At 46.0% G+C, this 274,538-nt stretch overlaps 14 protein-coding genes across 21 annotated transcripts in view; 9 read left to right on the forward strand and 5 right to left on the reverse strand.

Annotated features, from left to right (window-relative positions):
• Positions 1 to 1,505: 1,505 nt before the first annotated feature.
• Positions 1,506 to 120,880, reverse strand: FEZ1 (fasciculation and elongation protein zeta 1). 2 transcript variants are annotated; one of them, XM_079762376.1, is made up of 12 exons: positions 120,661 to 120,880; positions 84,785 to 84,834; positions 66,156 to 66,235; positions 43,316 to 43,660; positions 35,089 to 35,188; positions 16,415 to 16,501; positions 13,572 to 13,740; positions 10,218 to 10,489; positions 8,884 to 8,964; positions 7,399 to 7,474; positions 3,112 to 3,177; positions 1,506 to 1,846 (listed from the first exon to the last, which is right to left on the reverse strand). In XM_079762376.1, the coding sequence occupies exons 4-12, from the start codon at positions 43,624 to 43,626 to the stop codon at positions 1,830 to 1,832; spliced, it is 1,179 nt and encodes a 392-aa protein (XP_079618502.1). In that variant the 5' UTR covers positions 43,627 to 43,660; positions 66,156 to 66,235; positions 84,785 to 84,834; positions 120,661 to 120,880; the 3' UTR covers positions 1,506 to 1,829. The 2 variants fall into 2 exon arrangements, with proteins under 2 accessions (XP_079618502.1, XP_079618501.1); XM_079762375.1 differs by lacking the exons at positions 66,156 to 66,235; positions 84,785 to 84,834; positions 120,661 to 120,880 and adding an exon at positions 49,566 to 49,710.
• On the forward strand, positions 82,795 to 94,287 carry EI24 (EI24 autophagy associated transmembrane protein). The gene is made up of 11 exons (XM_079762378.1): positions 82,795 to 82,973; positions 85,463 to 85,575; positions 87,590 to 87,735; positions 88,309 to 88,369; positions 89,217 to 89,283; positions 89,922 to 90,046; positions 90,331 to 90,450; positions 90,792 to 90,903; positions 91,566 to 91,677; positions 92,075 to 92,149; positions 93,279 to 94,287. The coding sequence occupies exons 2-11, from the start codon at positions 85,534 to 85,536 to the stop codon at positions 93,439 to 93,441; spliced, it is 1,023 nt and encodes a 340-aa protein (XP_079618504.1). The 5' UTR covers positions 82,795 to 82,973; positions 85,463 to 85,533; the 3' UTR covers positions 93,442 to 94,287.
• STT3A (STT3 oligosaccharyltransferase complex catalytic subunit A) lies at positions 98,193 to 118,965 on the forward strand. Of its 2 annotated transcripts, none has more exons than XM_079762371.1 (18): positions 98,193 to 98,272; positions 100,052 to 100,178; positions 100,873 to 100,933; positions 103,094 to 103,215; positions 103,753 to 103,898; positions 105,068 to 105,158; positions 106,074 to 106,180; positions 106,877 to 107,041; positions 108,230 to 108,410; positions 109,189 to 109,344; positions 110,294 to 110,385; positions 110,999 to 111,154; positions 111,376 to 111,564; positions 112,657 to 112,773; positions 112,891 to 112,993; positions 114,256 to 114,444; positions 115,235 to 115,350; positions 115,930 to 118,965. In XM_079762371.1, exons 2-18 carry the CDS (start codon positions 100,091 to 100,093, stop codon positions 115,966 to 115,968), a joined length of 2,118 nt encoding a protein of 705 aa, XP_079618497.1. In that variant the 5' UTR covers positions 98,193 to 98,272; positions 100,052 to 100,090; the 3' UTR covers positions 115,969 to 118,965. The 2 variants fall into 2 exon arrangements, with proteins under 2 accessions (XP_079618497.1, XP_079618498.1); XM_079762372.1 differs by having other exon boundaries at positions 98,211 to 98,311.
• On the forward strand, positions 120,746 to 135,044 carry CHEK1 (checkpoint kinase 1). Of its 2 annotated transcripts, none has more exons than XM_079762373.1 (13): positions 120,746 to 121,362; positions 122,011 to 122,095; positions 123,057 to 123,280; positions 124,242 to 124,306; positions 124,396 to 124,465; positions 126,460 to 126,648; positions 127,073 to 127,177; positions 128,969 to 129,064; positions 129,643 to 129,751; positions 129,937 to 130,114; positions 130,372 to 130,503; positions 132,771 to 132,872; positions 134,152 to 135,044. In XM_079762373.1, exons 2-13 carry the CDS (start codon positions 122,031 to 122,033, stop codon positions 134,245 to 134,247), a joined length of 1,431 nt encoding a protein of 476 aa, XP_079618499.1. In that variant the 5' UTR covers positions 120,746 to 121,362; positions 122,011 to 122,030; the 3' UTR covers positions 134,248 to 135,044. The 2 variants fall into 2 exon arrangements, with proteins under 2 accessions (XP_079618499.1, XP_079618500.1); XM_079762374.1 differs by lacking the exon at positions 120,746 to 121,362 and adding an exon at positions 121,437 to 121,793.
• An 8,574-nt stretch (positions 135,045 to 143,618) lies between these two features.
• ACRV1 (acrosomal vesicle protein 1) lies at positions 143,619 to 150,927 on the reverse strand. Its single transcript, XM_079763062.1, is given in 5 exon segments — positions 143,619 to 143,954; positions 144,667 to 144,786; positions 146,548 to 146,824; positions 146,826 to 147,040; positions 150,718 to 150,927. Coding segments are annotated over 5 exon segments (786 nt in total). The 5' UTR covers positions 150,767 to 150,927; the 3' UTR covers positions 143,619 to 143,829.
• A 5,436-nt stretch (positions 150,928 to 156,363) lies between these two features.
• On the forward strand, positions 156,364 to 159,004 carry LOC307094385 (protein PIP-1-like). Its single transcript, XM_079763161.1, has 3 exons — positions 156,364 to 156,587; positions 157,286 to 157,399; positions 158,321 to 159,004. The coding sequence occupies exons 1-3, from the start codon at positions 156,512 to 156,514 to the stop codon at positions 158,443 to 158,445; spliced, it is 315 nt and encodes a 104-aa protein (XP_079619287.1). The 5' UTR covers positions 156,364 to 156,511; the 3' UTR covers positions 158,446 to 159,004.
• Positions 159,005 to 198,819: 39,815 nt separating this feature from the next.
• Positions 198,820 to 201,479, forward strand: LOC307094277 (prostate and testis expressed protein 1-like; the record flags this gene model as incomplete). The annotated part of the gene is made up of 5 exons (XM_079762956.1): positions 198,820 to 198,871; positions 199,168 to 199,203; positions 199,782 to 199,836; positions 199,980 to 200,176; positions 201,192 to 201,479. 5 exons carry the CDS (start codon positions 198,820 to 198,822, stop codon positions 201,323 to 201,325), a joined length of 474 nt encoding a protein of 157 aa, XP_079619082.1. The 3' UTR covers positions 201,326 to 201,479.
• Positions 201,480 to 201,958: 479 nt separating this feature from the next.
• PATE2 (prostate and testis expressed 2) lies at positions 201,959 to 203,575 on the reverse strand (the record flags this gene model as incomplete). Its single annotated transcript, XM_079762957.1, has 3 exons — positions 201,959 to 202,585; positions 202,948 to 203,172; positions 203,555 to 203,575. The coding sequence occupies 3 exons, from the start codon at positions 203,573 to 203,575 to the stop codon at positions 202,454 to 202,456; spliced, it is 378 nt and encodes a 125-aa protein (XP_079619083.1). The 3' UTR covers positions 201,959 to 202,453.
• A 4,784-nt stretch (positions 203,576 to 208,359) lies between these two features.
• Positions 208,360 to 210,977, forward strand: PATE3 (prostate and testis expressed 3; the record flags this gene model as incomplete). Its single annotated transcript, XM_079762958.1, has 3 exons — positions 208,360 to 208,408; positions 209,993 to 210,115; positions 210,856 to 210,977. 3 exons carry the CDS (start codon positions 208,360 to 208,362, stop codon positions 210,975 to 210,977), a joined length of 294 nt encoding a protein of 97 aa, XP_079619084.1.
• A 4,430-nt stretch (positions 210,978 to 215,407) lies between these two features.
• On the reverse strand, positions 215,408 to 217,472 carry LOC307094355 (proteasome subunit alpha type-6-like). The gene has a single exon (XM_079763093.1). It carries the CDS (start codon positions 216,774 to 216,776, stop codon positions 216,270 to 216,272), a length of 507 nt encoding a protein of 168 aa, XP_079619219.1. The 5' UTR covers positions 216,777 to 217,472; the 3' UTR covers positions 215,408 to 216,269.
• An 8,755-nt stretch (positions 217,473 to 226,227) lies between these two features.
• Positions 226,228 to 241,505, forward strand: HYLS1 (HYLS1 centriolar and ciliogenesis associated). 4 transcript variants are annotated; one of them, XM_079762531.1, is made up of 3 exons: positions 226,228 to 226,301; positions 236,288 to 236,406; positions 238,567 to 241,505. In XM_079762531.1, the coding sequence occupies exons 2-3, from the start codon at positions 236,393 to 236,395 to the stop codon at positions 239,546 to 239,548; spliced, it is 996 nt and encodes a 331-aa protein (XP_079618657.1). In that variant the 5' UTR covers positions 226,228 to 226,301; positions 236,288 to 236,392; the 3' UTR covers positions 239,549 to 241,505. The 4 variants fall into 4 exon arrangements, with proteins under 4 accessions (XP_079618657.1, XP_079618660.1, XP_079618659.1 ...); XM_079762533.1 differs by lacking the exon at positions 226,228 to 226,301 and adding an exon at positions 234,837 to 234,945; XM_079762534.1 differs by lacking the exon at positions 236,288 to 236,406 and having other exon boundaries at positions 226,250 to 226,301.
• On the reverse strand, positions 228,121 to 241,642 carry PUS3 (pseudouridine synthase 3). 2 transcript variants are annotated; one of them, XM_079762529.1, is made up of 6 exons: positions 241,503 to 241,640; positions 238,342 to 238,491; positions 235,166 to 235,584; positions 234,488 to 235,053; positions 233,420 to 233,610; positions 228,121 to 233,281 (listed from the first exon to the last, which is right to left on the reverse strand). In XM_079762529.1, exons 2-6 carry the CDS (start codon positions 238,478 to 238,480, stop codon positions 232,971 to 232,973), a joined length of 1,626 nt encoding a protein of 541 aa, XP_079618655.1. In that variant the 5' UTR covers positions 238,481 to 238,491; positions 241,503 to 241,640; the 3' UTR covers positions 228,121 to 232,970. The 2 variants fall into 2 exon arrangements, with proteins under 2 accessions (XP_079618655.1, XP_079618656.1); XM_079762530.1 differs by lacking the exon at positions 238,342 to 238,491 and having other exon boundaries at positions 241,503 to 241,642.
• A 1,509-nt stretch (positions 241,643 to 243,151) lies between these two features.
• Positions 243,152 to 256,475, forward strand: DDX25 (DEAD-box helicase 25; the record flags this gene model as incomplete). The annotated part of the gene is made up of 12 exons (XM_079763259.1): positions 243,152 to 243,214; positions 243,796 to 243,862; positions 244,356 to 244,397; positions 244,866 to 245,001; positions 247,071 to 247,163; positions 247,250 to 247,352; positions 248,330 to 248,444; positions 249,745 to 249,922; positions 251,379 to 251,616; positions 252,854 to 253,016; positions 254,437 to 254,625; positions 256,414 to 256,475. 12 exons carry the CDS (start codon positions 243,152 to 243,154, stop codon positions 256,473 to 256,475), a joined length of 1,449 nt encoding a protein of 482 aa, XP_079619385.1.
• Positions 256,476 to 271,716: 15,241 nt separating this feature from the next.
• VSIG10L2 (V-set and immunoglobulin domain containing 10 like 2) overlaps positions 271,717 to 274,538 on the forward strand; it is a gene marked incomplete at both ends in the record, with an annotated part of 11,884 nt that continues 9,062 nt past the window's right edge. The window contains 1 exon segment of the mRNA XM_079762933.1: positions 271,717 to 271,819. Coding sequence (XP_079619059.1) covers positions 271,717 to 271,819 — 103 coding nt within the window.

The following is a 274,538-nucleotide window of genomic DNA, read 5'->3' on the forward strand; positions in this document are numbered from 1 at the left end:
CCGGGAGATTGCTCTGCAGCCAGCAGCCTCGCTGAGCTGCCTCCGCTGCCTCGGGCACCTGCTGGCCGGGCAAACTGGGGAGGGAGCGGCTGACCCGGATCTGACAGATCCATAGCAGGCAGGGAAACTCTGGGAAAGTGAGCGCCCCCCCTCTCCCCGCCCCAAAACCTCACCGCTGCGGGGTTAAGTCGCGCATGACCTCACACCCGTGGCCCCGCATCCTCAGCCACAGTGCCAAGGAAGGCAGAACGGAAGCAAAGCCTGGTGCGTACACCCACCTGCCGACTCCCGAGGCCCTGCACGGGCACCTCTCTGCTGCTGTAGCCGCCGGGGCTCCGTCTACACACGGTCTGTTCCGTGTAGACGCCTGCGTCGGCGCTGCAGGCGCGGGGGGCAGCTCCCCTGGGGGGGGGGGGGGAGCCCGCTGCTGCTCGCTCCTAGGGAAGGGGAGGCACCAAGCTGGCTGCTGTTGTCACCTACGTGGACCCCTGGCCTCCTGGAGAGCTGTCAGGGTGACAAAGTACCGCTTTCCACGTGGCACCTTTAATTCCACAAACTCCGAGCTCCTCAGAGTGGGTGGGAGTCTGATTGGACGAGACCGAGGGCCGGTCTGACTCCGCTCGCAAAACCCTCTGCCTCGCAGCCTCCCCTCCCCGGAGAGCGGGCAGCGCTGCCCGTCACCACACGGGGGCGCTGTGACGCGCGGTGCTGGGGAGAGCGCGCCGCGGCCAGCGGCAGGCGCTGAGCCAGGGGCTTGATAATCAAGTTTGTTTTTCAGACGGGGCTGTGGGAATTGGCAGGTGAAGATCATTCCAGCCAGAAGATGGGAGGCGAGAGAGTTGTGGTGGTAACACCAAGCCACGAATCCGCATTCACCTACCGGTCAAGCCAGGCTGGCGGTTGCTGCCCCCGAGGATGGAGCCAGCGCGTAGCGGGCACGGCTGCTGGGCATCTTGGTTGGCAGGAAGGGCGGGGCGGGGCATGCACGGTCCTCGCATGTGCTTCCCGGGGTTGGTTGGGGACAGTCAGGAAAGCAGCCGAAATCCCCGTCAAACAGCTCAGCAGAGCTGCCTCCCCCCGACCCGAGCCTCCAGGTCCCTGGGCAGGGGCTGCCGACTCCTTCCCGGAGCCAAGCTGGCCGTCTCCGCAGAGGTGCCCAGTGCCTGACTGCGCCCTGAGCCCCCTTTCCATCTGCGAACTTCCCAGCCGCCCCCTCCGCCTCCGACAGCCTCCCCGGAAGTGCCTACCACGCGCCCTGCAGCGCCCTCTGCAGTTGCCACGGCGCAAGGTCTGACCGCACGTGGATCGTCCGTACCAGGTGCAGCCCATCCCGACCTCGACAGCACCCGCCCCCGGGCCCTGAACACCCTGCGCCGGCCCACGCAGGCCACGGGCCCGCACGTGGAGGGAGGCGGCTGCTCATCGTTTCTCCGGGGGGCGGTTTGCAACGGGGGCCGCTGGACATCACACTCCAGAGCACATGGAGGGTATTAATTAAATGAAGGTTTATTTCAAAATTAGTGTTAAAGTGTAAGCTGTGTTTGAGGGCCGGGGGCGGGCTACAGAATGAGTGGTGAGAGCGGCTGCCGCCCTCGGACCCAGACGGGGGGCAGGCAGCGCCCCGGCCCTGCCCCTTGTCATGCACCCAATGGTTACTAGGACTAGAAGCCGGCGGCGGCGAAGGACCCCCGCGCTTGCTCATGGTTCATCCGGGTTAAGCTCTACACGTTTGAGTACACGTCGGAGGTCACGGGGTGTCATGCAGCCCCTGGGATGGAATGACTCCTAACTCCGTGACTTCCGCGGCAAGCCTGCTCCCAAGGGCGAGGTTAGGTGGGACAGAGCACTGGAAAGAGAGAGGAGAGGGCAGAGGTCAAAGCACAGTGCGGGGGGGGGGGGGGGGGGGGGGGGGCCAGGACCTGCTCCCCACCTGCATCCCCTCAGAACCAGGAGTAATCGCAGTGGCCTGTGGCTCTTGCAGAAGGAAGAGCCGATGGGAGCTGGTGGTTTGGTGCCATGGGCTCCCACCTGCCCGGATTCAGATCCTGGGTCGGCTGTTTCCAATTCCACCGCCTCAGGGAGCTTACCTCGCCTACTCTCACGTGGACAACAGACTGTGCCTGTGCCCGCCCCAGAGGGCTGCTCAGAGGCGAGTGGAAGGTGCTCAGTAAATGTTAATTCGTTTTATGAATTCACTGACATTTCAGTGGGTCACGTGGGGGGGGAAGTCTAGCCCTCAGGTTCCCAGACTTACAGACCCATTTCTATCAACCTCCTTTGAAAACGTCCTCTGAGAAATCTGCTGCTCTTTCAAAACCTTTCAGAGTCAGAAGTGCTTCCCAGTGTTTAGCCTCAGTTCCTCCTGCAGGAACGTCAGGCAATCTCTCTGGTCCTGACGGGCACGAGGCGCTTCAGAGGTTCCTAACCGAGCTGCACACGCCCCTGGAAACCGGACCGAGTGGCGTGCGTGGAGGGCTGACACCACGAGGCAAAGGCCTTCGGCCATGGATGACGTCAATGGGCTGAAGGCTTGTGTCCCCGAGATTCCTGTGCTGAGGTCCTAACCCCCCAGGACAGCTGTTGTGGGAGATGGAAACTATTAATCAATCGTATCCTCAGCTCTGTTTTCCCCAAGAAAGAGCCCAGCCCCACAGAAGGGGCACAGTCGGCCTTTTGTTGGTGTGGCTGCTTCTCGCGTTCAGTCATCTGGTGACTCGGAGAGCTGGCATCTCCTCCTCAGGCCTCCAAGCAACATCCCCAGGCGACACCCCACCACGGGGAGGCCTCACAGCTGTCCACTTGCTGCCCCTGGCCCTGCCCAGCTGGAAGGCTGCGCAGGGATCCCACACTTTCAGCCGGAGTCGGGGGAGGGGCCCGGGAGGATCTCTGCTCCCGAGAGCTGGGCTGCTCTTACCTTTTTTTTTAAAATTGATTTCAGAGAGGAAGGGAGAGGGAGAGAGAGATAGAAATGTCAATGATGAGAGGGAATCATTGATCGGCTGCCTCCTGTACGCCTCCTATTGGGCATCGAGTCTGAAACCCGGGCATGGGCCCTGACCTGGTTCATAGGTCGACGCTCAACCACCGAGCCACACCGTCCGGGCCTCTTACCTTTTAAAATGTAGTCCGTTAGCAAAGTGGGCACCTTTTCATTATCCTCCTTCATGGCGAAGAGAACTGGGGAAGGAGAGAGACAGGTGAGCTAAGGTACCTTCGAGGTTCGCTCCCAGGGCCGAACAACCCGCCCACCCAAAGAGAGTGAGAAATGATTCAGGGGAGCCAGACCTTGGTTGAGTATTGAGCAAAAGTCTAGAAGCTTCTGTCCAGAGTCAGCGTTCCGCATGGTGGTTGGTGCAGAGCTACCAAGAGGCAGGGCCTATTGTGGCTTTATTTCCTTTATCTATTACTTTTTTCTTTTTTTTTTTTTTTTTTTTTTGGCTCGTCTATAGCTTCCACATCATCTCCTAAGTATATGACTTTAATAATCATACAAAAAATAAATAAATTTTTAAAAAGAATCCGTTTTCTGGTGCAGTCAACCTAAATGTTAGAATGATAGTTGTCACATCGCTGAATAACCAATAACACTGTCTCTAAAGACATTCTATTTTTATATTACTAGAAAATTCCCGCACCTCCAATTTATTAATAGCAAATAAATTCCACCTCACAAATCTCTGTTTTCTGTTATGCCCAGCACGGCACTAGAATTTGTGGGAATGCAAGCAACGTCTGGATGCTCAAGGACCTGCTTTAAGACTTCTTGTTGAAACAGGACATGACTCCACTTGAAGCAAATGGGGATGTTATCCAAGTCTAAAGGCTTCTTATCAAAGTTTTTAAAGTAGCTTTTTCTGTTTTTAAACCAGGTGGCATTGCGGCAGGCACTCAGACAGACACGAGCAGAGCAGGGCCGACAGGCCAGGTACAGAGGTCACCAGGGCGGAAAGCCCCGGGTGCCTAGCAACGGGCAAAGCTGGGAAAGCAGCATCCTCACCCTCAGGGTGACCTTTCCTCCCCTGGCCGATCTCCGGTCATGTGGTTGGGGCTCCCCCCTGATTTTCCTCCCCTGGCATGTTGCTAGTCCTGTGGGTTAGACCCCCTTAGAGGGGGAACATAGTAAGCCACCAGGACAAGGCGGTTCTGACCAGCAGATACATCCAGGCCTCAGCGGGGTTTCAGCTCCAGGCCCAGAAAAGCAGCAAAACCAGACAAGCAATGCAACGACTGACCTAAGGACCAGATGCCCCGGCCAATCAGTGAAAGGACACACCTGGGAAGCTGATGACTATTCTTTTGGGACCTCCCCTGGGACCTCCCCTGAAATCCCCGCCCCTAAAAGCCCTTACAGAGTGAGGAGCCAGCCCCTCTGCTCTGGGGGCATTGACACACCTCTCCCACCCCCCACCCCACCCCCTGCCTCTGCCCCCAGGTGCCTCACCTTCACCCCTCCCTCCCTCCTGAGCTCCAGCGGCCCTACTTTGGCCTCTCACGTGTTCCCTGAGCCCATTCCTTCCACAGCTCACGTCTACCTCGGTAACGTTCTAAATACACTTTCTCTTACAGTTTGAGTCTCGGGTCTGAATTCTTTCCTACTAAGCGGAACTCAAGTGCGGAGGTTGCTGAACCCAGGTCCACTCTGACCCACCGGGCTAACACCTGGTGCTGTTCTCGCTGCCAAAGCATCTTCTCGTGTTCATAATCCATATTGCAGAAGTCAGCGTTGTAGAAGACCCTTCAAGAAAGTAGCTGGGTCTTGTTTATAGTCCCAAGAAATGGGGGGGCGAGGGGATATCTACCAATAGATTCCTTCACCAATCGATTCCTTAAATAAACTCTATCCCATGTAGTCTTTATGAAAAAGGAGAGAGCTCTGTATGTACAAGACATCCTTAACAGTGAAGAGAGAAGGCCACAGAACATTATGTATTAACTTTTAAATAAACGTAATACTCATAGAAATATCTGGAAGAATGCGCATGAAACCGTTCAAAGCGGTTCTCTCTGGCGTGAGACTGTGGCGGAAGTTCCTTTCTATGTTATATGTCCACAGTGCCTGGCTTTTTTCAGTGAGCATGTATCACTTTTTGCAAACGGAGAGGAGAATAAAGAGCAGCCGGCACTGACCACAGGCCAGGAGGCAGCCCTGACAACAGAGGCGCCAGCCCACCTCCATGTCCTTGCTCTCCGCGGATCTCCTTGCCTCGTTTCAAGTTGGGGTCACGCAACCTGATTCCAGAAATCAGGGGTGGGAGCAGAACCGAGCTGACGGTGGCAGGAGTCGGCGGCCAGGTCGGGAAAGAGAGGCTGAACCCGAGACCCTGCCGGTGTTGGTTTCTTCTGTTTTGTTTCTTGTGTGTTTTTAGACGTGTCCTCATTGCCACGGAATAGGCTGGGGATGCTCTGCAACTGAGCATGGGCAGGCTAGACGCTGCACCAAGAAGGTAGCCATAAAAATACTAGTACAGCCCTAACCGGTTTGGCTCAGTGGATAGAGCGTCGGTCTGCGGACTGAAAGGTCCCAGGTTCGATTCTGGTCAAGGGCATGTACCTTGGTTGCGGGCACATCCCCAGTGGAGGGTGTTGCAGGAGGCAACTGATCGATGTTTCCCTCTCATTGATGTTTCTAACTCTCTATCTCTCTCCCTTCCTCTCTGTAAAAAATCAATAAAATATATATTTTTAAAAATACTAGTACAGTAAGTGCTCCCCGTCAATATGGGTCTAGGTTGGTTTCCAAAATCCAAAATTTATGAGGTGCCCAGTCCCCAGAGCTGGTCTTTGGCCCATTCGGGAGTAAGGTAAAGAGGAGACATTGTTCACAAATCCATACAAAGATTTGGCAAAAAAAAAAAAAAAAAAAGAGCTTTGGTAACCTACAGAATTGGCATTCAGAAAAGATGGCAGTTTTGTTTTTTTTTCCTTTTCAAAAGAATAAAATATTGGAATGTATATCTACATGATAGAAGAGAGAACCATTTAAAAAATGTTAACCAAATGTTAACGGGTGTGATTAAAACCGTGCTACAAAATTTTATAGCCAGTATAATCCCAACCCCATGAAAAAGACATTAAATATTATGGCTGAAAAACACCAACATGGTAACCACAGTCCAGGGAACAATGTAGTCTTTCTTTTCCTTTGTTCACTTTCCCGAAGTATCCTAAATGAGTGATCTGCTCTAGCGATAACCTTTTCAATGAACTTAAAAAAACGTAAACCAACCCACAGTTCCTTAATCAGAATGAAAGGATTTCGCGCTGCATCCCGCAATGGGCGTCTGTATGAATGAACAGCTCTTCCTTTTGTTGAGACCATGATCGCGTGCTTTACACAGATCAGCCGTCATCATCTGTCCAATTTATTTTCCAAGCACTTACTGCTTGTGAAAACACAAACACCTATAAATGTCAGCTCGTCTCTATCTGCTCCCTTTAAAAAAATATATCTTACTGCATGTTTATGCAAATGAAGGCGTTCAGAATGAGCCAAGAGGAAGCCGATGCCTTTTGAATTCACGATTCCGGATTCCCAAGGACGCAGCCGCTCTTGATGTCGGCAAGATTTCTCTGTACCAGAACCTGCCTTGGTTTTCCAAATTGATAGAAACGAGAACGGTCGGTCCCCTGGAGCACTGGGCCCAGCAGGCATCCGTCTCCCTCAGCGGAACGGAGGAAGCGCCTCTCCCCACCCCCTGGGGCACCAGATCGCCCTGCGGCTGGCCCGGCCCCTCCGGGCAGCCGGGCTAGTTAGTATGTCACTCAAGCAGCGCACGGTTGCCAGGGAGATGGACTCCTGATTCACTGAGCCTGTCACATCTCAGCCTAGGATCCTCTTCCTACAAGAATCAAGCTGACGGATGGCCAACACCACGCAGCCTGGCCCTTTGGGGTGTGTCGTGTTAGATGTACATAACGACGTGTTGCCTCCAAAGGGCTCTTTATGACACACTTCCCCCCCAAGCTCAGAATACGTATTACTATTTTGACAGCAGAGCCAAAGCGGAGGGAAACCACACTCTTCTTTCCCATCAGCCTTACCCCACCCAAGACGCGTGCTTCTCTTCAAAAAGACAGCCAATCCCAGGGACTGCGCTCCCTGCTAAGGGGGGGGGGGGGGGGGGGCGGGAACACATTTAGACCAGCCGCATCCTCCAGTTGCAGAGGAGAAACAGGCGGGCAAGGCAGAGGATGCAAAACCTGAGGACCGCTGGGTGACCCAGAACGTCCGGGCACACCACTCCAACCCCCACCCCTCCACCCTGCCCCAACCTCTTTCCCCAGCTCATTTCTTCTCCTGGCAAATCCGGGCCCTTACAGACACCGGGCGTGAGACAAGACCGCACTGGGCATCACCAAAAGCCAGCGCTGACCTCGCTGGGGAAGGGAGCTACTCACTGTTGGTCAGCATCTGCAGGTCTTCCACGGACGGAGGGGAGGCCTTCCTCTCGTAGGGGATGACTGTGTTCAGATACTAGGAGACAAACGCACGCACTTGAGCCGAGGGCCTCTGGGGGGAGCTACGCGAGGCCACCTGCGGGGGGGATGGGCTTTCCTCTAAGAAACACACTCCGTCTCCACAGCACCCGTGTGGTTCACACACCCATGTCTCAGGACCTTCTGTCTTTGGGGAGTGTCTCTTTAAAACGAAGACTTGACCGTATCCACCAGGAACAATGTCCCTCCATTCCAACTTGGGCATTTCCCAGGGATGAGGAACTCTGGTTATGTAAAAGTCCGCGTGAGATGCTTCCCATCGGGGCTGAGAGCACAGAGAGGGTATTGTGTTTTCGTACCCTTTGCGGCGCAATTTGAGAATGAATGGCTTCTCTTTTGTCCAAATGACAGGCGAGAGAACCTCAACCACACCCTCGGTCTGAACGTTGGATTTGCGCCCTCTGCTGGGTGTGAGGCGCTTCTACAACAAAATCATCCTGGGGATAACCCAGTGGGGTATCAGGCCCTGGGCCAGGAGGTGAAGGGCCCTCCGGGAGCCGGGGAGCCGGGCATAGTGAGTGAGACCTCCAGACCCAAAGTCAGAGGCTTCTGTGTTAGTCGTGGCTGTGCCACGTGGCTCTCCCACACACCGGCCGCGTGGCCTTGGGGAAATCTTTGCCTCATCTCTCTGGGCCTCAGTTCTCACCACGGAGAAACGAGGGGACTGAGTTAGATGTTCCCCAAATCTCTTCCCATAATGTGTCCTAGAATTCTAACACGGACCCAGCTACAAGTATGTGTGAGACACACACAATGTATGCGCACTTACTCCACAAGCTCACACTCATGCGTTTTCACACGGGCATCTCTATCAGATGGTGCACAACCTGAGAGGGGGGAAGGGGGACGGGGGGGGGGGGGGGGGGGCGGGACTTGCTCATCTTGGCACCTGAGGGCCTAGCAACAGAGCTCGGCACATGATAGGTCCGCAGTAGAAGTTTCGAGCACTGTCCACAAGTAACCAGCAATGCTGCTCAGGCACGCAGCCGACTCAATGGACCAGCCCGGAGTGGGTGGCTAAAGGCACAGCCGGGGGGCGGGGGGGGGGGGGCCGGGGCGGGGGGACTGGTCCGCTGGCGGCCCGAGTGGTGGACTTATGCATCATCAAATGCATTTCCCTTTTCACGCATTTTGTTCTTAAAATAAGCTGAGTTGTAGGGCTACACGCAGTGTCAACTTTTAAGTTTTCTCCACGTCCTGGAGCTCAAGGAACTGTTCACCTTTACAAAGAAAGGCACGCTCTTCCTCTTCCAGAGGGAAGGAAGTGGGGGACCGCCCTTGCCCGAGTGCCGGGATGATCCCATTGAACCCCCACTCCCCTCTCTGCTGGGGAGGCCAAGTGGCAGGAGTCTGGGAGGAAAGCAGGGACCAGGGAGACAGCCGTACCTGCTTGTCAGTCCCCGAGGAGCCGAAGGTCTGGCGGATGCTGCTCTGCAGGATGCTGGAGATGCCCTCCATGCTGAAGCGCTGGGGAGAAGAGACCAAGAAGAGGGGGTGCTTCCTGCTCCACGGCCACCCCCTTCCCCCCCCCTGCTCCACCCCCCACTCCCACCCCCGCCTGGGCCTTGTGTCCTCTCTCAGCCATGCAGACCCCTGAGCTGCCCCACTGGCCAGGTCACTGTCCACAGTGCTGGGACTAGAAAGTAAGTGTAAGGCCTGGGCTAAGAGACAGGCCAGAATGGAAACCTGCGCTTTGGGAGAATAAATACCGCGGAAGACTCTTATCTAAACCAGTCACTCCACCCCACCCCACCCCCGGGGTAACAAGACCCCCAGGCACGCCCACATTTTCCTGTGTAAAATGAAGCAGTACAGTGAAACGTGGACAGATGATGATGCAAATATCGTAGGGAAGACAACAAAATGCCCAGCCATTGAGAAGAGCAGATGGCCCAGCCGGTGTGGCTCAGTGGTTGAGCATCAACCTATGAACCAGGAGGCCAGGGTTCGAATCCTGGTCAGGACACATGCCTGGGTTGTGGACTCGATCCCCAGTAGGGAGCGTGCAGGAGGCAGCCAATCAATGATATTATCTCTCTCTCTTTCTCTCTCTCCCCCCTTCATCTCGGAAATCAAATATTTTTTTTTAAAGAGAGAGAAGGGCCAATGTCAAGCAGTTGCCCTTGTCCGAGATGCCTTTTCCAGCTGCACACAGCGAGGCCGTCCAGCGGGTGTGGACAGAGCCCAGGACCGTCCAGCGGGTGTGGACAGAGGTTCTGAAGAACCGCCCTGGCTGATCTGCTGAGCTTCCCTGGCCAGGAGCCTCTGCTCTGAAGAACCCTGTCCATGTACCAATGAAGCACCATCATTTCGATCTTAAAAATCCTACCCACATCCTAGCGAGGTGAGTCCGGACTCTGTGCTCAGCAAGGAGGGGGGTTCTGACCCAGAGTCTCGGGGCTCCACTTCTCCAGCCCCAAATGCCCTCACCCCACTTTCTAAGGTCTTGACTAAGAGAACATATTCGGTGATTTTCTCCTGTTCACACCTTGTCTCCTCCAGGTAGACCTGAGTCCTCTGGGGCAGGGGAGGGAAGGACACAGCTCAAATCATCTCCCCCTTTTCACACACACCCCCCCCCCCCCATCTGCCAGAGTCCCTCCCATCAGCCACTGCTCAGGAGAAGTCTGTTCTTGTCCGCTGCAGGGTTGGTACTGGGACCTGGAGTGCCGGGTTCGAGGGGGACGCACGGGCTTCCGGCTGGGTGCTCACTCACATACCTTGAGGGGCATCTGGCTCCCCTTGTCCACGCGGCCGCTCTGCAGGCTCAGGCCTTTCTCTTTCCGCCTCTTTTTCATCAGCTCTCGCTGCTCCTTCTGCTTGTTCTGCACCTCGATGAGCACCGTGATGAAGGAGTTCTTCACTTCCTTCTCGAATTCCAGCTCATCCCGGCGGGCCAGCTGCTGCACCAGCTCCTCCGAGAAGTCGCGGATGGCGCCCTCCACCTGGTCCAGCAGCTCGGTCAGCTCCGACCCGGACATGTGCCTCAGTCCTGCGGGGAGACACCCACAGGTGGCACCTGCGACCGAGCCCGAGCCACTGCCACTTCAGGTGGGACGGCCCCTCGAGGGGAGACCCCTCCCCACTCCGCAGAGGGCCAGGAAAGACCTTCTCAATTTAGGGGCGTGCCGGGGAGGGCGGGGCCAGTACACTGTCTGCAGAAAAGACAGCACTCGTGGGGAAACAAAGGGGGAAGAAGAAGAAGCCCCCAAGGAAGCCAATGGACTCTGCCCACAAAAAAGTGTGTGGACAGCCCTGGCTGGTTTGGCTCAATGGATAGAGCGTCAGCCTGCGGACTGAAGGGTCCCAGGTTCGATTCTGGCCAAGGGCACATGCCTGGGTTGCAGGCTTGATCCCCAGTAGGGGGCATGCAGGAGGCAGCCAACCAATGATTCTCTTTCATCATTGATGTTTCTATCTCTCCCTCTCCCTTCCTCATATATATATTTTTTAAAGTGTGTGGGCAGACACGTGGCTTCTTGATCCCTTGTTCTGTCTTCCAAATTGTCCTGTTTCTACAATATTCCTCATGTGAAATGGGTCAAGGGTGGGGTGGGAGGGAGCATAAAGAGGAGGTTTTAGGCCCGGCCAGTGTGGCGCAGTGGTTGAGCATCGACCTATGAACCAGAAGGTTCTGGTTTGATTCTGGTCAGGGCACATGCACGGGTTGCAGGCTCGATCCCCAGTGCAGGATGTGCAGGAGACAGCTGATCAATAATTCTCATCATTGATGTTTCTCTCTCTCTCTCTCTCTCTCTCTCTCTCTCTCTCTCTCTGCCCCCCCCCTCCCTTCCTCTCTGAAATCAATAAAAATATTTTTTAAACAAAAAAAGGGGGATTTGGCATTGGTGCTAAAGCGCAATAGCAGGTGTGCTGATTCCCAGGAGCTGATCAAGCCATTCGCAGGGCACGTGGAGGCCCTCTCTCGCCTGCAGTCCCGTGGGGCAGCACCTGCATTCAAAAGAGGGGGACGTGTGCGGAAGCCGGGCTACTGGAGTGGAAAGTGAACCCTGGCAATCGGGAGGAGAGTGGACTGCTATTGCATGTAACATTCTTACACTTAAGATCATTTTTCTTGAATAATTGGTGTTTATTGCATCTAACATTATTATATTGAAAATTGTTTTTCTTGAGATATTAATGTGTATTGCATGTAACATTATTATATTTAAGATAGTTTTTCTTGAAATAAAGGAAAGAGAGCGTGGTCTGCCACGCCAGGAGAGCGGAAGGGGCCCGAGATCACGAGACCCAGGCCGCTTTATTTGAATTCCTGCCCCCTGAGGCTTCTTCATTAAAGTGGGCTCATGGCCAATGGACGCCTTGCTAACGGCATCTTTGGGTTCTGCCTCAGCATCCATGTCCCTCCCCTTTCCGTTTCTGCTTTGCTGGTACTTCCCCTTGATCTTGTTCGGCGAGCGGCCCTCCTCCTGCGTTTGCCGTTTCCCTCTGCACTGCAGCTGCTTTCACCAGTCTGTGGCTGAGCTTGTCTGTGTTTGGGCCTTCATGAGGCTGGGAAAGGCCTGACCCGGCGGCTGTGAAGGCAGCACCACAGCCAAGTGCGCGCCCTCGCTCCGCTCCGCACGGATTCCTCCGGCCGGTCAGGCCCTGCCTCTGTCCCCACAGCCAGGCTCGCTTCCCACAGTTCTTCAGCTCCCGCCTCGTTTTTACCGCTATTCTAACCCATGTTTGGACCCATCTTCATACCCAGACCCCCCCACCTTCTCTCTCCGTTTCTGAGTCCCCATGGGTCTACTCCCCAGCAGGAGCATCCTCCTCCCTGCGGACTGATGGAATTTATACCCAGTTTGGCCTTTGCTGTGCGACATCTTTTCATTTCCTTCCTCACCCACCCGTTTCTTTGCACAATCCTAGCCACTACAGCCCTGTGTCCGAGAATCAGTGCGATACACAGACAGAGCGCGGACTCTGGAGTCGACACGCCCGGCTTCAGGTTTGGCTCCAGCCCTTCCGCCTGTATGTGGTGTGAGGGGAAATGCAAGGGGGGGAGAAGAGGCTGGGTTCTCCCTGTGAAAGTGAGGGTGAGAGCTTCCCTCTCCCTTACCTCCCTCTCCTTTCAGAATGGCTTTCTCTGTCCTTTTCGTTTTCGTGGCCGAATAAAGCTCTTGCCAGTCTCAGGACTCAGGACTGTTTCCTCAAGAACCAGGGAGTCACTGCTTTGAAAAGTAAGCATCGCCCTGGCCAAGTTGCTCAGTGGTTAGAGCGCCGGCCTACGCCCCGAGGGTCGCGGGTTCAATTCCCAGTCAAGGGCATATACCTGGATTACAGGTTCGATCCCAGCCCCGGTCAGGGTGCATGGGGGAGGCAACCAATCAATGTGACACATCAATATCTCTCTCTCTCTCTCTGTCTCTCTCTTCCCATCCTCCCCTGCTCTCTTTCACTCTCTCTAAAAATCAATGGAAAAGAAAGAAGAGTAACCGTCCAGGAGGATAACGGGACCTGACTCCGAACTGCGGAGCCTAATGAACGGAGGAGATGGCATCATCCCCGTGGCTCGGGACCACAGTGGGGTTTCTCTCTGGTTCTGCAGCCCCTTCAGCGGCTGCTCCCGGCGGGCCTCACATTCCGGCCCAATGCTTATTCAAGAACAGAACTGTTTTCATTCTCTGCTTCTGGGGAAAGCTTTTCTGGGTGGAAAGGAGATTTTGTTTTTAATTATATTTTTGCAACAGTGGCCCACGTGAGCAAGTCGCTTAACCTCTCAGAATACTCAGCTCAGTCCTGGGGCTGGTGTGGGGATGAAGTGACATTATTCCGTACAACATCTTAGAATAAGGTAGCACATAGGAAGCACTCCCAAAACATGAGCTGGCGTGACTACTACCTTCGGTAGGGGTTTCTCGTTGATTACGTCATGTTCTTTGCTCCGTTTTAATTTTGCTCAACTACCTTTTCATTTCCAGAAAGTGCTCCCTTCTCCCCTGATGCCCAGTAAGAAGGATGCTGCCAGCTCCCTGGATGCGAGGGTCTAGTAGCTACAGGGAGGCACGTGCCCAGCGCCTGGCCCAGGGCAGGGGTCCGTCCTCGGCGAGCCCGCCCCCGGCCCTCACCTTCATGCGACCAGTTGTTGTTGAAGGTCTGGGTCAAGGCCTGCATCTCCTGCAGGAGCACCGAGTCCGCCTGGGAGGACGTTTCGGCCCCGTCCTCCTCCTCCAGGGCCTCCTCCTCCTCCTCAGGGTCCGGGGAGTTCTGCATCATTTCTTCGATCTCCTCGATGACCTGCGGGAGGTCCACAGGAGACTAAGTGACCCCGTCCTCTGCTGGAGGGACATTCTGGCTGGGATTGGGGTCGGGTAAGGACATGTCTAACTTGCTGTCTGTAAAAATCCCTTAAGCAGTGCTGTTACTTAATACGTATTAAATCCTAATAAAAATAGCCGAAACCGGTTTGGCTCAGTGGATAGAGCGTCGGTCTGCGGACTCAAGAGTCCCAGGTTCGATTCCGGTCAAGGGCATGTACCTTGGTTGCGGGCACATCCCCAGTGGGGGGTGTGCAGGAGGCAGCTGATCGATGTTTCTCTCTCATCGATGTTTCTAACTCTCTATCCCTCTCTCTTCCTCTCTGTAGAAAATCAATAAAATTTTTTAAAAAATCCTAATAAAAATAGGCCTGACCAATGGCTTGCTCACGCTCCTTTCTTTAATGCAAAGCTTCTCCCAAGAACAGCACTCGGGTGAGTGCTTTATTGGAAATACACGGCGCTTTCCGGGAAGGAGGCAGAGCCGCCTGGAAGGGAACGCTGATGAGCACTTGGTGTCTAAGTGGGAGAATGTTTCATCCACCGACTTTAACACGAAACCCGGCCCATTCATTGTCACAGCGCCTGTGACTGGGGGAAAAAAAGAAAGAAAGAAACACAGTGTTCCTGGAACAACTCAAAATGCGGAGGGTTTTTTCACACGGAAGGAAATGGCTGTTTCTCCAGGTTTTAGACAGGAACGAAAGCTGCCTGGCAACAAGCGAACATAAAGATCCTAAAGGATTGGGGGGATGAGGACAAATATGTGATACCTTAATCAATAAAGAAATTTAAAAAAAAAAAAAAAGCTCCTAAAGGAATAACAGGGTGTGCAGGGTGTAGAGAGCAGAAAAGAGGTAAGAAATCCAGCTCTGACCTAGACCGGGGAGGGGACAGCTCCCGGGAGGGAGAGTGATGTTCGATGGCGGCCAAAAGGAATGGGGTGAGCGACTTTGTACATTAATCGTTTGCACATAAAGAAAGCGAGTAAGCCGAAACCGGTTTGGCTCAGTGGATGGAGCGTCGGTCTGTGGACTGAAAGGTCCCAGGTTCGATTCCGGTCAAGGGCATGTATGTTGGTTGCGGGCACATCCCCGATGGTGGGGTGTGCAGGAGGCGGCTGATCGATGTTTCTCTCTCATCGATGTTTCTAGCTCTCCATCCCTCTCCCTTCCTCTCTGTAAAAAATCAATAATATATATTTTTTTAAAAAAAAAGAAAGCGAGTAAGCAAGGGCTACTTCCGAAAGGACCCCGCAGATGAGCCTGGTCACCACGGTGACCCGATTTCTGCATCTGTCCGTTCGCAATGCTGTGACCGGCTCCGGCTCCAAGGCCGCTGGGCTGGGGTCTTCGTGTGAGGCTGAACCGAAGAGAAGAAGATGTGCCGTCCCCTCCTTTAGAATAATGGCTGTTTAGTCCCAAACCTCCTCATCTGTACGAATACATTCAGGGGACACTCCATCTCTGACTACGGAAAGCCACTCACAGGATGCAACCGAATGACACGAGCCCCTTTAGAATTGTACAGCTGAGTTTCTCTCGGTCTCAGAGCAGTTATCATCGAACTTCTAAAATTCACAAGAATTAACTGGTAGCGCCTGCGTTTTTCATCTGGTTCCCTTCGATCTCTTGATCCTTACCTATTTACATCCCGCCTTTGACCACAGACACAAAAGAGTTCCTTTTACGGAAAAGCTCTTTCTGGCACCCACGGCTCCCAGTGGAGCCTTTTCTGAATTATTTTGTGAAAAAAAAAAACAACACGTTCATGGTGCCTGCTCACAACAGCCATCCCTAAGTATTTGTTGACTGAAAGGTTCAATAAGGAAGCCAGAGAGCCAACATCATTCTCCTTCAGGAATAAATTATTCAAGCCAAAATGCAATCGACTCCATCAAATGTGAAGCACTATCTTTTTTTTCTTTTTACAAACAAAGAGACACAAGTGTCTCTAAGACGCCTCTTGGAAGGCTCAGCATCCTCTGTGTTCCGTGAAACAGGAGAAAAATAGCCATCGCACAGAGGCCTCACCCCCCACTTCCGTTTTTGGAAGAACAGGTATTTGGGGCCTATGTGAATTACAATAAGAGTTTTAGCAGGAAGTAGAGTCAGTAAACACCGGGCCTGCCTGTGGCTGTTACCCAATACGGAGCCCCCCCAACCCAAGTGTCTGGAATTATGTTCCTATTTACAGCAGGTGCGTAAACTGAGGCATGAGGAGAAATGAAATCCCTTCTGAAAGACACTCCAAGTCATCAACACAGACACCCCAAGACCCTACATTTTTCTTCTGCCTTAAATGGATGTGACAAGTATATTACCTTAAATTTTTTCGCCATTAAAAAAAAATAAATTCCTGCCCGGCTGGTGTTGCTCAGTGGTTGAGCGTCGACCTATGAACCAGGAGGTCACGGTTCGATTCCCGGTCAGGGCATATGCCCGGATTGTGGGCTCGATCCCCAATGGGGGGCGTGCAGGGGGCAGCCGATCAATGCTTCTCTCTCATCATTGATGTTTCTGTCTCTCTTCCCCTCTCCCTTCCTCTCTGGAATCAATAAAAATAGATTTTTTAAATCCCAAGAACAAACAAAAAAGAAATGAATTAATTTTTAAAAAGAAAAAAATCCCAAGAACCGAAGGCGATTCTCATACCTGATCTGCTGTGAGTAGAGGCTCCTCATTGATCCCAGAATCGTGCTCACTCTTCTCATTGAACTCCTCCTCCTCTTTGTCCTGGATCTGAAGGGGGGATGGAATTCTGATTGACCATCAGCAGGGCTGGGAATTCTCTCTAGTCTCTACAGCAGGGGACACTGCCTGAGGGGCCATTCCAGCCATCCACTGGGTAAGGGGAGTCTGAAGAGGTGTCAGAGTTCCGTCCCTCTCCCACGTGCCCCTGCCACACCGCCTGTGCCTGCGCCTGCACCTGCACCACTGAGCGCGGGTGGTCGGAAAAAGACAACGAGGGATGTGGCAGCACTTTCTGACTCAGAGGGAGCAGCTGTTCTCTGACCCACAGACGGGCCATCCTTGTGTGAACAGGAACCTTCTCAAGGTGAGTGATGCTGCGACCCACGCCTGCAGCAAAGGCCTGCTCCTGTAGATAAGGAGCTCCGACCCGGGAGTTGGTTTCCAGAATTTACTTCCTTCTGCATTTCAAAGGACAGGCTTCTCGCCCGGCCAGCGTGGCTCAGTGGCTGAGCGTCAACCTATGAACCAGGAGGTCACGGTTCGATTCCGGGTTGCAGGCTCGATTCCCAGTGTGGGGCCTGCAGGAGGCAGCAGATCCATGTTTCTCTCTCATCATTGATGTTTCTGTCTCTCTTTCCCTCACCCTTCCTCTCTCTGAAATCAATAAAACACATATTTTTATTTTTTATTTTTTTTTAATTTCTTTATTGATTAAGGTGTCACATATTTGTCCTCATCCCCCCATTCCCATCCCACACCCCTCCCCTTGGATGCCCCAACCCTCTGTTGAACTTAAGCATTGGTTAGGCTCATATGCATGCACACAAGACCTTTGGTTGATCTCTCCCCCCTCCCCCCACCCTCCCCTATCCTCCCTCTGAGGCCCGCTAGTCCGATCGATGCCTCCTTGTTTCTGGTTCTGTTCTTGTTCATCAGTCTATGTTGTTCATCATTTCCCCTAGATGAGCGAAATCATGTGTCACTAGAGATATACTTATAAGAATTGAATGTGTGACGAGCAATAATAGTTATGCTGACAGGCAAATGAATCAGTCTGTATTGAGTTTCTTTCTGGACCAACAGTTCTTTTGAGACCCAATATCAATGTCCACCAGTTCCCTATGAGTACATGTCGGCACTGACCCCTCAGCTCTGGATGGTGGACAAATGGTGGTAATGCAGGTCCGACTCCCTCTGGTTTGGTCTCGGCCGGACCCAGGGGCACTGCTTCACCCGGATCCAGGGGCCCACGGCCTCACCCGGACCCGGGGCCAGGCTCACCCGGATCCAGGGGCCCGCGGCCTCACCCGGACCCGGGGCCAGGCCCACCAGGATCCAGGGGCCCGCGGCCTCACCCGGACCCGGGGCCAGGCCCACCCGGATCCAGGGGCCCGCGGCCTCACCCGGACCCGGGGCCAGGCCCACCCGGATCCAGGGGCCCGCGGCCCCCCCCGGACCCGGGGCCAGGCCCACCCGGATCCAGGGGCCCACGGCCCCCCCCGGACCCGGGGCCAGGCCCACCCGGATCCAGGGGCCCGCGGCCCCACCCGGAACCGGGGCCAGGCCCACCCGGATCCAGGGGCCCGCGGCCCCACCCGGACCCGGGGCCAGGCCCACCCGGATCCAGGGGCCCGCGGCCCTCCCCGGACCCGGGGCCAGGCCCACCCGGATCCAGGGGCCCGCGGCCCCCCCCGGACCCGGGGCCAGGCCCACCCGGATCCAGGGGCCCGCGGCCCCACCCGGACCCGGGGCCAGGCCCACCCGGATCCAGGGGCCCGCGGCCCCACCCGGAACCGGGGCCAGGCCCACCCGGATCCAGGGGCCCGCGGCCCCACCCGGACCCGGGGCCCAGGCCCACCCGGATCCAGGGGCCCGCGGCCCCACCCGGACCCGGGGGCCAGGCCCACCCGGATCCAGGGGCCCGCGGCCTCACCCGGACCCGGGGGCCAGGCTCACCCGGATCCAGGGGCCCGCGGCCTCACCCGGACCCGGGGGCCAGGCTCACCCGGATCCAGGGGCCCACGGCCTCACCCGGACCCGGGGCCAGGCTCACCCGGACCCGGGACCCGGGCTCACCCGGATCCAGGGGCCCTCGGCCTCACTCGGACCCGGGACCCGGGCTCACCCGGATCCAGGGGCCCACGGCCTCACCCGGACCCGGGGCCAGGCTCACCCGGATCCAGGGGCCCACGGCCTCACCCGGACCCGGGGCCAGGCTCACCCGGATCCAGGGGCCCACGGCCTCACCCGGACACGGGGCCAGGCTCACCCGGATCCAGGGGCCCACGGCCTCACCCGGACACGGGGCCAGGCTCACCGGATCCAGGGGCCCGCGGCCTCACCCGGACCCGGGACCCAGGCTCACCCGGATCCAGGGGCCCGCGGCCTCACCCGGACCCGGGACCCAGGCTCACCCGGATCCAGGGGCCCGCGGCCTCACCCGGACCCGGGACCCAGGCTCACCCGGATCCAGGGGCCCGCGGCCTCACCCGGACCCGGGACCCAGGCTCACCCGGATCCAGGGGCCCGCGGCCTCACCCGGACCCGGGACCCAGGCTCACCCGGATCCAGGGGCCCGCGGCCTCACCCGCACCCGGGACCCAGGCTCACCCGGATCCAGGTGCCCGCGGCCTCACCCGGACCCGGGGCCAGGCTCACCCGGATCCAGGTGCCCGCGGCCTCACCCGGACCCGGGACCCAGGCTCACCCGGATCCAGGGGCCCGCGGCCTCACCCGGACCCGGGACCCAGGCTCACCCGGATCCAGGGGCCCGCGGCCTCACCCGGACCCGGGGCCAGGCTCACCCGGTTCCAGGGGCCCGCGGCCTCACCCGGACCCGGGGCCAGGCTCACCCGGATCCAGGGGCCCGTGGCCTCACCCGGACCCGGGACCAAGGCTCACCCGGATCCAGGGGCCCGCGGCCTCGCCCGGACCCGGGACCAAGGCTCACCCGGATCCAGGGGCCCGCGGCCTCGCCCGGACCCAGGATTCAGCCTCACCCGGATCCAGGGGCACACGGCCTCGCCCAGACCCAGGATTCAGCCTCACCCGGACCCAGGGGCGCATGGCCTCGCCCGGACCCAGGGGCACGTGGCCTCACCCGGACCCGGGGCCCAGCCTCACCCTGACCCAGTTCCCAGCCTCACCCGGACCCAGGGGCACGCGGCTTCACCCGGATCCGGGACCCAGCGGAGTTTCGTCTTCTTGATCCCAATTCCTGTTGGTCAATTCCCTCTCAGCAATTCCTTCGGCCATTTTCTCAGAGTTCCAGGGCAGCCACCGCAGAACTCGTTGGGCGGCGGGCTCGGCGAAGCTCCGGTGTGCCCGGTGCGCGGCGGCGGGCTGGTCCGGGGTGGCTGCGTCGGCCCTTGGGTCTGCAGCGGTGGCCGGTCGCCGAGCGTGCGCACCTAGCCGCTTCCGGGGCGTTGAGATTCTTGAAGGACTCGGAGGTCAGCAAGCGCGTAGTCTCCCGCCCCATGTCTCCTAGGGGCTCGTCTGTCCGTGCTCGGCAGCGAGTGAAGCCTTCCCCTCAGCCGGAGACCGCTGGGGGAACTGCGCCGAGCACGTTCCAGGCCGCCATTGTGTCGCCTGAGCCGTAGTTTTTAAAGTGTGGTCTTTGGGTCACCGGCATCAGCTTCATCCCGCGTACCCCTCTCTTTTATTCTAGTTGTATAGCATCCGCTCAGTTAGCCCTCCGGTGGTTCTGGATGGTGTCCGCTCCGCTCTCCCGTTGTAGTCTCAAAACCGTTGTGGTAGGCAGCAATCAGGCTTCTGCCCTATGCCTCCATCTTGGTCCTTGTTTGTATAGTTAAGTCTTGATTGTTGTTGGTGTCACTGGGAGGAATTGTCCTCCAGGCCTATTGGCCGTGCGGACCCTCTGTGTCTATAAAGGAAGAGTTGCTGTGCAGGAGACACGCCTATGTGCCGGGTCTTGGTGCAGCAAGGCTTCGGCGCTCACTGCGTCTGCCTCTTGAATGTGTCCCTTATGGGAGTGGTCGAAATCTGATGTCATCTCACACCGACCACTAGATGCCCTCGTTTCTGGGTCTCCAATGGAGTGTAGGTCAGCTACTGCCTGTGGCCCCTCAGCAGGAATTACAGCATCCCTTATATTCGTGACCTGTTTCGGTGTCTTCCCCTTTTGGCTGCCTCCCTATCGCTCAGCTTCCCCAATCTCCCTAGGTGTTCGCTCTTGATACCGCCCTTTGTGGGCTGAGTGCAAAGTCTTGGTGTTGTTAAGCCTTGATTGCTGTTGGTACACTGGGAGGATGTGACCTCCAGTCCAATTGGCTGTGAGGATCAGCTGTGTCTATGCCCAAAACACATATTTTTAAAAACTAATAAAATAAAGGATGGGCTTCTCCAGTCAAACAGCCATGCTCTTAGGATCGGGTGAAATACCATCCGTTATGGGAACCTAGGCATGTGTCACAGCTGATGGAGGATGTAACGATCCATCTGGGACATGCCCCCGAACAGCCTGACCACATGAACCCACAGGCAAACCCAACACCAACCAACATCCATCATCTGCCCTGCGTCTCCAAAATCCCACCATCCCACGTAAGATTCTGAAAGTTCACAACCATCGAGATGGTAGATGCTGCTGTCCAACCAGGCAGTCATGGCCTCTCGGGCTTCCTGACCGCATCCGAGATGGCCACGGTCCGCCACGTATGTTCACATCCTGCAGAGCATCAACCACTCGACACCGAACAAGCGGCCTCTGTCGGGAAGCTGGACGTGCAAGTCGCACGGGAGCGGGCGCAGTGCCTTCGGGAGATCTCCCGGCAGAGGCCCGCCGGCCAGGAGTCAGTGCTGCTCGCCCGCCGGGGGGCCGGCACGCCCATCGGCCTCTCTCCCGGGTTGGACCTTCCCGTTCTAACAGCCAACACCCGGCTCCAACCCCAGCCGTCCCGCCAGACGCAGTCTGTCCTTAGAAACCGTTCCCTCTTCGCTGAGCGCCACCTTGGCAGACACCCCTCACAAAACACACCCCGTCTGTCTCCGTTTGCTTAAAACCAGGACTGTGGCATAAAAAAATCCATCAAGCGGGTATTAGATGCCATCTGCGCTCAGCCTGGCTGAGGGGTAGGACCGGGCGGGAACGGGGTCGCTGGCGGGGCGGGGCGCCAGATGGTGACATCTATTTCGGCGGGGGAGCCCAGATGCTCCTGTGCCTGCCAAGTCCACCACCTGTGGCAGCCACCTGGCGTCCCGGCTCCCTGCCACGCGGACACACCTCCCGGAGCCACAGCTGTTCCCAACCACACTCTCTTTCTTTTTTTTTTTTTCCTTTGTTGAATTTTTTTTTTTAATGCTACATTTTATTTTTTAATCTTTTTGGTTGAAAGTATTACATATGTTCCCTTTTCTCCCTATTGACCCCTTCTAGCCCTCCTCCACCCCCCACTCCACCCCCGCCCCCACCCCCGCTGCCCTAGGCCTCCACCACCCTATTGTCTGTGTCCATGGGTTACGCACACATGCATACAAGTTCTTTGGCTGATCTCTTCCCACCCACCCCTGCCTTCCCTGCAGAACTTATTTAGGGCCAGAAAGTCCTGTGGTAGAAGTCGGCTCCTAGGGAAAACAGAGCATTTGGTTTTCTGTTTGGATTACTGTTTACAAGCATCTGGCAGCAAGTGTTAGTCTATAACCAGATTTTTTTTTTTTTTACATTAAGTCTTTTTTTAAATGGATGGTTCCCATTCTGAAAGGTGGCCGATTTTAGTGGGTTTCCTTCTAAATGATACTGCACCTTTCAACCACGCCATCTCCCTTCCCAGGGTCCCCTGGTGCGTGCGCCCCTGGTGGAGGGCAAGCAGGGAGCCTTTGGGGACAAGGCCGCTGATGCTCAAATGTTACGGGCAGTGGCGTGAATGCCTCTTAGTCAGAGCTCTCTCTCCTCGCCCCTTCTCTGGCACGAAGCCCACAGTCTGATTTGTCAGACTTGGGTTAAAAGAGACTTGAAAATCAATGACAAGCCTGTGAAAGTTACCGTGAGTTCCTAGTACTATGAACTCACCATATTTTCTCGGATCTCAGAAGTGTGCCACTAAAAATAAAATAAAATAAAAGGAGAAGCGCCCACAGAGTATTCCCCAGAAAGCCCCGGCTCCTACACGTGACTTACCCCCTCCTCTGTCTGCTTTCACCACATCCACCCTGTCCCTGGCCTTCCCTCCTCCTTTCTCTCATCCTTCCTCGCTCTCTCTAGCCCCTCATTCCACATTTTCTCTCAATCCTGCCGGACTCTCTTCTGCTCCAATAGCTGCTGTCACTTCTCCACAAGCCTCTTTCCAGGCAGGTGTCATCTACAGACTCCTACCTGCCTTCCGTTGCCCGGACACTGTCTGTGCAGAGATGGACGGCTAGAAGGGGACTAGTGCAGAAAGAGAAAGATTTTTGAAAAAATGACAGCATTTATGTATATGGATAAAAGTATATGTTAGATAGGCCTGGCCAATGTGGCTCAGTGGTTGAGCATCAACCTATGAACTAGGAGGTCAGGGTTCAATTCCTGGTCAAGGCACATGCTGGCTCGATCCCCAGTAGGAGATGCGCAGGAGGCAGCCAGTCAAGGATTTTATCTCATCGTTGATGTTTCTATCTCTCTCTCCCTCTCCCTTCCTCTCTCTGAAATTAATAAAAACATTTTTTTTTTAAAAAAGTATATGATAGAGTCCTAATCGGTTTGGCTCAGTGGATAGAGCGTCGGCCTGTGGACTGAAGGGTCCCAGGTTTGATTCCGGTCAAGGGCATGTACCTTGGTTGCGGGCACATCCCCAGTAGGTGTGCAGGAGGCAGCTGATTGATGTTTCTCTCTCATTGAATTTTCTAACTCTCTATCCCTCTCCCTTCCTCTCTGTAAAAAATCAATAAAATATATTTTTTTAAAAGTATATGATAGATATAGAGAGATAGATGACAGATAGAGACAGATAAACACTATGTATATGGAAGAGTACATGAATACACTTATTCCTAATATGCGACATAGACAGAAATTGCCACAAGCAGTTCCATTAGCCTCTGCATGACTACGGGAAGGTGGTAAAAATGGGAAGATGAAGTCAAGAACAATCTGCAGGCAGGTCATTTGGGCCTCAATTTCTCTGGAGACTAACACTGCGAGTGGGGGCCATACTGTCACAGTGAGCTCTGGCTCTTTCAAGAAAAATGACCCTTCCAAGTGACTCCTCCTAGAGCTGAGAAAAGGAAACCGAGAGTCGGAAGAGACTTGGCCATGCTAGTCAGCAAGCGGCGTCTTCCGCGGGCTTTGGTGGAGTGGGGCTCCCGGACTGTAACCTGGGAGCCTAGAGCTTGAAGATAAACGCCGAGAACCTCCCCTCGCGCCGTGCACGGTCATCCGGGTGAGGCTCAACACTACGGCGAGTCCTGGTGTTCAATGCGACTATGAACCAGTGCCTTTTGGGAAAGCATTCCAGTGTCCCGTTCATAAGAAAGGGAGTCGCCACTGCCCAATATTTCCCTTCCCCTCACCATGACTGTTCCACAGGGTGGCTGTCTTCTTGACCAAACTCAAGACGACAAAGACACACTTTCACCTCCAGTCAAAAGTAGAAAAAATTTAAAAAGTCACCATGTTCCAGGCCCAAGGAAAAAGCAACCATATCCCTTCTGTGCCTGTGAACAACCAGGAGACAGCTGTGTGGTTAAGTCAATGCCTCCGCATCCCCACAGTGAGACACTCAGAGCACAGCAAGCAGCAAGTGGCCACAGATGCCTGTTGAAAGACTTACTGAGCAAATGAAAAGGAGAGGACTGAGGGGTACTCTCACTCCCCGCTCCACAGGTAACTTAGCTGCCAGTCACCTGGAACAGGAAGATGTAACTTACTATCCTGAACTTCCATGTCCTCTTGTCCAACACAACCACCATCTCCTAGTTTTTAAAAAATATATTTTTATTGATTTCAAAGAGGAAGGGAGAGGGAGAGAGAGATAGAAACCTCAATGATGAGAGAGGATCATTGATTGGCTGCCTTCTGCACGCCCCACACTGGGGATCAAGCCTGCAACCCAGGTATATGCCCTTGACCAGGAATCAAACCTGGGACCTTTCAGTCCACAGGCCAATGCTCTATCCACTGAGTCAAGCCAGCTAGGGCCCACCATATCCTATTAATTAAAGTTATAGGGATGAAATAGACCATCTTTTATAGCACAGTCAGGAACAAAATGGGTTAATTAATTTAAAAAACCAATAGCCCTGGCCGGTAGCTCAGTTGGTTAGAGCATTGTCCCAGTATGCCAAGGTTGCAGGTTTGAACCCCAGTAGGGGCACATACAAGAATCGACCAATGAATGCATTAAGTGGAACAACAAATCGATGTTTCTCTCACTTCCTCTTCCTCTCTCTCTCTCTCAAATTGATAAATAACAATAAAAGTGGAAAATTGTGAATAATAATAATAAATATATACATATATTGCTTAAGCATATTATTTTGACCTAAAAAATATAAATGTGCATTTATTTATTCACCAAGCTCCTCATAGAAGGCCAAGGCATTTTCTTCTATGATGGGCCTCTGAGTAGAATTTCACATAGTCTTTCTCGCATCATCCATGTGATAACACAACTTTTAAATGACTTCCCATTTCCGTGTTTATAGTAGAAGGTCCATGGGAGATTGAGCGCACACATTTACCTCTGCTTCCTCCTGAAATCCTACTTAAGTGAGAGCAAAGGGATCAAAAAGGACTGTCCCACAGGGACAAACCAACTGGAGAAAAGACGGTAATAGAAGAGATGCTAGGAAGCAGATGCTGACCTCGCCGACGAGAGGGGTCAGCCCTGTGAGGAAGCTGCCGACATACGTGGATTTGCACTGAAGCCCTTGAAAGGCTCAGGAATGGAGACTTGAGGCAGCAGGGTGAGGGGGGCTGAAAAGAAGGATTTGTCAGGACTTCCCACCAGGAGCGGTGAGACCCCAGGTCTCGTCTCTCTTCCCAGGTAGAAAGGCCTCAACCACCCTCTCTCCATCAAAAGCACTAACGACTTCACTCTGGGGATGATGGACGAGGGAGGCTGGGCTCAGAGACCCCAGGCCGCCTGGAGGTAGGGGTGAGGCATCTTACCAAAAACAGAGGGATTAGGTGAAAATCTACCGACTCACCATAGACCCCTAGTCTCCTTCCCTGACCTGGCTCCAAGGATAGCAGCCTGCAGGCTTATTCTCCTCAGACAAGACACTGGAAGACTGCACTCTGTAGTCAGTGCGTTGCGGGGACCCCCGCCTAAGAAAGAGACCTACAAATACATGCCAACATTTGGGGTCCCCAGACAAAATGACCAGGTGCTGGCTGGCCACTCTACAGCGTGTCCCGGCAGGAGGCAAGCCCTGCCCCGCAGCAAGAGCTCGGCCTTCTAGCCTCACTTCTAAATAAGAAAAGGTGACCAAGGATTGTCAGACATTTGAGGACAGGGACTAAAGCAAATATAGAGAAAGGGGAAATCAAAAGCAATACAGAGCCCTGACCGGTGTAGCTCAGTCGGTTGGGCATCGTCCTGTGCAGGAACATGTTGCTGGTTCGATTCCCCGTCAGGGCACATGCCTGGGTTTTGGGCTCAATCCCTGGTGGGTGGTGTGCAGGAGGAAGCCAATCAACGTTCTGCTCCCACATTGATGTTTCTCTTTTTCTCTCCCTCTCCCTTCCCCTCTCTCTAAAAATCAATTTAAAAAAAAAAAAGGCAATATAGAGTGTGCTCTCCGTCTCAGGAGCACATCCGCACTTTCCCTTCTTCTTCCTCCCACCCCAGGCGTGTTACCTTCGGCTTTCTCTTTCCTAAGCTCCAAGGGCCTTTCTTCTGCCTCTGTAACTTGTTTCCTGAGCCCATGCAGCCCAGCTGGCTCACTTCTACTACCTTTATAACTTCCTAAATAAACTTTCTCTTATAATTTGGAAAAGAAAAAAGAAAAAAAGCAATACAGAGGGCAGAAGAAATCCCTCCCTATCATCATTGCCCTCTGAGGGATAACAGAAAATATCCCTTCCCACCCTGGCTGGTTTGGCTCAGTGGATAGAGTGTTGGCCTGTGGACTGAAAGGTCCCAGGTTCAATTCCGCTCAAGGGCACATGCCTGGGTTGTGGGCTCCATCCCCAGTGGGGGGCATGCAGGAGGCAGCCAATCAATGATTCTCTCTCATCATTGATGTTTCTATCTCTCTCTCCCTCTCCCTTCCTCTCTGAAATCAATAAAAATATTTTTTTAAAAAAAAGGAAAGAAAATATCGCTTCCCTGAAATAGGAAAGAACTCTTAGAAATTAAACGTATGAATAGCAAATGTGAAGGTTCAGTAGAAGAGTTGGAAAGGTGGAAAAAGTCACCTAGAGAGTACAACAACAAAAAGTAGATACAAACTGGGAAGGGAAAAAAAAATCAGGAGACCCATTTTTAAGTCCAACGTTTGAATAAAAGGAGTTGCGAAAAGTGAAAACAGAAGAGATGGCCTCTTCTAGCCATGACAGGGTGCCTAGTACTGGACTTGCCCCTCCTGCCATGCACAACTACACATCTGTCCAGAATCTATGGGCCAATTGTTTTCCGGCCCTGGACACAGGCAGTGCAAGGCTGTGATCCTCGATGGAGGAGAAAAACACAAAGAGAATGAAAGCTGAGAGAATCTGTCTCCTGTTCGCTTACACGACCAAGAAATACTAGAGAGAGTGTTTTGACCTGAAAGGAAATCGTGGAAAATGAGATCCACGGGAATAGAGAATACCAAAAATGGCACACGTGTGGGTGAATGTAAAAAGCATCCTGAGCCCCCGTAGCCTTGAGGACACAGGCAGGAGCTGGCAGTGTGTAGGCTGAAGAGGGCCTTTCCCAGACCGACCGGGCTGGCACCCTGACCTTGGATGCCCAGCCTCCGTAACTGTGAGAAATAGATTTCTGCTGTGTACAAACTACCCAGTTTATGATATTTTGTTATAGCAGCTCAAACAGGCTAAGTTATTTTCTTAAAAGCTTAAAATATGAGCAAAGCTCCCATCATAACAATCCTATATAATAAAAGGCTAATATGCAAATTGTCCCCTCAGGAGTTCAACCCACTGGGAGTTGGACCGCTCGCTATGACGTGCACTGACCACCAGGAGGCGGCGTGGAACGAAGGAAGGCCCCAGGCGGCAGCCGGCAGCCAGGGGAAGGAAGGCCCTGATGGGCTCGGATCGCCGGCCAGGCCTAAGGACCCTACCGGTGCATGAATTTCGTGCCCTGGGCCTCTACTCTAATCTTAAAACAATGAAGGGTGAAGTGAGCCCCTAGTAAATACAAAGAAGGGAATAATAAAGTTAAGATAAGAAATCTACAAACTAGAAAATGGAACAAATAATTTGGGGGTGGGGAGAGTGGTTCTCCAAAAAGATGAATAAAAGTGATAAATCCATACATAGACTGAGGAAGAAGGAGAGGAGATAGAAAACACAAATTAACAATATCTGTAATAAAAAGGGGACATCACTACAGATCTTACTGACATTAAAAGAATAAGAGAATGTCATCAACACCTTTGTGGGCAATATATGTAATGACAGAATAATCGAACAAATTTCTTTTAAAACACAATTTAACAAAACCAACTAAAAAAAGAAATGGAAAATCTGAATAGCCCTACATCTATTAAAGAATTGAGTGTGTAGTCAATAAAAAACCTTCCACAGAGAAAACCACTAGTCCAGATGATTTAAAAAGTGTAGTCTATGAAACATTTAAGGAAGAAAAAATACCAATCTAACACAACTCTTTCAGAAAACAGAGGAAGAAAATTTTCCAAATTAGTTTATGACATTACAAAAAAAGAAAATTACAGAAAAGGTTCCTCGTGAACATAGGTGCAAAAATCCTTAATTAAAACATTAGCAAATCAAATCCCAATTATATAAAAAAGAATAATATATCATGAGTGAGTAGGGTTTCTCTTTTAAAAAAAGGTTAGTTTAATATTTGAAAATCAATTAGTGTAATTCACCATATTAACATAATAAATTGAGCTGCATCTATAAAGAGATCTATAGATTTAATACAATCACAGTTGAATTTTCAGCATGCTTTTTTGAAAAATTGATCAGCTGACACAATTTTATATGAAAATGCAATGGCCTACAATAGCCAAAACAATTTTGAAAAAAAAAGAAAAGAAAAAGAGCAATACTGGAAAACATACGATTTTAGGATAAGACTTATTATAGAGCTATAGAAATGAATACAGCATGACTCATTATGTGTAAAGATATATGGATATCAATGAAACAGAATAAAAAATTCAGAAATAGGTGCACACATGTATGGCCACTTAATTTTCAGCAGAGTTGCTAAGATAATTTAATAGGGAAAGGATATTATTTTCAATGAACAGTACTGAAACAATGTATAGTCATGTACACACATGAACCATAACCCTTACCCTGCCACCATATACAAAAACTAACTTGAAATGGATCCTTAGCCATATAATAGCTAAACTATAAAGGTTATAGAAAACTTAAGAAAAAATCTTAATGGCCCTGGCTTTGGCAATATCTGATATACTACACAAGAAGCACAAACTATAAAAAGAGAAAAATCAATAAATTAGACTTCATCACACTTAAAAAAAAACATTTCATCTTTAAAAGAGAATGTTAATAAAGTTAAAAGGCAATTCATAGACAAGGAGAAAATATTCATAAAACGTACATCTCACAAAGGACTCATATCTAGAACATATGTGTTAAATTAATTAAACAAGGGGGTCATTGGATGGAGGAGGCTTGAATGCCTTGGTGGCCTACTAAACACACCTAAACCTAAGCCTCCAATTCCTCAAGGTTAGGAATTCAAGCCAAAGGGCAACCAATCACAACCGACCAACTAGACTTTCCCAAATAGTACGACCACTTGAGTAAGCTCTAGCCAATCAGACAATTTCCTTCCTTTGCTTCCACCTCTTCTCTACAAAAGGCCTTTTATTCTAGCTCATGTTGGTGAAATACTAACCGTTTCGGGCCTGCCACTGCCCAATTTGAATTGATGTTTGCTAAAATAACTCATACATTTAATATGCCTCATTTATCTTTTATCATAGGAACTCTAATAGCTGAATAATAAGAGCACAAACAAATCACTAGGAAAATGGGCAAAAGATCTGAACAGGCACCATACCAAAGAAAACACACTGGGAGTAAATAAGCACATGAAAAGATGTGTAATATCATACGTTACTAGGGAAATGCAAATTAAAACCTAAGTAAGATACTACTGTACACCTACTTTAACGACTAAGGTTAAAAAGGCTGTCCCTAACAAGTGCTGGTAAGGGTGTGAAATAATTGGAACTCTCAAGCTATAAATGAGTTTGGCAGGCCCTTAAAATGTGAAACATATGTTACCATGTAACCCAGACATTCTACTCATGGATTTCTAGCCAAAGGAAATGAAGACATAGATCCATAAAAAAAACTTTCAGAAGAGCATTCATAGTAGCTTTATTTCCAATATTTAAAAACTGGAAACCACCCAAAGACCCATCAACTGTTCAAAGAATAATTATGGTATATCCATGTAATGAAATATTACTCAGCAATAAAACATGAACTGTTGAAACACCAATCAGAAAGAATGTATGCAGCCCTATGTTCATAGCAGTGTTATTTACAATAGCTAAAATCTGGAAACAGCCCAAATACCCATGAGCAGATGAGTGCATAAGAAAGCTGTGGTACATTTACACAATGGAATACTATGCGGCTGTAAAGAAAGGGGCTCTTACTCTTTGAGACAGTGTGGATGGACCTGGAGTCTGTCATGCTAAGTGAAATAAGCATAGAGAAAGACAAATATCACATGATCTCACTTATATGTGGGATCTAATGAATAAAATAAATTGACGAACAAAATATGTCCAGAGGTATGGATTCATGGAACAGAACAACAGATCTTGGGCGGGGGTGGGGGAGGAAGAATGGGAAGAGATCAACCAAAGAACATACATGCATAAACCATGGACACAGACAATAGTGTGGGGAAGGCCTGGGGTAAGATGGGATTTGGGTGGAGGGGGGCAAAAAGGGAGAAAATGGGGGACATCGGTAATACTGCAACAATTTAAAAAAAATTTTAATGAACTGTTAATCTATATATATAATAGCCAAAGTGACCATTAGGACTGGATGACCAGATGCTAGCTATGAAGCACACTGAACACCAGGGGGAAGACGCTCAATTCAGAAGTTGCCTCCTGGTGGTCAGTACACTCCCACAGCCAACCTCCTGCGGCTGGCCAACCTCCCGCAATCTCTCCCCCCAGCCAGTGCTGATCGGCCCCAATCGCCAGCAGGCCCAGGGACCCCACTCATGCACGAATTCGTGCACTGGGCCTCTAGTACATACAATAAAATGGATAAAGATCTAAGTAATTATGCTGAGTTTTAAAAGCCAGGCGAAAAGGGAAAAAAAAGTACCTGGTGCATGCTTCCATTTATACAACGTTCTAGAAAAGGCAAATTAACCTATAGTGAGAGAAGCAGGTCGCCTGGAGATTGGAGAGTGAACAGGAAGAGGGGCGGCTATGCCCAATATCTTGATTGCGGCAATGGTTTCACGGATACATGCATACATCAACACTAATCAAAATGCACACTTTCATGGGTGCCGTGTATTGTATACCTATTATCCCTCAGTAAAGCTGTGAGGGAAACAATGAAAACCAAAATATAGAGTAAAATAATAATATATCATGACCACGTCGGGTCTGTCTCAAGAATGCAAGGTTGATTTAATATTTGAAAATCAGTTCATGTCCTTCATCACAGTAACATAATGAAGGAGGGAACTTGTACATTCATCTCAATAGAAGCAGAAAACAGAAATAATTAATCTTCAGAGAACTAGCACAAGAAAACATGCAAGCGATGAGCTTCCAGGTTAAAAGGGCCCACTGAGGAGGATGCAGAATGAATAAATAAATAAAATTTTTAACTCACTATAAGGCACATTACTGTAAAATTTCAAATGAGAAAGGAAAAAAAAAAAATAACCTAAAAGCTTCTGAAGAGAACCAAAAGAGAGGGGATAAAGGGATAGGAGGGGATGAGAGATATCCGTAATACTACCAACAATAAAAAATATATTTAAAAAGAAAAAAATAAATAAAGACAGGGAATCTAAGTAGATGTGGGACTTCTCACAGCGACTGAAAGCAGGAAGACAAAAGAGCATCGTCTTCAGAATTCTGAGAGAGAAAAAACTGCAACTTAAAATAACCATCCAGTCACACTCTCCATCACACAGATGACAGGAGAGTGGAGACATTCTCATATATATTCCACAACCCGTATTTTGCTGTACTCTTCCTCAACAGTATACTGGGTTTTTTCCCCACCAAAACAACAAGATAAAGATATGTCAGGCAGAGGACTGGAGAGAGAGGCAAGAAAAATCCCCGGATGAAGGTGAGGGAGTCCCCAGGACAATGGCTGTGTGGCTGGGGCAGAAAGATGGCAGGTACTAGTTTAGGTGTTTTCTAGAAAAAAAAAAAGAATTGATAGAATATCTGATTTTTTTTTTTTAAGCCTGATTGTGAGAGATTTAAGGTCCCCTCAGAGTTCGGGGTTGAACTAATGATAGATATACAAGTATAAGGAAACAAAGCAAGTGAAAGCCAAGGTAACGCTTCACTCCAGATTAAACAAAAAGTCGTACAAGAGAGGAAATATTCTTCTAGAACACTGTACATGACTCAGCAAGAAACAGTTTTTACAGAGTCCACGAGTGTGTATACTTAATATTGATTTAACTCTACTAGAATGGGACAGGCTAAGTTGGAGCATTTGGAGTGATGTAAAAGAATTAAATCTTGCCCAGCTGGTGTGGCTCGGTGGTTGAGCGTCAACCCATGAACCAGGAGGTCACGGTTCTATTCCTGGTCAGGGCACATGCCTGGGTTGCAGGCTCCATCCCCAGTAGGGGGCGTGCAAGAAGCAGCCGACCAATGAGTCTCTCTCATCATTGATGTTTCTCTCTCTCTCTCTCCCTCTCACTTCCTCTCTCTGAAATCAATAAAAACATATTTTTAAAAAAAGAACTGAATATTATCTTTCATAATACAAAGTAATAGATAACAGCCAAAACTGTGCGTTTTAAATAATCAAAGAAATGGCAATGTAAGAAAACTGAAGCTATCTGCCAAAGGAGTCAGCTGAAGGAAATAAACGTGGTTGCCTCTGGGGAGTAGGGGAAGCCAGGTCGGGCTACTCTTTTAACTCTTAGATAGTTTTAAAAAGTGTTATTTGACTTTTAAAACGATGTGCATGTGTTACTTTGATTTTAAAAAAGCAAAAACGACTCTCCCTGCCGTCATAAGCCAACACTGTCTATAATATTTAATTCGATTACTTAGTTACAGTCACAATTACAAGCACGAACAGGTTTGGGAACAACACAGCTGATTCTTGCCAATGAAGCCCTTCAGCAGAAGAAGAGATGTGCACGCTTACTAGCGAGAAGCCGGCCAGCCGTGTGCCTTCAGCAGGCCCAGGGCGTCCGGTCCGCATGTGTTACAGAAGGGAGACGGAGCACCGTTAATCTAGCAAGTCCTTTCAACTGAGGTCAGTTAGCAGAGCTTCGGCTGCAATGAATGCAGATCACTGAGGAGGATGAAATAAGACAGCCCTGCTCCATCCACTTTCGCCACCTTGTCCGTTTCCCAGGGTTTAGACGGAAGAAATCCTGCAAGGAACCAAGCTCAAGATCTCCCTTCTCAGGGTCATTCAATTTGCTCTGAAATATTAAGCCTCTTGAGGGAAATCTGCCCGTGAGGATAAATGGAAGTCCTTTGGAAGGGCAGGCTGTCTTACGCATCCTTAGGCGTACTCCTCAAAATGAGAGGGGAAGGTGGCAAAAGAGATAAAGCAAAAAAATCTGCCTTTCGCACGGAGATGGACCTGCTTAACTTTCAGTCACCTGATTTGTTTCGTCACTGCCTCTCTTCTCCTCTGCATTTTGGGCACCTGCTAAACACCGTATACATAAGCACTGCAGGGGGAAATAAGCAGGTGGGAGTTCAAGACAGGACCCGAGACACACCCTCCAAGATCAATGCCAAGCAGTGTCCTAGCAAATCTCTTAGTCTCAAAGTCACCATCTTACCTGCCCCAGTCAATGAAGCCTTGAGGTTTTCGAGTACTTTGGATTGCTAATTATTAGAAGAGTTAAGAAGGATATGCAACCATCTTTTTAAAAAATATATTTCTATTGATTTCAGAGAGGAAGGGAGAGGGGAGAGAGAGGTAGAAACATCAATGATGAGATAGAATCATTGATTGGCTGCCTCTTGCATGCTCCACACTGGGGATCGAGCCCACAACCTGGGCATGTGCCCTTGACCGGAATCGAACCCGGGACCCTTCAGTCCGCAGGCTGACGCTTTATCCACTGAGCCAAACAAGCTAGGGCTGCAACCATCTTTTCAAAAAAATCAGCCAACTGATCATCTGCTATGCTATTTTGGGCAACGACCTGCAGAAATATTGCCCAGTAAGGGAAACCTGTCTCTATCTCTTTTACCTGAACTCAATTCTAGACAATTTAGGAATATCAGATCCACCCCCACACATACATTTGACAGCCCTTCCTCATAAGAAATTGTCAAATTTCCTTTATAGCTGAAACTAGAAAACCAAGCAAGGCAGAAATTGGCTTTTAGCCATTAAATGGGTGTACCTTTTTATATATAGAATCAGCTAGGAGGGGCAGTTTGGATCTTCTGAAAGGTCACTCCCCACAGCCTCTGAAAATCAACTCAAAATAAGTATTCTCACCCAACTGGTGTGGCCCAGTGGTTGAGCATCGACCTATGAACCAGGAGGTCACAGTTTGATTCCCAGTCAGGGCACGTGCCCGGGTTTCCGGGCTCAATCCCCATTAGGGGGCGTGCAGGAGGCAGCTGATCAACGATTCTCTCTCATCCTTGATGTTTCCATCTCTCTCTCTCCTTCTCCCTTCCTCTCTGAAATCAACAAAAAATATTTTTTTAAAAAAAGTAAGTATTCTCTTTATTTATTCATATATGCTTAAATGAATAAATAAGCCCTTATGCTTCTTTCTTCTTTGGCATCAGTAACCACAGAATGTGACTCAGGCCACATAAATGTCTCTTTGGTTGCCTTCCATAAAGAACGCCTCCCCATTTCGTGGCCACCTCACTCATATCCGGACCCCAACGCTGGCCATTAGCCAGGCCCTGATCCGTCAGCACTTGCTCACTGCACTGTTTTGGTGAGACTGACTGTTCATTTTAACCATTATCACTTGAATATAAAAAAACACATGGTAGCCACTCTCCTCCTCTTACTTCGGACCACCTAAGTTTCCCTGGTGTAGACACAGATCATCAACAGAAGTATCTGCATTTACATTTTCACAGGTAATGATCCCAATCACCTCGTGTACCCCGGGTGTACCCCCTCATCTTATTTTTCACCTCCTCCCCCAACTCCTACCTTCCCAGCAATGACTTTAAGCATTGAATGGGGAAGACTGGTACGTTACTGAATGCTTTTCAAAGTGGAATCCACATCTTCTCAAGCCCTATTAGGTAGGGGTGGAGGTGGGGGAGCAGAGAGGTACCTCGGTGTCAGAGCTGTTGCCATTCAGAGCCTCGATGTTTGGGTCCCTCCAGTCTTCTGAGAGTGAAGGGATGTAATTGTCTGTCAGAGCATCCCAAACCCTATAAACAAAGAGAAGCTCTCATTAGCACACATCTGGGGCCCCGCCCACCTGGAGGAAGGAAGAGCTGGGCCGGGGAGGCAGGCTCTGTGGGGGCCAGGCTGAGGTCATCTGCCTTCCAGCAGGCAGGAGCCAAGCTGCTTAGAGCTGAATCAGAGGCTCTGCCTCCACCCGGGGGGAAAGAGCCAAGAGAACGGACCCTGGCCAGGAGCTTCCAAGTGAACGGTGTTTGCTTCAGAGAAGGGGAGCCATTGCGATAAAATGATGGAGTCTACAATCAAATCACCTCTGGCAATTAAAAAAACACTGCCCTAGAAAATAAATCTGGCCCTCAACAAAATAGTTCATGTCTCATAAAACTAAGCAATGCCTCTTTCCTACTGGCAGAGAAGACAGAGAGAGATAGAGACCCAGACACAGAGAGAGACACAGAGAGAAACACACAGAGAGAGAGATAGAGATGGCGATCTGGGCAGATTCTCTGGCTGGATCTCATTAAGAACAGGGTCATCATGTGGTGCCAAGGCTGTTGTGCTTATTTACTACCCAAAATGTTTAGCGAGCCCACGGGTGGCACGATCCTGCCCTCTAACAGCGTAGAGTCTAGGTGTGCCCTGTCACCCACGTGGACCTTCCAAAGCAAATGTATGAAAGGAACCAATGAACACACCTCTGTCTGCATGATGACCTCAGTGGGAGAAGATGGGCTGCCTTTACGACATTTCTTTGCAGCATTCCGAAATGTACATTATAAGAAAGGGCCTTTTGCCATCCTTGTTGCTTAACTCATTTCAGAAAGATTTGTTTGGGGGGAGAATCCTGAAGTCACAAACTCTCACATGGAGGAAAAGAAATGCATTAGTCAATATCCAGAGATTAGTGTAAATTTAATAAAATAATGCCATCCCTGGAAGCCAGCAGCACTTGAGTTAATCTTAAATAAATAAATGAGGACTCTACACAGTTTCCTTCAGGAGTATATGCATGCCATGATACCTATGAAACCAAGGGTAGGAAATACTAATGCAGTATAAGGAAATAGCCATCCTATATAATAAAAGCCTAATATGCTAAGTGTCCGGTTGTCCGGTGACTGGTCAACTGTTCAACCAGTCAAAGTGTAATATGCTAATGATAGGCTAAGGCCAGTCAACTGCTCACTATGACGTGCACTGACCACCAGGAGGCAGACGCTCAGACTGATAGGTTAGCTTGCTGCTGGGGTCCGGCCAATGGGGACTGAGCCAGATGGGCCACACAAGCCCTGGAACCCTCCTATGGTCCCTCCCTGGCCCTGATCATGCACCGGTGGGATTCCTCGGCCTGGCCTGCACCCTCTCACAATCCGGGACCCCTCAGGGGATGTCAGAGAGCCGGTTTTAGCCAGATCCTGCAGGCCACTCCCCTAGGGAAGGTGCCAGACACAGGGCTCACGGCTGACAAGTGCTGCTGCTGTGGCGCGAGCCTCTCCTGATCAGGACTGATCGGGCGTGAGCCTGCGGCAGGCGCAGTGGGGCCGGGATGAGTGGGAGCGGCAGGTAGGAGCTACAGGCAGCGTTGGACTGTGGGTTTTGGCCTGATCCCCACAGGCCACCCCAAGGGACCCCACCTGTTTACGAATTTGTACGCCAGGCTTCTAGTTTAAAAATAAGCAAATATGTATACCTGTGGATCAAATTCAAAACATGACAAAATGTGGATTAAGGTGCTGAAACAATAAGTGCAAATTATATACACACACACACACACACACACACACACACACAAATATATATAGAGAGAGAGAGAAAGAGAGAGAGAGCAAAACAGAACACAGATACTTGAAACTTGAAATAAAAATCATATACATAAAATGAGGGAGGAAAGTGCTCTTAACATATAAAATCAGGTATAATATATGATATGTGGGTACATAAGCAGAAATTTTCTTTTTTTTTAATCCAGCTGAAGATATGTTTTTATTGCTTTGAGAGAGAGAGAGAGAGAGAGAGAGATCATTGTGAGAGAGAAACATCAATCAGTTGCCTCCCACACATTCCCAACTAGGATCAAACCCACAACCTAGGTATGTGCCCTGACCAGAAATCAAACCCTCAGCCTTTTGGTGTACGGGATGACACTCCAACCGACTGACCCACACTGGCCAGGGCGCAAAGAGATTCTCCTAGTGCGTGATGCATACAACTCAGGCGGTGAAACACACAAGGTAACGGCAATGCTGGGGTTATCCGCTTATTCATTATTTTCCTACAATTACAGGAAAGCACTTTGCAAGACCTCATTGTTAGACATCGCTTCAGCAGGATTTCAGAGTCTCCTTCTTAAACACGGGCGATGACCCAATCTCTATCAGGCACTATATTAGAGCTGCACTAATCCAGCCTAATGCTAAATCCTAGTCTCATTAGCACTCTAAAGCCAAGAGGCAAATATGATCTGCTCTCTGCAAGACAAAAGTCCCAGCACCACACCCACTGGAAGGATCGGTGGACGGCAACTGTGAGCATCACACCCCTGCACCACGTTCTCTGCTGGCGAAGGAGCAGCAAGGCACGCAGGCACCGACCTTCAGACTTGTCCCTGCAGCAAGTCCTGGAAAGTGAAATTCAGCAAAGCCCAAAATAGGCAGGAGCTTTTCGTCCCTCTCTCCTGGGCAGGATGGAAGCTGGGAACGTCGATAGACTGCACACTTCCCAATGACCTTGAAACTGTTCGCAGCCTTACAGAGACAACTGGGAACTCTCGCAAGTCTTTTAGGGAGCAGCGACTTTTCTCACTACCACACTCTGGATTTTACCTTCAGATTCAAGGGTTTTTTAATAATATATTTTATTGATTTCTTACAGAGAGGAAAGGAAAGGCATAGAGAGTCAGAAACATCGATGGGAAAGAAACATCGATCAGCTGCCTCCTGTACACCTCCTACTGGGAATGTGCCCGCAACCAAGGTACATGCCCTTGACCGGAATTGAACCTGGGACCCTTCAGTCCGCAGGCTGACGCTCTATCCACAGAGCCAAACCAATTAGGGCCGGATTCTAGATTTTCAGTGACAACTTCCTAAACCGTTGCTGAAACCTCAGGATTCAAGCTGTTCTCATTCTCTTTCGGGTTTTGTTCGGGTTTTTCTTCTTCCGTTCAAGGTACTTTTTATCCTCAGAGGTTCAAAGCAGCCTTTAGACAGAAGGACTCTCATCTCTTTGTAATCACAACGCGTACCTTTCCTATATTTATTCGGTGCCCATTTAACACCAATAACAATGCACAGCCACCACTTGGCCAGCAAGCACTTACCATAAGCCAGGCACTATCCTGAACTCTTTATGTGGATTCATTCATTCATTCCAAACAACAGCTCTGTAAGGCAGATAGTAATGAGGAGAAGCTGGAACGTGGGGGAGTTCATTTAACCTGGCTAAGTTTACACAGCCAGTAACCACAGAGGTGGGACTGAACCAACAGGGAATAGAGCTTATAGAGCCTACATTCCTAACTACTTCACTCTCCCAATCCTTGATGAATTTTATGATAGGCACTAGAGGCCCGGTGCACAAAATTTGTGCAGGGTGGGGGTGGGGGTCCCTCAGCCCAGCCTGTACCCTCTCCAATCTGGAACCCCTTGAGGGATGTCCGACTGCTGATTTAGGCCTGATCCCGGGAATCGGACCTAAAATCTGCCCCCCCCTCCCCCGCTGGCCTGGTCACCCTCAACTGCCCCCCTTGCCAGCCTGGTTGCCCCATGCAGCCTGCTGTTCAGTCCTTTGGTTGTCCTTCACCAACCCCCCCGCCAGCCTTGTCGCCCCAGCCTTGTCACACAGCCTGCTGTTCGGTCGTTACTGTGAGGGCGTCCTGACCAATTTGCATATTAGCCTTTTATTAGTATAGATAGGCATCAGAATACTACACCAAGTTCCAAGTCACACCCTAGAACAGCAGTTCAGAAACTGGCTGTGCATGCAAAGTCTAGAACTACATTGTTCTGGGCAGCATGCTTTCATCAATCTACAGAAGACAAAGGGCACGGACGGCAGGGCCACGCCCTGCTTTCTGTCCACATCTCCATCCCGGGAAAGGCTAAGTGGAAGGCAGAGGCAGGATGCTGGGAGGCAGGCAGCCACAGGGACCAGGAGCCGGGGCGGGAGGGAAAGCACAAAGCTCGCTGTGAGGAAGAGTGGGAAGGGCTTTCTCCCCAGAGAGGCTAACTATGGATGGTAAGCAGGGTCCTTGGAAACGGACATAGTCCCTTTTACAGGGACGCTGAGGTGGACTATAAAATTCCTCAGTTAAAAAAAAAGGAACTAAGATTAGACAGGTTGCCTCAATTTCTGTCATGCTGCCCTGGCACCCGGGGTTCAATTTGTTCTCAGTCCCTATAATAACAGAAACGGCTTTTAGGTGCCTATTTTATAGCTTGGGCTTAGATGCCTGCAGAATGGACTAACCTGTCTTTCACCAGAGGGCTAGGCATTTGGGAAAGGGTGATGGCAGAGGGTGAACAAACCGAACAGAATGGGTCATGATAATACACCTACACAAAAGCTCAGGTCTGAAACCTAGGCAAGGCTACATTAGTCCAGCTCCCCGCCACACACACACACACACACACACACACACACACACACACACACCTACATACCTATTCCTGACAATGTAGTAGACAGTGCACAGGTCTTGTTAGAATTCCAACTTGGTAACATTTCCCTGAATCTCCTCTAGGCCGACTACAGCCCTTGTCCAGTGGTTCATTTGCATCTAGCCATCACTATCCACACTTGGATGTGTGTTAACATGAATACTTTTGCAGTTAATACTTAAGAATAATTAATTACTAGCACATGAATGACTTTGAACAACTTTTCGGATTCTTTATAAATGCTTAAATACAATTAATACAATCTGTGCCTTCTATATGGAGAAAGAAGAGAATTAACTTTCCTAAAAAATCAGTTATCTGTCATCTTTTCCTATCTGGTTATTTGGTATTTATTTGTCTACAACGTAAAGTGTGGCTGATTGTAGGCCGTTTATATATTATGCAGACTTTGTTTTTAACCTCACCTTTGACCCCACAATTCCGCCTGAAGAACAAGAAATCTGTCAGGTCTCCCGGGGCTGGCCCCTCTATCTCGGGGCACTTGTAAGAAGGCTGAGAGGGACCCCAGGAGGCAGGAGGTGGGGTGAGAACTGCCCCTTCCCGTTTTGTATTGGCCCCTAAGGAACCTCGGGCCTCCAGGTTCAATCTCTTATGATAAAGGGAAGGTTGATCACATATAAGCAAGGAAGAGATTCTGAAATAGTTTCTAAATTTAAAAACAGGAGCTATATATTCAAGTCTGACTCTCGTTTAATGCCCCCATGCCCTGGTGCAGTGGTCGGCAAACTCATTAGTCAACAGAGCGGCAAACGGCGGCTCGCGAGCCGAATGTGGCTCGAGAACCACGGTTTGCCGTCCACTCCCCTGGTGAATCAGAGATAAGCTGATATCTCTGCCAAGTCCCTGTTATATCCCACCCAAAACACTTTCAGTTCATTTGTAGATGAACTATCCCTCCAAATACCAAACCTAAGCAAGTTTATTGGAACCCTAGAGCTATGCAAGAGAACCACAATCAAGTCAGCTATTAAATTATCTTCTTCCTTTATCTCTTCATATTTTACAGTTAAAATATCTGAATAGGTGTCTATAAAACAAAGTATGTAGTTGGATTCTCATTTTTATATTAATTTGTAAAGATTCAGATACGCTGACCACAATGTTAATTTCTCTCTTCCCAGATTCCTCCCTCGACACTACCCCCAAATCATACTTTTATCTCTAAGGAATTTTTCAACCTTTGGTCTGTTAGCTGAGTCAGTCAATGAGGCAGGCAAGTCGGGGAAAGTCAGGATAAGACACTAATCCCATGTGAGGGTAATTGACATTGAGTGGCCTCTGTTAATGTGCTACTTGCTGGCTGTGCCTCCATCCTTAATGAGGCAGCGGCGGGTGAAGTAGGGGAGAGATGATTTGTCGGAAGCAAAAGGAATTGGACACGTCGTAAAAAGTCATTTTCAGAGCGCAGCCCGGGTGAGGTGAGAAATGAGGTTCTTTGCCAGTCCTTAGTCCCGCTTCATCAAGACAGAGCTCTGGAGGTTTCAAAGATGAGGACCCACGCAGTCAACTAGAGTTAGTGACTAGCCCAAGGTCACACAGCGACTTAGTGAGAGTCTGAAAATTAGAATTCATAGTCTTTATATTTCTAGCTCATTGCCTGGTGCAATGGACTAGAGTGAAGAAACACTCTGTATAATAAAGCCCCACGGTCATCCTTTTTTGGATTTAAAAGAGTCGAACAAATTATAACAGTCTCAGTATCTAAAAAGAATTAGTTTGAAACTTGAAATGGAATAACATACAGTCCACTGTGATAGTACTGGTCACCAGAGTGACATGTCCTCTATGCCCAGGCCTTCAGGTGAGCATTAATGAAAAAGAGAAGACAGAAATGGGTTAGACCTAGCTAGAAACACTGTACGTATACCTACAAGGCAAGCTATTATCGCCATTCCATTCATTCAATAGTCAATATGTCACTCAAAAGTATTATTTGATCACTTACTACACACCAAGCACTACATTAGACCGTGGGGATATAATAGTAAGACACAGATTTGTTGCCCTGTATTCAGAGATACCGTCTTCATTAGCCACCAAATAAGCTACTATCTGCCCAATATGGTCAGGTTCAATCCTCTGTCTAGGTCTCTAGGACATGCCTCTTACGCAGCTTGTCTAAGGTCAGCTATTCCTGCTCAAGTCCATAAAAAGAGAAACCAAAAGCACAGTTGTTTTCCAAACTCCCATGACCAACTACGTGGCATTTCTTGGGTGATGCCCAAAGAACAATTGGTGCATGTTTTATCTCTGCAGGGAATTCATTGGTTTTTGTTTTTTGTTTTTATCAATGCCCCAAACACTCTTTAATTTATGTGAAAAATTACCCCTTCTCTTTCTGGTCCCTCCTCAAACAGCTCTGTTCTTAGATATCTTTTCTCAACTACTGTTCTGGCCTGAGAAGGTGGCTAGTGAGTGGCCTGGGGAACCTGCACACTCGGAAGCCCCTTCACCCAGTTATCATCTTTGTATTCCCCTGGGTCAGTGGTCGGCAAACTCATTAGTCAACAGAGCCAAATATCAACAGTACAACGATTGAAATTTCTTTTGAAAGCCAAATTTTTTAAACTTAAACTTCTTCTAACGCCACTTCTTCAAAATAGACTCGCCCAGGCCATGGTATTTTGTGGAAGAGCCACACTCAAGGGGCCAAAGAGCCGCCTGTGGCTCGCGAGCCACAGTTTGCCAACCACTACCCTGGGTAATTCCGTGGGCTCAAGTTCATTTCTAGACATTTTTTCTACATGTGAGGGGTGGTAAGCAATTTGGACTTGTTCACAATTCTGGTGTTTCTTGAAGCAAATTGCTCTAATGAAATAGATTCCTCCATCACAGGTTTTTTGTTTGTTTTTTTCTGGTCCTTATTTTTTAAAGCTGGGTGGGTTACTACTGGCATAAAGAAAGCTAAAGACAGCCCTAGCTGGTTTGGCTCAGTGGATAGAGCGTCGGCCTGCGGACTGAAGGGTCTCAGGTTCGATTTCGGTCAAAGGCACATGCCTGGGTTGCGGGCTTGATCCCCTGTAGGGGACCTGCAGGAGGCAGCCAATCAATGATTCTCTCTCATAATTGAGGTTTCTATCTCTCTTTCCCTCTCCCTTCCTCTCTGAAATCAATAAAGATATATTTTTTTTAAAAAGAAAGAAAGAAAGAAAGAAAGAAAGAAAGAAAGAAAGAAAGAAAGAAAGAAAGAAAGTTAGTTTACCATACTCCCGAAATTCTATTTTGTATCTAGGGGAAACTCTATTTCCTAAAATCCCTTCACTTCTTTAATGTTTCAACTTAAGAAAGCTCCACAGGTGACTATGAAGGGATACGACAGGACAATGGCAGCAACTACCAGGGAGAGCACTGCCCGGCTGACATGAAAAGGTAGTAAGAAGCCAGGAGCTCCTAGACAGAATCTAGGTCTATGTCAAGGTCCCCAGACCCCAGGGCTCTTGTATGAAGCAAGAGAGGGCAACTAAGACGTCTTACTCCTCGTCCTGCAGGGTCTCCTCCTCCTCTTGGATCTGGAACTGGTTCTTCACGGGAGCCAGGTTCTCGGTCTTGGCATTGTAGTTCCGGAAGCAGACATTGAGCTTCTCGTCAAATTCATTCACGAGGTCCTCCATGGACTTGAAGCTGATGATTTCAGAAGAGAAATTCTCGAGCTCAGAGAGGGAGGGGTCCTCCAGGTGGTGGGGCGAGGAGCCGTACAGACACCGTGGCTTCTCCTCCGGTTCCTCTGAGCAGCAGGGCCGGAGGTCCTCAAACTCTTCATCCAGACTCACCAGTGGGGCCTCCATCCTGGCGCAGCGGCAACGTTCAAGGCTCGTTTCTCTGGAAGAAATGAACAAGCTAATGTGAGTTTGGACTGGGCGTTGGGGCCAGCCCTGCGGAGGGAACGTAATCACATATTCCATTACTCTGTGTCTCTCTAAACACAGAGAGTCCACTTAACTGGCATCCATCGCTCCTGGGCTTGCTCATTATTCTGCACTTAAGGAGTTCAAATATCATTGTCAGTATGAATAACACTAATCTAAGTAGAATACACTTGAGAGGAATACCTGCTTCCAATTCCCTGCTCTAAAAACCGAAGCATCGTGGTTCAGTGTGCAGCCCCTGGACCAGACCGCCCAGGCTCACATCCTGTTCTGCCCCTCCCCAGCTTCGACCTTAGCAAGTTTCTTAACTTCTCTGTGTTTCCTTTTATTCGACCCAAGACAGAAATAATACCAGGACCTACCTCCAAGGGTTGTCATAGGGTAAAAGGAGTAAACACAGGGAAGAGCTTAGGACAGTGGCTGGCAGACAACCAATGTCAATATTGTTCGAAATAGGCCCATATCCTTAACCACGTGCTCTGGAAACTGGAAGTTCTTCATAACTTATTTGGTGGAAAAACCTGACCTGAAGCTAACTAAGCTCATTTGGCAACTAAACCTGATTTACATGAATATACAAGCTGCTTATGGTTTTAAGTTATCCCACTTAGTGTGTTTTGCTGCAGAAATATTAATTTTTTAAACTATAGAGATTATTGCACCGGTGCCTCAGGGGATGCTTTGCAGAATAGGCACTCTATTACTGCCTTCCACATGTTGAGATAATCTAAATTCTGAAACATGCCTGGCCCCAAGGATTTTGGATAGCAAGTCATGGACCTCGCTATTACTACCCTCATCAATAAATAACAGACTGACAGAACACTAACAGAGGTTTTCAAACAAGCACCTGAGTTTTTCCCAGACACAGAGCATAGCCAGGACTAGAGGAATGGATTAAATGGTCTAGTATCCATAAAAGACGGATCCAACTACCAATGTGTTCCCCACTGTTCCAGAGCCAGAGTCCACAACCACCATCTTGGCCTCTGTGCCCGGGAAGGCTGCAGGCTCTGGCCTCCCTGCATTTCCCACAGCTCCGGGCCCTCTTCACCCATTGCCTTCATCTGTGATTTATCCATCCGTTTGCACCTCCAAGCCCTTCCCCAATTTGAATCTAAATCCCGCGAGGGCACTGGCGTCCTCTGAATAGCCTCCTGGGCTCCTAGCACACGCTGCCCTGTGGCCAGGCAACCAATCAATGTGTACTCGCTGAAAAAACTATCTTCTCATCCACATACAGTTTCTCATTCTCCACCTCAGGCAGCACAGGTATCATCATCGATCATACCCTCCTCTGCACACAAAACCTCCTTCCTGGTAACATAGAAAGGCAACCCAGCTTTGCTCTCCGGTCGCTGTGATTTTTGATGCAGTTAGCTGCTCAAATTGGAACCACTATTCAAGGAGAACCAAATGGACAGCAAAAACCACGGGGTTTACCCTAGGACTTCACTCTCCATCTCTGTCTACAACGTTTAAAACTCTAAATAAGGGAAGCAAAGGGCGCGCTGGGTGAGGACCTGGGCGGCTCTTCCTGGGTTTTTACTGGTGGTTAAGTCAGCATCACATCCAATATATTCTGAGTGTGTACAGTTTACAGAGGCAGCATGATAGGACCTTCGAATACAAAAGGAAACAAGAGCAGTGTGATATCTTGGAAAGAACACAGGCTTAAGAGCCAACAGACCGCCGAAACTGGTTTGGCTCAGTGGATAGAGCGTTGGCCTGCGGACTGGAAGGTCCCAGGTCCGATTTCGGTTAAGGGCATGTACATTGGTTGCGGGCACATCCCCGGTGGGGGGTGTGCAGGAGGCAGCTGGTCGATGTTTCTCTCTCATCGATGTTTCTAGCTCTCTATCCCTCTTCCTTCCTCTCTGTAAAAAATCAATAAAATATATTTTTAAAAAAAATAAGAGCCAACAGACCTGGCTCAAGGATAAGCATCGTGGGTCCTGATGAACTCATTTGTTAGATGAAGGTGTTGGTATAGAACTAATACCTTTGGAAGTTAATTTTAATAACATATTAACTTAATAATTTAACTATAATAATATATTTTATTTAATCCAGTATATCCAAGATATCACCATTTCAAATTGTAATCCATATTTTAAAATACTGATGATCCATTTTACATTCTTTTTCCATACTAAGTCTTTGACATCCAGGGTATGTCTTACAATTACAGCTAGTCTCCATTTGGACCACCCACCTTCCCAGTGCCCAATAGCCACATGTGGCTAGTGGCTACCCTATTGGACAACACACCTATAGAGGAATACACAACTAATCGTCAGTCAGGGATTCCTCACCTAGTCTACAGACCCCAAGGGCTCTTTTATATGGCCAAAGGGGCCCATGGCACAGAAAAGATTAGGAATCCTGTCCGGCCAGTGTTGCTCAGTGGTTGAGCATCGACCTATGAACCAGGAGATCATGTCTGATTCCAGTCAGGGCACATGCCCAGGTTGCGGGCTCGATCCCCAGTAGGGGTGTGCAGGAGGCAACCAATCAATGATTCTCTCTCATCATTGATGTTTCTATCTCTCTCTCTCCCTCTCCCTTCCTCTTTCTGAAACCATATTTTAAACAAAATTAGGAATCCTTTAGTGCCCAAGGGAGTTTAGGAAAGATCATGGAGTGCAGTAGAGAGCAAGGGAAGGTTTTACTGCTGAGGGTTTGTGCGGATGGAGGCAGGACTCTGTGATGGTGAAGACCCTGGACTGCAGATTCCCATCCTGGCCCTGTCACTTCCCAGCTCTGAGACTTGGGGCAAATCATCAGCCTCTTTGTGCCTCAGTCTCCTCATCTATAATTGGGATTTAGAATAGCACTTACATTGAATAGTAGTTATTTTGTGGAGTCAATGAGATCAACTTTGAAATGCTAAGCACAATGCATGGAATACATAGTGTCCAATAAAAGCCAATGACTAGGAAAATGAGAATAACTTGGTTACACAGAAATGTGGATTGAGAATGCTCCAAGTGAAAGAAAAACAATCCTTGCTATGATATTCTAGGCTTCAAAATGCCTATCAAATGAGAGAACTATTTATTGCTAAGTGAATTTTTTCATCTTTTTTGCTAAAGCACCATACTTTAAATTCATTTGGTCGAAGCCTCTTGGGTCCCAGGTCCCATTTCAGAGAGACATAAAGGTTAACCAGCAGCTGTTCCAAAATTTTACATTTCCTTTAAATGTGCACGCTTCTCTAGGAGAGAGGGGGTGCTGGGAGGAGCAGGAGATACCAAGGGGGTGCTGATTTGAAATGGCACAATCCATACTAATTAACTAGCAACAAGAGGGCAATCTAGGACTAAGATTGAGTTTTGAATGTTGGCAACAGGAAGATTATGCTGAAAGCACCTATCCTCGGCTCCTTCAGACTCTAGAGAAATGGATTCATCTAGAGGTTTATTAAAGAAGAAATGGATATCACAGTTCTAGAGTTCAGAAACATGATCGTAATCAACAACATGGCCTGATTTCTTGTCATCGATTTCACTGCCGAGAAGCCAAGAAGCTCCACATGAATGGCCAGCTGGAGGTGATGCTAAAACTGAAAGCCTGTGCTGGGAACCAGAAGCCACTCAGCACCCAACCTGAGCCCAGGCTTTGCAGAAAGGGCCCAGGCCGCGGCAGAGGAGATGAGAACCCGGCATTCTGACTGGCCCTGCCCTGGTCTTGAGGAGGGGCCTCTGGGTTGGGGCTGGCAGCCCTTCTGGAAATGGTGCCCTTTACTCCCCTTCCTTTCATCACAGCTTGCCTTTTTACACTCTTCTCTCTTGGTCGGGTGCCTTTGCCCCCAAACTGAAATGTCCTACTCTTGCATCTGGCAAGCTTGCTCCTGTCTTCATCAGCAGGTCGTCGGGGAGGCCTCCTCCCCTTAAAAGCTGGGGTTGAGCCCTAGCTGGTTTGGCTCAGTGGATAGAGCGTGGGCCTGCGGACTGAAGGGTCCCGGGTTCGATTCCGGTCAAGGGCACATGCCGGGGTTGGGGGCTTGATCCTCGGTAGGGGGCATGCAGGAGGCAGCCAATCAATGATTCTCTCTCATCATTGGTATTTCTCTCTCTGTGTCCCTCTCCCTTCCTTCTCGGAAATCAATAAAAATATATATATTTTAAAAGCTACAGTTGAAATAATTGATCACTTATCCCCTTTCTCTATGCTTCCAAAGTTGATTTTTAAAAGAATACATGGAGAATGGCAAAAAGAAGGAACCATAGAAGGCTTTTTCTCTTTTTCTCTTTATCACAGAACAGAGTACAGGACTACAGTTTGATTATGTCCTATTATCTATTCCATTTATGTTGGCTCCTGATGGGTAGTGCAATTTGGGAAAGAAAAGGCATCCCGGAGCTTAACAGAGGCCAGCAGGGAACACATAATGATGCACGGGCCGCAGCGTGGGGCAGCAGTCACATCTCCCTGCTTTGCTGGCTGAGCAGAGCGGAGCAGAGCAGCAGAGAATTCACCGTGCCTCCAGAGGCCTCCATGCCATCTCCCCTTCTTCCCATCACTTGCCCCATAAATCAAGAGATCCTGTGTGCCGCACCCCCCACCCCCAGCCTCCCCAGAACCTCCTTCCACTGATGCACCTTCGGTTTTCCTGCTGCTACTCGGCCAAGCCCAGTCAGGATACGTGATTGTGGCAGCTTCACATTTTGACAGAAAGAGTATTTCATTGCTTATAAGCCAGCAACCCCTTTGCGGTTCTGTTTCCCTCTGTTCCCCTCCTCCTGCTGCTCCATCACCCTCATCTCTCATCCCCCCTGCCCTCCGCTCCTGGGCTGTTCGGGCAAAGAAAGGCTCCTCCGAGCAGCACAATGGCTGGCACTCCAAGCAAGCTGGGCTCATCCCGCCGGCTGCACACATTCCACGGGCCCTTTTGGCCAAACAGGATGGAGACACCGAAGTGGGAGGGGAGTTGGGGGTGTCGATAGGCAAGGAGGGGGTCGGCAAGGAGGGAAGGGATAGCAAGAGCGAATAGAGGGCTGTGATAATCACCCCACCCTGGGCTCTGTCCAGCGCTGGGCCCAGCTCGGGACAGAGCCAACTCGTCCTTTCTCCGACCTGTTCTGTGGCCCAACAATTGCTCCCCAGCGTCTGCGGCAGCGGCCAGGGCGCTGACCCTGCAGGAATGCCCGGTCCTGGGGAAGGCCTGGCACCCCAGGGAGGGCACAGGGGGGCGGCGCGGGTTATTAAGGGCAGAGATGACTGGAGCTTTAAGGTGACGGGCCAGATAACGGTCTTGAAAGGAGGCACCCACCCGCTGCTCGGTGGCTGCTGGGTTGGCAGCACCGGGCAGCGTCCCCTGCTCGCCGGCCCCACACCGCGTGCTTGGGCACAGACACACACGCATACACACACACAGACACATACACATACACACACACTGTCACATACACATATACACTGTCACATACACATACACATACACACATGCACCCCCGCCCGGGTGCGCTCACACACACACACACACACACACACACACGCTGTCATACACGCACGCACACGCAGCACTGTCACCCTCAGCCACACGCGCGGATACACACACACACACACACACACACACACACACCAGCCTGGCTGGGGGCCCAGGCTCGGATGCTGCTGGCAGTGCCCAAGTCCCCGCATCCCCGCTGCGCTCCCGCGAAGGGCAGAGCAGAGAGCGCCCACCTCCGGGCTTTTCTTTCTGATTCCAGGATGGGACGCGTCGGGGGGTGCGGGGCTGCGGCTCCCCTCGACCTGCGGGCCCCCGAAGCCCGGGTCGCGGGGCCCCCTCACCACCCCGTCCAACCCCCACCCATGGCGTGGGTCAGTCCGGACCAAGGTCGCCCCCGCGACTGCACCTGTGCGGGTCCTGGCGGAGGGAGGCGGTCCCCGGGCTCAGCGGGACACCTCCATCCACAGAACGGCCGGAGCGCGGTGCCGGACAGCGGCGGGCAGCGGCGGGCAGCGGCGGCCGGGCGGCGGCAGCGGAGGCGGCTGCGGCGAGCTCCCCTCCACCCGCCCTCGCCCCTCCCCGCGCTCGTGCCCGGCTCCGGGGGCGCGCCCGCGCTCGGGCTCCCGCCCACGGGCACGCGCGGACCCGTGCGTCATCTCCTCGTTAGCATTCAGAGCCTTCCTCGGAGCAGGTGGCCGCCTTTATTAATATTCATGAGTAGGTGCCCCCGCCCCCCTAAGCGCCGGCCTTTCTGCTTCCCCCACAAAACATGCAGAAGCGCCAAGATGCGCGCGAGCCTTAACTCCCCACTTGGAAATCTCACTGGGCCTGATGCTGTAATGCTCAAAAGAAGCTCGGAGGTGGCTGGGTGGATGGACAGGCGGATGCCCGCAGACACACTCCAACGACTCCTGGACTTTAAAAACTTGGTGTCTAGCCCTGACCAGTTTGGCTCAGTGGATAGAGCGTCGGCCTGCGGACTGAAGAGTCCCAGGTTCGATTCTGGTCAAGGGCATGTACCTTGGTTGTGGGCTCCAACCCTAGTAGGGGGAGGAGGCAGCTGATCGATGTTTATAACTCTCTACCCCTCTCCCTTCCTCTCTGTAAAAAAAAATCAATAAAATATATTTTTTAAAAAAAACAAAAACTTGGTGTCTAAGAAACTAAGACAGCCTGAGCGGACGTGGCTTGCTGGTTGAGCGTTGCCCTACGAACCAGTTTGATTCCCGGTCAGGGCACAGGCTCTGGTAGCGGGTTCAATCCTCAGTGTAGGGCGTGCAAGAGGCAGTGGATCAATGACTCTCATCACTGATGTTTCTATCTCCCTCTCCCTTCCTCTCTGAAATCAATATATATATATATATATATATATATATATATATATATATATATATATTTAAAGAAATTAATACACAACCTTAGAAGAATTAAATAAGATAATTCAACATATATTAATACCTCCTGTGTGCAATCCATGTAAAGCTTTGGCACAGGATCTAGCATACAGTAAGTACTCAATAAGTGCTGCTTGTCTGTTGCTGGAGTTTCAGGAGTCCTCCTGAAGGCTGACAGGTGAGCCATTCCCACCTCCTCACCTCTCTAATCAGAGTAAGTCCCATTTTATATTTAAACAGACAGAGTTTCTAGAGCTTAAAAAGTTTTCCAAACCAGTGACACTCCCGGTTGACAAAGTGACAAGTGCCTTAAAGAAGATATAAAGTGTTTTCAACAAATTTCTATGACTGCTGTGTGATAGTGAGGAAGACGGCGGGACTTCTGCCCCAAAGGTCACCCCGCTTAAATCAGGGTTCCTCAAGCTCGGCACTGGTGATATCTGGGGCTGGGTGGTTACTGTTGGGCGCTGTCCTGTGTGTTGTATGATGGTTAGCAGCATCCCTGCCCACTAGATGCCTTAGCACCGCCCCCTTCCCTGAGTTGTAACCACCGAAAATGTCTCCAGACTTCATCAAGTGAACCCTGGGGTGGGGGAGGGGAGTTACAAAATCACCCCAGGGGAGAAGCACTACCTTAGACTTAGGTCTTCAAGGGGCAAGTGCACATTCTGCTAGGACGGGGCTTCCTTTCAGACAGAGGAAACCAACCGAGTAAAGCTTGGGGATGTACAAAGGCACACACATGCCTTTAAGTAAGCAAAAGCTAAGGCTGGGTCATGGGTACAGACTGCTAGTTGTTGGGGCTACAGGGCAAATAACTGCTCCTGGAATCACACCACTATCATTCTAGGGGCTTCTTTTAGTTCCTGAGCTGAACTTATTGTAGTCCCTAATTTACTTAAGTTGAATCAAAGATTCTTGGAGTCTCCAAAGCATTTAACAATCATCTAGTCCCGTGGTCGGCAAACTGCGGCTCGCAAGCCACATGCGGCTCTTTGGCCCCTTGAGTGTGGCTCTTCCACAAAATACCCCGGCCTGGGCGAGTCTATTTTGAAGAAGTGGCGTTAGAAGAAGTTTAAGTTTAAAAAATTTGGCTCTCAAAAGAAATTTCAATCGTTGTACTGTTGATATTTGGCTCTGTTGACTAATGAGTTTGCCGACCACTGAGCTAGTCCAACCAGCCACCTGATTCAGAAACCAACACAACGCTACACACAGTTCCTACTGAGACACCTCTAGTGATGGGAAACTTGACCTCACTGGGCTGCCCGGCCCTTCGTTTTGTTTTGCTTAATGGTTTTTAAACCAGAAATGACTTGCTGTGATTAGAAATTTGGTGGCAGCATGATACGTATTGTACTCATCCTATTTGATCTTACTTAGAAGGCTCCATCTTTTTCTAAATTTATCTTTACTCCAGTTCCGCCCCCTCCCCAGGCAGTGAAGTGGCAGTGTTCTCAGGAAGGTTCCATCTTGAAGAAGCCTGTTTTCCATGACATTCTGGATATGAGCTGCTGAATCTTTATTGAAAACCTATGTCAATCACAGCCCAGTCAATAAAGATGAGCTCATACCTGCTAACATTCTGAGACTACTTGGTGTTTCCATCACTGCTAGTCCTCAAACACCAACATGCAATTCAAGCCTATATTCATCTCCATCTTCGATCTCCAGGGTGGATTAAAATCCCCGATTTGTTTTCGCAAGGGAAATGGAATATTCCCCATGATTCAAAATCTACTCACGGCCATCTAGCCTGCGGGTAATCGCTCCCTACCACAAAGCACATGCACCAAGGACAAGACCATATTGCTTTCACAAAGAATAAGCAGTATTGTAAACATTGATAATAAATCAACCCCAGGAATAGTTATGAATTCCAGGGTAGCCATCTCTGTAAAATGACAAAAATACAGGAACTTGATGGCAAATAAAGATTAAGATCCCTCAAGATATTGGAAATTCCCATAAGGGTAAATGTGATGACAATTTTTTTTCTATAAAGAAGAGAACTGAGCCCGGCTGCACCCAGCCGGCATGGCTCAGTGGTTGAACATCAATCTATGAACCAGGAGGTCACGGTTCAATTCCGGGTCAGGGCACATGCCCAGGTTTCGGGCTTGATCCCCAGTGTGGGGCGTGCAGGAGGCAGCTGATCGATGATTCTCTCTCATCATTGATGTTTCTAGCTCTCTCTCCCTCTCCCTTCCTCTCTGAAATAAATAAAGATATATTATAAAAAAAAGAATTGAGTATTTCAATAAAGGAGAATCACACATTTTAATAAGAAAAATGAGGTCCCCAGGGTGAGGGAAGCTTTTAGATCGATAGTGCCCTCCCCCAAAAGCTGTTCTTCTTCTTTTCTGTGGCTACGTGCTCTGGGTGAATGGTGACAGGACAGGTTTATTGTTGTCTCCTACTCTGAATAGGAAATAGACCCAGACAGTCATGTGGGGAGACTACCTTGACATGGTTCAGCTCCATGAGCTGTTTAAGGTTAATTTTTGAGTCTTCATGAGAACTCCCCTCCACCCCAGGACAAGCAGGGACATCATTTGTATAAACCCCTGAGGACTGACTCCCACTCCCCTCAATGTTAGGAAGCGTCTCTATTTTCTGCTATCCCCCCAGATGCCCTGGTATTCAGAGATGTGATGATTCCGAAAGGAACTTGAGGAAATGAAAAGGCCCAAGAACACTGCCACTTCACTGCACCAGGCTAGCCATATAAAAATCACGTCACCAGCAAACTCTCGGAGGCCGCATGCTCTGTAAATGCTGCCCTAGGCCCCAGCCGTCCTCTCCAAGGCCTCAGCGCTGAGTCATTGCAGCCTTTTCAATCCTGCGAATGTGACGAGCGAAGAACCCATGTTTCTCCCAAAGTCTTATTTTCAGCAGTTAGTCGTTTTCACAAAGTTGTTGTAGCCAGGTTTTAAATAAGCCAGTTTCTTCTCATTGTCACATGCTATGAGGTGAGACCTTAACGATACTGAACACCAAGCCCTGAAGAAGAGGTAGGCTGGGTTGGGGATAAGCGACACTGTTCCCTTTAAAGTACAGAGACCAGCCCTAGCCGGTTTGTCTCAGCGGATTGAGCGTTGGCCTGTGGATGAAGGGTCCCGGGTTCGATTCCTGGTCAGGGCACATGCTCGGGTTGTGGGCTCAATCTCCGGTAGGGGGTATGCAGGAGGCAGCCAATCAATGATTCTCTTTCATCATTGATGTTTCTATCTCTCCCTCTCCTTTCCTCTCTGAAATCAATAAAAATATATTTTAAAATAAAAATAAATAAAATACAGAGACAAAATGATAGTCTGCAAAATTCTTGGCCTGGACTGGCTTGGTGACTGGGTTTTGGAGAGCTATAAAAGGAAAAACTCATGGTTAGATATTGATCCAACCCCTATAACATGTGAGAAATTGATGAGGCAAAGTATTAACTGCTGTCTTAGAAACACATACAGCAGTGAGATATAGAACAAGTGTAAAACCAGAAGCTTTGACAATGTATGATCACTCAAAATCTTCAGATTTTGCAGATTTGTATCCTATATAATAAAGAGCTAATATGCAAATGGTCATCACGCCCTCTGGCCTGAGGCCATGCCCCACAGCCCGGTGCCAGGCCAGGGGACCTGAGGCCATGCCCCAAGGCCCGGTGCCAGGCCAGGGGACCTGAGGCTGCGCACCCCCAGGTCTGGGTCTGGGTCTGGGTCTCTCTCGATTTCAAGGCGCTAGCGAGTGGGCGGGGACTTGACTCTGGGTCCCACGGCGCGCCCCAGACTCTGATAGGAGGGAGATTTTCATATACATTTTACTAATTTTCTTTCATCTATGATACTTCTATTATAGAGAAAGGGGAAATAGCAATATTAAAATATTTCCTCTAATTAATTCCCTACTAATGTGCACGAATTTCGTGCACCAGGCCACTAGTATTCAAATAAATACAGATTTTTTTTTCCCAATTTAGGAATTTGTTCATTGGGTGTAATGATGAGCATGAACAAAATGCAAATGTATAAATCAAAGGAAGCTTCTCATTGCCTATTAGATAAGATTACCCCAAAGTCTGATAATAGCAACTCTTTACAACTAAAAGAAGTAAATATGGCCGAAACCAGTTTGGCTCAGTGGATAGAGCGTCGGCCTGCGGACTGAAAGGTCCCAGGTTCAATTCTGGTCAAGGGCATGTACCTTGGCTGCGGGCACATCCCCAGTAGGGGGTGTGCAAGAGGCAGCTGATCGATGTTTCTCTCTCATCGATGTTTCTAACTCTCTATCCCTCTCTCTTCCTCTCTGTAAAAAATCAATAAAATATATTTTAAAAAAAAATAAGTAAATAGGAACTATTCTTAAATCCTTTTGTAAACCTTGTTTATAACAGAAAAATATTTTATTCACTTTAAGTAATATGCTCTATATTATTTGCAAGATCTAGGAGGAATCCCCAGCTAGTGTCTTACAGAATTGTAAAACAATGATGGCTGGGCTGATTATCAAGGCCACATTGAAGGAGAGGAAACTACAGCAAAGGGAGGAGAAGGGAAGGGCATGTGGTGTCCGTAAATCGGAAAAACCTCTGTAGGCTGGGAGTCAGGGGTTTAGGATTTCAATGTCCACTTCCCCATTAGCCAGCTTCGTGGCTTAGAGAAAATTGCTTAGTTTTTCTGAACCTCAATTTCTTCATCTAAACTAAAAGGGCTTCAAATAAAATCCTTCCCTGCTCTTAAATTTAATGGAATTACACTCTACATTTTCTTCCCAAAACCAATCACAATATTTGTTTAAATTGACCCCAAAATCACTGATGGATCTTGAAGTATCTATAATAATAAAAGCTAATATGCAAATCAATTGAACAACCGAACAACAGAATGACCGTCTGTACAACCTTCCGGACAACCATGCTATGACATGCACTGCCACCAGGCTAGCCAAGGCGGGTGTGATGCGATTGGTTAGGGGGTCCGCCATCACCCCACAATCACCCCACAATCATTCCACAATCGCCCCGCAGAGGGAGGCCCAGGCTACCCAGCCAGCAATGCTGCGGTGGGTGGGCGGGGCCTACCTCTGTGGAACCATTGATCACGGAGCCCTGTGATTGATTGCCCCACAGAGGGAGGCCCAGACCAGCCAAGTGATCGCACCCCACACCTGTCGCCTACAGAGAGAGGTGACTGGTGGCAGGGAAGGGGAGGCAGCTGCCAGCAGTCATGGGAAGGAAAGCCCCGGTAGGCCCTGATTGCCAGCCAGGCCTAGGGCCCCTACCCAAGGGGTCCCGGATTGCGAGAGGGCGCAGGTCGGGCTGAGGGACACCCCACTCCCGTGCACGAATTTTGTGCACCGGGCCTCTAGTCTTTTAATATCTTTGCCTTGTTTCTCCATTTGTAGACTATTGATTATTTCAGAGAGAGATTGTGAGAAAGCAAAAGTTATACACATTCAGTTATAAAAGCCCTAGAGAGGGAGTCAATTAAATCTACAAATTAACTCCAAATTCCATTTTATTCTGGGATTTCCTATAACCAAACCTCAGTTGCTATCCCGCCATAAAAATGATTTATAACTATTGGATGTTCTTTAATTTTTCCTTCTAGGGTTGCCAGATTTACTGAATAAAAATATGGGACACCGTGTTAAATTTGAATTTCTGTTCATGAATATATTTTTTTAAATAATTATTCAAAATTATGGCATACAATAGACTTACACTAAAAAATTATTGTTTATCTAAAATTCAAATTTAACTGGGCACTCAATGTATCCCTATATTTTACCTAGCAACCCTCTATTTATCCTTACGTTTGTGGACACAGGCAATTCCTAAGTGATGTGTGTGTGATAATTAGCCTATCTCAGTGAAAAAGTTTAAAACAATGTTTCTAAATGATATTTGAATAGTCCTTGAATAATAAGTCTAGCCTATGTATCATTGCCACTCTCTTCCTATCCCCTTTCCCCACTTCAAGGATATCTTTTTTAAAAATATATATATATTTTATTGATTTTTTACAGAGAGGAAGGGAGAGGGATAAAGAGTCAGAAACACCGATGAGATAGAAACATCGATCAGCTGCCTCCTGCACACTTCCCACTGGGGATGTGCCTGCAACCAAGGTACATGCCCTTGACCGGAATCGAACCTGGGACCCTTGAGTCTGCAGGCTGACGCTCTATCCACTGAGCCAAACCGGTCAGGGCCAAGGATATCTTTTGTGGGGGAACATAATGATATCTTTTGTGAGTACCTCAAAGTGCCCTATCTGGAAATTTGCGTGAGACTGACTAGACTGTTCTATGGGAGAGATGAGAGTCAGAATGAGGGGGAAACGGGGGTTAATGGAACTTTAACAAGAAGTAATGGCATCAGCCCTTCTTTATCTGATCCTACGTGGGCCATGAGGCCAGGTACACCATGAGCTAAAACTGGATTGGCACGCGCACACAAACACTTGTACCTGAATGTCCACAGCAGCTTTATTCATAGTAGCCAAAGAATGGAAACAACCCAAATGTTCATCGAGAGATGAGTGGATACACAAATGTGGCATATGCATGCAATGGACTATTATTCGGCCATAAAAAGAAACAATGGTACTCACGTATGCGACAACATGGATGAACCTTAAAAACATTATGCTAAGTAAGTAAAAGAGGCCAGACACAGAAAGCCACACATTGTATGACTCGGTTTACATAAAATGTGCAGAATAGATAAATCCATAGAGAAAGGAAGTAGATTAGCGGTTGTCAGGGACTGTGTGGGGAGGGGATTGGAGAGTGACTGCTAATGCCTGTGTAGTTTTTCTTTAGTTTCTTGGGGGGGTGATGAAATGTCCTAAAATTAGAGGATGGTGATGGTTGCACAGCTCTGTGACTATACAAAAATCCAACGAATTGTATACACTAAAGGGTGACTTATGGCATGTGATTATAGCTCAGGATTTTTTTTTTAAGTCAATGAATTTAAAAAAAAGGAAAGAAGATCCTGTTCATATGTAAATGGTCAGCTCTCAGGTGGTGCCACAGAACAACCGAAGCCATTTCTAAGGAGCCAGGAATGTAAAAGGGCAGCTGCTGTGTGTGTGCCTTTCGTGCACAGAACGTTAACTAATGTTACTGTTAACTAAGCCTTTAAACATCTCCTTTAATTTTCACAGTGCCTCTACAGAGTAGCTGTTATTGTCCTCGGTCCTGAGAGAAAGGAAATGGACTTAGAGACAGAGTCGGTAAGGTGGAGACCAGGGTTCCAACCCAGGGCCATCTGATTCCAAAGCCCAGAACAGCCCCGGCTCACACCCCGTCCACAGAGAGACCGGTGATGACAAGGATTCTGAGCAAGCCCAGAAAAAGGGCTGGCAGGCCTGCCACCGGCCCTGCTGCCACTCCTTCCTCTTCATCGGTTCTTCCTCCCTAGGGGACCGCGTTTGTTTCTGTGTTGACCACATTCTCAGCCTTCCCGAACCTTACTGCACACATTGCTTTCTTGCTTTCGCTGCTGCTTGAAAATGTCCTCATCCCGACGCGTCTTGAACAAAAGGTGCCTGGATTCTCAGAGCCCAACAAAAGCTCCGTGTGGTATTTTGCTGGCAATCAATTTGCTCGCGTGCGGTGAGATGTGTCTCCCAGCCCCTGTTCCTTTCCTGGTGCTGCTGAGCCACATGGTAGAACACAAAGGCACCAAATAGGCCTACGTCTTGGTACCCGGTTTGGCTTATAGGCCTGCCCCAATTCCCTCCTAAAGTGGATTATGGGGTGAGGCCTGAACTCCTCAGGGGCTTCTGAGGACATCTTTTCCTCCTCCTTCTCTCTCCTCAGCAGGAGGGAAGGCTGCTCACCCCTCCCTTTTTCTACAGAACTGCCTCCCTCCACTTCCATCCTTTCCCCCACTGCTGCCTTTCACCGAAGCTGCCAGGTTGCCATGCCAATAAGGTTCCCATGGTTACTAGGAAGAGCTGCTGCATTCCAACAGGCAGGGCCTACCCACAGAAGGAGAAAAGAAGACCAATACTGCCCCAGGGCGAAAGGGGACGGAGGGGGTGTCTCAGCCCAGGGAATGTTGGAGAACAGATCTTGTTTATCTTGGTGTCTCTAGGCTGGACCTTGGACCAGATCTCGCTGCCTCCACTCAAGCTCTCTATTCCCTAAACCGGGAGAGAGGCGCCTGGCACCAGTTCAAATCCATTGTTTTGCCTGGTGTGGAGTCCAATAGGCACCACATTGTGAGGATCCTGTTAATATGTAAATACACCGATACATCTGGGCTCTTTGTCCAGCTTGAAAAATGGCAAAATGCAAAACATGCCCTGCTGTCTCCTCCACTGGATATCTTGTCTGAGAAACTGCTTTTCTCCTTATGGTGTCCCCCTGGATTGACGAGTCTAAGCCACATCACTCTTTAAAGAAAACACACAGGGTTTGTTTTCTCTCAAATATAAAGACATGTATTTTCATGTAAAATTCAGACGTAAAGAAGAAAATTTTAGTCATTCACAATTCCAAAATCAAAATATTTATTTTTTAATCCTCACTCCAAGATATTTTTCCACTGATTTTTCAGAGAAGAGTGGAAGAGAGAGGGAAAGACAGAGAGAAACATCGATATGGGAGGAGCCTGCAACAGGGGTCTGTGCCCTTGACTGGAATCGAACCCGGGACCCTTCAGTCCGCAGGCTGATGCTCTATCCACTGAGCCAAACTGGCTAGGGCTATTTTTTTCTTTTTAAAATACAGTTTTGGTTACTGGTTTGTCTCAGATAGTTGTAGCACTTCATTTTTGAAACACAATTTACTTTGTTCATATTTTGCTATAGTGAGTATTTTCTCTCTCTCTGTTTCTATCAATTGTCAAATAAAAAATGGCAATTTGCCAGCCGGTGTGGCTCAGTGGTTGAATATGAACCAGGAGGTCAGGGTTCAATTCTGGGTCAGGGCACATGCTCGGGTTGTGGGCTCGATCCCCAGTGTGGGGTGTGTAGGAGGCAGCCAATCAATGATTCTCTCTCATCATTGATGTTTCTAGGTCTCTCTCCCTCTCCCTTCCTCCTTGAAATCCTCTCTAATAAAATGGTAATATGCAAATTAACCATCACTCCACTACATAAGCCACGCCCACCAGCCAAGCCGCGCCCACCAGCCAATCAGGGCGAGTATGCAAATTAACCCCCATCCAAGATGGCTACAGCTACAGAGAGCAAGTTTTCCCAGGTAACAGAGGAAGCCAAGCTTTCCCATAGCCGTTGCAGGCCTATGCCTCCACTCAAGCTACAAAGTTTCAACTATAGAAGGTAAACGAATTCAAACAAAGGGCAGCAGAATGGAGCTTGAGAGAGCAGGCCAGGGTTGCCGGCGGCAACAGGGGAAGCAAAGCTTTCCGCACACCCTGGCCAGCCCAGGCCTCCGCTTAAGGCTACAAAGTTTCAATTGTAGAAGGTGAATTAACTGCCACAGAAATGGCTGCCGGTGGAGCATGCAGGAGGCTTGGCTCTGCTCCAGGCTACAAAGTTTCAATTGTAGAAGGAAAATAAATTCCAGATACCAGGGCCTCCCCTTGGGTTGCCAGGGGGGCGTGGCCGGCCTGCAAACCACCACAGGCCCCTCGCTCAGGCCGCCCCACGCCCCAAGGGAACCCCACCCTGATCCGGGACACCCTTCAGGGCAAACCAGCTGGCCCCCACCCCTGTACCAGGCCTCTATCCTATCTAATAAAAGAGTAATATGCAGATTGATCATCACTGCAACACACAATATAGCTGCCCCCATGTGGTCAAAGATCCTGCCCCCATGTGGACACAAGATGGCCACTACAAGATGGCCAGCAGGAGAGGGCAGTTGGGAGGCACCCGGCCTGCAAGGGAGGGCAGTTGTGAGGGACCAGGCCTGTAAGGGAGGGCAGTTGAGAGGGACCAGGCTTGCAAGGGAGGGCAGTTGGAGGTGATCAACCCTGCAGGAGAGGGCAGTTAGGGGTGACCAGACCAGCAGAGGAGGGAAGTTGGGGGCAAACAGGCTGGCAGGGGAGCACTTAAACATCAACCAGGCTGGCAGCAGAGTGGTTAGGGGGTGATCAGGCTGGCAGGCAGAAGCGGTTAAGGGAAATCAGGAAGACAGGCAGGCAAGCAGTTGGGAGCCAGCAGTCCTGGATTGGAAGAGGGATGTCCCAGATTGGAGAGGGTACAGGCTGGGCTGAGGGACAACCCCCGGCCGTGCATGAATTTCGTGCACCGGGCTTCTAGTCCTATATAATAAAAGGGTAATATGCAAATTGACCCTAATGGCAGAACAACTGGTTGCTATGATGCACACTGACCACCAGGGGGCAGACGCTCAATGCAGGAGCTGCCCCCTGGTGATCAGTGCACTTCCACAGGGGAAGCGCCACTCAGCCCCGGCTCATGGCTGGCCAGTGCAGTGGAGGTGGCAGCGCTAAGGATGTCCAACTAACGGCTTAGTCCCATTCCCCAAGCGGGACTAAGCCGTTAGTCGGACATCCCCTAAGGGCTCCCAGGCTGTCTGACTGCCAACATAGGACCAATCCCCTGGTGGACATCCCCCAAGAGGGCACGGGCTGGGCTGAGGGACCCCCAGCCCCTGAGTGCATAAATTTTCGTGCACTGGGCCTCTAGTCAATAATAAAAATATATTAAAAAAATAAAAAATAAATGGCAATTCCTCAAAAAAATATAGTTACCTCTGTGCCTGGAAGCAGGGCATAAACTTCTCTTTGAGGAATGTGCTCCTTCCCAATTACCAGGGGAGAAAAGTGATTCTTTTTTAAAAATATATATATTTTATTGATTTTTTTACAGAGAGGAAGGGAGAGGGAGAAAGAGTTAGAAACATCCATGAGAGAGAAACATCAATCAGCTGCCTCCTGCACACCCCCTACTGGGGATGTGCCCACAACCAAGGTTCATGCCCTTGACCGGAATCGAACCTGGGACCCTTGAGTCCACAGGCCAATACTCTATCCACTGAGCCAAACTGGTTAGGGCAGAAAAGTGATTATTATCCTCAAAGACAGGGAATGGATACCAAGATGAATTTGCATAAACAGACCTTACTAATGTAGTCCTTATATTCCATTAGTCCCCCATGTATTTTCTAGTCAATTCCCCACAATTTATTGTCCAGTGAAGCTCAAACTCTCTTTCCTTTGTTAAAAGGATATATAAGCCCCCAGAGCTAAATGCTACTTTAAGTTTTACTTCTTTTTTCCTTGTGAATTTCTGTGCACATAAATGCTAATAAAAGTTATGTGCTTTTTATGTGCACGTTCCTCAAAGAGAAGTTTATGCCCTGCTTTCAGGCACAGAGGTAACTATATTTTTTTGAGGAATTGCCATTTATTTTTTATTTTTTTAATCTCTCTTTTGTCAGTTTAATCATAGGCTCCAGGTCCTGGATTTAAGAGAGTGAAGGAAAAGTTTTTCCTCCCTGATATATCCATGTTCATAGCAGCATAATTTACAATAGACAAGAGATGGAAACAACCTGAATGTCCATCAGTGGATGAATGGATAAACAAAATGTGATAGATCCATACAATAGAATACTATTGAGCCTTAAAAAGGAAGGAAATTCTGACACATGCTATAACATGGATGAACCTTGAAGACATTATGCTAAGGGAAATAAACCAGTCACAAAAAGACAAATACTACATGATTCCACTTACAGGAGGTATCCAGAGTAAATTCACAGAAACAGAAAGTGAAATGGTGGTTGCCAGGGGTTGGAGGGAGGAGGAAATGGGGAGTTGTTATTTAATGAGTACAGACTTTAATTACAAGATGAAAAAATTCTGGAGATTGGTTGCATAACAACATGAATATACTTAATACTATTGAATTATATCCTTAAAAATGGCTGAGATAGTAAGTTTTATGTGGTGTGGTTTTGTTTTGTTTTTTAATAGATTAATTTTTTAGAGATAGAGATGAAGGAAGAGAGAGAGAGAGAGATTTGTTCCACTTATTTATGCATTCATTGGTTGCTCCTTGTATATGCCCTGACTGGGAATTGAACCCACAATCTTGGTATATGGGGACGATGCTCTAGCAACTGAGCAACCCAGCCAGGGTTATGTTATATGCATTTTACTACAATTTACAAAAACCCAAACAAACATAGAGTTACCAAATTATATATAAAAAACATATGGTAGGAATGTTCATATCAGTGTTATTCATAATAGCCAAAAAATAAAAACAAGCCAAAAGTCCATATACTGATGAATTATTCATCAAAATGTGGTATATTCATACAATGGAATATTTTTTTAAAAATATTTTTTATTAATTTCAGAGAGTAAGGGAGAGGGAGAGAGAGAAAAACATTAATGATGAGAGAGAAGTATTGATTGGCTGCCTCCTGTACGCCCCCTACTGGGGATCGAACCCACAACCCGGGCATGTGCCCTGATCAGGAATCAAACCATGATCTCCTGGTTCATAGGTCAAAGCTCAAACACTGAGCCACACTGGCCAGGTTGGAATACTGTCCTATATAATCAAAGGCTAATATGCAAATCAACCAAACAGCAGAAAGACCAGCGGAATGACCAGTCGCTATGACACGCATTGACCAACAGGGGGCAGACACTCAATGCAGGAGCCAGGTTCATGGCTGGTGAGCGCAGTGGATGTGGCAGGAACCTCTCCCGCCTCCGCAGCAGTGCTAAGGACCCCTCAGGGGGTCCCGGGCTGCAAGAGGGCACAGGCTGGGCTGAGGGAGCCCCCCCACCCAGTGCACGAATGTCATGCACCAGGCCTCTAGTTTAGCTATAAAAGGAATGAAGTGCTGATATATGCTATAACATGAATAAGCCTTGAAAACATTTGCTAAGTGAAAGAAGCCAGACACAAAAAGCTACATACTGTATACTAGTAATTCCATTAACATCAAAAGTTCAAAGTGGTCATCCATAGAGACAGAAAGATTAGTGTTTGCCTAGGGCTGGGAAAGAGAGGTGGCAATGGGCAGTGACAGCTAATGGGTATGGTTCATTTTTTGAGGCAAAAAAAAAAATGTTCTTTTAAATTAGAATGTGATGATGGTTGTAAACCATTGAGTTACATACTTTAAATGAGTGAAATGTGTGGTATGTGAAGTATATCTCAACAAAGCTGTTAAAAAATGAAAAAGTAAAAAAGTATTAAGATCTTAGGAAATTGCTGAGTTCTAATAGATCTCATAGCTTAACGTGAAAAGTCAAACAAAGCAGTTCCCTCGGTCTGAATCTCTAGCGAAGGAGGAATTCTCTAAATTTTGTTCTAATTCCTGGGCTCAGCAGAATCAGTCCAAACCTCTATTTTTAAATCTGCCATCAATGTATTGCTTCTTTAATTCCTGGGTAAAGAGGGCTAATTTCCTAAGTGTTTGTTCACTGAGGGGGAAATCCCTAACATCATACCACTTTGTTTCAGGCAACTTATTTCTCTCTTTTGCTTTGATTTCATCATATCTAAAATGGTAATAATAATGCTGTATTTTTCCGTGTATGAGACGCTATTTTTTTCTAAAATCGTTAGACTGAAAATTGAGGGGTGTCTTATACATGGAAGTCAGCCAAGGAGGGAGCTGTGAGGGTCAAACAGGCTTCCTCCAATCACCAGCCTTATTGTTACTGATGTCAGCTGATGCCGTAATTGGAGGTGGAGGTGGAGAGTATGCAGATGCAACAGGGACTGGAGCATTCTGAGCCCATAAAGATGTAAAAAAATAAAAAGATAAATACTGGTAAGCAATTGTCTTACTCTGCAAAATTCAAACTGAATGTAATCAGCTATGCAAAAGAGCATGGAAATAGAGCTGCAGAGAGACAATGTGGACCTCCTCCCACTGAGTGTATAATCAGACAGTGGAGAAAACAGGAAGAACAACTCCTTAAGATGCCAAAAAAGAAGAAGGCCTTAAGAAGAAAACCAGCAAAATGGGCAAACTTGGAGCAGAGGCTTAGACTTGGATTATGGAGCAACGCCAGAGTGGCTTCTGTGTGTCAACCAAGCTTATTCAATGTCAGGCAAGAATGTTTGCAAGCGAAATGAACATTGTTGATTTTACAGGAAAGGCAAAATGGTGCTTCAATTTCATGAGGAGAGAAGGGTTGGCCATGAGAACACAAACAAAGTTAGCTCAGAAAATGCTACCAGTTTATGAGGATGATCTCATATATATAGACAGTGACTCCTAGAAGACAGCAGTGATACAATAGAAGTTGAAGAAATTGATATGTCTGGAGCTAATAGTGATGAAGAAGAGATCAGTGATGCAACAGAGGCTGAATAAAGTGATATATGTTGCATGATATCATAGTACTGGTATGTAAACATCACCTGCAGTAATTACTAAATAAAAATATGTTCTGTTTTATGTTTCAAATATTGATTTCTTAATTTTGGGTTGGAAAAGTGTGGGGCATTTTATACACGGAAAAGTACAGAAAATATCATTCCTGTTTGCTTGTGTAGGGGAAGAAAAAATTTTGTTCTACCCTTTTAGGTTCTTTTGACTGGTCTATTAAGTTGATATAACACAAATGAACAGGAGAAAAACAAATTTAATTTTGTATGTATGGGAGCCTCACATAGATGAGAGGTTCAAAGGTGGTCAGGAAATTGAGGCTTTTATGCCATCTCGAGCTAAGGAGAAGGGAGTAGGGGTCCGGTGTTTCAAAAGGAAGACAATTCACAGGAAGACGGGAGGAGCAAATGTTTGATACCTTTCCTCCCCTAGCATATTGCTGGTCATGTGGTTTAGACCACCTGACCTTTCATACCGTAGGCCACGTGGTTCAGATCCTCCCCTGACCTTTCCTTCCCTGGCATGTCACTAGTCATGTGGTAGTCCCTCTTACAGGAAGAACAAGGGACCAGAGCATAGCCTCATGGGACTCCCATACAAGCCTTTGCATGGCCACTCCCTTAAGAATTAAACCCTCAGGACCATGAAGTTCTGGCCCCCACATCAAATAATCTTAAGAATAAAGCCTTGGGTCTGTTGACCACAGAGACAGAGTTTTTGTCCAGGCAGAGGTAACAGCTAGGTTTCAGTTGTGTTTCAGCTCCAGACCCAGAAAAAAAAATTAAAAAACGGCAAAACCAGATGAAGCACCACCTGCAATGACTAATGACCCCCACGCTAGCGCCAACCAATCAGTAGTGAGCACAACCCTGAAAGGACACACCTGGAAAGCTGATGAATATTCTATTGGGATCCTCCCCCGAAACTCCCCTAAAAATCCCTGCCTTTGGAAAACAGATAAAACTGCTTAAGATGCCCTGGCCGTTTGGCTCAGTGGATAGAGTGTCAGCCTGCGGACTGAAAGGTCCCAGGTTCGATTCCAGTCAAGGGCACATGCCCAGGTTGCGGGCTCGATCCCCAGTGGGGGGCGTGCAGGAGGCAGCCAATCAATGATTCTCTCATCATTGATGTTTCTATCTCTCTCTCTCCCTCTCCTTTCCTCTCTGAAATCAATAAAAATATATTTTAAAAAAAAACAACACTGCTTAAGATGAAGGACCCAGTGGGTGCTCTCTCTTCCTCTCTGGAGCACACCCACACCTTTTTCCACCCGCTTCTTCCCACAAGGCACATACCTTTTGTGGACGAAAGGGACCACATGCTAACTTGACCAGCTCAGGGAAGGCCTGCATGGCGGTCTTGCAAACTCAGAGACCTAAAGTAACCACAAAGGAGGGTCTGAAATGAAACTTTAACTAAAAGCAGTTATGGTGGGTAGTTACATCCTAGGCTGGTATCTTCACTGACAAGGTTAACCTTTATCTTAAGTGAGCCTATCTGTCTTTTTGCATCTAAGATAACATACCCTTGAAATGTCAGGGTAACTTGTAACTTCTCCCTTTATGGACCCCATGGGGGCACCAGGATAGATACCACAAATTCCCTCATTGTTATTGTTATCATGTTAATTGTTGACTGCACCCACCTAAGTAAAAGAAGTATGTGTCTATCATTTTGCCCCCACTTTGCTTTCTCCCGCCTTTCTAGTCTATCACCAATGGATTTCATGTAACCCACCCACATCCCCTCCTTTGATAGCAATGTATAAAAATAGATGAAAGACCGCCATTCTCTGAAGCATTATTTCAATCCCTTGAGGTTCTGCTTCCCAGCAATAGTCGACAGTTTGGCTCAAATACACTCACAAAAACTCTTTATAGGTTTGAATGTTTTTATGTTAACACTTTGCTTCCTTTTCTCCTAAGCTCCAAGGGTTGTTGTTTTGTGGGTTTTTTTGCCTCTGTAACTTGTTTCCTGAGTCCATGAAGCCAAGATGGCTCACTTTTTCTATCTCTGACACACTATATAAACTTTCACTTATATTTGAGTTCTTGGCTTTGAATTCTTTCTTAGCCAAATTCAGGAACCAGGGTCTAATATCTGGTGTTGTTCACCGTTAACACTCCAGCTCAGCCCATCTTGTCCATACTCCTTGTGATTGTCTCCAGTAATAGTTCTCTTCCTGTACCAGACCCTCTATCAATATACTTTTAAGCAGTTAAGAGGGAAGTAAAAGTGTTATGATCATTAATTAGTGAGTTATCTATACTAATAAAAGGGTAATATGCAAATTGATCAGGACGCCCTCACAGTAACGACGGAACAGCAGGCTGCGTGAGGCGACCAGGCCGGCAGGGGGGTTAGTGAGGGACAACCAAACAACTGAACAAGCAGGCTGCGTGGGGCGACCAGGCTGGCAAGGGGGTTAGTGAGGGACGAGCAAATGACTGAACAGCAGGCTGTGTGGGGTGACCAGGCTGGCAGGGGGGTTAGTGAGGGATGAGCAAACGACTGAACAGCAGGCTGTGTGGGGTCACCAGGCCGGCAGGGGGGACAGTGAGGAGTGACCAGGCCGACAGGGGTGGCAGTTGGGGGTGACCAGGCCAGCAGGGGGTGCAATTGGGGGCGGCAAGGCCGGCAGGGGGGGTAGTGAGGGGCGACCAGGCCGGCTGAGGTGGCAGTTGGGGGCAACCAGGCCGGCAAGGGGGGGGGGCAGTGAGGGGCAACCAGGTCGGCAGAGGGGGGCAGTGAGGGGAAATCAGGCCAGCAGGGGGGGGGGCAGTTGGGAGTGACCAGGCTGGGGGGGGGGCAATTGGGGCAACCAGGCCGGCAGGGGGGATAGTTAGGGGCAATCAGGCCGGCAGGCAGAGGCGGCTAGGGGTGATCAGGCTGGCAGGGGGGGGGCAGTTAGGGGTGATCAGGCAGGCAGGCAGGTGAACAGTTAGGAGCCAGTGGTCCCGGATTATGAGAGGAATGTCCGACTGCCGGTTTAGGCCCGATCCCCAGGAGGGTCCCGGATTGGAGAGGGTGCAGGCTGGGCTGAGGGGACCCCCCTCACGTGCACGAATTTTGTGCACCGGGCCTCTAGTTAATACATACTAGGAAAGCAGCAAAGGGGAGGCCAGACATTATAAGCACGGTCACCTGGGCAGCTTCACTAGGAAGCTTCGACTCATAAGCCTCAGGGAACCGCCAGTCCATTCCTGCAAATCACTGGGGGAAGGGAAATGGACACCTGAGCAGTGAAGTCGGGTGATGTCGGGAACGTGTTTGCCTGTCATTCTAACCTGGGAATAAAGATCTTTGGATTGGCGAGGAGGATGGACCCCAATGCAAGCCCAGAAAAATTTGGGAATACATCATCCCCAGACAAAGGAATTCTCTCTCTCTTTCCTGTTCCTTCTGCTTCACTCCTGCTTCCTTACATTTGCCTGTGCTCCCTCTGTCAGGGGCAAAGATAGAATACTGGGGACTAGCTATGACTATGGGAAATATTAATCATGCTCTGTTAACCATGATTGGTTAAAGAAAGGACATTCTGACCTGGCTGGGAGTGGTGTGCCCCTGGGACCTGGTAGTCAGCCTTGGACCAGGGAGTCAACCTTGGACCTCGGAATTCGGTCCATTCCCATTCAAGAACTGCCTGTTATCATGGAAAGATTAACAACCTTGTTGCCCAAACAATGGAGTCCCACCGAAGCCCGAATATCCTATTTCCCCATGTAATCCTAGTCCTACCCTGTATAAGCACCTGGCTTATGGGGGCACTGCAGAGCAGATTTTTGTGGGTGACCTGCTGCTCTCCCATGCTGCAGGCAGTGTCGGAATAAATGCTCATATGTAATTCAACCCTGTCTCTGCTTAATTGGCTCAAGTAGTGACAGGCAGCATGGACCCACTGATTGTCCGGTTACACCTCCATAGCCATGTGGCCCCACACACAATGGACTTGCAGCTGGGAACACAAGCTAACTTGGCCAGATGCTGGACCGAACTGTGCTTCAATATGGAATGGAAGCTTTGGGCATTGATCTTAGCCCTGCTGCAGACAAAATGGGACTTTTTCCATGGCCCGATGGAGGGAGATGGGACCCTGGAAACTCAGGGGCTTAATGCCACAGAAATAAAGCCTTCCACGATAGCTCAGTCTCCTGTGACATGAGAATAAACAAGTAATCTTTTCTGTCAAAGAAGGGAGCTTAGGCAACTGCCATTTTGGCTGTGTGACTTGCAGCTCCCCTGGGGGCTGCCATTTTTCAATGGCAAAGGTCAAACCCTCCTTTAAATTAGCCAATCACGCAAGAATGTGAACCTAAGCTCTGACCAATCAAGAGTGACAGACAGCCCTAGCTGGTTTGACTCAGTGGATAGAGCGTCAGCCTGCAGATTGAAGGGTCCCAGGGTTGATTCTGTTCAAGGGCACATGCCTGGCTTGTGAGCTTGATCTCCAGTGAGGGGCATGCAGGAGGCAGCTGACCAATAATTCCCTCTCATCATTGATGTTTCTATCTCTCTTTCCCTTTCCCTTCCTCTGAAATCAATAAAGATATATTTAAAGAAAAAAAAGAGTGAGGGACAGATGATGTGTGTCAGACATTAAACCCTGAGTGGACCAGCCACTCAGTGTACATGCTGCCAGACCCTGTGTGCTTGCGCGCCCTCCTGCAGGAGTAAAGATATTTGCCTTGCTGTCGGGCTCCCGAGTATCCTTTGTGTTCTACCAGGACCCCACGTTGTGGGGCTTGCCTTATTTCTAACAGTGGGGGCCTCAGGAAATACTTTTCCCCATGGCACCCCAAGAAGCCCACTTCCACCACCAATAGGTGGGGACACCCCCACTAATAATAAAAGCTCTTTTTTGAGTCTTTTAGGGCTTTGTCGTCAGCTCAAAATAATCCACATGCCTAAGTGGCACATTCTGGGGAGACTTGCTCTGAACCCCTTCACTAGCATAAGAAAAAGAGGTTTACTGGGTGTCTCCAATGGAAAACCAGCCATTGTTTTGAGCCTATATCTATGGATTATGTGTTTCTAGACTTCCACTGCTATTGACTTCCTTCTACCCTCTTAGGTTCTGTGCCAGGGCCTGAGAATTAAACTGACAAAAGACAAATTAATAGGACAAAGCACACAAAAATTTAAAATATTTCTATGTGCTCAGGTAAGTCTTCATAAGTAAAACGAAGATCTGAAAAGACAGAACCAAGAGCTTATTTACTTTTAAACACAGAAATGATAAATTTGTGGAGGAATGACAAGACAGAGGAGTTTGAGGTAGGGGTGGTAAATTATGGGACAGCGACTAGGAACTATAAGGGGGGAAACTAATGGAAGAACAAGGTTATTTTAGCAAGTCTGTTTGTACAGATTCATCTCAGCCTCAAATCCCAGTCTCCAGTGATGAAAATATCCTTCCTGGTCCAGGGAGCACCTTTCTCATGAGAAATTCTGTGACCTGCTTTGAGGTAGCACTGCCTTCAGCTCAAAATGATCAATATGCCAAAGCTGTGTATTTTGGGGTGATACCTTCTGACCTACTTCATTGCCCTTGAGCTACTTATAAATAGTAAGTAACAAATAAAAAATGCAAAACAATTCTTGCCTATAGAATAATTAAATGCAAATTAATTCTGTCAAGTGGAAATTCAATGGCTTCCCTCTCCCCTGAACCCTGGGAAAAGTCAGATTTCCATTCATCTGTAAATTCATTTTACATTCCTATGCTCATATCAATTTGGAGTAAAATTTTGGAGAAGTTTCTTTAACTTCTCCCTTGAACTGGTTATTACATTTTGCTGTCCCCCTCATTAATAATTAAAAATTTAACATGTTTTTCTTTTCTTTTTTTTTTTTAAGCCTATGTGAGAATCCTATTTTATCTTTGTTAAAAAATGATCCCTTTAACTTTTCTGTTTCTGGTAAAACAAGGAGAAGCACGTCTAGTTGTGGGCTTTTTTTTTTTTTTTTAAATATATTTTTATTGATTTTTTACAGAGAGAAAGGGAGAGGGAGGGAGAGTTAGAAACATCGATGAGAGAGAAACATCGATCAGCTGCCTCCTGTACACCCTCCACTGAGGATGTGCCCGCAACCAAGGTACATGCCCTTGACCTAAATCGAACCCATGACCCTTCAGTCCACAGGCCGATGCTCTATCCACTGAGCCAAACTGGTTAGGGCTAGTTGTGGGCTTTTAGCAGTGCAACACAAAACTTAGTGAAATGGAGAGAGTAAACATTTACTCTGTTAAAGATCTCACCATACGTTTATTTTATTTTTCAGCTGTACCTCTGGTCATCACATCAAAAGAAATTTGGCTTTCAAATGTTAGGTAGGGATAGTCATAAAAGCTTGCATTTACTATGTACTTAATAGGTTCCAGTCACCACTTTAAGCACTTTATTTGCATTATCCTTATGAGGCAAATACGGTACTAAAAACCAAAACCTTCCACTCCCATACTCAGTCTGAGCACTCAGTCTGTAGGGGAACGCACCAAGATGCAATATTTTGTTTTTTGGTTTTGTTTTTTTTTCTCTTTTATTTATTTATTTATTTATTTATTTTTTACCGGATGCAATATCACTCCAGCCACAAAGGCATCTGGGAAATGTTGGAATCTCAACTCTCTGTAGCCTCAGGCTTGCCTGACTACCCAGAAAACCAGAGGCAGGCCGCCGTGCCCCCAGGAAGAAAGTTAATGAATGTGTATAGTGTGCTCACTGCCTGATGTTCACCTGTCAATTTAGGAATGCATTGTTCTTTCTGGTCAGTCTAGGTCACCATCCACCATATGGTTTTACTATGAACGCCCTTAAAAAAGAGACCCTGTTCTGGTAGGGGTTTGGATTCCTCCAGGCCCAACCACCACTGGGAACAACTGCCCTGCCCATGTTTAAAAGTTTCTCCTATTAAAGCTCTTAGGAATTTGCCAAAACTGGTTTGGCTCAGTAAATAGAGCGTCAGCCTGTGGACTGAAAGGTCCCAGGTTTGATTCCGGTCAAGTGGTTGCGGGCACATCCCTGGTAGGGGGTGTGCAGGAGGCAGCTGGTCGATCTCTCATCGATGTTTCTAGCTTTCTATCCCTCTCCCTTCCTCTCTGTAAAAAATCAATAAAATATATTAAAAAAAAATAAAGCTCTTAGGAATTTGAATAAGGCTAAATGTCAGTTCTTCCAAACTGATCCTGAATTTAGAATTTTGGGGCTTTCCCCCAATGCTTCCCTTACTATTTATAATCACAAGACTACTATTTCAATGTCTCCATTAGCATTGCTTTACTTTTCCTGGACTGTCCTGCCCAAACAAATGGTTTGATTGTACATTACAGGACATTCCCATCAATTTTTCAGTGGAAAACATTAATAGTCTGTACACACAATTCTTTGAATCACACTGACTAGGAAGAGAAGTAGCTGACATTGATGTAGACTGCTTTTGCCTAACACACTAAATCAAGACTTCCTACTGAAGGAGAATATAGGGGGTAGCCTGGGGGGTGGGTGGAAAGGGGGCTAGCAATCTGAATCTGTGCCAGTAACCAGTATCCTACTGCACATTCTTGTTAGCCTATAATTAAGTCACTACCCTTGCCTTAGGCAATAATCTGTTTTCCTGAATACTCCCAGTTTACAAGGGCCACAAACCCAGAATTTAACAGCTTAGCCAGAGGGGAGGTTACTGGCACCACCCACATCAGGCCTTTAGCTATAATCTTACTTCCCCATTCTAATTTAGGTAGGGTGGCAAAAGTCCAGAAGTTAGGAAACAAAGGATTTTAGAAATATATATAAGGAGTAATCTCATTGTATAAGATGTTCAGGCTTTGGATCTTCAAATCCCCTGAGGCAGCAGCACTGCTTTGAATAAAGGTTTCTTCCCCCCACCCCCCCCACCCCCGCCCCCCACCCCACCCCACCTGAATCTCTGAGTACTCCTTGTGTATTTTCTGGTTGCCTGGTAAAATTCTGCAACACTACATTATCTAAACATTAGATCTTTTTTTGTCTTCTTTCTTTTCTTTACTCTGGAATTGCCCTGGAAAGATAAGCCTTCGTCCATATCTCCCAGGTCATTGCTAAGTTGGGTAACCTCTGGAATTTAGAACAAGTTTTTTTATTTCTAGCTAGCAGAAAACCTAACTGACCCCTACTTTGAATGGGCAACTGTGCTCTGATAGAATTTATCCGTGTCTGCAGTGTTTATCATTATTCTCCTTGGGCCTATGAATGTCTAGATGGCTGGCACACAGCTGGACAATGACTTTGATCGTCTTCATGGTGCTCAAAACTGTTCTAGAAAGGCCTACCAGGAGTCATTCATGATTCAGGCATCACTTCCTTTGGCAGGGCCATATGTTCCTGGTTAGGAATAGATACAAATGGGAATATGATCAGAAATCCCTTTTTTAATTCTTGGAGACATTACCATTACAGATTTTGTTGCTAAGGCATTATCTGTCCAGATCTTTAGACTCTTATGACTAAAGTTGTTCTTGATAATAGAATAGTCTTGGTTATCTTTAGCTGAGCAAGGAGCTATCTGTGCCATGGCCACCACCATCTGTTTTACCTGGATCAACACTTTGGGGGCAGTTGAAACTCAGTTATAAGAGATCACTTAGCAAGACATTTGGCTTAAAAGGATGACTTCTTCAAGGGGTCTTTCTTTGTTTGGGTTTTGGGGACTATGGAGGCTTTTATTTAGCTCCAGATGGTTACCGTCATTTGGCCATGCATGAAATATTTTACGATGATCAAGGTGTTTAAAAGGCCAAAACAGAATTTCCATGTGAAATCTAATTTTTAAAATGTTGGAAAAACTTAAGTCCAAACAAAACATTTCTGCATGCTGGATTCAGCCTGACTTCTACATTAAAATATTTGAATCATGAAACAAAACCCAAAAACATTTGAATCATGAAAAAAATGAGATCATATTTGTGTTTCAGAAATTAAGGGGGAGATGCAATAGAGTAGAAAGTAGTGTAATAAATGGGTCCGGGCTGCCTGTCACTACTTGAGCCAATGAAGCAGAGACAGGGTTGAATCATATATGAGTGTTTATTCCAAAACTGCTGGCAGTGTGGGAGAGCAGCAGGTTACCCACAAAAATCTGCTCTGCAGCCCCCATCAGCCAGCTGCTTATATAGGGTCGAACAAGGATTACATGGGGAAGTAGGGATTACAGGCATGGGGAAGTAGGAGGCTAGGGTGGGACTCCATCGTTTGGGCAACAAGGTTGTTAATCTTTTCATGATAATAGGCAGGTTTTTGTTTTGTTTTTTAAACACATCTTATTGATTTTTTACAGAGAGGAAGGGAGAGGGATAGAAAGTTAGAAACATCGATGAGAGAGAGGCATCGATCAGCTGCCTCCTGCACGCCTCCTACTGGGGATGTGCCCACAACCGAGGTACATGCCCTTGACTGGAATCGAACCCCGGGACCTTTCAGTCCAAAGGCTGACGCTCTATCCACTGAGCCAAACCGGCATAATAGGCAGTTCTTAAGTGAGAATAGTTCCAAGGTTGACTCCCAGGTCCTGGGGGCGTACAACTCCTAGCCAGGTTAGAATCCCCTCTCCTCCTCTCCCCTCCCCTCCCCTCCCCTCCCCTCCCCTCCCCTCCCCTCCCCTCCCCTCCCCTCCCCTCCCCTCCCTTCCCATATATATTTTTAAATATACTTTTATTGATTTCAGAGAGGAAGGAAGAGGGAGAAAGAGATAGAAACATCCATGATGAGAGAGAATCATGGATCTGCTGCCTCCTGCAAGTCCCCGGGTGGGTATCGAGCCCACAACCCGGGCTTGTGCCCTTGACGGGAATCGAACCTGGGACCTTTCAGTTCGCAGGCTGACGCTCTATCCACTGAGCCAAACTGGCTAGGGCAGAATGTCTTTTCTTTAATCAACACAAGACAATCATGGCTAACAGAGCATGCTTAATATTTCCCATAACCACAGCTAGTCCCCAATATTCTATTTTTGCCCCTAACAGAACACAAAAAATTATGAATTGAGGTTTGAATGTGAATGAATTGATTCTCTTATTTATGTCCTTCGGCTCTAGACCTCAGTAAGCCCAAAAGAAACTTTCTTTATTTTCCTATTAATATGCTTTTATTGATTTTAGAAAGAAATAAAGGGAGAGGGAGAAAGTGGGAGAGAAACATCTCTCCGTTGCCTCCCAAATGCACCCTGGTGACCTTTTGGTGCACAAGATGATGATGCTTAACCAACTGAGCCACACCGGCCAGGGCTAAAACTGTTTCCTAAATTTACAGAGATTCAGTTTATTTTCATTGTCAGGTCTCATCACAAGAAGAAAATTTATAACTATGTATGGTGATACATGTTAACTGTGGTGATATGTACAAATTTCACAATATGTACAAATTTTGAATTATTATGTTGTATACCTAAAACTAATAGTATAATGATATATTTCAATATATCTAATAAGAAAGGTCCAAAATTATACACTATAAACAAATCACATTTTACAAGAACATATCCAAATAAAATAAAAATATCAAACACATTGAAGCATTTAAGTATGAAAGGACGGAGAAAAGGAATGGAAAATTGGTGATAAAGGGGAATGGAATGTATAAATGGAAAAAAACAAACAAGTAGGGCCTTATCCACACCAACGGTGATAAAGTATCATGAACTTACAAGTACAATAAACATGTTAGGGGCAAAAAATAGAATATTGGGGACTAGCTATGGTTATGGGAAATATTATTCATGATCTATTAGTCACGATTGCCTTGTGCTGGTTAAAGAAAGGACACTCTGCCCTAGTCAGTTTGGTACCAAAGGGTCCCAGGTTCAATTCCGGTCAAGGGCATGTACCTTGGTTGCAGGCTCCTCCCAGGCCCAGGCCCTGGTCTAGGTGCTTGCGGGAGGCAACCAATGAATGTCTTTCTCTTACATTGATATTTCTCTCTGTCTTTCCCTCTCTCTAAAAATCAAAGGAAAAATATCCTCAGGGTGAGGATTAAAAAAAGAAAGAAAGAAAGAATTTTGACTTGGCTGGGAGTTGTCTGCCCCCAGGACCTGGGAGTCAGCCTTGGAGTTTGGTTCATTCACGTTCAAGAATTGCCTATTATCATGGAAAGATTAACAACCTTGTAGCCTGAACAATGGAGTCCCGCCCTAGCCTGCACTGCCTACTTCCCCACGCCTGTAATCCCTACTAATCCTTACAATCCTTGTCTTACCCTATGTAAGCAGCTGGTTTATGGGATGATGCAGAGCAGACTTTTGTGGGTGATGTGCTGCTCTCCCACACTGCCTGCAGTATTGGAGTAAAGGCTCATCTGATTCAACCGTCTCCGCTTAACTCAAGTAGTGACAGGCAGCGCGGACCCACTGATTGTCCAGTTCATATTCTGGCGACCACGAAAAGACGTAAGCAAGAGACGCCTCTGGGGTGAGTACTGGGGATCCCACTTGCTGCCTGGACTGGGGGTTCCTGGACTGGTGGAGGTCTGGACTCTTCATTTGCAGGGCTGCCAGGCATTTTCCTGTTTTGAGTTCCAGCTGTAGCCTCAGCAATTCTCAACGTGTCACCTGAGACCTAAGTTGATTCAAGCGGTTTTGTAGGGAGGAATCAAGCGTGTTTGTATGGCAGGAGAAGTACTTGCTGCCTCCTGTCTGGGCTTCCTTGTAAGGAAGTATGTTCTGTGTACGGCAGTAGTGTGTGTGGCATGGGAGGTATTTTACTGCCTGTCCTCCGGGTGAGCCTGATCAGCTCCGCCTGGCAGGGGACCTCCAGTGGTCCTTGCTTGGTCTCCAAGTCCTTAGTCTGATCCTCTCTGGGATGAGAGACACTGCTCTGCTTTGGTTGGTTTTAAACAGGGCATTCTGAGATTTCTGTGGCTGGACAGACAAGGAGCATGGTGTGAAGCTCTTGTCCGTGGGTTGTGCACGCCTATAAATATTGTACACTAGAGGCACGATGCATGAAATTCGTGCAAGAGTAGGCTTTCCTTCCCCTGGCTGCCAGCACCGGCTTCCCTCTGGCACCCAGGACCTGGGCTTCCCTCGCAGCCCCTGGCTTTGCTTGGAAGGTATTCCGGAAGGATGTCTGGTCTAATTAGGAAATTACGCTTTTATTATTGTAGACTAGTGGCTCGGTGCATGAAATTCGTGCATGGAGGGAGGGGTATCCCTCAGCCCGGCCTGCACCCTCTCCAATCTGGGACCCCTTGGGGGATGTCCGACTGCCAGTTTAGGCCTGTGGGATCGGGCCTAAACTGGCAGTTGGACATCCCTCTCGCAATCTGGGACTGCTTGCTCCTAACCGCTCACCTGCCTGCCTGCCTGATTGCCCCTAACCACTCTGCCTGCCAGCCTGCTTGCCCCCAACTTCCCCCCTCCCGCTAGCTTTCTCGCCCCTAACTTCCCCCGCCCCGCTGGCCTGCTCACCCCCAACTGCCTCCCCTCTGCCCCCGCCGGCCTGCTCGCCACCAACTGCCCACCCTGCCGGCCTGATCGCCCCTAACCACCTCTGCCTCGGCCCCGCCATCATGGCTTTGTCCAGAAGGACGTCTGGAAGGTCTCCCAGTCTAATTAGCTTATTACCCTTTTATTAGTATAGATAGAGTCTCTGTTGGTTGTTTTGTGTCTTTTTATTGTTTGGTGTAATTTGTTTAAAGATGGGGCATATCCCACCTTGCTAGGGGCACCAGCTACTTGTGGCAGGCTGAACCTGTGTCAGGGATTTTGGGAATTTCCCAGCAGCTGCTGAGAATTCTTAATCTTGGTGACCCTTCCTGTTCTCCCTCTCAAGGCATCAACCGCTGGAAACTCTTAGCTAGTGAAAGTTCTTGTCTGTCTGTAATGTAACTTGGCTTCTGATGTTCTTTGCTTGCTTTCTTATCTTTGGAGGACTTAGTTTGCTCTTCACTGTCTTATGAACATAGGGAATCCTCTCTCTCTGCTGTTTGGGCTTTGTGTTATTCAGAACCCATTTGCTGTGCTGGGTTAGTGTGAGATAAGATTCTAAGGCTAATGTCCCAGTTCATCCTTTTGAGAGTACTCATTTATTTACTGTAGGGGTTTTTGTTTGTTTGTTTCTGTTTTTTAAGAACTCTTCTTATATGCAAGATTTCATGTTGTTAGAGTCTACTCAGAAAGAAAAATACAGGAACTAAAACCTTCTGAACCCCCAAGTTCTTTTCCTAGTAGAAGTGCCCTCCAGCAGGCCACAGAAATAGCAGTGGGGGCCACTCCCATTTTTGTAAGGAAAAATAAAATAATACTTTCACATTACACAGCAATTTGGAGCCATCTAGTAAATCCTATCTTCCCTAAACCAAGGACACTTAAGAGTAAATGATTTGCATTTTGCCTCCCTAACCAGAGGGTAAATAGCTTATATCAACCTACTCAGGGAGACAGATAGCAGAAATCCAACTAGTGTCATTTGCTGACTACACCCAAGGACAAATGAAGTTAGAGAATAAACCTCATTCTGGTTAGTCCTTTTCTAGTCTATTAAAAGGGAAAAGGTCTTTCCTGTTTTTGCCCAGGAAGCAAAAGTTCTATAAGTTATTGAAATGGTTATATGTTACTAGGGGCCCAGTGCACGAATTTGTGCACCTTGAAAGGAACTGTGGGCCCCGAGGCCGTGGTGGGCACAGGGGCGGGTCTTGGCCCATCCTCCGAGCCCCTGCCTGGCCCCTCCCACCATGGCCCTGGTCCCGTCTGCCAGCAGCCCCGCTCACACCCGCTGATGGCGCAGAGCGATTGGGGCTGGCACCACCAGTGGGTGCAAGCAGGGCCAGCACTGTCAGCAGGTGTGAGCAGCGGCTGCTGCACTGATCACCCCTCAGGAGCAGGGGGAGGTGGAGAAGCCCTCAGGGGCGATTGGGGATGGCAGTGGGTGCGAGAGGCAGTTCTGGTGTCAGCAGCGGGTGCAAGCGCCCTGTGGGACCGTGGCATGTGGGAACAAAGAATTTTCAGTAACCACCAGAGGCTTGCCCCGATGACAGCGACCAGCACCCCGCCTTGGTCTGGTGCCCCCGCTCACCTGCTCCACCATCCCGCCGTGGCCAATGCCCACCATGTTCCACGCTCTGTTGCATGCTGCCAATGCCTGCCATGTTCCATGCATGCCCCCTTGTGGTCAGCGCACGTCATAGTGACCAGTTGTTCGGTTGTCTGCCGTTCAGTCTATTTGCATATTAGGGTTATATATATATATATATATATATACATATATATATATATATATGTGTGTGTGTGTATATATATATATATATATATATATATACATATATATATATATATGTAGATAGATATTAATCAGGCACTTGATTATTTTTTAAAAAGCCATTTTCTTAATCATGGGAACTGAATGTTGCTAGCCTATGTTTGTGTTTAATATCTTTTTGTAAAATAAGTTTGACAACCTTCCCAAAGTTTGAATTTTAAGAAACTTTTATTGACCTAGAATTGGCTTTAGATCATTCCAATTGGCTCTGGAATGTCTCAAGTATTTGCTTTCTCTCATGAAGGAAAATTTTCTGCTTAAGAAAGGACAAGATTTCATGTCATTTACATTGCTCTATATAGTATCTGGATTTATAGAAATAATAGCAGGAAAATCAATTATAGGACTGAAAATAATTATATAGTTTTTATAACTTTTTTTTTTTTTTTTTTTTTTTTTACTGGGTTTTAATATATTTCTTTATTGATTTCAGAGAGGAAGGGAGAAGGAGAGAGAGATAGAAACATCAATGATGAGAGAGAATCATTGATTGGCTGCCTCCTGCACAACCCCCACTGGGGATCGAGCCCGCAACCCAGGCATGTGCCCTTGGCCGGAATCGAACCTGGGACCCTTCAGTCCGCAAGCTGATGCTCTATCCACTGAGCCAAGCCGGCCAGGGCTAGTTTTTATAACTTTTATAAGAAGTATTGCTGATTCTTCACCTTTTGGTTTTTCAGATATAAGAAAGCTTTCTTTTCTTAAAGCAATTTGGTAAATTATGTATTTTTCTCCCTATCTTATCCCCCCAGAATTTGGCAATTCTTAATTAGTGAGTCATGGTAATACGTTTCTTTGCATGAATTCAATAAGATCTGTTTTCAATTGTGGCTATATTAACCAAGACTCTGACTGGAATGTCATGTCTGAGAAAGGCATGCCCAGGCTCTGGATGTCACCAGAAAGCTTTAAGGAATGAAAGCTGACTTTGGAGCCAATATGAGCACCTTGGAGAAATAGCCTGGTACCTTGCTTGGTCACATGATTCAAGGAAGTCTTTCTAGGTAAGGAATGAAGGTTACTTTCCTGAGAGGTAACAAGGAAAGAACCTCAAGACATCATTGGGGACTTCAACTTGAGGAATTCACCTGTCTACAGGTATTGCAGGCAAACTTGATGGCAGCTAGGTGGCTCAGCTTCTTTGCCCTGCGGGGCTAATTAAAGCTTGATCATGAGATTCCAGCAAAGCATATTTTTAAAAAAATAGCCTATGTGATCAACTGTTATTCTTATTGTTTTCATGCAATCAGGCCAAAGTGTCTTTAATAAAAATGAGAGTGACTTTAGGGAGAAAAATTATGTTTCAATAGGAAATTATTAGACATGAAATGTTTTTTCCTTTCACCAGACCATTTGTCCTAATTCTTGGTGTTCTAACTTTTACCAAATAATACTAAATTTAAAACAGAGTTTGTGTCCACCAGGTTATAAGCCCTACTCTCACCCAGGGAATTTCCACCTCGAGGCACCATTGCCAACTCTTTCTGTGCCCACGCCTCATCGTCCCTCTGACAGAGAGCAAGGATCTCTTGGCTCTGAAGGAAAATTTTGTCCCTCAGACTGAAGCAGCTACAGAAGAGACCCTGTGCCCCTTTTCTCAAATAATCCAGAGCCCAGATACTTGAGGGGGTGTAGTAGAAAGTTAGATATAAGCAGAGCAAGGACGATGATCCAACTGGAGGAGAAATGGATGGGACCCTGAGACGTGCTTCTCACCACTCCAACTGCTCTGAAGCTTGGCAGTGGAGGAACCTGTGTAGAACTGACCTTTCCATTTTGCTGAGTAGGAGTTGGGACACCTATTGATAATATATAGAATTATTCCATTCATTTTGGAAAGTCATACACAGGGACCTTTATATGTTGGGATCCGCAGTCTGGGAAAAGGATGCAGGGATGTTTCCTCTAAAGGTTAGTGCAGTAGCTCTCGGTGGTGAATGTCTGACTTTCACCAGGTGTTCTAGTTAGTGTCTTTAAGTAGCTAGTAACTACAATATGAATTGTTCTAATAATTTCACCCTCCCTTATTGTAATGGACAGATTACGCTGCCAGGTGGCTGGTTTCTGATGTGTGGGATAACTTTATTCATATATCCCTGCCAACAGCACGGTGGCAGGGGGAGGTGTTTCATGGAAGTCTTTCCAGGTAAGGAATGAAGGTTGCTTAGGTTGACCGACCCATCTTTGAGCCCCAGAAATATCACAGAGTCGGAACCAAAAAAGACCTCCTCACGGCCATTGCACTGGGCTGCTATGGCATCTCCACCTGTGGAGCCCCGCTGAATATATTTTATCCATTTTTGTTATGCTGGTACTGGTAGGCTCCCTTAAAGTAGAAGTGACCCAGCGGGCTTGTAGCAGGGTAAAAGCCCTGAATGCCACCTCCGGGGCTATACATGGGATACAACAAGAGCTGAGCCAGGTCAGGGAGGCAGTTCTAGAAAATCGGGCAGCAATAGATTGTTTGCTGTTTGTGGCGTAGCCATGGTTGTGAGGAATTTAAAGGAATGTGCTGTTTTAATCATTCTGACAATTCTCAGCTGATAGAAAACATATCCAAGATCCTGCATTTGGTGTATTCCATCTGTGGACCAAAGGGGCCACATGCTAACCTGACCAGCTCAGGGAAGGCCTGCATGGCAGTCTTACAAACTCAAAGGATGGTCTGAAATTAAACTTTAACTAAAAGCAGTTATGGTGGATAGTTACACCGAGGCCGGTATCTTCACTGACAAGGTCAACCTTTACCTTAACTGAGCCTGTCTGTTTGCATCTATTTTTAGCATAGATAAAAAATAGGTGAAAAACTGCCATTCTCTGGAGCAGCGGTCGCCAAGCGGTGGTCCGTGAAACCACTGGTGGTTCGTGAGGTCCCTGAGGTTGGCGACTGCTCTGGAGCATTATCTCAATCCGTTGAGATTCTCCTTCCCAGAAACTGTTGACAGTTATAGGTAGGGCTTGATGGTTTGATGCCAAGAAAATGCCTGTCCCTAGGGTAGAAGTGGACTGGTGGGGATGGAGATGAAGTCTTATTTCTATTTACTTTTATGTTTTTATCTTAACCATCACTTTGCCCGAAGAGTAAACTCCTAATGCAGCCGAATGGCATGGCGGCTTGTGCTATTAATCATTTGAAGCTTGACTTAAACCCATCATTGCTTGGTACCTTTGGTTACAGAAAATTTCCAACCAAATAAACCAAGGCGACTTCTGTATTATTGTTCTGTTGTCAGGCTTCATAAGGCTTCATAAGGACATGCAACTCCGCAGAAGTAAATGGGGGAGGGCTAAGAACAGGATGACGGATCCGGAAGGACCGAATCCGGGAAGCGCTCCGGAAAGGCTGGGCGTCCCAGATGCGGCGCGGGACGTGCACGGGCCTGTGGGCCAACTGGATTTCCCAGGCTCCGTCGCCCTTTGTTGCCCACACCCGGTCTCTGCCGTGGGCGGCCCGTGCACTTCCCCGCGGCCCGTGCACGCCCAGTGGCCCAGTGCGGGTACAGCCCAAGTTTGCCTCCGCTGCAGAGGGGATCCCTCCCCCTTTGCCTGGGTGGCTCACCGCCCCCCGCCCCAGCCTCCCGGGCATGCCCAGTGCAGGTGCAGTTTGGCCCCGCCCCCTCCGCCGCAGCGGCCCCGCCCCCTCCGCCCTGGGCCGATGGCTCCGCGCCCGTCGACTTCCCACCGCCCCGCGCGGCCCGGGCATGCCCAGTGCGGGCGCAGCGGCCTCGGCCCTGGGAGCGCCCGGGCGGCTGCCGGCTGTCGGCGCGGAGGGTCCAGTGGCCCGCGGTGAGCGAGGGGCCGGGTCGGAGCCGAGCGGCGGAGCTGCCGGGTAGGTGCAGGCTCGGCGGAGCCAGGCCACTGGCGCGCGGCAGGGACCTGGGCGTGGGGAGCGTGCGGTGGGGGCGGTGAGGGTCTGCAGGGCCCGAGCTCGGGGTCGTGTGGCTGCGGGAGGGACTCCGGGAGGGACCCCCGCTGGAAGGAGAATGCCCAGGTGCGGCGCGGCTGTGCCTGGCCGCCGTGTGACCGAGGTGCGAGGCGAGCGGCTCCCCGCCTGGTGCCCGCTGCGGGTGCGGAGGGAGATCGCGGTTTTCAGTGGGAATTGCCGAGGACCTCCGGGAGCCGCGACCGGGCAGACCTGGAGCCAGTCCAGGGGCCGGTGAAAAGGAGGGTGCTCACCTTTTCCCGCACCTGCAGCGGGTCTGCCCGCCTCCTGCTTTCCGGACTTGGGCTTCGTGTCTCCGGAGATGCCGCCTAAGTTCTAATGACGGCGAGGCATTTAGTGGCCAGGGGTATTTCCAGGATTGAGAGACATGTTGTCCATGCAATGCCCGGGGTAAACAACAGTCCTCTGGAGTTAAAAGTCCGACCGAGGGTAGAACCCCGGGGTTTTCAAGTTGGCTGTAGCCCATCACTTTGCTGTCACCTGGGGTAAGCCATTCATCTTTGGAGACTCAGTTTCCCCGTCTGTAACAGGATGTGAACCAGTTGCACCTTCCCTCCTTCCAGGTTAGTTGGGAGGGTCCCCGCTACGCTATTCAGTCTCTGTGTGGTCGGTCTCAGATGGAGGCAGGTTCCTTTTGTCCACGCCTCAGCTTTTTGTCAAACCGGCAAATCCCAAATATTCCCGTGGGAAGGCCGCTAGGATCTCCGCATAGAATGGAAGTGACCCATCTTTCAAAGGCCAGTAGGTAACCTGCCACTCGGTACATGCAGAAGCCAGGTGTTAATGGCCATGGTTCAGATAACAGAGCTGTTCTACTGGCCTAGGATTGACCTGCTTCGGGCTCTCTATGCCCTGTGAGGAATCCACACTAAATATGTGGCTTCCTACACTCCCACGCGAGCTCATTTTGGAGTGCGATTATGTTGATGGAGAAGTTTTTATTTTCATGTTACGGCACTTAAAAACATGAGGATTTTAATACCCTTAATATATAGATTAGTAAGTAGCTGGTAAAGAGTGGATTCGTGTTAAGTCTTTCCAAACCAGTGTCTTGTGTGACATCATTGAGCACTTTACTACTCGCCTGGCACTGAGTTATCTTGCACTCTGAGATGGTTTTTTTGTTTGTTTTCAAGTGGGAGTATTAAGAGAAGTTTCTCACCCTGGAAACCTCTCCACCTGAAGGGAGTGCGTCTGTGTAGGATTTGACCTAAGGAGCAGATGGTTCAGGTGGTGTGCAAGTTACCTTCTTGCTGCTGTTATATTCCCTGCTCTGCATTAGTCCAGTTGGGTCAAGAAGGTACAGTTTGGTGAGGTGGTTTTAGGTCAGGGAAAGTGTGCTTACGTTTTGAAGTTTGAGGTTTATATAAGCTGCCTGTGAAATTCTGTCTTTATGAGCTATCTCTTTAATTAGGATTGAGAATTCTAGAATCCCAAGTTTTTTTTTTGTTTTGTTTTGTTTTTTTTTTTATTAATCCTCACCTGAGGATATTTTTCCCATTGCTTTTTCAGAGAGAGTAGAAGGGAGGGAGGGGGGGAATTGAACCTGCGACCCTTAGGTGCATGGGCTGATGCTCTAACCATTGAGTACACTGGCCAGGGCTAGAATCCCAATTTCTTAATAAAATTTTTGAAAGTGGGTTTTATCATCCACCTGAATGACATTAAATGGGAACACAAATTTGAAGAATACTTACAGATATGAGCTTTCAAGTTCTTAAGTTTTGAAGGTAGATTTGTCGTTTACCTGAGAAATAAAATGGGAAAGTTGTAGTGAGTTAAAGAATTATTTGTACACGTGAACTTTTTTTGGCCTAGTTTAAATAAAATCCACTGTGTCTTGCATGCTTACTAAAATTGCACTTTTATATGTATATTTTAAAATTGGAAAGTGTATGGAGGCCCATTTTGGAGGTCTTGGTGGGAAATTTCACATCATGCCTTAAACTGAACTGTGTGCCAGGGGGCCTTGTGCATGAAGTGCATATTTAGTAATTTTTGCTAGAACTTTCATCTTGCTCTTGTACTTTCATTCAAGTGTTAGAGGTTATACACCAAGCATAACTATAGCTTAAGGGGATATTGGAATGTGTGTGGGGGCAGTTAGGGACATCAAAGTCCAGTGAGGAGATTACTGGTCCCAGAGCCATTTACCCCGGTAAAAGTGAAATTAAATTAAAAAGTAATTTATCCATTGCCGATTTTATTAGTTGCTGGGATAACCTTACTTAGTTCACTGTCCTAGTATCTAAGGGCTAGAATCTACTGCACTCCTATTAGAGATGCAAGTATGTGAAAAATGGCATCATGCAGAAATGTACATGAAGTTACTTATCTTTAGATAAATATTTTTCTCCCATTATCTCTGTTTCCAGGTTCTTCATGATGAAAGATTTTGGGGTGCTTCTCTCTCCTCTATATAGTTGGTAGTTTGGGTGGTGAAGATATGGCTGACAGTGTCAAAACCTTTCTCCAGGACCTTGCCCGGGTGAGTACATGAAGCCATCTCCTGACCCTTTTGCTGTAGGAACTGACTAGGAAATCCTTTAGGTATTCGTATTTGTTGGGTCCTTCACATACAGGTTTTCATTCTAATTCACTCCACTTAAGAGATAGGTATCACCCTAGCTTGCAGAAGCTTGGTAGACCTTTCTGGTGTCTATCGTATGAGAATCCTGGTCAGCTTGGGTCTAGAGCCTTTTTTTTTTTTTAACTTTATTTTGGGATAACTTTAGACTTAATAGAAAAGTTCCAAGGTAGTAGAGTTCCCTTGTATCCTTCACTAGGTTCTGCTAATGTTAGCATCTTCTGTAACCACGACACATTGGTCAAAACTAAGCAATGAACATTGGTTACATCACTGTTATGTAAACTACTACATTTGGATTTACATTAGAGACACCCCCATTTTATAAGGTGCAGATGATGCTCTAGGAAAGTGTTCCATAAAGATCTGCTTAGAACCTAGTCACCCAGATTTCCAATGGCATAAAATTCTGTTATAGTGGCCCTAACTGGTTTGGCTCAGTGGCTAGAGCATCGGCCTGTGGACTCAAGGGTCCCAGGTTCGATTCCAGTCAAGGGCATGTACCTTGGTTGCAGGCACATACCCAGTAGGGAGTGTGCAGGAGGCAGCTGATCGATGTTTCTCTCTCATCTAACTCTCTATCCCTCTCTCTTCCTCTCTGTAAAAAATCAGTAAAAATATATTTTTAAAAAATTCTGTTACAGTGGATGTCTGAGGTCTAATGCCCTAGCTGTGGCCCCTCTAGCTATATTCCTAGGAGCAGGAGAGAGGCCAGTTCTGATGGGGGTGGGGAGTTTGAGTTAAGAGAGAAATTGAAGGAGTATCTTAGAAGGGCTAAAGAGACTCTATGCAATGTGATCTACTTTTCATACCTTTACCTCCTTGTGTGATAAAATTTCAACCCTGGAAGAGTTCTGCATTGTACACTTGACATGTCTGTCTGCCCCAGGAGCTGCAAGTGTCTCAGGTGCGGATCCTGTCATCATTCTAGTACATACTAGGCCCTTAGCCATTAGAACTCTACTGTCTGGAATATTTAAACTATTTGTGGAAGATTTAGAAATTAAGAGCAAAATAAGACCAAAAATTACTCATAGGTAAACGATCAGGTGCACACTGTGCCACTTTATGGTCCTGTCAAGTCGGTAGTTCATAAACTGGCCCGTGTCTCTGTATCCTGGTGATTATCTCCAACGTTTACTTGGGCTAATAACAGTGGGTGGAAATGCCATCCTTAAATCCAGGCTCACCATTGCTTCCAGGTTGCCTTTTTGTGCTGCTGCTCCATGAAGTCAGGTACCCCAACGCTACCACTCTACTTTGGACATGAAAGTGTTGTGGCACTTAATTAAACTATAGGTTTTGTAGTTGTTTACTTGCATGCTTTTCCTGCTATGTTTCTTGAGCATTTCCATATGGCCCATGTCTAGCTCATTGGAGATGCTTGATATGTGGGTGATAGGCCGTTCTGTGGCAAACAGGAAACTTTCTGCTCTTGGAGCTCTTCCAATATGGTTGGCCAGTGCCTCTGTCACCGTCTTTATAGAATTAACAGCCTTCCCCCACGTCATACACTCTTTAAGGACATTCTCCTCCAGCCATACTGTATCATTGTTCATTATTTAGGAAATACACACTGAAGTTAAAAGTAAAGGGATATGATGTAGCAACCTACTCTCAAATGACTTGGAAAAAAAAATGTGTGTGTGACCCTATTTTATATATAATAGTAAATATGGCAAATATTAATCTGGTGAACCTGGAGGAAAGGGTATTAGGAAGTTTTCCATTCTTGCAACTCTTCTACAAATTGGGAATTATTTCAAAATAAATAAAAAATCAACGGTCCCATAAGCCACGTAGCAAAATAAATACAGTGGTTTCCACTATGATATCACTTTACTGCATATAAGTATTCCCTGAGCCATAATTTTCCCTCTTTAAATACTCTTGTATTATATACTCTTGTCTACAGGGAATCAAAGACTCCATCTGGGGGATTTGTACCATCTCAAAGCTCGATGCTCGAATTCAGCAAAAGAGAGAGGAGCAGCGTCGAAGAAGGGCAAGCAGTGTCCTGGCGCAAAGGAGAGCCCAGAGCATAGAGAGGAAGCAAGAGAGGTAAGGAGTGGCGGTTGGCGTCGGGAATGTCTGAGCCCCCCTCTAAGGGAAGGCCCTTCAGGACATGACTGCTCCTCAGCATGCAACTGAGACTGTATGTAGTGACTTGGAGTTTTAGTAGCACCCCATTGTTTTTTATACTCTCTCCCCCCAAAATGTGGTTCTTCTCCCCCATCCGCCTACATGGGTTTAACAGTAATCCTTGCTCAAATGTCATGGTGCTTGTTTTTTAATCAGAATGATGAATAGAGAACCACAAAAGAATTATTTGGGTTGATGGATACTTCTCGGAGAGCCGGAGAGCCTATATGGATTTATTTATTGGTAGAACTCCAGACATCCTTTTAATCTTCTCCAGTCTTGGATTTTAGAAAACAAATTTTTTCTGAGAAAAGCTGCTTGTCTAGAAATATTTTGAGTCTTTTCTTATTGACTGACATTAGGAGAATACTGGGAGAACAACAGGTGCTGGAAAATGAATACCAACAAAAGATATAAAATGGGGAGCTACTGAATGACAGTATGGAAATGGCCTATCTGCCTTGTAAGCTAAATACATGTGTTCTTTTCCAGTGAGCCACGTATCGTTAGTAGAATTTTCCAGTGCTGCGCTTGGAATGGCGGAGTATTCTGGGTAAGTTCTTTTTCCTTAAATTCTAGGTGCCTTATAAGTATCTTCACATTGTTGCTGTTAATAGTGCTCTTCTGTTTTCTTTAAACTGAGACAAGTAGCTTTTACCAGCTGACACGTGCTTTAGACCATAACTTAGGATTCTATGTAACTGGAGTGCTTTTACTCTCACTCAGAGAACACTTGTGTGTAAATGAAGGGCTATCCCTAGTTTTTTAAATTACTTATTCACATGTTTTAATGTTGTTATTGGTTAATAATTTCTCTTGACATTGTCTGGACATTTTGGCTAAGAACATCTATGGGGGATCAGAGGGAAATGACAGATGGACGAGGACAAGGGTCTCGCCTCATCTGGTTATAGCAATCTTTTAGAACTGATATCCTACTGAAACCCACACCAGAAAAGATTGCCTACAATTAAGTGAGAAGCAACCCAGGCTTAGGTGAAATTTGAGTATTTTAAAAAACAGGTAGTTAAATATTTCCTTAGACATGGAATTCGATGTAATTTGTTTCCTTAATTTAAACATTTCACAGTTGTTCCCAGGTGGTAACTTTAATTAATAAAATATTACTATGTACTTAGTCTGTGCCTTTATTTTGTCCTGTATACTATCTGAAATGTTCTTCTCTGCCCCCAAAGTTTTGCTGTTTTTATAGGCAGTATCAGGTTTGTGCCTCTTAGATGGAGTATTGGGAATAGAAGTGGTCCAGTTTTGGTGCTGCTCAGGCCTTCTAATTGATAAAGTCACCTCCATCTGGAAAATAATTGCACTGAAACTTGGAACTCTTTTTTTTTTTTTTAAGAAGGGCTTTTAATATTTACCCTCTTGCTTCTTTCCTTTAGTTCAGTCTCCTCTTGTTTTATCGAGTGTTTATTCCTGTACTTCAGTCAGTAACTGCCCAGATTATTGGTAAGTATGGTGCTGTCTGCCTGGGATAGAGGTAGATTCATTTTCCTGTCTCCCTCAGTCTATGGAGCTCTTTCTATGTACCAGGAGCTCGGGATGTTCTTAACTCAAACCTCTCAACAACCCTTGGAGTGGGTATTGTTATAGATGTCCTTTTATGGGTGAGGAAATGAAAGTTAGTTACCAAGCCCTAACCAGTTTGGCTCAGTGGATAGAGCATCGGCCTGCGGACTGAAAGTTCCCAGGTTCGATTCTGGTCAAAAACAAGAACAAAAACAAAAAAAGAAAGTTAGTTACCAAGGTTAAAACATTAGTAAATGGCAGAGCTGGGATTTGAACTCAGGTGGTTTCCTGCGTATTGTTTACTGTTAATCACCGTGACATCTCAGTCACCACCAGGTAAGCAGGTTTGTCTCAAGGCAAGCAGCACATATCTATGGCTACTCGGAACGGGAGTTGTGGCCAGAATTTGGTGTGTCTGCAAAGAATAAGACTATCTGAAAAAGGCATAGTTTGTGCTGCAAGAAACAAAGATATGTGTGGGGCTGGGGTGGGGAGGAATTGTCACAATTAGGGGTTCCATATTTGGTCTTCCGGTTTTCCATTTCTCCAGTTAAGCTAACTCTTTTCCCCTTTCGTAGGTGATCCGTCTCTACACGGAGATGTTTGGTCGTGGCTGGAATTCTTCCTCACGTCCATTTTCAGTGCTCTCTGGGTGCTTCCCCTGTTTGTGCTTAGCAAAGTGGTGAATGCCATTTGGTTCCAAGTAGGTCCAGGGCGGAATGGAGGCTGGGTCCTGTAGCAGGAGGGGTGACGGGTGGCAGATTTTAGCCTGTGAAGTTGGTGGCCTTGTAGGGAGCAATCTCGCAGCCTTTCTTGGTCGCGCAGCCAGTGGGTGGTGTTTGTGCTCCTGTGAAATGGAATGACTGTGTCGGGCCAACAGAGCTTTTCTCACCTGGCACGTCCAAGGGAAGATCAGTGGCCTTCGCTTTGGGATGGACATTGGGGCCATTTCGTTCCTGGTTGGGTGAGCTACTTTCTCTGTTACAGGATATCGCCGACCTGGCATTCGAGGTATCAGGGAGGAAGCCTCACCCATTCCCTAGTGTTAGCAAAATCATTGCTGACATGCTCTTCAACCTTCTGCTCCAGGCTCTTTTCCTCATCCAGGTGAGACGGGGCACATGCACAGCTTTCAGAAGAAAAGGTTCCCTAGAGGGCGTTTACACAGACGGGGTATTGCATTTACACTGGGGCCGATATGCTTTAAGGGAGGTAATGATTTTTAAATAAGTTTTTACAGAAACTAGGGAATTTAAAAAATCACAGAATAAGAAACATGAATTTACCTGCCCTTTCCTGCCACCTGGGCATTCTCCACTCTCCTGCTCTTCAGAAATTTGAGAAGCAACTGAACGGCTCTCGGGGCAGAGTAGTGACTCAGAGTGGCAGGTGAACAGCATTGGGTCTCTGAAACTTTGGAATTAAGATTTTCCATGTTTATTCTTCAGGGGATGTTTGTGAGTCTCTTTCCCATCCACCTTGTTGGTCAGCTGGTTAGTCTCCTGCATATGTCCCTTCTCTACTCACTATACTGCTTTGAATATCGTTGGTTCAATAAAGGTAAGTCCATCTGAAGAGACTCAAAACTAAAACTTGGAAGCTCCCCTTGGAAATGCTGCTGCTGAGCAGACTTCTTAAAACTACTTAATGCTTAGGCCCTTGGCAACCCATCTTTGGAAGGAAGTAGCGTCTTTGGCAAGAGGGCACTCACATTTGGCTTAACCCTTAACTTTGATGCTGGGGGGTACAGCAATGGAGCATTACCTTTTGGTGCTTAATGTGATGTAGCTCTGACTGAGCCATAAATGAGCAGAAGTTCTTCTGAATTAGAGAAATTAATTTGACGTCAGTGCCTTCAGATAATTTTGGGTATTTTAAAAGCCCTTGACATATTTGCCTGAGTATGTAGGTTGAAAGAGGTTAATTTCTAGGAGATGGCTAACTTTTTATTTGATATCTTGCTTTGCTTAGGACTAATCCTGACAAAGGATGCTGGTGGCGTAATTCGTAATTCACTTAGCCTGCCAGCTTTGAAATTGTGATTATTGAATTGTAAAAACTTTGCCACAAATCTTTTATCACATTTGGACAATGCTGAATTATCTGTTTTAACTGTTTTCTAAATGGCAGACCTATATCCAAAACTCAAACTTGTCTCCTGTATTTAGTCATTTTAGGAAAAGGAAGTTAAGAATTTTAATTGTGTTGGCTCCTTGTTTTAGGTATTGAAATGCACCAGCGGTTGTCAAACATAGAGAGGAATTGGCCTTACTACTTTGGATTTGGTTTACCTCTGGCTTTCCTCACAGCAATGCAGTCCTCATACATTATCAGGTAATTTGGCTGGAGGGACTGGAGGGGGACTGGTACAAAACTCAGCGTAGGGAGCATCTTCTGGATGCCTGGTTCTGTGCTAGGCATTCTTCATTCCTGTTGACTGTTAGGATGTATAGGACTTTCTCCTAGACATTTGTCAGTATTAACATCTAGTCTGCAGGACCTATATGCCATGTTTCATCTATGTTGCCTCCTGGAGCAGTGTTAAACATAGCCAGCGCTTAGAAAAATCCTTTTTTTAAATTTTAAAGATGTGTTTGATTTATTAAGGGCTTATCAAGCTATAATGTTAGCACCAGAGGCAAAGGATTTTTGGGCTTCTCATGTCTTCTCCAAAGTCATGGCTGTTATGAAGGTGACTAATTATTTTATTTATTTATTTTTTTTTTTACAGTGGCTGCCTCTTCTCTATCCTCTTTCCTTTATTCATTATTAGCGCCAATGAAGCAAAGACCCCTGGCAAAGCCTAGTAAGTATTATCCGATACTAGCCAAAGTGTAGTAAAGCTTTTTTCTGTGTAAAGGATTGGGGCTATAATACCACAATTATATGCATGAGACATTTAAAAAAATAACCTCTTACATTGCTGGAAAACATTAATGTACAGTTTAATGCAAGAAAAACACTTCTGGGATATATCCCAAAATTTTCCCCATGCATATATATGTACATGAATATGTTTTTAAAATTGATGCTATAATATATATTTTAAAAATTTAACAATTTACTGAATAAGGCATTTGTAAACACTGGTAATTGTGTTCATTTTTGTAATAATAGCCAACTTTTTGAAAAGTGCACCCTCTCCAATCTGGGACCCCTAGGGGGATGTCCGACTGCCCCCCTCTACTGGCCTGCTCGCCCCCAACTGCTCCCCACCCCTCTCCCGCTGGCCTGCTTGCCTCCAACCACCTCTGCCTTGGCCCCGCCACCATGGCTTTGTCTGGAAGGACATCCGGAAGGTCTCCTGGTCTAATTAGCATATTACCCTTTTATTAGTATAGATGATAGTAAAACAAAGTATTTTAAAAGGAGTCTTTAGCAGTAATACTAGCACTCCAAAAGTTTTATCACTTCAAAGAAAAGCTCAGTCTTTGCTCAATTTTGGTTAAGTCAGTGAGGATACACAATTATGTCAGATCTGTTTTGAGTTTTTGCTTATTCTTGCTGTCCAGCAATGCTCAGTGTGAGTCTTAGTAGGAATAGTTGACTTTGTCTTGAAACTCTCTTGAAAATGAAACATATACAGCATATGATGTCTTCAGACATAACTTGAAGTTTGTGCCCTAAAGTCAGTTATAGAAAAGTGCTTCTTGGATCAGAATTAATCTGCAATATAAATTTATTTCCAGTAAGCTTTGATACTTCAAATGGTGGTAAGTTCATTACACTTATGACAGTATCAGGACCCAGTACATTCTTTAGTTTAGTTGCTGCCTGTTTAATCCATGTGTCCAGTATCTGTACTGTGTCTACTATCTGTACTTCCTTGATCAAATTTCACTTGTCTTATTTTCCATGTCATTTTAAATTGAATGTAGTCAAATAATAATTCTGATCAGCTGGGGATCTAACAAGTTGGCTCTCTTGCCTTTTAGCCTTTTCCAGTTGCGCCTCTTCTCCTTGGTGGTTTTCTTAAGCAACAGACTCTTCCACAAGACGGTCTACCTGCAGTCCGCCCTGAGTAGCTCAGCCTCTGCAGAGAAGTTCCCTTCCCCGCATTCGTCTCCTGCCAAACTGAAGGCTGCCGCAGGCCACTGAGGCACCTGCCATCCAGGGGGAATGAGTGGGATTGAAGGAGGCTGTGCAGTTCTTTCCTTGTTCACCGCCCCCACCAGGGAAGGCAGGACCCACTCTGCCAAGGGCCCTCTGCGTATTCCCTTCTGAGGAATTGGGGTTTTGTCTCTGGTGCACGTAAGGCACCATCTCCCGACACCAGTCTGTGGACTTTCAACACCTGTGAGTCTGAGAGGCCCACAGGTTTTTCTGCAGCTCTTTTCTAGCATTTGCCAGCGCCCCCCGCACCTGGACTGATTCGAATACTTTATCTCCCCGTGCCATTTACCCTGCCACCCCCCTTCCTGCCTTCCATCACCCTTGGATGAATGGATTTTGTAATTCTAGCTTTTGTATTTTGTGGACCTGTTACTTTTGTTGTTTTTCTGTGAAGCACATACATTGGATGTGGGAGGTAAAGGAGTATCTGTTGCTCCTGGTCACTCCCTTTATAGCCATCACTGTCTTGTTTCTTGTAACTCAGGTTAGATTTTGGTCTCTCTTGCTCCACTGCAAAAAATAAGCCCGAAGAGATGGGACAGGAGGAAGGACCTCACGGCCAGATCTGCTGGGTTTTAAGGAGTGATTTTCCTTCCCCTTGAAGGGGAAAAGCTCTTTTCGCTGGTACATTTAACGTTCCCCAACCACAGGGAGGTACCAGTTCGGACAAGTGCCACTGCAACCCGGATGCTCAGAGAACCTGAACTTTCAAACTCTGCGGGTCTGAAACTTACTGTCGGCCACTGTCGGTCTGTCTGATGTTTCAAAGGGGATACTGGGTGCTGCAAATCAGAACTGAAGGGGTAAACTTATTAAAACCATTAAACCTGTGATTGGTGTTTTTCTGTCATTTTAAAGAGACAAGTATTGGGGGAGGGGGCCGATGTCAAAACACTTGTACAATTTTAAAATGTCACAATTAAATGTGAGCTGGTTTCCCACAAGGTGTGGAATGGCTGAATTTACAAATCACATCAAGAAACAAAACATATTCGCGGAACCCAAGACTTTGTCTTGGATAAATTTGCTTATAGTTTTTTGAGAGATTAGTCCTGAAAAATGTAACCTGAGGAAGTTTGGATTATGTCATTATGGTGATCGTGTTAACATCTTGGAAAGAATTTAGGATTGTTGGATTATTTGTTTTAAAGTCTATGTGTACATCTGTGTATTCAAGGATAGAGAGATCCTTATAGATTTCAGTGTATTGAACATTCTCATTAGAAAAGAGATTAGACATCTTGTACTATGTACAAGACAAAATAAGAGTTTAAAAATCACTGCTGGGAGATGAAAACCAAGTGTAAGGTGCAGAAAGTTTGAAAATAGTGGGCATTTTGGAGGTAAGCATTGTTTTCCAGCGTGTGCAAAAAAATTGTAAAAGACATAATTTAAAGTAAGATTTACTTCCAGTACTCCTTTGGACACCTGGTCATTTGTCACTAGTACTTCAGAGAACTGCCAGGTTGCTGTGGGGTGCTTTGAAGATCTTGGTATTTCATCAGCTTGCAACTAATCATTGATTACCTTAAGATTAGTTTAAGTTTTTACAATTAGCTGTTAAGTGGCCACATCTCTGCTGCCAGAAATTTGTATGTGTACCAACTAAATTAGTGTTAGTTTAGAAAGGTGAGGGAGGTTGAGTGGATGAAGGCACTCGATTTTATCCAGCACTGTGTCTTGCTATAGAAAATGCTTAAAGTTTAAGTGATTGGAAATGAGGAATCTGCAGTTTTATGGGTGTAATTGAGAAGCCAAGGCTGTGGCATATCTACAACAGAAATCTGGTAATCACTAAAAATGAAAATCAGCATGTTTTAATCACGTAACCAGTAGGATTCTAAGGAATCATGTTCACAAAAGCTCTTCTCACTGCCTGGACAGGTATATGGGGCTCAAAACACTACCCTTTTATCCTGCCTACAGCTGATTTGTCCATTGTAGCAACTCTGGGGGAATTAGAAACTGGATGCTTCAGACCTAGGGAGGGTAGGTTAAGTCTGCTGGAAACTTAAATGAACATATTTATGAGCTGACTTGTTAATTGCTCTTACATTAAGGGCCAAGATAAAGTTTAAGAGGAATTGGGACAAAGGAGGGAGTGACAAGGTTAGAGGTTTGTGAACCACCTTAAAGGGATAACATCTATATATATATAAAAGCCTAAGCTCGACTGTTGGACCGGTAGCCATGACGTGCAATGACCACTAGGGTGCAGAGGCTCTGACCAGTAGCTATGACACACTGACCACCATGGGGCAGACACTCAAACAGGAGCTGCCGAGTGACAGCAACTTTGCAGAATGCCCTCTTGCACTCTGAGAGCCCTCGGGGGATGTTGGACTGCCGGTTTTGGCCAGATCCCTGCATGCCAGGCCGAGGTACCCCACCTGCTGGAGGGACCCCACCTGTCAGAGGGACCCTGCTCACTCGGCAGATGTCCTTCGAGCCCCTGTGCCACCCCAGGTGCGGCCGGCGGGGAGGGACCGCGGGAGGTTGGCTCCAGGGTGTGTCCTGCCTGTCTTGCCCAGTCCCGCCCCACCAGCCACCTTCTAATTAATTTCCTTTCAATATGCACATATCTATGCACCGGGCCTCTAGTCAGGGAATAAAAGGGCAACTATAGTTATCTACTGTCTATTCATTTTTCGTCTACATTTATTTTCTGATTATAGAAGTAGGACATTTATTCAGCTTCTATACTCATGTGTTTACCTGTACTGAGATGGCCCTGGTAAAAGTTATCAGTTCATCAGTAATACAATGGAAGAGACCTTTAGTTTAGCAGTCATCTTGAGCCCTCCCAATCCCAGCCCCCCCATTAATAATTCTATGCTACATGACTCACAGAAATTGAGAGGAAGCTGACTTTAGGTCAGTATAACTTAGGCTTTTTAAACAATGTGAGTGATAGATATATCAGTAGAATATTTTGTATGGACCTAAAATGAATCCAAAGACCAGGTAAAAGGTTCAAGTAGCAGAATAGCTGACTTAACCATATAACAAGCATTTGAGTACCTTCTCTGTCAGGCACTGCGGATTCAAGGATGAACCAGAAATATAGGATAACTGCCCACTTGGACCTATCAATATAGTGAAGGAGACAAAAGTGATCAAGCACATTTTTAAAGTATATTTTTATTTTTTTTAGGAAGAAAGAGAGAAAGAAACATTGGCTGCCTCCTGTACACCCCCTACTGGGGATGGAGCCTGCAACCCAGGCATGTGCCCTGATCAGGAAATTGAACCAGTGACTTCTTGGTGCATGGGATGACACTGAGCCATAGCAGCTAGGCTATCAAGCAAAATTTTAAAAAGCATGTTCCAATAGGTAGCTACTATTTCCACAGGTCTCAGCTTGAATAAGACATTGGGATTTAGAATCTTGGAGTAGGATGAGAGATTAGGCTATATGTTCAGACTCATTCTTGTTTTACCCATTCTATGGTTTCAAATTTAGATGTTTTGTAGTGCTTGCAGACGTATGGGGAAAATAGTGACCATTTGACCATTTAGATAAGTAATTCTTAACCAGAGATCACCCTCAAAATCATCTCAGGAGCTTTCACCAAATACACATAACACCACCTGTCCCCGGGAGAAATGTGACTCTAGAAATAAAGGAACTTGAAAAATTATAATAACTACCTTCACATTAACTTTGTAAGCTATTGCATCAATGAAATAAGAACAGATTGGTGTGAAAAAAGGGACAACATAGGAAAGCCCTTGCAAATTACGGCAGTTATGGGCATAAAATGAGATGGCTTATAAAAGTGACACCGGGGAGGCTAAATGAGAGAAGTGCAAGATAAAACTGTGGAAATCTCCGAGAATGTAGAGCAAAATGGTCAAGATATGGAAAAAGGTAAGAATCACACAGGTATCCAAGGATCAGGCATCCATTTGTCTAATAGCAACTTCAGAAAATAAACAAACATGAAGAATAAAATAAAAAATTTCCGGGACTGATGGTGAAAATTGGAGTCTGCAGATAGAAAGGGGACAAGTGTACAGCAGGAACAATAAAGGGGGAAAAAAACCTCCATAAATGGGGTCTCCAAGAAAAAATAATTTACCAGAGAAAAATAGGTTACCTACAAAGGAATGTGACTCGTCGGCATCAGACTTCTCAAGAACAACTCCAGGTAAAATTGTAATGCCTTCAAAATGTCTGTGCTCCTGTGTGGGGGGGATAGGATGGTCCCAATTTTGTTCCTATAATTCTAAACCTAGCTGTGCTAATGCTTAAAGACAAAATAAAAGCACTGTTTGCTTTCCGTTCAGCTTTTCTGAAAAAGTTACTTGAAAAAAAATCGATGAAAGTGGAAAATAAATACAAGAAATAGATACCTGTGTGTTTAGGACGGTGGTTCCTTCGCGTAGTTTCCGCTTCTGGTCACGTGGCTGAGGTCAACGGGCCCCACCGTCGCCACCCCCACGACTTCCTCGTGGTCCTCAGACCGACACGTCACTCCTCGGCCCTCAACCAAACTGCCTTGAGCACGTTCTTTCGGCACTCTCGCTCTCAGTAGCGGCCCAATCACAGCTCGGCGGAAGCACAAAGTCCCGCCTCCCGGATGCTAAGTGACTTCTGGATTGCCCATTTAAGAAGTGGGAGCGCGGCCTTGTTCCCGCCTCTGGGTCTGACAGACAGTCCCACGGCCCTATCATCCTTCCGAAGTGGCGGGTCGCCCCTGAGCCAGCCAATGGGGAGCTGTCCGGGAGGCGGGCCTGGCCTCTGCCAGGGTTGAGTGCGCCGCTGAGCGGATGGCCGTGGGAGCTGAGCGGATTCCCGAGCAACGCCGGCCAGGTGAGAAGGCCCCGGGATAGAACTGGAGAATAGCGGCAGGTGCGGCCCAGGGCGTTGGTGGGATTGAGGAAGTGCCAGAGGTGGGGCTCCAGATTCGAAGGGATTGGAGGCAGACCGGCGAGCGTGGAGGAGGGGGCGTGGGGCGTGGTGGTGGTGGTGGTGGTGGTGGGGTGCCCCGGAATGGAAAGACGTGCAGGTCTGGGAAGCGGGTGCACTTCGCTAGCGGGTGCGTGGAGTTGCTGGGATCTTGGGATTGGTCCTGGAGGGGAAGGCGCTCAGGATGCTGAGGTGGCGGTTGTCTCGCAGTGGGGCTGGCTGTCAGAGGTTCCGAGTCCCGTGAGGACGGGAGACCGGTGCCGGGGTGAAGTGGAAGGGGGAGGAGGGGCGGGAAGGAGTGTGAGAGGGTGGGGAAGGGTGCCAGCGGACGGGGGCGGGAAGGTGCTGTCTCCGAAACTACAACCGGGGTGGGACAAGGGTGCCACGGCTTGCAGGCACGTTGAGGAGAACGGATGCTGAGCGTTTAAGGGAAGTCAGTGCCTTTGCTCGTGCTTGCTGGAGGCTGTTGGAAAAACGATCAGAGAGCACCCTGAGCACTCCCTTAAGGTCCGGCCTTAGGTTACCAGCTCCTGTACTCAGCTTTCAGGTAGAGGTTCTGCTCCTCTCCTTCCCTCTCTTGCTCTTCTAGGTGGGGATCATATCAACTCAGCAGTGGTCAGTTTTTTTTGTTTCAGGCATTCCAGAAAACAAATACAAACCTGAGGGATGTGGCTGGGATATTGACTTCCTGGAGTTAGGTGTTTCTTCTTGATTGCAAGATAAGGCTTTGCGCTGCGATTATAATGAAACACATGTAACACTGCACCTCTGACAGTCAATTATGGAAAAGATGCTTGATCTTCTCACGGTTGAGCTAGGAACATATGATTCTTCATGCCTTCCACCCAGTCCAGTGTTGTTGCCCCTCCACTCCCCCACACTCCTCTAGTAATACTGGGGGGAGGGGGGAATCAAGAGAGGCACAGGTTCCTTTTGATCCCCCTGCAGCCTTGGACTGTGTTGCATATCCTTTATTGTTGTGTTCTTGCTCACGGAGCCCTTGACCAGCGTGTGGTATAAGAATACCCGCGTTAGCGGTCAGTCATGCTCTTTTGGTTGACCCTGCAGTCACTGGTCCTTGGAAGCTTGCAGCCAGTCTGTTGAAACTGAAATTTGGACCTGCAGATTGTGCTGATTCAGTGAGGCTTCTAGTTCTCCTCTATTTTCGGTTCTGTACTCAATATTCATCCCTTGCTTGCTTTCATACATTCCTACTTCTTCTTGAATCCTCTTTCTCCTTGTAATTAATTTTTTTTGCTGTTTCCAATTTTTTTTCTATGTTCTTTACATCTCTTCCTCCAACCCCCATTTTTCTATTTCTTGTGTTTTCTCTGTACACTTGTTGTACCACGTTATTGCCAGTTTTGCGTGTGTACTTGTTAGCTGTGAGGAAGTGGGAAACGGAATTATGGTGATAGGTCTAATCATTCCTTTTTAGTCTTAACACATACACCTGACTTGTGGCCACTTCCTTGCCAGTTGACCGTAATTCAGGCAAGACTCGGGCGTTAGTATTAGCCCTGACCCTCTCTGGTGTGTTCTGTGGCTCCTGTCTCCTTTATGTTTCTCTACCACCATAAAATAAGAAAGTGACCAATTACTTTAATAAATAAAAAAGCATGAAAGTGAATTGGGTAAATGGAAGGTGTTCAATATCCTATGGTCTTGATTTTTCCATTTTAGCTACTTGAGTGTCATCTGTTGCCACCCATCGATGTCAAGATGACTAAGCTGGGATTTTTGCGGTTGTCCTATGAGAAGCAGGACACACTTCTGAAGCTTCTCATTCTGTCAATGGCTGCTGTGTTATGTGAGTGTGCATGTGCACTCTTTCTTTGGGGGATGGAAAGGAGAAAATCTTGAGAAAAACCAAGAATGGCTTTCTTATTGTTTTCAGCAGAATGTGTTCCTTTTACTGTCCTCCATCAGTATAATTTAATGAAGGCAAAAGAACAAGGGTTATAAAAGGACTAGTGACATCTGGGAAAGAATGGGGAGCATGCTGTGCTAGGTCTATTTTCTCATAGGGCTGAACGAGATACTGAGGACCCATGGATACTGAATTTTCAAAAAGACAAGTTTGGTTGCCTACCTTAGTACTTCTGTCTTTAGATATTTTAGCTTTTTATGAGTTGTAAGTATAGTCTTGATTGCCTTATCTCTTAGTTTGCTCCAAAGTAAAGGTTAGTTGTGGGGAACTCAACATATATAGAAGATGACCAGGTAAGTTGAGTGCAGTATTAATAGGTGGATGTGTTATTAGAGGCATTGATAGTAACTAGTTAAATGTGTCCTGCCTAAGTGGAAAATGTAGGTATCATTATCTGGAGAAAGTGAACTTCTCTTTATGTGGGAGGGATAAATATTCAGGGATCATTTTATATTTTATTTTATATTTCTGTGACTTCTGTGCTGGATAATACTATTATCTTTAAAATTCTACTGTCTACTATTATTATTCATGGCACATTACCATTGAAATGTTAATTCTCTGGTATTTGCAGCATTCTCCACTCGTCTCTTCGCTGTCCTGAGGTTTGAAAGTGTCATCCACGAGTTTGATCCGTGAGTTCATATGCTTGGTCCGGTGTTTTCTTTGAGAAGCATTCAGGTTCATGGGTTTCAGATTCACATTCCAGTCAGTTCTTAGTGATGGGGATGTATTTTCTACACATTGAGGGGGAAACTGCTCAAGTTTTCCAAAAGATATAATTGTCTTCTTTTGAAACATTTCTGTTAGAATTAATCAAGTGAGTCTATTAAACTTATAAAGAATGTAAGACATTACTGGTATGCCTGCCTATCCCTTTAAGGTCTGCTTCTCAGCTGGGTCAACAGTTAGGGATTGTAGGGTGAGGGAAAGGGGCCTGGTGTATGTTTTTAGGCTGAAAAGAAAATCACAAGCCATGAACTTGAGATCCATGACATTTTTTTTCCCTGTTTAACAATTTATACGGTAGAAATTGGGCCTATCAGTAAAGTACTAAGACTTTGAGAAAAATTTAAATGTATTAGTTTGATTAGGGATTTTGTTTATTAGATAAAAAAGATACAGGTGAAATACATTTATTGAGCATTCATTTTGTTCCAAGCACTGTTTTATGGATTATCTCTAAAACCTAACTACAGCCCTATGAGATGAAGGTAGTACTTTGTCTCCTTTTCACAAATAAGACAGGAAGCTGGGAGAGAGAATTCAGGGTTACAAGTTTAATAAGTAGAGGAGCTAAGCTTTGACTCTAGGTTTGTCTGTCTCTAGACACTGGAGTCATTATGTTATATTGCCTGAGGCTTAATTAAAATTTGGAGAGCTAGAATCATAGGTTCTTGAAATATTGGTATCTTAAACATAGCCTATTCAGCATATGGAGCATTGAGTCAAAATGTTCCTGCATGTATTTGTAAATTTGTTGTTTTGTTTTGTGTAGATATTAGAAAGCACTTTGAAGGCATATGGATACTTTTCTTTGGGATTCCCCTAAAACAATTCATATTTTTTCTCATGAATGAGGAAACTCACATCCTTGTTTCTTAATGACCAGTCAGGACCTTCTTTCTAGGTGGGCAAGCATTGAGGTGAGATGTCAGGGAAAGCAAGAATATCTGCTCTGTAGTCACAGAGCTGGGAGAGACTGTAAAGATCTTGTGATTTGACATTTCCTCTTGCAGAGCAGAAAATTGAGGCCCGGGGTGTGACACTAGTCCAGACCTATTCACACTAACTTACACTTTTCCCGCCTCACTCTGCCTCTGCTACTGGTAGGCAAAGGACACATTTCTGACACATGTTGACTGCCTGTTACCCTGAGCCCTTCTGTCTCCTTGACAGTTACCAAAACAACATTCATTAGCAGTAAACAGGATAGAGATTTCTGCCACTTCTGCTTTAGCTGTGAAAACCTGACTGACCAAGGAGGAAATAGGATTAGAGGGGGGAGCAGGAATGATGATTAGTCATGATTATCTTTAGTAATTAAACAATTCCATTTATTTGTTTATTTATATTTTTTGCCTTTTAAAAAATTACTTTTTAAGTGAGAAACTTAAGAGAAGGGGTCACATAGCTTGGACCTGAAGAACTGTGTCTTTCCATGGGTAACACTAAGCGTTTTATATCAAACATTTTTATGTAATTTACATTTTACACTCCTATGTAGGTGGCATTTAGAACTATTTTAAATGACATGAGATTTAAGAAGTTTGTATTATGGAGTGGGTTAAAAAATGTTCATCCTGCAGATGGTGTTAAACCACCATCTTTAGAGATGCCCATCACTTGAACTTATCCATGTGTCCTTGTATGTAGTATGGAAATGTTCTCTTGCATGTTCCTGTCACGTGAAAAGAGCCAAATTTATTGGTGCCCACAGCTCAGCTGTTTTGTCTTTTGGGCGCTTGAACTCTCTGACTTGTGGCGGTGCCTACGACACGCCAGCCTGATGCAGTGTCCTGCTAGAGAGCCTTATTAGCATGTTAGGCTTTAGCTGCACTTCCTTGCGAGGGAAGCAGTGCTTTGGTTGAGCCAAGCATGGAACTACAAATGATACTTACAGGAGCATAAGATGACTTTCATGCTTGGCATAATTTTGGGTAGCAAACTGACTTTTATTGGAGTAATGATACATTTCTCAGTGGTGTAACCTGAGGAGCAAAATTTACTGCAAATTGGTACAAGTATTTGAGTATGAAGAGGTGGAGACATGGATCCTTTTTCCCTTGCTGTAGGTACTTTAATTATAGGACTACCCGGTTCCTTGCTGAGGAGGGGTTTTATAAATTCCATAACTGGTTTGATGACCGGGCCTGGTACCCATTGGGCCGAATCATTGGTGGAACGATTTACCCAGGTGAGTGAAACAGGATTCTTTTTTTTAAAAAAAACAGAAATAGGTATTTGTATATTATGGAACAATTTATTTTATTTCTAATATCTTCATTTTGTGACACTTGTAATTTCATTCTGATTGCAAAGTCCTAAAAGTGGATCTTATATAGATAGGAGAACGGGTATGGGAGAGTGGGTGTGGGTAGTTCTTCAAAAATTCTGTATTTCTGACTGAACCTTCAAGAGAGAAATATAAGCCTATTGTAGTTGCTGTCTTAGTATTTCTGGTGGTTTGTCAAGACCTGTGTTGTCACTTTATTGGTACTTGCATTTTCCCTTAAGTGCTTTATCCTAGGACTAGAGGCCTGATGAACGAAATTCATGCAAGGGGCTCGGCCCTCGCAGCCACGGCGGCTTGCCTTGGCCCTCACAGCCCTGGCTTCATCCAGAAGGTCATCCGGAAGGATGTCCGGAAGGTCCTTCAGCTGTCTGGTCTAATTAGCATATTACGCTTTTATTATTATAGATAACTTAATGGAGTTTCTTCTTCCTGTTACAGGCTTAATGATAACCTCTGCTGCAATCTACCATGTACTCCATTTTTTCCACATCACCATCGACATTCGGAATGTCTGTGTGTTCCTGGCCCCTCTCTTCTCTTCCTTCACCACCATCGTCACGTACCACCTTACCAAAGAGCTCAAGGTGAAGGATTTGTGGTGACAGGAGGCTTGGGAATGAATGTTGTTGAACCTCCGTAGTCAATGGTAGTGGGTGGGGGACTGAACCTTAGCAGGGAGCCAGAGGCTAAAGACAGCTTTTGCTGTGCCGCATTATTGGTTCACTCCAGCTCCTCTCTAGAATATGTGGTTTCTTATCATTAACAACTGTTTGTCCTTTAAAGAGAACATTTGAAGGTCAAATATAAATTGTTCCATAAGGGGGAAACATATTTAAAATGTGAAATGTGAGGTTTGAAGTCCTCACACTCTAAAGGAGAGGAAAAACAACTATAGGACATAATTCTAAAGTTCTTCCTAGTAAAAATGAACACTTTAGCAGTTATTTGTTGATTTTTGAAAAATATTTATTTTAAAATTCTTAAACCACGTGGTTTCTGTAGGAGACTCCATAATACTGCCTCTCTTTCTAGGTTTCTGCATTGCTGACCCTGGCTCTTTGGAGGCTATTCTTAGTTCGTGGTTATGGTGTCAGGGAGATACTTGAGAGGTGTTAAACTAGCAGGAGGGTTTGGGAAATTTGAGTTTAGTTTGGAAGCCTTTTCATGCTTTCCTTGCTGCCCTTGTTTCAAATTTGACTCTTATTAACAGACAAGTTCTTCCTCACTTTGGGTGTCAGTTACATTTTGTTGTTCCTCTCTCCTGAGCTCACAGATTGCCTGGTGATATTTCAGCTTGATTATCTAAGCTCCTGGAATCTTTAGTCCAGATAGATTATCACCTAGCTCTGTGGCTTTTTAGCTCAAATAATAATTGTCTTCCTTTGCTTGTACTTGCATAGCTTTTAGAGGTGTGACTGGTGTTCCTGCAGTGTCACAGATACTGTTAGGGGGTAGGGATTCATAAGACTGGGGATTCACCAGCCAAACAGCCCACTCGGGGCCAGTGTCTGATGTCTGACAGCTTACGTGATTTGTCTGTCCTCAGCACATGTGTTCTCAGTTTCAGACTTGGTATCATCATGGGGAGTTGGTGTGAAGTTTTTAGCTGTCTTGTGCTGTGAACATTTCTAGCATCACATTTACCTGTGAAAGTGTTGGACTGTTCTCTGAGCCCATGTTAAACAGAATGGACTAGTGGATCCTCTCATAGATGTGTTGGTGTTAACTTCCTGTTGCCCTTCTTTCCTTACAGGATGCAGGGGCTGGACTTCTTGCTGCTGCCATGATTGCTGTAGTTCCTGGTTATATCTCCCGATCTGTAGCTGGCTCCTATGATAATGAAGGTAAGACTGAAAATGCCAAGGAAGGTCCACTTCATTTTCCCCTGAAACTTCACGATGTGCAGTAGAACCTGGGTTCATACGTATTATTTAGCAATAGCAAAAGTGGTATCTGGGCAAGAAGATTAGAAATAGGCAGGAAAGGATCTCAGAAAAGTTTATATTCTCTTCCTGTCCTCTCTTGTAGAAAGGTAGCATTTGACTCATCCCTGGACTTATAAATAGAGTTAATTTTTAGTGTTAAATTCAACCTGTGTTTATTGAGTGTTATTGGGAAAGAAGTATTAGGTATTATAAAGATAGTAATGAATAAGATTATAGAGATAGATAATGAATAAAATTATGTTGGCCTGTATTTTATGAAGGAAGGTAAATACAGTATGGACCTATAAAAATAACTAGTAACAAGCAGATAGTATTGTGTGCCAAGAGAGAAATATGAACGGAATACTTTGGGAATGTAGTTAAAGGAGACATTAATTCAGATTTGGGAAGTAGTTTAGGTGAACTGGACCCTGAGGCTGGTACTTCCAACAGGCAAATATTAAAGAGGGGCGGTCAGGGAAGAAGGATCTGCTTGTGGTAAGATGGAAATGCAGGATGTAGGGGATATATTTAGGATTACACTAGCAGGGAATTTAGTAACTGGAAAGAATAGTAATGATAATGACCAACACTCACTGAGTGCTTGCTGTATGCGAGGTACTGTGCTTAGCATGCAATTACTAAGTTTGTCTTCACAACACTTATGAAGTAGATACTATTATGGACTGATTTGTACAAGGAAGGGCACAATAATTATGCTATAAATGGGTAGTAGATTTGAGATATGAATCAGGCAGTTTGTTCCAGAGTGGTATTCTTAAAAATTATGCCAGTATGGCCCTTTATTGACTCTTTGTTGCATTCTTTCTGCAGGAATTGCCATCTTTTGCATGCTACTCACTTACTACATGTGGATCAAAGCAGTAAAGACTGGTTCCATCTATTGGGCAGCCAAGTGTGCCCTTGCTTATTTCTACATGGTAACTTTTCACTTCTTTCTTCTAGGAGTTTCTCTATGTCCGAATACCTACTGGGATCAACTGTTATAAATTGGAAGTAGCTCTTGGGCTTTGAGACTATGGAATGGAAGCTAGAAGTCTTTACTGTCTCTTGTATCCATACAAAGACTAACCCAAGGCAGGCATGGATGTCGATTATATAATAGCAAGATAGAGATGTTTTAATTTTTAAAGTTTTCCAGATACCGTATTTCCTATGGGTGCATATTTGTTGGCCAACTCTCTTTTCTGATATGTTCCCCTTAAGTTTTTTATATATCTATATTTGTTTGATTTTACACATACTCTTAGACTTCTTCCTTTAACTGCTTCCACTTGCTCATGTTTCCCATGTATCCCTACATGTTCTCCATGTGAGCTTAAAATAGCTTGCATCTAGAGTAACCCACCCTGAAGGTTGGGTGCCTCTTGTTTTGTGATTTTGATGTAGGAGCCACAGGGAATAGGGGATTGAGTTATAGCAATGGGTGTGAATTTGATTTTCCTATTTAAAGAAATCAGTTATTTAAACTCTTTAAGCCACTTGGCATAAATAAAGTTCATTAGTTATTATAAAGATATGTTCTTTAAAAAGGTCACAGGTAATATTCCAAGGTATGCTGCTGATGAGAGGAGGAGGAGTGCTCAGAGGAACTGTTCTTTTTCATCCTGTCATAGGTCTCTTCATGGGGAGGCTATGTGTTCTTGATCAACTTGATCCCTCTCCACGTACTGGTGCTGATGCTCACGGGACGCTTCTCCCACCGGATCTATGTGGCCTACTGCACAGTTTACTGCCTGGGCACCATTCTTTCCATGCAGATCTCCTTTGTGGGTTTCCAGGTGAGCTCTAGGCCGAGTGGGATTTTTAGCTTCTTGTTCTAACCAGCTCCACCTACATTGATTTATCTTGGATTTTGGGAGGAGAGTAAGACTTATTCACAGGTCTCACCTTGGATTGCTGGTGTTAACTGAAGTAACAGAATCATTGGTCATTAAAGTCTCCTTCCAGGAGTTCATTAATGTTTGCTCCATGAAGTTTGACTGCTAATTTGGCTTAGGTTTGTAGGAAGAGGAGAAGTAGTTTGGCTGAGCTGCCTTGATATAAGTGATCAAAGTTATTCCTAATCCTTTTTAATGATAATGACACCATTTAATGATAATGATCCCTAAACTTCTTAAAGGGGCCTAAGCAAAAATATTTCAGGAAGCAGAGCACAAACCTTTTAGTCACATTACCCTCCAGAGTTAAGAGACAACTATTAAATTCAAATAATATGGTGTGTTTGGTTTCTCATGTCAGTCTCATGAAAGTGGAATCCTTAATTCAGAGGTCAGCAAGTATTTCTTTACTGACCACCTATATGCAGTTTGCTAATCACTGGGAAATGTGAAAAGGAACAATATGGTCCTGGTCTTTAAGGAAGTTACAGTCTTGCTGGGGGAAAGAAGTACATGCATCTGTCTATAGTCTATGGTTCTGGAAATGTAGTTCCTGGACCAGCAGCATCAGCAGTATCTGGGAACTTGTTAGAAATGCAAACTTTGGTGCCTCACCACAGACCGACTGGGGGTGGGCTCAGCAACCTCCCTTCCCTCCCCTCCACCTCCCACGATTATGATACCTACTAGAGTTTGAGAACAGGTGGTTTAAACAAAGTTAAGTGATGGAAGAGATCTAAAGTTCAGGGAACGTAGAGGGGAGTGATGGATTTCAGTTTGGCAGATTAGGGGGAAATATTTGCATTGGGCCTTGAGTGATGAGAATTTCAGTGAATGCAAATTTAGGATAATGAGAAAATTGCAATCCAGGTTAAAGAATAGCCTGAGCAAAGGCCAGAGATGTGATAGAGTATGTATTCTTTGGAAAATATAGCAGGTGAATTAGACCCTCCTCTAGATTGTCCCTAGTTCCTTGGTGGCTCAGAACTCATTTGCCCCATTGGTCTGAATTAGGTCAGGGTAATTCAGGTCTAGGCTGGACCCATTCTTTTTCTAACATTATTCTCATACATATACTTTCACCAACAGCCTGTCCTCTCGTCAGAGCACATGGCAGCCTTTGGGGTCTTTGGCCTCTGCCAGATCCATGCCTTTGTGGATTATCTGCGCAGTAAGTTGAACCCACAGCAATTTGAAGTTCTTTTTCGAAGTGTCATCTCCCTGGTCGGCTTTGTCCTTCTCACCGTGGGAACTCTCCTCATGCTGACAGGTAGGAAACGTTCATGTCTTTTAGTATTAAATGTAAATGGGTTTGGACATAGCATAAACTCCAAAAATATGGGTTAAGAAAGATTCCTTCTTTTTCTCCTATTTCTCTTTTCATTATAAACATACGAAGTCCTACTTCTTCAACATTTATTTCACTTGTCAGCCTAGTGTTTGGATTTAGCATAGCAAAGGATGTCTTGTTAGAACAGAAGAATCACACTTGATCAAAGAACCGTATCTTACCTTGCTAATTATTCTTTTTTTTTTTTGGTTCCTGTTGGTAGGGTGGGAGAAGTCCTAACATTGCTTGCCAAATCTACAGCATGGGCTCATCTGATCCTGTATGCACTACACCACAGCTGTTTAGTTTGGTTGGCATGCCATTTTCCTCACTTCCACTTCTCAGAGGCTGATTTGATTTTGCCAAATTTCTGTATTGTCTAATTCAGAGCAGCACTAGAGGACACAGTTGACTTAGTTTATAGAGTTGGCCTTGGTTTGACCAGATTTGGCCTAAACCCTTCTAGGAAGCACGTCTGCCTCCCGTCTGAGTTTGTGTACAGCATGACTTTATTTTGCTTGCTTTATTGACGAAAGTACTCTCCAGTTTGAAAAAAAGGAAGGAGTGAAATTTTCCAAGTATTGATGGCATTTAAACAAGAACCTAATCCTTTTCTGTCTCAGAGAATCTTATTGAAATGAGAAGTTGTGATTAGTTTGGATTAGATGTTATTTTGTTCCAGGAGTGATTGTGAAATATTTGTTGTCTTTGCTGCCAGGAAAAATATCTCCTTGGACGGGGCGTTTCTACTCACTGCTGGACCCTTCTTACGCAAAGAACAACATTCCCATCATTGCTTCTGTGTCTGAGCATCAGCCTACGACCTGGTCTTCATACTATTTTGACCTGCAGCTTCTTGTCTTCATGTTTCCAGGTCTGTCTGTTTTCTAAAGTGGCCTTCTTTGTAAGAATCGCCATTTGTTTCAAAATAAGTAAACTACCTTCATCCTTGTGTTTTTGTTCTTTGCCTACTTACCCTGTGCAGTACAGAGGATGGCTAAGCATTTTTTTCTGAAGCAGAGTAGATGTTAGAATTGAATAGTTGCAGACCCGGGAAAGTTCGGAACCTCGGTTTTCTGCTCATTTATGTGTGAAAATTTGCAATCAGGGTGTGTGTGGGAATACTTCCAGTGTACCTCTCCCACTGCCCATCCCTGGGTCCTCCCCATTGATCAGCAGCATTGAAATCCAGAATGGGCCTGGCTGATTGTAAAGCCTCTTCATCTAATGTATCTTCCGGCCAATCCAGACATGTTTTAGAATTTACCCGTTGTACTGGGCTTCCTTTAAAAAATTTTTTTTTTTAATTTTATAAAATAACTTTTACGTTTTTTTCTTACTATGAAACTAAGTTATCTGTTGTAAAAAAAATAGATAAGTGAAAAAAGTTAAAAATTTCAGGAATTCTCAACACATATCTGTTGCTACTATTAACATTTTGATGTATATTCATCCAATTATTTATTGAATAAAAAATAAACGCTAATTTTCCCCCTGATTATTTTAATTTCATAAGGAATCATGATAATTTCTGTTTAGTATTGTTTTAGAGAAATAATATTTAAGATATATCATTTGTTAATTTTTTTAAAACTACAGAGATGTGTAACGGAGAAGGCAAATGGTCCATAATCTCTATGGCAGTATTTTAATTGTAGCATATTAATTTTATAAAGTAAAATATGCTATAATTTTCCTTCTTAATGTTGGACATTTATGTGGTTTCTGATTTTTTGCTATTTTAAAGAGTGCTGTAGTGAACATCTTTCCATGTATGTATGATTGTTTTTTTAGCTGCTTACTTTTTACTTTTACTCTTGTAGTTGGTCTCTATTACTGCTTTAGCAACCTGTCTGATGCCCGGATTTTCATCATCATGTATGGTGTGACCAGCATGTACTTTTCAGCTGTAATGGTGAGGAAGTCCCTCAGTCCTAGCACACCTTCCCACTCCTAACTCGGGTGCTTTTTTGTTCCTGCATAGCAGGATTCAGAAAGTACTGGTGATTGTGCAGATGCTTCCCTCTGAGCATTCGAGGGCTGCCTTGTAAAGCCGCTCACTGGTTGATCCTTCACCGGAATGTGTGAGCACTCATGCATTCTGATTGCGGGGCCCAGCTTTCTTCTATTCATGACCTTGTGTTAGGGAGAGACACTTCTGCACTTGTTGGAGAAAGTGACCCTGGGTAGGTTACTTCCCTTCTCTTTCTGGATGTCTTAAAAAGGGAGATGATGGAGGCTTGTTGAGTTGTTAAAACAGGAGAGATTTTATATATTGTAACAAGACAGTTTCTCTCACATGTTAAGAAACATACTTAATATATGTATAACTGAAAAACGAAGGTTAAGAAATATATACTTCTAGTACTGTAGATTTATCAATTATTTTCTCTCCTATTTTGTTCTATTTCATTGAAAAGTCATGTTTGTTAAAAACCCCTAAATTAATGTCGTGATGTACTCATAGGTTGAAAACTATAATTTATAAAACACTGATTAGACTGTAATCTTGCACCTGTCTCTTTCAGGTGCGTCTAATGCTAGTGTTGGCACCTGTTATGTGCATTCTTTCTGGCATTGGAGTCTCCCAGGTACTGTCCACTTATATGAAGAATCTGGACATAAGTCGTCCAGACAAGAAGAGCAAGAAGCAACAGGATTCTACCTACCCTATTAAGAATGAAGTGAGTATAAAGCAACATTAAGAACACGCTTGGGAAACTATGTGTCCGTGTATGTGTATGTTTGTTTTTGAGTAAGGGAGTAAGAGGACTGTCATAAGTGGTCAGAATTAACTTATATAGCCCCTGACTTATTTTGATTCATTTATATTATTGACTGGAAGAAGCTGTTCTGTGTTGTGTAAATTTAATTTGGTTTTATAACACATTTTTTCCTTGTTTAGGTGGCAAGTGGGATGATATTGGTCATGGCTTTCTTTCTCATTACCTACACCTTTCATTCAACCTGGGTGACCAGTGAGGCCTACTCTTCGCCCTCCATTGTGCTGTCTGCTCGTGGTGGGGATGGCAGTAGAATAATTTTTGATGATTTTCGAGAAGCGTACTATTGGCTTCGTCACAATACTCCAGAGGTAAAGATTTGGGAAAAGTGGAGTTGTCGGTAGGATAAAGGGGGCGACATTTGATGTTATGGTGAATCAGAGCTTTTAGATGGGTGGAAAACTTGGAGAAATTGTAACTATAGGACTCTAGTGTTGAATGAGCTTTAAAGGTCACCTCCATTCAATTCAGGATTTCCTCTATAGTGATCCTTACTGGTATTGATGGTGATTTTATCATGAGATGGACTATCCCAATTATATAAGAAGAAAAAAAGTTACAGATAAATAATACATGTTCATTGTAAAAAAGTCAGAAAATAGAAGAAAAAAGACATTTTCCATAATGGGATCACTTAATGATAACCACTTTTAACATTTTGGTTTATACCTCTGAGAATCTGAAGTGATTTCCCTTTTTTTTTTTTTTTAAATATTTTTATTGATTTCAGAGAGGAAGTGAGAGGGAGAGAGAGAGATAAACATCAACGATGAGAGAACCATCGATTGGCTACCTCTGCACACCCCCTACTGGGGATCAAGCCCACAGCCTGGGCATGTGTCCCTGACCAGAATCAAACTCAGGACCCTTCAGTCTGCAGGCTGGTGCTCCACCCACTGAGCTAAACTGGCCAGGGCTGAAGTGATTTCCTTTGCAGTAGCTATTAGAAATAGCACTTCTGAGTTAGATTCGTGAAGTCACAACTTTAAGAATTTTTTAATCCTTTCCCATTATATCCTGTGATTTGTGTTTCCCCCATTATTATAACTGATTTTAAAAAGAATATTAAAGACCATTTATTTAATTGGTGAGGCCAGTCTATTTGGAAATATTGAACAGTCCCCTATACCTCCCACTCTATTATACTTGTTTGTAAAAAAGTGATCTACAATGAAAGTATTGGGAATGTTGGATTGTATAATTTGCACTGAGATTCATGATTATATATAAATGTAGGACCAGGTGCAAAGATTTATTTTTTGTTGCATGCATTGTTTTGTGAAGAAATTGATTAATTAGCCATGCCTCATTTCCTATCAGATCCCTTTCCACTCCATCTCTTGTATGCGATTTTTGGAGGCAGTGAAAAGCTTGTTATTTTCATTTCCCATTACTTCTTTCAGGATGCTAAGGTCATGTCATGGTGGGATTATGGCTACCAGATTACAGCTATGGCGAATCGGACGATTTTAGTGGACAATAATACGTGGAATAATACCCATATTTCTCGAGTAGGGCAGGTAAGCTAAAGGGATCATTTGAGTGTTTGGCACACAGGGTCTAGTGGGAGGTATTTCTCCATGAGGGATCATATGACCGGGAATTTTGTTCTGAGAAATGTGCATGTCTTTTTCTAGGCAATGGCATCCACAGAAGAAAAAGCTTATGAGATCATGAGGGAGCTTGATGTTAGCTATGTGTTGGTCATTTTTGGAGGCCTAACTGGGTATTCCTCTGATGGTAATGTACTAGATTCTACTTCTGGCTGTAGGGCATAGATTCTAAGAAAACTAGATGATGCTCCTATTTTTCTGTCCTTCTCTTATTAACATATTTTCTTAGTTGGGGAAGTTCCTCAGTATTTGCAACTTGAGGTTTTTTTGGCAACAAGTAGAAAGTAATTGTAGATATTTCTCATGTAGGTACAGCATGCTATATTTGTCTAAGGTCTAGGAGTAGTTCCACAACCAGTAAACAACATAAAGCTTCTGAAATGAACTTAAGATTTAATGTTTTTTAGTAGGTTTAAGCCATAGAATAATCTTCCAGCTTAAAATGGTTTATATATATATATATATTGTGCGTAGTGCAGCCTGGGCATATCCCTTGATGGGGAATGGAACTAGCGACCTCTTGGTGCATGGGGTCAATGCTCAGCCTCTGAGCCACAATGGCCAGGACCACATATGTCATTTTAAAATGTCAGTTAGCCAGATCAAAATAAAAAGAAATAGGGGAAATGAATTTTATTTAACTTTTTAGTTGAATTTATTGGGGTGACATTATTCCTCCCATTATTACAACTGCTCTTTTTGATATTGTTAAAGACCATTTATTTAATACAATTATCTGGTAAGGCCAGTCTGTTTATTTGGAAATACTGAATAGGACATTGGTTAATAAAATTATATAGGTGTCAGGTGTACAATTCTATAATAAATCATCTGTATATTGCATTGTGAGTTTACCACCCCAAGTCAAGTCTCCTTCCATCACCATTTATCCCCCCTATACCTTCTTCTACTTCCCCCACACCCGCTAGAAATGAACTTTAATAATTTCATTTAACTGAATATTATTATTTAATATGTAGTCGAGATGTTTTACACACTTTGTTTTGTTTTTGGACTATTTCATACTTATAGCACATCTTAATTTGGACTAGCCTCATTTCAAGTGTCAGTAGCTACATGTGGCTAGTAGCTACTGTATTGGACAGCTCAGCCCCAGCTAATACCTGGAACTAATTTCAGTTGTGACTTAAGTCTGGACCAATTATATAGGATTTTAGCAGTCTAATAATCTATAGGACAAGCTGTATATTTTGAGGGAAAATGTTTAGTCTACAAATTGTCTTTCCGGTTTTTATAAATGAGTTAAATGGTGCCATTCCCCATTAGAAAAATATTTGGGGAATTTCCTTAGAATTAGTGAGCTTTTCATTAGATAGTTTAGCTCCAGCAACCTTTGTAATGCAGCAGTTCTTTCTTTTTTTTCCTTAGACATCAACAAGTTTCTGTGGATGGTCCGGATTGGAGGGAGCACAGACACAGGCAGACATATCAAGGAGCATGATTATTATACTCCAACTGGGGAATTCCGTGTGGACCGGGAAGGTTCTCCAGTGCTGCTCAACTGCCTTATGTACAAGATGTGTTACTACCGCTTTGGACAGGTCTACACAGAAGCCAGTGAGTGATTCTTAGCAACATTAATAACCATAGTAAGAACAGTAATAGCTAACACAGGGTGTTTTTCATGTGCGAGGCTCTAAGTGCCTTACATCTGTTAACTCATTTAATTCTCACAATAGCCCAAAAAGTAAATATTAATATTATTCCCATTTTATATTTGAGGAAATTAAGGTACAAATAGGATACTTAACCACCCAAAGTCACAAGTGGCAGAGTCAAGTGAAACTCAGGCGATCTGGCTGTAGATTCTATGCTTTTACCCATTACTTTTTATTGTCGCTCAGTAAAAGGAATTGCAATGGAGAAAGGAATGAAGGGGGATAGATTAGATAAAGGACTTTTTTCATTTCTTTAGATAAATACATCAAGAGCAATTAAGGTTAAGTCTTTCCTTCTAACTTCAATTTCTTAGTTCTGCACTCGGGACAATTTCTGAACCAGATACAGGCCTTTGACTTCTGATAGGTTTTTCTCTGATCCATGGAAGGGTTACTAGTGTATCAGAGGCCTCTGTGTAGCACTCCTCAGGAACAGAGGGGCTTGGAAGTCAGCCCCCTCCCTCTTAGAAGACATAAGAAGTATCATCATCTTGGAGAGGACTTGAGTTAGGGTAATTGGATTTGCCCTTACTACTGACATCCTTTCTGCAGGTCCTACTCTCTAAACAAACAAGCTACAGGTTGAGTAATATTCCAATTAGTAGATGACTCACCAAATTGGTTTAATATTTCCTTAGGAAATCTGCACTGTGGAAAGAAGTGTATCCCATTTTTTTGTCCTTTTCTAGAGCGTCCACCAGGTTTTGACCGTGTGCGGAATGCTGAGATTGGGAATAAAGACTTTGAGCTTGATGTCCTGGAGGAAGCATATACCACTGAGCATTGGCTAGTAAGGATATACAAGGTGAGCAGATGTTATCCTGTCATCTTTGCACATTGGTTCAAGTGGTAAAAGTGGACTACGTATTTCTAAAATAGGGACATTTCTAATGTCTGAAAAGTAGCTTGCAATTCATTCTGAATTTTCTGTTTTTATTTAGATTGTTCTTAGAGAGAAAACACCCTAGTCTGCTGTCATTGTGGCAATGTTGTCAGTGATATATTTCCATTTGGGGCTGGACTTGATCTTTTAATAATTATCAGGCTTTAGTGGGACAGGGGGTGGGGTGGAGAAAGTGTTTGTGCTTTCGAGCTACTGAAGAATTTGTGGCATAGAGTCATATAAGTGTGTTATATCTCTAACATAAGAAAAGATTGAGAACCCTTGATGTATTGGAAGGTAGATCATTTATATTGCTCCTCACAGTATTTCAAAGGCTAAGCAGAGGGTAACTAGTCTCAAACCAGTGCTCGTTTAGTCACAAAGCCAAACTGGGCAGGGGCATCCAACATAATCCCTCCCCGTCTGGGTGACCCAACTCAGTAGAGAAGCTCTCCTAAATTGACCTGATTGTAATATTAAACTGACATCTTTATGTTGTAGGTCAAGGACCTGGATAATCGAGGCTTGTCAAGGACATAAACATTACGTCCAGCTCTGATACGCTTCGCACTGAGCGCGTCCCATTTAGGACGCTGAAGATGTTTTTAAAATATGCAGTTTATAAGAACAGAGCACCATGGGATTAGAATTGTCTGGAAGTTTTGCCCTGGGCAATATGGGCTGGGCCAAATGCAATGATTTTTTTTATAATTCTGAGAGGTTACCAAATGAAATGTCATGGCTTTACTTTGGTCAATTAAAGGGAGGGAATTTTTTTTTTTAATGTGCCTTATTTGTTTTTACTTTTGACTGATTTGAGGAAAGCAGAAGTTTATGCTGGGCTGATAAAAGGACAGAAAGCAGACCTCATCCCTGTTTTTAGCTTTCTAAATCAGCTATGTAGGGGCATACTGTCTTATCAAGTCAGGAAAACTTCAAGGGCTGGGTCAGATCCTACATATACAATTTTGTCATTTCAAAAATTACAGCACTGAGCACAATGCTGTGCACATAGGTGCTCAATAAACTTTTATTGAATGAATAAATGTGGGACTAGAGGAGTGCCATTTCTGGGTAGGAAAGGCAGCTGTGTTGCCATCATGTCTCTGTTCTCAACATATCTCATCCTTGGAAGCTCCGACTTCATGAGGGAGAGAAGGTGGCTAGGCAGACCTGATCTCTTCTTTGGGACTAGCTAGGTGGTTTATGTGTTGTTGTTTTTTTTTCTTTCTTTTTTTAGCAGGAATAAATCAAGTGAGAATAAATCAGCAGTTTTGAAGACTCAAGGCAAACTGTTTATTATTATTCTGATTCTCAGTAGAGGAAGAAAGTCCAACATTATATATACAACTTGATGTTCAATAGGTATTTTTGAGTCAGCTGAAATATAATCACGCATATCTATTTGAAATCCAGCTCTTTAGTACTCTCACTTATCCATGATATAGTATATATGTGTTTTTGCTCATTTCCTTTAGTTTAGGCACTAAAACTCTTGCGGTTATTTAAAGGCGAGCTACTTTATCCCTTAGTCTCTATTTGTTGTTATTACGTACCATACCACTAACAATCTCAACAATCTGGTTTTGAAGTCCTTGCCAAACGAGTTATAAGTTAGAAGGAGGAATTGCTATCAGTAGTACCTAACGAGCAGGCCTAGCCTGACTACAATAAAGGGGAAGAGAAACTTAAAAAATTTTAACTCAAAGCACAGTAGTCCTATGGATATTATTTAATGTCGGGATAGTCATATGTTCAATACAGAACACTGTATGTATCTTACAACACAGGACATATACAGTGAAGTATATAAACCATAAGTCATTAAAAAAATATACAAGGTAACTGTTTCGTGTTACCTGTTGAAGAAACAGGAGCAAGTACATGGCTTTTAGATAAGTCAAGATGGTGCTCCTAGAGGGTATGCTCAGGTATACTTACATACCCAGGAAACTTAACCTTCCAAACCAGTTTATATACCAAGTGCTTTAACTGTGTGAGATTTAGTTTTGATGTAATACTTGATTTACTGTATGTAAATATATTACTTGATTTATATACAGAATTCCTCCCTACTGAAAGAGGTTATTCTGAGGCTTGTTTTATTTTTTTAAATTTCTTTTTACCAATATGAATAATACCATTTAGAGATCATTAATGGTCTTTCTCTATAGTAATATGGGATAATCCTTTAAGTTATCACGGTAGTTGTTGCTTTGGTGATTTTAATGTTGCTTCCTAGGCTGCATGAAGCTGTCTTTTTGAAAAATTAACTTTTTCATTGTTATACGGTTTTACACTTAAGTGTAAAAAAACTCAATTCTAAAAAGCAACAAGTTTTCCACTCCCCGGAGGCAACCACTTTCAACTCTGCTGATTCTCACATTACTTACCTCCATCTCATTAGTTTGCTTTATTTTGCTATGTGTTGGTTTTTCTATCTTAGGTATCATCTGTTGACTTTCTGGTGTGGAAATTGAAGATTTAGCTCTTTTTCACCATCCTGCTATTCCCATGGACCACTTTAAGATTCTATTATAGTTATGATTTAGGTTAGTTAGTAGTTTTTACCTTATGGCTTTTCACAACTAGGCCATGTGGTATACTGTTACTACTTTGTTTTATCCCCGCATAACTTTTTTTGGAGGGAGTTTTTTCATTTGCTTTTTGTATTTGTCACTAATTTCTCCCCAAGCTCTCATTCATTTGTGCCAAGTTCCTTTTAATATGCTCAGACTCCTTGGGTATGTCTTAGAGATGTCTTGTTTTGGTATGTACCAGTTTGGTTTCTTCTTTAGGTTTGTTACACACCTCTTGAGTTGGTGTATCCTTTCACGGTCATGTTATGTATGTTAATCTCCTGAATTCTTTCTTGTTTTGTCACCTCTAACTGCCTCCCTGAGAAAGTGTGTGAGAGAGAAATTTCTTGAGATCTTGCATGTCTCATGTCACAACAGGTTGGCTAGGTATCGAGTTCCAGGTTGTGAAGAACTTTTCCTTAGAATTATTTTGAAGGCATTGGCCCATTGTGTTTTCTCTTCTAAATGTTGAGAAATGCAATGCTGTTCTGATTGTAACTTTTTTGCATGAGTCCATTCCCTCTCACTTCCACCCCCAGACCTCTTAGGATCTTCTCTGTATGTAATGTTTTGAAATTTTGCCGATGATGTGTCTTATAGTGGATCATCCATTGTGCTGGGTACTTTAAACTTTTAAGTTTGGAAAGTCAAGTTCTTCAGTTCTGAGAAATTTCTTTGAGTTATTTGTGGATTTCCCCTAATTCTCTTTCTCTTTCTGAAAAATAAGCTATTTGGATGCTGGACTTCCTGGATTAATCACCCAATACTCTTATTCTGTTTTCCATCTATATGCTTGGTCTGGAAGATTTCTTTAAAAAATATTTTTTTGCAATTTGTCTATGTAGTTTCCCTGTTTTCTGCTATCACACTTTTTAATGTCCGAGAAGTGTTTTTCTGTTTTGTTTGAATATTCCTTTGTTGTGACATCTTTCATATTAAAGGCCTTTTCAAATTCTTAGTTGTCTGCTCTTTTTAAGAGTGGGACCCTAGCCCAGCGGTGTGGCTCAGTGGTTGAGGAGGTCACGGTTTGATTCCCAGTCAGGGAACACGCCTGGGTTGTGTGCTCAATCCCCAGTTTGGCAGCCAATCAGTGAGTCTCTCTCATCATCGATGTTTCTCTCCCTCTCCCTTCCTCTCTGAAATCAATAAAGACATTTAAAAAAAAAAAAAAAAGAGTGGGACCCTAAAACAGATTGGAAGGTCTGTTTGGGGAAAGGAATCCGGGTCATTGAATGTGGCCTCACTCCTGTGATCTGGCAGGAAATCCCTGATATTGGCATCTTTAGATCTTTTTATATAGATAACATTCCCTTGAGAAGGCTTGTAAATCCTAAGGATACAAGGCAGGCTGCCGTATTTCTAAGTGGGGAAAGAAGGCTCTAGAGCAAGCATGTCAAACATGCGGCTGGTGGGCTGAGGGTCAAACTTCTTTGCATAAACTGACACTTAATCCCTTTGTTTTCAATAAGATACCCAAGCCTTTAACTGCCTGATGCTCTCCAGCTCAGATACCATGTAGTTACCCTCTCAAGTCTTGTACCAGCTTTGGGGAGGGGTAGTGCTTTGGGACAAAGTGAGAGGACCCAAGGGTCTATTTGCTTCATACCTAGTTTTTCAACCTACCCTCTTTATAGCCCCACCTTCACCTACATTTCAGTTACCTGGTGTCACTAACTCACTTGAGCCTTTTAGAAGTTCTGTGACGTAAATCAAGTTGCTTTTCTGCTTTCCCATTGTTGGCTCTAGGATTCATCTTTGTTTTATCTAAAGACTTTCCACTTGCCAAAATCTCCTTTTTCATACTCTTTTCTTGTGCCTTTTAAATATTTACTATTTTAGTAAGGTTTCAGAAGGGATCAGAGGCTATTGTGTGCAGTCATTCTCCCAAAGGGCTGTCTTTAACTGTTTTCTACCTGAAACGGGTATACCATTTTTTTTTTTTTCAGGCCAAGATACTTTAATCCCATTCACACACACAGAAACTGAGGTCTTTCTCTTCCTTTCTTCATATCCTTTGTTTGCAGCACACAGTGCACACATTAGGGAAAATGTAGTAAAAGATGTGAAAGCTTTATTACATGAAGCCTAACCTGTGAAGGCATGGTTAAAAACTTCTCAAATAGGCATTTTGAAATGCTCTGGTCTTATTTTAAAGCAGATATGTGCATTTTTAAAAATTAAATTTATTGGCCCGACTGGTGTGGCTCAGTAGCTGAGGGTCGACTTATACACTGGGAAGTTGGCCAGTTCAATTCCCTGTCAAATCCCATGTTTCTCATGGATGTTTCTAGCTCTCTAAAATCAATAAGAACCTATTTTTTAAGATATGGGTTTAAAAATGTATTGGGGTGACATTGGTTAACTGTGCATTTAACATATTTTATACTTATTTTACTCGATTACCAGTAACACAATCGAGCTATTATCAATGTATGTGGCCCAGTTTTAAGAACTAGAGAATTTAATGGAGATGATATTGCCTATGCCTTGAGTTCCCAGTCATTCATTGCCAAGGGGGGATACCTATTTCAGTGTTTCCTATTATTTTATCCTAAAGCAGGCCCATTTCCCCAGAATTTACTTTCCTACTTAAACGGATTACTTAAAATTTGCTTTGTAAAATGAGGCAAAACAGCGTTTTTGCTCTACCTACCTGCCTGTGTCTTCCACATTCAGAAGGAGAAGACGGGTAGGACTGGGCTACACAGATGCTCTGCTTTCACACGGTGGGGCTAAGGTGCTGTTTTGGAGCCGATTCAGACCACGCAGGGCAAAGCTGGTCATCCTCACACTCCCTCCAACTGCAAGAGATTTCACCCGACGCCTTCTCCGCCGGTTACTGAGGGGCCAGGCTCTGAGGCGCCCCGCAGTTCCCTTCGTCCTTCCCAGCCCCGTTCTCAGCAGCCGGTCTGCGCCTCACTCCAAAGTGACAGACAGCACGAGGCCCTCACAGTCCTGTCCGCTCTCCGGACCGGTCGCCGGGCAGATACTCGGAGGCGCAGAACCGGCGTCGTGGCGCCCACGGGTGGAAACCCAGCCCCGCGCACGTTCGTCTCCCGGGTCTCCGGCGCCGCCCGGGACTCAGACGCGTTGGGGCGCAGAGAGCTTTCGCAGAGGTGCGTTCGGCAGCCAGCACCTTCTCCCGACCCCACAGTAGCCGGGGCGCAGCTGAAACCTGTGGGTCTGCAGCGCCGGCCTCCTGGAGCCGCCAAGCTTCCAAACTTCGCGAACCGGAAAGCGCGCCTCCTTGCTTTACGGCAAGGGCGCGCGCGTTTGCGACAGTGTGACGCTACCCAGTTTTGGCGGGAAAAGCGCTGCATTTGGATTCCTGCGGTGGCGGGCAGAGGACGGCCTGGTGAGAAGGGCGGCGGGTGGGGGAGGCAGGGAGTCTGCAGAGGAGTTCGGGGTCCGCATTAGCTAGGAGAGCACGGCGACGGGCGAGGGGTTCGGAGAGACTCCCGCGGAGGGGCGGCTCCAGGGGGCGGAGGAGGGTGGCACGGGGTGCGGGAGATACAGGGACTGCAGACACCTCCCCTCTGCTAGTCTGCGTGCCTCCGGGCCCTGCCTTCCGCCCCTCCGGGCAGTTTGGCCCCGCCCCGGGCTCCACCCGGCCCGGGGGACGCCTTGGGGTGGGGAGGAGGGGCCGCAGTGATCGTGGTTATCTTTCCCCCTTACCCTACCCCTCTTACCCCTTCTCTACATCCACCGTGAGGCATCGTCCCCCAACTCCATCACAACTGCTACAGTTCCTCCGCGGATGAGAGGGGCCGACCCTGAGCATTCGGTGTGCGTGGGAATGGGGATTTACAGAATCAGACGCCAGAATTTGGGAGACTTGCCTGTGGTTTAGACGGGGGGTAAAATATGGGTGATGCGGTGCCAGGGGGAAAGAAGAGCTGTTGTTTATATGGATGACTCCTGGCAGGACGCAGAGCTCAGCGACCTCACAGATGACGGACGCTCGTCCTCATCCCCCCTCTTTTCTGGGTCCCGCCCCTTGCAGCCGCGGTGCACAGTGGAGCCATGGCCGTGCCCTTCGTGGAAGACTGGGACCTGGTGCAGACCCTGGGAGAAGGTGCCTACGGAGAGTGAGTCCGAGCCCTCGTCCCCTCCCTCCACATTTGCTCTGTCCCCCTTTGTCTTGTTTGAGTCCACATGCGTTGTTTGGGAGTTACTTTAATACCGTGGGGTCTTAGGAAACTGACCTCTGCATTTGAAATCCAAGACTTTTGGGGAACGGAAGTTGTGCAATCTTTTGTAAGGGCTTTATTTTCTTTGACATTTACTTTGTAAAGCGCCGAATTCCGTTTCTCCTGACACGTCTTCCTTCTTGAGGTTGAGGCATCGTGTTTTAAATGAACAAATGAACAGACTCTGGAGTCAGGCTGCCTGGTGTCAAATCATCAGCCTGTCACATACCGATCATTGTTTTGTTCTTAGGCGAGCTGCTGCTTTTTAATCCTCATCGCAGCCTCTGAATGTATTGGTTTTAGAAAAAGGGGAAGGGAGTGAGAGAGAGAAATATCGATGTGAGAGGGAAACCTATGTGCCCCAACCGGGGACTGAATCTGCACCCTTTTGGTGTATGGAGTGATGCTCCAGGCAACTGAGCCAACCGGCCAGGGCAGCGAGCTTCTGTTTTCTTAGCTGTAAGATGGCAATAATGGTACTGACCCCATCGGTGCTTGGAACAGTTACCGCGGGATTGATAAATGTTAGGTAATGTTATTAGAATTAAATGAATAGAGCATGTGTATATGGAATGTGGCCTAGAATGGTTATCCCAGTTTAGTTTATTTTCTCAAGCATTTATTGAATGACTTTTGGTTAAATAGCATAATGACTTCTTTGATGCATTATCTGTTGTACCTCACATTTCAGAAAGGAGGAGTATCTTTTGAGAACATGGCAGAAACCATTCCCATGGTTTCTCCTTGGTGGATACATTTATAAAAGTGCAACAATTCTGGATGGGTTGTGTTTAATCTTTTGAAGTTTTAAAATAAATAGAATTCAGGTGTCTGGAATGTTATAACTTTTCTTTTTTAGAGTTCAACTTGCTGTGAATAGAAGAACTGAAGAAGCAGTTGCAGTGAAGATAGTAGACATGAAGCGTGCCATAGACTGTCCAGACAATATTAAGAAAGAGATCTGCATCAATAAAATGTTAAATCACGAGAATGTAGTGAAATTCTATGGTCACAGGAGAGAAGGCAATATCCAATATCTATTTCTGGAGTATTGTAGTGGAGGAGAACTTTTTGATCGAATCGGTATGGAAAAGATTTAAGATAATTATTCTCCTAAATAAGTTTCTAAATTTCTTTCTTGAACTTGGGTCTGCCATTTGGTCATTGTCCATTAAGAATTGCTTATGCAACAGAGAAATTGGAATAAGTTGTTTTGTTTTCGCAACTTATATTAACACATGAAAGCATAAAGTCATCAAAACTTTTCCCCCAAGTTGTATAAGTGATTTGGTTGGTGTTGTTTCGTACCTTTTAAGAATGATAAACTGTAGTCTCATTGTATATATTTAGAGATGCAACATAATAGCATGTTACTATGTTTCTTCTTTATGTGTTCAAGTGAAATAATTTAGAATTTTCTAGGATTGCTTTTATAGAACACTGAGAAGTACATAAAATATATTCTGTGGTTCTAAGTTTATTATTTAAAGCTATTGCATTAACAGTTAAAATTGATTATTAGAATCACAAGTATTTATCTCAGGAGAGAGTTGAGTATAAAAGAAATCATGAGTTAATAAGGGAGATCAAGATATAAAAAGATGACTGACAATAGAATACATCTTAATAAATCTGTGTTCCTAAAGAAGCATCACAGGCATTCATGACTTTGTTGTGTGAGAGGTTATAGGAAGTTTAAATCTGTTGTTAAGTATTTAGTGTGAAATTACCTTAATTTTGTCAAGCTTCCACTTTGGCAATTACACTTCAGGAGTGGAAAAATCTTGGCATGACATTTTGATGAAATTAGGGGAGAATTTGAAAGATCAAATAAATAATGGTTAATATAAGCAGGGACTTTCAAGATATGGTTTGCATTCTTATTATATGAGTTAGTGGACTCCAGAGTCTTTTTGATTGTTAGCATAAGATTCTGTTTGCTCAAGTACAATCACACATGTTTAACCTTAGAATTAAGAGGTTATGTGGTTGATTCCTGATTATATTTACCTGGTAAACTAACTCTCATAATGAATTCTTTTAGAGCCAGACATAGGCATGCCTGAACAAGATGCTCAGAGGTTCTTCCATCAACTCATGGCAGGGGTGGTAGGTACCGTTGACTCTAAATTTTACTTAAAATTAGTGTGAGTGAAGTAAGTTACTAAACTCTAATATTCTTCCCTCTGCTTTGTTAGACTTATCTGCATGACATTGGAATCACTCACAGGGATATTAAGCCAGAAAATCTCCTATTGGATGAAAGGGGTAAGTTTAGCATTTTGTGACTGCTACCTAAATTATTTTAATACAGCCATGCAAGGCTGTTTCAAGGCTTTTGCATTATTGAAATTTCAGGGAATAACAAAACAAAATCCAAGGATATACAGAAGTCATCCTTTAGTATTTTCAGTGATTACTACTTACAAGTAACTTGGAACTCAATGTCAGTGGTTTAAGATTGTCATATATAGTTATTAACAGGTAATTACACCAGCTACCTTCCAACTCAAATACAGGTAAACATCATCAATGGCTTACATACTATATTGTAGATGTAAATGATTTTTAAAGAATTAGTCCCCTATTTTGGAACAGTTGTTTTTATAGCTTTTACAACAAATAAAACAGTGATGACTGTTCTATAAATTTGTGCACAAACCCAATATAAAAATTGGGTCATATAATGAATATTTTTTATGACACTTGCTTTTTTTTTTACTTATACCTAATTCTGTGTAATTTACAAAGTAAATGTCATATAGCTATACCTTTATTTAAAAACAATTACTTATATAGTTTCTTTTTTTTTTCTTTTTTTAAAAATATATTTTATTGATTTTTCACAGAGAGGAAGGGAGAGGGATAGAGAGCCAGAAACATCGATGAGAGAGAAACATCGACCAGCTGCCTCCTGCACACCCCCTACTAGGGATATGCCCGCAACCAATGTACATGCCCTTGACCGGAATCGAACCTGGGACCCTTCAGTCCGCAGGCTGACGCTCTATCCACTGAGCCAAACCGGTTTCGGCTATAGTTTCATTATGTACATGTATTATAAGATTTAGTCATTTCTTTATTGATGGACATTTAAGTTATTTACAAATAATAAAATGAATATCCTTATGTTTGTGTGTTTGAGGGAGTAGTTCTGTGGATATAGTTCTAGAAATAGAAATTACTAGTTCATAAAGAGTGTGTGCATATTTCAAATTTTAACATCTTTTGCCAGATTGTCCTCTGTAAAGGTTGAAAATAGGGAATCTCTAATTCCTAAGACTAGATTTGACTCCTTTGCTATAAGATTTTGTAATGTCCTATATTTTCATAACCTTTTCAACAGTTGTCTGTTGTTAGTCTTCTCCAGTAATTTATCTAACTACATTGGCTAGCAACAGTGTCATTTTGTTACAGTAGACATTTACCAAGTGTAAGTTAAATGGAAAGTTTTACCTACAGTTTATGTGTGTGGAAGATGGGAAGTTAGAGTAGAAATGTGCTTTCCTGGTTTGTTTTTTAGAGTTCCTCCTCCTTTTCTAAACGTAGCCACTTTGACAAGAAGTTCTGGTGGTTTGTGGATCTTTAGTTTTGGTGTGCCTTTACATGTAAATTTTCTTCCAGCCAACAGGTTTTGCTTGCTGCTGGGAAAGTTGTATCTAATACATTATTGATGTCTCCTCCTGCCTACTGCACAACCCAATAAAGGGCTAAGCCAGTGGTCGGCAAACTCATTAGTCAACAGAGCCAAATATCAACAGTACAACGATTGAAATTTCTTTTGAGAGCCGAAAACCGACTTCTGCGCACGGGCCACACAGTGCGCGCCCGCACGTGGTATTTTGTGGAAGAGCCACACTCAAGGGGCCAAAGAGCCGCATGTGGCTCGCGAGCCGCAGTTTGCCGACCACTGGGCTAGGCTCTGCTTTAAGCCTAAGTCTCCAGTACCCTTTTTCAGAAGGGCAGGCCCTTTTGACTTCAGTATCTTTCTTTAACCTGTTTGTGTATTGATATTTCTCTTTTTTTAAAAAAAAATTATTTCTCTTGAATTAGCAGAAGCGATGAGTTCTTTCACTGATTTTAGCTAGATGATGATGTCTTTTATTTCTTCTTTTTAAAAATTTCTTTGTTGGCTCGTTTTAAGGCAGAGAAGTTCTACAAACCTTGGGTGACACCAGTGATTTTTCTAATAAAACTTTATTTAAGTATATCTACTTACAAAACATTTTTATCCAGTGCCATCTCTTTTTTCTTTGGTTTAGATAACCTCAAAATCTCTGACTTTGGCTTGGCAACAGTGTTTCGGCATAATAACCGTGAGCGTTTATTGAACAAGATGTGTGGTACTTTACCTTACGTTGCGCCAGAACTTCTAAAGAGAAAAGAATTTCATGCAGAACCAGTTGATGTTTGGTCCTGTGGAATAGTACTTACTGCAATGTTGGCTGGGGGTAAGAGCTATTTAATCATGATAAAACTCATCTCCTGTGGAAAGACAGATTTGTTATTCCAGAATTAATGAAATAATCCAAGGGTATCCATATTTATATGACAGTATTTTAATAGTAAATTATTTATAACTAAGTTGGAACTTTTAATCCCAAAGGTTTTGAAAAACGAGGTATGTATAGCTATTAAATGAAATACAACAGTAGCTCTCGCTTCTAAGATTCATGTGAATACTTTTGGAAAGTGTAGGGGAGGAAGTGGTTCGGCTCATCTGTCTTTGAGTGCTTCTGAAATTTTTGTGAGCTGGTGTTCTTAGTTTGAAAACCATATTGAATTAACTTGGAGGAGATGGATTTATATTGTTAATTATTTTCCCTGGAATCTGCATAATGATATGAACACTCAGAAAACTTGTTTCTTTTTTAGAATTGCCATGGGACCAGCCCAGTGACAGTTGTCAGGAATATTCTGATTGGAAAGAAAAAAAAACATACCTCAACCCTTGGAAAAAAATCGATTCTGCTCCTCTAGGTAACTGATTGAAAGTACTGATTTCTTGGATAATGAAGTGTAGTGCTGTTTGGTTACTTTTTCTTACATTTTCTTTTTAACTTTTAAATTATATAAATCTATATTCCTTGTAGATAAATATAAAAATAAGAAAAAATTTTAAAATTGATTTCAGAGAGGAAGAGAGAGAGAGAAAAACATCACTGCTGAGGGAGAATCATTGATTGACTGCCTCCTGCAAGCCCCACACTAGGGATCGAGCTGCAACCTGGGCATGGGCCCTGACCACCTGGTTCATAGGTTAACGCTCAACCACTGAGCCACGCTGGCCAGGCAATAAAAAAATTTTAAAAACCAGTCCTATAATTCCTGAAAAATAGCTTATTTTAATATTTTGATATATGCTTCTATACTTTGTTGTAAAATATATGACAAATATATATTTATGTGTGTTTTTACAAAAAATGAGATTATACTACGTACACACAATATTTTGTAATCTGTTTTTTGTGTGTGAATTAATGCTTTGTGAACTTTTCCTATGATTGTAATTATAGGCCTACGTCATTGTTTTTAAAGACTCTGAAGGTGTTCTACTATATAGATATTCCTTATACTCATCTGGTTCACTTTTTTAGAAATCTAGATTTTTTTCTAATTTTTCACTGTTATGAAAGAGAGATAATGATCATCCATATAACTAAATCTTTGCACATACCTTTAACTTATTTAATTAAAATAAAACCCCAGAAGTGGAATTGCAGGGTGAAGGACAGGACATTTGTAGTTTTTAATTATTCTGGTTTACTTTGCCAAGTTGTTTTTCAGAAAGTTTATATTATTTCATCAAATAGGCCTATAAAAATGTATTCAGTGTTTTTTGTTTTTATTTTAAATTTAGTACCAATGACATTGTATATCTACAATGTATTTATTAATTTTTTAACGTATTAATGTCATTAGATCTTTGTTTTTTAAAAATTTATTGGAATGACATTGGTTAATAAAATTACATAGGTTTTAGGTGTACAATTCTATAATACATCATCTGTATATTGTATTGTGTGTTCACCACCCCAAGTCAAGTCTCCACCCATCACCATTTACTTACCCTCTCCTACCTTACAATCTTTGGATTTATTACAAATATTTTTCACAATTTGTCATGTGTGTTTACTTTATTTATGCTATCTTGACATGCAATAATTTGTGTATTTTTACTTAATTTAAATCTATTATCTTGTCCTTTGTGGTTCTTGACTATATTGTCACTTTGGAAAGGTCTTTTCTATTCTAACATTAGTAAAAGAAATTCCCTATGTTTTCATTACCTGTTTTTTTTATTTTAACCTTTTGTCCATTAGAAATTTATTTTTGTGGTGGGAGATATATGAATTCTTTATCAAGGTAATTAGGATGCTGGAAAGTAAATTTTTTAAAAATAAAACTGTGTGAATGAGTACTTAACATGACATTGGAACAAGTTTGGTATTGAAAATAGATAAGTTGTATCTTTTTATTAATGTTGTCAGCTGGGGAGAAACATTTCTACCTGGCTGTTACGCTACTGTCTGCAAATAATTGAGAATCAGACCTGGACAGACTATTCTAAGATACAGACTGTAGCAAAGAACAACGGCATGAAATTAAAGCAATAATTTAGTAGCTTTAATAATTTATTCTTTCTCTTCCCCAGAAATGATATTTGGACATAAGGAGACCAAGAGAGAGATGTGTTCCATACCACAAGCTATAGGCTTTTCTAATCTGCATGACTCTTTTGTAAATGTTGTCTTAATGTTTTGTTTTCAGCTCTGCTGCATAAAATCCTCGTTGAGAATCCATCAGTAAGGATTACCATCCCAGACATCAAAAAAGATAGATGGTACAACAAACTACTCAAGAAAGGTAAGTATCCTTAAAATAAAAGTATTTTTATTCTGTGAAATTAGGAATTTGACAAGAGTGCAGGCGTTTTGAAACAATCATTGTGGAGAAAGGGAGAGAAAACTGTCTAGAGAAACACAGGACTGACTGTCAGTTGAGGATCCAGCTGAGGATAGTAACCATGAATTTATAGTGGCATCATTTTATGTTGGATAGAGCAGATTCATAATGTTCATTGTCATGATCATAAATTGTTTATTTTTTAAAGTTTTTACTCTTTAGTTAGGTTTCTCTGTCTTCATAGAACATTTTTCTATTACCATAAATGGTACCAATAAAATTATAGCTTTGTACTCCACACTTGGAACACACTTACTGATCAGTATTTGTATAATTTGACAAGTGAATCCTACTAAGTTCATAATGACCACATTTCTCGTAAAATCGTGTAGAAGGAGCCACTATTTGTTGTATAAGTATTTTGGTGTTAAATGAATTCAGATGTAGTTTTACTTCTTCTGATTGCCAGTTATATTAATTTAAAAGTATCTGCATAGAAGACTTGAAAGCTTTTGTATTTATTTTATTTTATTTTTTAGGGGCAAAGAGGCCCCGAGTCACTTCAGGTGGTGTATCGGAGTCTCCTGGTGGATTCTCTAAACACATTCAATCCAATTTGGATTTCTCTCTAGTAAACAGTGCTTCTAGGTAAGATTAATTAATCAAGATCAAGTGCCTGTTGAAGGTAATATCCCCCATGTAGAGTAATATATATATGTATTTTATGTTAATCGTGACTATCACTTTTATTGGTGTGAGAATTGTAATGTGATATTAAAAAGCCTGAGACATTTTATTTAATGACATATATTTCCCCTATCTTAATGTCTTAGTGAAGAAAATGTGAAGTACTCCAGTTCCCAGCCAGAACCACGGACAGGTCTTTCCTTATGGGACACCAGCCCGTTATACATTGATAAGCTGGTACAAGGCATCAGTTTCTCCCAACCCACATGTCCGGATCATATGCTTCTGAATAGCCAGTTACTTGGCACCCCAGGATCCTCACAGGTAGGAGAACTTAGTTTGTAAAGTGAATAATGGAAGCCATGTGTTTTTTTATTGTCTTAAAGTCTCTTTTTAAATGTATCAATCTTCAAGTATTAACACTTTATGTCGATTTTTTTCTGACAAGGAAGAAATAATTAGAAGAGACCTTTATGTATAAGAATCACAAATCACAGCAAGAAGAATTTTAAAACGAAATAGCTATATGCCTCCTTTTGGTGATAACAAATTTATTCTGCTTTTCTTTATTTGGCATGTAGAACCCCTGGCAGCGCCTGGTCAAAAGAATGACACGGTTTTTTACCAAATTGGATGCAGACAAATCTTACCAGTGCCTGAAAGAGACCTGTGAGAAATTGGGCTATCAATGGAAAAAGAGTTGTATGAATCAGGTATATTTCATTCAGTTTTCATTATGTCTTTTCCTGAAGAAAAATTTAAATATTTGACTAAAAAACCGTCATCAGTATATATTTTTAAAATATAGAGTAATCAGTTTGAAAAAGAAACAATTGAAATAGAAGGAATTTAAGTAAAATGTTCTTTAACCTAAATAATATTTTTAAGGACTTCTCTAAGTTATTAAAAACATTAAGACTCACGTAATTACTTTCTCAAAAACTACCCATACTTAAATTGTAAAAGTAACAATTGACTTCCTTCTATGAAAGATGAATACATTAACAATCCCGCACTTTCTCTATGTCCTCTGCTCCCACCTACCAGTTTTTGTTTATATCCTTACTAGAGGCCCGGTGCACGGGATTCGTGCACTGGTGGGGGGCATGGCCTGCGGGGATGGGCCCGCTGTGGGAGTGCCGCTCATCCCGGTCAGCCAAGCGGCTGTGGACCCACCCTCTGAGTGGCTGCTCTCTGGTCCGGCATCTTCCATGGAACTGGAGCACTTGCCTCTCCAGGGGACCCGGTCGGGGCTGGGCCCAGGGACAATAGCACTGAGAGGCAGCAGAGTAGGCCTCAGTCCCCGCCAGCCTCCAGGGTCAGGTCTGCGAGCCCCGCAGTGGTGCAGTGTGGTTTTCGGGCATTCAGAGGCGGCGGCAGGGAGCGAGGAGGAGGTGAAGGAGCCTGGGGCAAGGAGGCAATGATCGCAGCCTGGGTTCCTGCCCATTGGCTCTGGGTTCGCAGCTGCCGCTCATCCTGGTCAGCCGAGCACTGCTCCCACTGTGGTAGTGCACTGACCACCAGGTGTAGCTCCTGCGTTGAGCATCTGCCTCCTGGTGGTCAGTGCGCATCATAGCGACTGGTCGATCGGCTGGTTTTCCAACCTTCGGTCGCTGGGCTTTTATTATATAGGATAGCATATTTGGAACATTGACATGCTATTACCTTTAGGCTTTTCAAAAATCTTAGTATCGTGAAAAACCAATAGGGGAATATTTTCTAGTATTAAAGGAGACTAAAGGGGCCTGATAAATAATGCAATCACTGGGTCATGGATTTAAAGGAAAAAAGCGATAGCAGATGTTATTGGATCAATTGGGGAAATTTGAATATGGTTTTTATATTAGGTAATGTTTTTGTATCAGTGTCAGATTTCTTGGGTATGATTATAAAATTGTAATTTGTCAGAGAATGTCTTGGGTTGTAGGAGAAATAGGGTGAACTTTATGCTATTTATAACTTAATTTAAAAAGAAACAACCAACCACATAAAAAAAAAAACCCACACCACATACTTATCTAGGTCGGTAAGGCCAATGAAGGGTATGGCGTTATTTATTATACGGTTCCTTCAGTTTTTCTGTAGATTTGTGAGCTTTAAAAATTAGAAGTTAGGAGAAAATGCTACTGTGCAGAAATCTGAAGCCAGCCTGATTGTACTCTCACCTGTATAAATAATTCACTTTTTTTAAAGGTAGTTTTATTGAGATAAAATTCACATAACATGAAAATCGTTGCTTTAACTATTTTAAAGTGTACAGTTCAGTGGTTTTCAGCATATTCACAAGATTGTACAACTTGCATCATCATTTAATTCCAGAACATTTTTTCACCCCCAAAATAAGTTGTACTTCTTTATTAGCAGTCACTTCTTACTCTTTCTTTCTCCATTCCCTGGCGACCACTAATTTACTTTCCGTCTATGGACTACCTATGCTGGACATTTCATGTAAATGGAATCATATGCTATATGGCCCTATGTGTCTGCTTTTACTTAGCATAATGTTTTCAAGGTTAATCCATGCTGTAGTATTTAGCAGTGCATATAGTATATTCCTTTTTATGGGTTGATAATATTTCATTGTCTGGGTAGGCTACATTTTGTGTATACATTTATCTGTTGATGGACATTTGGGATGTTTGTACTTTCAGGCTATTATGAATAATGCTGCTGTGATCATCCTTATACAGGTTTTTGTGTGAACATATGTGTTTTTAAGGGCTGTCATAACAATACCACAGACTGGATGTTTTAAACAATTGTTCTAGAGGACTTTCTATTGAATTTCTTTTTGGGCAGCTCTGGTACTTCCAAACGCAGATTTTAACTGGGACTTTTTTTTTTTTTTTTATGCATAGTTTCGCTGGATATGGAATTCTAGCTCAACAGCTTTTTCTTTCAGCACTTCAAATATGTCATCCCACTGCCTTTTGGCTTCCCACCCACACATCTTGGCTTAACCTTTTTTTTATTGCCTTAGGTTACTGTATCAACAACTGATAGAAGAAACAATAAACTGATTTTCAAAGTGAATTTGGTAGAAATGGATGAGAAGATCTTGGTTGACTTCCGGCTTTCTAAGGTATATAGAACAGCACATATCTTTTTTAAAAACTTTGTTTTGCTTAAAGAGTATTTATACATATTCATTGTAGAAATTTTAAAAATCCAAAAAAAAGTTCAAAAATCAATACAAAGAAGTTGAAAGAAGGAACTCAGAATCAAGTTTAATCTTATCATCCAGAGAGAACACATTTGTTTGTTGTTGTTAATCCTCCCCTGAGGATATTTTCCATTGATTTTTTTTTTTTAGAGAGAGAGTAAAAGGGAGGGGGGGAGACGCATTGATTGGTTGCCTCCCGCATGTTCCCCGAATGGGCCTGGGGATCGAGCCTGCAAGCAAAGTACATGCCCTTGACTGAAATTGAACCCGAGACCCTTCAGTCTGCAGGCTGATATTCTATCCACTGAGCCAAACCAGCTAGGTCCAGGTTTATTTTGATATATTTCATTATAGTAGTCTTACTGCTACTAATTGTATATACTATGGAGAGTTTATGTGGAGATTATTTTAAAATGTTATTATATTTATATATACATGGCATTTATAAATATATTGAATTCATATATATCTTTTCTATAAAAATTGTGATTTGTCAAAAATGTTTGCACGTTATAATTAATGAACCATTATCTGTTAATAATTCTATGCTTAAATACCCAGATACATAGAGTTTTACTCACATTTATAATTATTTCTTTAGAAATTACTAGAGCTGAGGTTATATATAGTTTTAAAGCCTTTGATATATATAAAACAAAAATAGCGTCTTCTCTATTTCCTGGGAGATTGTGTGAGCTCTAAAGGAGGTTGGAGGAAAAGGTCACATTCTTTATATTGGAGATTTGCTGCAATACTGTTGTCCAGATGCTTGGTATGGAATTACATGGTTAAGATCCTAGTGTGATAATGTTTTTTATATAACGGAATCACTGGCTTTGTTGCCACAGTATTTTGAGAAGGCTTCAGTATGTTGCATAGCTTATTTTTAGTTTACAAATTTCCAATACCTACGGAAAACAATGACTTAGGGCCAGAGATATCAACGCTTAAAACAGACAGTCTGTCATTGTATTTGCTTTCTGAATCCAATGTTGGGTCCAGTGTTGGGAACAGTGATGGGTCTTAAATCAAGTCAGAATTATTTATTTTAGCCATTTCTTCTCCCAAGATAATTGGTCTTTATTACAGGACCTAAAGAGAATTGTAGCTGGACATATCTGTAGGTGTTTTTCTCTACATACCACCACAGAGATTTTGATTTTTTTGACATTATTTTTTTATATTATTCCTAATATAGGGTGATGGATTGGAATTCAAGAGACACTTCCTGAAGATTAAAGGCAAGCTGAGCGATGTTGTGAGCAGCCAGAAGGTTTGGCTTCCTGCCACATGATCGATTCACTGGCTTTGGGATTCCTGGTGAATATAGTGCTGCTATGTTGACATTATTCTTCCTAGAGAAGACTATCCTAATCTGCAAACTGCAAACAATAGTCCCTGAAGAGTTGTCTTCCTCCTAGTCAAACATTTTCCAATTATTTTGTACTTTCTGCATAAAAATAATACCTATTATTTTAATTGTAAATAAGACTTTGGGGAAGGGATAGGTAGAATTCATTAGATACTTTTCCATCTGTGTTTAGTGTCTAAATTTGAGACCCACCTGGTGAAAACCAAGCTTTGGGGATATATGAGTTTACCAGCTTTTATACCAGTATAATGAAAGATGATACTCTTGTCTCATTTTTACCAAAACATTTGGTTTTATCTAAAAAGTACATACTGCTTCCACATTGATTTAAATAAGTGGATGAATTGTAAAAAAAGGAAATCCTTGTGGCTTTTGAACAGTAGATTTATCAGTCTGTGAAGTGAGTTATCTTCAAAAAATATATCCCCAAGATTGGTACTCATTTTCAGAAGGTCCTGACCAGGTATCTAAACCCATTATTGAATTATAATTATTAATTGGAATTACAAATTGGTATGTTTTTTCCATTATAGTTAATAAAATATAAATATAAAATGCTGGTTGGTCTTTCAAGTAGAAGTTGAGCATGAACTCTAGTGCATAACTACCTTTAAAATTACTGTTGCACATTTTAAATATTTTTCTATATTATTCTCTACTTTCACAGCCATATTTTAATTCTTTATTACAGAAATAAATTCTATTTTGAAAACGAATAACTAACTCTGTGAACTTACTGGTGACTAAGCTTCCAGGTGGTAAGAAATAAAAGAGGAGTCAGAAGTAAGGAAGCTATAATAGAAATAGATCTGATTCCTGGTTCTTTTATCTATGTGATTTACTAAGTCTTTATTCTAATAAACTTTATATTAACTTGAATGTATTAGGTTGGGACCCTGTATTCCTCTTTCTTGGTAATCTATAAAATCACTCATCTTAGTCTGAAGTCAAGGACATATGAAATTTTATTATCCAAGTTTATCATATATTAGTGTATATGTACCAGTAAATTGTGCTACTGCAGTGTACCCATAGGAGGAAGAAATTTGAACCGATAGATGGCTCCTAGGAATTGAGCCAGTAAATTCTTAAATATGAAGAAATTTTGTTCTTGAAGATTGCTATCCATCCATCCATCCATCCATCCATCCATCCATCCACAAATCATCTCTGGCTTTGACCACCCCTGAGTTCTAGGCTTTTGTAGCTACAGCCTACCTACCATTTTCTCTAGTCGAATAGTCAAGACCCAAAATAGCTTTTTATTTTATTGTTTTTATTAATTTCAGAGAGGAAAGGAAGAAAGAGATAGAAACATCAACGATGAGACAGAATCACTGATCTGTTGCCTCCTGTACCTCCCCCCCTTCTAGGGATTGAGCCCCCAACCTGGGCATGTGCCCTGTTGGTAATTGAATCATGACCTCCTGGTTTATAGGTTGGTGCTCAACCTACTACTGAGCCACGCTGGCCAGGCAAGGAAGTTTGTAATTTTAATATAGTCCAATTAAGATCTTTCCTTGGCTAACATTTTTTTGTTTCTTATTTAAGGATTCATTCCCTACTATAAGTTTATGAAAAATTTCTTCCATATTTTAAAAGATTTATTTATAGTTTTGGATTACACAGATCTACAGTCTACCTGAAAATGTTTTTTGTGTATAATGTGAGATAGAGGTCAAGTTTCATTTTTTTTCCCCATATTTGGCTATCCATTTAGTACTGGTTATTGAAAAGATTATTATAGCTAGTGAAATTGAAGCAGTTATAAAAACAACTCTCGATAAACAAAAGTCCTGGGCTGGATGACTTAACAGGTGAATTTTACCAAACATTCAGAGATGAACTAACACCTATCCTTCACAAACTATTCCAAAAAATTCTAGAAGAGGGAAGATTCCCAAGCTCATTTTAAGAGGCCAACATAGTCTTAATTCCAAAATCAAATAAAGACACTACAAAGAAAATTATAGGCCAGTATCCCTGATGAACATAGATGCTAAAATTCTCAACAACATATTAGCAAACCATATCTAGTAATTCTTTAAAAAGATCATACACCACCCTATCCAGTTTGGCTCAATGAATAGAGTGTCGGCCTGCAGACTGAGGCGTCCCGGGTTTGATTCCAGTCAAGGACACATGCCCGGGTTGCAGGCTCGATCTGCAGTAGGGGGTGTGCAGGAGGCAGCCAATCAATGATCCTCTCATCATTGATGTTACAGTCTCTTCCTCTACTTTTCTCTCTCTCTAAAATCAATAAATATATATATATATATAAAAAAAAATCATATAGCATGATCAAGTGGGCTTTATTCCAGGGATGCAAGGTTGGTACAATGTCTGCAAATCAATAAACTTGATACACCACATAAACAAAATGAAGGCTAAAAACCACATGATTATATCAATAGATGCAGAAAAGGCATTTGATAAAATCCACCACCCATTTATGATAAAAACTCAGCAAAATGGGAATAGGGGAACATTCCTCAATGTAATAAAGGCCATATATGACAAACCCACAGTCAGCATCATACTCAATGGGCAAAAACTACAAGCATTTCCCTTAAGCTCAGGAACAAGACAGGGATGTCTGCTTTTCCATTCATTTAACAAAGTCCTAGCCACAGCAATCAGACAAGAAGAAGAAATAAAAGGCATTCAAATTGGAAAGGAAGAAGTAAAACTTATTTGCAGATAACATGATACTGTATATAGAGAATCCTAAATATTCCACACAAAAAAACTAGAACTGATAAATGAATTCAGTAAAGTAGCAGGATAAATATCCAGAAATCAGTTACATTTTATACACCAATAATGAACTATCAGAAAGGGAAACTCGGAAAATAATCCTATTCACAATTGCTTAAGAAAAAAAAAAATACCTAGGACTAAATATAACCAAGGATGTAGAAGACCTATACTCAGGAATTATAAGACACTGAAGAAGAAAATTGAAGAATATACAAATAAGTGGAAATATATACCATGTTCATGGATAGGAAGAATTAGCATCATTAAAATGTCCATACTAGCCAAAGCAATCTGTATATTCAATGCAATTCCTATTAAGATACCAATGGAGTATTTTACAGAACTAAAACTATTCCAAAAATTTATATGAAATCACAAAAGACCCAAATAGCCACAGCAATCCTGAGGAAGAACAAAGTTGGAGAAATCACACTACCTGATATCCAACTAAATCACAAGACCATAGTAATCAAAATAACCTGGTGCTGGCATAAAAACACATATAGATCAATGGACCAGTATAGAGAGCCTAAAAATAAACTGATGCCTTTATAGTCAATATTTGACAATGGAGGCAAAAACATCTAATGGGATAAAGATAGCCTATTCAATAAGTGTGTTGGGGAAATTGGATAGATACATGCAAAAAAAAAAATGAAACTAGACCACCTTCTTACACCATACACAAGAATAAAAATATGGATTAAAGACTTAAATGTAAGACTCAAAACCATATAAATCCTAGAAGAAAACAGGCAGTAAAATCTCAGACATTTCTCATAGCAATAATTTTTCTGAAATATCACCTCGGGCAAAGGAAACAAAAAGAATAAGCAAATGGGAATAAAGCAAACTAAAAAATTTCCTCACAGCAAAGGAAACCATCAAAATGATAAGAAAACCAGTGATACAGCTGATAAGGGATTAATATCAAAAATTTATAAAGAACTTATAAAACTCAACACCAAAAAAAACAAACAATCATATTTAAAAATGAAGAGAACATACACATGGCCAATAGGCATGTGAAAATATGCTCAATATCACTAATCGTCAGAGAAATGCAAATTAAAACCACAATGAGATATTACCTGTCAGAATGGCTATTATCAATAAATCAAGTGTTGGTGAGGGTGTGGAATAAAGGGAACCCTTGTGCACTATTGGTGGGAATGCAGATTGGTGCAGCTACTGTGGAAAGCAGTATGGAGTTCCTCAAAAAGTTAAAAATGGAACTACCTTATAAACCAGTGATTTCACTTGTGGGAATATATCCAAAGAAACCCAAAACACAAATTTGAAAGACTATATGCACCCCTATGTTCGTTGCAGCATTATTTACTATAGCTAAGATCTGGAAACAGCCCAAGTGCCCATCAGTAGATGAGTGGATAAAAAAGCAGTGGTACATTTATACAATAGAATACTACTCAGCCATAAAAAAGAAGGAAATCGTACCCTTTGGGATAGCAGGGATGGACCTTGAGTGAAATGCTAAGTGAAATAAGCCAGTCAGAGAAAGACAAGTACCATATGATTTCACTCATTTGTGGAATCTAAGGAACAAAATAAACTAATAAAGTAGAAACAGACTCATAGAGAACAGACTGACAGTTGTCAGAGGGGAGGGGAGTTGCAGGGCTTGGTGAAAAAATGTGATGGGATTAAGCAATTAATAAATATAGACACAGACAACAGTATGGTGATTACCAGAGGGAAAGGTAGAAGAGGGTAGATCGGGTAGAAGAGGGTATAGGTGGAATAAATGGAAGGAGACTTGATGTGGTGTGATGAACATACAATACAATAAACAGATGTAGTAGTATAGAAATTGTACACTTGAAATCTATATAATTTTATTGACCAATGTCACCCCAATACATTCAATAAAAAAGGGGAAAAAGAGAAAAGATTATCCTTTTTTAACCACTCTTCATTGATATCCATTCAGTGTTTACATTTTCTTATTTTTTATAATATGTTTTTTTAAAAATATATACTTTTATTGATTTCAGAGAGGAAGGGAGAGGGAGGGATAGAAACATCAATGATGAGAATCATTGATGGGCTTGCCTCCTGCACATCCCCTACTGGGGATCGAGCCCACAACCTGGGCATGTGCCCTTGACCGGAATTGAACTTGGGACCTTTCAATCCACAGGCTGACGCTCTCTCCACTGAGCCAAACCATCTAGGGCAGTATGTTTTGAATCAGAATCCAAATAAAGTCTACACTAGCAATTGACTGATGTCTTTTAAGTTACTTTTGGTCTATAAATTCCCCCTTCATCCTCCCTCTCTCTGATTTTTCCCCCTTGCAATTTAAAAAAAAAAAGTTTTTTATTGATTTTATAGAGAGAGGAAGGGTAGAGAGATAGAAACATCTTGAGAGAGAAACATCAACCAGCTGTCCCCTGCATGCCCCCTACTGGGGATCAAGCCCACGACCCAGGCATGTGCTCTGACCGACAATCGAACTGGTGACCTCTTGGTCAAGGCTTAACTATTGAGCCACACCAGCCAGTCCCCCTTGCAATTTTTATTGGTAAAATAATCCAGCTGGTTTACCCTATACAGTAATTTTCTTTCATTTGAATTTGTTGATTGTATTACTATGGTACAGTTTCATGTTTCCTCTATCCTCTGTGTTTTCTGTAAATATATACATTCATGATACTAGTCCTGTGTCAATTATATGTGCTTCATATAAGCATTTAAAACCATAAATTTTTCTCTAAATACCACTTTATGCCACACATTTTTATGTGTTGTGTTTTTGTTATCTGGGTCAAATGTTTTTTTAATTTCTTTATGAGTTATTTTTTTGACCCATGGGCTATTTAGAATTACGTTTCTGAAGTTCAAAATTGGGACTTGCTTTTAATTAAAAACTGTTATTGAGATAATTTATATACCATAAAGTTCACCCTTTAAAATGTATCCTTCAGTGGTTTTTAGTCTGTTCACAACGTTGTGCAACCACCACCACTGTCTAATTCCAGAACATTTACATCACTACCCATTACTAGTCATCATTTTTTTCTTCCCTCAGCCCCTGAGAAACACTAATTTCTGTCTGAATTGATTTGCTTATTCTGACCACTTAATAGAAACAGAATTATATAATTTTGTGTCTGGCTTCTTTTACTTAATGTTTTCAAGGTTCATCCATGTTGTATCAGTACTCTATTTCTGTTTATGGCTGAATATTATTTCACTGTATTTTGTTTATTCTTCAGTCAATGGACATTACAGTCTTAAATGTAAAATAAAAGACCTTTACACTTTCAGAAATAACATAGGAGAAAATCCTCAAGATCTGGGCCTAGACAAAGGATTATTATACTGTCTAAGAGACACAAAAATATCATCCATAAGAGGAAAAATAATTGAACTTCACTGAAATAAAAAACACACACATTTGCTGTTTTTAGATCTATTAAGAGGATAAAAAGGCAAGCTACAGAATGGAAAATACGTTTGCAAACCACATTGTAGCCTGCATCAGATCAGGTTTTGTTCCTTTGAAGGCGGCATAATCATTTCGTTGTTTTTGTATACCATATTTTATTCATCCATTGATCCTTTGATGGACATTTGGATTGCTTCTACCTGTGGCTATTGTGAATAATGCCGCTACGAACGTGGGTGTGCAAATACCTACTTGAGTCTCTGCTTTCAATTCTTTTGGGTACATACCGAGCAGTGGAATTGCTGGTTCATATGGTAGTTGTACTTGTAATTTTTTGAGGAACCATCCCGCTGTTTGCCAGAGAGACTGCACCACTTTACATTCTCACCACCTAACCAGAGTCTCTTACCCAGGCAGCTGCTCATCTGTAGGCCCCCTACAGCTTTCACAAGAGCTGCTCACTGCTTCTCGTGGGGTTTCCAGCCTAAGGTCGGAGCTGTTCAGCTTTTCCCTACCTGAGCTCGGGAGTTGGTGAAAGCAGGGTGGTCCTCAGGCAGCCCCCCCACAGGTTAGCGCGTTGCAAACAGGGTCTGCTCCATTGGGTTGGAGGCAGTGTTTTGGCAGTTGGACCACTGCCACCTCCTCTAGAAGAGGGGATGGAGCAAGGATGAGTGAAAACACCGTGAAACTTCCTACCGTGTTTAACGTGGCTTTTTCTTCATTGGGTGTTCATTTGTGTGCTGTAGACTTTTGACTGTGTTCTAGAGTTCCTATTAAATTATTTTCTCCAGTCTTTAATTAAGAAAATATTTCCACAGGGAAAAGAGAGCCTGGAGTTACCTAGTCCATCATCTTGATGATGTTGCTCCTCACTGCTGGGCTTTTGGTTGGAATTCTAATAAACTCTATCAACTTCGGGAGAATTGTCAGCTTTCCTGTGGTAAGTCTTCAATTCATGAACACAACACATCTCTCCATTTCTTAAAGTATCTTTGATTTCTTTCATCAGCATGTGTAGTTTTCCGTTTATACAGCCTTATATCTACACTAGAGGCCCAGTGCACAAATTTGTGCATGTGTGGGGTTCAGCTGGCCCAGCCCCAATAGGAGTGGATCGGGGCCGGGCCTGTCTGGAGGAGGAGATGGCGGGAGGTTGGCCAGCCAGCCCACCCAGATCCGGATCTGATCAGGGCCAGGCCGGCTGGGGGGAGGGGCTGTGGGTGATTGGCCAGTGGGTTCCGCCCCCAATTGGGGTAGGGGGGCCAGTGGGGGGTGGGACAGGCCACGGGGAGGGGCTGTGAGCGGTGGGCCAGCTGGCCCCGCCCCTTATTGGGGTGGGGGGGCGATCAGGGGTGGGGCCAGTGGGAGGAGGGGCTGCAGGAGGTTGGCCGGCTGGCCGCACCCCCAGATTGAGCAGTTTGCTGGCTGCAGTGGGCATCATAGCGACCGGTTGTTCTGGTTGTTATGGCGTTTGGTTGCTGGCTTTATATATATATATAGTTCTCTTGTTGTAAGCCATTGGGAATGATACTGTAATTTTAGTTTGGGTGTTTAAGTGTTCATTGCTAGTATATAGAAGTACAATTGATTTTTGTACATTAATACTGTATTCTCTGACCTTGCTGGACTCACTAATTACTTGTAGGAGTGTTTTTCTGGATTTCTTCAAATTTTCTACATGGAGCATCATGTCATCTGCTAATAGGGACAGTTTCATTTCTTTCTTTCTGATCTTTATGCCTCCTGCTTCCTTTTCTTTCCTTACTGCACTGCCTGGAATTTATGTTGAGTAAGATTGTTCCCAGGCTTAGAGAGATATCATCCCGTCTTTTATCATTATGGATAATGTTATCTGTGGCGTGTGTTTTTAAGTTGAGGAAACTCTCGTCTGTTTCAGTTTTTCTGAGAGTTTAACGTGAATGATTGTTGAATTTTTGTAAATGTGTTTTTCTGTATGAGTTGATATGATAAACTTATTTTTCTTTTTTAGCCCGCTATTATAGATTACATTGATTTTCAAATATTGAGCCAGCTTTGCACCCACAAATAAACCTCATGGTGTATAATTCTTTCTACATCATACTTAATTCCATTTGATAATATTTATTCAGGATTTTTTTTGTCTATATTCATGAGATATATTGGTCTATAGGTTTTCTATTTTTGTGTGTGTACTATCTTTGTCTGGTTTTGGTATCAGGGTAACATTAGTTTCTTAAAATTGTTGGTAAGTGTTCTCTCCCCCTGTGTTTTCTGGAAGAGATTGTGTAGAATTGGTGTTAATTTTTCTTTAAACATTTGGTAGAATTCTCAAGTGAAAACATCACAGCCTGGAGATTTCTTTTGGGGGAATTTCTAGATTATAAATTCAATATTAATAATTATAAAACTATTTAAATTACTCATTACATAATGAGCAAGTTGTGGTAATTTGTGTTTTTCAAAGAATTGGTTTCTTTAACTAAGTTATCAAATTTATGTGTGTAGAGTTGTTAATAGTATTCCCTTAGTATCTTTTTGAAGTCTTCAGGGTCTCTTTTATCATTTTTTTTCTTTGCTAGAGGTTTAATTGATCTTTTCAAACAACCAGCTCTTTCTTTTATTGATTTTTCTCTATTTTTCTGTTTCCAGTATTATTGATTTCTGCTTTTACCTTCATTACTTCTGCTTACATTGGGTTTATTTTGCTTTTCATTTTCAATGTTCTTGAAGATGGGAACTTAATTGATTTGAGCCTTTTTTTTTCTTTTCTAAAGTGTGCATTTATACAGCAATAGATAAAAAGGAGTAATTTTATTACGATTATGTTAAGAGTAGACTCTTGAAGACTAAAAACTGTCAAAGAAGGGGTGAATTTTGGACACCATGATACGTAGATGGGGATGGGGTTCCAGGGAGTCAGAGAAGGACCCTCTCTCTGTTTAAGCTTGTAAAACGTTAGTACCTACTTTGTATTCCTCTTTGTGGTCTCTGTCCTGGAGGATCTGGTTTAAAAATGCATCTGTTTCAATGCGTGAAGTGAAGGACACTTAGGCTGACCCTGCAACTGACTGAAAAGAAACCTGTCTGGAGTCTATATTCTTTAACCATGCGGGATTTATTGAAAAACAAAAGAATGTTGAGAGATGGATTTGGGGAACAGAGAAAACAGAGGACAGAGAGGAGTGGGTAGGAGAGGCATGGATATTGAGCATCCAGTCTGACACTCAGGCAGAGGCCCACGTGACTAGCTGTTGACTGGAAGGGAAACCAAATGTAAATTGAGCCCCGTAGGTTGGTGGAGGATTTTTGCTGCCTGAGTCAGAGCCAGAAGCAAGGAAGAGCACCAGCTTCTAGGTCATGTTGCAGAAAGATGCATCCCGACAGCAGATAAGTTGCATCCTGGTCCCATGGGAGAAGAGGCTCATTGATGGGCACATATTCTCACATCCCTGAACCATGAATTCAAGTTTTCCACCTGAAAGAAGCAGAAACAGACTGTAGTGAGCAGGAGGCAAACTAAGCCTCCATCCCATCCCGTGGTCCCCAGTGTCCTCATGCTGGCGAGAGTGAGACCTCCCTTTCCACTTGCCTCTTCTAGGCCCTCTCCTCCATCTGTTGCCCACTCCCTCTATTGAGGGACCAGACAGACTACAAGGGAAGTGAGGCAATGTGGTTTACAGGATGGAAGTAACCAAGATCCCTTATTTTGGGGATGAGGAGTGAGTGGAAGGGTAGAGAGGTGTGGCTCGATACTCTGACAGTTCCGGCAACCTATGGGCACAGACTGGTAGACAATCGTTTACTCATTTACTCGGTATTTACTAAATACCTACCATGTGCTGGACATGGTGCTAAGTGCTAGGAATATATAGCCGTGAACAAGATAGACCCAGTCCTGAGCTTACAGCCAGTGGCTCAAGGGGCCACTCAGATTTCTTTAATAAGAAGAGACAGTCATTCTTCCTGCCTCCTTTAAAGACCTGCTGGGAAGAGACTCTACCTTTCCCTCAGTAACTGGAATTCTACTCCTAATACTTGGAAGGATAAGGTTTTATTGAATTTCCAAGTTTCTGGGAAGCACAGCTTGTTTCCTCCTCAGGCCCCTGTCCCCTCCCGCCACCCAACTACTCCCCACGAATACTCAAGTGTTTGCTGGCAAAGATCGCCTCACGAAGTCCCCACTGTACCTTCAAAGATCTTCTTTAACATGCACTGCTGGGAATTCTGAAGGGTGCAGGATCCCTCTCCACGAAGACATTTTCCTTCACTATTCATATAAGAGCATGTGTGGCAGTTTATCCCTGGGCCTGAAAATTTTAAGATAAGCCTGATGAAATTCTCTTGTGTAGCCGTGAGTCACACCTCTGGGGATGGGTGATGGGCAACTTGCAGCCTGGATGCAACACATTTGATTTCTTGGTTCTTGTTGGGGATCTGAGGGCCCTGTGTCTGATAGAGCCTATTCTTTCTTCTCTACCAGTGAAATGCCTTCATTCTTTCTGCTTCATCTATGATGTTCATTGCTGATGAATCCCAAATGTATCTCTCTGATACTGACTTTTACTCCGATTCATATCCCCCTTGACGTCCTGGACATTTATAATTAGACGCCATGTCTAACAATAGGATCAAAGAAGAACTTATTACATGTCTGACTCCCTTTCATACTCTCCTCCACACTCTCACTTACCCACAGGCACAAACACTTGGAGGAAAATTTGACCAATAAGCTATGTTAGAATGCTCTAATTTTGCTAACCCTATAGAGAGTCTGTACCGTTCTCCATTTTCAAATCGACCTTTATGAGAAGGTCAGTGTGTCACAAAGGGCGTTCTCTTTGAAAAGCTCCTATGTTGCCTTTTGTTCTCTCTCCACTGCCAATTCCCTAGTTAAGGAAGCACAAGAAGTGAAAAAAATAGGGCTTTGGAGTCCGACCTCAGTTTGAACCCAAGGTTTGCTATTTTTTTAACCATGTAATGTTAGTCTCACTTCTCTCAACTGAAAATTTGGGATACTACTACTTAAGTGATGGGGTGAAATATGAAGTATTACGTCTGGTAATAATTTAAGGCCTCAAATCTTGGATCTAGTTTTCAATTCCTCGAACAACCCATTTCTAGTAAGAACCAAACAATTGCCATTGTCCTGGGAACTTATTTCTGGATCTAACAGGATGTCTTCATGCTTTACTTCTCATGTTCAAATAAACAAACAAAAAAAAAAACACCAGCTTGGAAGCTAGATATTTCTCTCTTTAAAAAAAATTTTTTTTTTATTGATTTCAATAAGGAAGGGAGAGGGAGAGTGAGAGAAGCATCAATGATGAGAGAATCATTGATTGGCTGCTTCCTGCAACCTTCCCCCCCTCCCGCCCCCCACAACTGGGGACCAATCCTGCAACCATGGCATGTGCCCCAACTGGGAATCGAACCGTAACCTCTTGGTTCACAGGTCGATGCTCAACCACTGAGACATGCTGGTTGGGCTAGAGAGCTCTTTACAGGGTTTGCATAGCACTCCAACAGTTTGTTAAGAGGCAGGTTGAGCATGAAACTCTTGAAGATTAGTCTTCCAGAAGCCCCTTCCATGGGAGCTGTGAGCTTCTGCATTCATAAATTCTTTTTTTAAAAAAAATATATATTTTATTGATTTTTTTACAGAGAGGGAGAGGGATAGAGAGCTAGAAACATCGATGAGAGAGAAACGTGGATCAGCTGCCTCCTGCACACCCCTCACTGGGGATGTGCCCGCAACCAAGGTACATGCCCTTGACCGGAATCGAACCTGGGACCCTTCAGTCCGCAGGCCGACGCTCTATCCACTGAGCCAAACCGGTTAGGGCAGCATCCATAAATTCTTAGGTAAAGTGAGGCTGGAGGGACTGCTGGCATCTTGCATTTGTGTTATTTTTCTTTAAAGAGGACCTTCCTAATGGTTTCGCCTGTAGAGAGAGAACGGTTTGCGAAGTGTCTGAGAACTCTTCTTCCTTCTGCACTCTTGGGTTCCTCGATGTGTGACCTACTTCCCACCCGAAGGCAAGGCCTGGCGCCCATCCGATGTGGCTCACCTGCACTGGTGGCTGCTGGACTGCCTGAAGGCTGTTCCCCCGAAGCCTGTTCCCCCGAAGCCTGTCCCCCCGAAGGCTGTCCAGTGGCGGCGTGTTCAGCCATAGACATAGGTTGTTCACCGGCAGCTTGCTCAGGCGCAGCCTGTTCAGCCGGAGCCTGTTCACCTGAAGTCTGTTCAGCCGGAGCCTGCACACCTGCAGGTGGGTCACCGGAAGCGTGAGCACCTGCAGCGTGCGCCCTCACCGCAGCGTGCTCAGCCAGACCGGGCCCCCCGGAAAGTGGGCTTACCTGAAATGTGCTCACCGGAAGCGCGTCCGACTAAAGCGTGCTCGAATGCAGCCTGCTTGCTCAAGGCGTCCCCGCCTGAAGAAGTCTCAAATAAAGCCTCGTGGTCGGAAGGGGTTGCAAGGGAAAAGGGCTCCCCTGAAAATTGCTGCACGGCATCTTGATGATTCAAAGAGCCAGGAGGCTCATCCAGCTGACTGGGTGCTCCTGGGATGGGAGAAGGAACAGGAAAAAAGATATTGGTACTTCATCTCATGATAAAATTGTGCACCATATAGTGAACCTAAAACAGTAATATTATAGTGCAAAAAATTAAAATTTAAAAGCCATCAAGACTACATGATAAAATTTTCAAAAGCCTCCTAACATTTAAATCAAAAAAGGAGGGGATAGTAGAGGAATATCATGTAAGGAAAAATATCCTGTAAGTAAATTACATCTAGAAAATTAATACTTTAGAAAATTAATTGTAAGGCTAAAAGCAAGATACCCATGAAAAACACACAAGGTGACAAAACAAGCCAGAGGAAAATCATTTGGGCAAAAATTGAAAAAGGATCCCCAGTCAAATTTATAGAAAATATTCCTTTATTAACCTTTGGTCGAGAATATGTTTGTATATTTTCAGAAAACAACTCCGAGACCATGTGGATTCCAGCAAGAGAGGAATCGACAGGACTACTCCAGCCATGAAGACAGAAGAGAAGCAGTCCAGAGACGGAAGACGCTGATGTGGCCTTCCCATACTAGCAGTTAGCAGCTGTGCATCACTGCAGATTGCCCAGGACCAAACCGGACAGAGTCGGACCTGCATTACCACCATTTGTCCACCATCCAGAACTGAAATGTCAGTGCTGACATGTACACATAAGGAACTGTTGGACATTGAAATTGGGTCTCAAAAGAACTGTTGGCCCAGAAAGAAACTCACTACACACTGATTCATTTGCCTGTCACCATAACCATTATTGCTTGTCTCATTTTCGGTTCTTATAAGTGTATTTCTAATAGCACATGATCTCACTCATCTAGGGGAAATAATGAACAACATAGACTGATGAACAAGAACAGACCCAGAAACAAGGAGGCATGGATCAGACTGTCGGGCCTCGGGGGGAGGGTAGGGAAGGGTGGGGGTAAAGGGGGAGATCAACCAAAGGACTTGTGTGCAGGCATATAAGCCTAACCAGCGGTTAAGGACAACAGGGGGGTGGGGGCATGTATGGGGAGGGGTGTGGGATGGGAATGGGGGGACGAGGACAAATATGTGATACCTTAATCAATAAAGAAATTAAAAAAAAAAAAGAAGAAGAAGGTGATGACGAGGAGCGAATGCGTGCCTGGGGGTAAAGACTGCTTTCCCATGGAGGAAGGCTCCCAGGCTGCCTGTGGGCCTGTACCAGGCAACTGACGATATTACAGATGCCGGAGGAAGCCAGCTAATTATGCACAACGGAATACTGCTCAGCCGGAAGAAAAGACGGAAGACTGCCATTTGAGACAACGTGGATGGATGGACCTTGAGACTGTTACGCTAGTGAAATAAGTCAGTCAGAAAAAAAAGTGAAGAACCATCTGATTTCACTCATATGTGGGATATAAAACTGAAACTTGTGGACGCAAACAACAGTGTGGTGGCTGCCAGAGGGAAGGGGGTGGGGGGTGAAGGGGGCCTGATATATGGTGATGGAAAATGATTTGACTTTGATTGGTGGGCACACAGTGCAATATATAGATCTCAGTATCACAGAAATACACACTTGAAGCCTGTATGGGCCTATTAACCAATGTCACCTGGATAAATTTAATTAAAAAATAAATGTCCACTGAACACAAAAATTACCAGATGGAATTAAGATGCCTTTATTTGGCAATTTCAACTTCTTTCCTGTACTCAGTCCCCTATCTATGTGGGTTGGAGGCTCAAAGCAAAGTTACTATCAATCTTAAGATAAAAACATCCTGCCCTGACTGGTGTGGCTCAGTGGATAGAGCGTTGGCCTGCGGACTGAAGGGTCCCAGGTTCGATTCCGGTCAAGGGCATGTACCTTGGTTGCAGGCACATCCCCAGTAGGGGGTGTGCAGGAGGCAGCTGATCGATGTTTCTCTCTCGTCGATGTTTCTAACTCTCTATCCCTCTCCCTTCCTCTCTGTAAAAAATCAATAAAAAATATATTTTTAAAAAAAAAAAAGATAAAAACATCCTTTGACTATATATCTGAACTGAGATTCCTTGTGACATAACATTTACACCCACTTCATGGAGTTGTCATGAGTAGTCAATAAGATAAATTGTGAAGCGCCTAGCCCATTGCTAAAATGCTCAATTAATTTTAGTTTCCTCTCCTCCCCTTACACTGGGAATTACAAAACTCTTAGCTGGGCATTCTCTTCTGACCAGTCTCTTCTGCCTTTAGTCCATTTCCTCAATGACTGTAGACAGATATTCCTTACTTATGACTTTCATTTTATCGAGTGAAGCACCAAATAGAATTTGAGTATTACTCTTTGATTTGACTGAGTAACCTAGAGGAGGGAAAGCAAACTGTAATGACTGAGTTATTGACCTAGCCAAAAGCTGAGAGGAATCACAAGATCTTTTAGACAGGTAGCCTAAGGCCCCAAAGTCCTCTATCTCTTTAAGAGTTCTGACTCATTCATTCCTTCTGGGTGATGTGTAGTCCTTAAAATCAATGACTTTCTGGAAAAACGAAGCTCATAATACGTGGAGAAAGGAGGAAAGGTAAGACGTAGTAAGGCTTTTAGGAGGTTTTTATTTTTAAAAATCGTTACAGAATTATCTGCTTGACTGGTTCTTCAATAGTTAACAGAAGCTTCAACAAAGAGATATTTCTACTATAGAAAGGAAGCTTGAAAAAGTACACTGATTTCTGAGTCATCCTTATAGTTTCTGAGTCACTGCTTTACCGTGCAGCTGACATATAGTACCACCTGATAGCTATGTATCTATGTTTCTGAGTCAACCTTTGAAAATCTAAAAAAGCCAAAAACAAAATGTCTGAGAACTGACGTTACAGGAAAACACTTTGTCATTTAACCAACAGCTCAGAGTTCATGGCCTCTCTCTTCTCCTGGAGGAAGAAGGAGGGAACACAGCCCACCATGAATGTGGGTCCTAAAGAGGAAATACAGACACCTGGAAGCCAGGAAAGAGAGGTGTGCCAGTAAACTCTGGCCCCAGCCCTGCTGTGTCCTGACATGGCTTTCTGGGACTTTACATTCCGTCTCCTTGTAGCTTTCCTTCCCACATTAACTGCACAAGGCTCTCTTGCATTCAGTTCACTGGAACAAGCCTTCATTAGACTTCCATAGAACCCTAGACCTACACTGAGTGGCCAGATTATTATGACCTCTGAACCCATAATAATCTGGCCACTCAGTGTATATATTAGAGGCTCGGTGCATGAATTCGTGCATGGGTGGGGTCCGGCCAGCCTGGCTAGGGGGAGGGGACATGGGTGGTTGGCCGGCCTGCCTGCTGGTTGAATTCTTGGTCGAGGGAACAATTTGCATATTAGCCTTTTATTATATAGGACATACACTGAGTGGCCAGATTATTATGCATTCAGAGATCATAATAATCTGGCCACTCAGTGTATATTTTCATCTCACAGAGCATCAGGTACAAGTATTGAGTGGCTGACCGAAGTAGGAAGAGGCCTGATCCGCGCCAGTGGGCTCCTCTGATGGTAAAGCCATAACCAGAAGGAATCAACTGGCTCAGAGTTGAAGTTGTTTAGCTCTTCCTGAGTATGAGTCAGACTGATTGCGGTAACTAAGATACCGATCTTTCTTCTTCAAGGGCTGAATCATCTTAAAGAGGCCTATTACACATCTACCCAGAGTTAAGGTAGAGGACTCACCTCTGGCAGATCCAAGCAGATAAAGACTCACTAGCAAGAGAAACTTCATCTGGATTTTGGGACAGAGGGAACCCTGGTGGAGGGCACCCAAGCGCTGTGAAGAGAAACTGTGAGCAGAAGCTCCCAGTGCTGAGTCACTGCTTCTGGGAATTCTAGAACCTCAGCATCAACCCATGTTTGCTAACAATGGGCTGTGCTCTGAGGTTCTCAGGTTGGCCCTCCAACAACCCATCCAACTGTGCCAGTGCGGGTTATGTGTTTGCCACATGCAAGGTGGTGTGTTGGGGCTCTCGGCCCTATTTAAAAAATCTTATCAAATAACATATAGCCTTTGTAATAAAATTTAAAAACTATATCCTCTCTTCTTCAAGTGTTCTTGAGTCAAGTGTGGCTGACTGGTTATTTTCTCTTTGGCTCTCTAAATCAGCCCTTCGCTGGCCCTGTACCCCAGAAGGCTGACCTCTATGGACTTGATTCCCTGAGTGCTGGTTGGGGTTGGATTCAGATTGGGTTTAGCCAATGGAAGATTGGAGGGAGGAAACACACACACACACACACACACACACACACACACACACACAGAGGGAGAGGGAGGGAGAGAGACCAAATAAAGAGGAAGATAGAGAGAGAGAGAGAGAGAGAGAGAGAGAGAGAGGAGGAAGAAGAAGAAGAAGAAGAAGAAGAAGAAGAAGAAGAAGAAGAAGAAGAAGAAGAAGAAGAAGAAGAGGAGGAGGAGGAGGAGGAGGAGGAGAAGGGGAGGAGGAGGAGGAGGAGGAGGAGGAGGAGGAGGAGGAGGAGGAGAGGAGGAGGAGGAGGAGGAGGAAAGATTGCGATTGAAGTACTTGTTGTGCTGGGTCTTTCCATGATGGAGCTTCGGTTGAGTGTCCTCTCCTCCATGGTTCCAGCTCTCAACCAGGCTATTGCAACATGTTTTTCTTCCCCTGCCCCTTAGGCCTAAGGACCATGATAGGTTCTTTCTGTGCTAAAATCTGGATGCCCCAACTAACTAACTTCCTTCTTCTTTTCTTCCTTCCTTCCTTCCTTCCTTCCTTCCTTCCTTCCTTCCTTCCTTCCTTCCTTCCTTCCTCCCTTCCTTCCTTCCTTCCTTCCTTCCTTTTCCTTAACCCTGCCCACTTCTGTAAATAGTCTCTTCATAAAGGTCTATATCAGCCATGGTTTTGGCAGGAAGCAGATGGCAAACTCAAATGGGTAACCAGAGAATTTACATGCTATGGGCACAGAAAAGGGATCAACAAGGGATAGTCGAAAGCTGTGCCTTGAGCTGTCTGTTCTTTCCCAGGAGCAGCCAGGCTGAGGGGACAGATGCAGTGAGGCACCCCCTGGTATAAAGCTGGAACTTTGGGTGGAAGAGAGCCCCCAGCCTTCATCTACTTCTTCCCTGCCTGCCTCTCTTGGACCACAATGTGCTGGATCTGGCGTAGATGACATTCATCACTCTTACAATTATCTGTTCAATGTGTGTTTCCTCCATTAGACTCTAAGCTCCTTGAAACTAGGTCCCTGCCTGAGTCACTGTTGTATCCCCAGCACCTAGCAGCATGTTTGCCACATAAAAGGTCCATAATGCATTATTTTTCTGAATGAAGGAATGAATGAATTACCTTTTCTGGGCCTCTCTCTGCCTCCTGGACGAGAATCTATGGAGAGCCCCTAGAATGGGCTGGCTGAGGATTCTGGGTCCACTGGAGAAGCAGGATCACCAGGGGGCAAAAGCTGCAGAGGAGGCCTACCCAACTGGGCTTGAGCTGGAGGACAAAACTGGGATTTCAAGGTCAGGGGCTGGGCTCATGTGGAGTCAAGAAGAGCATGAAAAAACATGCCACCAACAGTTCCTTCCTTTCATGCGGAGTAAGTTTGGAGAAACAGCTATGAGATCCCATTGAGTCAGACTTTTGATGCCAGACGCAGTGGAAATGAGTGGAAAGGAAGAGGCACTGTCGTCCGTACCACCCCCCAGTTTAAAGTTTAGCAGCACCCTTCTTTGCAATTATTATTCCTTTCTGGGTCATCCCTGTCTCCCCCCTCCCCCATATTGAGAGACAGGACCTTAAGGCCTGATTGTTCTCTCCTTAAACCCTGCGCTCCAACTTTTTCCTCCCTCTTTCTTTTTAAGGTCGGCTTTATGGGACTATAGCCCAGTCCCACTCCGGGTGGCTTTCCCTGAGTTCTACTTTGGAAATCTCTTTCTATACCCAGCAGCCTGGCATTTCTAAGCCAATCCTGTGAGTGTCTGAGCACACCACGTAAGAAAACATGGTGATGGGGGGAATTCACTGTGGAACTTGGAGAGTTCTGGAACTAAGACAGCCAGAGGTGCTCCAGTCCCTGCCTCCTTCCTCCGCGGATCTCTTTCGTCCTAATATTCCAGTCCCAATGCCCCTAAATGAGCCCAAGAATCAGCCAGCTCAGCCCCTGTAATGTCCGTGGCCTGGCTCAAAAGGATGAGCTGAGCCAATCAGAGCCTTCTCCCAGGAATTGGCCGTCGAGACACAGGAAGACAGAGACAATTCGCGAAAGGTCATTTAGCCTCATGTGCTGAGACCACTATTGGGGGGTCAAAAGGAGGATGAGCAAGCTGAGAAGTCCAGGAGACGGTAACAGAGAGAAAAGAACACGGAAGAGATGGGAGACACCTTGCCTCTTTCAGTTTACCTTGAATAATGGGAAATTACATGGATGTCCGAGCTGGGAATACACACCACCCAGACCGGGCCACGTGGAGACCCGAACACAATCTGTGGCCTGAGATGGGGTTCTGGCTCCACGGCCGCGCTAATGCTAGTTATCTTGTAGGACTTCGTTTCTTATGGTCTCCCTCCCTGTGTCCCTACTGCTCTTGTTCTAACCTTACTTTCCTCTATTCCTTCTATTTTGAGACTTCTGCTTACCAGTACTCCAACTGGTTCATAACTTCTGCTTACTCGCAGCTTCTGAGTGTTCATTACGTCTGCTTACTTACCCTTGACTTCTGAGGCGTGCCTTTGTCTATCTTTTGATCCTAGTGTGCACTGCTGACTCTCCTCACATTTGGTTTTCTTTTTTTGTTTGTTAATCCTCACCTGAGGATATTTTTCCATTGATTTTTAGGGAGAGGAGAAGAGAGAGGGCAAGACAGATAGAAAAAAAAAAAAAATCGATGTGAGAGAAACACATTGATTGGTTGCCTCCTGCATGACCCCCGACCAGGGCCTGGGCCAGGGAGGAACCTGCAACCAAGGTACATGCCCTTGCCCTTGATCGGAGTCGAACCCGGGACCCTTTGGTCCACAGGCCGAGGCTCTGTCCACTGAGCCAAACCGGCTAGGGCTCACATTTGGTTTTCAAGAGAGAATCTCAGTGGTCTAAGCTCTCACTGTCATCTCTTTTGCACAAAATTCCAATGCCAGGCTACCGCGTAGGCCTTTCATGTGATTCACATGGCCACAATGGAGGGTATATGTGATCCCTGTGAAAAGACCTAGGAAAGGGTTGTAGCCATGGCAACCATTTTCAGGCTTCCCAAAAGTTAGAGGGGGTGAGGGCGCAGTCAAATTGGGAGGCATGTTGCTTCACCTGTGCAGTGCTACCACCAGGACCTTTTGCAACCTGTCCCCACATTTACTTCCTTAGGCTCATCTTTCTGCTCCCCCCGCCTCCATCTGCATCCCAAGCTCCCTCCCAAGCCACAGGCATACACAGCTGCCAGCTGTTTCCTGAGTATGCAGCGCTCTCTGCATGTGCATGGTTCTCTCCTCTCTTGTCCTGAAAGTGTACTGCTCCTCCTCATCTTCCTGATGAGAGTGAGTTCTCAACTCTTCGCACACTCCCAGGTTCTCAGGTCTTATCCATGCCCAGTCAGTCACCACCTACAAACAGAAGTCTTCCTGAATCTATCCATCTGGCCCACAGACACCTGACACAGGGACCGGGTGCGGAGGGACTGTGCCATGATGAGACTGCGCTGCCCCACGAGCTGGGCCTGGGCCGGAACTGAGGCTGCTCTCTGCAACCGCCCTTCGGGACTGATGGTAATCGATGTTCATTCGGAGAAGTCAGCATCCCTTCCTGGCCTCCTGCTGTGTGCTGGTTCCTGGAACAGGCTGTTGTCCTGACCTGGTCAAGCATGTACTAGTAATCTCCCCTCCCTGGTGGCATTCCCATTCTGTACTAGTGCCCTTGCTTGTCTCCCCCCCACCACCACCCCCCTTTACCCTATGTAACTCGCTGGTGCCTGCCAAGCTGCGCCAGGCTCCATTTTGTCTCACATTCACCTAAGACACTCCTTGTACGTAAGGTTCCCTTAATAAACTCGTTAATGACCAGACTGGAGGGGCCAGGCTTCTTCTTCTTCTTTTTTTTTTTTTCTATCTTGTTTTTCCCTGCCCTCCACTTACCAAGGTAGATTTTTCCATCTCAGGGCTTTTCCCTGGGTCTGCGTGTACAAACGCAGCGTCAACTGAGCCTGAAGATGTGGGTTCGATTGTAGGGAGCGGTTATAGGGTTAAGCCTCGGACTGACCTGCTGGCAAAGTCGCAAACAAGTCCCAGCTTGGAGGGCACAGTCCTCTAAGCATAATTAAGCTTGATCTTGTGACTGCTCCCTAGATCTTTCCTGGGTAGCTAATGGGCTGTGGGAGGGGCAGCAAGTGCTGCCAAAACCAGTGAAACTTACAAGAACATTGTAAATTACCTTGTTTGTCCCTGACTATAAATAAAGCATCAGCTTTGCAGTCTGGATCTGTTCTGTGGCCTCAGCCAGGCACAGAAGATCCACCTAGACCCAGCTTACTCTTTTGTCTTTTTCTTCATCCTTCACTGCCCTCCCTCAGGCTCGGTGAACCCTTGGCTGTGCAGGCGCAGATCATTCGATTCTGCCACGTATCCTCTTTGTCACTTGGGACCGATGGCTTCCTTTTGGTTTTCTCATCAGTAAAATGGAGACCATAATGACACCTATATAGGCCCTTGTTTGAGAGTCAGCTGGAATAACCCTGTCCGGCATATGGTGATCTGTCTCTCAGCGTCACGTGTTGTTTGGGATGGGGTGAGGGCCTCCTCAGACCTCAGAGCTGGGCTGGGGAGTGTTGTACCCTGTGGAGCTGGCCCTCCCTCTCAGTGTGTTTCCTGTTCTTTCTTAAGCTGGGGGAGAAGGGCCGTGCAGAAGGGGCGGGGGGGATGTATTTGCTCTTGAAGTCTGGCATCTGGGGAAGGGTGGACCCACGTTATGGGATGTGCCGAGGGCTGCAGGGGAGCCTGAAGCCAAAGCTACAAAACATTTCCCCCAGATCAGTGTTTTAAAATGACATTTATGAAGCAACAAACAAAAACTCTCTATCTTGTCTGGAATGCAGCCTGCCTGGAAAATAAGCCTAAATCTGCTACTCGGGGTTTAGTGCGTTATTAGCAACAGTCTCTAGGCGCATATCCATTTCCGTGAAATCAGGAGATTGCCAGAGCTGGACTCACCTATTTAGGGACGAGGTCCCGAGGTCCCGTAAGTAAGGAAGATCACGTATCGTGAGCCCCACCCAGGTTCATCTCTCACCTGAATCTCCTAAGTACCGGGGCTGAGTAAGGCGGCCGCAATTCTCCCATTTAAGAGCCTGTAGGGCCAGTGAGGGGTGCGGAGCCTGAGGCAGCAGGAGCTCCATGCCCTCAGGTCCTGGGCAAGGGCAGCCCTCGGCCTGGGCTCCCATTGGCTACTCCTCCGTGATAAAGCCGGACACGTTCTCGGGGGCTGGTGCCTGCAGCGAGCTCTCTCTCTCCTTCAGCTACTCCCTGGTCCTGGGGCAGAGATGGGTACGAGCCTTTCACCGCGGCCGCTGCTGCTGCTGCTGCTGGGCCTCTCCTTGCTTCTGGGCTCCCTGCAAGGTGAGCCCCTCCAGGGCATCTGGGGGGACCCTGGGTACTGGGTCTAGGGGAGCAGACCCACGGGGGTGCTGCGGATTGAGGGGCATAAGGACCTACCTTCACCGCAGAGGTGACCACAGCCTTCCCCCACCCCACTCTCTCCCCCGCCTCAGCCTCCTCTCCTTTGCTTCTTCCACTTCGGGCCCCACTCTGCTCCTCCTCCCTTTCTTCTTCCCCGTCTTGTCCTCATTTTACTGAAGCCTCCACCTCCCTTCCAGCTCATTTCTAACCTTGATGCTCCCCAATTCCTCAAGCTTCCTTGCTGAGAGCCCTACATTTGAGTACAAAGAACGTCTTTGGTCGGTGGATGGTGGATGTGGGCTCCTGGGGAGAGGACTGGGAGGAATGACATGGGCGTTACAGTTGGGGTCAGGCAGACTGCGGGGTAGAACTTGACCTGCTCCAGCAGCACAGTCCAGCCCTGGGAGGTGAGGAAGACCCCGTCTGTACTTGGGCACAAGCCCTGCGCCCAGAGGAACCCCTGCCTCCTCCCAGGTGCCTCGGAAGTCATCTGCTTTCTGCATGCATCCGGTGGGACGGTCATTGTCCGTCATTGTCATTGTGCGGCCTGCGTCCGGGCCAGAGGCTGTGTTCTCTCTCCTGACCCGCAGGGGGTATCGGGCCGGAAGAGCCTCATGATGTTGGTTTTGACTTTTCAGCTCTAACGTGTTTCAAGTGTGATCTACTCAACGCCACTGGTGTCTGCGAGCGTGGGGAAAGCTCGTGCCAGGCCAGGGGCAGCCAGCAGTGCTTTCTGAGGAAGGTGTATGAAGGTAGGTGGGCCCGAGACATCCGGGTGCACTTGGCCCCACCTTGAGGGAGGTGGCTCTCTCAGGAGCCCTGGGGGCAGAGGCAGAGAGGGAGGCATTTTTCCCCTCCCCCCCTAAGAAGTTGGGAAAGTGTCTGGATCTGCTGCTGGACCACCTCTGGCCCTTGACCAGATAAAGAGACTTGTCAGGAGACAAGTGCTTGTGGGGGAGCCCCTGGGTCCTTGTGTTGTCCCCACACACCCTCAGGGATGACAGGAATCGGACTATAAATTCTGAGGGAGCTTGTTTGTGGTGTCTATTTGGGGAACTGGAGGCCTTGGTGAGGGCACGATTAGGCGTTGGGGGAGGGATGGCCCCATAGGGGCCCACTCCTGGCAGTCTGAACTTCGGAAGCAATGTGCTGTTTGTTTCTCCACATTCACTGAATCATTTTAAAATATATATATATTGTAGCCCTAACTGGTTTGGCTCAGTGGGTAGAGCGTCAGCCTGCGGATACTCAGCTCAAGGGTCCCAGGTTCGATTCCGGTCAAGGGCATGTACCTTGGTTGTGGGCAAAAAAATCAATAAAATATATATTAAAAAAAAAAATATATATATATATTGTATTGATTTTTTATAGAGAGGAAGGGAGAGGGATAGAGAGTTAGAAACATCGATGGGAGAGAAACATTGATCAGCTGCCTCCTGCACACTCCCTACTGGGGATGTGCCCACAACCAAGGTACATGCCCTTGACCGGAATCGAACCTGGGACCCTTGAGTCCGCAGGCCGGCGCTCTATCCACTGAGCCAAACCAGTCAGGGCTGAATCACTTATTTTTTAAAACAAACATTTATGTTTTGCCTCTTATGTGGCGAACATGTGGACTTGGAGGCCACAGATCAGAGATGCCGTTTTTTTTTTTGTCTTTCTCTCTCCAGGTGACAGGTTCCAGCATGGATACCAGGACTGTAGGGACCTGTGCATCCCCATGTCTGTCTTCAGACCAAACAGTCGAGTGGATGTTGAATGCTGCCGTGGCAAATCGTTCTGTAATGGGGTTTAGCGACCTGGCCCCGCTTTGCTCTGGTCTGCTGTTCACTGGCCAGGGCCTCCCATGTAGCCCCTTTTTATACCCCTGTAGCCTCTCCCAGTCCCAACACCTGCTCCCACTCAGCTACAGGTATCTTCAACAGCTTAACCCACCCGAGGGGAGCTTTCTCCTTCCCCCCACCCTTGCTGCTCTCTCTCAGGTCCTTGTCTCCTCCTGTTTCTCCCTTCCTCCCTCCCTCCTTCCCCCATCATTGGCTGCATATAGCAAGACCCATCATCCTCTTTTCAAAAAATATTTTCTGATTGCTAACCCCTGAATTAGATGCTGATCGTAGAGCAAAGAATAAGATCTGGTCCCTCCCCGCAGTGAGCCTTCAGTTTAGTGGCTCTTATTCTGCCCGGTTGACCAGGGTCACAGTGGCTTCAATCTTGCCACCCTCTTATTCACAGGTCTTAGGGCTGGAAATTTTAAATACACACACACACACACACACACACACACACACACACTCTTTCCGTCTTTCCCCCTTTCTATTGTTTAGCTTTTTCCCTAATAAATTCGGTGTATTATTTTGGTTGGTGTTGCTTGGAATTTTTGTTCTTATGTGTGTTTTTTAATCATCACCCAAGGATATTTTCCCATTAAGTTTTAGAGAGAATGGGAGAGAAAAGGGGGAGGGTGGTGAAACATGAATGTGAGACACATCAATGGGTTCTCTCCCCCCCTCCCTCCCACCCCCCATGCTCCCTTAATAAACTCCGACCCAGGCTGGGGATGGAACCTGCAACCCAGGTACGTGCTCTTGACTGGGAATAGAACCTGTGACCCTTCAGTCCGCAGGCCGAAGCTCTAACCGTGGAGCCAAACCGGCTAGGGCTGTTTTTATGTTTTAAGTATATAAGTTAAATACAAATTCCATCTAGAAAAGTTTAAAATACTGGCAAAAGTACGTGAGTGTAGGTAGCTAAACATTCATAAAGGAAGGAAGCAAAGGGAATCAGATATTAAAAAGCCTGATGCACTAGGGAGCTATCCGCCTCACACCCTCCCCAGGGGACTGCAGCATTGCTCAGCCAAGGGGATTAACACCACTCCCTCCCCCAGAAAAAGCTGGACAAGAAAGACCACTTTTCAAGCCCCCCAGTCCACTGGCCCAGACGAGGGGGTGGTGGGGGGAGCCAAGCACATGTACACTAGGAGCCAAGATGGTGACCACAGAGGCCTGTCTATCTAGTTCCAGAAAAGGATCAGATTGGATAAGGGACACAGAACCCCAGGAGATCTAGGAAGTGGATTGGCTGGGAGAGGATCCAATGGCAAGCCCAGGAAAGATTGGGAAGTTGATAGGTTACTTTGAAAAAGCGCCTTGTGCTTCCCAAGCCCGAGATAAGATAATCATCTTAACCAAGAAGTTCTCTCTCTCCCCACTGGTAACACACGCTTGCCTCATTCGTGTGTGTGTGTGTGTGTGTGTGTGTGTGTGTGTGTGCGCGCGCATTCTCTCCACAGCAGCCATGTGACCCAAGCAGCCACCTGGGGGCAGACTGTGCTGGCCTGAGCACAGTGCCAGCCAGGCACAGACTAAGCTAGCCAATCGGGACCGAGACATGGACTGAACCAATAATGCAAAATGTCTGGACACTGGCCCTATTCCTGGGCCTGATGAAGACAAGGTTGGACTTCTTTCGGAGCGGGAGGGACGGAGTTGAGACATTGGGAACCTGGGGGCAGCCTTCAATTTTCACCCAAATAAATCTTACCAACAAACCTCATCCTCCCTTGTGGGTCCCCAGAAATGCTTTCCTCAAGACACTGTAAGAACCCCGCTTCTACCAGCAACAAGTAGACCTCACAACCCATCATATCATGCAAGGACTTACTAGTACCTCGTTTACATTTTCAGATATCTTTCCAAGCTTTTAAAAGCTGACGTGGGTCATGATGTGTATCTCTGTGCTTATTTAAATAGAAATTTATATACATTTATACATATGTTAAAAATTATATCTTACTTTTTTTATATGATGCATCATGGATATCTTTCCAACTGTACATCTATAGTATGTTGCCATCTTTTTTTTAAATAATATATTTTATTGATTTTTTACAGAGAGGAAGGGAGAGGGATAGAGAGCTAGAAATATCGATCAGCTGCCTCCTGCACACTCCCCACTGGGGATGTGCCCGCAACCAAGGTACATGCCCTTGACGGGAATCGAACCTGGGACCCTTCAGTCCGCAGGCCGACACTCTAGCTACTGAGCCAAACCGGTTAGGACGTTGCCATCTTTTATTGGTTGCTTTATAGTGCATCCTCTGACCTATAAAATTTACTTAAAAAGTTCTGTATAGTTATTTAGATGATTTTCAGTAATATCAAGCTTTCACTCCTATGTGGGATATAAAACTGAAACTCATAGACACAGTATGGTGTTTACCAGAGGGAAGATGGTGGTGGGGGTAGTAAAGGGTAAAGGGGACCAAATATATGGTGACAGAAGATGATTTGACTTTGGGTGGTGGGACCACAATGCAATATACTGATCATGTAGCATGTGCACGTGAAACCTATATAATCTTATTAACCAACATCACCACAATAAATTTAATTAAAAATAATATTTAGTAAGTCATCATTGTCATGCAGTAAGATTCATTTCATGCTTTCTGGTGTACAGTTCCCTCAAATATGCTCAACTGTGTGTGTGTCTATGTTGTTGTTTTTTGATTATAGATCTGATTATAATACAATTGGCAAAAAGGAATTTGCTTTTCTGTAACAATATTTTAAGATAACAAGAATTACAAGTGAAAATATGGTATCATGACTTTGTAGAATCTTTGAGATTTTTATGTAATCTTATTACACTCATTTTGGTAATAAAAACATATGTATACAAATACATCATAATTATTACTTATTTATTCGGCAAAGCTTCCCCATGTAGTTTTAGGATATCAAGTAGGTTTAATTAGTTTAGAATTTCTTTTTATAAGGAGTGAGTGAACAAATGTTTGAGGTATTCCAGGGGCCCACTGGAATACCTCAAAGCTATTTCCAGCTTTAAAAAATTATTTTAAAATTTGAATTCTGGGAAAGTTGTCAGACATACTTGACCAAAAAGGAGTATATATCATTGTGAAACGACATTAAATTATTTCTTTACCCAAAGTGGCAATAAAGGCATCATACCTAAATATAAGTTAGCTATTGTTAGCAAACTTTTAGTTGTTAGGATTGGGAATATTGTTTTTTTAAGTACCTAATCAAGGACCTGATTAAGGCAGAAGAAAACAGAAAGCAAATAAAACAGATTATTTGCCTTCTAAGCAGAAAACTTTTTACTACATTATATTGGGAGTAGAACAAGCAATAGAGAAAAAACTGTTGTCTTTTTAAGAGAGCAAAAGAGAACATTAAATATTTAATGTTTTTAACATTAAAATTTACTTACTTAAATGAATTTATTTCTATTTTATTCAATTTAACCACATATATACTTTCCTCTCTTAAGATTCCTCTTCACACACCTTTCATAACTTTCCTCATCTCTCAGTTTGCCTCTTTTCAACTCATTCAGAAATAACCAACTTCAGGACAAACCACTTTCCTTCAAAAATATATCTTCAATTCAAAACCAGTTTCTTTCTATTTAGAATTCTTAACTTTAGAAACCTTAATTTCTAGTGACAACTAAAATGTAGGCAATCTGTAGATTGACAAATTTATGAATACATTTCATAATCTTTAGAAACATAGGCTCATTTATTGGCAAATATATTCACAATTAAAAAATATTTTTAATAAAGTACAAGATACATTCATTAACATCCAAATTTATTTCTTAGTTTTTCTGTAGTAAAAAACAAATGTAAATACATTTAGACTTGTCTAGTAATTAATATTTTTAATATTTTACGTTATTTCAAACTATGTAGATATTCAATAATTTTTATTATGTAACTCATCTTAGAAAACTCTTAAGTTCCAAGTTATTAATAGATTTTGGAAAACTATGTTTAGGAATATATATATATATATATATATATATATATATATATATACTGTATAATATAAAATTATCACGGAAAGGTTTTATCAAAAACCTTTTATTTTAATTCTAACTAATTATTAGTTCTTAATAAATCTGTGAGATTCTAGTCTTCTACAAACTCAGAGACTGAAAATAACCACATAAGTGTTCTGAACATAAAAATTCCTATTAGAAGTGAGTCATGGCGGGTAGTCATGCCCTAGGCCTGTAGCTTCCTTGACAAAGGTTAATCTTTACCCTCCGCGAGCCCGTCCATTGTCTTTTTGCATCTAAGATAACAGATCTTTATAATTTCCGAGCAATCTTCTTTTCCAGACCCTTCAGGGCACAATAGCAGCACCACCTCCAGAAGACAGACGCCATGTCCAGAAGATTCTGGAGTGTGAGGTGTGTGAGTAACTGAGTGACTTTGCTGAGTAAACCAGTCACCTTTCTGTTCAGCCTGCCTCTCTAACAGTGACAGTTGAATTCCAGGGGTCTCACAGTTCCCCAAGACTACATCACCCCCATTATAACTATGCAGAAAAAAGGGGTGAGGAAGGAGTAGAAATGGGGTAAATTATAAATAAACCCATCACTGGAGCTCCTGAGGAGCCGCTTGGCTCCTCAGTAGCACTATCTTACTGAAGAGACGCTGTTCTGTGTCAACTCGAAGAATGTAATAATGATGATACTACATAATGCATAACAGGATATTGGAAAGGGACATGTTATCCTGGGGGCACCTAGGAAAAGGGAGAGGGAAGGAAAGAAAAGAATGGTCTGGTCAAATCTCCTGTGGGAATGAACGCTCCACAAACATCCTGATGGTGGTTCCTAAGGTAAGCACAGTGGTGGGTCCTTTACTATGGAATTCTTTTAGCAGGATGCACCTGATCTATCTAGGCTGCTCACATGAACAGAACTTTTTTGACGGATTTATGGATGTGGCCCCACCAGAACTCAGGAGCAGAGCTTAGCTCCCAAGGTCCTCACAAGGGACACGCCAATCTGGATGCAACTTACCCATCAGGTTCACTCTGAACCACAGGCAGTGGTACTAGTAATGCAGCCAATGCACCTCCTATCGGGTTGCCAGAGCCATCAACACAGTCACTTCAGAGAACAGTTGACATATCCTATATCATAATCCTATATAATAAAAGGCTAATATGCAAATCGACTGAATGGCGGAACAAATGGTCGCTATGACACGCACTGACCACCAGGGGGCAGATGCTCAACGCAGGAGCTGCCCCCTGGTAGTCAGTGCGCTTCCACAGGGGGAGTGCCGCTCAGCCCGAAGCAGGGCTCACAGCTGGCGAGCGCAGCAGGGGTGGCTGGAGCCTCTCCCACCTCTGTGGCAGGGCTAAGGATGTCTGACTGATGGCTTAGTGTCAGTCAGACACCCCCATGAGGGCTCCTGGACTGCGAGAGGGCGCAGGCCGGGCTGAGGGACCCCCATCCCCAGTGCATGAATTTTGTGCACCTGGCCTCTAGTCTTCTTATAAGGTTACAGGGGAACCAAGCTAGTAAATGAATTCAGGGTCAATTCATTCCCATTAAAGAAAGAACTATCCCTTTGACCTTTGGTTGACTTCTTTAACTAGAGACCATGGCCTTTGCTGGTGTAGATTTAACGTGTGTCTCTAAGTGGTCCATGTGTGGTTTCAGATATACAAGTGGAGCTATTTCAGTCACACACCAGCTCCATGTTATCTGGCTGTAATTATATAGCAGTCACAGACATTTCCTCAGAAGTATCCAGGTGGGTTGGCTCTGTGGGAACATTTCCTGGGCCTGGGGGGGCAGCGAAACACCCACTGGCCAGTGTGCAAGAGGAAGCTTCTGCCCACGGCCCAGGAGCAGCTCAGTCCAGAGCTCCACCCCCCTCCAGTGTGCAGATAGGGTAGTCTGTCCAGCCCTTCCCAGGACTTAGCTCCCTGCTCAAGCTCCCTCTGCATCTCCCTGCCATCCCGGACTGAGATGGACAAGCTTGTGCTGTTGCTGCTGCCGCTGTTGCTGCTGGGAGGCTTCCCTTTCATGTTCTTCCAAGGAGTGGGTGAGGCCCTGGGCTAGCTGGGCAGGGGCGAGGACAGGGGGGCAGGGGGAGCACTCCCGGGATGATGATCTGTCCCCTTGCGAGGGAGTGAAGTCAAGGATGAGGTTCTGGGATGATCACCAGCAAGAGTTTGAGGTCTCTCTGCTGTCCCGCCCTAACTACGACCAGGGAAATGGTTCAGGTCCTTTCCAAATAGCCCCCGAGTGGGGTCAGTCACTCCCTTGGGACAGATTGGTCCTGGGGGCCTTTCTGCCTGCGGGCAGTGGTCCAGCTCGAAGAAGCAATTAGATGACTTCTTTTATTTTTATTTTATAAATATGTTTTTACTGATTTTAGACAGAGAGGAAGGGAGAAAAGAGAGAGGGAGAAACATTGATGAGAGAGAGAAACATCTGTTGGCTGCCAGCTGCAGGCCTTCCACCAGGGACTGAGCCCACACTCCAGACATGTGCCCCAACAGGGAATTGAATCAGCGGTCTTGACGCTCAACCAACGGAGCCACACTGGCCAGGGCTGGATGGGTTATTTGGAACCAATATTTTCACAGCACTCTTTCCCCTTAGATCCGCGTGTGCTCTGGATGACTTCGGTGCTGGGCTAGCAAATCTTTGGCTCCTAAAATCTGCCTCCTCGTCTTGAAGCTGTGTAGTCCTTATGCCCCATCCACTTCCCCAGAGGTCCTGGCCCAGAGTGGCTGTCTGTACGTAGACGCTCTCACTGGGTTCTGCACATGGCTTCACAGCCAAGGGGAGATGGTTTGCTTAGGGAACCGCTCCTAGATTTTATGGGCTTGTGAGCACTGAACTGGCACTAGGGAAAGTCCAGCCGGGTTCCTAGGGAACAAAAATTAAGGAGACACGATCTCTCGGTGTTGTTTAGGTACAACGTTGGAAATTTCGCTTGCCCCATTAGAACCCATATCTTTTCCCCTTATATCTCACCTCCCAATATCTCCCACATCGCCTGGCACTACCACCTCATATTCTTGTTCAAAGTGTTGTTGTTTTTTTTAGAACAGCTTTCATGAGATATAATTCACAGGCCACACAACTCACACAAAGCTAGTGTACACCAAGTTATCTGTCCTTAATGGATTTTGAGAGTCCCATATCAAGGACCCCATTTCCTTAAACACCTAAAGGAAGTAATCCAGTGGGGGTAGTTCCTGCCCCGAATCATGTGTGGGAGAAGTATTTAGAGGCCTTCCTGCTTTGTCCCTGGACTCCTGGGTCCTCCTGTGCTAGAACCCACCGTGGTCCCAGCCCACCCAAGCCGGGGCTCCACCTCCATGTCTATTTCTCCGTAGCTCCGGCCACATTGTGTAGGGTCTGCAAGATCTTTAAGAGGGGCAAGTGTCTGGAAGGCAACGGCACCTGCACTGCGGAGGAAGGCCCCGGATGCAGAACCCGGGATCTCTACTTTACCCACGTGAGAGGTGATGCTGCTGAGCCCGGGTCTGCCGTGTTGAGGGGGCCCCTGACTTCGGACACTGTGTAGGGGCTCTCCAGTCTGAGGAAGCCCTTGCTGAGAGGTGGTTGTGTCTGTAGTCGGGACCAGGCTTGGTGTGGTTGGGGAAGGTCCTCTTGCTTGAGCTCCAAGCACGGTCCTCTGGCACTGAGTGGAATTCCTTCTCTTGCAGATAGGTGGCGCTACAACCACACGCAGTTGGACTGCTCTAGTGAGTGTAAGGCTTGGAAGCTGTTTCGTGGGGACCTGAAGGTTTCCATCTTTTGCTGTCAAGGTCAAGATTTCTGCAACATGTATCGAGGAAAATCACTGTTTTGGAAGTCTCACTAACTGATGAATTCTTTGTCAGTGGTGATGTCCCCGGGCCCTCTCCTGTCCCTGGCGTCTCTGGTCCTATCTGCCTCCACACGTGCTCCTGAAGAGCGTGCAGGGCCCTGCTCTCTCCTCCATGTTTCCCTCTTCACGTTCCTCCTGGCCACTGGCTCCTTCCCCGTGACACCAAACACTCTCAGCTCACCCTTGTTTCAGGGCTCTGCTCCCTGCACATCTGCAATCCCCATCAGCCCCCTCTCACCTTGCCTGTCCTGGGTCTTTCACAATTGCCACATTTCTCTGGCTGCCTGATTTGTAATCCTGCCAATTCGGGAGTGACTGGTATCTGCCCAGAAAAAAGAGTGGGTTCCATTCTACACATCAGGAGTGGGAGGGTCAGTGGAAAAATTCAGGAAAATGAGTCCAAATGTCAGATGGACAGAGAGGCCTCCAAGTCCAAGAAGGTTCCAAAGCCTGAGGCATAAAAATGGGATCATCAGCTTTAGATGCTACATACAAACTTGGGGTCTACTAAAAGCTTACTTTATGAGACTTAAAGAGCTTGTCCCATGAGAGGAGAAGGGAACAGGGGTGGAAGAATCTTAAGTACTAGAGACTGCCACCATAAAAAGTGGGTGATGCCTGGCCAGTGTGGCTCAGTGGTTGAGCGTTAACCCGTTAACCAGGAGGCCACAGTTTGATTCCCAGTCAGGGCACATGCCCGGGTGGTGGGCTCGATCCCCAGTGGGGGGCATGCAGGAGACAGCTGAACAAAGATTCTCTCTTATTGTTGATGTTTCTATCCTTATCTCCCTCTCCCTTTCTCTCTCTGAAATCAATAAAAACATATTTTAAAAAAATGTGGGACCTAGCCGATTTGGCTCAGTGAATAGAGGGTCAGCTCGCGGACTGAAGGGCCACCAGTTTGTTTAAGGTCAAGGGCACGGGCACATGTTGGAGGCAACAAATCGATGTGTCTCTCTTACATCGATGTTTCTTTCTCTCTCTATTCTCTCTAAAAATAACAGAAAAATATTCTTGGGTGAGGATTAACAACAACAAAAAAGTGGAGTTTCGACCTACAGTATGAACCAGGAGATCATCCAATTTCCAGTCAGGGCAGATGCCAGGGTTTCGGGCTAGGTCCCCAGTAGGAGTCGTGTAGGAGGCAACCAATCAATGATTCTCTCTCATCACGGATGTTTCTATCTCTCTCTCTCCCTCTCCCTTCCTCCCTGAAATCAATAAAAATATTTTAAAAAATTAAAAAGTGGGTGAAGGTCACTCTCCAAGAAGATTCATGGGTGATGGTCCCAGAAGCCACATTACAGTGAGTTGAGAAATGGATGGACTATGACGGGAGGAAGTAGTGAGTATGGGCAACTCTTCCCAGAAGTTTTGGAAGAACTGAGAAAGTGAAAGAGCATTTTTCGTAAGATGAGTGAGCTTAATATGTTTTTAGGGGAAGAAAGTTTTGTGTGTTCTCTTTAGTGTAAAATGCCTCTCATATAATGACTGTAAGAATACCTGCCACCATCTTATCATCTTTCTCAATGTACAGTTTAAAACTTCTCCACCCAGCAGGTGTTAAGGGGTCAAGACAGGGCAGGATGGATGGGGGTACTGAGGGGTGACCTGCCCCAGGTAAGGGGGAAAGCTTCACACCCTCAACTGGAGAAGGGCATCAGCCTGTCCCAGGAACTAGCAGGCATCGGCCACAGGGAGGGGCCGGAGAGACTCTGAGGGTGTCTACAGAAAGCAACCTGTTCTGCCCAGATATAACTGGATCTAGCACGAGGGGCTGGCAGTGGTCAGCCACCGGTCACATCATGGAACAGTCTGTCCTCCGTAGGAGGGATGGGAGGAGTCAGGAATCCTACTCACAGCCTCTCCCTGGCCCCACAAGGATCATCAGAGCAAAGGGCTACCCGTCCTTGCTCTGTGTTGCATATTGTGCTAGAAACCTAACGTCCATTCAGTATAGAAATATAGATACATACATGTCCTTACAGCCATTCTATGAACTGGGCACAATGATGGTCATTTCTCCTTAGTAGAGGAAATCTCTCCTCAACAGAGGACATGGAGATGCACAGAGATGATGTCACTTGCCATGGCCTCAACATTTTAAAATGCTGGACCCAGGCCTCCAACCCAGATGGGTCTGATATCTGAGTCTGTGCTCTGGCCAGGGCACGCCCTTGTTGGGCCCGGGCCTGGACTCATTACCGGGAGCTCTGACGGGGGTTGGCGTGGGCCTGGAAGCTCGTGGTGGCTCCTGGTGCCCACTGTCTGGCTGCTGCAGAGAAAGAGGCTCCTACACAGGCAGAGAGATGGTGCCTGACGATTAAGCAGGTGGGCCATGCGACGTATTTCCTGGACTGGAACACCTAGGGAGTAAATGGGTACTGATTAATATCTAACTTGGAAGAGAGGCATGGGTTTGTCTAAATATTAGATCTCTGCCAACGTGTGAGTCTGGCAGGCACTCATGGGCACAAAATGAATTTGATACATGGCATCCATCATGCTTCCAATTCCTCATTGACCTCCCCTGGACTCCCCTACTTCAACTCTACCATTAAAAATTACCTTTCCATCCAACCTGAGGTAGAGACCTTACGGAATGGTGTTCAGGAAGAGTGGAGGAAGGTGGACCAGAACCCTTGACGTCTCTCAATGACCCATGGATGGTATCAGACATGCAAGTGGAGCCATTTCAATCACACACCAGCTCCATGTTGTTTTGCTATAATGACATAGACATCACAGACATTTATTAATAGGGCCTCATTCCATAAATCTGTCGAAGTTTGTTCATTGTAAGCAACCTAGATAGATCAGGTGCATCATGCTAAAATAATTCCGTAGTAAAGGACCCACCACTGTGCTTACTTTAGGAAACACCATTGAGAAGTTTGTGGAGCGTTCATTCCCACAGGAGATTTGACCAGACCATTTTTTTCTTTTCTTTTCTTTTTTTTAAACATATATATTTTATTGATTTTTTACAGAGAGGAAGGGAGAGGGATAGATAGTTAGAAATATCGATGAGAGAGAAACACCAATCAGCCGCCTGCTGCACACCTCCTACTGGGGATGTGCCCGCAACCAAGGTACATGCCCTTGACCGGAATCGAACCTGGGACCCTTCAGTCCGCAGGCCGACGCTCTATCCACTGAGCCACACCGGCTAGGGCAGACCATTCTTTTCTTTCCTTCCCACTCCCTTTGCCTAGGTGCCCCCATGATAATACATCCCTTTCCAATACCCTGTTATGCATCATGTAGTATCATCATTATTACATTCTTCAATTGGCACAGAACAGCATCTCTTCAGTAAGATAGTGCTACTAAAGAGCAAAGCGGCTCCTCGGGAGCTCCAATGATGGGTTTATATCTAATTTACCCCATTTATACCCCTTCTTCATCCCCTTGTTTGCACCATTATGATGGGGATGATGTGGTCTTGGGGAACTGTGAGACCCTGGGAATTCAACTGTCACTGTTAGAGAGGCAGGCTGAACAGGAAGGTGACTCTGCTACTCATCAAAGTCACTCAGTTTCTCACACACCCCACAGTCCTCCAGAATCTACTGTGCATGACGCCTGTCTTCTGGAGGTGGTGAGGGGAGCGCTCATGCATGATAGCTCTGCTCTCCAGTGTGGGATGCAGCCGTACTCTCTGTCTGTGGGTGCCTGAGGGTGCTTGGCCCTTTCCCTCTCCTGGTGGCTGGCTGACCCTCATGCCCTCATTCATTTGTCCCATCAATCCTTGTTTAGGTGGAAATGCTTACCGCATGCACAGCCTGACCATGCATTGTGCCAAGTTCTGATTTCCTGGTGAGCATGACTGACAAGGTCTGTGTCATGAAAGGGTGTCTAGATGGAGAAGGAGAGAGAGAGAGATGCCCTGCACCCTGGAAGGTTTTCTCTAGTGTGCACTCCACACATTGGGATCTCTCTCCAGCTTCTTCCTCCTACCCTTGATGGGATCTCCACGAATAAACACTCTGGTGGAGGCTTGGCTATTTGCAGTAGGCACGATGAGTGAGCTGAAGAGACGTACTTACAGAATATAAGTAGAACATTTTAATAAAAATGGAGAAAAAGATTTAGAACCTGGTTTGTTCACACTGATGAAGAAGTGTCTGTACAAATTTTGATCCTTCCAACCAAGTCCTGCAGCGGTCAGCAAGATCCGCTATCTATATACATCCTGCTTGGTGAACGTGGGTCTGTGGGTTTAGTGGCTACAAAAAATAAGAGAGTTGAATATAGTAGGAATTGTTTTATCTTTTGTAAAATAACATGGCCATCTACCTATCTGTTAGACCTCTATACCTTGTTGTTTAGATAGTGTATGCAGTATATTTGAGGTGTTTATGACAGGCTGACGGTATATGTTAAATGATGTATTGTCTGATAGTAAGGGATGTAGATCTGGTTTATAGAAAGGTCTAAATAAGTATTTTTTATTATGCATAACTCAGGGTGGATTTTCAACACCAATTTAGTACCGAGAGAGATAAAACTCTCTACTTACATCAAACACAAGTCAAGGTCCTCTGAGTACTCTCTCTGACTAGTCCCGGACCTAGTTCCTGACCTTGACACATTTTGTTCTTGTTTTAGCTATAATCCTGCTAGGTCAGTTTAGTAAAACCCTTCACCTTGATATTTCATGTTTCCTCTTAGTAATGTTGCATCACTGACCCCCACACTACTCCTTGAGTATAAATCTGCACTTGTAATCAGAGGTGAGATGGATCTCTCTCTCTCTCCTACTACCAAACCCCATTATCACTGGCCCCTTGAATAAAGTCTACCACTGTCACTGACAAATGCCACGAATAATTTTTTTCTTCAATACTGGGCCATGGTCCTAACTGTGAACACAATGGTGAAAGCACTGAACCTCTGGGGAAAGCATCCTGAGCCCTGAGACGGGATGTCAGCCAGTTTGTAGACTGGCTTGGGTGGAAGGACGCAAGGGAAGGTGGTCGTAAGGGGCATTGGACCTAGAAGAAATGGGCATTTTAGCACAGCCCTGTTTTGGGGCCTGGGCAGTGGGATGTCCAGAGAGTAAAGGGTCAGACTATTGAGGGGTCCAGTTGATCTGGTCAAGAATCCTGCCTCTAATTCTTCAGGGCGCAGACTCAAGGGAGCAGGAGGGCACCTAGAACACCCCCCACCCTCAGAAGTCCAGGTGGGGTGGCTCTGTGGAGCATTTCCTGGGCCTGGGTGCCAGCAAAACACCCAGGAACACTTAGGGAGTAAGTGGGTATTCATTAATATTTAACAGGCAAGTGTGCAAAAGGAAGCTTCTGCCCACAGCCCAGGAGCAGCTCAGTCCAGATCTCCAGCCCCTCCCATCTGCACCCTAGGGCAGCCTGTCCAGCCCTTCCTGGGGCTCAGCTCCCGGCTCCAGGCCCCTCTGCATCTCCCTGCCATCCCGGCCTGAGATGGACAAGCTTGTGATGCTGCTGTTGCTGCTGCTGCTGGGAGGCTTCCCTTTCATGTTCTTCCAAGGAGTGGGTGAGGCCCTGGGCTAGCTGGGCAGAGGCGAGGACCTGGGGGCAGGGGGAGAACTCCCGGGATGATGATCTGTCCCCTTGCGAGGGAGTAAGTCAAGGATGAAGTTCTGGGATAATTGAAAGCCAAGTTTGAGGTCCCTCTCTGCTGTCCCACCCTAACTACGACCAGGGAAATGGTTCAGGTCCCTTCCAAATAGCCTCAGAGTGGGCTCAGTCACTCCCTTGGGACTGATTGGGGTTGGGGGCCTTTCTCCATTTAGGGTTTTGGGGCTGGCTGGGAAGGCCCTCAGAGGCAGAGCCAATGGTTGGTTGCTCAAGACTTTCTCTAAAGCAGCCACCAGGGGGCAGTGCTCCAGCGGGAACAGGTCACTGAAGGACTTCACTAGAACCAGTATTTTCATGGTATGTGCATTGTCATCACTTAGATATGTTTGAACATCTAGTGACTTTTTTGGGGGGAGTTGTGGTAGGAATTTTGTGGGACTGCATCCCCACTTCGGAGCCAGCACGGTTGTTATGTCTCAGGATATTCTAACAGATTTCTAGCTTCACGTGGATGTAAGCAGGGACTTTTATTATATTCTGCACAATGGCACCAAGGTAAGGGGAGACCATTCCCTTTATTTTCTTTAAAAGTATTCTTTTAAATTGTTGATACTCTTACATATGTCCCCCATTTTCCTTCGTCTTCCCCACTCCCCCCCGCCTCTCCTCCTCCCTGTGCCTTCACCACATTGTTGTCTATGCATATATGCATTTGTGTTCTTTGGCAAATCTCTTCCATACTTTACATCCCCATGACTATTCTGTAACTACCAATTTGTATGTCTAAATCCCTTCATCTTTCCCACCCATACCCCTAACCCCCTCCCATCTTATTCATTGCCATTTTATTGTCCATATTTTTAAAAAATATATTTTATTGATTTTTTTTACAGAGAAGAAGGGAGAGGGATAGAGAGTTAGAAACATCGATGAGAGAGAAACATCAATCAGCTGCCTCCTGCACACCCCCCACTGGGGATGTGCCTGCAACCAAGGTACATGTCCTTGACCGGAATCGAACCTGGGACCCTTGAGTCTGCAGGCCGATGCTCTATCCACTGAGCCAAACCGGTCAGGGCTATTGTCCATATTTTTATCTTTCTTTTTCTTTTTTAAAAATATTTTTATTTTGGACCTGTTTCTTTGTCTCCACAGTTTGGCTGCTTCCCTATGTTGTCCGTCCCCTCCACTCCCCTGTATTAGGTATTGCTGCTACATCTCCCAAACGTGGTAGAGTGACCTTGTGTAGTGGGTGTCCTGCAGGGCCCAGGGACACAGTTTCTCCAGTCACCTGAGCTGGGCACTCCACAGCCCCTCTGTGGGTTGTGTGCACTGTCCTGTCATAGTTGAGTCTTGAGTGCTATTGGTGTCATTGGGATGGAAAGACCCCCAGGCCAATGCTGTGAGGACTGGCTGTGACTATAACGAGGGAACTACTGTGCAGAAGTCGACCCTATGGTGCTCATGGAGTCCATGCCTTCAGTGTGTCACTCATGGAGATGGAAAGGTGGTTCTCTGGCATGGTCTGAAGCTTTCCAATAGGTGCACTGGCTCAGGGGCCTCCCCTGAGGTGCAAAGTCAGCCACCACTTGTGCCCTGCCTGGGGCCACCCAGCACGAGCTACAGAGCTATCTGCAGATGGCTTCTACTTGTGTTGGGCTTGGAGGTGCCCAGGAGGGACCGAGCTGTGAACCAAGGGGGGATGCTGCCAGTGCTGAGCCTGTGGCTACCTCGCAAGAGGTAAGGGGTGCACAGAGGACAGATGCTGCTAGTTTGAGAGATTTTAGGAAAGTCTAAAGCATGAGGCAAGAGAGCCCAGTTGTATTGAAAAGCCACTGGAAACAGCTTGAATGGGCCTTCAGGTTGGGTGGGATGGGTCCTCAGGTGATTACCTGGACAGGAGAACATCAGGTTGATGAAGTCTCAGAAGTGTCACCCACCTGCCTGCTCTGTCTGTGGGAGGGTGTCTCGCAAAAGGAACAGTGACCTCTGCCAGTCCTTTTGTCTGTCAGAAAGCTACCCCCCTATTCTTGCCCTGATGCCTGATAATTTAGTTCCTCCTGGTATACCCTGGTTCTTTTCAAGCTGCTATCCCAGCACTGGAGCTCAGAGGTAGTGAAGTCCAAGTAGTCTGTGCATGGGCCCTTTCAGAGGAACTGCCTGGGTCTCTGAGAGCACTCATCCCACTAGCCACATACCCCACTGGGTTTTTAATGCCAGAAGTTATGGGGACTTCTCTTGCTGGCACTGGAACCTTGGGCTGGGAGGTGGGGGTGGGGTCTGGTGTGGGACTGGGATCTCCTGCTCCTCAGGGAGGGCCTCTGCAGTCAAAATATCCCTCCTAATTTTAAATCACCACACGGGGGTGTGGGGCCAGCCTGTTCTGCATCTCCATCCCTCCTACCAGTCTTGATGTGGCTTCTTCTTCAAATCTCTAGTTGTAGGACTTCCATTCAGCTCTATTTCAGGCAGCTCTGAATTATAGTTGTTCTGTGATTTAGCTGTAGCTGTGATGTGGTTGTAGGAAGATTTGAGTACCCACATTTACCTACACAGCCATCTTGACTGGCAGTCTGACCTTTCACTTTATTTTTAATGGAAACAAGAACCTCGTGATGAAGCCCCATATACTTAGAGAATCAATGGACATCATCAGATGGGAATACTTCCAGGCTTTAAGAGTATACTAGAGGAGGTATTTTAGGCTGTCCTTTACCCTTGAAATCCTCAGCCCTCACATTGTCCTAGCCCACCTTGGTCTCATCCCATTCAATCCTGGGATCAGCCTTCATTTCTATTTTCCACAGATCCAGCCACATTGTGCATGGTATGCAACTATTTTAAGAAAGGTCACTGTTTGAGGGGCAAGGGAAATTGCACCATGAAACAAGGCCCGGGATGCAGAACCAGAGATTTCTTCATTTTCAATGGGAAAGGTAATGAATGCTGTTGAGCCAGGCTCCCCTGTCTTGAACAGGCCCCTGACTTCAGACACTGTGTGTGGGCTCTCCAGTCTGAGGACGCCCTTGCTAAGAAGTGGATGTGTCTGCAGTCTTGGTGTAGTAGGGAAGTTCCTCTTACTTGAGTTCCAAGCATTGTCGTCTGGCACTGAATATGAATTCCTTCTCTTCCAGGTGTGTGGAAACACAATCACACTGAATTGGACTGCTCAGATCATTGTTCAGAGGCATTATTTTATTACGGGTACCTGAAGATTTCAATGTTTTGTTGTAAAGGTCAAGAATTCTGTAACAGATATCAAGGAGAGGAACAGGAATACAAGGAATAGAATCATCAACAAATTCTTTGTTGTGGTGATATCCACTCCACTTCTCTTTTCCCTGGCATCTTTGGTCCTAGTTCCCTCCACATGCGCTCCTGAAGAGCATGCAGGGCCTGCTCTCTCCTCCATGTTTCCCTCTTCACTTTCCTCCTGGCCCCACTGGCTCTTCCCCGTGATATGAAACACTCTCAGCTCACCCTTGTTTCAAGGCTCTGCTTCCCGCACATCTGCAGTTCACCATCAGCCTTCCTCACCGTGCATTCCTGGTCCCTCACAATCATTGCATTTCCTTGGCTACCTGAACTCTGCTCCTTCTAACTCAGAAGTGATTGGCATGTGTCCAGAAAGAAATTAGGTTCCATTCTACACATCAGGAGTCTGAGGGGTTTGTGGAAAATGTGTCCAACTGGTAGATGGACAGACAGGACTCAATGTCCAAGAAGGTTCCAAGGGCTAAGGCAGGAAAATGGGATTGTCCGCTTTAGATGCTAGGGGATTTAGCTGATAAACTTTTGCATGCATTTTTCTTGTCTTTTGACCTCTTTTTCTTTCCCCTTATTGCACTTCTGTCCTTATCCTCTTCCTTCATTCTATTTCCTTTATCAGTCTTGGTACAAAAATGGAGAAAATTATTATCGTGTTAAATTACTAGTACTTATCAGCCTGGCCGGCATGGCTCAGTGGCTGAATGACAACCTATGAACCAGGAGGTCACAGTTCGATTCCCGGTCAGGGCACATGCCCGGGTTGTGGGCTCGATCCCCAGGGTGGGGTATGCTGGAGGCAACTGATCGATGCTTCTCTCTCATGATTGATGTTTCTATCTCTCGCTCCCTCTCCCTTCCTCTCTGAAATCAATAAAAAAATATTTTAAAAAATTACTTATAAAATATAATCTTACATTTCTCATTTATAAATGAAAACAAGGCAAGAAGGTTATTTTGTTCCTCTTGTAGAACAAATTCATTTTGTGTGTTTTTTACGTGGTTGCTTTTTTTGGGAACTCATGAGAAGATCTTTTAAAAATCTATTTTTATTTTCAGAATGTCAAATGGAATTTTTTTTAAATGGATTTACCTTTTTAAACTGAAGTAAGATATGAGATCAAATGCAAGGCCATTTGGCTTAGCCACTGTGGACACAATCTAAATCGGGGCCTCTAAAACAGCAGGAACCACACCATCAACATCAGCAGTGATAATCGTACCTCCAGTATTCCAGCCGACATTCAACTTGTCTAGATAGGCCTTGTTGTAGTACAGAGAACCATGGGAGAGTCAGAGTAATGGAGGCAGGACAAGTAAGAAGACTTTTTTTTATTTTAAAAACTGCCTTAGCCCTGGCCAGTGTGGCTCATTTGATTGGGTGCCATCCATACACCAAAAGATTGCCAGTTCCATTCCAGGCCAGGGCACATGCCTGGATTGCAGGCTCAGTCCCTGGGATGTATGCAGGAGGCAGGCGACTGTTGTTTCACTCTCACATTGATGTTTTTCTCTCTCCCTCTCCTTTCCATCTCTCTTTAAAAAAAAAAAAAGAAAACTGCCTCATTAGCCATTTTCTGATGGGCAATGTAAATCCTAACTACTGTAAAATATTCTAAAAACACGAAAAAAGTAATAGAAAAATTAAAAAAAGAACGGGCTACACTTAAATGATTTGCTGTCAGAAGGTACAATATGGGAAGGGGAAAAGTCGCTTTATTGTGGACTCACCTGGCAAACAGTGTCAGCGAGGTGACCAAGGTCAACACCAACAGCAATAAGGCAGGTGGACAGCATGTACCGCTGATATGATGTGATGAGAAAGGCACTTTGCCTCTGTGGTCCTCTCTTCATACCCATCACCCTTGTCTAATCAGAAAAACCCAAATTGAGGGACATTTTGCAAAATATCTGCACAGTAATCTTCAAAATGGTCAATATCACAAAAAAAAACACAACAGTCACAGTCCAGAGCAAGTGAAAAGATATGACGGGTAAAAGAAACGCAGTTTCCTGGAAGAGAAAAAAGATACTGGGCGTGAACCGAAGGAATCCTGAAGAGGCAATTGTGGCAAGCCGGCCCGGCCATGACATAGTCAGCCCCAGGGCGCCTTATGTGCCGTGCCAGCTCAGCCAGGTTCGGTGACCCTGAGAGGGGGCGGTGAAGGATTGAGAAAAGACAGACAAGAGAATGAAGGCTGGGTCTCCGTGGGACGCTGTCCTCTCTGATGGAGAGACAGCGACAGCGCCATGTACTACAAGCTGTGTATTTTATAGCAGATGCCACAAGGCAAAGTAAGGGCGTGGTCAAGATGTTTACAACATTCTCGTGAGTTTTGATCCTGCTCAACTACATGCACCTGAACTCTATCAAGCCCACATCACTCAGGCACATGGGCCACGTGTTCCGACCATAGGTTCACGCTTACAACTACAGCTGTTGGCTGTCATTGTGCTGGGAGGGCCCTGCCCTCCAAGCTGGGACTTGCACGTGGCCATGAGAGGACTGTGCCCTCTCATTAGTTCAAGGCTTGAACCTGTCCAAACACTGTAGCCGCTCTCCACAGGCAATAATAATGAATGAATGTTTTTTTTTTTCAGTTGTGACATATACCAATATAATGGAACTGTGAGCAGTAGGGGAAACGGAGTAAGAAACTGTGTAATATTTTTGTAAGTTTTCTGTAAGTCTATAACAAATTTAAAATCCAAAATATTATGGGGGAAAAAAAAACACCAAAGCAATTCTTAGAGATTAACATTTTAAATGTTATGTGTGACGTGTAGACTTCTCATAAGCATGCGTGCACACATGGAGATGTATACATATATACAGACATGAATTTTTATCCACATATTTTACGAGTATACTGAATGTCAACTGTTCTTTGGTGGCCTGGGAAAGGCCACAGGCAAAGCCTCGGACACCTGATGTGTCTTAGACCAGCTTAGGTCTTGCTCCAACCTACCCTCTCACACTCCCTCACAGAGCAGCTCCTTCAGGGGAGGGGTTATGTCAAATTTCTTGGGTCTGAGAGACGAAAGAAAGAGTAGTCAAACTCCAATATGACATTATGAGTTTATTAAGGCAGCTTATATGTCTTAGTGGGCACCACCCAGTAGGGGTTAAGGGGTCAAGACAGGGCAGGAAGGATGGGGGTACTGAGGGGTGACCTGCCCCAGGTAAAGGGGAAAGCTTCACACGCTAACCTGGGGAAGGACATCAGCCTGTCCCAGGAACTAGCAGGCATCGGCCACAGGGAGGGGCCGGAGAGTCTCTGAGGGTGTCTACAGAAAGCAACCTCTTCTGCCCGGATATAACTGGATCCAGCATGAATGGCTGGCAGTGGTCAGCCAGCAGTCACATCATGGAACAGTCTGTCCTCCGTAGGAGGGATGGGAGGAGTCAGGAATCCTACTCACAGCCTCTCCCTGGCCCCACAAGGATCATCAGAACAAAGGGCTACCCGTCCTTGCTCTGTGTTGCATATTGTGCTAGAAACCTAACGTCCATTCAGTATAGAAATATAGATACATACATGTCCTTACAGCCATTCTATGAACTGGGCACAATGATGGTCATTTCTCCTTAGTGGAGGAAATCTCTCCTCAACAGAGGACATGGAGATGCACAGAGATGATGTCACTTGCCATGGCCTCAACATTTTAAAATGCTGGACCCAGGCCTCCAACCCAGATCGGCCTGATATCTGAGTCTGTGCTCTGGCCAGGGCACGCCCTTGTTGGGCCCGGGCCTGGACTCATTACTGGGAGCTCTGACGGGGGCTGGCGTGGGCCTGGAAGCTCGTGGTGGCTCCTGGTGCCCACTGTCTGGCTGCTGCAGAGAAAGAGGCTCCTACACAGGCAGAGAGATGGTGCCTGACGATTAAGCAGGTGGGCCATGCGACGTATTTCCTGGACTGGAACACCTAGGGAGTAAATGGGTACTGATTAATATCTAACTTGGAAGAGAGGCATGGGTTTGTCTAAATATTAGATCTCTGAGAACTTTGAGAGTCTGCTGGAACTCATGGGCACAGAATGAATTATTAAAAAAGAATTTTTTTTATTGCCCAGCCAGCATGGCTCAGTGGTTGAGCATTGGCCTATGAACCAGGAGGTCCGGGTTCCACTCCCGGTCAGGGCATATGCCCTGGTTGCGGGCTCCATCCCCATCTTTCTCTCATCATTGATGTTTCTCTCCCTCTTCCTTGCTCTCTGAAATCATGTCTCTACTCTTCAGGAGGAAACCTCAATGGAGCAGGAGGGGGTACCTAGAGCATCCTCCGTCCTCAGAAGTATCCAGGTGGGGTGGCTCTGTGGGAACATTTCCTGGGCCTGGGGGGCAGCGAAACACCCACTGGCCAGTGTGCAAGAGGAAGCTTCTGCCCACGGTCCAGGAGCAGCTCAGTCCAGATCTCCAGCCCCCTCCCAGCTGCACCCTAGGGCAGCCTGTCCAGCCCTTCCCGGGACTCAGCTCCCTGCTCCAGGCCCCTCTGCATCTCCCTGCCATCCCGGCCTGAGATGGACAAGCTTATGATGCTGCTGCTGCTGTTGCTGCTGGGAGGCTTCCCTTTCATGTTCTTCCAAGGAGTGGGTGAGGCCCTGGGCTAGCTGGGCAGGGGTGAGAACATGGGGGCAGGGGAGTACTCCCGGGATGATGATCTGTCCCCTTGAGAGGGAATGAAGTCAAGGATGAGGTTCTGGGATGATCACCAGCAAGGGTTTAAGGTCTCTCTCTGCTGTCCCACCCTAACTACGACCAGGGAAATGGTTCAGGTTCCTTCCAAATAGCCCCCGAGTGGGGTCAGTCACTCCCTTGGGACTGATTGGGGTTGGGGGCTTTTCTCCATTTAGGGTTTTGGGGCTGGCTGGGAAGGCCCTCAGAGGCAGAGCCAGTGGTTGGTTGCTCAAGACGTTCTCTAAAGCAGCCACCAGGGGGCAGTGCTCCAGAGGGAACAGGTCACTGAAGGACTTCACTAGAACCAACATTTTCATGCTATGTGCACTGTCATCACTTAGATATGTTTGAACATCCAATTACCTTTTGTGAGAGTTGTGGTAGGATTTTTGTGGGACTGCATCCCCACTTTGGAGTCAGCATAGTCGTTATGTCCCATGATTTTAAGCCGATTTCTAGCTGAAGGCGGCCTTTAGTAGATGCTTTTATTGCATGCTGGAACATGGCACCAAGGTAAGTGAAGACGTTTCACTTTACTTTTAATGGAATCAAGAACCTTGTGTCAAAGTTCCATATACCTAAAAAAAATAAATCAATGTACATAATGTGAGGGGACCTTTTCCAGGCTTTAAGAGTGTATTGAAGTGGCCAGGTGGCTCGGTTGGTTGGAGTGAAGTCCCCTGCACCAAAAGGTTGTGGGTTTGATTCCCAGTCAGGTCACATGCCTAGCTTGTGGGCTTGATCCTGCTGGGGGGGAGGTGGGGGGAAGGGGGCATCCAGGAGGTAATCAATTGATGTTTTTCTCTCACATAGATGTTTCTCTTGCTCTCTCTCTCCCTTCCTCTCTCTAAAATCAATAAACCTATCCTCAGGTGAGGGTTTTGTTTGTTTGTTTTAAAGCATATATTGGAGGAGGAATTTGGGGTCATACTTTTCTCTTGAAGTCCTTAGCCGTCTCAATGTCATAGCCCACTTTGGTCCCAGCCCATTAAATCCTGGGCTCTGCCTTCATGTCTCTTTCTCTATAGCTCCAGCCACATTGTGTACGGTCTGCAAGATTTTTAATAAGGGCAAATGTCTGGAAGGCAATGGAAACTGCACCGTGGAGGAAGGCCCCGGATGCAGAACCCAAGATTTCTTCTTTATCAGTGAGAAAGGTAATGCTGTTGAGCTAGGCTCTCCTTGACCTCCTGAACAGGCCCCTGGCTTCAGACACTGTGTAGGGGCTCCCCAGCCCGAGGAAGCCCTTGCTGGGAGGTGGATGTGTCTGTAGTCTGGACCAGGCTTGGTGAGTTGGGGAAGTTCCTCTTACTTGAGTTCCAAGCATGGTCCTCTGGCAATGAATGTGAATTCCTTCTCTTCCAGGTGGGTGGAGCCACGAGCACACTGAATTGGACTGCTCAGATCATTGTTCACCTTCAAATTCCCATCATGGGGCCCTGAAGATTGTAACCTTTTGTTGTAAAGGTCAACCTTTCTGTAATAGAAATCAAGGAAATGAACGAGAATACAAGTTGTAGAAGCAACCAATTCCTTTCTCAGTGGTGATGTCCACGGACGCTCTCCTGTCCCTGGCGTCTCTGGTCCTATCTGCCTCCACGCGTGCTCCTGAAGAGCAGGCAGGGCCCTGCTCTCTCCTCCATGTTTCCCTCTTCACGTTCCTCCTGGCCACTGGCTCCTTCCCTGTGACACCAAACACTCTCAGCTCACCCTTGTTTCAGGGCTCTGCTCCCTGCACATCTGCAATCCCCATCAGCCGCCTCTCACCTTGCATGTCCTGGGTCTCTCACATCATTGCGTTTCTCTGGCTTCCTGGCTGCCTGATTTCTCCCTACCAACGAAGGAGTGACTGGAATGTGCCCAGAAAAGGGTTGGGTTCCATTCTACGCATCAGAGGTTTAAGGTCAGTGGACAACTCAGGAAAATGTGTCAAATGGAGAGACAGAGCACAAAGTTTAAGAAGGTTCCAAAGCCTGAGGCATAAAGATGTGATCATCAGCTCTAGATGCTACATACAAAGTTGGGATCTACTGAAAGCTTAGGTTATGAGACCTAAAGAGGTTGTCCCAGGAGAAGAGAAGGGGACGGGGTGGATGAATCTTAGGAACTAGAGACTGCTGCCATAAAAAGTGGGTGTAGGTCACTCCCCAAGAAGATTCATGGGTGATGGTCCCAGAAGCCACATTACAGTGAGTTGAGAAATGGATGGACTATGATGGGAGGAAGTAGTGAGTATGGTCAACTCTTCCAAGAAGGTTGGGCAGAACTGAGAAAGTGAAACAGTATTTTTTGTGAGACGAGTGAGTTTAATATGGTTTTAGGTAAAGAAAGATTTATGTCTTCTTGTTTACATTTGTTTAATGTAAATATCTTCCCATTATAACTATAGCAATGTGTATTTCTGTATCTTTCTCCATATCTATAATAATAAAAGTGTAATATGCTAATTAGACCGGATGTCCTTCGGCTGAAGCCAGGGCTGCGAGGGAAGCCCGGGTCCCGGGTGCCGGAGGGAAGCCAGTGCTGGCAGCCAGGGGAAGGAAGGCCTACTCCTGCATAGATTTTGTGCATCAGGCCTCTAATCTACACCAATAAAAGAGAAAGATTCAAATTGACCATACCTTCCCTATGCCCACCAGCCAAACAGGAGTGAATATGCAAATTAATCCAACAAAGATGGTGGGTTAATTTGCATACACAGGCGCTGAGTGGCTGGGGGTGGGTGGGACACTTGCGTTGTCACCATGGCAACGACGCAGGTGGTCCACACCACTCCAGCCGCTCAGGGCCTCTGGGCAGCGTGGGAAGGCGATGCCAGAGCAGAAAGAGGCGGCTTCTGGGCCGAAGCAGAAAGGTGGTGCCGGCAGCCAGGGAAAGAAAGGCCCATTCTTACATGAATCTTCATGCATCAGGCTTCTAGTATATATATATATATATATATATATATATATATATATATATATATATATATATACACACACACATATATAATGATTTCTGCTCATTTTGTTGATCTCTTGGCTTTTCTTTTTCTTTCCATCTCTTGTCCTTAGCCTTTTCTTTATCTTTTCCTTTGCTGTTTGCTGTAGGAAAATGGAGATTATTTGTATTTTTTATTACTTATTGACTATCTCCCACTCACAATTTAAAACAAACTAAATGGGATATTTTACCTTTCTTTTGGAAAGACTAACAAAATAAATTAAATTTATTTTCTGTGTGCTTAATTTAGGTAAAAAAAATTTCAAAGTCATCAGAAATATCCTCTAAAAATCAACTGTTTTTAGAATATCAAATTTAAAAATTTTATAGATTTTTTATCTATAAATCTGAGCTGAGAAAGGAGATAAAAGGGAAGACAGGTAGGATTAGCCATTGTGAGAGGCTTGTTATTAGATGCTAAAAGGCCAGCAACAACCCCTTTAAGATCAAAGCCAATAGAATCAAATATTGTAGTGTATATTAAGCTGGGTGCACCGGTACTTATTATGTCTGATCTCATCAGAAAGAAGTACAGCTGGGTCATGGTGATGGTGGCAGGATGTCTATTATAAAAAAAAAAACAACCCCAAAACACAGAAAACAAAAGTTGGCAAGAATGTGGAGACTTAAGAACACTTGGTCACTCTTGGTAAAATGTAAAATGGTGCAGCCAACAGTATGATTGTTCTTCAAAATATTAAAAACGGAATTGCCATATGATCCAGCAGTTGCACTTCTGGCATATAGCCATAAGGATTGAAAGCGGGGTCTCAAAGAGATATTTGCACACCCATGTTCATAGCAGCATTATTTACAACAGCCAAAATGTGCAAACCAACCAATGAATGGATAAATAAAATGTGGTGTATACATGGGAAGAAATATCATTTAGCCTTAAAAATGAAGAAAATTCTGCCCGGCCGGCATGGCTCAGAGGTTGAGTGTCGACCTATGAACCAGGAGGTCACAGTTCAATTCCCGGTCAGGGCACATGCCAAGGGCGTGCAGGAGGCCGCTGATCAATGGTTCTCTCTCATCCCTGATGTTTCTGTCTCTTTCTCCCTTTCTCTCTGAAATGAATAAAAATATATTTTAAAAAATAAAATAAAAATATATTAAAAAATAAATAAAATAAAAACGAAGAAAATCCTGACACATGGTACATCATAGGTGAAACTTGAGAACATTAAGCTGAGAAAAATAAGACAGCCTCCAAATACAAATGCTGTATAATTCCACTTCAGTGAGGGCCCTCAGGACTCAAATTCACAGAAACAGGATGTAGAATGGTAGTTGCCAGGCGATTGAGAGAGGAGGGGGTGGGGAGTTGTTATTTTATGGGCGTAGAGTTTTAGTTTTGCAAGATGAAACATTTCTGGAGATCTGTTTCACAACAATGTGACTATACTTAACACTAATAAACAGTACACTTAGAAGTGGCTAAATTAGTAAAATTTATTTATGATTTACCATAATTCAAGATTTGGAAAACAAAAAAGGAAATGAAAGAAATCCTCACCCGAGGATATTTCTTCCATTGACCTTTAGAGAGAGAGTAGAAGATGGGGGGGGGGGGGGAGAGAGAGGGAAACATGGATGTGAGAGAGATACATTGACTGGTTGCCTCCTGCACATGGGGCCAGGGATCAAATCTGAAACTGAGGTACATGCCCTAGACCAGGAATTGAACCTGAGACCCTTTGGTCCAGGGGCCAACACTGAGCAAAACCGGCCAAGGTTACCCTTCTTAATAAAAATAAAAATAAGAGCAAAACAAAAACCCAAATAACTCCTGCCCTTTATGACTCCCTCCACACTGCACTGATAACCAATGGAAAATCTGTGCCTATTGGCCGTCTCTGAATTCTTTGGAAAAATATTATGCAGGCCGTGTGCTCATTTTTTTAATTGAGTTGTATGAGTTCTTTACATATTTTTTTTATACTAACCCCTTACCTGGGGAGTTGTTGTTTCATAGGGATAGTTTCTGTTTGAGATGATGAAAATGTTCTGGAAATGTATAGAGGTGAGGGCTAAACCACAATGTGAATGTACATCACTGAATTGTACACTTAAAATGGTTAAACTGGTGAATTTTGTCCTTTATAGCTTACCATAATCCAAACAATAACTGGCATTATCTTTGTTTTCTTTTACTGCAACATTGAATTCTCTTTGATTTAGGATTTAAATTATAATACGACTAGAGGCCCAGTGCACGAAACTCGTGCTTGGGTGGGTCCCTAGTGGCTGCTGGCTGCTGGCCGGGGCCTTCCTTTGTTCTGTGCCACCCCCTGGTGGTCAGCGCACATCACAGCGAGCGATAGAACTTCCAGTCTCCCGGTTGAACTCCCGAGGGGATACTTGGCATATTAGGCTTTTATATATCTAGATTGTGAATAATAATATAGTTATTTCCTATTGGGGAATTAATATGTGCCAGTCCCTATGTAAAGTGATATGTTTTATCATTCGGTCTTCACAACAGCCACGTGAGGAAGTTCTTATCAGCCCAGTTTGCAGAGGAGAAAAGGAAGGCTCAGGAAGCTTAGGAAATGTTCCCAAAGTTACATGCTACTGAGAGCCCAGGTCTCTCTGGGTGGGCAGAGCCCGTGTCCTACTTTCCTGCTTCTGTTTTCTTATGCTGAGTCATTGCATGCCATCTCCTGGGAAGACGGAACGGTGGGATTCAGACTCAGGCAATCGGCAATCTCCTTCAGAACATGGGCTTTTTAATACTGAAGTCGTGCAGTGGCCAGAAAGCTTCCTTCCCCCTGCCCTCATCACTCAGCCCGATCCCAACCAGCCCCAACACGGCAGAGGGTCCCCCAGGGCAAACCCTGCCCTGTTGGTCAGGCCCTCCTTGTTTCTGGGACTCCCCAGACCTAGAATGTCAGGGGCCTGGTGGGATTTTGGATCCTATACATTTGAGAGATGAAATGAAATGAAGTGACTTGGGAACCTTTGCCAGACTCTTCTCTGCCCTGCATCCCTTCCTTCTTATCGGGTCCACTACGGAACAGCTTGCGGGCTGCCCTGCATCTGGTCTTGTTATTCATGAGAGTTGTTCTTGTAATCCACTCAGGGCCCCCAGATGTCCCAGTGCAGCCTCCCCCACTTCCTCACCCCATTTTAGGCTTGGGGTTTTGTAGAATCAGACTACCAGGCCTGGTGGGACTCACTTGGTCCAGATGGAATTTCAAAGTTGTACCACAGCCCTTCCTCAGCCACAGTTCATTTCTCTTGGGCCTCTTGGTTCTCAAGGCAGTGTGTGTGTGTGTGTGTGTGTGTGTGTGTGTGTGTGTGTGTGTGTTGGGGGGGGCGGGGGTCAGGGAGTTGAGAGCAAAGGCTTTTCTGGATGTTGAGGTTTGTTCAGAAAGGATGGGTAGGGTGTAGTTGGGAGGAGGTCCCTGCCAGTCAGCTGGGTTTTAACTTCTCTGATAGGAGGGGGTCGAATGGAACCTCATCCTTGACTGACAAGCTGTTGCAGTAGCTTTCATTACAGCAGAGGAAAACGTCTTTCTTCTTGTTGGTGATGCGTATATATTCCACACATCTTTTGGGGCAGCCCAGGATGGAGTATTGGTAGACATATTCTGCAGAGGGTGGGAAAATGGCAGAGAGGCCCAGGTTAGACTCGGGGTATGCCAGGGAATGTGGCTGAGTGAGCAGCCCCCCTCCACGCTGTCCCCTTAGGAAGAGTCTGAGACTTGAAGACTCATCCACCAAAGGGGCGGCCTCCTTCCAGGGTACCTCACTCCTCCCCCCAACATCCACATGCATTTGCAGCAAAGGAGCTGTAACAGCTAGACTTGATTAGGGATTCAGTCCCTGGACATCAGAGATGGATGGGATTTGGAGGTCATCCATTAAAATTCAATCATTGGCCGGCTGGTGTGGCTCAGCGGTTGAGCTCTGACCCAGGAACCAAGAGGTTACCAGTTCGATTCTCAGTCAGGGCACATGCCCAGGTTTTGAGCTCGATCCCCAGTAAGGGGCGTGCAGGAGGCAGCCAATCGATGATGTTTCTCTCTCATCGATGTTTCTATCTTTCTATCCCTCTCCCTTTCTCTCTCTCTAAAAATCAATATATATATATATATATATATATATATATATATATATATATGCCTAAGCAACTGTTATGACCTATGGACTGAATGACCGGTCGCTATGAAGATGCACTGACCACCAGGGGGCAGATGCTCAATGAAGGAGCTGCCTCCTGGTGGTCAGTGCGCTCCCACAACCAACCTCCTGCGGTCCCTACCCCCCAACCCCCACATGGCCCCAATCACTGGTCAGGCTGAGGGACCCTACCCATGCACAAATTCGTGCACCAGGCCTCTAGTAAAAACATATTTAAAAAACACACACAATTCAATCATTGTATAGATGAGCAATTTGAACTTAGAGAAGGAAAACCACGTGCCCTAGATCTTCCGCTGAGTTCACACTAGAGCTGGTGGGACTAAAGAATTCAAACTCCAGACCTAAGGCTCTTTTTGTTTGTTGGTTCTCCAGGCCAAGGCATAACATTCAATTTCCCATCCCTCCCTTCCCTCCAGCCCTCACCTCACCTCCAGTGTAATGTTGAGTGTACACTTCTCTGGTCTGGCAAGCAAAGTCAGGGTATCTGGATTTACAGGAACCTAAATTCTTTCTGCAGGTCTTGCCGACAAATTCATTGCAGGAGGTGCAAACTGGAATTCTCCTCGTAGGATCTGGACATTATGTGAGAACCGTGGGGTGAGGCCAAGGAACGCCAAATAGACAGAGAAAGAAAAAAGGGCCCCATGGTGGGGGAAAGACGTGAGGCCAGGACCCTGGACTTTCCAGGCTTCTTGTCCCCTTGGGGGACCCTCCCAGCGCAGCCCACAGCTATCTCAAGGAACCCGGTTCTATGTCATGCAGGGTTACCAGAAAGCTCTCTCCTTCTTTCTTTTCAGGCTCACCCTGCATCTGTGGCGTCTAGAGGGGACACCGAACTAGGCATTTTATTGCTGGTAGAGCCACGTAAGCTTGTCTGAGAGAGAAGACCCAGGATCCCTTGGGGGAAAAGGGAAGAGGGGTATCCCTATTCCAAGTTACTTTTCAAGGCCTGGGCTCAGTTGAGAGAAAAGGTGTATTGCTCTCTAACTTGCCCATGTACAGACCTCAGTGATTCTTTATTTTTTTTTTTTAAAGCAAATCAGTGTCTTTATTCACCTAATTATGGAGGTGTTTTGGCTTTTTAAAAAAATATATATTTTATTGATTTTTTTACAGAGAGAAGGGAGAGGAATAGAGAGTTAGAAACATCAATCAGCTGCCTCCTGCACACCCCCCAATGGGGATGTGCCTGCAACCAGGTACATGCCCTTGATAGGAATTGAACCTGGAACCCTTCAGTCCACAGGCCAACGCTCTATCCACTGAGCCAAACCAGTTAGGACCTCAGTGATTCCTTATCAGCCCTTCCCCTCACATCATCCCGGGAGTTACACTTCAGTGAAGCTACTGAACAACAGGCACAGCAGGGGCCCCAGGGAGAGTTTCCACGTGGGGGAGGGAATGTACAGCAGCCAAGGGCTCAGGGGCCTGAGCCCAGCAAACACTGTCCCTACAGCTTCTGCTCCTCCTCCTCAGGACTTTCTAGGACATTACTCCCTGATCCCATCCCTCTGCCCGGTTGACTCACCATCTGCGGAAGAACAGCACAAGAGCAGGAGGGCTCCTGGGAGCAGGAGGAGCGGGAGCCAGCCCATATATGTTGGGAAAAGGATGATGCAGCAGGAAACCAAGCTCCAGGGAGGGCTCAGGGATGGTGTCCTAGACAGGCTGTGGGATGGAGACGAAGCTGCAGTTCCTCCCAGCCTCCTGCTCTTCCAGTTGCATCCTGAGCTATAAAAGGTGCCTTTAATTTATTTACTTGCCTTGGGAGGCCCCGCCTCTGAGAGTGGGTGCTCTGCTTCTTCTCTCCATTCCAGAGCCCACGCAGGGCCAGGACCAAGACATTTACATATGAAAGAGGTGATCAAAGGAAGACAGAATAGTCCCAAGCTCATCCCAGAAAAGGCAGGGGATCTAAGGGAAGCAGAGCCGGAGCCACCTTTAGATTCCACACATTCTCTGCCTTTTCCAACCTTTCGGTGTTTGGGATGAACTCTCTGTGAGGTTACCAACTAGCCCACTGTGCCCCGGTACCAGGCTATACCCCACAGGCACACAAATGCGTGGCACACCCATGGGTTGTGCTGGATTCCTTGATTCAGCCACATCGCCTGACACTGGGCTGGTCAAGGGGGTGACCATTCAAGTGAACGTAAGAACGGAGCTCACCTCAGATTTTCAGTATGTCTGATAAGAATGGAGTTGGAGACAACAAATTCAGTGATCATTCAATAAAACATGTCTCGCACAAGGACCCAAGACGTCACCATATCAGATTGTCCCAAGTGGTGAGCCAATTACAGGATAGGGAATCTAAATGGACTATATACTCATTAGCCCACAGCTGGGAGAAATTGGAGGCAGGAAAATAAAGGAGATCATTTACTTTCTATTTTGCAACAATTCCATTTTTCCCCCCAGGCAAACAACCAGATTATATGTTAAGGAAACCATGGCACCTATTCAAAGGGAGGGCAACTTAAAGGTTGCAAACCCCCCAACATGTTTTTTTTTCTCTCTCTCTCTTTATGTCCCTCTCTGTCCCTTCTGACAACTCATTAAGTCCCCTTGCTTTTCTTTCCCACGTCTCTTGACTAAGTTGTATTGGGACCATGACTAGGACACAACCCAAGTCTAAGCATCAACCACTTTAGCCTGGCTGCTGTAGCTACTTTTGCTGGTCCCCCAGTTAGTTCCCTTGCTCTCTTTTCATCTAGTTCCACCTCTTTGAGGATGAATTAAAAAACAGTTGCCTTTGTCCAAGAAGCCTATTCTGAGGTCCACTGCTATGGAACCCAGTTCCTTTCAGATCGTTTCACAGCCTAGTCCTAACCAGACCAAAAGCTATTCAGAAGAGGAGTCAAACACCATTGACTAAAATAAGAGAACAATCAAACAATGTAATGAATTATAGGACTTGACTAAGCAGAATCAAGATCAATGGCATTCTTTAAAGAGAGAAAGGTGCACGCAAAGCTATGTCACATATCGGAGTCTTTTCTTATAATGTCTTTATTTGGTTTTGGTATTAAGGTAATGCTGGCTCCATAAAATGAGTTAGGAGAAACTAATTCCTCCTCAATTTTCTGGGAGACTTTTTTGAGCATTTGTGTTATTCCTTTTTGTTTGTTTGTTTGTTTTAGAGAGAGAGAGAGAAAGGAAGGGGGAGAGAGAGAGAGAAACATTGATGTGAGAGTGAAACATCCATCGGCTGCCTCCTACACACCCACTAGCAGGGATCAAGCCTGCAACACAGGCACGTGCCCTGACTGGGAATTGAATTGGCAACCTTTCAATGCACGAGATAAACCATACTGGTCAGGGCAGTGTTATTCCTTCCTGAGCTGTTCAGTGAGTTCACCAGTAAAGCATTGGAACTTTCCTTGTGAGAAGGTTAATATCTTGAAAAGTGTATTTCTTTCTTCTTGAGTGTCCTTTGGTAGTTGGGGTCCTTAATAATAATAAGCACCAGGTGAGTGTGCTTATGCGAGGATGGAAGATCATGTGTTTGCCAGACTGATGGGTGCCAGAGGGGAGGGGGGTTGGGGGTCTGGGTGAAGGAATTGAGAAGTACAGATTGGTAGTTACAGAATAGTCATGGGGATGTAAAGTTCAGCATAGGGAATATAGTCAATAATATTGTAATGACTACTAGTATGTACGGTGCCAGGTGGGTATTGGAAATATCAGGGGGAACATTTTATAAAGTATACTAGAGGTCCAGTGCACGGATTCGTGCATCGGTGGGGTCCCTCGGCCTGGTCTGCGGGGATCGGGCTGAAACTGGCTCTCTGACATCCCCCGAGGGGTCCTGGATTGTGAGAGGGCACAGGCCAGGCCGAGGAACCCCACTGGTGCACTATCAGGGCCAGGGAGGGACTGTGGGAGGGCTCCAGGGTATGTCTGGCCTGTCTGGCCTAGTCCCAATTGTCTGGATCCCAGCAGCAAGCTAACATACCAGTTGGAGCATCTGCCCCTGGTGGTCAGTGCGCATCATAGCAACTGGTCAAACGGTCGAACAAATGGTCGGACACTTAGCATGTTAGGTTTTTATTATATAGGATGATTGTCTAACCCCTATGCTGTAGACCTGAAACTCATACAAAATAATATTGAATGTAAACTGCAATTGGAAAAAATTAACATCTCAAAAAAAGGTAATGTGTTTGCAGTGTTTCTAGCAGAGCAGGTGCTTAGAAAATATATAGTCGTTATTATTGTTATCCTCTGAAGAGAAAAAGAACAGTCTCTGACTAAGACAAAAAAAAAGTCTCTAGGTTAATTTCACTCAAAAATCTATACAATAGTCCTAGCTGGTGTTGCTCAGTGGTTAGAGGGTCAGCCCAAGGACTGAAGGGTCGCAGGTTCTATTCCAATCAAGGGCACGCACCTCGGTTGCAGGCTCGAACCCAGCCCGGTCAGAGCTCATGCAGGAGGCAACCAATCTATGTGTCTCTTTCACATCAATGTTTCTCTCTCCCCCTCCCTTCCACTCTCTCTAAATTTCAATGGGAAAATATCCTCAGGTGAGGAATAACAACAACAAAACAAACCTGTCCCATAAAATGACAGGAATTCAAAAGCCCAAATACGAACACCTTGGGAAGAATAAAAACATCAACGGTTGCACCCCAGGGGCTTTTCATTGCACCCCTTTCCTCGCTTAGTGATTATAATCTTTCAGCAGCCAGCCATCATTTTCTCTCAGGGTGACTCTGTAGCTCACAAAAGGATATAGAAATGTCAGTTAAGTCGCTTCCACAGCTCAGGGGAGCAGCGGAGGACTGATTCTGTGCTCCCTCCGTGGCTCACGGGAGGAGCTGTAGCTGAAAGTCGGTACCTACATTCTGGTGGAGACTGGCAGTAGTTCTGCTGTGGCCAGACAGGCCCTCCGATGTGAGCAGCAGGGGAGGTCGCCTGCTCCCATCCCACGTCCTCTCGGTCTGGGTGGCCGGGGTGGCCGCTTCCTCAGTTCGTTCTGATGCAGGCCTTTAGAGGAAAACTCGGAGACGTTGACCCCAGACTGTTTCCTCCTTGGGCATCTGTCTTCCCGCTTTTTAGGTTTTGAAATGGAGGCTGGGAAAGGTTAAATGATTTGCCGGGGCCACAGTGCTAGGCGGCAGGACTGAGATTTCCACGTGGGCCTGTCACCAGAGCTCGTGCACCTTTAAACATTTTTTTTATTTCAACAGTGTAGAGGTATAGGTGACAACACTGTAAGATCTTAAAAATGTACATCCTGGTGATTTGGTATACATTGTGAAATTTGTACAACTACAAAATGAATATCTTTAAAAGCGTATTGGTGACACGACCTCTCCCCCACCCCCAATCAAGTTAGTTAACACACCCATCATCTCACATTGTGCTAAATAAAATACGGTGGACAGAGAGAGACAGATAAAAACAGCAACAGCAGCAGCAGCAGCAACAGTAAAACTCATAGAAACAGAGAATAGAAAAGTGGTTGCCAGAGACGGGGGTGGATGGAAGAGGAAGAGGTTGGTATAAGGGCACAGACTCTCCGCCATAAGATGGACACGGCCTGCGGCTCGAATGTACAGCGTGGTGACCATAGTTGATAACAGGGTATGGTGGAATTGAAATATTGGCTATTTCTTTTTTTTAAAATATATTTTATTGATTTCAGAGAGGAAGGGGTGAGGGAGAGAAAGATAGAAACATCAATGATGAGAGAGAATCACTGATTGGCTGCCTCCTGCATGCCCCCTACTGGGGATCGAGCCCGCAACCCAGGCATGTGCCCTTGGCTGGAATCGAACCTAGGACCTTTCAGTCTGCAGGCCAATGCTCTATCCATTGAGCCAAACCAACTAGAGCTTGGCTATTTCATCACTTTTGAAGTTATAGAGACCTGGTACACCAGCGGACCCAAGCAGGGGGTCCTCAGCACAGTGCCTTTGGACATACCTGGCCGACTTGGGGGATGAACTTTTCTGGGGTGAAGAGGAATGTGGAGGTGTGACAAGAATCTCACTTTCTTATTCTATGGGTGAGCATACATTTTCAGGAAATTTCTAAGTCATGGAGAGGAGGCTATGTCCTCTTTCTAACCTTGTATTTTCAACACTTTGGCACATGTTAAGTCTTTGAAATTGTAAGAGCTGTGCTTTTTTTTTTTTCCCCCTTGAGTATGTTCATATCTGCTAAAATGCACTACCACCCTTTCACTTCTTCCCCACCCACCTCTGAATGGCACCTGGAGCTCTACGCTGCCTTGTTCTAATGAGTGCTCCCTGTTCCTTCTCACCTGACTAAACTCTTCGCCGTTCATCTGCCGCCCACCTGGAACTTAATGATCAGAAACTAGCTCAGCTCCAGGCCCCAAGAAGAAGATGTTCCGTTCCCCTAACCCTATGGGCTGACCCCAGGTTTCTCGGAGTTACATACACAGCATTAGTGCGCCTGCTTCCTTGAGAACAGGGACCCCACACTGGAGAAACATGACCAGTGGTGCGTCTCTCTCAGGCCTCCTCCTCTCTCTCTTTTCTTAAAAAAATATATTTTTATTGATTTTAGGGAGAGGAAGGAAGAGGGGGAGATAGGGATAGAAACATCAATGGTGAGAGAGAATCATTGATCAGCTGCCTCCAGCACGGGGATTGATGAGAGAGAGATAGAAACATCAATGATAGAAACATCATTGATAGAAACATCAATGGTGAGAGAGAATCATTGATCAGCTGCCTCCTGCACGGCCCACACTGGGGATCAAGCCCGAAACTCAGGAATCGAACAGTAACCTCCTGGTTCATTAGGTCAACACTCATCCACGGAGCCATGCCAGCCTGTTTTTTTTTAGAGTTTTCTTGAATCTCTGAGATGATGTTTTCCATACTGGAAAGTTCTCAGCTCTAACATTCATCTAATGGAATACTATATAGAAAAAAAGCAAGCTTCATACAAAAACATGGATAATTTATAAAATGAAGACTGTTTGACTCCATTTATATTGATATTCAAAACCAAGCAAAGATATGGTGTGGTAAGACTATAAAACTGTAAATTTCATAAGAGAAAGGATGGCGTTCCCACTAGATGAGGCAGCTAGCGGAGGAGACTGTGGTTAGGAAGCAGCACCTGCCATCGAGGAGTGTTCTGTGGCCCCGGAAACACTCGATTTCCTGACCCGGCTCATAGTTACATGTATGCTTTAGAGTAATTGCAGATGTGCATTCGTGTTCTGTGCTCTTTCTTGGTATGTATGTTAGTTTCCACCAATATAAAAATCCCACAGCTACACACACACAGGAAATAACACGGGGAATTTGCTTCAGTGAACTGGTCAGGGACAGTCTCTCTGAATACAGAGAGATTATTTTTACAATTATGACAGATGTAAGATTATTTTTATAATTACGGCATATGTAAGATAACTTTTATAATGATGATATATGTAAGATTATTTTTATAGTGATAACATATGTAAAAACACGTCATAAACTCGCAGTACAGCGGGCTATGTGCACGTTGGGAGTGCTGGCAGTTTGCAAACAGGTCTCTGAGCAAGGTCTTCATGTACCATGAGTTCACGTTGGAGAGAAGAAGGGGAGTCCCAAATTCTATAGTATAGATTTTTGAGTGAAATTAACCTAGAGACTTTTTTTTTTGTCTCAGTCAGACTGTTCTTTTTCTCTTCAGAGAATAACAATAATAATGACTATATTTTTTCTAAGCACCTGCTCTGCTAGAAACACTACAAACACATTACCATTTTCTTTTGAGATGTTAATTTTTTCAATTCAATATTATTTTGTATGAGTTTTAGGTCTACAGTATAGTGGTTAGACAATCATCTATCTACATATATAAAAGGCTAAGTGACCACCTGACCGTCCAACCGTCCAACCAGCCGGTACATATGATGTGCACTGACCACCAGGGGGCAGACGCTCAAGCTGTGGTGACTTGGCAGCGGTGTTCTCGGGTGATGCACCCCGGAACCAGAGAGGAGGGAGCCCAATTCCTCACGGGGCAATTCCACCTTCAGCCCTGGGTTATGTTATTGCTGGGGCACTGTCGGCCCCGAATATGGTTTCTTATTAATTTCCTTTCAATGTGCACGAATCTGTGCACCGTCCTGTACACCAAAAGGTTGCTGGTCCAATTCCTGGTCAGGGCACATGCCTGGGTTGTGGGCTCAATCCTCAGTGTGGGATATGCAGGAGGCAGCTGATCAATTCGTCTCTATCATCATTGATGTTTCTATCTCTCTCTCCTTCTCCCTTTGTCTCTGAAATAAATTTAAAAAAATTTTTTTTAATTAAAGAAAGGAATAACACTAATTCTCAAAAAAGTCTTCCAGAAAATTGAGGTCACCTGGGAAGAGTTCTTCTGGAGATAGCTGGGTTTGCCGGCGGCATATTGAACGTACAGGACGTATTATTTGCGATGTAAGCTGTAACAGGACCAATGGATAAGCTATTGGCTACTCATTCTCCCTTGAGTCCTAGCCCTCCCTCCCTAGTCACTCCAATGGCCATGTTACCTTCTCCAGACCTCAGAACCACAGGGAGGAGCTGTCTAGGGAACTGTGGGTGTTTTGAACAAGCTTGAGATTCGCAGAAAATCCTCAGGGGTGGCGAGTCTCAGGGTAGAAAAGAACACACACAGGCTCCCCAGAGACACTTCTCTCATGTTCTTTATTGGATCTGCACGTGTTGTCTGAAAAGCTTCTGTTTTCACACCCTTCGAGATGGTAGAACTTCTCTGGTTTCAACAGGTCCCGGTCACCCAGAGCTGTGCTCCTCCCTCGCCCGAGGGAAAAGAGACAGGCTGCTCTGTTCTGACTATTCTTTCCAACCCTGATCGAGAAGAGGCTGTTCTTTCTGCTGGATCACCGGCCTGTGTCCTGTGGGTCCTGGGAAAAGCCAGGAGCCTGAGGCTAGTGGTGTCTCATGGGGCCAGTGAATGTGCTTCTTCATCCAGTTGACTTGCCTCATCACGTATGAGATCTGCCACAGCTGAGAGCTCCATCCTCAAATCCGGGTACTCACCACCAGCCCCATGAACCTCTTCTGAAAGGTCATTATGTGGAACTATCTGGATTAGCAATAAATTTCAGGGTATTTGGCTAAATTCCCTGTGGAGAGTCGATCTGTTTCCTTTAAAAGTAATAACTAGAAAGCAAATCTCCATTCAAGACATGTCATTTTTAGTATTTTGCCTAACATCGGAGATGCAAAGCAAAAATCCTAGCCCTAATCTAACCGGCTTCTAATCTCACACATATGGACGCCACTGAAGACCTCCCTGGTCACTCGCAGTTGAGATAAACCCTGGCTACTCTTCCGGTCTAATTGTACCTCCGGAACGCTGTGATGGGGAGAGGGGCATCCTGAATAAAGGGGCCGTGCAGACTTAGGTAAGGTCTAAAGCAATCCTGGACACTTTTAAGTCATGGGTCTGAAATTTAGGACATAAAAATAATTATTTTTGGGGTGCACTAAGAGGATAAGAAAAAGGATTAGAGGCACTGAGAGAAGGAACAGAGTGGGCCCAGAAAGAAAATCAGGAGTATCGGCTGGCATGGCTCAGTGGTTGAACATCAACCTATGAACCAGGAAGTCATGGTTCAATTCCCGTTCAGGGCACATGCCCGGGTTGTGGTCTTGATCCCCAGTGTGGGGCGTGCAGGAGGCAGTTGATCCATGATTCTCTCTCATCATTGATGTTTCTATCTCTCTCTCCCTTCCCCTCCCTCTCTGAAATCAATAATAAAAATAAATTTTAAACAAGGAAAATCGGGTATTTTGAGATATTAAGTCTGGGAGTATGTGAGGAGATTTTAGGAGAAAAGTAAGTCAGTGGAATGGGTTCAATAAGCAAAGAATCCAGGTGGGTCAGTAAAGCAGGAGAGAGAAGTCTCTTCTTTAGGAGAAGCGGCATAATGGCATCACAGGAGAGTAATTAGTGAGGAGACGGTCCTGGCAGGCGCAGAAGGAGAGCCTGTTCTTTCTGGTGGCTGCCATTGGCAAAAGAAACAAGTATGGAAGGAAAGAGGGAAGATCTCAGATGTGGGAGAGAGGAATACAGAGAAGCAGAGGAGATACTAAACGTCAGGGCGATGAGACGAGCTAATGACTATGCACAACACAAAAATCAGTGATGATGTGTGTGTGTGTGTGTGTGTGTGTGTGTGTGTGTGTGTGTGTGTGTGTGATGCACAAATACGTAATGGTGCCATTTCACAGCTTCACCCGAGTTCTAGGTGGCCCAGGGAAGCAGTTCACGAGTTTACCTCTCTTCCTCCTTCTTTCCTTGATGGAAAAAAAAAAAAAAAAAAAGCTAGTGTGCTCTTTGGTATGCAGTAATAACGTCCAGTATATCATGGGGAAAAACTCTTTGGTGCATCGCTCTTGGCCCCTGCCTCATCAGCCCACATCTGGCTGAGACCACTGCCCCCTTTGCTGTAGACCTACATTGTGCCCTACTGCAGTGGTCGGCAAACTCATTAGTCCACAGAGCCAAATATCAACAGTACAACGATTGAAACTTCTTTTGAGAGCCAAACTTTTTAAACTTAAACTTCTTCTAACGCCTCTTCTTCAAAATAGACTCGCCCAGGCCGTGGTATTTTGTGGAAGAGCCACACTCAAGGGGCCAAAGAGCCGCATGTGGCTCGCGAGCCGCAGTTTGCCGACCACGGCCCTAGTGCCATCTGCTTCCTTCCAGTGCTGTTTCTCCCCCTCTATTGCTTCACCCTAAGCATGGACACAGACTCTCAATTCCTTGCTAATAACAGCAGGGACCAAGCTGACATTTCCTTTGCAGTCTGTGGAAGGTAGAATAAGATACTGGCTATGGCTTTCTTAGAATCCACTGGCTCAGTCCCTCCCTGGGACCTTCACATTCAGCCACCGACCTAACTGGATGCATAGTCACTCTCAGCGTTCAGGGAAAACCCACCAATACCTGGCCTGACAGCCAGTGGGAAGGACCAGCTTCCCTCCCTCCAGGAGAAGTAATCCAAAACTTCTATCTTCTAACAAAAGTCTAAGCCTCACCCTGGTTGGTGTGGGTCAGTGGTTAGAGCGTCTGCCCATACACTGAAGAGTCACGGGTTCGATTCCCGGCCAAGGGCATATACCTGGGTTGTGGCTTTGATCACCGGCCCTGGTTGGGGCAGGAGCAGGAGGCAACCAATAATGGATGTGTCTCTCTCACACCTCTGTCTCTATCCCTCTCTCTTCCTCTTCCTCCATCCTTTCCAGTCGTTCTAAAAAGCAATGGAAACAATTTCCTTGGCTGAGGATGAACATACGAAAAACCTAAGTCTCAACTCCAAGAGTGGGAAGCAGGTTCCTCCTCGACTCTCATCTCCTACCCTAGGGTTTGCTTCATTCCAGGATGACTGACATGTGGGGGACCACTCCCCGCAGGAGAATCCTCTGTCGGGGCCTCTGAGCCTAACCTCCCCCTTTTCTTCCCCATTCCCTATAGGCATCGGCCTGTCTGCCTTCCAGTTACCTGCACGCATGCTCTCTGTGCTTGAACGAGCACCTTGGTGGGGCTGACTGAGTCCTACCTGCCCAGCCCTGATCCACCCTGTCCTCCCCACCGTGTGGAATGAAGAAAAGGCCATAGAACATGACATGGGGCATCCTGAGTGGCAGGACTGAAATAAATCAGGGCCAGGATGTGTCTAGCCAGTCGTCTCCCGCAATGTGTCGAAAAGGGAAATGACTGGTCCCTAGAAGCAGGAGAGTCTCTGAAGGACTTCCACAGTGTCCCCGCCCCTAGCCCTTCCTGGGGAAGCCCCCCCTGGCAGGTGTATAAATAGGCACACCGGCTTCCTGCCCTAATCTACTCCTCCCTCCCTCCAAAATGGACGGGTCCCTCCTGCGGGGCCTCCCTGTGCTGCTCTGCTGCTTCAGAGGTGAGCCCCGGGGCTGACGGTTGGAGAGACACGTGAAGGATCCTGGATGGGTCAGGGTTCCCACGACAGAGGTCCTCTCAGGGTCCTCCTAGAGCTGCCATTCCAATGCCATGCCTCCCACCCAGGGCATCATGTCCCTGGGATCTCACCAAAGCTGTAACCTCCCCCCCCCCCGCCCCACCCGCCCAGGAGAAAATTGATGGGTTATAAGGAAGTGAGAGAATTTCCACAGAAGCTGGGAGGTGGCACTTGTTAAAACAAGGTCTGCAGAGAATGTATCTTTCTTCCCCCAACAGTACTATCTGGGGCATTTTTAAACAGAGAGTATGCAGGTGAGTAAAAATGGATCAGTAGTGGGGGAGGGGAAAGGTTAGAGGAGGGAGGAGATGAGAGGGGCAGGGCAGGGCAGGCCTTGGGGATCGAAAGGCACCCGAGATAGACCCAGACTTTCAACACCCGGCAACCTATTCCCGCAGGAGGGGGCTGGGGTGGGGGCAAGGCTTAGGGAAGTTAATCAAGGTCAAGGAAAAGAGAACGTGGAAAGGGACACGTCCCAGGCACTAGCTGGCCAAATCCAAAGTGTAGCTACTTCATGAATAGCAGATGCTCTTTCCTGTCGTCAGCTTCCAGACAACATGTGGGTAAAAGCCACACAGGGTGGGTTAACAAGAAGAGAGTGAGGCTTTAAAAAAAAAAGAAGTGTACTGAACGGGGAGGGGAGCCGAGAGGCCCCATACAGGTGGAGAGCATTGAATTGGGGAAGGAGCTCGAAGGGGTGGTGAGATAGGTGGCCAGGCTCTGGAGGGACAGACGTGGCCTAAGGTGGCTCCAGGTTAGAGAGAGGATGGACCCCAGGCACGGCAAGGATTCAAAGGGCAGGTTTGCTTCACGTTTCCTTTCTCTTTGCCAGCACAGGCACTCTACCAACAGCACCTCTATATTGACAAAAGCCAATTTTCTCGTGAGTATGAAGAGGACCTGGGCTGATGGTCTCAGCCTTCGCTTTGTTCCTCTTTCCGTTTCTTTCCCCTCCCATATTTTTCAGACTAAGGCTCTTGAGACCATAAACCCCGCAGCCTCTCTTGGCTTACCCTATGCAGAATCCCAGCCTGAAAGGGGAGATGGGTCCTCCCAGGGCATGCGAGACCTGCTCTCACGTCCACGTCCCTACTCTGGTCCAAATTACAGACACTATCCAGTGCAAGATGTGCCACATCAGGTTTCCAGGACACAGATGCGACAAAGGCAGGGGAATATGTTTGGCAACAGAGGAGGAGGCTTGCACAACTGGGACGATTGTTAAAAGTAAGTTGTGGCATAAACTGATGAACAGAAACAGATCCAGAGACGGAGAAACATCGATCAGGCCATCAAACCTCAGAGGGAAGGTAGGGGAGGGGAGGGGTAAGGGGGAGAGATCAACCAAAGGACTCGTAGGCATGCACATAAGCCTAACCAATGGACACAGACAACAGGGGGGTGAGGGCATGAGTGGGGGGGTGATAGGGGGGCGTAATGGGGGAATAAGGACACATATGTAACACCTTAATCAATAAAGAAAAAATAAAAAAAATTCATATGTTGAAAAAAAAAGTAAGTGGTGGGTAGGGGGAAGGAAAAAGGGGCGGACGAAGCCGACAGGGAGGTGTCAGCCAGAGGAAAGAGGCGGGGCTCCTTTTACTCCTGGCGGGCTCAGCTCTGAGTGGCTGGTGCCTTTACCCCCATCACAGGGCAGAAGGAAACTAGATGAGGGTGATCACCAAGGGGCGGGTCTGTAGCTAGAGAGCCAGTATTTCTGGCTGGAGAGCAGCTGGGTGTGGGGCGGGGAGGGCCGCTCCCAGTCTTCGGCTCTGCCTGCGAGTCCTCCTGGGTGGTTTTCAACGGTGGAATCAGAGGAACTTCGAGCAGCAATAGCGACTGGCTTAAATAGCCCGCGATGGGTAAGACTAAACATCATGACTTCTCTATTCGCCTACGCTTCGTGCTAAGTGATCCCTTGGCGTTTATAGCTCTTCCTTCAACCAGTGCTGATTCTCAGTGGAAGCATCCGCTTTGGCAACCCCAGGATTGCTGCTGGCATTATTTCTCCTCCCGCCCACGCCCCCCCCCGCCCCCGCCCCCGCCCCCCGAATCATTTTCCCCAACGCCTCTACCATTGCCTTTCGTTTGGGAGGTCCCCCAACCAGCAGCATCTTCCAATTCTTCCCACGTGAATAACGGAGCCTTAAACTACCGGAGGTCGCTTTTCTATGCTGGGGTAGTCTGGACAGAAGTTTCTGGGCAAGCGCCTCTGTGCTGATGTTGCTCCTCCCTGCTGCAGGTGACGGAACTCCGTGGCTGGCCTTCTTGGGCTGCCTGAAGAACTGTGCTAACGTGAACAACATCAAGTGGAGTATCTACTTGGTGGACTTGCGGTGCTGCAGGAGCTATGACTTTTGTAACGAATACATCTAGAAATTTGCTGGTCCTTCGGTGGCTCCACCTCTAGGCGATATTGTTGCCATGGCCTCTTCAGAATGCTTTCCTAAATAAACACACTCCAGGTTGCAAACACATGGCTCCGTCTTCTTCATGAGTAAGAAAAAGCCCTTTCCTTTTTAAAAATTTTTTTAAAAAAGTATTTTTATTGATTTCAGAGAGGAAGGGAGAGGGAGAGAGAGATAGAAACATCAATGATGAGAGAGAATCACTGATCGGCTGCCTCCTGCACGCCCCCCTACTGGGGATTGAGCCCGCAACCTGGGCATGTGCCCTTGACTGGAATCAAACCTAGGACACTTCAGTCCACAGGCCGACACTCTACCCACTGAGCCAAACCGGCTAGGGCAAGGTTTCCATCCTCAATTCAATCCCTACATGGCTACCTGGCTACCTGGCTAGGTAGGGCCATCATAACTCCACTCACACCAAATTGTCTCCCAAATCTTAGTTTCCACAAACTGAAATGCCCTTAAAATTTTCCTTGATGCTTTATCCCTATGCCTGCCCAGGTTTTCTAGCTTGATTCTTGCTTCTCCTACACTCTGCCCCCCCACCACCTCACCCCCACCACCAAAGAGCTCTCTACCAGAGAAAGATGTGGCTCATGTTGCCAGCCAATTGGGAAGCTAGAGTTAGTCCTCTTCTGTCTTCATAACCCACGAGCAGAAGGAGAGTGCCTGGAGGTGTGAGGGCTAATCCAAAGAACCCCAACCCAGAAGGCTGGGTACAGATGAGGAGAAAGTATGGTTACAGAATTCTCAGTACTGGCTTGGGATTATTTTGAAGCAAGTCTTGGCATTTCCATATAGGCAATGATAATTTTAAACGCAACCCTATTTATGGCATGACCATCATGAGGAAACCAAACCCCCTGCCAGAGGCAAACAGCAGAGATTTGAAAAATTCGGTCTAACGCTCCATAATTAATGAGACTCAGCTACCCTCCTCTATTTCTTCTTATGACTGCTACTGTTTTTACTATCAGCTGGCTTTCTCACTCTCTACCATTGCTAGAAGAGGAGAGCAAGATACAGGTTTGGGGGAGGAAATAAAGGGAATGGGGAGTTGAAGAATGACCCCAAACCCAGGAGAGATGCCGAGCTAGGATCCCTCGGGGAGGTTGCAATAGTTACTATGTTTGCAACAGATGAGCTCTGTCCTCTTCTCAAAACCCAAGAAGTTGACATCCTCACAGTTGGTCATACATGACAGTATTGAATAATAGTATATACTCTGCCCTGAGGAGGTGAAAGAGAGGGAATTCAACTGTAAGGACTATGTTTCCTCCTACCGTATTGCTAGGAACCACCTCTCCTCAGAGCCTCACTAATTTTTCCCTGAGCCCAAATGAGCCACAAAACTGAGTCTACTAACCACTGACCCGGGTCGTGGATTTCATTCCCTAACCAATGAGGCCCATCAGCTGCTTCTTCACGCACTGTCGTCTTAAGGAAAAGTGCATCTTTGCCATCCCCTCTAGAGGACCACCCCATCCTTCCCCAGCCCATTCTCTCACACACTCTGAGCGAGGGCAGAAGAAGAGCCGCGTCTCCAAGGGAGGGAGGTGGATATTTCTCCGTCACGCTGTACCCCACACTACCTTTTTTTGTAAGGATGTAAATGTTCTCAGTAGCACAGGACTGCTGGTACTGCAGGTTGCAGGAACTCATGGTGTCATAGCATAACCCAAGATGAAATTTTTTACATTTATAGCATAGTACTGAAGGCTCTGCCAGACACAGAAAGAGGTGCTGAAAGAATGTACTCAAGAGAGGGTTCTCCAGGCTAGGGGGCTTCTCTACAGGAATGTGCTGTTGAGCCTAGTGGCTCCTACTCTTCCTCAGGCCATTGAATCCTTCGGTAATCTCCGTGAAAGCTAACATGTATAGACATACATCAAATGTTGCCTATGATTTCAAACGGTCAGAGTCACTATAAAACTTATCTATGGACCCCCCACAAGGATTTAGCCCCCTGTCAAGTCAAAATCTAGAAGACTTTTGTCCAGTAAGGAGGAAAGGGAGTAACAAAGGGGATTTTAGTCTCCTTATTGAAAGGAATAGACTAAATTGGTCTGGAATGGACTAAATTGGTCTGGGAGAAGAGAAAACTCCTAGGAGTCTATAATAAGGATGTTTTCTAGCCCTCTCCGCAGATGGAGGGGAGGGTTACTTTTAAACACGTCACAAAAGACCTGTTTACCAAGGACTTTAGACTAGGCATGGTCGTACCTATGAGATACCTCTGAAGTTCACCTGTGAAAAGAAGAAAAGTCTTCCTTGAGATAATTTCACATAAACCTGCCAAAGTCCCAAAGCCAATTCTGGACATGTCTCCTCCCCCAGTGTCTGCCCATCTCTTAAGCAACAACCAGCTGCCCCTCTGTCTCCTGGACTTACCATCATTGGTGCAGACCAGAGAGAACAGGCCCAGCAAAAACAGAGCGAACATCCTTGGGCTTGGGTCGTGCGCACTTTCCCGAGGAACGTGCTGGTTAATCTCCTCCAGTGATCTGTCCTTGGGCATTTCTTCTAAATTATAGAATCATAAAAATTCAGGGACATACAGTACCTCGATGTTCCCAGAACAAAACCACCCACTGGAGTCTCACTACCCCTAAGGCATCTAGTTTAAAATTCATTCTCTTCAACAATGAGCCGACATCTATAATAATAAAAGTGTAATATGCTAATTAGACCAGACAGCCGAACGACCTTCTAGATGACCTTCCAGACGAAGCTGGGGCTGTGAGAGCCAAGCCCCTTGCATGAATTTCGTGCTCCGGCCCTCTAGTATACATATATTTATTGAGCTATGCAGTAAAGTCAATTTTCTCTTTCACACTTTAACCTTTCAAATATATCAAGACAGGATTTGGACAACTCAGGTCCTTTTAGCTATTTTCACTAATCTAGTTACTCTCTTTAGAATAATCTCAGACTTTTTTTTTTTTTTTTTGGTCTCACCTAAACAGAGGCCCCAGAAAAGAAGCTCAGGATTCCAGGTGTAGTCTGATTGTGGGGGAGCATTGGGGTGCCATTTCTGAGGTGTAGGGAAGGGAGACTTCAGGGAAAAGGTAAGCCGAGGTGAAATCTGTCTGGTTTGTTTTCAGGTGATTGAATTGTAAATAATTACAAAATACATACCAAATGACAATATCACGGGAAGAGAAGATCAGCAAACTAGGGCACAAGTTAGTGGTCTCACGGACATTAAAGCCTTGTTTTAGGGACCACAGGTACATCAAGCAAGGCTGTTTATCAGGACTGAGATGAGGGACATTCCAGTTTGACTGTCTAAGCAGGGAAGGTTTCCCTGAAAAAGAAGTGGTTGGGCAGGAGTTTTCAGGCTATCAATGTGCTAGCTAAAATAGGTGAGTAGGGCCCTGGCTGGTGTGGCTCAGTTGGTTGGGTGTGGTCCCATGCACCAAAAGGTCTCCAGGTCGATTCCAGACAGGGCACATGCCTGGGTTGTGGGCTCAATCCCCTGTAGGGGGCATGCAGGAGGCAGCTGATGGAGGTTTCTCTCTCACATTGATGTTTCTCTCTCTCTCTCTCTCTCTCTCACTAAAATCAATCAAAACTTTTTTTTTTTTTAAAGAAGTGAGTAGGGACAGGCACCCAAAAGAACAGCATATGTCAAAGTACAGAGCTGTCAAAAGCCCTGACCGGTTTGGCTCAGTGGATAGAGCGGCAGCCTGCAGACGGAAGGGTCCCAGGTTCGATTCCAATCAAGGGCATGTACCTTGGATGTGGGCATATCCCCAGTAGGGGGTGTGAAGGAGGCAGCTGATTGGTGTTTCTCTCTCATCGATGTTTCTCTCTATCCCTCTCCCTTCCTCTCTGTAAAAAAAAAAAATCAATAAAATTAAAAAAAAAGAAATCTATTAGATCTGAAACTTAAAAAAAAAAAAAAAAAAGACCTGACACACTGTGATGGGAGCAGGTCATGCGGTTGCAGTGATATGGTAAGCAGGAAACCAAGGCACAAAGGTGCATGTTGTTGGAGGTGATGGCATGTGGTTAAAAAAGGGGGACCATGCACTGGTCTTGCTGCTGAGATTACTGTGTCCTAATCATGTAGGATGGAATTTCTCACTACCTGACTGTACATATCTATTTGGTGACTTGCTTGACTCCTCTACTAGAACAAAGCAAGGGCTTTGTTTTATGTACCACTGCATACCCAGCATCTGGAAGCTCCCAACATAGGAGACACCCAATAAATATTTGTGGAACAAGTGAATAATGATTTTCCCACATCCTCTCATGCATCCTTCCAGTCCATTTTTCACGTAGCAACCAGGTTATCAGATTGATTTTGGGGGAACTAAAATAAGGATGTAAAAATGAAGCTCTTTCTACGGATGTAAAAATGAAGCTCTAGCTAGAGTCCTAAGATAGTGGGCGGCATGTATTTTTACATTTCAAAGTGAAGTGTTGTGCTACTTATGAAGTTTACAAAGGAAATAATGAAAACCAGTTTGACTATCCTGGGCCTTTTGCCCATCTTGATTTTGGTATGGTGTCACAATTATGAACATGCCAAATATTATTATACCATACAGTCTAAATTAGTGCAGTTTTTGGATGTCAATTATAACTCAATAAAGCTATTATAAATTTTTAAAAATAAAATGTAATATATTTTTAAATCATCAATGAGGAACAGATAGACATGGTGTGCCTCTAGGTATATATGATACAAAGAAGGACACAACAGCACCCATATAGTATTTCAGCCCAGAATTGACCATCTAAATGTAATCATGAGGAATCATCAAACACCCCCAAAATGCATGATGAATGCTGCATTTTCAAAGATGTAGGACTGATATATATATATATATATATATATATATATATATATATATATATATATATTACGAAAGACAAGGACAGGCTGCAAAAATATTCCAGTTTAAAGGAAGCTGAAGAGACATGACAGCCCAGCCGGTGTCAGTGATTGAGCGTCAAACTATGTACCAGGAAGTCAAGGTTTGATTCCCAGTCAGGGCACATGCCTAGGTTGTGGGCTCGATCCCCAGTAGGGGATTCCCCAGGCAGGAGGCAGCCTCTCTCTCATCATTGATGTTTCTATCTCTCTCTCCCACTCCCTTCCTCTTTGAAATCAATAAAAGCATATTAAAAAAAAGAAACATGCCAACTTTTTCAAACTGAGCTTCCTTTTTAGAAACTCAGATTAAGGGATTGCTCATCTATGATATCACCAAGATCTCAGCCCCCATCCTGAAGCCAACAGAGACCATGAACACAAGAACATGATGTTCTGTTTTCATCTCCTCAGAGCAGGGCGAACAGCATCTGTGCTGAGTGGCAGCTTCTTAGCATGGGAGTGCATTAATCTGGGTGCTGTGCCCTGCTGACTTTATCAGTTATGGAGACTGGAATCAGGTGAGATGGATACCTTCATTCATTCACTTCTGCACCAGTGATCATATGTTCAGCTCATCACCATGTGCTAAGCAGAGTGCTAGGTCAAAATAACAGAACTTGGTACCCATCCTCATGATTTACATCATAGAGCCATAGAATGTTAAAGTTGTAAATGATCATAAAAATGCTCAAAATCTCACTTCATAGATAAGTGGCTTGGTAATGACGCCATGAGTTGCATTGCAGTCAACTACAGGTCTCCGGACTCTGAGGAAAATGCTATTTCTATTATACCACATTGCCTCTCCTAATAGGTTCTAATACCTATTCTCTCCTACTCCAGGCTAAATGAAGAACAAAATTGTTTTTTTAAAAATATATATATTTTATTGATTTTTTACAGAGAGGAAGGGAGAGGGATAGAGAGTTAGAAACATCAATGAGAGATAAACATCAATCAGCTGCCTCCTGCACACCACCTACTGGGGATGCGCCCGCAACCAAGGTACATGCCCTTGACCGGAATCGAACCTGGGACCTTTCAGTCCGAAGGCCAATGCTCTATCCACTGAGCCAAACCAGTCAGGACCAAAATTGTTTTTAAGAGAAAGTTTGATGGATGAGTTACTGTGGGAGAATGCAGAGCAGGCCAAAGGATCCCAGTGCCTGGGTGGGGTTGCAAAATTCCATAATCCTAACTGGAAATAATCCAGTAGAAAAGAGATTAAAAACTCACTGACTGACAGGCTGAGATTTAGAATGCCAGGGCTGGTCATCGTTTTCCACTGCTTGACCCATGGTTAACCTTAACTGAGTTAACTTTCAAAGAGATAGATACCTACATCGTGGACAAAACTGGCCAGATTCACAATATACATGTGCTTAAGTTCAAGTTGTATGATCATTCTAGGGGGGATTTCACAGCCCTACAAAATTCACAGTCCCTGGCCAGGGAGGGTGGATTTCTGGTAAGGCGAAAGAATTCTGGGCTGAGAATCACAAGTTCTAGATTGAAGACCCAATTTGGTCATAGATTGTACATCTTTTCATCTCACTTTCCTGTTTTTCACCCACAAGGTAAGGAGCTAGGTGAGCTCATCTGAGTTATTCATGGCTCTGCTCTCAGACGTGGAAGTGTGTCTGGCACATAAAGTGCTCAATAGATGTTAGCTGAGTGTATGAATAAGTCTCCAAGAGGCATGGAATCTAGAGACCAAAGATGGTCTCCAAACTAGAAAGTCTTGCTTTGAAGAGTGGCACTATCAGTCACTAGATATGTAGCCTTGGGTCAGATACTAACCTTCACCAAGACCCAGTTTCCTCCTGTGGGAAATCAGAACAAGAGTTATAATATTGTAACTATAATGCTAATAATAATTACCATCATGGTTATATGAAAAAACAAAGTTGGCTTAATGGAAACCCCAGCATTTATCAATGATCATTATTCTTTGCTGTGGGGTGGAGAAAAATGAGGTTGAGCTCCCCGTGGAAACCTTGTGTGATTGGTTCCCTTCTGCATGAATGATCCCTGCCCGGAGGTGAAAGTTTCCTCCCTGTAGCCTAAGGACCTGGCCTGGCAGCCCCTGGCTTCTTTTCTTCCGAGTCAGGATGGACAAACACTTCTTGTTGGTCTTCTCCCTCTTCTGCTGCATTGAGGGTGAGTCACACACCTGAGGAGTGGGCTCAGAGATGGGATTTAGGAAGCCCCAGGAAACTCCAGCTCTGTAACAGATATCCATGCAGGGCTGAGCCTTGAGTTTATTTATGAAGGAGGGGAAGTTAGCCTTCAAAACTCCCTTTGCCTTCCAAGTTTCTGAGCATTTCTTTAAAAAAATATATAGTTTTTAATTGATTTCAGAGAAAGAGAGAGATAGAAACATCAACGATGAGAGGGGATCATTGATCAGCTGCCTCCTGCACGTCCCCCACTGGGGACTGAGTCTGCAACCCCGGGCATGTACCTGATCAGGAATCAAACTGTGACCTCCTGGTTCACAGGTTGACGTTCAACCACTGAGCCATGCCGGCTGGGCATAACTTTCTGAGCTTTTCAACATTCTTCCATTCCCCATCAGGGGCTCAAAACTCAATGGCTGCTCCTTCACATGGCTTCCTTTCTCTTTCCCTACTGTTCCCCACAATCCAAAATCCTAACAAGAGTTTCCTTGGGACATCCTTGCCATTTATAAGGTCATCCCTTATCAGGAGAGCAAATGTTGGGTGCTCTGATATCAGTCAGATGAAAAAATATGGTTCAGTCACCGTCTTAAATTTTTTGTACTTTTGGTTGCTCATCTGAGAAATGGGGGGAAATACCCATAAGGCTTTTGTGAGAATTAAATCAGATACAAGTTGAGAGAACATGGCCCAAATGAGATGCTCAATAAATACTACTTTCTTTCCTCATGTAGGTGTCCCAGGGAGAGGTGTTTTAAAAAGTTAAACCTGTATTTGGTTAGCTCACCCCACAAAATAGCCCGTAAAGTGTCACTGACTATGCTATAATTCATGAAGCCTTCCCAAAGATTCAGTTTGAATTTCAAAATAACAGAGTATATCACCTAACAATATCTAAGCAGCAAATGTCAGAAGTCCCAGCATAGTGACACCAGCTGAGGTGAACTGTTTTTAAAGCGCTCAGCCTCATGAGCGCCCTCCTATTGGCAGTGCTGTGAAATAGGCCAGGCCAGCAGTAATCAAACCTTTAAAAAAAAAAAAAAAAATCCTCACTGGAGGAATGAGGATATTTTTTTTGTTAGTTTTTAGGGAGAGTGGAAAGGAAGGGGGGAGGGGAGAGAGAGAAACATCAACATGAGAGATACACATGGATTGGTTGCCTCCCATTTGTGCCCCCACCATGGTCGGGGATTGAACCTGCAACCGAGGTACATGCCTTTGACTGGGGATGGAACCCGTGGCATCTTTGGTCCTCGGGTCAATGCCCTAACCACTGAGAAAAACTGGCCAGGGCAAACCATTTTTAAGCTGGAAAAAGCAATCTTTGCTCAGTTACCCAAGTTAGATTGCTTAAGTTGGGGCCAGAATCCTTTTATTCTCCTAACAGCATTGCTCTGAGATGTGGATTTGAAAGCTCTGACTGTGTAATACCTGGTACCACCCGCTCAACATCCACCTCCCCTAGCCTGTGAAACCCCTGCCTGCTCCCCCAGACCTACAGATCTCTAGCTCCTTCTAAGCCCATGCCTCCCCTTGGCCTCACACCAGCTCTGTGCCTCTCCAGCAGTGACACCGCTAAAGTGCATAACGTGCCACCTTCACATGAAATCAGATCGTTGTAGAAGAGGCTTTGGTGTTTGTCTTGCTCAGAAGGATGAGTCATGCATGCTCTTAAAGATCTACAAGGGTAAGTTGGAGGGCCGGGGTGCGGGGTACTGTGAGATTCTTAGAACATTCTTAGGAGAGTACCTCAGCAGCTTTATATCTCAGACTAAGGCCAAGCTAAGAGAGGAACCAAAGTGCAGACGCACCTAGCTTGGGTCCCAGTGCAGGCAGAGGAGATGATGATTTGGGACAATGAGACAGGAGGAAGAAGGTGGGGATTCTATATTCCCAATAAAACGGACCAAACTCACTCCACCTCTGAGGACACTAAAGCACTAGTTGCTAATCTTCTAGACCAGTGGTCGGCAAACACATTAGTCAACAGAGCCAAATATCAACAGTACAACGATTGATATTTCTTTGGAGAGCCAAATTTTTTAAAGTTAAACTTCTAACGCCACTTCTTCAAAATAGACTCGCCCAGGCCGTGGTATTTTGTGGAAGAGCCACACTCAAGGGGCCAAAGAGCCGCATGTGGCTCGCGAGCCGCAGTTTGCCGACCACGGTTCTAGGGGGAAAGGAATGAGGCAGCTTTACAAAGAGCTGAGGGTCATCAGGGACCTCAAGCAACAACCCCTGCAAGGGCCAGTGACTTCTACACCACCTGCCCAGGGACTGTTGGGAAGTGTGTGCTGGGAAGCCGTCCCTAACCCTACCCTGATGCCCAATTACATTTTCACAGACTGGGCTAGTGCCAGGCTTGACTTGTCTGAAGAGAATTTAGATCACTGGTTTATTTTCTATGTTCCTTCTTTATTGCAGATTATGCTCTTCAGTTATCATATATGGTGTGTCAGAGATTCTGCAGAAACTTGGCATTTAATTTCAGCAATCGGACTTACATTCATCACTGCTGCAAGTCTGATTATTGTAACATGAGTTAATTCATGCCATCCTTCCCAGTGTCTCCAGGTTTTATGGATTTTTTTCTCTGCTATATATGAGACATTCCATTTTACATACTACGCGGTTATTGTATATGCAAAGGCAATTGGTAACTGAATATTAATTTTATGTCTCATTACTTTAATAAATTCTCTTACTACTAATAGTAGTTTTTCTATTGATTCACTTGGTTTCATCAGGTACATACCCTTTAATTTTCAAAATACCATAGTTTTGACTCTCCCTTTAAAATTTTAAGTCCTTTAATTGCTTTGTCTAATTGCATTGGCTAATCTTTAAAAATTTTTTTATTGAATTTATTGGGGTGACACTGGTTAATAAAATTATATAGGTTTCTAGTATAATACATGATCTGTATATTATACTAGAGGCCCAGTGCACAACATTTGTGCACTTGGGGGAGGGGGAGTCCCCTCAGCCTGGCTTTGGGGTGCAGCTACAGTGTTTTGGACAGGTTCAAGCCTTGGACTGATGAGAGGGCACAGTCCTCTCGTGGCCACGTGCAAGTCCCAGCCTGGAGGGCAGAGCACAATTATAGCCAACAGCTATAGTTGCAAGCTTGAACCTATGGTCCGAACACGTGGCCCCATGTGCCTAAGTAATATAGGCTGCAAGTAAACAAAGCTTGACCAGGTGCATGTAATTGAGTAGGATCAAAACTCACGAGAATGTGGTAAACATCTTGACCACGCCCTTACTTTGCCTCATGGCATCGGCTATAAAATAAAGACACGGCTTGTAGTCCGTGGTGCTGTCTCTCCATGAGGGAGCAGCATCCCACCGAGACCCAGCTTTCATTCTCTTGTCTGTCTTTTCTCAATCCTTTCATCGCCCCCACTCGGGCTCACCCTTGGCTGTGCTGGTGTGGCACATCCGGCCTGTGCCCTTTAGCAGTCAGGGAACCCTCTGGGGGGAGCGGGCCTAAGCCGTCAGTTGGACATCTTTAGCGAGCGGAGCCTCTCCTGTCACCACTTCTGTGCTTGCCAGCCATCAGCCAGGTTTGTGGCTGAGTGGCATTCCTCCTGTGGGAGCCCACTGACGACCAGGGGGCAGCTCCTGCATTGAGCGTCTGATCCCTGGTGGTCAGTGTGCATCATAGCGACTGATCGTTCCGCTGTTTGGTCAATTTGCATATTATATAAGATTGTGTGTTTACCACCCAAAGTCAAGTCTCCATTCGTCATCATTTATCAACCTTTACCCTCTTCTAACCCCCCTCCTTTTCCTCTGATAATCATCATACTGTTGTCTGTGCCTATGAATTTGTACCATTCTGTTTATATTAATTTGGCCTTGTAGTATAATTTTATATCAGGTATCATGATTCCTCCAACTTTGTTTTTCTTTCTCAAGACTTCTGTGCCTACTCAGGGTCTTTGGTGGTTCCATATACATTTTTTGGAATATTTGTCCTAGTACTGTAAAATACACTATGGGTATCTTGATAGGAATTGCATTGACTCTATAGATTGCTTTGGGTAGTATGGACATGTTAATCTTCTAATATTATATTAATTAGCTGTAGAGATACTGAACATCCTTGTCTTATCCCTTATTTTAGCATGAAACCTAATATTTCCCCATTAATACTGGCTTTTGGGACTAAACTATAGATCATTTTATTATGTTAAATACACATTTATTAATTCCACTTTTATTTGTTTTTTATGACTTCTTGTTTTCTATGGGAATAATCATCTGATTTTTCTAAGTTATTGTAATCTATATTTTTGACATCGAACCAATCTTATATCCCTAGAATAAGATTCACTTGGCTATGATGTATGGTATATTGCATCACCTGGTCCCAATTCTTCACCCTTCCTTTTGTCTACATCCTTTGACCTATAATTTTTCAATGTATTGCCATTATAGGTGGGGTGACCTGTCCAGTCTGCTAACTCTAATGTTGGTCATATAATTTGCTTTGACCATTGCAGTGTTAGCAAACTTAATGTAAGCAGAGTTTGGTGTACAATGAGCTTGGGTCTTGCTCTCTTTGCTTCTGCCATTGTCATGAGTAAGATATATCTAAGCTAGTCCATTGGTCCCAGCAGAAGATAAGCTTGCAGAGCAGAGCTGAGTCACTCTACTCAAGGCCAGCCTAAACCAACCAAACTCTAGCTCTCCACTAGATGTATGAATGAGTCTGCTCTGGCTGAGTTTAGCAGAACTGCCCAGCTGAGCACTTGTAAAACATTTGAATTCTTCAGACACAGAAAAATAATTGCTTATTATTATTTTAAAATATATTTTTATTGATTTCAGAAAGAAGGGGAGAGGGAGAGAGAGATAGAAACATCAATGAGAATCATTGATCGGCTGCCTCCTGCACACCCCCAAGTAGGGATCGAGCCCACAACCCCGGGCATGTGCCCTTGACCAGAAGCAAACCTGGGACCCTTCAGTCTGCAGGCTGACACTCTATCCACTGAGCCAAACCAGTTAGGGTTCATTGCTTATTATTTTAAGCCACTGAGTTTTTACAATGATTTTTTACTCAACAAAGATTAATGATCTATTATACACTGAGTGGTCAGATTATTATGATCTCTGAATGCATAATCATCTGGCCACTCAGTGTATATCCTATATAATAAAAGGCTAATATGCAAATTGTCCCCTCGACCAGGAGTTCGACCAACAGGCAGGCCGGCCAACCGCCCATGTCCCCTCCCCCTGGCCAGGCTGGCCGGACCCCACCCATGCATGATTTCATGCACCAGGCCTCTAATACACACACACACACACACACACACACACACACACACACACACACACAGACACTGAGTGCCAGATTATTATGTATTCAGAGATCCTTTTATCTGCTATTGGCTGATATTTTGTTAAAGATTTTTAAATTGATGTTTATAAGTTCTAGAGTATGCCTCACAAGCCCGAAGTCAGAGTAATTGGCCAATACTCTGCCAAGTGCCCATCCTGGTATACTTGGCTTTGGCCATAAGAGCAAGATAAGATGATTAGAAACATGGCAATCAAAGTGTATGTGGACACAAGTAGGCGTGATTGGAATAGTTTCCCAAAATAGTGGCAGACACTAAGCCTCTCATACTTGGTACATTGATTATTGCTTTCACAGAAGATATAATTTTCTAATTTCACATTGATTTTTTCAAGCCCCTGCTTAATACAAACCCTTTCCAGTCCTCACCAGATACACCTCTTCTACTGTCCTCCCAAATATTTGTAAAATCTCCTGTGATTTCTTGTCCCAATTTCTGTCCAGTCACTTTTTCCTGATCTTCCTTCAGAAGCTCTAGCAGAAAAATACTTTGTTCCCTTTGCCAGAAATTTTAGAACTCTGACTTTAAAACTTAAGAGCAAGTAAAGATTGCCAGGAGATATCAGGTGGAAGCCAACCAGAAAGCAGAGATGGGTTTCTTGTTACTGGAAGCACTGACACGGGATAGTGGTTCCACAGGAAGATCTATTGGCTTAGAGGAAAGAGTGGGGTCTGGGGTTTGAGAAAATGTAAGATAATGTTGTCATCAGATAGGGGAAGGGCAAAGTTTACTGACAGATGTGGTTTAAAACTTAATTATTTTATTTTTTTGGTCAAACAATTCTGTCTTTGTCTTTTGACACATATTCCTTTGTAGTTTCTGGTATATTATTAGGGTCATTGCACCTGTCATCATGAACGCAGCAAAATGTTTCTCTCAAGAGATCATGGAATACCTGGAACATTCCTGCTTCACAAGTTTCACATGATAGTGTTGTATAACGATATAGATACCTCCCTAAAGAGAAGAAAAGCAAACGTGATCACCTTGCTTCCTCTCGCTATCTTCCTAGCAATGACTTCTCTCCAGAACCTTGTCAGTTTTCTATAGGTAGTCTGGAATGAATCCAGGGCTATGTCTGCATCTCATCTGTCTCTTTAAACAGGATCAGCCAAAGACATCCGCCTCCCACACAGTCTTCACCCCAAGTTTGTGTATGGAGAATCCCACTTTCCCCATTCTCTCCCAGTCTCCATCCATACCTTGACTCCAAGAATTGTGGGCACCATTGGTAATATTTTGTGTCTCTCTCTTTGACCCTCCCTTACCTGTAAGGCGATCATAAAAGTACAAGTGATCTGTGCGACAGCTCCTGTTAGTCATCGCTGCATTAATCTTCCAGCAACTTTTCATTTCACCGACGCAGTTGTATCCATCAAAGACATCACATTTATGGCAAAATCGAACCCCTAAAGAAAGATAGTAAAGCTTTAAAGCAGAGCTCCAGGGAAAGTGGTTCTACTTCTGAATCTCTCCGACCTGTACTCATTTTTATTGAGGTGTGCAAACCTCACAAAAATAAGTTGAAACCCTTCCCAACATCTGCCAAAGGTCCTTACTCTTTTGAGTAGGGAACAGTTATGACCCTTCCTGGAGCCAAGGATATCACCCCTACCCAAGGCTGGGGGCAGAAAGAAGACACTAGAGCAATGAGGAGAGAAGAGTGGAGTCAGGGAGGGCAGAGAGACAGTGTGTAAAGAACTCAAGTATGTCTGTCCCCTCTTGCTGCAGCATTATTTATCCAAGGATGGCAAACCATACATTTTGTGGTCAGGACTCTGTCTCCTGTGAAGAGAAGAAGAAAAGTTCTCCATGAACCATTCTGTAGCGTCCCCAAGAGTCAATTTTAGAAACCCCTCCCTTCTTTCCCATACATTCTCTCCCAGCCCTCATTGCCTCCCTCACCAGGACTCACCTTCGTCCATGAAAAGCATTATGAATATACCCAGCAAAAGCACTTGGAAAATCCAGGAACCCATTCCTGTGAAGGTCCCAGTGGGAGGTTGCAGCTTTATTTATTCCCATCACCTGCCCTTAGGCATCCCACTAGAATCACAGAATCATAAATTTCAGATCAAACCACCTGAATCCTCTCTAATGTTCCCAGGAGAGGGTACACACTGTCTTTGTTTGCATTCCCCGACCCAGACACCACATTTAATTTTATTAGATCCATCATAAGATAGTAATTAACGCTGGTGTAGAATCTCTCTACCTTGTACCTCTTCACTCCGGTGGTAAGTCTGTTTGTTGGTCTACACAGACCATGTCTCGCTTCACATTTATTTATTTATTTATTTATTTCCCAAAAGCACTGTTTTTATTTATACAGAGCCCTAACGACTTCAGTGGCAGGAGGAATGGGAGAGGTTCCTTTTTCAATCCAAGGGCCTCCATAATGTTCATCTGTTGTTACCAAACACACAGGCAAGTGGCGTAGTGGATTTGGTAAACTGACGACAATGTTTAGTCTCTCTCTGCTAGAGCAACAAGATGAGTGTCAATCTCTGCTTCTGTAAGAATCCTGAATTTAGGATTTTCAACTGTAACTACTCCAACTTCTATTTCTGAAGGTTTGAAATCAATGGATAGAACAGTAGACAGGCAGGTAATCGCAGTTTCCACTGTCTGTTCAAATGTCCAATCAAATTTCTTCTTCACTTTTTTTTTTTCAAGAAAGCTGGTTGACTCAGTTTGTTTAACACCTGCTGCAGTGGCTTTAAACCCACAGTAGTAACCTGCAGGATCACACTTGTACACCTGAGGGCCTTGTTCTTCATCTATACCAATTAAAATCATACAACAACCACGGGGCCTCATTTCAGCATTGTGTGTGTAGACCTGAGAAATATCAGCAATTCTTTTACACAGCATGTCCACAGGAATCTCATAGCCATACTTGTATTTCCAGTTAGCTGCCTCATAGCGTGCCCTCTGTACCTGGGATCTGCTGTCAGCTGTCATTCCTGTCATCACACAGCCAATGTTTTCAGTTATCTTCAATAAGTGAGTCACTGTGCTGGAATCCAATAATTTGTCAGGTACTTTCTTCTGTGTGACAATTACTGCAGTCTTTCCCTCTGACAGTTACTGATGTAAGGCCACCCTGGTTAATAGCCTTAAAAGCATATTCGACTTGGTAAAGCCGGCCCTCTGGTGTAAAAATGGTAATGTGGCGGTCAAAACCAGCGCTCAAACCACAGGACATGTTGAAGCAGCCACTACTTCAAGAACGGTCTCTCTCACTTCACATTTATGTGACATCCTTTCAGATATAACAAAGCTGGGGTCACCGTGCATCAGTGGGTTGCTCAGTCCCTTTCAGGTACCATAACCTCCAACAGTACTACATCCCTCACAAAGTAGGTCACCAAATCAGAGCCCAAGTCTCCAGTTATGGTCTGATCTCCCAGTGTAGCACCATCTCTGAGGATGGATGAGACAGCCCAGGAAAATCGGGTGGTGGGAAGGGGTGATCTCAACTGCAAGTTTGCTCATTACTTTTTTCCAAGGGAGACAAAGACCAGAAATAATTACAGTGGGAGAGACTTTCACTGAGCGTTACGGGAAGAAAGAGAAATAAATATTTCGATTAGTCACTAGAAAGGGGGTACAGAGGGAAAGGAGGCAGGGCTGGAAATAAGCTTTTCCATCAGTTCCCTGCCTTTACCTTACTTCCTCCGGATGGTGCAATGTATTTGTGCCATCCATCTTTCATCTAGTAAGTGTTAACTCACCAGGGAAGCTTTTCTCATATATATATATATACTTTCCATGTTTGCTTTTTCTCCAGAGTACTAAACCCAGTTTTCATTCTATAGCTTTTCCTTATTGATGTTTATTGTGTCTCTCTCCCCTCATAAGAATGAAAGCTATACGAATCCAGGAGTTTCACATGTTGTGTTCACTGCTCTCTCCTCAGCACCTAGAGTAATGCCTTGTACAGATAGGATAATCAAAAGTATTTGATGAAACAATGAGTGGCTTGGTTAGTATGGTCAACCTGAGAGACACAAGGGAATGGTGTCTCTATACTGACAGCCCCTAATTCGAAGTTTGCAGGATGGCATTCCTGACCTTCACCTTGCAGTTAGTAGTCACTATGGGGAAGACAGGCAGAGGTGATGGCAGATTTCCCTGTCTTGGGGAGAGAGTGAGTTTAGAGCCGGTTTTCTGTGTGGGTTCATTCAGAGACACGCCACACGCACGTGTGATTCCTCACATAATCTTCACTGTACAGTGGGTGCTACCTCCCTGCTGTGACTGCAAACAAGTTACTGAGCTTCCTTAGGCACACACAAGGACTATCAGAAATCTATCTGATATGGTTGCTGGGACTGCAAAAACTCACACATGGGCCATGGCAAACATTAAGACCCTACTTGGCATCGAACATCTTTGGGCATGTTCTGCCCTTGTTCTCTTTGAATTCTCTGAACAACCTCATAGGTAGGAATAACTGACATTGTCTTATAGTTGAAGACCAGGGGTGCTTGGAGTGAAAGTATTTTCCCCCAGGGAACAAGGCTTACATCTGTCTGATTCAGTGGCCACCATCTTTGCCCTACATCTCACTTACAATCTGGAGAAGGGTTTCCGGGGCTGCAACTCTGGAGCAGCTCTACCCTGAACCATCAGATGACAATGGGAAGAGAGGGAGAAAAAGGAAAAGGTCATCTCCATTAAAAGAAAAAATCTCCCTCTGCCTGGCAGAGGCCACATTCATGAACAAAGCTCCCACTGAAATGAAGGGGCCTCACAGCCTGGCTGATGTGCCACTGTCTGGAAGGCATCCCCAGAGGGGCCACCTTTGGGAGTCTTCCCTCTGGAATGTGTGAGACATAGGCAGCAATCCTGGATATTAGTCCCAGAGGGTTTGTGCTCGGAGCATCAGCTTATGCCTCTGAGCAAAGGACCCTTGTGCCTGGGAAGATAGATGCTCCTTGGCCGGGGCAACTGGTAATGAAAATCTGGGTGTGAAACTCAATCTCCATACAAGCCAGGTCTTTCTCCTGTGTTTGCCCTGGTCGCTTTGACCAACTTTATTCTCTGAATGCAAGTAACAGAAATTTTGGAAATAAATCAAACTTATTAAGGAATAAGTAAAATTCCCTTTATGCCCTCAAATCTGAGAGAAACAATGTGAATGTTTTTCCATATCTTCGCACAGGATTATTTCTATACACATATCAGACGTTCATGTTAACAAATGCTATCACAGTTGACATCATACAGGCTGGGGCAAAAGTAGGTTTACAGTTGTTTGTATGGAAAATAATACAATAATTAATAAATAATAATCCAAGAATAAACTGTTTTGCGTACTCATAACTGTAAACCTACTTTTGCCTATCCCTGTATATGTGCTATCATGACTTTTTACTGTGGAATTTTCGCCCTTATCACTGTCCCTCCTTATCCCTCCTAGACTGCGAAGCCCAGAATAGAGAGGAGGCTCAGGAGCTGGTCCCCAAGTAACCCCTTTAAAATGGCTGCTACCTGAACCTACCTTCCAGATTCAGCCAGAAGCCTCAGCTGGCTTCTCAGCTTTCCAACACCTGTTACCCCAGGATCTTAGTGTGGGCCACAGACAGAGCTCGGGCACCTGGGGCCATCCCTGTCTCCCAGGGTACCTGAACATGTGCTGGCCACCGGCTCTTTCCTCCCACCTCTGTATCTGAGCCCCCAGAAGTAGGTTCCCAGGCCTCCCCTGAGGCCTCTCCTGGGGCCAGAGTCTGCATCTTCTCCCCTCCAGCCCTGGCTCCATCCCAAGGCCCTGTTGCTCTTTCCTAGATGGGGGCTGAAGTACACCCCGTCCTGCCCAGAGGCACAACCTGTATCCCATCCCCTCTTGCTACGGAAGGAGGGCAATGGATTTGAGGCCAATGAGGCTCCTTTGTAGTCAGCCTAAAGTTGGTTTTCTGTTTCCCCTGAAGGAGGACAGTGTAAGGGCATGAGACACAGGGAAAAGTAAAATGAAAACAACACTGTTCCCAAAGAAAGTTTCCTGCATTTATCCTTTTCAACAACTTCTGCAAACCATAAGCACAACCCCTGGCCCTGTGCAGCAGAAGGGCGCCTGCGAGGGGAGTCATCTGGTCCAGCTGAGTCAGTGAGAAGACAGAGACTCACTCTATGACTGGGCTCTCTGAGAGGCCCATCCCACAGGAGAAAGGAAGTGTGTGGTGTGAGGACGGTCACATTTCTTCTCCACGGCATATACTCTGCCTCACATCCACGTCTGCAGGAGCAACGGCGCTAGCCAACAAGTTCTGACACTTAGACCCAAGCTCCCTCTAGCAGCCTGGATCCAACCCAGAACATTGCCCTGGGTGCCTGAGTCTCACCCCAGAAACCCTGACCCACCCTCTCCTCCTCCATGTCCAGCCGAATTCAGCCTCCTGACCTAGCCCCGTTCACCCTCCTTGAACTGTGCTCCAAACCTTCTAACCTTGGACAGCCTTGAAGGCACCATTTTACCAAATGTGGAAGATACAGGAGTTGGGCACAGAAGCAATGTAGCCCAATGTCGCCACACTGAAAGGGTGTAGGGAGATTCTAATCAGGTCTTGGTTATCAGGTCAGGGACCATGTCCACAGGTGGGAGAAGTATGGGATGTCCATTTGGGGTCAGACATGGATTCTGAGTCGCCAGTTTTCATTAGTTCACCCCCTAGCACATGCCGGCTGTAGGAGCTTAACTCATTTAACACGGTAGAAAGGGGATCAATTGTGGGGAGGCCAGGACTAATAACAACTAACTTCTTCACAAGGATTCCTCCAAAGATTTTCTTCAGGACACCATCTCCCAAGGCTTTTCCCAGACTGAGTCTCAGTCTAAGGGGACAGGGCTTTGAAGCCATTTCCTCATGCCCCGTAATATCACCCCACTCCTGCCTTACAGTCCATAGTTCTAATGCTAACCCACCGCACTTAGGAGTGATGAGGCTCCTGCAAGACACCCCCAAACAGCAGTTCTCAACCAATATCCATGACTGCAGTCAAGTGGATGCTCTTCACATGCCCTCCCTTCGACAGGCTGCTGGGACGTGGGCTAGTCATGCTGGAGAAGAGGCACTGGAGGTTACTGCTCCCTAGCTGTAGCCTCTGCCTGTTCTCGCCCACCCAAGAAAACCCACAAACAACGCCCATGAGGTTTTAACATTGGCCTTAAGTTTACACAAATTTGCTTTGAAAGTACAGCGGGAAGAATGTAGGCTGGCAGCAGCAAACGACACCGTGGGATCCATTGTGTCTATTTTCCCAGCCAAGACTGAACTTGGTGGGTGCTCACCAGGGCTACCCAATTAAAAGCTGTGCGGTGGGGCTGAGTTAAGAAAATGAAACGCGTTGTTTTTCTAGTTTTCCATGGAAGCGAGAATAGACGTTGGAAACTGCAGCCATCAGGAGCCACTCTCTGAGAAGGTCACCCACAGGGCCAGAGAGGACCGTGGGCATGGGAGTGAGGAAGAATTTGGCAGTGGGGGTGGGTGTAGGAGTGACCCGATAATGGTTAACTGCTGGCAGGGCTTGGATTCGGCGTGTGTGGGAGTGGGCAGGAAGGTCAAGAACAGTGTCTTCTACAGTGACTTTTGAAGATGGAGGCTCAGGTTCAGAACAGATTGGTTCCTCAGCTGAGTGAGCAGCAAGCATATGAAGGGAGCTCTGATTCACTGAAAGAGGGTTAGAGCCGTTGCTCTGCAAACCAGAGCAACCACAGACAGAGGCAATATTCAAAGGATTGTACTGGTATATAACCCCAAAGGCAACTCGACTGAACTGTTAGGGGATGTTCTCCCTATAGCTCTTCCTCCACCTCCTTTTTACCAAATGCGTCAAATACAGGAGGAGCTGGGCACAGAGGCAACGGAACCCAATGTCTTTACTTTGTGTATAAGAAACAAGACTGCATGAAAATGTCACCACAATGTAAAGGGTCTCTTGTCTTTGGGATTTCCTGGAAATCTGAGTGACTCTCTAGCTGCCCAACTCCTAGGCCCAAGTAGTTTTCTAGGAGAAGGCATAAAGGGGCTGGTTCAGAATTATTAGAAAAGACTCTATTCCTAGACCAAGCCTGAATGCTGAGTCACTTCTACCACCCCACCGCCAACCCCCACCCCACCCTGCCACCTTACACCTTTGCTTTCCTGAAGGTCTGACCTGGAGTTCTCGCATATCTTCCTATCTTGGGGAAAAACAAAACGTCAATTCTTCAAGTCTTTCCACAGTGAGTGAATGAAAGAGCATCGAAGTCGCAGCACTGTTTACAAAGGGACTCAGCTCTGAAGTGCTGTGATTATGGCATTTGAAATCGTGCCCGGTGCACCAGGCATCCCTCCTGGGCCTCATTTGGTGGGACTATTGCAACCTCTGTGTAGTCTTCCTGCCTGTAGTTTCTTGACCTTTCCATCTAATTAATAACATGACTCTTCCCCACTGATACCAAGGTACAGCAAGGGTGAGGTTAATGATAGTGTCCCCTCTGCTTACCTAGCAGCCAAAGGAAAAGACCTATTATTACAAACAAGCACATCCTACCCTAGATCATAGAGGCCAACTGAGATTCAAAACCGGGCCTATATCAGATATGGAGAAACTGTTAAGGACCTGTTTGAAGATCGGACACAGAAGCATATCCCTCTCAGCACCGTGAGTGATCAGAGCCAAAGCGAAAAGTTGGTGATGTTGAAAGAAAAGGCTGGACCCAACTACAACGTTGAATTTGCTACCAGCTCTTGGTGGCATAAATGATCCAAGAATCATTATTCATCACATAATGTGAGTGAGTGATGAGTCTGCAGTTGCGATATAAAGGCAGCTGAAGAATTTTTGGAAACTCTGGGTAAGTTTGATTATAGAAGGAAATTACTGGCCAGAGAAAATATTTAATATGGATGAAACCTCCCTATTCTAGAAATGAATTGCCTGAAAGGACTTCCATCCATATGGAGGCCAAGTCAGTGCCAGCTTTCAAGGCTTTTAAGGACAGGGTAACAGTCTTGCTTGGGGGCAGTGCTGCAGGCTATAATTGAAACCTTTGTGATCTGGCACCGTGAGAACCCCAGGGCCTTCAAGCATATCAGTAAGTACACACTGCAAGTGTACTACAGGAGCAATAAAAAGTAATGGAGCCTGGCCAGTGTGGCTCAGTGGTTGAGCGTTGACCTATGAACCAGGAGGTCACGGTTCAATTCCTGGACAGGGCACATGCCCAGGCTGCGGGCTCCATCCCCAGTAGGGGGCGTGCAGGAGTCACCGATCAATGATTCTCTCTCATCGATGTTTCTATCTCTCTGTACCTCTCTTCATCTCTGAAATATATATATATATATATATATATATATATATATATATATATATATATATGTTTATTTATTTTTTTTTAAAAAGCCATGGATGTCTCAGCTTCTCTTCAGATGCCCTCCTGAATTGTTATGCTAGTGAAATGGAGAAATGCTGTTCCAAGAATAACATATCTTTCCTGATTTTATTGCTGATAATGCTCCCAAACATCTGGAAACAGAAGCCCTCTTAACTTTCTATCCGCTATTTTCTTGGGGTGTGAAGGTGAGATGGGGTGAAAAATGACTATAACAAAAATTATCAAATGGGCTTTAAGAGTTTATAACATCTTTCTGCTTATAATATTGGAAATATGACTTGTCTTTTATTTATTTTTTATAGGAGAAAATGTTAAAGGTAATAATTGTTGACATTACCAACTTGTCTAAGATCTTCAGTGAATTTAGTAAAATTACTGAAATGGGTTATTGTGGCTTTTTTAAAAGGTAATTTTTAAAAAAAAGATTTTTTATTGATTTTAAAAGAGAGTGGGGAAAGGAGAGGGAGAGAAACATCGATGTGAGAGCAAAACATAGACTGGCTGCCTCCTATATGCCCCCAACTGGGAACGGAGCCCACAACTGAGGCATGTGGCCAAACTGGGAATTGAACCAACCAATCAAACCACACCAGCCAGGGCTGTATTTTCAATATCTGTAATTTAACCCTTTGCACTCACTTGCTTTTTTCTCGATTCCTTTATTCTAATGCTAACCGTGTTGAGTCACACTCGATATCTGAGTGCAAAAGGTCAAGTTAGAGTGAAGGAGGAAAAGGCATATTGGAAACATCAATAAATAAATGAAACATCACCAACATTTTTATCTAAAGAAATATGCAGAATCAAATGGTCTGGAGAGACCATTTGAGTGATACCATCTGGAACATGGTCTTGCTTTATTAAGGAGGGGAGGGAAAATATTTGCACCCTTTTAATTTTGGAATGTCTAGGATTACAAAGTACCAAAATGAACACCAGAGAGTAATTTAAAAATAGTGATCATTAAAATAAATAAATAAATAAAAAAAAATAAAAAATAGTGATCACTCAAGTTTGGTGTAATGAAATCTCTTATTTTCAAATAAAATTGTTTTCCCTTATTTCCTTGTTAGCACAAGCTAATATGGTAAAGGCACAGTAATAGGTGTATTTATGCACATATGTGGAGATGTGGTTTGAAGACAAATGTCAGTTATTAACTTTTTTGAAGAAAATATTAAAATTCCATTTCAATTGAGTATACATGTTAAACTTTCCTTTCTGTGGTCTATCATTACCAAAGATGCTTGTTGACACAGAAATCTGCACTTTTATTTTCTAGTAATTGCAAACCACTGAAGACTTTTAATCAGGGGAGTGAATGAACAGATTGTTTTAGAAAAAAAATAACTCTGGGAGCAGTAGAAAGGAAAAACTTAGGGATAAGGGTACTGAAGGGATGGAAGACAGTTGAGGAACAAGAATTGTATCCGTGACTGTGAGATGGAAGGAGAAGACATTCTAAATGACTGATATCTTTTTTTTTTAATGAGATGTAAAAGATAATTGGAGAATAACTGTGAGATTTCAAAGTTGGGCATTAGTGTATGAGTTAGAAAAGCAGAGAGTAAAGGCATTTGATGTACCTGCAAAATATTCCAGGAGATGTCCTATGGGATAGTGCAAATTGCAAAAAAGCGATCAGGTCTATTACTTTGCAGAAGTATGATTGACATGACGTGGCATTTGATTTGATGCTACAGAGAAGGAACTTGGACACTGTCACACACTGCTGGTAAGTTTCATACAATCATTCTTGAAAGCCATTTGGCAACAAATATCAAAATCCTTAAGAGGAGCAAACTCATTATACCAGAAATCATATCTCAGGGAATGTATACTAGAAAACTAATGGTGAATTGTTCCAGAGAATTAACTAATAAAAATTAACTTAGCATGTTTATAATAGAAAAATAATAAAAAAAATTGCCAAATGTCCAGTAACAGGAAACGAAGGAAATAAACTAAGATCCTGCCCGGAGTGGTGTTGCTCAGTGGTTAGAACGTTGGCGTTATAGCCTGAAGGGGCGCGGGTTCGATTCCCGGTCAAGGGCATGTATCTGGGTTGTGGGTTCGCTCCCCACTCCGGGTCGGGATGTGTGCAGGAGGCAACCAGTGATTGTGTCTCTCTCACATCAAGGTTTCTCTCTCTCTCTCCCCTCCTCCCTCCTTCCCTTCTACTCTCTCTAGAAAGCAATGGGAAAAAAAAATCCTCTGGTGAGGGTAAAAAACAACTAAGATCCTTACATATTGGAACACTTTGCTATTATTTAAAGTAATGTTATAAAAATTATTCACATACATAGGATGTGCCCTGAGACAAAGAGAGAATAAGAGGTAACAGAGCTTCTGCCTAAACCGGTTTGGCTCAGTGGATGGAGCGTCGGCCTGCGGACTGAAGGGTCCCAGGTTCGATTCTGGGTCAGGGGCATGTACCTTGGTTGCGGGCACATCCCCAGTAGGGGTTGTGCAAAAGGCAGCTGATCGATGTCTCTCTATCATCGATGTTTCTGACTCTCTATCCCTCTCCCTTCCTCTCTGTAAAAAAATCAATAAAATATATTTTAAAAAAAAAAGTAACAGAGCTTCGGAAAGGCCTCCACGCGCATCGGAACCTTCACACCGAGCCCGCGTGGCAGACTCGGTGGACCCCGCGTCGAGAACCCACCTGCCGCCACCGACCCCGCAGAGTCGGGAAGGGTGAAGACTGATCCAGGGAGGTGGACGGGGCGCTAAGACCGCCGCTGACGCAGGCTTCAGAGTCCTCCCCTCCGCGTCCCGTCGGCATGGCGACGAAGCGACGGTTCCGCGCTCGCGCTCCGACGCCGCGGGACTCGGACGTGTCCCCATCACGCGCCGAATCCCGAACTTCTTCCCGCCTGCGGGCGGGACAAGAAAAAAACCACAAACCAATCAGAATGTAGAAGTGAAAGGCGTTTACCCCCAGGACCAATGGGAGCGCTGGAAGGCGGGGCAGAGGGCGCCGGTTGGTTGTAGGGATTTAAACCTCGGGCGTCCGGCGGTTGAGCAGGCAGTGCGCCTGCGCAGGCTGCGGGACGCCAACTGATACCTGCGGAGCTGAGGAACTGGGTGGCGAGCGGACCTCGGCGGGGCGGGTAAGCGGGACCGGGTGGGAGAGGTGGAGTGGGGCCCAGAGGGCGGCCCGGCTGCTGGGGAGAGGTCGGGGCTGAGTCCGCGGAGTTGACTTCCCGGCCCGGGTACCGATGCCCTGGCGCGCTGTCCGGAGCCCGGACGTACCGACTGCCCGAGTTCGCAGCGTTCTCAGATGCTGGTTGCGGCGGCTCAATGGACCCTTGGCAGCCGGAGCCCCCCGAGGTCACGGCGGCCGGGGTTTAGCGAGGTGGACGGGCCAGGGGTCGGGGGGGGGGGGGCGGGCGCAGCGAGGGAGCCGGCCTCCCCGGAAGCGTCACAAACAGATGACACCCAGCGTGGGCCAGGTGGTGGCGACTCGGTCTTTCTGTAAACTTGAGTGTGAAAGGCTTCTCACCCCCTAGGCACCCCTTTTTTGAACTAATCGGTGTCACCGTGCGAGCAGCTCTTTCCCAGATGTAATAGGGTAGAGGGTGAAATTCAGCCCTACAGCCCTACCCTAGAATGAAAATAAACCTTCCCTCCGCTCCTGATGATAAAAATTAAGCAATCTCATTGTTTTTTATACGTAAATCAAGCAATATTAGGTACATATAAAGAAGAGTAAAATACTAGAAATTCCATCAGCCAAAAAACAAACCCTCACCTTTGGGTTTATTGCAGATGTATTCATTATGAATATATATTTACATGGCTATACTTACACAATAATTTTTATGTAACTATGTTTTGAATATAGTAAAGCATATTCACTTAAAAAGCAGATTGCGCCTTAGTAGTGTTTTAGGAACACATGTCCGTCAAATGTAGACATGCATTATCCCTTTTAATGCATGCATCGTAACTCTTGCATGCATTATTTAACCGGATATTAAATAACCAATCCTGTAATGATGGACATTTGTCTTTTCAACTTCTTCATCATCATAGGATAGCATGATTATTCGTACATATACTTGTTTACATTCTTACCAGTTTGTGGCCTTAGAATCATTCCTGGAAGTGGATGATGGCTTAGAAATTATGGTGCAATTTAAATTATGATTGATAATGTCAAATTTGCCCTCCAGAAAAACTGATATACCCCTCCCCACCCCATCCACACACATACAGAGGGTGAGGTTGCTTTTTTCTCTACACGCTGACCAGCACTGGATATTGAAAAATTTTCTAGAAGGATGTCTTACTACTTTTATTTGCATTATTAATGAGACTAGAGGCCTGGTGCTCAAATTTGTGCACAGCCCGTCCAGCTGGGCTGGCTCTGGGAGGGGGGTGGCCATGGTAGGTTGGCTGTTGGCCCTGCCCCTGATCGGGGTGGGGAGGCCCAGTTCCAGTCGCTTGACTTTTATATATATAGATTAAACATCTTTTTCTATGTTTATTATTTTTTTTGGTAAGTCATTTGTCTTATTTTGCTGGTGTATGTATCTTTTTATTTATTAGCTTTCTAGAGGAATTTAAATTAGCAATTTTTAACCTGGTACAAATATTTCCCCTAGTTTGTTGTCTCTTTCGATTACAGTTCTTTTTTAGGGTATTTTTTGTTTTGTTTTGTTCTGATTTTGTGGTACATAAAGCTGCATGCTTACCTCCCAAAGGCAGAGGAATTTGATTTAACTCTGCAGTAGCCTTCCTGTAATAGTTAGAATACTGATCCAACGTACCCCTTCCACCCTTGAAATCCTTTCTCTTGAAATTAGCTAAACCTGGGACATCAAATCGCTTAAGATTTTTGAAGAGAAGGCACTTTGGGGTATTTTGGTTAATACTGTCTGTAATTCTTGTCCTGGCCTATGCTTTCTCTGCTCGCCTGTGCTCAATTGTAACAGGGGAGTCTGGCAGGACACACAGCAACCTCCCTCTCAGTTTAGGAGGGCTGTCCTGAGTATAGGGCTGGCTCTTAAAGGCATGACAGGACAATTTAAGATGAAGGAAAAAAATATGTGTGTGTATATAATATGGTCTGTAATTTTTCAAAAATATAAGGTGTTCTAGCCTCTATATAAGTTTCCTTATAAGAGAAAGGATTATCAGGTCTTTTATTATAAAGAGTTTCTCTTTAATATAAAGAACTGGCAGTTACCTGTGGAACTTACTAAAGTTTAGATTTTATTATTTGCAAACACCTACCCTCATATGTTCAAAAGGAATGGGAGTGTGCTATAATTAAAATGCAAATAAAGTAACATATTAGTCACTATAGCAGTGATTTCCAGCAGCTGTGCCACAGCACACTGGTGTGCCACAAGAATTTTTATTTATTTATTTTAAAATATATTTTATTCTTTTTTTTTTTTTTTTTTTTTACAGAGAGGAAGGGAGAGGGATAGAGTTAGAAACATCGATGAGAGAAACATCGATCAGCTGCCTCCTGCACACCCCCTACTGGAATGTGCTCGCAACCAAGGTACATGCCCTTGACCGGAATCGAACCTTGGACCCTTCAGTCTGCAGGCCGACACTCTATCCACTGAGCCAAACCGATCAGGGCATCCACAAGAATTTTTAAAACATGCAATACTTGTTTTGTCAGGGGCACTGACCTCTTTTCTCTTAGATTGTCCAAAAAAAAAAAAAAAAAAAGACAACAGCCAACACAATAGCAGTCCAGTGGGAATGAATAAAAATTATACCTATTTTTTTGTCAGATCAGCAAAAAATATATTTTTTGGTGTGCCACAGAATTTTAGTAGTTAATGTGTGCCAGGAGATGAAAAAGGTTGGAAATCACTGTTATATGTTATAGCACACAAAAGAATCTCTTGGGCTGTAGTGCTGGAACCCCTCCTCACCCAGATTCCTATTCCATTTCTGTCCCTACTTCATTCTCTGCTTATCTTTTTAGTAGGTAGGTTTGTATTGCATAAACATTGAAATGGTGTACTTCTCACAAAGCTCCATTTTGTTTGTGTATTCATTGATATGTAAAATCTCATTTAAAGTTCAAAACCTATTGAAATAATTCCTTCCATTTTGTAGTGAAGAAAGTAAAATCTAAGCCCTACTTGACTTCTGACATTTATTTAGTCCCTACCATGGGTCAGAGACTTTGAATTTATACGAACATTTCCTCACATAACTGAAGTAATTCTAAAGTTACAGTTCGGGATTTCTCTCTTGCTTCTTCTATGATGATTGTCCTGAGTTTTCTCCCTATGGTAACTACCTAAAATAATGTCACTAAAAGCTTATTCTAGATTTGATAAAGTATAACCTACTGGAATTGATTCCCTTAAGACCTAAGACCTTGATCCTCTGCTCTTTGCTTCTATAGACTCTCCCAAACATGACATTTTATTTAGTGCTTTCTGTCCCATGTATCATTTCTTTAGAGTTGATTTTTAAAAGTAAGGAGTAATTTAATTTTTCTTTCTGTTTTTTGTTAATCTTCACCCGAGGATATTTTTTCCCATTGATTTTTAGAGAGAGTGGAAGGGGATGCGGAGAGAGAAGTATTGATTTGTTGTTCCACTTACTTATGCATTCATTGGTTGATTCTTTTTTTAAAAATACATTTTTATTGATTTCAGAGAGGAAGCGAGAGGGAGAAACATCAATGATGAATCACTGATCGGCTGCCTCCTACTGGGGATTGAACCCGAAACCCAGGCATGTGCCCTTGACCAGAATTGAACACGGAACCCTTCAGTCCGCAGGCCAGCGTTCTATCCACTCAGCCAAACTGGCTAGGGCCATTGGTTGATTCTTGTATGTGCCCTGACAGGAGATCAAACCTGCAACCTTGGCATATTGGGACAACACTCTAACCAACTGAGCTATGGGCCAGGGTTTTTTTTTTCCAATTGCAGTTGATGTTCAATGTTATTTTATAGTTGTTTCAGGAGTACAGCATATTGGTTAGGAATTATAATTTACAAAGTGATCCCCCTGATAATTCTAGTGCCCACCTGGTACCATACAGAGTTATTACAATGCTATGGACTATATTCCCTATCATCCCTGGGACTATTTTGTAGCTTCTTAGTCCCTTCACCTTTTTCACCCAGTCCTCCCACTCCCTTCCCACCCGGCAACCCTTAGTTTGTTCTTGGCATCTATGAATCTGTTTTCTGTTATTTGTGTTCTTTAGATTCTACATAAAAGTGAAGTCATGTGGTATTTGTCTCTTTTTAACTTATTTCACTTGCAAGTGGTAAGATTTCATCCTTTTTTATGGCCAAGTAATTGCTTGCATTGCTTCCGTATTTTGGCTATTGTAAGAAACCCTGCGTATATCTTTTCCAATTGGTGTTTTGGATTTCTTTGGATATATTCTCAGAAGTGGAAATGCTGGGTTATGAAGTAGTTCTATTTTAATTTTTTAAAGAACATACACAGTTTTCCATAGTAACCTATACCAATTTGCAATCCCATCAACAATACAAGTTGACGTATACTTCACTTTTCTTATACTATTTAAATTCTAAACCTGGGACTCTTTCAGTGAAGTCTAATGTCTGCAGCCTACCCACTACTAAGTTTGTGCACTTATACAGCATGTTTACTATTTATGTTAGTATTGTTTGTAATTGTCCCATATGTTAGTTATGTTTTAGCTACCAGCTTGAAGATATAGAGCATATTTTTATAGTTGGATTTTTCAACAAAGGTAGGAACATGCTATTTGTTGGTTGGTAAATAAAACGTTGGATCTCATATAGTATAATCATAATTGTGGGTAAGTAATACACTCTGCAATGATGAAAATTGTTATACTGAGGCAGAAGGTCTGAGTTCATTTACTTGATGTTTATTATCTTTTTTGTTAATTCTCTGAGGATATTTTTTCCCATTGCTTTTTAGAGAGAGGGAGGGAGTGAGGGAGAGAGAAAGAGAAAGAAAGAGAGAGAGAGGGGGGAGGAGAGAGAGAGAGAGAGAGAGAGAAACACCGATGTGAAAGAGACATTGGACGTGGGGCAGGAACAAATCCACAACCCAGGTACGTGCCCCATGACTCTGGTTTGTGGGCTGATGGCCTAACCACTGAGCAGAAGGAGGAAGAGAGAGGGATAGAAACATCAGTGAAAGAGAAACATCATCAATCGGCTGCCTCTTGGGGATCAAGTTCGCAATCCAGGCATGTGCCCTGACCGGGAATCGAACCCATGACCTCTTGGTTCATGGATTGATGCTCAACCACTGAGCCACACCAGCCCAGCTGAACTCCTTATTTTTGTTGTTAATCCTCACCTGAGAATATTTTTTCCATTGATTTTTAGAGAGAGTAGAAGAGGGGGGAACACTTATGAATAAACATTGGTGTTTATAAGTAATATTTTGAGGGTTAATTATCAACTTTGAGAACAAGCAAAGCCCTGCCTCATTTTCATGTCCCAGTGTGTCTTAGATGTGCTTTAAATCTGAAAACTGGGAGTCCTGACGGCCTCCCTACTTGTGAACCTCATAGTCATTCACCCAAAGTCCTTTTGCTTCTCCTTTCTTAATCTCAAATTCATGTACTTCTCTGTTCCCCTTCCTACAAATCTAATCTAGGCTATCGATTTCCTTGATTATTCCAACAGCCTCCTAATTGGTCCTACTGTCTTGCCCTCTTCCAGTCTACAGTATACACAGAGCAATATTTGTGCTACACAATTCTGGCATTTTAATCCCCCCTCCCCACCCCAGTGGTTCCTCAAGATAAAACTCTAAGCATTTTTAGGAAGGCCTACAAGGCTCTATGGATAGGACCTTTGCTTACCTTTCTAAACTATGCAAATGTTGTCATCTTTAACTCTGCTCCCATTTGTTCTACAAGATTCAGCTTGGATATCGTTGTAAGAGCTTTCCTTAAATCACTATAAACTGCCTGGCCTGTTTCTTTATGGCCTGTGAGCTAACAATGTTTTTTTATATGTGTAAAATATTGAAATAAACAAACAAACATATTTCAAAGACCATTTGTGGCTCACACAGCACTAAACTGATAAGCTTTGTAAGAGATGCTGTGCCTCATTCAGTTAGGTCACTGTCAGGTAGTATTGTGCCTGGCAGTGCACACTGCACCAATTTATCAAATATTTGACTAAATTTCATTTTTTTAATATCCTAGAAAATAAGAAATGCTCTTTATGCTAATTCAGATGGGTAGTGAATATTTCATTTGCTTTTGAAAAGGATAGCACAACAAATTAAGACACTTGCAGGATCAGGTTTAATAAATTTGAACATGAGGCACAGGTTTCCAGGTGTATATAAATACATCTCCATTTTACATCTGCTTTTTGCTTCTTCCATCTCTTAATCCTTTTAGATAGGAATGAATGTTTGGTTTCCTGTTGAAGCTTGAACATCCTTAAATAGAGCGTATGGTCTTTTTTGTTTTGTTCTTTTAAGAACTGATCATCTGAATTCTTTAGGACTTACTGCAGTAAATTTTGTATTTCCTTTTTACCCACCTACCATTAGCTAGTTGTTGCTTCCTAGATCCTGGAGAGTTTTCTGTGGTTAAAGGATGCTTTTATTGATTTTTTTGGGTCTTTTTTTACAGAGAGGAAGGGAGGGGGATAGAGAGAAACATCGATGGGAGAGAAACATCGATCAGCTGCCTCCTGCACACCTCCTACTGGGGATGTGCCCGCAACCAAGGTACATGCCCTTGACTGGAATCGAACCTGGGACCTTTCAGTCCGCAGGCCAATGCTCTATCCACTGAGCCAAACCACTTAGGGCTAAAGGATGCTTTTAATTTCTGTATCAACACAGACTCTCTTTGTTGGTTTCTCTAAAATAGTATTTTCTTCCTCTGGCGTGTCATTACACTCCCTTTTGGCTTTTGTTTCTGCCTCATTGAATAAACGTGGGTATTCAATGCGTCCCCTACGTACGCAGTGCTGGATCCGGGATTCCAATCCTTGGCATTTAGGACGATCCATTAGGGGCTTATATGTGCGCATTTTCACTCCTTCTACAAAGGCACTGGTCTGCTTTATGACAGAGGGCTTAACATTTCTCCATTCTATTACTTCATCCGTCTTTGCTCCTATAATAAGTACAATCAATCATTAGATGAATACTTTACCACAATAGAATCACCTCCAAACTTTATATAAATCTACCTCCCCATAACCATGAGTAATTTTGGTACTGGTAATTTTACCCGTGGATTTCCCTATCATACCTGTCTCACAGGGCACAGCAACAGACTCGAGTCCTTGCAGCATACTATATAACACGTGAGTCTTAACAGCTTGATTAGCCCACTGTTGTTGTAGGTAGGTTATATTGAACTCCTGAACCTCCTGGTCATAGAGCCACTTGATATTTTCAAACTTACAGTCATACAAGACTAGAGGAAATTCTACAGCCATACTAGAGAGGAGACAAAACAGCATGAGAATACATAGCAGCCATCCAACAGTTCTTGAAAAACAAGGTTAGTTGGGTTAAAAGGAGGGGGAAAACTTTGTCAATATTAAGTATCTAATAGTTAAGAAAATACAACACTATCCCTAACTTTCCACAACATTATAACTAAAAAAAAGTCAAACCATGGGGCAGCTGGTTAGGTTTGGTCTATACTGGGGTAAATTTCAATGGTAACAAGTCACCTACAAGTGAGTTCATTGGGTTCCATCATATAGCTATAAAATTTAAAACAGCTGGTGGTATTTTTCCAAACTTGTCAATTTTGCATAGTATGAAGTAGAAACGTATAGATTTCACTGCTTAGGAATGAATTACTGGTCTGTCTGACCTCAGCCTGCTCTCAAAAGAAAAGTCAGCTGTTTTTCTTACTTTTCCTACCTTTCCTACCATTTCAGAAACTGAAAATTAGGAAAAATTCCAAAGTAGTAGTATGATTACTCCATAATACAAAGCAAGCAAGATTTAATATGAATAGTTTGAATGCTTACTATTTGACTTTAACAGAACCTAACAATACCTCTTAACATAAATTCAATGGGGGTGGGGGGATGTAGAAATGAATGTGCTTTTATTTAAGAGGCCTGGTCCAAACACCTATTTCTTATTCCTGGGATAGGAGTAACAGAAGAAAAATCAAAGATACCACTTCCTCTTACATGTTCATAACATTCTACAAGTTATACTAAAAGCTTCATGAAGAAAGACTCGGTGACTTAATTATTCAGACAATTGTGAGGATAGAAAGATATATTAGAATATATTTCAAAATAATCTAAAAGCAATGGCTGTTTTGTTAATATGTATTTATACTTAAATTTACCTGTATTGAGGTTTCTGGGGATTTTTCTCTATGTTTAGCAGCTCATCGATAATCTCTGGCTTCTCCATTCCTTGGCCAATCAGAAAAAGGATAGCCATCATACAGCGGACTTGATGATAAAGGAACGCCTGGCCAGTCACTTCAAACTGACATAACTGGAAAGGTTCTTGCCATCTGTCCTCAGCCAGACTCTGGCCCACTAGCTGTACTTGAGCAGACAGAATAGTCCTCTGAAAATTGATCACTCCATTGGCTACATCCATTTTACATAAGTTCCTAAAATCATGTGTGCCGACATACTTCTGAGCTGCACAGTTCATGGTTACAATGTCTAAATCAGCACGAGGGAAAAAGTAGCGGTAAGTCCGCTCAAGACAACTGAACCTAGCACTGAAGCTGGGCTCTACAGGGGCCCAGGCCAATACGCGGATGTCTGGAGGGAGCACCCGATTGAGAATGTGAGTATAACGGATCTCTTTAGCATCATCGTTTATTTCATCCTTTAAATTAAAATCCTTTGAATCCCTGCCCTTTGGAAAGTGAGAACGAAGGTCCAGAGAAATCACCTGTGGAATTAGAGAAAGATAATGTGTTAGAGATACAAATATGAATCCTCAGTATGTACATCTAGAATATATTGGTATTGCTGGCTTTGAGAAACTGTTTAGTGGTCCTCACCTGTCCAAAGGCACTAACTCCTTTGTCTGTTCGTCCACATCGGTGATACTTGGATGTCTGTCTGCTTTCTATTAGTCGAGTCTTGGTTAGAGCCTCAAACAGTTTCTCCTCAATTGTATTGTTTGTGTTTTCCTGACTGGCAAAGCCCTGGTATCCCCAGCCCAGATAGGCTATCTTTAGGGCTACATGTCTTTGACCATGAGCACTGAAGTCAAATGCACGCTTAGCTTTTCTAGCTCCTGAAGCATTTGCTCTAGCATTTGAGTCCTTGGTGTTGGCCTGTTCTTTTTTAAGTCTTTCTATCTCCTGCTCTAGTTCTTGTACTCTTTTTAGGAGTTTGTCAGTCTGGATTCTGTCTATGTCATTTTCAGCCATGATAAGAACTCCAGGAATAAATGAATCATAAGGGTCCGCACTACCTGAAAAGAGAGTAAAAGGGATAGTTTTAGTGTTGGTTCCTTTGATCATGTCAGTAGCCTTCAACTATGTTCAAATAGTATCTAAGAGTTAATTTAATGCCTTAAGGCTTAAGCAGACTTTTGCTCTGCCCAGGGATACAAGCATTACCTTAGTTATTAGGGTTGACCACCCACAGAGATTACTCTTTTTCATCTGTGTAGCCAATTTAAAGGGGAAAAGGAAAGTAATATCAAAAATGTTTGGCTAGCATTGTTAAGGTTTCAATAGTCAGAATTTGGGGAAAATTACTGTATCTTTCATATCTGTATTCATTAGCTGAGATGATTAGGGACTGATGTTACTGATAATTTCCCCCTAAAACATTTCCTTTTGACTTCTCATTACATGTGTTCAATCTTTCCCATCAAAATCTGTTGATATGGCCCTGGCTGGGGTGGCTCAGTTGGTTGGAGTATAATTCCATAAACAGAATGTGGCAGGTTTGATTCCTGGTCAGGGCACATATCCAGGTTGTGGGTTCGATCCTTGGTCATGGCACATGTGGAAGGTAACCGATCAATGTTTCTCTCTCTTTAAAGAAGTTTTTAAAAAGAGAGATCTTTTGATATGGAATATATGTCTACTGTGTCTATTGCTTTCCAGTATCAGATAAAACTAATAGTTTACATGTCCTATCATCTAATACTAAATTCTGTCTTAAAGGTGGTACAATAGAAGCTAGCCTGATTGAAGAAATTTGTCAATGATCCGTACTTTATATTGGAAGTAGATCCTGGAGTCAAGATTTTCCCACTTTAAACAATTTTGATGGCAGAAAGAAGGTAATTAAGCACTGTGATCCTTTTTAAAGTCAAATTTAATGCATGTTCTGAAAAAAAAGATCATCTGAGGACAACTGTACTACATCCTTAAAAATGGTACTAGATAACTTATGACTGATGGTTATGTTAGGTAATAGAAGATCATCTACACCTCTGTTCTAAGGCTGACTATGTTATGTAAGTCTAGGTAGCTCATTTTGTTTTTTGCCCTTTGAGTTTCTATATCTATGATAGATTAAAAGTTTACATTTCAAACATATAACTATAAAAGTGCTAGAAGAAAACATGAAATAACTTTCTTAAAATCTTAAGAGTGGGAATGGGCATTTATGCTTGCACAAGTGTGTAAAAATTTATAAGATACACGTTGTAACATTCATTTTTTAACAACAAAAGACTGTAAGCCTACAATAAATCAATCATGGACTAGCTGAAAAATTACAGTACATCCATACATTGGAATTCTATGCAACGTACTAGCTGTGTAGTCTTGGGCTAAGTTATTTCATCTCTCTGACTCATGTTACTCGTCTGTGAAAAGATAATCAGAGGACCTATCCCAGTTATAGGATTGCATGAATGAATATAAAACACACAGAACAATGCTGGATACATGGTGTCCTTCTCAGTACAAGTTAACAATGGTCATGAAGCCTTATGACCTATATCTGTGTTTGGCAAACTGTGGCTTGCGAGCCACATGTGGCTCTTTGGCCCCTTGAGTGTGGCTCTTCCACAAAATACCACAGCCTGGGCGAGTCTATTTTGGAAAAGTGGCGTTAGAAGAAGTTTAAGTTTAAAAAATTTGGCTCTCAAAAGAAATTTCAATCGTTGTACTGTTGATATTTGGCTCTGTTGACTAATGAGCTTGCCGACCACTGCCCTATATCATGCAGTCTCAAGCTTTTCTTATGCCAAAACTCACCTATCCTGACCTGTGAGCTACTAAAGGTGGCAAGAACTAGCAGGCAGTAGAAAGTAGGAGTGAATAATAAGAGGGTAGAAATGAAAGCAGGATTCTCCAGCCCAGCTGGTGTGGCTCAGTGGTTGAGGGTTTGATTCCCGATCAGGGCACAAACTGAGGTTGTGGGCTTGATGCCCTCTGTAGGGGGCCTGCAGGAGGCAGTCAACTGAATATCTCTCATCATTAATGTTTTGCTCTCTCTCTCTCTCTCTCTCCCTCTCCCTTCCTCTCTGAAATCAATAAAAATATATAAAACAAAACAAAACAATATTTGAATGTTTTAAAAAATAAAAGAAGGAAAGCAGAATTCTCCAGAACTGAGTTAATGCCCCTGCAAACTCTTTCCATACTATCTTGTACTAATCTGTAATTTATTATTTAACTATTATAGTTATGACTAGAGGCCTGGTGCACGAAATTCGTGTGTGTGTGTGTGTGTGTGTGTGTGGGGGGGGGGGGGGGTGTTGTCCCTCAGCCCAGCCTGCACCCTCTCCAATCTGGGACTCCTTGAGGGATGTCGGACTGCCCGTTTAGGCCCGATCCCACAGGGTCGGGCCTAAACAGGCAGTCGGGGATCCTTCTCATAATCCAGGACTGCTGGCTCCCAACCGCTCGCCTGCCTGATTGCTCCTAACCACTTCTGCCTGCCAGCCTGACCACCCCCTAACCACTTCCCTGCCAGCCTGATCGACGCATAACTACTCCCCTGCCAGCCCGATTGCCCCCAACTGCCCTACCCTGTCAGCCTGGTCGCCCCTAACTGCCCTCCCCTGCAGGCCTGGGTCCCACCCAACTGCCCTCCCCTGCAGGCCTGGGTCCCACCCAACTGCCCTCCCCTGCAGGCCTGGTCCCCCCCCCCCCCCAACTGCCCTCTCCTGCAGGCCTGGTTGCCACCAACTGCCCTCCCTTACAAGCCTGGTCCCTCCCAACTGACCTCCCCTGCTGGCCTGATTGCCCACAACTGCCCTCACCTGCTGGCCATCTCGTGGTGGCCATCTTGTTCCACATGGGGGCAGCCATCTTTGACCACATGGGGGTGGCCATCTTGTATGTTGGAGTGGTGGTCAATTTGCATATTACCTCTTTATTATATAGGATTGCCTTAGCCATTTTTCATTTCACTGACAAGAAGGGAATGAACAATTTGTGAGATAGAAATTTATTATTAGAAAACTGATCAGTGTTTTCTCTTGCAGAAGGCCCTACAATGTGAGGGAAGCAATGGAGGAACTCATGGGACCTAGTGGACAAAATTGGGCCAATATGGATCCAGAAGAACAAATGTTAGCGGCTGCTACAGCTTTCACCCAGATCTGTGCAGGGCAGGGTGAGGGAGATGTCAGGAGAGAAGCCTGGCCTACCCAATATGATCCCTACAGCAAAGCTTCAGTAACCCAGTATGATCCCTACAGCAAAGCTTCAGTAACCCAATATGATCCCTACAGCAAAGCTTCAGTAACCCCAGGAAAACGACATGCTCTTCCTGTGCAACTGCAGTACCCACATGCAAAAAGTAATGTCACCTCAGAAACAGTCTCGGAGGCCTCCCAAAGACCCCGAAAGCCAGTGATGAAGAGAAAGGTGCTGCGTAGGAAGCCCGATGGGGAAGTATTAGTGACAGATGAGTCAATTATCAGTGAATCAGAGTCTGGTACAGAAATTGATATGGATCTCTGGGATTTAAGACAAAGGCTGATGAACCTTCAGTTCCCAAAAGACAGGGAGACCCCTGTTGATATTTCAGAAAAACTTCATCTACCACATGAATACCAAGATCAGCTCAATAGCTATCTACAAAGAGAAGGAATGGGCCCTCCAGCTTATGAACAAGACCTGATTGTTGCCAGCCGACCGAAGTCCTTTATTCTCCCAAGGCTGGACCAGTTAAGCCGAAACCGGGGCAAGATAGACCGGGTAGCCCGCTATTTTGAGTACAAACGAGACTGGGACTCAATGCGATTACCTGGTGAAGATCATAGGAAGGAATTACGCTGGGGTGTCCGAGAGCAAATGCTTTGTCGAGCAGAACCTCAGTCCAAGCCTCAGCACATATATGTTCCAAACAATTATCTAGTACCAACTGAAAAGAAAAGATCTGCCCTTTGTTGGGGTATTCGTTGTGACCTTGCAAATGGTGTCATGCCCAGAAAGCTTCCCTTCCCTCTTTCTCCTTCTTAAGTCTTTTTTTTTTTTTTAACCTGTCTCACAGGGTTGTTTGGGATAACATGGCATTTTATATCTTTCCTTTTATTTAAATAGAAACAACTAACTTGAAAGACCATTGTACATTATAGAGTAAGGACTTCACCCATCATTGGTTTTTCCTAGGTGTATATCACACTGGTATCAGATGCCACTTAACTGCCAAGTCACCACACTCAAATCCAGCAATGCAAGAGAAGTCACACCAGAGGAAGAAAACAGACCTGGTCTCTCTACTGTCAGATTAGTAAGCAAAGTCAGCTAACACTGTTTTTGCTCTATACTCTTTTTTTTTACCTTTGACCAACGTGAGTTGCTGTTTTTAATAGTTGCTGGGGGTTAAGCTTATCCATTAAAGGATTTTGGAAATCTGTGGACTTGCCCTTATTTTTACTTAAATATTTCTCAAAGTAAGATGATCTCAAACCTGAGTTATGAGTCTGCTTCCAATTGTACTCCCCATCATACTCTCGTCGCCTAAACAATGAGCCAGAGGGAAGGAACAAAACCAGCCCTTCACACACACAGACCTAAAGAAAGGGTAACAGCACAGCTATCCTCCATTAGTAAATGTAGATAATGTTAAATGCTTTCTTAATAGTTGCTCAACAACCGCACTATATGACATACAGGATTCTAGCACAGGTTTTGTTTCTAATTATTGAAATGTTTGGCCCAAATTTTTATAATTTGCCACTGAGGTTGTCTTAGAAATATGCCTGTCACTTGAAGGCTATTCCCACTCTGCAACAGAACTTCAAACGGCTAACATCTGGAACTAGATGCAGACAAAAAAAAAAAAAAATGCATTTGACCTATTTGGGTACAAACAAACACTAATTCTGCTCACTTAAATTGGATCTCCTTGTTCTTGACTCTAATCCAATGAGGAACATCTACAAACTGAAGGTTGTCCCTTTTAACATAAGAAGAGTGAGTAGTGATAGCAGAAATCGTTCGTTCGTTCAAAGGAAAAGTTTTGTGACAAAAATGAATAACCTTGACCTATATTCTAAAATACATTTTCTCCATAATGTTTAAGCTACACCATTCATTGACTCAGTTTCACTGCTAGGCATTTATCAGCAAAATAATCAGTGACTCAAAGATAATGTACTGCAAATAAGTAAAAACTGCAAGCCACAATGGTGAGGTTAAGTAGAACAGCAGTCATTGAGAATCATGGGAAGCTAATGGGAAATGCAAATTAAGTGAAAAATAACCTAACACTGGGTAGTGAGATTAAAGGTAGTTTTTATTTTCTTTAAATTTATATACTTTTAAGAGTTAAAAGCCACATGACAGTTTTATATGCAAATCAGCAAAATGCTCAAATGATTTACCTTTATATATCTCAAAGCCCAATATTTCAAATCAAAGTTTTGAAGTGATTATCTAGTTCAACCCCTTATTTAAGCAAAGAACCAGTCCAAAGGGTTTAAGCGCGGAGTAATCAGATTTGTGGCAAAAGGAGGAGTAGAGCCCCAGTCTCCTGAGTCGGTACAGTGCTTTCTCCAGGACATCGTACCTTCCTCTGGGTGAAGTACAGTTCCCAAGCGCACACCTAACACCTGGAAGGGGGCTGCCAATTACCGCACAGGTATTCGTGCATTCGGCCACGCATTGCCGGTAAGCACTAAAGCAGCCATTAGTTTCAACACATTTTTTAAAGTTAAAAAGATTTTAATCTCGAAAATATTAGTAACTAGTGGAGTAGTAGAAAGGGAATTCCCATGATAAATTTAACTAAACCAACGAGGGAAGGAGGGGTAATAACCACAGGATCAGAAAACACGAACCTATAATCGCTAATATCAGAGAGCAATCCCCTAAACGATCTGAAAAGTGTCGCCATGCCTTCCTCACCCCACAACCCACTGGGAGCCCGAACCAGTACCAGCATTTTGTTTTATGAGCAAACAACTCTCACCGAGACAGCAGAGGCTTCACTCCACAGTCCGAGGACCCTGTAAGAATCGAATTAAAGTAACCGCTCCTCCTGTTGAGTTTCCGCGAGGAGCTCCAAGAAGCACTGAACACAAACACAGGTCCCACTCCCGTAAACCGGCACTTTCCTGAAAAGATCGAGGAAAGAAAAGGGAGCGGGGAAGAGAGAAACGTCCAACTATTGGTTCATTCGTCCGTTCCTCTTCTGTAGAACCCAGAAGACAACCCACCCTCCAAACCCCACGTTTACATTCCCATCTTGGACCAAGCGGCTTTTCGCGGAACAGGAAGCTGTCAATTGGCGTTTTCCGGGCGCGCTCGGGGGCTCATGGGAGTTGTAGTCCAGCTTTGTGGGAAGTATTGTTCTAAGAGCTGGGGTGCAGGCTTGACGTGGAAATCAGCCTAGTGTTTCCCAGTCTGACCACCGTTTTCCACCTAAGGCCTGGCTTAGTACAAGAACAAACAGATAAATTGTAGTGCGCTAAAATAATAGATAAGTAACCATTCAAAGGTCTGCCACCCTTATACAAAAACTAAAAGAACCTGGCTCTGGCTCACTTATGTACCCATTTAAATTCGTAGAAAGTTACCACTGGGAGACAAAAACAACAAAAAAGTTTACTACTAGAACCCAATGTAAGAGCTGAACAGGATTAACAGTGGGGAATCTGGCTTCAGCACCACGGAGAGAGTATAACTAGATTTTTGTAGGTTTTTTCAGAGACTGGTCCAAATCTCAAGATTCCAGTTAGAAAAAAAGGAAAAAAAATCTGGTTCTTTTGTCAAAGTCCAGCAGTCAGTAGGAGAAGGATTCTATCCCAAATTATGCAGTGCAGGGAGGAGGTGGTGGCTGTACCACGAGGGACAGTTTTCTCAGGATTGCTTGAGCAAGGGCTCACATCAGAATTGGAATTACAATGAAAGTAAGCCGGTCTGTGGAGGCATCGCGGGCATTTAGGAACAGAGGCGGAAGTTAGGACCTGAAGGGCTTTCCTCCCCCTCTGCATCCTCCGCGCTGGATTTCAGTTGTCAGATGAAAATTGCCCTTTTTGACCATCCATTTCCCCAGCAGTTCGCAGCCTTTCCGACTTCTTGTCACGTAGAAGCGGAAATCTGGGGGTGGGGTGCGGGGGTGCGGGGGGGGGGGGGGGAGGAACGTGGGTTTGGGAGCGTGAAGCGGGGCGGGGGTCCAGCCAGACCACCTAGGAAAATTACCTGGGGAGTGAGTGGTGGGGTGATGGAGGCAGGACTCCCATCAGTACGAAGACTGTTGCTGCTCCGAATCCCAAGCTGCTGTGACCTTATCCGAGGTCGGCAGCAGGCGAGTGTCCCCGGCGACAGCGCCCCTCCCCGGCCTCAGCACCCGGCGCGGTGCGCGGCTGGCCAATCAGCAACCGGGCTGGTACTGTGCTCCCGCGGCCCCGCCTCCCCCGGACCGCCCCGGACCCCCCAACAACCCTCCTCCTCCCGGGACACCGCCCCCCCGGCTGCTCCCGGGAGCCCAGGCGCCTGCGCTGGCGGTGGTCGCGGCACGTGAGCCGGCCCCGCAGGAAGCCCATTGGCCGCTGGGCGGGTCCGACCTGCCTGGCCGCGCTGGACGCACGTGCTGGGGTCGGAGCGGCGATCGCAGCCATGGCGTCGTCGCTTTGGGGAGGCGAACTGGGGGCGGCAGAGAGCGAGCACCTGAACAGCCACGTAACCGCCACTGACCCGGAGGGCAGCGGGGCGGGGGCCAGGGCTGCACTCCCGGGGGGAGATCTGCGGGGCGGGATAAGGGGGGCGGCGGGAATTGGGGGAGCAGTGGAGTGTCCAGTGGTGGAGGGGAGATGTGGAGTGGCAAGGACTTGGAAGAAGACCCCGAAAAAGGAAACCCAGAGAGAGACGAGACCTTTGGATTGAAAGGGCAAAATGAAGACACCTGGCAGTCCCGGGAGGGAAAGCAGGTGGTAGTCCCAACCCAACCCCGAATTTTCTCTTCTCCCACTAAGATCCTTAAGCCTCGGCTAGCTTCCTCCCATCCATCTACCAGCGCGCTTTCCTGCCATCATCCTTGGGTCGCGTGTGATCCCCCAAGGGCCTGTCACATTTAGAGTGGAGGGGCCGCAGAGAGTCTCCCCCAGTTTTAGGGTAACTCATACAGAACTGCTCCTGAAAGGAATCTGCACCTAACATTGCAAAGGTCTTCCCTGCATCCCTTCCAGCTCCTGTTAGGGGTAGCATGGGGCCTCTTGAAGCCGTGCTTGCTAATATTGGTTGAAATTTGTGTCTTTCACTAGTTTTCAAACCTCATCCAACCCCGGAAGAACCTTCGGGGAGTTAAAAATACTACAGTCCCAAACCTAGGTAAGTGCTGGAGGGTAAAGCAGATGGTCCTCATTGAAAGACAAATGCTTTCCTCGTGCCCCTGGCAACTGAAATACATTTGGCTCCCTTAATTTAGCATTCCTGGCCCTCCAGTCTTTTTAAAAAATTATTATTATTCATTTCAGAGAGGAAGGGAGAGGGAGAGAGAGATAGAAACATCAATGATGAGAGAGAATCACTGATTGGCTGCCTCCTGCATGCCCCCTACTAGGGATCAAGCCTGCAACCCCGGGGCATGTACCCTTGACCGGAATCGAACCTGGGACCTTTCAGGCCATAGGCCTACGCTCTATCCACTGAGCCAAACGAGCCAGGCTCGAGGCCCTCCAGTCTTTTTACTCACTCCTCCCCTGGACGACCCTTCCTGCCAGCGCACGCCCGTGGAATCGGCTAGAGAAGTTGGGATAAGAGACTTTACGTTTCTGCTCAGTGCTTATCTTTACATCTGTTGTTTCTCTTCCATCCTTTTTAGATGATTCTATGAATAACACAGAAGAAGATGAAGTAGATGTAGGTAGGAGATAAATTCATCTGCCTGTATCTACTAGCATTCTGCTTCAGCGAGTCATGGCTTTCATAATGTGAATAATGTATTGGAGAACTGTCGTTACTTCTCTTTATAAGGAGTGAATAAAAGGAGAAGTACTAAATTAGGAGTGGGGTCTATTTTGAGAGGAAGTTGCAATGGAAGATGTAGGAATGGGCTAAGACTTTTCAGCTGGAAAGGAACAATTAGGTCTGGTGGTGAGGGATGTAGACTTGCTTGAAGTTAGAGGTTGGTATAGCAGCCGAGCATAAGAAACTGGGTCCTCATGAAAAAAAGAAATTCTCAGTGCTATGTCATTTTTTTTTTTTTTAGAAGCAAGATCAGAGTAGGAGCAGTTGCTTGATATACACTGAACGGAGGGAGCAATTATTAGGTGTCATTAGGAAGCCTGAGCCCCATCCTGCAGTATCCCCTTTTTTATTCTTGCTTTTGTAGTGGATTTGGCTGCTAATTCACTCTTAAACAAGTTAATCCGACAGTCCTTAGTAGAATCCAGTCATCGAGTCGAAGTCTTACAAAAGGATCCCAGCTCTCCACTCTACTCAGTGAAAACATTTGAAGAGCTGCGGCTGTGAGTACTTTCACTCTTGGTGGGAAGATGCTGGGAAGCATAGCACAGAACAGACTCACCTGCTCATAATAAAACCGTCGGGATCTCCTTTGTGTTTAATCAGATATTAAAATGAGATGGGTACCTTTTGCGTGCAATTAAAATATAGCTCAAAGGGGGATGCTGGGATACCTGCATTGTTCAGCAAATTGAGAACGTTTAGTTTTAAAAAATATATTTTTATTGACTTCAGAGAGGAAGGGAGAGGGAGAGGTAGAAACATCAATGATGAGAGAGAATCATTGGCTGGCTGCCTCCTGCACGCCCCCTACTGGGGATCCAGCCCGCAACCTGGGCACGTGCCCTGACTGGGAATCCAACCCTGATCTCCTGGTTCATGGGTCTACATTCAACCACTGAGCCACACTGGCTGGGTGAGAACATTTCTGATGGTAAAATATTTTCATCTTGCTGTGCTAAGGGAGATAGCTAAGCCATATTACTACTTCTCTATCGCAAAATACAGATATCCTCCCCCACCCCTTTAGATGAGTGATAAGCTTTTCTATTTCTAATTCTATTTAGTTTCAAAAGGCATTAAAATAAATACCTTTCCCAAATGGGTTTGCATTTCTTAGGGATTTGTCAATTGGCATTAAGGAAATGTAGTTTGCCAATATGGACTTATGTAAAGAGGAAAGCTCCAAAATGCCAGTGTCCAGACATTTTCTAAATGAGAGGAGAAGCCTACCTATGATTAAAAGTTGGCTGCCAGCCCTGGCTGGTGTGACTCAGTTGGCTGAGCATCGTCCTGTGCACCAAAAGGTTGCCGGTTCGAATCCCAGTCAGGGCACCCAAAAGGAAAAGAGTAATCTACCAACTAACCTGCCAGGTAAGCACATCCAAACCGTGTGTGCTATGGAAGATGGAAGTGTCCCAGCCCACTTCGCTTTTCCCTCTCTCTAACATCTGTCATGAAACTCCAGGGGAAAAGCACTTAAAAATACTGGCTCAGAAGGATGAGGTGATAGTGTCTTCTACTCTGAGACAGAGTCGACAAAAGAATCACCTAAATAGCTGGCCAGCGTGGCTCAGTGGTTGAGCGTTGATCTATGGACCAGGAAATCACGGTTCGATTCCCCATCTGGGCACATGCCCGGGTTGTGGGCTGGATCCCCCCTGGGGGATGTGCAGGAGGCAGTCAATCAATGATTCTCTCTTATCATTGATGTTTCTCTCTCTCTCTCTCTCTCTCTCTCTCTCCCTCTCTGAAATTATATATATATATATATATATATATATATATATATATATATATATATATATATATTTTTTTTTTTTTAAGAATCACCTGAATAAATTGGTCTTCTCTGAAAACAGCTGTTAAAACATCAAAACTTGTCATCATGAAGAAGAATTAAATAATAAATTCACATAGTTTCCTGCTTATGTGGGAAAGAAAACTCTTTCTGGCAGATTGACTTACTTCTGTTGGACGAGTTTTTTCTCTTTCACTTGGTTCAACAGAAAGTCCAATGTTAGGTCCTGTGACTGTCCTCATCTTAGGCTTATGGCAGAGCTCATTATGTTGGGGTTCTACCTATACAGGCATGATTGTATATGTTTGGGAGTTGAGGTATCTACACTAAAAAAAGAGAAAGATGTAAATTGACTGTACCTTCATGATGCCCACCAGCCAATCAGGAGTGAGTATGCAAATTAACCCAACAAAGATGGTGGGTTAATTTGCATACACAGGCACCGAGTGGCTGGCGGTGGGGGGCGGGGGGTGTGGGATGCTTGTGTCTGCACCGCCCCAGCAACTCTGGGCCTCTGGGCAGTGTGGGAAGGTGGAAAGGTGGCTCCGGGCCGGAGTGAAGGCGGTGCTGGCAGCCAGGGGAAGGAAGGCCCATTCTTGCACGAATCTTTGTGCATCGGGCCTCTAGTAAATGATATATTTCTAAATCTTACTTTTGAAGCTCAGTTACCAGGGGGCCTTACTTTAGAAAGGCACCTCTCAAGTTTGCATTTCTGAGGCTACTCACCGATCCTGGGCTTTTAAGTGTTCGATTTTTATTTTTTTTTGACAGAAAGGAAGAGTTGCTAAAAGGGATCTATGCAATGGGGTTCAATCGACCATCCAAAATCCAAGAGATGGCGCTCCCTATGATGCTGGCACACCCGTGAGTTTCCAGGCGCTGGTGTTCCGCTGGGTGATTGTTAGCCTCTGATATTCAGTCTGTGCCCAGTGGTCTCCTTTTCCCTACAGACCCCAGAACCTCATAGCCCAGAGCCAGTCTGGAACAGGAAAAACAGCTGCCTTTGTCTTGGCCATGCTGAGCAGGGTTGACGCCTCGGAACCCTTCCCACAGGTAAGGAGAGGCTGCGAGAGAGGCGGGATTGCTTTCATTGTCAACGAGATTTCGGTAACAGACGATATTGCTGCAATGAGATGATATTGAGAATAGACATTCTTTCATGACATGATGGAGTATTGGGACAGCGATTGAGAGAGCACAGGCTTCGTAGTTGGTTCCAATCCCAGCCTCTCTCCTTACCCGCTGAATGTCTTAGACGAGGTAGCACATCTCTCCGAGTCTGTCTCATCTGTGAAGGTAACATCTAGAAAGGCCTGGATCGCAGTTGTTCTGTTCACCCTGAATCCCAACACTATGCACAGCGCCTGGCTCGGGGAAACCACTCATTAAACACCAAATGAGTGAACGAACGAGTGAATGAATGAGTGAATGAATGGATGAACGAATGAGTGAATGAATGGATGAACGAATGAGTGAGTGAATGGGTGAATGAATGAGTGAATGAATGAATGAAGACTTGCCTCACAGGATCGTCATGCAGATGAAATGAATAGTTGCATTTTTAGCACCGTGCTTGGTAGGAATGAGTATTCTGCCAGGGATGTAGTCAGATCCAGCAGGGAACGTTCTGGAAAGAGGCAGACTTTTCACAGCCGGCAGGAGGAGATGAGGACCCCACGCAAGCTGTGATTTGTTGCGTTCCCCTCTTTTTTGATTGCCAGCCTCTTTCCGTCCCACTCTCCCCCCACCAAAAAGTGTGACCTCATAACCCATGTGTCTTCATGACCCTTCATGGAGGCGGACCTTAAAGGCAGCTGTCTTCCCAACCTTCGGCTCCGTCTCCTCTCCCACACTCAGCATTCACCTCAGATCTATGAGTCGCTAAATTGGATTCAATTCAAAATATTTTTATCCAACCCAAATCTCCAGTTTCACTTCTGTGCCCCTCTCAGTACACATTTCAGTTGTATTTGAAACTTGCACGATGGCTTACAGGAACCTCCCTCCCCGCCCCCCTCTCTCCCTCACAGTGCCTCTGCCTGGCTCCTACGTATGAATTGGCTCTGCAGACTGGCCGTGTGGTTGAACAGATGGGAAAATTCTGTGTGGATGTTCAAGTGATGTACGCCATTCGAGGGAATCCAAGTATGTGCCGCGAAGCCCGTCTTGGCTGATGGTTTAAGTCCCGAGTCCACCACTAACCAGCATCCTATATAATAAAAGGCTACCATGCAAATTGTCTCCTCAACCGGGAGTTTGACCGGGAGTTCGACCAGGGGGCGGGGCTGGCTGGCCAGCTGCCTGTGGCCCCGCCCCCCGGCCAGATCGGCCTGATTGGGGCGGGCCAGCTGGACCCCACCCCGTGCACCGGGCCTCTAGTGTTATATAATGTCTCTAAAAGTGGGGGCTGTAGAGGCACCTGCTCACAGAGCCGGTGTCAGAGTGAAGCACAGGGATATGGACAAAGCACTGTGCACACGCCTGGCACCTGAGGACCCTCGTGTCCACCGTTTCCACCTCCTGCAGGAGGACGCGTTTGCGTATTCTTTTCTCTGAAGCTCACTTGTTTGGTGCAGGACAGCTTCTACTGTTTAACTTTTTCATTAAAGCCTTGCATGTGGATAGCAGGAAAAATGCCCTTAAGACACAGATTAGGCGGCAGAAGTGAAAGTTGTTCTTCCTTGTTTCCCAAAAACTTGCTTCCAAAGGGAACTTCAGTTCTGTTAACAGTCCTTGGTGGTGGTTTTCTTAGTATATTTTTATTGATTTGAGAGAGGGAGAGAGAGAGAGAAACATCAATGATGAGAGAGAATCACTGATCAGCTGCCTCCTGCACGCCCCCCTACTGGGGATCGAGCTGCAACCTGGGCCTGTGCCCTCACCGGGAATCGAACCGCGACCTCTTGGTTCATAGATTGATGCTCAACCACAGAGCCATGCCGGCTGGGCAATTGGCCTTTGTTTTGTGCTTTTTTTTTTTTTTTTTTAAGAGTGTTTACAAAAACTGGGATTTATTTTTCATAATGGTCACAGACTTACATGTTTTGGGCATCTTTCCATATCAGTCCATGTCGCCCTACTTCATGCTTTTGACAGGCTGCATAATATGCCATAATTTGTTACATGTGACCCACTGATAGACATGGTGGTGGTTTTCCATTGGGGGAGGGGTGCGTAGGGTTTTCACAGCTGTGCCAGTATTTCTGCAGGGCGGGTGGGCTTGCCGCGGGTGGCTTTTTAAATGAATCAGATAATGCAGGGTATTATCATTACCATGAAACTCGGGAATTGACTTAAGAACTCTGGGCAGTTCGAAAGCACAGTGACCTCAGGGCTGGCGCTTGGCCGGCCCTTAGGCACTGCCCGTGGGGTCAGGGTGCTGTGTCGCGTTGCCCTGCGCCGCGGGCTGCGCGTCTGAAGGAGCCTGCCGACCCTCCTGTCCTAGTTCCCAGGAGCGCGGACGTCACCCAGCAGATTGTAATCGGCACTCCGGGCACCGTCCTGGATTGGTACTTCAAGCGGAAACTGATTGACTTGACCAAGATCCGTGTGTTTGTCCTGGACGAGGCCGACGTGATGATCGCCACACAAGGGTTCTCAGATCAGAGCATCCGGATTCAGAGGTAATCTTCACCTCCACCCTCCCTCCCTGCGTCTTCTGTCCGGATGAGAAATTGCCTTTGTCTGCTGCTCCTGCGGGGCTTACTGCTCAATTCCCCACCTCCTCCGCCTTCGAACCAAGTTCCCGCCAGCTCAGGGCCTTCCGGCCGCTGTAATTTCCCACCTTCCTTCCCGACTGCTCTCCTTGTGCACCATGCACGGGCTTACGTTATAGATCGATCCACAGACAGGGTTTTGCTCCAAAATTTGCCAATAATTATTTTATTGGGAGCAAAATCCTAAAGAGAACTTGTTGAAATCGGATAGAGCTCCTGGAAGGTTGCGGTGGGCAGGTAAGGGCGTAGAGAAGACATAAGCTGGGGTCAGGAGCCTGGTCCTCTAGTTCCGCCTTTGCCTGGAATGCCTGGGCTCTTCCTGCGGCAAACGCAGTTAGTCGTGGCCGCTGCTCTTCCGCTCCCGAGAGCTGGAAGCCCTGCGTGGATGACCGGCCTCTGTTCCCTGCATCTCATGGAAGTCTGTGTGAGACCAGCCCCATAGCAGCGCCGGGACTCTCACTCTGGGCTCATGATTCTGCTTCCCCTAAAGCAGTGGTTCTCAACCTCTCTGATGCCGCAACCCTTTAATACAGTTCCTCATGTTGTGGTGACCCCCAACCATAAAATTATTTTCGTTGCTACTTCATAATATCTGTGTTTTCTGATGGTCTTAGGCGACCCTGCTAGCGACCCACAGATTGAGAACCGCTGCTGTAGAGCCTAAGACCATCGGAAAAAAAACAGATATTAACATTACGATTCATAACAGTAGTAAAATTACAGTTATGAAGTAGCAACGAAAATAATTTTATGGTTGGGGGTCACCACAACATGAGGAACTATATTAAAGGGTCATGGTATTAGAAAGGTTGAGAACCACTGCAAAGAGAACATCGGTGTGGAAACCTGACACCCTCAGGAAGCACATGTAAATTTTGCTCTTGAGCCCAGCCGGTGTGGCTCAGTGGTAGAGCGTTGCCCTGCACCAAGAGGTCACGGGTTTGCTTCCTGGTCAAGGCACATGCCCGGGTTCTGGGCTCTATCCCCGGTTGGGGAGGCGTGCAGGAGGCAGCCAATCGATGTTTCCCTTTCATCGGTGTTTCTGTCTCTGTCTCCCTCTCCCTTCCTCTCTCTCTAAAAAAATCAATAAAAATATATTTTAAAACATTTTTGCTCTTGAGTGTCACGCTCAGTGTACGTGGTTTTCCAAAGCCTGGGTGGCAAGGAGGAGCAGGGCACGTTGCCCTGTGCGTGGAGGTGCCGCTGGCTGTAGGCACACCTGTACGCTGACCCCTGAGCAGGTGTGTGTGTGTGTTGGGGGGGGGGGGCAGCTGGTGGCAGCAGGCATGAAGCGCGCAGAACTGCCTCCACGGGTGAGTAGCACTGGTGGCAGGTCACAGCCTCCTTCCCGTCCCTCTCACAGGGCTTTGTCCTCCGAGTGCCAGATGCTCCTGTTCTCGGCCACCTTCGAGGACTCCGTGTGGCAGTTTGCGGGGCGCATCATCCCTGACCCCAATGTGATCAAGTTGCGGAAAGAGGAGCTGACCCTGAACAACATCCGGCAGTACTACGTGCTGTGCGAGAGCAGGAAGGACAAGTACCAGGCGCTGTGCAACATCTACGGCGGCATCACCATCGGCCAGGCCATCATCTTCTGCCAGGTGACTGCCAGGATGTCTCCGCGGGCCCAGCCTCCTCCCTGCAGGCCGGGCGGGGACGGGGGCACCCCGAGTGCAGTGCAGCCGTGCTCCGTGCTCGCCACTTCCTGTGCATTGTGTAGTTTAATGTCCGGAGCAACTCTGAGTAGAAATGATTTGAATTTTGTGGGTGGAGCTTGGGAAGAGTAAGTAATGGGGTGGGACTTCCGTCTGTGAAAGCGAGGGCATCCCTGCGTTAGAGGGGCGCCTTCTACCCCTTCCCCATGTGGGTTGGTGTTTATGGGGGGTTTTTCCCCGACACCCTTTACCGGGTTAAGAATGTTCTCCCCCCTCCCCAGCTCACTGTGAGCGAAGCAGCCACTCAGCTCCTCACTGCTCACATCACGCTCCTTCTGTCTTCATTTTTATCTTCTGCTCCCTGACACCCCCAGTGTGCGTGTGTTCGTTTTACTTCCCAACTCCCACATGGACACTGAGCCCCATGACAGCGGGGTCCCGTCTGTCTTGCTCCCCTACCCCTGCCCTAGAGTGCCCACGGGCCCTGGCCCACACTGAGAACGCGTTAGTAGCATAAAGCAAAACTCATCTCTGCCACAGGCCAGCTATGAACCCGGGGCAAGGTACTCATGTCTTCAAGTGTTTTATTTTTTAATTTTTAAAAATGAAATTAGATAACTACTTCATCAGATTATTGCGTATAAAATTTTTATTTTATTTTAAAATAGATTTTTATTGATTTCAGAGAGGAAGGGAGAGGGGGAGAGAGAGAAACACCAATGACAAGAATTCTCCATCGGCTGCCTCCTGGATGCCCCCTATTGGGGATCGAGCCTGCAACCCAGGCATGTGCCCTGACTGGGAATCGAACCATCACCTCCTGGTTCATAGGTCGATGCTCAACCACTGAGCCGCGCCGGCTGGGCAACGTGTAAAGATTTAAAAACATGCCCGGAGTGCATGGAGCACTTGGAGAGCCTGACATTGTCATTATTACGTCATCTCATGTTGTCATCGCACCAGCTTGTGCGGCAGGCGGAGCATATCTCCCATCTGTTTCGTGGCTGAGGAGCCACAGCTGAGAGGCTGAGAGGACGAGACCCTTAGAAGCACAGAATTCCGAGCCCCACGCTCGTTCCTCCAGGCCAGCCCTTCCCGGCTCTGGCCCGCACCCGTGGGCACGGCGAACACAGCCCGTCTGCTTTAACTTGGGGGCTGTGCCGGGCTTTGCTTTCTCACGTAGACTCGTCGAAACGCCAAGTGGTTGACTGTGGAGATGATGCAGGATGGCCACCAGGTGTCTTTGTTGAGCGGAGAGCTGACCGTGGATCAGCGGGCTTCCATCATCCAGAGATTTCGGGATGGGAAAGAGAAAGTTCTTATAACCACCAATGTCTGTGCCCGAGGTACGTGTGTGTGTGTGTGTGTATGTGTATGTGTATGTGTATTTAAAGCCAAGTTTGTTGAGGTATAATTTATATCTGATAAAATTCACTCTTAAGTATATGGTCCAATACATAGAATACAGTGTAAAGTATACAATATATGAGTTTTGACAAACATATACGTTGAGTGGCCAGATTATTATGATCTCTGAACGTATAATAATCTGGCCACTCAGTGTATATCCTCTATAATAAAAGGCTAATATGCAAATTGTCCCCTCGACCATGAGTTCGACCAGCAGGAGGCCGGCCAACCACCCATGTCCCCTCCCCCTGGCCAGGCTGGCTGGATCCCACCCATGCATGAATTCATGCACCAGGCCTCTAACACACACACACACACACACACACACACACACACACACACACTGAGTGGCCAGATTATTATGCGTTCAGAGATCATAATAATCTGGCCACTCAGTGTATAGTCCTGTAACCATCCCTGTAGTCAAAATACAGAACATTTCCATCTCCCCGCAAAACTGAGCTGCTTATAAGTCAGTCTCTGCCACTATTGGCCCCTGGCAACTATAGGTCAGATTTCTGTCTCTCTCTTGTCTCTTCCAGATACCATATAAATTAAGTCCTACACTTGGCGGCCCTTGTGGCTCACTTATTCCGCTTGACATAATGCTTTTGAGTTTATCAGTGCCGTTACAGGGATCAGTGGTTCATTCCTTGTTCTCGCTAAGTAGTATTCCACTGAATGGACGTACCACAGTTAGTGCATCCATTCATCAGCCGATGGCCATTTGGATGGTTTCCAGTTTGGGGCTACTTTGAATAAAGCTATAATAAACATTCATGTGTAGGTCTTGTGTAGACGTATGTTCTCATGTCCGTTGGGCAAAATACCTAGGACTAGGATTTCTGGGTCATGTGGGAAGCGTATGTTTAGCTTTACAAGGAAGTGCCAAGGTGTCGTTCCCAAGTGGCTGCACCATTATTCATGTGCACCAGCAGCGTAGGAGCGTTCCAGTTGCTCTGCATTCCTGTCAGCACTTGGTGTTGTCTTTTTCACTGTAGCCTTTCCAGCAAACGCGTGTGGTAACTCATGCTTTTCACGTGTGTTCCTAGTGACTAGTGATGTTCATCTCTCTGTGTTTTCAAGAGAAGGGACTTCCTACTTTCCTCATCCCTCCCATATCCTTGCCTGGACCCCATCCTCAAACCCTGCTTCCTAATCCATTCTCAGTTCAGCAAACAGAACGGAGGCCCTGCCCCCCCCGAGGGCTGAGCTTGGCGCTTTGGAAGGGTCGCCTGAGGAAGGATGAGGTCCCTGCCTGGACCCTCGACCCTCTCGGCCAGTGCCGTCGGGCAGAAACGTCGGTGTTGAGGGAAGTGTCCCGATCTGTGGTGTCCGCTGTTTGACCTCTTCCAGGGATCGATGTGAAGCAGATCACGATTGTGGTGAACTTTGACCTCCCGGTGAACCAGTTGGAGGAGCCAGACTATGAGACCTACCTCCACCGCATCGGGCGGACGGGACGCTTTGGGAAAAAGGGCCTCGCCTTCAACATGATCGAAGTCAATAAGCTGCCCCTGCTCATGAAGATCCAGGACCACTTTAGTAAGTAGCGTCACTCGCGGGGGGGCCCGGGGGCCTGCGCACGTCGGCAGTGACGATGCGGGTCGTGGACCCCAGTCGCGAGGAGGGGACAAGAGGGGACAGGAGGCTTCCGGTGCACAGAGTTCCCACCGTGAGACAGTGACTTCGCACATGGTCGTTAAGGAGAAAATTTTAAAACGGTGCGAGGTCAGGTTTATACGCTGTTGCTTATCCTGGGATCTGGAGCGGATTTTCATGTCCCAGAAAGAACCAGCCTAAACCAAGTAGCAACGTCCTTGGAGAGTCTACTCTGTCCCAGCTTCCCCTTTGGTTTACGTTTTCCCTTTTTCTCGCGCCACCTACCAGCTAGGGCAGCCCTAAATTCTGAGGTCCGGGGCCCTTCCCCGAGCCCCGTCTAACTAGGCCTGGCAGGTTGCCCTCTGAGGAGACTCCAGGGGTGATGTCCCTGAGATGGCCCCTTGTCAAGTTACCCCAGGCCCCGAAGCCCATGGGTACGCTGGGGAGCAGGAGAAGAGGGACCCTGGCGTGACCCCAGACACACCTTTCACCTTTTAGGACAGTGGCCCTTACCCTCGGTGAGAAGCAGTGGGCACTCCCCAGGGACACGCACAGAGGCACATGTGTGCAATTTGGAATATACACTGAGTGGCCAGATTATTATGACCTCTGAACGCATAATAATCTGGCCACTCTGTGTGTGTGTGTGTGTGTGTGTGTGTGTGTGTGTGTGTGTGTGTGTATATATATATTAGAGGCCCAGTGCATGAATTCGTGCATGGGTGGGATCTGGCCAGGGGGAAGGGACATGGGCAGTTGGCCGGCCTGCCTGCTGGTCGAACTCCTGGTCGAGGGGACAATTTGCATATTAGCCTTTTATTATATAGGACATACACAGAGATCATAATAATCTGGCCACTCAGTGTAATTGTAAAGGGTTTGCAGACGGCCCTGGCCGGTCATCTCAGTGGTTAGAGCACCAGCCCAGGGACCAATGGATTTCGAGCTTGATTTCCAGTCCAAGGGTGTGTACTTGATTGCAGGTTCGATCCCTGGCCCTGGTTGGGGTGCATATGGGAGGCAACCAGTCGATGTGTCTCTCTCACATTGATTTTACGCTCTCTCCCCTCCTCCCTCCCTTCTACTCTTTCTCTAAAGATCAATGGAAGAAAATATTCTCAGGTGGGAATTACACACACATACACACACACACACACACACACACACACACACACAAACACACTAAAGGGTTTGCAGTCTGGCCGCAGCACACCCGTGAACCCTTCAGGGAAGCTGACGAAGCGCCCTGTGTTAGGGTAGCTAAGGAGGGCCCGGTAGGGGCAGGGAGAACCATTAAGACCCACCGTTGCTGTGTGAGCTCCTGCAGACCTCGTCTGGGGAAGTGACTCCACAGAGGAGCCTCAGTCCCTCTCCCTGTGGCCACCCACTGACCCCCGGAGCTCAGCAGGCCCCTTCCCGCCCCTCACGGGTGCCACGGCCTTTTTCTGCCCCCTGGTACCCAGACCCGGTGCTCTGTTGTCTGGTGCCTAGGATGCTGCTTTAGGGGGTCTCAGTGGTTGTTTAGATGCCGCCCCCTCCTCACCTGATCTAGAGAACGCTCCTGCCTCCAGGCTTTCCACACGGGGGGTCGCAGGAGCGCACGTTCACGGGTGTCCCCGTCTTCAGCGTCGAGGTGCCATGCCTCCTCAGTGCTGCAGTGGTCTCGGAGCGGGATGGGGGGACGTGGCGCGTGGCCCCGGGTCAGGCTGGGGCGCCCCCTTGTTCTTGCAGACAGCAGCATTAAGCAGCTCAACCCGGAGGACATGGATGAAATCGAAAGGATCGACTACTGAAGGGAGAACTTGTGACAGGTCCCCGAGGGGCTGAAAGGCAGCTTTTTATGTTGCGGCTTTTCCAAAGTGAAATTGTTACCTTTGGCAAAATAAACGGGCAGCCTTTTTGAAACCACGTCGATGTGAAACACTGGAGATTTCTTTAATAAAATGTCAGCAGTCTTTCCCATTCTCATCTTTTCCCAGGCGACCGCCTTTGTGTGGGCTCCTGAGGTGTTTTTGGGTTTCGTTTAGACTCTTTAGAGCATGAGCAGCGAGGTCATCCCTCTAAGGACGCCACGAGGTGGCAGCAGAGCTTTGTTCTACTGTGCTGGGGCTTGGAGCCGGTAGCACATGACAAGCCCTGGGCAAACATGCTGGGCGCCACATACACACACACACACACACTCACACACACACTAACACACACACACAAACACACACAAACACACACACAAAAAAAAACACACTCACACTCACATACACACACATATACACACTCACACACACTCACACATACACACACAAACACACACACTCACACACAAACACACACATACTAACACAAACACACACACTCACACAAACACACACACACACTCACTCACACACACTCACACACACACTCACACACAAACACACACACTCACACACACACAAAAACACACCCACACACACTCACACACACACACACACACACTCACACACACTCATACACACACACACACTGAAACCTTTACAAAGTAAAACAATGTGGACGCGAGAACATTTCGCTTTCCTAATGTTTTAGCTGACATACAGAATTGAAAAGGTTTTCCTATTTTGCTCCTGAATGCCTTCAGGGCAGAGAAGGTTTCACTCATCCTCAGGTACTTAATGGCAGGCAGGTGCGTGGTGGGGGGGTGGGGGTTTGCGGGGGGGGGGGGGTGGGTTGGGGGGGGGAGGGAGGAGCCTTATTTAAAAAGCGAGGTTTCAGGGAGCCCAAGGTTTTGCTTTTAAGGATCTAAAGGGTGTGTCTGAGAATCCGGACATTTTCCTGCAAGCCCCATCGAGATGCGGTTTGTTTCTCACATTTGCTACTCAGAAGCCAACCCGGGCGCTTGAGCAAACGGGGACATGGGGGCGCCCCCAGAAAGCCGGGGCGGGTTTGCAGCCGGAGCAGGCCGCTCTGTCCCAGACCGCCCCAGCAGCCTCACCCCGACGGGGCGGGTGCTTCCGGCATCTCTCTCTCGATATGTTCCACATGCATATCACCCTGCCTAGGTTTTATCCCCGCGAGCAGGACTCGGAGATACATGGCCGTCCCCCCACAGCACTGTTTATTGTCACCCACGTGCTCCTAACGCCAGGGAGAGGGAGATGCGATGCTGTAGTCATCTCAGAACTCAGGGTCCGGCAGCAGAGACGGGATGAGCCAGGGTGGCCAGGGACGGTGTGCAGGCCGCGGTGGAGCGCAGAGGGGGGACGCCTGCCCCCCTCCGGCAGCTTCCAGAGGGCACTGCATCTCCTTCCACGAGGGGACCGCGACTCATCGCGCCTTCTCACCACCCACGCGTGGTGCCACCCCGTTACCCGTCCCGGGTCCCCCGAGGCGGTGCTGCAGATCCAGCACACAGCCAGGACTGCCGGGAGAGCTCGGGAGAAGCACAGAATCCTCCCCACACACACGCTCGGAGGGCAGAGCCCAGACACGCACGCCTGTGACGGAGCCCCAAGTGCAGGCAGAGCAGCAGGTAAGAGAGGAGGAGACCCTGAGGCAAAGAAGGCCCCGGACAGAGTCTGCCAACAGCGGGGCCGCCCCCCGAATGTCCACTGGGGTTCTCCTTACACTGTGTCCCTCGGCTGCGGTCAGCCTTGTCCACTGGGTACGCCCCGGCCCAGTGCCGGACACACAGCAGGCGCTCAGGAAATGCTCTTCTTTTAAAAAATAGGTTTTCATATTGATTTTACTGTTTTGTTTATTATCCTGACTCCTCCCATCAGAATGTAGGTCCCATGAAGACAGGGATCTTTGTTTTGTTTTTCTACTGTGTCTCCAGTTTCCAGACACATAATTGACATTTGATAAACATTTATTTATTTGCCCTACCCGGTTTGGCTGGGTGGATAGAGCGTCGGCCTGCGGACTAAAGGGTCCCAGGTTCGATTCCGGTCAAGGGCATGTACCTTGGTTGCGGGCACATCCCCAGTAGGGGGTGTGCAGGAGGCAGCTGATCGATGTTTCTCTCTCATCGATGTTTCTAACTCTCTATTCCTCTCCCTTCCTCTCTGTAAAAAAAAAAATCAATAAAATATATTAAAAAACACACACACACACATTTATTTATTTAAAAAATATTTTTATTGATTTCAGAGAGGAAGGGAGAGGGAGAGTGATAGAAACATCAATGATGAGAGAGAATCGGCTGCCTCCTGTACTGGGGATCAAGCCCGCAGCCCGGGCATGTGCCCTGACCGGGAATCGAACCATGACCTCCTGGTTCATAGGTCAACACTCAACCACTGAGCCACCGCAGCCGGGCATGAATGTTGTTCTTGAGTGACTGTTCCTCCGCCATCTCTTCGTCCACCACCATTCTCCCCAGCGGCTAACCATCCTAGAGTTGAACCCCAGTTACGTGGTGCAGGATGAATGAACTTAGGAAGCGTGGCGGGCCGCTGTGCAGCCTAACCCTACGAGAACAAAGTCGGAGTTTTCCATCATGCTCAGCTCTGTGTGTGTGTGGGGGGGAGGGTGAGTGTCCTAAATTCAACTGTCCCCCTCCCTCCCTCCCTTTCCCATTCAGATCTGAGAGACTACCAGTCACCCTCACAGCATCTTCAGTCACTTCCCCCGGGCGGCTGTTCCCACGGGGTCTGCAAACAGCGGGCATTCCTCCGCCGTGCCCTTTGCCCCCTCCTCACATCCCTTTGTCTCACGGCCGAGGAGCCCCAGAGCCCCGTGTCCTGGGCGCCACAGCTGTCTCAACACCAACTGTCCAGTTGATGTGTCAACAACCCCAAGGCCACTTTGCAGGGGGCAGCTCCTGGCTCGGACCTGCAAGGGCTCATCGGACGGCCTCGACGGCCTGGCCCAGGCCTTCTCTCCCCATCGAGGCCGCCCCAGGAAGGAGCCGAAGGAGACGTGCGAGAGCCGATGACTTCAGCGCATCTGCGGGTGGCTTCATCAGCTGTGTGTTCCTTGGCACCGAGCCCTAAACCGGACCCATCGGGTTTGCCTTGGCCCGTTGGGCACTGTGAGCGCACGGACATTCACGGTGACATGGAGCAGGCTGTGACTCCCGGGGGAGCCGGGGGGGGGGGGGAGCCCCTGGCCTGGCCCGGCCCCTGCGCCATGTGGGGCGCTGGCTCTGCAGCAGCCATGAATCATGGGGAAGGCTAGGCACCGGCCCTGGTCTGGTGGGACGTCTGACCGCCCTTCTCCAGAGGCGTCACTGCTTCTGGTCACAAGAATGTGCAGACCCCCCCCCCCCCCCCCCCCCCCGCAGCACAGCTCGGCCCCAGGAAAGCTGCGAACATGGGCTCCCCAGTGGAAACGCTGAGAGGGTCAGGGGGAGGAGGGGACACTGGGGAGAGGGGCTCATTGTGGCCAGTCTTGGTTTTGCTCAATTTCCTTCCTTTTTTGAAAAAAAATTTTTTTTTAGTGATTTCCGAGATGAAGGGAGAGAGAGAAACATCAATGATGAGAGAGAATCATTGATCGGCTGTCTCCTGCACACTCCACACTGGAGATCGAGCCCGAAACCCGGGCATGTGCCCTGACAGGGAATCGAACTGTGATCTCCTGGTTCATCGGTGGACGCTCAACCACTGAGCCATGCCAGCCAGGCAAGTCTCCTTCCCTTTGATTCAAGGAGGGCCCGGATCCAAAAGAGGACCCGAGTGGAGATAGCACAGCCGTTGGCACAGAAGCGGAGGTGCCAGTCCAGAGCAGGGACCGCTCCCCGGGCGGCACTCTGCCCTCTGAGATCCAGGGCCTCCGTCCGCTCCCGCCTGCTGCTGTCCAGACAGCCGGTGCCTGCTGGCCTGAGGGCACCTGGCCCCAGTGGGTGGCTACATATCGGTGTCCCAGAGCGACTAGCTGAAGGCTCAGGTCCTCTTAGGTCACACACCTCGCTCCTACTTTATTTTATTGCCTCCTGAAACCTCCTTTATCATACTGCATTGCCGCACACCCAGGCCCATAGACTAGGATTCTGTGTCTGCTTAATCCCAGCTTATTCTTGTGCCAGTACCACCGTTTTTTAAAAAATTTATATTTTATTTATTTTTTACAGAGAGGAAGGGAGAGGGATAGCGAGCCAGAAACATCGATGAGAGAGAAACATCCATCAGCTGCCTCCTGCACACCCCCTACTGGGGTTGTGCCACAACCAAGGTACATGCCCTTGACTGTAATGGAACCTGGGACCCTTGAGCCCGCAGGCCGACGCTCTATCCAGTCAGGGCACCACAGTTTTATGTGATGGTGTATTAAGGGCTTCTTCCTCCTCCTGGCTACTTTAATTCTCTCTTTATTTAAAAAAAAATATCATTGCCATTTTTATTTCCCAAAGATTGATTTCAGATCCACGCTATCAACTTCTCAAACCCTCTGGATTTTCATTTGACTGCATCCACTTGGCAGGAACCATGTATTCAGTCCGGACGGTCATTTGTGGGGAAGTGATTGCTTCACAATACTGAATCACCTGGTAGGTTCTTTCCTGACTCAGCAAAGTCTGGGAGCAAAGACACCGGAGTCGGCGCGTGGGGCCGGAGGCCGCGGGCGGCGGGGAGGTTCCGTGGGAGGCGGTCTCAGCCGGGTACCAGAGTGGGCCCTGTGGCCCACGTGCTGCCTCATCTCCCAGAGCGAGGGCAGTGGTGTGTCCGGGAGGGGCCCAGAGACCTGGGTGCCTGCCCCCCTCCAGTGTCACTAGCCCGGGCTGTGCCAGAACAGGGTCAACCCACCTGCCACAGCCTCGTCCCCCAAGGTCCCTCCCAGCCCTCAAACCCCTCTCAGTTCTCCTTCGTCTGGTGGAGCCACGGACATGTGTTCCTGCCTCACCTGTAACGGACCCCGAGGGGGGAGCAGAGACCCTTCCTAGTCCTGCTCTCGGCCGGTCCCAGCACCCAGCCCCTGCCCCGCACCACAGAGGTGTCCCTGCCGTGGGAAGAGGGAAGGAAGGGATTGTGCACCGGGTTACAGAAGAGCTGTGTCCTGCCGAGGCGGCTCAGAGCGCCTACCTCGGCCCGCAGCGTGCACACAAATGCGGGGAGTCCCACAGCTTCGAGGGAACTGGCCTGCGTGGTAAGGGCCCATTGCCTGCAGGCCACACTCGGTGAGAATGTTTTTTTTAAATATATTTTATTGATTTTTTACAGAGAGGAAGAGAGAGGGATAGAGAGCTAGAAACATCAATGAGAGAGAAACATCGATCAGCTGCCTCCTGCACACCCCCCACTGGGGATGTGCCCGCAACCAAGGTACATGCCCTTGACCGGAATCGAACCTGGGACCCTTCAGTCCGCAGGCCGACGCTCTATCCACTGAGCCAAACCGGCTTCGGCATCGGTGAGAATTCTTGGCTGAAGAAAAGGGGAGGTGGGGGCACAGGGGCCCCGAGAGTCCTGGTCGCAATTATGCTTTAAAAGTATGTGAATAAGTAAAGCACCCAACAGACTGTCAAATTACAGCGGGAAGGCTGGGGAGTGTTGGGGAGGGAGGGAAAGAGATCAACCAAAGGACTTGTATGCATGCATATAAGCACACCAATGGACACGAGACACTGGGGGTGGGAGGGTGGATGAGGGCATGCGACAGGCGGTAGGGGAGGCTGGGGGAAGGTCAATGGGGAGAAAAAAAAGGAGATATATGTACTAATATATGTAATACTTTAAACAATAATTTTTTTTTAAAAAGTATGTGAATAGCCCTGGCCCGTTTGGTTCAATGGATAAAGCATCGGCCTGAGGACTGAAGAGTCCTCGGCTCGAATCCGGTCAAGGGCATGTACCTCGATCCCTGGTCCCCATCGGGGTATGTGCAGGAGGGCAACCAGTCAATGTGTCTCTCTCACATCAATGTTTCTCTCTCTGTGTCTCTCCCCCTTCCCTTCCACTCTCTCTTAAAAAATCAATGGAGAAATATCCTCGGTGAGGATTAACAACAACAACAAGACATATGTGTATAGACAAGAATCTTGGAGGCACAGAACCATGTGAGACATCATAGAGACAGTAAGGTGGTGGGTGACTCTCTTCCACATATTCGCTGCTTTACAGAGTTTGCAAACAATCAACGCTTTAAGGACGTGTCTCCGTGAAGGGACACACACTCTGCTCTCCGTCCTGCAGCCACACGGCCGGCCGCCGCGACGCCAGCTCCCTGTCCCTTCTCCGCATGGCTCTGCAGCCTCAGGCAGCGTTCCTCTCTGGCCGGGAAGTTTCCAGCAGCCGCTTGGGTTTGCTCCGGTTTAGAAACATCTGAGGCTGTACCCACAGCCCAGGGGGTGGGATGCGACCAGTGGCCCCACCTCTGGTGCCGATGCCGCCTTCAGAGAAGTGAGAGAAGCCTCGTTCCTCGCCCAGGGTCACCCCCAGCCAGGCCAAGTGGCCAGGGGCGCCCTCGCATCCACCCAGAGCGAGCGCTGAGGCAAGCTCTCGGGTAAAAAGCTTGCCTTTCTTACTGGAAGAATTCTTAGGAGGCCGCAGCGTTGACAAGTTTGTCATTCCCAGAACCTGCTGACACCCTCCCCGACGGCCTTGGCTTCCAGCGCTTCCCCCTCCTCGTGGGCCGTGGGCCGTGGGCCGAGGCAGGAAAACCGTCTCGGGCAGGCGGCGAGGCCTGTCCAAGGTGTTTGGCATGACTCTGTGCCGGGAAAGATTTATGTCTCTGTTCTCTGGCACTGCCTGGCGTGAGCTCACTTAAAACAACCGAATAAATGAGTTCACTTTATCCTGTCAAGTGGAGCCGAGGGCGGCCCGGTACCAGCTGGGGTCCGCGGGGACCCCGAGGCCGCGATCATGTCTCCGACGCTTGTGCTGAGCTCAGCGGGTTTTATGTCTGTCTGAGGTCATCGGAACAGGAGGGCAGGGGGCGGCCGCGGAATGAATGGCGCGATGGGGTCTGGAGGCTCGGCCAGAAGCCTGGCTCCAGGGCTTCCCTGAAGGCGCCCCCCCTCACCGCCCCCCCCCCACAACCCGCCCCAGTCGGCCTGACCTCCTGGGAGGGGCTCTCAGGTTCACAGAGTGTGTGTGTTCCTTTCTTGTTAGTTAGACTTTGTCTTTCCTGCTGCCCCACGACATGAAGACTAGACCCATTGCCCGGCCGGCGTGGCTCAGGGGGTGAGCGTCGACCTCTGAACCAAGAGGTCACGGTTAGATTCCCGGTCAGGACACATGCTCAGACACATGATAACTTCTTTCTCGCCCATGTTTCTGTCTCTCTATCCTTCTCCTTTCCTCTCTCTCTAAAAATCGATAAAAACATTTAAAAAAACACACACACACACAAAAAACCAGGCCCATTCAGATAGGGCTTATTGGTCTAGGAAGAGGAACATGCATTCTGTCCTGGATGGATTTTTCTGGGCCGGGCTGCTCAGACGGGTTCGGTCTCAGGATTCACAGAGGCGAGGTTCTTACCTGAGCAGCGTGATTGGAAAGTGACAGCTGCCCCAGAGGGAAGGACCGTGTGCCTTCCCCGGGGCAGAGGGGTGCTGGCAAGATAGGCCTCACCCACCCACCCCCACTCTCCTACCCGGGACTGTCTTCCTCCTCCCAGAGCCTTGGTACTGCGCATACATGGTCATATATCCTTCACGCAATTTAATTAAAAAATAGAACCAGTTCGATGTGCTGGTTATATTTTTTTCAATGTGCATTAAAGCATAAGCGTTAGAAAGACAGACGGTCACCCATGCATCCTGCTGCATGCGCCCCACCACGTGCCCGTTGGTCAGGGTGCTGCTGAGGGGGAGGCCAGGTGGAGAGGCACTTGAGGCTTACGGGATTTTCCGTGTGTGAGTTTTGATGCTTCTGCAGCTCTAGGAAGAGTGGCGTTGTGGAGAGGTGCCTTTTTTCCTTGTGTCCAGAGGGGGTTCCTGGTACAGCTGAGAGGTGACAGGAAAGAGAAATTGAGGCCGAGTTTGGAGCTGGGGGGTAGGGAGACGCCCCACTGGAGGATGGGTCTTTTGGGAGAAGCATGAAGACGGGAGAGAGAAGATATGGCCTGAGAAGACAGCAGACCAGCGGCCCTTGAAGAATTTACTCGGCCCTGCCCTGCCCTTCTCCCCACAGCTCGAGAACATCCCCATCCACCCCGGGGCTGGCCAGGGACTTCCCCGGGGCCCCTCAGCCCCCCGCCCCCCCCAGGCCCCTGTCCCTCTCGCTTCCCAGCCCCGAACAGGCTCTGCTTTGATGGCTGCTCACTCAGGCCCTGCTGACAGCCAGGTCGTATGGACTAATCAGGAGGAGCTGGGCCTGGGACTGACCCACCGGCGTCTCATTTCCATCGGGTCTGCGCAGAGATGGGGAGCAGCTGTGGGCCTTGGCCGCCAGCGCAGAGCCCGCGGGGATGTGGTGTTTGGTGGAGGCGGTTGAGATGGGGGCACCAGGGCAGGATCTGAGGCGCTTTGCCACCCGAAGGCTGACAAACCAAAGAGCTCAGCTCAGTGCTGGCTCCCGCCTGAAACGCCGGGCTTGGGGGTTGGGGGGTGAGGGGTGAGGGTTGGGGTGCTCTGCAGTAGCAGACTCAGGTCACAGCGCAGGGGGTCTGGGTCACCAACAGGCGTGCCTTCACACGCCTTGTCACCGTTTCACACAGATTTCTCTGCGAGTTGCTTTCTCACTTAACATCGTGACAATCCCCCTAATTTATTCATTTTTTTTTTTTTTTTGGATTGTGGTGAAAGATCCATGAAGTAAAATTGACCACCTTACCCATTTGGAAGAGTCCGGGTCAGGGGTGTTAGCTGTATTCCCAGAGCACTCTTCAGCTTGCAAAGCCGAAAGGCTGTACCCATTAATCAGCTCCCACCTTCCCTCTGCCCCGGCCCCCGGCAACCGGTGTTCTTTCTGTTTCTATGGGTTTGACTACCTCAGAGGCACCCCAAGTGGAACCATACAGCATGTGTCTTTTTGTGATGTATCCTTTTTTTAATTTTTTAATATATTTTATTGATATTTTACAGAGAGGAAGGGAGAGGGATAGAGAGTTAGAAACATCGATGAGAGAGAAACATTGATCAGCTGCCTCCTGCACACTCCCTACTGGATATATGCCCGCAACCAAGGCACATGCCCTTGACCGAAATCGAACCTGGGACCCTTGAGTCCACAGGCCAACGCTCTATCCACTGAGCCAAACCGGTTAGGGCATGTATCCTTTTTTATACTGGCATAGCATTACAGTATGTGGATATATGTGTCTCCTGCAACTATTACTGGTATTTTTGCCTCCACAAAACATGCTTTGACATTTTTTTTTTGGGGGGGGGGCATATTTTTTCATAGCGGAGTTTGCTGCTTTCCCCCCTGGAGGATAAACGGCTACGAATGACATAGCTGGGTCAGTGCGATGCATAGTGTTAGTTTTCATGCCACCAGATCCCTTTGTCCGAAGCCCGTGCTAATTCACAGCTGCAGCCGCGGTGATCAGAAGGGCTCTCTCTCCCGCATCTTCCCCAGCCCTCGCGGTCCTTACTCCCTTCAAGTGCTGCTGCTCTGACCAGTGAAGAGTGGCGTCGCACTTTTAAAACCTGCATTTCCCGGACAGTGAGTGAGGTTGAGCATCTTTCTGTAAATACATTGGCCATTTGGGTTTTCTCTCCCAGGAGTCACCTGTTCAGAGGTTTTGTCCTTTTTCTACTAGGTGTGGAGCAGCTCTTCATGGATGACAGATGTTAACTCTTTTTTTAAAAAAAAAATATTTTTAAATTGACGTTAGAGAGAGGAAGGGCGAGGGATAGAGAGAGAGAGAGAAACATACATCGATGAGAGAGAAACATCATTGATTGGCTGCCTCCTGCACTCCCCTTACTGCGGATCGAGCCCACAATCCAGGCATGTGCCCTGACTGGAAATCGAATCGTGACCTCCTGGTTCATGGGCTGATGCTCCACCACTGAGCCACCCTGGCCGGGCTATTAACTCTTTGTCAGTGGAACGCATCAAGACATTTTCTCCAATCTACAATTTGTCTTTTGACCTTGTATGTTATCTTTCACCCTTTTAAAATTTAAACATGTTCTGTCTATCTTTCCTCCATAGCTTCTGGGTCTTCTGTTTTGTTTGGAAAACTCCCCTCAAACCTAGGTTGTATAAATATTCTCCTAATTTTTTAAATTAAATTATTTTAAATATTTAAATTGTTTTACATATTGTTTAAAATTGTATTAAATATTTCGTTAGGAAGTTGTTTAAATATGAAAACGATATTTAAATTGTTTTAAATATTTAATTTTAAAGACATTTCAATCTTTCATCTATTTGAAATTTTGTTTTAATCACTTGTGAGGTAGAGAACTTCACCTTGGTTTTCCAGTCGTGTCTATACCGGTTGTTAAATAAACTATCCTATTCCCCAGTGGCTTGCAATACCGCTTTTATTGTATACTATGCTACAATCCGATCTACTGGGATGTATTCCTGGGCTTGGTTCCAATTCTGTTCCATAGATCTATTTATCTAGTCCTTTATCCTTAATATATGACTTGATCACAGTGATGTATAGTTTTCCTAAGGCCAGTTGTGCCTACATATCTCTCTTTTAAATGTTTTTTATTGATTTTAGAGAGGGAGAGAAACATCAATGAGAGAGAAACATTGATGAGCTGCCTCCTGCATGCCCCCGATTTGGGATGGAACCCGAAACCCAAGAATGTACCCTGACTGGGAATTGAACCGGTGACCTCTTGGTTCACAGGTCACTGCTCAATGACTGACCCACGCCGGCCAGGCCTTACCTACATATTTCTTCGCTGCTGTTTTCATTCCTACTGAGATCCGAAATCCTTCCTGCTCTCAGAGCTTGGGAACGTCAGTAACTCTGCAAGAAAAGCCAGAGTAAGTTCCAGAAGGCCTGCCCACATGCCCTTTCAGAAACCAACCAAGGCAGAGGCCAGACGATGATATTAGATGAGCACCTACTATGCGCCTGGCACTGCTCTTCCCACTGGAGCTGGGCTGGAAGGCAGTGACTAACACTTAAAGGTTCTTGCTTCTCAGCTCCAGGCCTGTCCTCTCTGCACGGCTTTGTGATGGAGTGGCCCCCATTTCTGCGTTGCCATCTGTTTTCTATTATATTCTCCCGATAGGGGGCCCTAGAGGGAGGCTGCGGCTGGAGGGAGGTGGACACACTCTTTCCTGCTTTCTTCCTTGTCCTTGCGTTCCCTGCAAAGCGAGCGTCACTCCACAGCGGCAGGCCCGTCCTGAAGCAGCCGCCAAATCCAGTTTGCACTCTTTCCAACAACTGCAGCGTCATCATCACCACCCACCCCACACCCCTGCCCCAGAGACCCCAGCACTAGCTGGCAGGGACCCTGGGAACAAGCCCAGCGTGCCCGCCTTCTTGCTCAGAGCTTCTCCTCCGAGGTCTGGGCTCCAGGCTCCGGGTCCCTCCTGGGAATGTCCTCTACAAGGTTGAGTCGGTCCACCCTCTTGCTCTGTCCCCAGCCCGGGGAGGGTGCGCTCCTGCAGCTGCGGGGGCCAGGCCTGAGCACGCTGCGCTGCGGCTCCCCTTCCTCGCCTAATTAACAACTTTGTACCTAGATGTTGACTCTTTAGATTCAATTCTTTCTTTTCAAGTCACTGGGGTGGTTTCTGTCTCCTGATCGGCCCAGACTGACCCAGGTGATGAGGAACTGGGGGCCCAGGGCTGCTCCCCTTGGCCTCCCTGCAGAGAGCTCCCCTCCCGCCTCCGATCCCAGAATTATTTGGCTGCTAGTCGCCAAGGAGACTGCTGACAATTTCCAGTTGCCAGGCCTCCCCCTGGAGCTCTGCAGAGACATTCCAGAAACTCCCTACTCCTTCCTGCTCCCCAGCCAGGGAACTTGGAGAATCGAGCCAGGCTGGGGGTGGGGAGCGCAAAGCATTGGGGGGGCGGGGGAAGCTGACCAGGCGGGAAGATGGAGAGGGAGGCCAGAGGTTACCTTGGGCCCCCGGCTTCCTCCGCCGACCTCAGGTGGCCGGTCTGGCTCCTTCAGCCCCGTGCACAGACACCCATCGGGCCCAGCCAAGGTCATGTGCTCCCCCCAGACCCTCAACCACAGAAAAACGGTCACTCTGCACACAGTGGAAGCCACAGTGCCAGCTGGGGCAGGGAGGGGCCTCAGCCGCGAGCATTCCTCTCCTGGAGGCTGCATTCCTCGCCCCAAACCTGTGCTGCGGCCCCAGCGCCAGCCTCCTTCCTAAAAATCATGACAGTGCCCTGGCTGGTTTGGCTCAATGGTGGGAGCATCGGCCCGTGGACCAAAGGGTCACAGGTTTGATTCCCAGTCAAGGGCACGTACCTGGTTTGCAGGTTCAATCCCCAGCCCTGGTCAGGGCACGTGTGGGAGGCAAGCAGTGGATGTGTCTCTCTCATATCGATGTTTCTCTGTCTCTCCCCCCCACTTCCCTCTCTTTCACTCTCTCTAAATATCAATGGAAAAAATATCCCTGAGTGAGGATTAAAAATAATCCTATATAATAAAAGCCTAATATGCTAAGTGTCCAGTCGTCCGGTCACCCGTTCAACCAATCAAAGCATAATATGTTAATGATATGCTAAGGCCATCAACGGCTCGCTGTGATGTGCACTAACCACCAGGGGGCAGACGCTCTGACCGGTAGGTTAGCTTACTACTGGGGTCCCGCTGATCAGGACTGAGCGAGATGAGCTGGACATGTCCTGAGCCCTCCCGCAGTCCCTCGTGGCTGGCCAACCTCCTGCGTCCCTCCCTGGTCCCGATCGTGCACCAGTGGGGGCCGGCCTGGCTTGTGCCCTCTTGCAGTCCAAGACCCCTCTGGAGATGTTGGAGAGCCCGTTTCACCCTGATCCCGCACAACGCAGGAGCTGCCCCCTGTTGGTCAGAGCGCTCCTGCAGGGGGAGCACCTCTCAGCCAGAAGCCAGGCTCACGGCTGGTGAGCGCAACGGTGACGGCGGGAGCCTCTCCCGTCCCCAGTGCACGAATTTTGTGCACCAGGCCTCTGGTAATATAATAATAACAATAACAGCAACACTAATGATAATAGTAGCAGTGAGGCAGAGGTAGGTGTGACTCTTACTCCACGAACTCAGGTGTGTGTGCGCCTGTTCCTTTATTTTCATTAAAATAAAAATTGGGCCAAAGCCGGTTTGGCTCAGTGGATAGAGCATCGGCCTGCGGACTCAAGGGTCCCAGGTTCGATTCCGGTCAAGGGCATGTACCTTGGTTGCAGGCACATCCCCAGTAGGGGGTGTGCAAGAGGCAGCTGATTGGTGTTTCTCTCTCATCGATGTTTCTAACTCTCTATCCCTCTCTCTTCCTCTCTGTGAAAAATCAATAAAATATATTAAAAAATAAAAATAAAAAAAATAAAAATTGGCTCCAGAATCTGGGATCTTACGAGGCACCAAACACAGGGAAGCTATGGGTCCATCCGGGGTGCTGCAGACCTTTCCAGGGTTCTGCCTTTGGGGGTCTCTCTACTTCTCTGCCCCGTGGGTCAGGGGCCTGGCCTCGTGAGGTTCATCCTGTCCCAGGGGCCCAGTGACCCCTGACCTGTCCCCGAACTCGGGGACATCTCTTCCTCTCCACTGCAACTGCCTCCAAAGGCACGCTCCTTCCTGCTTCTCACTGCTCCCTCCGGGAACACCTCGCACATCGTTTCAGTGGCCTCGGCTTTTACACAAACAGGGAAATGTTAACGTTGGCGTGGAGCTGGTTTTGCTCTGCCCCGTAAAACCCCAGGCGGCGTGGAATGGAAGACCTGGCTGAAGCTTCACCCATTTTATTTTTTGCGGAAGCATTTTGAAGTCAACTAAAGACACTGGTTATATCTCACCCCTGGTTAGTTTAGTATTCATTTTTAGAAAATAAAAACATGGTCTTGCATTATCACGAAACTATTAGCACACATAAAATGAACAACTTCCTAATGTTATGTAATAAACCATTGGCCTCGTTGCAGGGGCTAAAACTGAGACTCGGGTGGGTAACTGTTTGGCATCACTCAGCTACTGGGCAACAGAGCCAGGATCTGAACACTGATTCCATCCCAAGGTGGACTCCCCACATCCCCTTTTTGTACAGTGGTGCACTTTTTTTTTTTTAATGTTTTTATTGACTTTTAGAGAGACAGGAAGGGAGAGGGATAGAGAGATAGAAACATCGATGAGAGAGAAACATCATCAATTGCCTGCTTCCTGCACACCCCCCACCGGGGATTGAGCCCACAACCCAGGGAATGTATCCTGACTGGGAATCAAACCGTGACCTCCTGGTTCCTGGGTCAACACTCAACCACTGAGCCACGCCCGCTGGGCAGTGGTGCGCTTTTTACTGTCCTCTCCCACTCACCCACCCTCCAGCTCTCACCGCAACCCTGAGAGCGGCCGGGCAGGCATTGCAATCCCATGCTGAACTGACCAGGAAATGGAGGCCCAGCCGAGTATCTTGCCCACGGAGGCCCGGGAAGGACTGGTTGTGAAAGGGCTCCCAGGACGTTCAAGCAGAAGGCAGGAGGGCAGTTACCAGGCTGAGCTGGTGCAGATGCGGGCCTCCTGCCCCGGGGCCCCCAGGGGGCTCCAGCCTCCACATGGTACCTTGGCCTCCTCCTCCCCAGCCTCCCCTCCCCTTCCTTCCTCTCCTGATCTTCATTCTCCCTTCCCTCACCCCTCCTTCCAGGACCTCATTCATTTCCTCACTTCCTCCAAGGAGCAGTTGACGCAGTGACTGAACAGTGACCCCTCTGACCCTCCTGCCTCCTGCCTCCTCCTCTCAGCAGGAGCCCTGTCGCCTGGACCGCGGAGCCTTCCCCGTTTCCTCTCCAGCCCTCGGCTCATCTCCCACCGGGTCCCGAGGGCCTATGGCTGGCCTCCAACAGGCAGCGTGGACACACATGGAAAAGCCATTTACTTCCAGGAGCGTCGCTTCCTCCGCTCCGGCCCGGCCATCCCCCGTTCCACGTTCTGCTTCTCCAGAGCCCGGGGCTCCAGAATCAGGGCTTGAATGGTCACAGCTGGCAGGGAGCTGGGTAACCCCCACCGCGGGGAGGGCCCTGGATGTCGGCTGGGTGTGTGTGTGTGTGGGGGGCGGGATGGGAGTGCAGGCAGGAGGAGGCCAGCACCAGAGTCACCTGGCCCTGAGCTCCACACAGTCGGACGCGCTGCTGCCCATCGCCAAGCACAAGGGGCCCAGGTGTCGGGGCGCCTGGCAGCCTCACCGCTGCCTGGGCCGCCGATTCCTCCCTGAAAACTGAGGGCGGCCCACCTCCTCGCGGCCTCTGGGAGGGCAGGGTGACCACACCCGGTGGCCAGGAAAGCCATGTAACTAGTTGGTTAACACAGCACGCAACTGAGAAAGATTCTGAGCCTTCTTTTTTTTTTTTAATTTTATTTTAGAGAGAGAGGAAGGGAGAGGGATAGAGAGATAGAAACATGGGTGAGAGAGAGAAACATCATCTATCGGCTGCCTCCTGCACGCCCCCTGCTGGGAATCAAGCCCACAACCCAGGCATGTGTCCTGACTGGGACTCAAACTGGTGACCCCTTGGTTCATGGGGTGATGCTCAACCACTGGGCCACACCAGCCGGGCTCTGAGCCTTCTTGTCAGAGAGAAGGGACTGAGCAGTCCACAGGCCCTGGCTAGCTCAGTGAGCACAGCCTCAGGTGGATGGAGACAGCTAGAGAATGTCGGGGGGTGGGGTCTAGGGGGTGGAGGGGCGCATGGGGTTCGGGAAGTCAGGTCACTGGGGAAAGTGCAGAGAAGCTGAGCTGAGGCAGGGCCGTCCGAGGAGTATTGGAACACCTGGCTCTCGGAGCCCGTGCGGGCAGTAAGTGGTCGGTCACCATTAGGTGGAGAGAGAAGCGCTGGCTATGCTGTGGGACGGATGGGACGATGGGATGACCTTCATTCTCGAGGGAGGTGTGAATGATTTCCTAACGCTTCGGGAGAACGCAGCCCCAGGGACGGCGTGTTATGGAAGGAGATCCCAGTTCACCCTAAACAGAGAGAGGTCAGGAGCGCACATTTATCGAACGTGTGCCGTGTGCCAGGTGCCTACAAGGTGCTGGATGCGTGTGGTTGCATCCTCCCTGTCCAATAGCGTGACGAGGTCATCATTAAAGACGAGGGCGGGGACGCTGCCTGTCCAGCTGTGTGGCTGGTGCAGCGCCCACCACGTAGGTCCGTGGGGAAGGTGAAGGGCCATCTCCCCAGGTTGCAGAGGGGCCTCCTGGGTCGCAAGGGAGGTTCCTCGGACCCACTCAGAGCCCTCAGCCTGGTTCTCCACATGTCAGCTCCAACTGCTCCAGAAACTGGACCCTCAAGTCCATCCTATAACCTCACTTTTCCCAGTTCCGCTGAGAGTCCCCTCCTGGCTCCTGATTCCTCACTCCTCTCCCTCTTTTCAGGTTCTCACAAAGGAATGAGAGCAGGTGCTGATGGGAGCCCGTGGGACCCAGGCAGGCTGTGGCTGAAGGAGCTCACAGGGCCTGAGCAGGAGGGCAGATGAGAAGCACGGAGCATGCCCAGAGCAAAGGGCAGGACTAGGTTGCCCAGCTTGGCTGACGATGCTCCTTGGGAAAAGGGGGGAGGGGAGGAAGGGGGGCTCAAGAAATGATCGCTGAACTCATTGTTTACATTCTTCAAGTCGAGGGGTATAAGTAATTTTAATAGGCAGGTGCCATCTATGCATAACCTCATTCACTCTTCTTAAGAAAAACACCGTCTAAATGAAGAAACTGAAGCTCAGAGGGGAGAAGTAACATGCTAGGGCACCCAGCAATAACAGGGCGCAGCTGTGTTCTGACCACTGGACTCTCTTGCCTCTCACCTGTGAAGGACGCTCCCCGGCGGCAGAGGCAGGAGCCGTGGGCCTGCTCTCCCGTTTCTGTCCCGCTTCCTCGCCTTCCAGACGGGCCGCAGCTGAGCCTGGCAGAGCCAGGTTGCAGGACCGGGCACCCACTCGCCTCTATGATGGTTAACTTAGTATCACTTCACGAGGCCACGGGGCCCAGAGATTTGGTCACACCTGATCCCAGGTGTGTCTTTGAAGGTGCTTCTGGGTGAGATTAACGTTTGAATCTGGGGACCGAGTAAAGCTGAGGGCCCCCACCCCGTGTGGGTGGGCCGCATCCAATCAGTGGAAGGCCTGGCGGGAACAAAAAGGTCAACCTTCCCCCAAACAAGAGGCAGCCCCCTGTGGAGAGCAGCTACGGTGTTTGGACAGGTTCAAGCCTCGGACTGATGAGAGGGCACAGTCCTCTCGTGGCCACGTGCAAGTCCCAGCTTGGAGGGCAGGGCCCTCCCAGCACAATGATAGCCAACAGCTGTAGTTGTAAGCGTGAACCTGTGGTCCGAACACGTGGCCCCACCTGCCTGAGTGATGTGGGCTTGATAGAGTTCAGGTGCATGTAGTTGAGTAGGATTGAAACTCACCAGAATGTTGTAAACACCTTGACCACGCCCTTACTTTGCCTCGTGGGAATCTGGCTATAAAATAAAGACACGCCTCGTGGGCCCTCTCTCTCTCCATCAGAGAGGGCAGCGTCCCACGGAGACCCAGCTTTCATTCTCTTGTCTGTCTTTTCTCAATGCTTCACCGCCCCCTCTCAGGCTCACCCTTGGCCGTGCTGGCGCGGCACAGCACCCCCTGCCTTTGGACTAGAACTGAGACGGCGGCTCCTTTCAGGTCTCAAGTGTGCCGGCTTTCAGACTGGCTCACGCCACAGCCCTCCTGGGCCTCCAGCACGCCGGCTGCCCCCATAACCACGTGAGCAACTCCTTATAATGTGTCTCTATACACTGAGTGGCCAGATTATTATGATCTCTGAATGCATAATAATCTGGCCATTCAGTGTGTGTGTGTGTGTGTGTGTGTGTGTGTGTGTGTGTGTTAGAGGCCAGTGAATGAATTC

Source organism: Cnephaeus nilssonii (assembly GCF_951640355.1).
Source record: "Cnephaeus nilssonii genome assembly, chromosome: 22".
Classification (NCBI taxonomy): Eukaryota; Metazoa; Chordata; class Mammalia; order Chiroptera; family Vespertilionidae; genus Cnephaeus; species Cnephaeus nilssonii.

What these genes read in the sequence shown, in the direction of transcription:
- STT3A (XM_079762371.1), top strand. Translation starts at nt 100,091, where the DNA reads ATGACTAAGCTGGGATTTTTGCGGTTGTCCTATGAGAAGCAGGACACA. An exon ending in CCTACCCTATTAAGAATGAA is followed by an intron (nt 111,155 to 111,375) that starts GTGAGTATAAAG and finishes TTCCTTGTTTAG; the next exon opens with GTGGCAAGTGGGATGATATT. An exon ending in ATATTTCTCGAGTAGGGCAG is followed by an intron (nt 112,774 to 112,890) that starts GTAAGCTAAAGG and finishes GTCTTTTTCTAG; the next exon opens with GCAATGGCATCCACAGAAGA.
- FEZ1 (XM_079762376.1), bottom strand. Translation starts at nt 43,626, where the DNA reads ATGGAGGCCCCACTGGTGAGTCTGGATGAAGAGTTTGAGGACCTCCGG. An exon ending in CTCTACTCACAGCAGATCAG is followed by an intron (nt 13,741 to 16,414) that starts GTATGAGAATCG and finishes GACCTCCCGCAG; the next exon opens with GTCATCGAGGAGATCGAAGA. An exon ending in CCTCGGGGACTGACAAGCAG is followed by an intron (nt 7,475 to 8,883) that starts GTACGGCTGTCT and finishes TTTGTCTCCTAG; the next exon opens with TATCTGAACACAGTCATCCC.
- LOC307094355 (XM_079763093.1), bottom strand. Translation starts at nt 216,776, where the DNA reads ATGACAGGAATGACAGCTGACAGCAGATCCCAGGTACAGAGGGCACGC.
- LOC307094385 (XM_079763161.1), top strand. Translation starts at nt 156,512, where the DNA reads ATGGGTACGAGCCTTTCACCGCGGCCGCTGCTGCTGCTGCTGCTGGGC. An exon ending in GCTTCTGGGCTCCCTGCAAG is followed by an intron (nt 156,588 to 157,285) that starts GTGAGCCCCTCC and finishes TTGACTTTTCAG; the next exon opens with CTCTAACGTGTTTCAAGTGT. An exon ending in TCTGAGGAAGGTGTATGAAG is followed by an intron (nt 157,400 to 158,320) that starts GTAGGTGGGCCC and finishes TTCTCTCTCCAG; the next exon opens with GTGACAGGTTCCAGCATGGA.
- EI24 (XM_079762378.1), top strand. Translation starts at nt 85,534, where the DNA reads ATGGCTGACAGTGTCAAAACCTTTCTCCAGGACCTTGCCCGG. An exon ending in CAGTCCTCATACATTATCAG is followed by an intron (nt 91,678 to 92,074) that starts GTAATTTGGCTG and finishes TTTTTTTTACAG; the next exon opens with TGGCTGCCTCTTCTCTATCC. An exon ending in AAGACCCCTGGCAAAGCCTA is followed by an intron (nt 92,150 to 93,278) that starts GTAAGTATTATC and finishes CTTGCCTTTTAG; the next exon opens with CCTTTTCCAGTTGCGCCTCT.
- CHEK1 (XM_079762373.1), top strand. Translation starts at nt 122,031, where the DNA reads ATGGCCGTGCCCTTCGTGGAAGACTGGGACCTGGTGCAGACCCTGGGA. An exon ending in AATCGATTCTGCTCCTCTAG is followed by an intron (nt 127,178 to 128,968) that starts GTAACTGATTGA and finishes TTTTGTTTTCAG; the next exon opens with CTCTGCTGCATAAAATCCTC. An exon ending in TTGACTTCCGGCTTTCTAAG is followed by an intron (nt 132,873 to 134,151) that starts GTATATAGAACA and finishes TTCCTAATATAG; the next exon opens with GGTGATGGATTGGAATTCAA.
- PUS3 (XM_079762529.1), bottom strand. Translation starts at nt 238,480, where the DNA reads ATGGCTAAGGCAATCCTATATAATAAAGAGGTAATATGCAAATTGACC. An exon ending in GAGTTAGTGCCTTTGGACAG is followed by an intron (nt 235,054 to 235,165) that starts GTGAGGACCACT and finishes CTAATTCCACAG; the next exon opens with GTGATTTCTCTGGACCTTCG. An exon ending in TGCTGTGCCCTGTGAGACAG is followed by an intron (nt 233,282 to 233,419) that starts GTATGATAGGGA and finishes TACTTATTATAG; the next exon opens with GAGCAAAGACGGATGAAGTA.